The sequence below is a fragment of the Dryobates pubescens genome, chromosome 9, assembly GCF_014839835.1.
Source record: "Dryobates pubescens isolate bDryPub1 chromosome 9, bDryPub1.pri, whole genome shotgun sequence".
Classification (NCBI taxonomy): Eukaryota; Metazoa; Chordata; class Aves; order Piciformes; family Picidae; genus Dryobates; species Dryobates pubescens.
The window spans coordinates 36,148,046-36,411,882 of NC_071620.1; the positions used below are offsets into that span (position 1 = coordinate 36,148,046).

A 263,837-nucleotide genomic window follows, 5' to 3' on the forward strand; every position below is an offset into this window, starting at 1 on the left:
GCTCACCCCGTCGAGCTCCAGCCCGCTCCCTTCAGCCGAGACCATCGATCCTCAGCCCGCTCCCCTCACCTCAGCTCATTAAGCCTCTGCCTGCGTCCTTCCACTCACCCCATGGAACCTCATCTCTCCCCTTGAAGTCGCAGAACAAGCATCCCTTACACTTAGCCCATTGATCCCCAGCTCGCTCCTTAGCTCGGCCCACCCCCCTAAAAAGCCCAGCCTGCTCCCCTCAGCTCATCCCATCGAGCCATAGCCCACTCTCTTCAGCTGTGCCCATCTTTCTCCCGTCAGCTCAGCCTGCCCCCCTAAACTCAAACTCCAGTCTGCTCCTCTCAGCTGTGCCCATCTAGCCGCAGCCTGTTCCCGCCTCAGCCTGCTCCCGCCTCAGCCCGCTCCCCACTCCTCAGCCCGCTCCCCCTTCCTCAGCCGGCTGCCCTCTCTCGCAGCCCGCGCCCCTCTCAGCCCGCTCCCCTCAGCGCCACCACCGGCAGCACGCTGCAGAGGCGGCGGCGGAGGCAGGCAGAGGACCGGGCTGGGAGGGTGTCCCCGAGCACGGCCAATGGGAGGGGCGCTATGCAAATGAGCGGGGCAGCCTGGCTGCGGGACGGGCGGCGAGGCGCGGAGCAGTGGCGATGCGGCGGGAGGTGGAGTAGCTGCTGCTTGGGCCCCCTCAGCGCTCCGCAGCCATGAAGTACAAGGTAAGCAGCGGCCGGAGGCAGCGGGGGTCGGGGCTAGCACTGCGGTGGGCAAAGTTTCGTGGATTTGCCAGCGGCTTCCTTCGCTGAGGTCCTGACAGGTGGCGGGGAGCTGGGGGGGTTCCCCTCGGCACCCTCGAGGGCAGGCGGGTACAGTTGCCTGCCGCTCTGCTCCCACCCAAGGGAGGTGCCAGGTGTGTGTGTGGGGGAGCAGTGGACAGCGAAAGGGGACAAGCCGGCGGGCTGGGGTGGGGTGGTCTGGTGGGTTAGTGATGGGGGGAAAAGAGGCTTTTTTTCTCCCGGTGGGTCGGTGCCTCTTCGACCAGCGCTGGTTAGCAGTGCGAGTCCAGTACCTCGGGGAAGGAGGTTTTGTACGGGATGTCCGGCGTCGGTTTGCGACAGGGATCGATGCCTCTCCCCGCGATGTAAAATTTTAACAGCCCATTTGGGAACGTCTCGTTATCACAGTGAAGATTTTCAGGCAGTCTGTTTGACGGGTCGCAAGCATGAAAAGTTATATTACCATTTTTAAAAAAGTAGCTTATCCCCCCTTTCCATGTTAAATAAATTATTATAGCGTTACCTTTCACAGAGTTTTGTTTGTTTGTTTGTTTGTGGGGATTCTTGTTTGGTTGGTTTTGTTGGTTTGGTTTGGTTTGGTTTTTTTGCCAGAAGACAGCAATGTGGAGGCTTTCATCCTAACATTGCTATACTTGAAAACGTCTGGGCAAGGTCTTGAATTGCCCACAGGGCATTAGATTACCATACAGACATACCATAATCCTGTGTGATTGGAAAGAAAAAAAGGGGGGAGGGAAGGAAAAACTTCCCTTCCTTTGCCAAAAATAACTTCAGCGTCAATAAAAAGGTGGTTTGGGAATGTCACACATTATACACTTACTTGGGAGACTAATGTGCTTTGGGAGTGAAGTCCATCTTCTGACCAGGTTTAGGCAGCATGGTATAAAAGAGCCCTGATGCTACATGTTGTATGAGGCTTATAAACCTGGGCAGAATGAGGTGTGCAAGCTGTTCCTTGGTGAATACACACAGGTTCTCATCTTTTCCATACATCTTCTGAGCTCAGCCCAGGCTTTCAGGCTGTCTTATACCAAGCTTTGGGAAAGGTCAGAGTTACGTTTGCAAAGCTGCTGCCAAGTTTTTCCATCTCGTGGTGATTAAGATTAACCAGGAAAACCAAATTGTATGGAGACAAAGATACTCCATGACTTTGAAAATTTTGACCTGGATCTGATGACCTTTTAATTGCTTTTAATTCTGTCTCAAACAACTGGGTGATCTAAAGTCTGAGATCAAATTCATCTTCTGTCCCTTTCAACACCCCCTTCAAATCAGTTCAGATAGACTTTATACCTCCTTAAAGCTGTGACTTTACCACAGGCACTGGGTATAAGAGCAGTGTCACTGTTAGTCCAGAGCTCGTTAACTGCTTTCCAACTGCTCATGGCTAAAGGACACTTGTATCCCAGTGGAAAAATAATGGTCCAGCTTCCTGACCTCTCCTGTCACCCTCTGTCTTTCCCCTGCTGCAAGGCCATGCTTCATATGCAGCCCAGTGGCTCTGCAAGTTTAGGGACCAATAATGTGGCTCGAAAGGGAGAAGTCTTCCTGGCTCTGTGTTGTTTCCTTTGCCCTGTCTGGTTGGAATGAACATTTTTGGTTTGGGTTTGTGATTATGTAATTCTAGACAGAGAAAGCTAGACAAAGAAAAACCAAGCCAAAAAAAAAAAAGAGAGAGAGACAAGACTGAGGGTTTTGGACTCAAAAACCTTCTGGTCAGACTAGGGTGTTTACTTTCCCTGGGAAATGTGAAATAGTCACATTTCTAGGCCAAACATCCTTAGATCTATTTCTTATCCCTGGAGTAAGATATAAAGAAAATACCTGCTCATTTGGTCTCTGCTATTTTCTTACTGTATTTTCTTTGTTTTCCTGTAAGAAAAGTTTTTATTGTGTAGTGTTTTGTATTCTGTAGTTTTTATTGTGTGCAGAAAATAAAGGAACAGAGAGTGCTCATGGCCTGCCTGGGGACATACCATCACTTCAGAGGTGGCTTAGCTCCCAGGTGCAGTGCTGGGTCAGTTTAACTACTCCTAGTGTTATACTGGAGTCTTTCTTCACTTTCATTGTGATAAAGCTGCATATAATGAAATGGTTGAGATGCTTATTAGAATGTAATTAGAGAATTAACTGTTGGAGAGAACAGGAACTGACTCCTGTGAGACCCTGAGTATGTGTCTCCATCACTCAAGCCTTCACTTTCAATGTGACTAAACCCAAGATCATTTCTGGTGCAGAAATTCCCTCTGCTACTCCAGCTACTGTTTTTTTCACACATACATATTCTGAAAACTTGTTACCTCTCTTCTTTCACTTCAGCTGATTTTATTGTCCCTGTCACGCTTTAAACATACTTCCAACGTAATACTGAAGCCTGAATCCTCTGAACGGTACTGGGGAAGTCCCTGTGGGTTGAAGCAGTTTCAGGATTCTACCTTTTATATGTTTCTACAGCTCGGTCCTTTGTACAGTGTGTGAAGTTCAGTGAAGATGTGACTGACTAGAGCAAAGACAAATCTGACCCCAGCTTAGGTTCTGTTTCACCATTCAGATACTAGTTAAATATTGGAGGACAGAAGTTACTTTGAGCCATAGAAAGGATAGGACAAATACTTAAGGTTGATTATGAGGATCTCTTAGTTCTACTTCTCTGAAAGCTGCCTTCAGAAACTAATTCCTGTAGGGTGCAGTTTGATTATGGCAATGCTGCAGTTCTTTGTTTGATGACAGCAGCATCCTTTTGTGCTACATCGTCATGCACGATGCCATTCTAGTATCCTGTGATCCAGAAGGTAGAATCAACCCTTCTGAAACAAAACCCAGAGTGTGATTCCAAGGATGAAGCAGTTACAGCTAAAGTTACAGAATTATTTTGGTAGGGAAAAGACCTTGAAGATCATTGAGTCCAACCATTATCTAACTCTACCAAGTATGGTGCTAAATCACATCCTTCAACTCCACATCTCTGAGTCTTTTAAACACCTCCAGGGGTGGAGATTCAATCACCTCCCTGGGAAGCCTATTCCAGTATTTGATAACCCTTTCAGTGAAGAAGTTTCTTCTAATATCCAATCTAAATTTCCCCTGGTGCAACTTGAGGCTATTTCTTCTGGTCCTATCACTTCTTAACAGGGAGAAGAGACCAACACTCACCTAGCTCCAACCTCCTTTCATGTAGTTGTAGAGAGCAAGAAGGTCTCCCCTGAGCTTCCTTTTCTCCAGGCTAAACAACCCCAGTTCCCTCCTAAGGCTTGTTCTCCAGACCCTGTGTAGTAGGCACTATGTAGGAACATAAATACCAGTGACCAGTGAAAGAGCACGGATGCAAGAATACCTGACCTGCAATTCCAATGCCCTTATCTCAGGCAATAAAAGTGTGACAGAAGTGAATTTGTAGCTTGTTGGCTGTTCATGAGCAAGGAAGAAAGAGGGGGGGAAAAAAGAGAGGGAAGGAGAAAGGGGGACTTATCTGTTTTAGTAAACAGATCCAAACAGTGAAAGAAGAAAGGAGAAAAAGCCCCATACATTCCTTACCTCATTTAAGCCAAAAGGAATGACGTAGATGTAAAGTATGAGGTCTTGATTATCTATTTTTAGATAATTTGTTGGGCAAGGAAGAAACCTAAGTAAATAGGGTTTGAAATGCCTGCCATTTGTGCTAAGGCACAGTCCTGTAATATATAGACTTGATTACAATGCCTGCATGCCAAGACAAACAAAATAGTGTCACTGGGAAGAAATACTATATTCCCAACCAGAGTGCTTGTGAAAAGCTGCTTGTAACCCTGGCAATGAAAGACTTGGAGTGTTGGGCCATGTAAAGGGAAAAGAACTGCCTGTACTTTACTAACCAGATCCTCGCTGGTTTGTTTATTCCTCACACTCCTATTGGTTTTCTTTCTGTTTTGTTGGGGTTTTTTGTTGTTGTTGTATTGTTTTGTATCTTAGGAATCAAACCAAGAAGTAAATAGGGACTGTAAAACCTTGTAAAAGATACTAGAGGAACAAACCAACAGAGGGAAAAACTGTTCAGGTTTGTGTGATCTCTGCTGCCCTTGGATTTGCAAAGGGAGTTTTGTGATTTGTCTCTGTGACTGAACAGAGGGAGGTGGTAGAAGTGTAGCAGGGTCAGGCACCTAGCAGCAGCAGCACTAGTGAGATGTAGCAATAGGACTGGCTCCTTCCCAAAGCTTGGAGACCCTCTGTAATTTTCAGATTCTCATGCATCCCCACTGTAGTCTCTGTGTATCCCCTCCCCTCCATCTGAGAAATTCCCACTGCAGAATTCATTTGCCTTCCAAAGACATGGTAGAACAGCAAGGTGCTGTTCATTCTGTTCCACAGATACTGAGGCTTAGGAGTGTTACAGCACTTACTTAGTGCTGGCTTTTCTTCTTCCTCTGAAACACTGCAGCTAACAGAATATATGGGGTTTTTGCATGATCCCTAAACTCCTATGGTTCTATCCTAATAGCTCTTCTTGAGCTCTATACCTACTTCATAGTGAAACTGCTTGTCTAATCTGTCTCTGTCCAGTAGTTCTGAGTATATGATGGAGAAGCAGAACTGCCAGATAGACAGTTTTCCTTATTGTTGATAGTTCCAGTTTACTTTGACCTTAGATAGTAAAAGAGGCACTAGATACTAATCTGGGGGTTTTACTCAGGCTTTGAAAAATGTGCCAGAGGTTGCAGATACATTATACTATTACTTTGCCACATGGTACCTTGATTCAACATTAGTCATTCCAAGCAGTGCTGTAATATCAAAGGACCTACAGGGGGGCCCTACAAGATCAAAAAGCAGGACAACTGCTTAATACTAAGACTTCATGGAAACATCTTCTGCAAAGGGCAAATGAAATGTTTAAGGAGAGTTCTGCAGCCCTTCTAAGCTTGTAGTCAACATTTTGCAGGATATAGGCTAGACTTTGGAGAAGTCTCATGAACCATTACTGTGAACATGTCAAGTGCTGGAGCACAGTTCCTAAGGCCACATATAGACTCACCTTTGGAATCTTACAATCTCAATCACAGCAACAAGTGGGGTTAGAAAAGATTGTATTTGTGCTGATATCTTATCACTGAACATTGTACTTGTACGTGTGGTGGCTCAGGAGAAGTTTATGTTGTTGAACTGCTGCATTACAAATACCAGCCATTGTAGCAAAGCCAGGTATGTCTAGTGATCTGACTAAAAGTTCAAAGGTGACACTTCTCCTGAGTTACACACACCTACCCCCATGCACCACTGCTGACAGATAGGGAATCATAGAACTGTTGAGGCTGGAAGAGACCTTTGAGATCATCGAGTCCAACTGCTCACCTAGAGCTCACAATCTCGCCACTACTGCTAAGCTACTACCATTGACCCACATTCCTCAGGACCTGATCCATGGGGCTTTTAAACAGCTCCAGGGATGGTGACTCCACCCCCTCTCTGGGTAGCTTGTTCCAATGTCTGAGAACCCTTTCTGTGAGGATATTCTTCCTAACATCCAACCTGAACCTCTCCTGGCACAACTTGAGCCTGTTTTCTCTTGTCACGTTAATTAGAATCATATCATAGAATCAATAAGGTTGGAAAAGACCTCAAAGATCATCAAGTCCAACCTGTCACCACAGACCTCATGACTACTAAACCATGGCACCAAGTGCCATGTCCAGTCCCCTCTTGAGCACCTCCAGGGACGGTGACTCCATCACCTCCCTGGGCAGCACATTCCAATGGCTAACGACTCTCTCAGTGAAGAACTTTGTCCTCACCTCAAGCCTAAACCTCCCCTGGCACAGCTTGAGACTGTGTCCTCTTGTTCTGGTGTTGGTTTCCTGAGAGAAGAGACCAACCTCCAATTGGCTACAACCTCCCTTCTGGTAGTTGTAGAGAGCAATGAAGTCTCCCCTGAGCCTCCTCCAGGCTAAACAAGCCCAGCTCCCTCAACCTCTCCTCGTAGGGCTTGTGCTTGAGGCCTCTCCCCAGCCTTGTTGCCCTGCTCTGGACATGTTCAAGAGTCTCAATGTCCTTCTTAAATTGAGGGGCCCAGAACTGGACACAGTACTTAAGGTGTGGCCTAACCAGTGCAGAGTACAGGGGCACAATGACTTCTCTGCTCCTGCTGGCCACACTATTTCTGATGCAGGCTAGGATGCCATTGTTGCATGTGAGAAGAGACCAACCCCCACCTTACTCTGACCTCCTTTCAGCAAGTTGTAGAGGCTGATGAGGTCTCCCCTCAGCCTTCTCTTCTGAAGACTAAACAACCACAGTTCCCTCAGCCCTTTCTCATAGGATGTGTATTCAAGGCCCTTGGCCAACTTTATAAACAGTAGGAGACAAGAAGCCTGCCTTCTCACAAAGAGCTTGCACTCACAGTAGTCCTCAGCCAAGCATGAGGTCCTGCCCTTGCACAGAAATACAGGATAAGAGGATGTTCCCTCTGTATCTGGAAATAGCAAACAGCCTTGTATCTCTGTGCATACAAAAAGTAGGGGACTATGAATGGAGCACATGGCTTCCCCCTTGTCATGTTGCTGTTATCAAGGATATTAGGGGCATGGGAATGACTTCTGCATGCACTAGATGGGCTTCAGTCACTTCAGGGTAAAGTCACTTCTGGTTTGCTTATTTTATCTGGACTGGCTTATCACAACCATTTAAGTACTTAAATCCCATTCATACCACCAGCAACTAGAAACCAGCCTGTCTCCAAGATCTACATTTCATTTCATCTTTAAAGTGACATAAGCACTTAAGAGGAGCATGCACTGGTATCTGCCTTAGCTGCAACAGTTGTGGAGAACCCTTGCCTTCTACTGTTCCCATTTCTGGGAGCACTTGATGGAGACAAGCAGATGAACTTCTTGAGACATTAAAGTCCACACTTCTCTGTAGGAGCCCTCATTCAGTGACATTTGAAATCATAAACATGCAGGTCACACTTCAAGATGCTTCTTTAGGTAGCATGTGCAGTCTGAGCATCTATGAAAGCAATGGACATTTACCTGTTACAGCAGAACTTTGACCCCTGAAAGATGCTTTATGCTTTGTTAAATCAGGCTTACTGCTAAGCAGAGCTGCATTTGGAGGTGCTCTTTGCTTCCTCTAAATCACTGCTTCACGATCAGTGAAGCTGGGTCACTTTATAGCAGCAGCTGTGAGTACAGCCCTTGGATATTGCTGCCTGTTCATCACAGGCCACTCTTGGCAAGTGGTGTTTTTTTTCTTTTGCCTTTTGGTCTAGACATTACAGTAGTGGAAACAGTTTTAATTCTAAGGAGTTCATTTTTCCACAGCAGACTTGGACGTAGCTTGCATTTGACAAGAAGCAGGGCTGCTGTAGTTTGCAGTCCTAGGAACCACCAGTGCCTAGCATGGTATAAAAAAGGTAATCTTTTTCTCCTCCAAAGGGATGAGGCCCATTCTCACCTTTTTATTTTTGTGTTTGTTTTGAAAACATTCAATTCACAGTCAGAGTGGATGAAAAGGAAGAGGAATATGAATGGATTTAGCCTACAGAAGCATATCAGAAGCCGTTTCTTAAGCAGGCCTCACGCACAGCGTGGCTGCAAATTGTGGCAGTGGCAATACTGTAAATCATTTGGTGAGAGCAAAACTTAGGAAGGGGAGGAAAATGCAGGTGAAAAATCAGGGATTCAAAACAAATTTTTGATCCAAAGGGTTAAGTACAAAACAACTGGAAGAGTGCACCCTGGTTAACACAGAGCTTGCAGTAGGTAGGGTCATGAATGCCCTTGTCCTGTGGACTTTACATCCAGTTAAAATGCTAAGGGTAATAAACCAATTTTTATTGTTATAGAGCCCCTTAGTTTACAAGCAGGTATCTTCTTTTTCTTCCCCCCCCTCCTGCTCTGCTTGCTTTGTCTTGTTTGCAGCCTGGAATCTGCACAAACCCATCTCTCCAGCCATCAAGGATACAGTTAAAGTTGTATTTCAGTCTGAGACTAAGTGTAGTAACCGTAACTGGTTAAGACACACCCACACACTCTCCCTTCTCTGGGGGCACACTTCCTTAGAAAATGTCAGCTTCCCAAAACTGAGCTGTTCTGGGAGGCTTGTCGACTTTTGGCTGCTGCCCTGTGTCAAGGAGAAGGCTCTGACCAGACTAGTGAAGCCTCATCTGCCAGCCAGGCCTGGTTCCCCACAAAGTATGTCTGATTCACAGGCAGCCTGTTGCCTGTTTCCCCCACTAGCCTTCTGAGGGCTGGAAACATGAAAACATGAGAAACATTTGTTTTTCCTTCAGTAAGCCGGACTCCCAGGACATCCTAAATTGCAAGTGCTGTGCAGCATCCCAGATGGTGACACTACAGTGACTAAGAGGGGTGGCTTTTCCTTCTATGGAGAATTTTTTTGAGAGACTTGGGGTGGGAGGGAAGGATCATGTCCCAGTTCTGCTAGCTTCTAGATTAAAATATATATATATATAAAAAAACCATCCATTCCAGAGCTGAAGACATCAGCCAGGAAAAAACCTGGTGACAATGCTGAGCTTGCTGATTGCTTGACAGCCAGGCTGTGATTGTTTCCCCAGAGCTGCACAGAGAAGGGTTAAATTTAGGAGAAGGAATTCTATTATTTTATTTTTGAAGGAAACTTTTTGTCTGGGAGAAAACTGCTTGCAAAAGCCAGAAAATGGAAAACTGAGAACTCAAAACACACGTTTCAGGATTCTTTCTGTCCCTTTCCCCCCCCCACCTCCTGCTCTGCTCCTTCCATTCGTGAGCGTTCAACATCCGATCTCCTTTCATTAAGTTTTTAATTGCTTGCCTGAGGGAAAGAGGTTGGGTTTTCCATCTGCTTTTTGATTTTTGATGTAGTGTGGCTTAATCACAGTGAGATCATATTTACTCTAAGGCTATTGTTTGCATGCTTTATTTTTTCCTCTTTTTTTTTCCCCTTTTCCTTTCCTCCCCCCTGTTGATGTCACAGAAGGCACAGAGCCTTCAGATTTGAAAAGGCCTTTTAAAGTCATGGAGCTCGCTCACACCCTTCCTTGGGCGGGGGAGGGGGGGAAGGAAACTGGTTACAAAGGTAAAACATATACAGAGAACTCTGCGAGTTAGGTGTGGTGGAATTTCCCAAAATATTAATAGTTCTTGAAGGTAAGGCAGGGGATGTGGTTTGCATTCCCTGGAAGAGCAGAGAAAATGGTATTTCACCACTCCTGTGAAACCCCAGGAACTCAGAGGGCAGGGGAATAAGATCAGAATATGTCATCAGTGGGTCACTGCTCTGCTTCACTGGTGCAAACCCTTTGGGTTCTCTACCACAGCTCCAAAACAGGCTGGGTGGTCTGACAGCACAGAAGCAGCATGCATGAGTCTCTGGGGTGTTCCCCAGGGCTGAGCTAAAAAGCATTACCTCAGATACGCCCTTTGCTAGGGTGGCTGTGACCTGTTTCACAGTACACCCCAAACAGAAGGTTGCTATGTAGTAAAAGGGAGTTGCCATGTCTGTTAAACTCTCCCTTTACATTCACCAAGCACCTCAGAGGTTTTGTATGAGTCAGATGGTGTTTGTGACACAATACATCCATGCTTCACTGTGTCAGAGACAGAAGGAGTAAATCAGCTCCTTATTTAGCATCTGACATCAAATTATGTTACTATAATTGCCTTTGCAATGCCTAGGAGTCCACAGCAGCAGCCCCACACCTCATTTCCCCTCTAAGTAAAATAAGATTGTAGAATGATTTGGGCTGGGAGAGACCTTGAAGATCATCTAGTTCCAGCCCTACAGCACAGACACTTCTTACTAGACTGGGCCGCTCAATGCCCCATCCAGCCTGGCTTTGAACACTTCCAGGCTTGGAGCCTCCACAGCGTCTCTGGGCAACTTGTTCCAGTGCCTCACCACCCTCATGGGGAACAATTTCTTCCTAATATCTAATCTCAACCTGTCTTCTTCCAGTTTGAAGCCATTTGCCCTCATCCTAGCACTACATAGAATTACATAGAATAAACCAGGTTGGAAGAGACCTTCAAGATCATCGCATCCAACCCACCTAATCAACTAAACCATGGCACCAAGCACCCCATCAAGCCTCCTCCTGAACACCTCCAATGATGGCAACTCCACCACCTCCCCAGGCAGCCCATTCCAATGGGCAATCACTCTCTCTGTATAGAACTTCTTCCTAACATCCAACCTAAACCTTTGTACAAAGTCCCTCTCCAGCTGTCCTCATGGTGAAGATAACCCAGCCAAGCCGAAAACACAAAACTCGGTGAAGAGACAGAAGAATATCATCCAAACAGACAAAGCTTGGTTGGTTGTCCTTATAGCCAGCATAAAGTTAGTGTTTTCTCAATCTTTATAGATCCAGAGCCAGAAAACTTACACTTTGAAATGTCAGGCACAGCAGTAAGCTGATGTACTCCCCACAGAACAGTGACATATTTGTATTCACACAGGACAAAGCATCAATTAGGACCTTAATTTTTGTATTCTTTCCCTTTTTACATGCTCTTCACCCTTCTACCCTCCTAATTCCTTCTGGATTCACATCTTTGGATTCCCTCTGAAGCTGCAGATTCACTGCTGTGCCTCAGTTTCACAGAATATTTAGACAACTGCCTACAAAAAGGATGGATACACAAGTATCTCCTGTTTGCTTGAAATGGAAGAACTACACAGAAACAAAAGATGTTCTCACACCAGAGAGCCTTCAGTCTCTCCCATATTTAGTTTGTAATTGAAGCCTAGCCTTGGGGCAACTTGATGGACCACATCAGCATCTTGAGCAGGAGTGTGAGTGGAGGAGTGGGCAATCTGCTCACTGCCACCCCTGCTGGGCAGAGTGTTGGGCCTACACAACTTGGCAGTGAATATATCCAGAGTAAGACAGCTGCCGTGCCTACTTTGCCTTATGCAAGTGTGATCCATTAAGGAGGAGACAGTCCCATTCTTAACTTTCTGTGTGACTGGTCAGGAAGGAAAAAAGAAAAAAAGAGAAAGAAACCAACCCAGCCAGAGCAAACTCTGAAATTCAGGCCAGACAGACGGACTGGGACTGCTTGATGGAACACTGAAATTAGACACTCCTCCCCTGCAGATCCAAGGTTTTCCACTCCACAACCTCCAAGCAGCTTGGAATACTTAGCATGACTGACAGAGATGCACAGGACCAGAATGCAAGGATTCTTAGGGTGGATGAAGACCTGTCCTCCTTAGGGCTCTGCTCAGGCTGTTAGCTTAAAGCTCTCTCATCAGCTGTAAAGCCAAATCTGTGCATGGAAAACTGCCTTAAATTCCAAGCCCTTCTTGATGGATACAATTGGGCTAGCAATGCTTGACCAGAAAATATCTCCACTAGAACAAAACTTGTGGGTTTTTTCGTGGAAGAAAGCAGAAGAGTGCCTGAGAAGTGGAGCTGTGGGCTTTGCCTGTAAGAGTGAATTGCAACAGGACTACCCTGAACTGTTTGCAACCAGGGTCCCTCTTCCATGGAATCGGTTTGGTTGGTTGAGGCATTTAAGATCATCAGGTCGAGCCATTAACCCAGGTCACTACTAAAATGTATCCCTCAGCATGTCATCTACCCTCCAGGGATGGTGACTCCACTGCTTCCCTGGGCATCCTGTTCCAAGGCTTGACAGCCATCTCAGGGAACAAATTCCTCCTAATGCTCAACCTAACCTCCCCCAGAGCAACCCAAGGCCATTTTCTCTTGCCCTGTTGCTTGTTACATTTCTGTCATTGGCCTTGAGACGAGGAAGCTCACAGTTCCCAGAGCCAGTAGGCAGACCTGCAGTCTGACTTAGATGCTGAGGGCCTTTCAAAGTCCTCCTGCCAAAGCTGCAGTTATCTGCAACACTCTGGTAATGCAGTGAGCTCTTTCATACATGATGTGGCAGCACTTCCTGCCTCCTACATAGCTGTTGGCTTCAGATAAAAAGTTCCTGCACACTGCTTGTTGCTGGCAAGGCTGTGTTGCCACTCAGTAAGACCTGGACAGGCTGGAGAGCTGGATGGAGAGGAACCTAATGAAGTTCAACGAGGGCAAATGTAAGGTTTTGCAGCTGGGGAGGAATAACACCAGTACAGGTTAGGGGTTGACCTGCTGGGAAGCAGCTCTGCAGAGCAGACCTGGGAGTCCTGGTGGATAACAAATTCACCCTGAACCAGCAATGTGCCTTTGTGGCCAACAAGGCCAATGGGTGCACTCAGAAGAGTGTGACCAGCAGCAGATTGAGGAAGATTCTCCTCCCAGTGTGAGGCCACATCCAGGGTACTGCATCTGAAGGGTAACAGACACAACTGGAACACAGGAGGTTCCCTCTGAGCGTAAGGAAAAACTTTACTTTGAGGATGCTGCAACAGTGGAACAGGCTGCCCAGAGAAGTTGTGGAGTCATCTCTGGAGAATCTTAAACCCCATCTGGATGTGATCCTGGGTGACCCCAACTTAGCAGGGGGGTTAGACTAGGTGCTGTCTAGAGATCCTTTCCAACCCCTACCATTCTGAAATTCTGTGACTAGCTGTTACAGGTCTGCACAGTAGGGGATTGTTACTGCCCAGCAGCAAAGTGCCTTTTCCATTCCCCATGTCAGTGCCCACAGGGACACATCTAAGAACGTGCCCGTGCAGCTCTCTGCACACCAGATACAGCCTTTGCTGCTCACACTAACTTCTTCCAGGTTTGAGGAGACCAGCAGCAGACATTTTGCACAGCTGAATGTCTTATTCCGTGAACTTCATGAAAAGTTGCTTGTTACAGATAGACCTGTTACCTACTGTGTTCCCTTCCTTGCAAATGCAGCACAGTAAATTCTTTATTTCAGGGGCAGTGACAGCAAGAAATAGACAAGGAGGTGTACTCAGAAGGCAAAACAGCACAAACTTCCCTCTCTCCCACCAGTACTGCTTGTAGTCAAGCTGTTTATCTCCGAATAAAACTCCATTTTTACAGGGTTTTCAGACCAGGCCTTCAGCCCCACAGGCAAATCATTACTGCTAGCCCTGCTGCAGCAAGGGTATGCTAATGCTTAAGCTTACTTTGGAACCTTGAAGACGAGGGAATTTGTAGTAAAAAGATTACATGGTGGGTAATTAAAAGTGATCCAACCAAAATGAAGCTACTGCGTTGTGCACAGACACTCCTTTGGGGTCTCTCCCCACCTTTCCTTCCTTTGTTCCTCTCTTCCTTCCTTCTCCTAAGCTAGCTATACATAGAAGCAGCTTGGCCTTTTAAGATACAGTCTGTCCAAAACCAGTAAAGAAAAAAAGGGGTCCCACCCTTTTTCAGTTGAAGGCAGAGGTGATTTCCCTAGTTCTGTTTGCACATAAATAGTGCTTCTTACACATAGAGTTTAGAAGCAAGGCAAAGCAGGACACAACCACACACCCCACCAGCCAGGCACAGAGCAGGGATCAGTATCCACAGGTCTGTGCATTCTGGGACATCCTTGTATTGCACCTCTGAGGGAAGCAAGTGAAATTCTTCAAGCTTACAGTTGGCTGAACCTTTTCCTCGTGGGTTCATTCATTGCAGAGCTGACTGAGGAGTCAAGTCCACAACCCTGTGCTAAGAGCTTGGCACTGCAACACTCAGCCCTTAAAGAGTCCATTGTATTTAATCTCAGAGCATGTAATTTATTATTCCTCTGTTTGCTTCCATGGCTGTGGGCACCTCACACGCTCTTGGTACTCACGTCACTGGATGTGTTTACTCTAACAGAAAGAGTAGATGTTTCCACCGCTCTCTTTAACTCTTGCCTCTTTCTGCCACTCAGCTTCATCCACAACCAACCTTTTCATCCTCCAAACCGCAATATGCAGAAGTCTGTCAGTTCCCTTCGCTGCAGGGAAAGCCAACCAAACCAGATCACACTCTTCCAGGTATCTTTGTGTGTCTTTATTCAGGCATCTTAACCATAGTTGCAGTAGGCTAATGAAAGAGTGGACACCTTTCACTTCCGCTAAAAATACCTAAAGGGTGGCAGTCAAGAAGATGGGACCAGACTCTTCTCAGTGGTGCCCAGCAACAGGACAGAGAGCAAAAGGCACAAACTGGAACGCAGGAGGTTCCACCTCAACTTCTTTCCTGTGAGGGTGATGGAGCAGGCTGCCCAGAGAGGCCGTGGAGTCTCCTTCTCTGGAGAGATTCCAAACCAGCCTGGATGTGATCCTGGGCAACCTGCTGTGGGTGACCCTGCTTTAGCAGAAGAGTTGGACTAGATGATCCCCAGAGGTCCCTTGCAACCCACAACATTCTGTGATTTTCTGACTGTTATATAACAGACCTCATTGATCCATCTGAATCTGGCCTTTTAATTCCTTCAGCACCAGAGAAGAAGAATGGTTTGCAGAGTCTTTTTTGGCTTCAAGCTCTGCCAGTAGAACAGTGGACAGCTTTTAGGGCAGCAGCAGCTTTAGCTGTCAGTCAGCTTTTACTAGGACGTGCATCCTGGATGCAAAAGGGAGGGAAAAATCTAAGGTGTGCCAAGAATACAAAGGGCACCTGTCTGGGGTTTAGCTAATAGACTCACAACTGGCATTAAAAGAGAACTGACATAGAAGTTTCAAATCCCAGGTTCACTTTCCCTAGAGACAGCTTGAAAGCTTTACTTTTGTCTCGACCAGTGCAGAAAGTTGGGTCCACAGGCACTGTAATCTGCATTTAATCCTGGGAGTATCCATTTCAGTTTTATTTCAGGCAGAGTTTCTGACACAAGGCATCAATGAAGTCTGCTGAGCTTTTTCTTGCAGCACGTTCCAGCTACAATCCCCAGGCAGCAGTCATTAGGGTCAGGCTCTCTTTCACTTTGACCTGATGATGGCTGGGATAGTACTTTATTTAACATGAGACTGAAAAACTTCCTTTTTTTTTAGTGATTTAACGGAAAATGCTTTCTACTCCACTCAAGAGCCTGAGGTTAAGAGGAATTCAATCTTCTTGAGAACAAATGTGTTGGGTTTTGTTTTGTTTTGTCTGTACAGAGTATTAACATAGTGAGGGCCTGACCCTGGCTTTGACTTTCAAACATTCCAGTATTGCTAGCAAGGCTTGAGGATACAGAAGCTGAACTGAGTCTTTACAGTCAGCCCTTAGCTGTAGAGAAGCACTCTCTAATTGTAGTAGGAGGAAGGGTTTAGGTTGGATATTGGGAAGAATGTCTTCCCTAAAAGGGTTGTCAAGCCCCAGAACAGGCTGCCAGGGGCAGCGGTGGAGTCCCCATCCCTGGAGAGATTGAAAAGCTGTGTACATGTGATGCTGAGGGACATGGATTAGAGGTTACCTGGCAATGCTGAGTTAACAGTTGGACTTGATGATCTTAAAGGTGTCTTTGACCAAAACAATCCTGTGGGAGAACGGAGCTGTGTATGAACCACAGGTACATCCAGATTTTGAGGAGAGCCTCACTGCTCTTGCCATATAGTTATTGCAGAGGTGTTCCATCCCTCTGATCATTTCTGTGGCCTCCTCTGGACCCACTCCAATCTGTTGCCCTCCTTTTTCTTTTCCTCTTTGTATTAGAAATATAAAAGGCCTTCTGTGCAACTTGCCAGTTGTGAAAACAAGCTTCAGGACAAGGGTAACAAGGGCTTTCATCATCCCTTCCTCTGTTGCCATTTTTTGTTAGGAAATGGCCAAGGTTTTGGTTGGGTTTTTTTTAGTACATAGTCATACAAAAAGGTCACTGCTGTGCCTTTGCCTTTTTGTGTCAGATGTTAGTGCTTATTTGGTGTCTGTTTCACAGACAGATGAGTGACAGATTCATGCCTCTAAGGGCAAGTCCAATTAATTGCAGATAACCCTCCCATCTGTAAGCTGATGAGACCAATGAGTCTTGTGAGATGTGGGCTGTGATGCTCCCAGCATCCAAAGAATCATTCTGATTTGCCAGATCAATCAAGGTGAAACCCACAAGTGTTGAGGGTGTCTTTGATCAAGACTTCTTTGTGTGTGGAAGAGTAGAGTCTACAATCTTGATCACCACAGCAGGTTAAAGCAGCTGTGGGGTTTTCAAAAGCTTTCCTGATGACCTTCTGTGGTGAAAGTTTCTCAGGAGTGACTGCTGACTAATAAAAGCAACTTTGACACTGTTCCTGAAGCTCAGATTGAGAAATCCTGTGAAGGAAGAATGGAGGAAACACTCAAAACCCAGAAGCTTTCCTTAGCAGGCACAGTGCTTATGTTGCTGGCAACAAACAACAGGCTTAATGTTTCTGGTCCCAGTGCTTATTTGGAGAAATATTTTGCCTGTTCCACTGCTCCATCAGTGACTGATGCTGGTGGCATGGCTCTGGGCTATTTAAAAGGCCTTGGGGAAATTGCTGTGAAGCAAGTGGCAACCAATTAGTATAATTCCCATACTGGTGCCTGACTTAACACTGACAAGGAGAATCTGAAGCTGTGTTTGCAGCAAAGAAGTTCTTGAAGCACATCCAGAAAGTATTAACATGCTGCATGCCAGGTGGTGAGAAGGTCACTGGGACAGAGATAATGAGCAACTGGGGAAAAAAAATTCACATGGGAATTTTTATCTGCTCTAATTCTACCACCATTCCAGCTTTGTTCTGAGAACTGCTTTGCTGTAAAAGCTAATCAGGCTTTTCAAATACCTTTAATCACCAAAGGATAGAAGAATAAGCATTTATCATTGATTTAGCCTGCTTGTTTTGTGCCCCTCTGTAATCTTCCTCCTTCTTTAAACAGCATTCTCTGTGAAAGCCTCCTTTACATAGTTGCACAGGCTGAGCTAGTCATGCCAGTGGATTTTTCTTGTGAAAGACAAATGTAGAAAGACAAGAGATTAGGTTTAATATTCAGCCTAGGCAGGAGCTTTTCTTTTCTGAGCTCGCTGGACTCAGCTGAGCAGCCAGGTCCTCATGGCAAGAGCGCAGATGTAGTGTTCAAGAAGAGAGCTCTGGTTTTGGCCATGCTAAAGAATAGTTTCACAGTTCTGCCAAGGCATGGACAAAACTGCTCTCTGCCTTGTCACTGCTCCCTGCTTTATCACTTGCTCCCTGCTTTATCTCTGTTCACATTTCTTAGTGCTGTTGACTGATGAGCTGAGTAGATGTACATCAGAGAGAATGGTGGCCCCCAGCACTGCTGTTTACATGGCAGTTCAAAATGGCAGTCCTGCTTTCCCAAGCCCAAGCTTAATTTATACTGACCTCACTAATGATGCTGATGAAAGGCAAAGCCAGTGCTTCTCATACATTTGAAAGCTGATACCCCATTCAGAGGAGAGAAAACTGATCTCATGCACCCCATTTCAACACTGGGTGTCTTGGGAAAAGCATCTTCAACCTTTTACATGACATCTGAGCTTGCCCTTTACACATCCACCAGTAAGCCCTTCATACACCCTCCTGACTGTATGCTACACAGAGGAAAAGTTGAGCTGAGCAAGGTCAAATGGAAGTCTGCTGCCTTGATGAAGCACAGAGATGATGGGAGAACATCAGTGTGTGTTGATCTAACAAGTAGAGGATAAAAAAAGATATAACAAGTAGAGGATGAAAAAACCCCAAAAAATCCAAACATATTTTGCTGTGTCCAAGGAGGAGGAGAAATATGACAGCTACACCCACTAAATGGTACTTGACACTATCCCTTTAACAGAGGGAAGATAACTCTCCAAGACAGCTGCATATCCTATCTTATGGTGGATTAGCACCATTTCAGCTTTTGCACTGCATCCAAATACTTCAGCTGGAGTGCTCCTGATCCAGGACTCTGTGTATTTTTTCAAGTGCTTACAATTAGTTTGTCACAGTCTCTGCTGACCGTCTTCACCAAAAAGCAGCCAGCCAGCCAGGCATGGAGCAGTTGTTGCCAGCCATTTGGAAATACCACCAGAGCCAAGAAATGAAGTGTTCATGGCTTTTGTAAGGGGTCCAAGAATGTCAGTACAGACAGCCTGCCTACTTTCCATTGGAATAGGTTGGCTGGTTATTTGGAACTGGATGTGCCTGCAAAGAAAGAGGGAAGGGAGCTGGTCCAGTCCAAGAGAGGAGATGTCACTTGTTAGTAACACTTCTATACCTCTCAGACCACAATCTTACATCAACTTGGAGTTGGTTTAAAACTTCTCAGCAGAGGTACTGCTGGGCAGCATAGCCACAATAGGGAGCATAGCCACAACAAAGTGGAGGTCAGAGCATGCAGCAAAGCCTGCCCGAAGCAACCAACAAATGCTTGGGAGTAGACCTGTGTGAAGATGCCTTTATTAATGTTGCTGCTCCAGTTGGTACAATCATAGCATGGTTTGGATTGGAAAGGACCTTTAAAGCTCATCTAGTCCAACCCCCCTGCAGTAAGCAGGAATGTCTTCAACTAGATCAGGTTGTTCAGAGCCCTGTCCAACCTGACCGGGAATGTTTCCGGAGGCAGAACATCTGCCACCTTTCTGGGCAACCATGCCAGTGCTTCACCACACTCAGTGTAAAAAAATTCTTCCTTACATCTGGCTGAACCTCCCCTCTTTTAGTTTAAAACCATCACCCCTTGTCCTGTCACAACAGGCCTTTTTCAGAGTCTCTCTCCATCTTTCTCATAGGTCCCCTTTAAGTACCGAAGGCTCACAATAAGGTCTCCCTGGAGCCTTCTCTTCTTAAGACTGAACAACCCCAACTCTCTCAATCAAGCAAAATGCATCTAAGAAAGCTTCAGCTATTTTGACAAAGGTCAAAAACACTTCTTGGCCACCCTTAGACTCCTTCCAAGTTACATATAGATGCACTTTGTAGTAATATTTGGCACCTAACCTTTTATGTTCTTTAGCATAACAGGCAGGTCCACAGACTGGTGCAGCTTTCCACCATGGCAAAGGCATGACACCAGCTGGGGTCGCTGGGCACGTTACTTCTTACATAATGTCCTCTTGATCTTTCTGCAGAGTGGGACCTTGCCCTTTCAGGATGGTTTCTTTTTGGTGAGAGTGGTTTTGAGGAAGCTTTTTACCAGTTCAGCCTGTGCTACGCTGCACAGTGCCACCAAGGCCGTTTACAGGAGGAATGAGAAGGCACAGAGCTACATACCAACATGAGCACTGCAGTTGACAACATGTGACATTTAGTCAATTTGTATTTTAGGGTAGTTTTTCTCCCCAGGTGGTTTACAGATCCCTGGCTTTAAAGAGGAGCTCAGACAAGCCAGCACGCTGCCTTTACACTAATGGGCTCCGCATCTCCAGTGGAAAGTCTTTTGGGACCCTGCAAATGTAAACATGTTTGGAAGCAACTGCTCAGGGTTGTGTCCCTGAGAGTCTTGGTCAAGTTCTCTTTTGAATGTCAGCTAGCTGTAGCAGTACACAGAGTGTGTTTATAGGGAAGCTGACATCAAGAGATGAAGGTACAAGTCCCCATTTGCAAGATCTGAAATCTCAGTGCCAAGAGCAGAACTTTCCTGGCTGTTCAAGTGGACAGACCACATCAAGAGCTTCTATCTAACCTATTCCAAGCACTGATATAGGCTGGGCAGTGACTGGCTTGAGAGCAGAAAAGGAAGAAAAGGAGCTGGGGGTGCTGGTGGATGAGAAGCTCAACATGAGCCACCAGTGTGCACTTGCAGCCCAGAAAGCCAATCACATCCAGGGCTGCATCAAGAGAAGCATAGCCAGCAGGTTGAGGGAGGTGATTCTCCCCCTCTACTCCATTCTGGTGAGACCCCACCTGGAGTACTGCATCCAGTTCTGGAGCCTCTGTTACAGGAAGAATCTGGAGGTGCTGGAAGCTGTGTCCAGAGAAGAGCCACAAGGATGATCAGAGGACTAGAGCACCTCTCCTGTGAGGACAGACTGAGAGAGTTGGGGCTGTTCAGTCTGGAGAAGAGGGCTCTGAGGAGACCTAATTGTGGCCTTCCGACATCTGAAGGGGGCCTACAAGAAAGCTGGGGAGGGACTTTTTAGGGTGTCAGGTAATGATAAGACTAGGGGGAATGGAACAAAAATAGAAAAGGACAGGTACAGATTGGATGTTAGGAAGAAGTTCTTCCCCATGAGGATGGTGAGACACTGGTAACGGGTTGCCCAGGGAGGTGGTAGAAGCTCCATCCCTGGAGCTTTTTAAAGCCAGGCTGGATGTGGCTCTGAGCAAGCTGATCTAGTGTGAGGTGTCCCTGGTCATGGCAGGGGGGGTTGGAACTAGATGATCCTTGAGGTCCCTTCCAACTCTAACGACTCTGTGATTCTATGATTCTATTACTACTGGAAACATTCTCACCAGCAGTGTTGCTAGTGCACAAGTCTCTCCTTTCTCCAATGTGAGACAGAGGATAGGTTGGACTTGATGATCTCAACGGTCTTTTCCAACCTGGTTACTTCTGTTCTGTTCTGTTCTGCTCTATTCTATTCTTTTCCATCCACTCTGTTTTTTCAAGTGCAGTTCTTACTTCTCTCCACAGAGGAGGTGCTCAAAGTTGTGGGAGAATTCCAGCTTGTGTGTGCTCATTTGTGTTTCCTGCCCTTCTTCCCCCGCAGAATCTTATGGCCAGAGCCCTGTACGACAACGTCCCCGAGTGTGCAGAAGAGTTGGCCTTCCGCAAAGGAGACATCCTGACAGTGATAGAGCAGAACACTGAGGGTCTGGAAGGGTGGTGGCTGTGCTCCCTGCACGGCAGGCAAGGCATCGTTCCAGGCAACCGCGTGAAACTCCTGATAGGTCCGGTGGTACAGGACGGTCCTCCCGGCCAGGATATATCCAGTTCAGGACTGATGCCTCAGTCCTTCAACCAACAAAAGATCTACCAAGTGCCAAGCTCACATGCCTCAGCACGGGACCCTGTCTACCAAGTGCCTCCTTCCCACGTGAATCAGGGAATTTACCAAATACCCACTGGGCATGGACTCGGGGGACAAGATATCTACCAGGTGCCACCCTCCATGCAGCGACCGATTGACGGCCCAGGCCTGACTAACAAGGTGAGTGCAGTTGCTTTCATGCCATAGCTCCAGAGCAGGTAACTTATGCTGACCACCAGTAAAGTGATTGATGTCTACTGATAGCCTCAGATATAGGAAGAATAAACAAATATATATATATCATATATATACACACACACACACACATATATATATTTAAGGTCTCAGGGGAGACCTTTTTGCTGTCTACAGCTACCTGAAAGGTGGTTGTAGCCAGGAGGGGGTTGGTCTCTTCTCCCAGGCAACCAGCACCAGAACAAGAGGACACAGTCTCAAACTGCACCAGGGGAGGTTTAGGCTCGAGGTGAGGAGAAGGTTCTTCACTGAGAGAGTTGTTGGCCATTGGAATGTGCTGCCCAGGGAGGTGATGGAGTCACCATCCCTGGAGGTGTTCAAGAGAGGATTGGACGTGGCACTTGGTGCCACAGTCTAGTAGTCATGAGGTGTTGGGTGACAGGTTGGACTTGATGATCTTTGAGGTCTTTTCCAACCTTGTTGATTCTATGATTCTATTTATATTTCTATATATATAAAAGTTAGAGCAGTAACCTTACTGCTGTGGGAGAAAGAGGAAAGCCCAGTTCTTAAGAACTGGTTCTTAAGAACTTAGTTCTTAAGAAGAAGTTCTTAAGTTCTTAGCTTCCTTCATTCACAACTCAGATACCTAGTAGAACTATTTTTGGAGCTGTGCTACTGCAGCTGCTGAAGGTGAGGGGGAATTTGTGATCTTGTATGCTCTGTGGCTCCCCAGGGAGGCTGAAGCACATCTGGCCTACAGCACTCTTGCATTATGTGCTCAAAAGAGAGCTGCTGCCATGAGAATAACTCTCACACAAATTAATGAGCAATTACATCATCTGCCCAAGTAATTTTTTGTTTAATTAAAAATGATGTACTGCCTTGCTGGAGGAGCCCCAGTGGGTCTAAACTACAAAGAGAAAGCAGTGATTGATGAGACAAGAGCCATACCTGGGAGAGTGAAGATGATGATAATGAGGATTACTTTAATACAGAGCCTAAAGTTTATAAGGGTGCATTTGATGTTTATCTACAGCTAAATTTCTTGATTGAAACTGGAATCTGCAGCAGCCCCATGGCTGCAGCAGCCAGGAGCTCCTAAGGCTCCAGGGAGAGGCATTGTGGATCCCACCTTACTCCTGCTGTCCCTCTCAAGTTCCCCTCCTAGCATTCCCTCATTTTACTTACACAGGGTACCTGCTGGGTACGCTGGTGGCACAGTGTCAGGTACCTGGTGGAACACAGTGCCTTGGTGGTTGAAAAGGGTGAATCACTCTTTCAGGGAGAAAGGAGATTCTCCTGGTCTTCCAGATCCTTTATTGCCAAGCCAAAAAGGAAGTTTCTGCAGTCCCCCCATTCCAGCTCAACAGCCTTTAGCATCCCCCTTACCCCTAGAGCTTAAAGCACAGTATTTGTATCCAAGTTCCGTGAGCAGATGATGTCTATATCAGGAAGTTCCTGATTGGTTTAAATTTCCATCTGCTAATTCAGATGGGCAAGACAATCTGCTTCAGGTTATGCCCCCACCACGCTCCCAGCTAAGCCTTATTTCATGTCAGGCATCTTCTAATGCTTATATTTCCTTGTTATAATTTAGTTTTCCTTTATAAGAAGAAATTATTGTTTTTTCCTTCTGAGCAAGAGAAAAGATCTGTGAAATCATTCCAAGTCAAGTTATGAAGAGGTTGGTTTCCTCAACTTTTCCACAACTGTGCTTAGCAGGATGTGCAGGGAGATAAAAATGAGACAATTGCACTTGCAAAGAGATAGAAACTTTGTTGGAGCAATTGGGTTTTCTTGAGAAATCTCACCTCTTTCCCTCTCCTTTTTTCCTTTCCCTACAGACTAGATATAGTGAAATGTTTTTCAGGGGCAGTACAGTTTCCCTGTCCACAGCAGCACTTGGGTATCCTCCAAGGTGGTTAGTGAGCACCTAGCAAATAGCCTATTGATGGGACAAGACAGAAGAGATCACATTTTAGTGTGTGCCACAGAATCACAGCATGATGACAGTTGGAAGGGACCTCTGGCCATCATCTAGTCCAACCTCTCCCTCCTAAAGCAGGGTGTGGCAGTTTCAGGCTATGCCTTTGAAAGTTAGCTGCATCAAGAGTAGTGTGGCCAGCAGGAGCAGGGAAGTCATTGTGCCCCTGTACTCAGCACTGGTTAGGCCACACTTTGAGTACTGTGTCCAGTTCTGGGCCCCTCAGTTTAAGAAGGACATTGAAATGCTTGAACGTGTCCAGAGAAGGGCAATGAGGCTGGGGAGAGGCCTTGAGCACAGCCCTGTGAAGAGAGGCTGAGGGAGCTGGGATTGTTTAGCCTGGAGAGGAGGAGGCTCACAGGAGACCTTATTGCTGTCTACAACTACCTGAAGGGAGGTTGTAGCCAGAAGGGGCTTGGTCTCTTCTCCCAGGCAACCAGCACCAGAACAAGAGGACACAGTCTCAAGCTGTGCCAGGGAAAGTTCAGGCTTGAGGTGAGGAGAAAGTTCTTAACTGAGAGAGTTGTTAGCCATTGGAATGGGCTGCCCAGGGAGGTGGTGGAGTCACCATCCCTGGAGGTGTTCAAGAGGGGATTGCATGTGGCACTTGGTGCCATGGTTTAGTCATGAGGTCTGTGGTGACAGGTTGGACTCGATGATCTTTGTGGTCTTTTCCAACCTTGGTGATTCTGTGATTCTGTGATTTTCAAGCAGAAGAGTGAAGATGTATAAACACTTCCACAGCTGGATGTGAAAAGGAAAACAAGAGATTATTCTAAACTAATTTCATTGGTCAGATGTGTGGGATGTATTCTAACCACCTCACTTTTTCCTTCATTCCTTTCTCTCTCTTCTGGCTGTTGAGGCTCCTTTCTGCTCTGCTCAGCTGGGAAGACCTTATCAGCCTAACCTTGAGATAAAAGCACTAACTCTCTAACATCTCTTTCTCTTTTCTTCTAATTAAACAGAGGGAAGGGAGGAGGGGAGAGTTTAGGGGGGAAGCAGGGCAGTTTCCCCCATTCAGGGGAGTTTCCATGCTGTTTGTCTGACTGTAAATGCCTCTATGATATTGTAAATACTGTGTATTTGTACATATTCATTGCATTCCATTGTGGAGTGTAGTTTTGCTTGTAAATACAGCTTCCATTTGCTTTCCTGACTGAGTGAGCAGAGTTTTCTTGTCAACATGGTGGTAGATTCTAAACCATTACACAGGGTCACCCAGAGCAGGTTGCCCAGAATTGGTGTCCAGGTGGGTTTGAAATCCCTCCAGAGGTGGACACTCTACAACCTCTCTGGGCAGCCAGCACCAGCAGTGTGCAGAGAATGGAATGGAATGGAATAGACCAGGTTGGAAGAGACCTTCAAGATCATCACGTCCAACCTATCATCCAACACCACCCAATCACCTAAACCATGCAACCAAGCACCCTATCAAGTCTCCTCCTGAACACCTCCAATGATGGTGACTACCACCTCCCCAGGCAGCACATTCCAATGGGCAATCACTCTCTCCTCACCATGCTGCCTTGAGCCACAGGAGATGCACCATACTATAGAGCTGCACTCAGGTCCGTTGGGAAGCTCAAGATATTAACTTGGAGTAAGTGCTCTGTACTTCAGTTTTAGGACCTGATCTGCTTAAGTGCAAACTTCTTGTTGAGATGCAAAAACCAATAGCACTAAAGCACTTTTCCTCCATGTTTCTGCCTAGAAATTGCTCAACAAGCTTGACCATGCATTTTTCTGAATCCCAGTCACCTTCTGAGGAAAATTAAGACCATTTCTTTGGCTGACTTTGAACTCAGTGAATTCCCTGCAACCTGTGAGAGCTCAGCTGTGCTGCACGAAAGCCACTGACTTTGCCTCCAGCTGCAGAATGCAGTAAACACACACAGTTACGAAGCATTTTACCCGCAGCAAAGTGGCTGCTAACCTGTTCAGAACGAAGCAATTCTTCTTACTTAGGATAAGATCACTTTAAGCATGACTTTAAATTTCTTTATCCTAAGAACCCCCAGTTTCCCTGTGTGCTCGTGGCAGGCTTGCTAGACAGCAAACCTTAGGGCAGTGTCCTGCTTTGATCGGAGGCAGTCCCTCCGAATTGCTCGGCTCTACATTAAAAAGAGCCCACTGGGGCTGAACCCGTGGTAGATAGGAGAGAACGGGAGGGCTGTAGGAGTCTAGGGTAAAACTATTTCAATCTTTATCCTCCTTACTTGGCAAAACAGCTTTTTACTGTTACAGCTGCAACTGTCTGCTAATGCCTTTGTGAAAGAAAAGCTAATTAAGGGGAAGCACTTTAGCACTTGCCTCCTTTGTCCGAGAAAACAGCCTGTCCTCCTCCAAATCCTCTTCCTCTGGGGATCTGTAAAAGCAGCCAGCATTAAGGAAACCTGGAAATCCTTGAAGATTTGATGTGGGGAATCTTTGCTTTGACTTTTCAAATGATGAAGCTCTTTTCTCGGAGTTGTAACACCTGCCCCAAAGGCTGGAGTGAGCCACTCTGCTTTCTTCCATCAGCAGAAACAGCTGCTTTGCAAGCCCTGCACTTTGGCAGCTTTGAGGACATGGGAGAGTGGTGCTGAGGTCGTTCTATACATAAACCTTCTGCCTTCCCATAGCAGTAGCTAGAGCAGACTGTATCCATGAGAAACCATTCAAAGCAGGACCAGCAGAAGTTTCTCTCCTATCCATTCCTGCACACGTTTTCCCCTTTTCTTTGTGCAAATGTGTGGTTTGGCTGCCATACAAGTTTTACAGGCACAGCTTAGGAACTGCTGTCAGGCAGGAATTGTCTAGCCTCAAGCAACAGTAAATCAACAGCAGGCATGTAATAAAGCTGTGCTGAGGTAACTGCATCTCCTTCACCAGAAAGGTGAAGCAACTCAAAAAGGAGTCCTGAGGCAGGTAATTACAATGATGGGTCGATTCTGGCCAAGTTAGTTGTTGACAAGAGAGCTGTATCAGCTCCTTCTATCAAATAAAAATACCACCTTCTAAAACTCACCCTACAAATGACAGAGATAATGAGAGAGGGTTTAAAATTAGCCTTGGTTAGCCCCAGGTTTTTATAGCTATGCTGCAAGATTAGTCACAAACCAGCTACACCCTTAAGTGCTGTGAGGAGCAGAAAGATACAAAAGCTGTATTCTAGAATTCCTTCTTTTTGTGATCTGCCTTCAAACTCAACACTTTTGCTGCAAGCAGCAAAGAGAAGGACCCTTCAGGCAAGTCTGACACTCGGGAAACCAGGGTTTTATCCTTGCCACAGGCTGCTGCATGGTCTTGAGTGGTGTTTTTGCACTTCAGCAATCCCATCTGCAAAATATGCAGGGTAATTATGAGGGAGCTCATTCTGCTTTGGGAACATCCTTTGGGAAAGGTGCTGTCAAAGCACAGAGTCTTTTGCATCTGTGATTAATCATTAGTTCACACATGAGCTTTATCAAGGGAAAGCTGCATGGTAAAAAAAAGTCACTACCATGATTTCAACATTGATTTTTCTGGTCCAGTGTTTCTGCTAAGTGGTCTGTTGTGCTGTCTTCTCTGCCAGCCTGGAAATGGATGCAGGGCACTGTGCACCCCCACACGTGCCCTTGGTGCCTGCACTGGCCTGTTGCAACTTGTCTCATTCAGAAGCTCCTCGATAAAGCTGTGTTTAGAGATCCAGCCCCTATGTCATGGCATAGATCCCTTAGGAGCTGGTCCCACTCCGCTCTGAGGCTCACAGAATCACAGAGTAATTTGCCCCCAAAAAGCGTAGGAGAAACATTTTCTTGTGGAAAACAGTCCTGACAGATTCTGAAAGCTTTCTGCAGGAACCAGGAGCTTTCAGGAGAACTTTTGAGCAAGGGAACTCAGAACAGTGCGAGGCTGATGCGCCACAGCTGTTGAACCAGGGAAGAGGCTGCACCATGGGGGTTGCCAGCCCTGAACGACAGCTCTCACAAAACACAGACTAGCTCAGGCAAGGCCAACTTGGAACACATCAGCTGTTTTGTTTGTTGCTCTGTTTGAGCTAGATCTTTACAGTTCAGGAAACACTGAGATTTATCCACCTTGTAGAACTGGATAAAGCAGAAGAGGGAAGGAACTCATATTCAAATGAAAATTCCCTGGCTTATTTCCAAGTATAAACATGTCCTTGACAGATCAAGAGTTTCACCCCTCACCATCCTGCAGTCTCCACCTTTTCCATAGAATCATAGAATTGTTAGGGTTGGAAGGGACCTCAAGGATCCTCTAGTTCCACCCCCCCTGCCATGACCAGGGACACCTCACACTAGAGCAGGTTGCTCAGAGCCACATCCAGCCTGGCCTTCAAAACCTCCAGGGATGAGGCTTCCACCACCTCCCTGGGCAACCTGTGCCAGGCTCTCACCACCCTCATGGGGAAGAACTTCTTCTTAACATCCAGTCCAAATCTACCCATTTCTAGGTTTTTTTCCATTCCCCCTAGTCCTATCATTACCTGACACCCTCAAAAATCCTTCCCCAGCTTTCTTGTAGGCCCCCTTCAGCTACTGGAAGGCCACAGTTAGGTCTCCTCAAAGCTTTCTCCAGGCTGAGCAGCCCCAGCTCTCTCAGTCTGTCCTCATAGGAGAGGTGCTCCAGCCCTCTCAAGAGCTTGCTGCCTTCCTTCAGCAGGAGGTTTGGGTAAAAACACGGCTAAGGGAACAGACCTTGTTCCCTGGTCTGTCTTGATGTTAGAGTCATGCTGGTTGAATCCATGAGAAAGTAGAAACACCACCCCACAAGCAGCACCACCCTGAGGGTTCTGGCACAGGCTTCAGCAGCAGAAGCCAGTTAGCCACGTTACGATGTTTTTCCTCCCAATTAAACAAGGACTGTCTTAGCTGGGAGGAAACAAACAGCTGCATAGAATGTTTGCTCCAGTAATAAGCCTGCCTTTACATTATTATTTTTTCTTGCCTATTTGCACATTATGACATAAAACCCCACATATATTCAGCATAGTCAAGAGCTGTGGCATATAGAGTGGCAGCAGAAAAGAACAGGAGCGCTGTCTAGTCTTTTGTAGCTTGTTGGCAAAAGGTATTTACATTCCAGGATAGAATAACATCACTGTTTACCTCTAAGTCTGAAATACCACAGCTTCCTGTGATACAGTTTGTACTTAAGCAGCCCAGTCATTTGCTAGTCCCTCAACACAAGCATTGTGGTGCCCTCAACACACAAAGGACGTAGGCTTGATGGAGCGGGTCCAGAGGAGGGGTGGTTGGAACACCTCTCCTATGAAGACAGGCTGAGGGAGCTGGGGTTGTTCAACCTGGAGAGAAGATTCTAGGGGGACTTAATAGAGGCCTTCCAGTACCTGAAGGGGGCCTGCAAGAGGGCTGGAGAGGGACAAAGGCCTGCAGTGATAGGACAAGGGTTGATGGTTTTAAATTAGAGAAGAGTAGACTTAGGTTGGATGTTAGCAACAAGTTCTTCACCATGAGGGTAGTGGAATGCTGGGACAGGTGGGTCAGGGATGTAATTGAGACCCTGTCCTTGGACATATTTAAGGTCAGGCTTGACAGGACTCTGGGCAGCCTGACCTGATGAAGAGTGTCCCTGTTGACTGCAGGTCCCTTCCAACCCAAACCGTCCTGTGATGCTATGCTTCTGTGACTCTGTGGATTCTCTTCTGCTTTCACATTACAAATTCTACTTCAGGGATTTGTATCCTTCCTAAAAAAGTCCTGCTTCAGTGTTAGGAGTGCTGAATGCACAGCAAATTTGCTGCCTGCGCCTCCTGGGTGCTCTGCTTCACAGAGTGTGCTCTACAGGATGAAATTCTCAGAAACTGAATGCACACTCGATGGTAAAACCAGCACACAGCAGTTTCCTGAGACAGAGGAGTTTTCACTTGTAGCTTGCCACGTGACATTAACAGGAGAAATGTCATTTTCCTGAGAAAAAAGCCTGTGCAGCTAATCTACCCTCAGCGGTCTCCATGAAAACCACTGAGTGAAGAAACCCTCTTCCACAAGTCAGAGTAAGCAGTAGTTGGTCCCTGCTGTGGTTTGTAGAGATGTATTTTAAGAAAAAGAGTGACTGCATGTTATTAGGCTGAGCAAACATATGAGCTCAACATCACTCCCTGCTTCTCCCTGAGCTCAGGGCTCTCTTTAATCAGTTCTATTTGCAGACCAGAGTCATGCTTTCCGCACACACACACACACACATCCCCCAGTATCAGGGCAGGGGGAAAAAGCCAGTCCTGCAACCTCATCCAACAACAGAGGGCCTAGAGCACACAAACCTGCCTGCACAAGTGCAGGATCAACCCTCAGCTAAAAAATGAATAAGAATAAAAATACTTGGTGCCATGGTTTAGTTGATTAGAGAGTGTAGGGTGATAGGTTGGACTCGATGATCTTAAAGGCCTTTCCCAACCTGGTTAATTCTATTCTATTCTATTCTATTCTATTCTATTCTATTCTATTCTATTCTATTCTATTCTATTCTATTCCATTCCATTCTATTCCATTCCATTCTATTCCATTCTATTCTATTCTATTCTATTCTATTCTATTCTACAAGATTATGGGCATTCTTGGTGGTTAGAAACCTGACTGGCTAGAATCACAGAATGTAGCTGGTTGGAAGAGACCTCAAAGATCATCCAGTCCAACCCTAACCCTTGACTCAAGGACCAACACTAAACCATGTCCCTAAGCTTGAACACCCCCAGGGATGGTGACTCTCCCACTGTCCTGGACAGACCATTCCAATGTTTGACAACCCTTTCAGTGAAGAAAGCTTTCCCCCAGAAGAAGCTGTTAGAATAGAATCAAAGTGACATTAATGTAGTTAACTTCTTTGGAGGCAGAAACCTTCCATAAGACAGTTCATCCCTAATCCTTCAGAGACTGTAACCTGTCTCCATTGGGTCTCAGCATCACAGTAACTTCATGTGCACGATCATTCCTGACTGAGTTCTGGTGTAATTATTAAATGGATGCAACAGACAATTTAGGATGGAGTTTATAGCTGCTTAGAAGGTGCCTATGCCTTCCACAGACCTGCCAAAGCAAGCTGTGCTAATCTAAATACCAGTTCACAGGAGCACCCGTCTCTATGGCTGCCTTGAGAAACCCAGTCCTGAACGGAGCCAGACTGCAGCCTGTGAGCCAGAAAACCTTTACAAATCAAAGTCAGTTGAGTTGCTTCCCGATGGAAAGTTTTCTTTGCCTACTTCTCTCAGAGCAAAATGGTTCCCAACCTGAGTGATTTAGGGGCCCTTCTGTTGAGTCTGCCCAAGTGTACCTCCGACAGCACTCCTGTGGAATTCAAACTCTTTGGCAGTGTTTCACCTTAATTATTATTTTTGCTCACTGGGAAAGGCCAGTCCACCAAAACTGAAACTGGGGACAGGGAAAGATCTGTTCTGAGAAATGTCTTAAAGGGAGAAAGAAAATATTTGAAGGGAAACAAGAAGTCATGGAAATACCCTACTTCAGCAATTCCCAAATGAAGCTTCCCCCCCAACCTTCCATCCAGGAATTCAGTATAGGAGGGAAGAAATAACAGAAACAAGATGAATCTCCTCTAGAGCATTAGAAGAAATTGTTTGGACTAAACCATGCAGGGTTATTGTTTGTGAGCCTTTAGGATAGGGTGCTTGGTTGCAGGGTTTGGTTGATTAGGTGTTGGATGATAGGTTGGACACGTTGATCTTGAGGGTCTCTTCCAACCTGGTTTATTCTATTCTATTCTAATTCACAACAGTAAGACCACTCTTTCCTATGTGTCCCAACACCCTGTCTGTTCATCCTTTTCCTTCCTATCCTTCTCCATACCCACCCTGAATGTAGTCTTCTGTCTTTCAGAAGAGACACTCCTAGTATTACCAGCATAGAAAACAAGTGCACATTTGCCAATGGTTCTCCACATGGCAACCTTTTTAAAGCAGGCAGATGAGACAGTGTGGGATGGCCAAAGCTGCTTGAAGCATCTATTGTGGGCAAGACACCAAACGACTGAGGTACTGAGTTTCACCACTCACTTCCAGGTCAAATTTAATCACAGGCTTCTAGAGAATGCTTTATCAGATAAATTATCTCTCCACTAGAAGGACTTATCACACAAAAATGTGGAGATTTTGTTTCTCTGCAAGATCCATCCACAGACATTTGTTTCTGAGTACATGCCTCTTCTATCACCAGTACTGTAACACATCAGCTCATTACCCCTGTTGGCCAACACATGCAGAAATAGTGATGTCAGTGTCTAAAAATGAGTAATTGTCATGGGGATGGCACTGGTAAAACTCTTACCAAGAATACTGGACAAGTATCCTCTTAAAATTGCTGATAATTCCACAGTATCACAGTCATTTCATAGTAACAGCTCGACTTTGCTCATCTCTCTTCTTCTCTTCCTCTCAAAAAAAGCCAGTGGGAACATGCTCAGAAATGTTGGTTTGCCTTTCTTTAATCACATTTTCTGAGCAAGAATGACTCCACCAGAAGCTAGGAAATACCCTTTCCCAGTCAGCCTTGCAATTCAAGGCCAGCCAGCCCCAAGCCTGTTCCACTGAAGCAAGCAGAAATACTGCTCATAACACAACTGGCAGCAAGCCCTAGAAATGCTGAGAGCGTGAGCAGGATCAGGTCACGAAGGCATCATTAAAATACAGACAAGAAAAGCAGTAAAATCTTGTCAGTGACAAAACTGTTGAGCTTTTTTTTTTGTGCCTTGTGCAGCTCAGTTGGTAAGATCTGCAGAGAGAGAGCCTCTTGTATCCGCATTTAGTTGGTGATTACGTGCACCAACGGCAAGAAAAATGCAGTACCGCAATCCAAGGCTACAGCTGATGAATGTCAGCACCATTCCACTACACTTCATACAGCCCTGTCTTGCTGCACTCATTGGAGCTCAGGGCCTTTATGTAACCTCATAGATTTAAAAAAAGAATACTTTTTTTGCAAAACACCCTTCCCTCCCCCCCCAAAAAACCACCCCAAAACAAACCAAAAAACCCCACCAAAATCCCAAACCAACAACAGCAAAACCCCCAACCCAAACCAAATGAAACAAACCCCCAACAGCATTGTTTGGGAAGACAAAAAACCCCTGCACTTCAGATGTAGGAAAAAACAAAACTGCCAACCAGTGTAATGAACCTGCTTTTGGGTGCTGGTTAATGGCAAGGGTCACAGCAGAACTTGGAACAGTCAGGATTGGGCTGGTTACAGAGCAGCTGGCTACGCTGGCATCACCAGCAGCTGAGGGTTGGTTTCTAAGCCACCTCCTGATTTCACATTTTTTATCTTCAGTCCTTTTCACAGCTTCTGCTCTACATCTTCACAACTCATACCCCAAAGTTTGCATAAATCTGGCCAGAATCATCGACTCATTTGAGCTGGAAAAGACCTTTAAGGTGATTAAGTCCGACCCGCACTGGTAACAGAGCACTAACACGTCTGCTGGTAAGCCACGTCCCTTGGCACCACATCTCCATGTCTTCCAAACCCCTCCAGGGATGGGGGCCCCTCCACTTTCCTGGGCAGCCTGTTCCAGTGCCTGACAACCCTTTCAGAAATTTTTCCTAATGTCCAATCTAAACCACCCCTGGGCCAACTTGAGGCTGTCCTCTGGTCCTATTGCTTGTTACCTGGGAGCAAAGACTGAAGACTGACCCCCACCTTGCCACAACCTCCTTTCAAGCAGTTGTAGAGAGTGAGAAGGCCTCCCTAAGCCTCCTTTTTCTGCAGAAAAAACCCCAAACCTCCAGGTCCCTCAGCTGCTTTTCCTAAGATTTGGGCTCCAGACCCTTTACCAGCTTTGTTGCCTTTCTCTGGACCCATTCAAACACCTCAGTGTCTCTCTGGTAGTGAGAGAGCCCAAAACTGAATGCAGTGTTCAAAGCACAGCCTCACCAGCGCTGAGCAGAAGGGGACAATCACCTCCACAGCCTCAAAAGGAGGAAAGGGTAACACCCATTCTCATTACTTGTTATTTGCATTACAATACCGTGGGGACTGAGCATCTCCTGATGAGGCACTTCAGAGCCACATTTCGAAGTTTCTGTTTAAACCCCCGAGCCTGCAAAGCTCAGCGTTTTCAATTTAACACACCATGAATCAGTGACATCTGGACGTGCTTTCACCCCGAGCACATGCACTGCTGTAGCAGAAACACAGAATCACAGACTGATAGGGGTTGGAAGGGACCTCTGGAGGTCATCAAAACCCAACCTCCATGCTGAAGAAGGTTCACCTAGAGCAGCTTGCCTGGGCTCATGTCCAGGCAGAAGAGCAGATCTTTGGAGGCACAGGTCCTGGACAACAGAAAGTGTAGGAAAAAGCCTGCTTATTGTAAAGATTGAAACAGTATTAAGAACTGCAGCTAGGTTCTGTACCAGGGTAGTATTTGTCACATATCCTTATCTTCACACATCTTGAGTCTTACTTCTCAGAAAAGCCACTGGAGAACACCCAACCAAAGACAAAGTGGCAGTGTCATCATGCGTGCCGATACCACGTTTGAACCGCACAGCAGAGCTGCTAACTCACTCAGCCCAGGAAAGCAAATGCAGGCACTGCTGCTCATTTCCTCTTGCTTTGCAGAAATGCTTGGCCTCACAGCACTAGGACCAACTCATAGTGGCAGCTACAAGCTTGGTGCATTAGAGGATACAGCTCTCTAGGCTTCCTCCCCTCTCTTTCAGCTTGTGAGCCTTATGAAAAGCTCTCCAACAGTTCAAGTCTTGGCAGAAGAAAATTCTATTAGAGCATTTTATGGTGTGGCCTGAAGTTCATATGTTATTTAGGTTAAAATAAAGTGTTATGTTTTGATATTCTTAAGACCTATAGCAACTTAGAAAGCCAAACATTTGTAAGAGCAAGTATCCTTAGCACATGTGAGAATGAAACCTCACTGACAGCTGGGAAACACATTGTATGTCATCATAGATAGCAAATAAGTAAGTCAAGAACACTGCTTCTTAAAACCATTTCTGCTCTTCTCTTACAGGAGACAATACTCAGCAATACAATAGGTATTGCTGTCAGGAAATGCATTATCAGTCACTGGAAATACTAATGCAGCTTGTGCAAGCCAGGAAAATCATAGAATGGTTTGGGCTGGAAGGGACCTCCAAAGGTCTTCTAGTCCAACTCCCCTGCAGTGAGCAGGGACATCCTCCACTAGATCAGGTTGCTCAGAGCCTTGTCCAGCCTGACCTTGAATATTTCCAGGGATGAGGCTTCAACTACCTCCTTAGGCAACATGTGCCAGTGTTCCATCAATCTCATGGTGCAGAACTTGTGCCCAACATCCAATCTAAATCTCCTCTTTTGCCACTGCCTTCCAAAGGTGCAGGAGTTCAAGAGAGCAGAGATTCAGGGTTCCCCCCTAATTCTCTCTCTTTTATGGTTTCCCCAACTTTGGCTATTTTGTTCTCCTTTGGCTAGCCTCAGAGAGCCCAGGTAGATGTTTCATATCCACCTAAGAGGATCAGGAACAGAAGTTCAGTAACTACAGTTTTGTGTTAAGTTTACAGAAACACTTCACAACAACAACAACAACAAAGCAACAGACAAACAAAACCCCAAACCAACAACATTCTCTTTTGCTTATATTTTGAGTCATCATTGCCACATCCAAGCGTTCTAACAACCCCATTTTATGCACCACCATTTAGCCTCCTCCCAGAGCAAGCTACAGATGATTTTAATAGACACAAGACTGACAGCTGAGATTGGCAGCACTTGATAGCAGGAGCTTGTGAACTGCAGGGAGTTACCCGTGGAGTGGCGAGGAGGGAGGAAATACGCAGTTCTTCACCCAGATTTAAAACAAATATGTAAACTTTATCTTCTTTCCCTCCTTCAGAAAGCACTGATCCATTTTAAAAGCAGTAAGTAGGTTCTTGGGGTTGGGAGGCCATCCTGCAAAATCCCAGAATCACAAAAGGGTGGGAGTTGGACAGGATCCCTGGAGATCGTTGAGTACAACCCCTCTGCTAAAGCAGGGTCACCCAAAGCAGGTTGCTGAGGATCATGTCCAGGCAGATTTGGAATTTCTCCAGAGATGAAGACTCCACAACCTCTCTGGGCAGCCTGTTCCAGTGCTCTGGCACCCTCACAGGAACTTAAGTTTTGCCTCATGTTCAGATGGAACTTCCTGTGTTGCAGTTCATGCCCATTGCCCCTTGTACTATGTCTGGGCACCGAGTAGAGACTGGCTCCATCCTCTAGATACTTCAGGTACTAATAAGCATTGATAAGATCCCTCCTGTCTTCTCCAGGCTTAAACAGCCCCAAGTTTCTCAGCCCTTCTGTATCAGAGAGATAGAAGAATAGAATAGAATAGAATAGAATAGAATAGAATAGAATAGAATAGACCAGACCAGGTTGGAAGAGACCATCAAGATCATCGCGTCCAACCTACCATCCAACCCACCCAATCAACTAAACCATGCAACCAAGCACCCCATCAAGTCTCCTCCTGAACACTTCCAATGATGGTGACTCCACCATGGTCCTGTCCCCTCCTCATCTTTGGAGCCCTCTACTGCACTCTCTGCAGTAGTTCCCTGTCTTTCTTGAACTGGGGAAGCACAGTACTCCAGAGGTGGCCTCACTGGGGCAGAGTAGAGAGGGGGGAGAACCCCCCTCCACCTGCTTGCCTGCTGAAATAATAAATTGCCCTTTTCAACTCCCCTGCCTGCCTGTGGTTTGGGTGGGGAAAGGTGCTGCCAAGGTGCCACATAGCTCTGCTTTAGTTCTTCCACCTGTAAAATGCAGCCAAGCTTGTTTCCCATCGCTCCCCCTGTCAGGAGCTATTGTTCCTGGGAACAGGCCAAATTCTGCCCTCCAAAGTGCAGCTATAAATTCAGAGAAATTGTGTTGGCTTCAGTAGGTTTATTTGTTCTTTATCCTTCTTAAACAATGCAAACTACAGCGCTGCACATGGGAACAGTCTTGTTGCTGCCTTGGTTAGGAATGCTCTCTAGTGCAAACCTCGAGGACACAGAATGATGTGCTTTTCCCCTTGTATTTAAAGAGGAGGGATTTAATGAGCCACAGCAGTGGATATTTTGCAAAGCACATGCACATTCAGCACTTTTTTCTTGGTTAGGAACATGCCATTGGCATGGAAAAGACCCAAGCAGTTTCTTTTGGAAGAGCATGATCTGCAGCAAGAACAGAACAAACTTGCTGCTCAGTTGCCTTTGTTTTGCAGTCCTGAGAGTCGTTTGAAGCAGGCTCATTCCCGGTTTCACCAGAGCCAAGCCTGCCCCAAGTTAGTTGCTCTGCATGGATTAAGTGGTTAACAATGTTTTGAGACTGTTGGGCTGGGGAGTTTGTGGGAACACCATCTGTTTCCTTCAGCACATAAACAAGGAAAATTGCTGGTTTGAAAGGCAGGATTATTTCAACCCGGGCGACCACAGGCATTCTGGAGAGAGGAGAGGTAGGAGGAAGAAGAACTCTCACAAGGTCTGAAGTGCAGTGACATTTGTTGGGAAATAAATTCCTCAGTACCAGATGGGGGTTGCTATCCCAGTTCCAGAAGCGAGTTGGGGGGGGGACTTTTCTTTCACAGCCACTTACTTCCTTCTGAAGTGCAGCTTCAAAAGTAAACTGCCATCAAACACACAAAGCCATCTCAAGTGGTTCAGCAATCATAGAATCCTAGAATGGTTTAGGTTGGAAGGGATCTTAAAGATCATTCAGTTCAGCAGGGCCACCTCCCACAAGACCAGGTTGCTCAAGGTCCCATCCAACCTGACTGTGAACACGTCCAGGATTGGAGCCTCCACAGCTTCTCTGGGCAACCTGTTCCACGGTGAAGAATTTCTTCCTAAAGTCTTAACTGTAATCCAGCTTCTTCCAGTTTGAAGCCATTACCCAGCATGACAGAGTGTCAGAGCCCTGCATCTGGATGCCCTGAGAGGTTGTGGAGTCATCTTCTCTGGAGAGATTCCAAACCTGCCTGCGTATCGCAGTCCTGCTGTGGGTGACCCTGCTTTAGGAGGAGGGGTTGGACTAGATGATCCTCAGATCAGGATTGAAGCCCCCACAACTTCTCTGGACAGCCTGTTCCAGAGCCTTACCACCATCATGGGGAAGGATTTCTTCATAATGTTTAATCACAATCTAGCTTCTCCCAGTTTGAGACTATTGTCCCTCATCCTGTCACTACGTGTGCTTGTGAAAAGTCTCTTTCCAGCTCTCCTGTAGGCCCCCTGCAAATACTGGAAGGCTGCAATACAGTCTCCTCAGAGCCTTCTCTGCTTCAGAGATTGTTTCATGGTACAGAGATTACACAGCAACATCTGGGCAGCAAGTAAAAAGAAGAAGAGTCTGGGTGGTTAACATAGCAGAGAGAAGGGAGTGGGTTACCATTGGGGACTTTTCCTGAAGACCCAAGTCAAACAAAACTGTGAAATCTGGGCAGGATGCTCAGTTTTTGTACAGCAAAAACCATTATAGGAACTTTATTGAGCATTTGGGCAGAAACTTTTACATCTTGCCTAAGTTTCTAAAGCTCTGGTAGAGAATTCTGTCCAGCTAAGTACAAAGCCACATCTTGCCCAGGCCTGTCATTTACCATTTTATGCCTTTGGGTTGGAGTATTTTTGTTGCTGTTGTTGTTAGAGCTGAATAGCAGCAGCGGAGGTTAAGATGTCCACTATAAACCCAGCTCTCTCTTGGGGTTGGGTAACATTTCCTCTATACCACATCATACTGAAATCCTGCCACGCAGGTGCTGCTCAATACATCTGTTTTGCACCAAATTTTATTTGAAGTCATTATGGTAGTCAGTGGTTTAGAAAATGTCAGAGGGGGAGGAAAGAAAGGTAAATTCTAAGCCTTTTTTTTGCCTTTCAGAGGCTTTTTTGGCATTATATACTTCAAGAATGCCTTATCATTTCCTATCTGAGCTACTAATACAGACCAAGAAAGAGAGAGAAAGCTAAACTGAATCTCCTACTTTTAGCCTTTCTTTGTAAATGATTTCCAAAGCCATAGCTCACACTCAGTCATCCAGGATGTTGTGTCACAGAGCACAGTAACACAAGATATCTGGCCAGAGTAGGTGGGAAATACCTCCAGAAGCACAGGAGTAGACTCCCAGAGCCTGAGCATAGTATTTTAAGCCTGTCAGTAAGTGGGAACACTCAACACCTCAGTAGAAACAGCTGCTCTCAGTGAGCAGGTGGTGAAACCATCACCTCATGTAGTCTGTGTTAATGGGAAAGGGATCAAGCTTTCATAGACCTGCTGGAGTGTCAAGGGTTAAGGCTGGGTTGGCCACTAGATAAGTGACAGAAGCTCTCTATTATCCCCTCTGCCTTCCCAAAAAGAAAAGAAAATATGGGAGAGAGACTGATGAGTTGGAAAAGAAAAACTGAGCCAGCTTTAATGAAAATAGTAACAGTAAGATGAAATAGGTACAAATAGATATAAACCAATAAAGAACCCAGCTCCCTCATGGAAATGGTATCAGTGTCACCACTGATGCTAGAGGCAGGCATTGGGGAAGTCCCAGACAGGGACTCAGAAATCAGGAGCTGGATTGCAGAACTGGATTCAGGAACACATAGATTGGGATTGAAGGCAGAACAAACAGAGTCTTCCTTGGACACCAGCCATTGAAGAAGAGGCTTGACCCTTGTGATCCCTCAGCTGTATACCTCAGCACCTCAAGGTTTAGCAGTGACCTTGATCTGCACAGGAGCAAGTCTAAGCAAGAGCCTTTCTGCACCCCATGGCAATAACTCTATCCATCAGTGTTATCACTGCTGGAAGCACAGCCACTGTCTTGTGAAAACTTGCCCTTAACCTCAGAAAGTGCCATCGCTGAGCAGAGACTGAGCTGGGGAAAAAATCAGATCACTGACCAGGACTGACCTCACTGGTGTCTACAGCTACCTGAAAGGACATTGTAGAGAGGCTGGTGCTGGTCTCTTCTCACAGGTAATTAGTGATAGATAAGAGGGAATGGCCTCAAGCTGTGACTGGGTAGGTTTAGACTGGACAGTAGGAAAAAAATTTTCACAGCAAGAGTGGTCAGGCATTGGAATGTGCTGCCCAGGGAGGTGGTGCAGTCACCAGCCCTGGGTGTGTTTAAAGATCATTTGGATGTGGTGCTTAGGGGTGAACCTTGTAGAGTAGGGTTTTTGGTTGTACTTAGTGATCCTGAGGGAGAAAGTTCTTCACACAGAGAATTGTTGGCCATTGGAATGTGCTGCTCAGGGAGGTGGTGGGAGTCACTGTCCCTGGAGGTGTTCAAAAAGGGATTGGATGTGGCACTTGAAGCCATGGTTTAGTAGTCATGAGGTGATAGGTTGGACTTGATGATCTTTAAGGTCTTTTCCAACCTTACTGATTCTATGATTCTTCTGACCTGAATGGTTCTGTGATTCTGTGATCAGTCCTTTCCTAGCTCAAACCGGGACATGGAGAATCTGTGCATGACAAACAAAGGATACTGCAGCAACTGTAGAAGATACTAGCAAGCAACTGTGTCAGAACTGGTCTGAAGGAGAAGATGGTGCTCATGTAGTTACTAACAGCCATTTTGCAGCTGCCAGGGGCACACGCAGAGCTGCGCTATTCCCATTGCCGCATGAAGTATGAATGTTAATAGCACTGGACTGTTTACACCCCCTGCAGTTACTGACAGAACATGCCAAGATCCTCAGAGACTTATGTTTCCTCTTTTTCTTTCATCTCACAGGTAATAATTCCAGTCAGGTCAGGACAAGGTTATGTTTATGAATTCCCTTCCAATTACCAGAAGGATACCTACGATATCCCCCCTGCTCGCCCTCTCCAAGGGGTAGGTACCAATAAAACTGCCAAGGGCACTGACAGGGCACAGAAGGTGATGAATTTCTACCAGAGGTTTATGAGCAAAGCAAGTTCTCTCATTTCAGAGAGAAAATATGTTTTAATTAGATGCTGTGGCTTACTCACAGAGCACTGAGGTATTTCAGGCTTGTATTTGATGTTGAATAAGATCTGGCAGCGCACCAAATGCCAAAGTCCCATTTTCTGTGTTTTGATCAAAGGGTTTATCTAAACAGACTAAACCTGCTGCTTGGGAACAGGTTGTGGGGTGGTTTTTTTCCCCCTTGCTTTGTTGTTGCATAGTTGACAGTAATTCACTCAGTAAGGGTAAAATTGTCACCCAGATGAACAGCTACTATGCAGGGAGTTGTGTTCACCACTGACCTCAAAATGCATCTTTGCTCTGGGGAACACCCTTAGCATTCAGTCCCTACTGCCACAGACATCTAGAGCTGATGCTTGCAGGACCTTGCATATCTCCATGGCTCTCTGACAAAGCAGCTTCTCTAGGCAACCACACTGAAGCCCAGTAGTACATAACACAGCCTGACACAGAATGGCTGGAAGTGTTGGGAAGTCTGAGTTAAGATACATTCAGTGACATGCAGAACTCACTCCAATGTAGGACATGGCACCAAGTGGGACACTTGAAACATCTGAGAGCTGTATTTTCTGCTAGTAAGACAGCTCACATTGCACCTGATAAAGCAGATAAGTGATGCTGACAGGGACAGCCCTGCTTTCAGAGAGTTTAAAGTTTATTTTTCAGGCCCCCTAATCTCTGTCAGTAAGGGTGTGATCAGTTCTGGTCACATGAATGCACTGCATCCTCATTCACCCCAACAGCTATCCATAATAAACTGGCTTTGGTTTAACTCTGGGGATGGAAGTCAAATGCCACTTCAGCTCTCCAGCCTGCTGTCCACACACTGAGCAAAGTGCATTTCCTCCTGACTGTCCACAGTACTGGGCAAATCTAAGCATCTTTCCCATATGAAACAAAGCTGAAGAGCTGTGATCACCTCCAGGCTGCTTGAGGGGAAACACAGAAACCAAGAAAATCATCTGAGGTCAGAGCTTTCCTGAGGTGACTTGTTTCCATAACCACTTTGTTCTTTCTGTAGATATATGACATTCCCCCCACATCAGTTAAGGGGCCTGCACTTCCAATTCCCATGGGAGAAGCAAAACCTTTAGGAATCTATGACATACCACCTGCCAAGGGGGTAAGTATTACTCTGTCTCCACAAGATGCTGTACTTTCACATCTGACCAAAGACACGTTTAAACAACAGGTCCTGAAAGAAAAGGAGATTCAGTCCTTTAGAGATTTGCTTAGGTGTTTTAAACTGTTAAAAACTGGTAAGTCCAAGCACTGCATCGAAATGCTACCATTGTGGGCTGTGAGTTGGTAGAGCCACGTTACGTTTGTGGCAGCAGGCTGCCTCTTTGGATGTTGCTGCTTAGGAGATTTTACATTGAGATGAGTGTTAAAAAGTGAGATAATAAACCCAGTGCTCAGTCAACCCCCTGATAAGTATCTGATTCTGTGATAGTCAATGACAGAGATCCCATCCCAGGATTTTATAGCCTGTGTGGAAGATGTAAAATATTTTGCTAGTCAAGCCAAAGGTCTCACGGTTGGCTTTCTGTCATTCAGGTCTATGCTACACCTGCATCTGCAGGCCGAGATGATACAGGCCTGAGGGAAAATTTGCAGGAGTTTTCACCTTCAGTGGCACACAGTGTAAGACCAGAAGGAGTGTATGATATTCCTCCCCCCATCACTAAAGCAACTGGGAAAGAACTTCATAAATTTTCTCCTGAGAGCCATTTATTGCCAGATGGGGTGTCACAGAAACACTGCGTTTATGACATCCCTCTGAACCATCAAAACCATTTTCTTGGACAGCAACTTGCACCTCAAAAAGATGTTTATGATACCCCAAGGGGAGTTTCATTCCCAGGACAACAGACAGGACTCAGTGAAGGTCTCATCTCAGAAGCGAGAGAAGGTGTGTATGATGTGCCACCACCAGTCCTCCAAGACACTAAAGGCTTACACGATGTGACTGATGGGATAAATAGGTTGTCCTTCTCCAGCACGGGAAGCACAAGGAGTAACATGTCCACATCTTCAACAGCATCAAAAGACTCCTCCTCAGCTGCACAGGACAAAAGACTAATCCTTGACCCAGACACTGCTATAGAGAGGCTTTATCACCTCCAGCAGATGGTGGAGACAGCTGTCAATAACCTCATGGCCTTCGTTACAGCAGACTGGCGGTCTTACGGCTACATGGAGAAGCACATCAATGAAATCCACTCTGCTGTGGACAAAGTAGAGCAGGCCCTGTTGGAGTACCTCCACTTCGCCAAAGGCTCCGCAGCCAACGCTTCCTGCCTGCCTGAGTTCAGCCTCCTGAACAAAATGAGGAGAGAGGTGCAAAGGCTGGAGGACTCTCACCAGATTCTTACCCAAACCAGCCACGACTTGAACAGCTACAGCTGGTCTTTGAACGTTCTAGCTGTCAACAGGCTGCAGAACAAATGTGACGACCTGGACAGGTTTGTAATGGTGGCAAGGACAGTCCCGGACGACGCCAAGCAGCTGACCACCACCATCAGCGTCAACGCAGAGGTGCTCTTCAAACAGGTGTCCAGCACCTCACGTTTCAAAACCTCACCAGAGAACATCATGAACGCTCCTGACTACATGTATGACAATCCCCACATGCAGTGTCATGGAGAGAAAGCACAGAACCACTGTGGTCCCCTTCCCCCCATCCTGAGCAAAGCTCAGCCCCCCCACAATGCCACCAGCGACGGCTCGGAGAAGAGCTGGATGGATGACTACGATTACGTTCACCTGCAGGTGGGTAAACACAGCACCTTGTTCTGCAAAAGGCCAAGTGGCCCCAGGGAGCTTTAGGTTGGATATTAGGAAAATTGTCTTTCCCAAAAGGGTTGTCAGGCCCTGAAACAGGACGCCCTGGGAAGTGGAAGCTTCCCTGTCCCTGGAGAGATTGAAGAGCTGCATAGGTGTGGTGCTGGGGGACATGGTTTAGTGATGACCAGGTAATGCTGGGATTTGATCTTAAAGAACTCTTCCAAACAAAATGATTCTATGCTAAGAAGTAAGGATTCTAGGATTCAGCACCTTCCTGGCTTTGTGTGTCTGTATCAGTGATGCCTTCCACCAAAGAAATCTATTTCCAGCAGAGTAGCTATGCTGGAGCACAGCACCTCTGCCATATTCATTTCCTTGTTGCCACTCCAAAACTGAGTGGAAGCCCAGCCATAGCTCTCAGATGTTTAGAACGTCTTGTGGGTTTTGCAGAAGCTGTTTGCAGGAAAGTAGCAATCAGATTGCCACACTACTACTGTTTAAGAGCAGCTTCAGCAGCAGGGTGATCACTTCCTCTCAGATAGAACTATTGGTATGTCACAGCAATAGCCTTTTTTCTCTGTCACACCATCTTTTTCTTCTCTGTACTCACGGTGATGACTACCAGTGGAAAAAGCCAATACAAAGAAGTCTGTTATTGGACCTATAAGCTGTCATTCAGCTCAGGAGTGGGTTTGGTTTAACATGGTGTCTTGTGTTATGCAAAACAGGGGAAAGAAGAGTTTGAAAGGCAACAGAAGGAGCTGCTGGAAAAAGAAAACATCATCAAACAGAGCAAACTGGAGCTGGAGCACCATCAGGTATGTTGGTGCACTCCTGTGCAGTTCTCACACAGAAATGCAGCATTCCTTGCATGTAAGGAGTACAGGTCAAAGAAAGCAGGAGGGAGCCTTCCCTTAGTAGTGTGCAGGTGCTCACATCATGGCTGGGAGGTGTGCATGATGCCACCAGACAGAGCTGGAAAACCCAGGTGCTAGATGGTGAAAGTTGTAGGCATTAGGTCTTGGCTAAACAATAGCTCCGGGTTAGTTTCTTTCCCAGTGGGATTTGTGCTAGTCAGGCTCCAACATCAATGGATGTGTCAACATAAAGGACAAGAATACAGAATTAACCAGGTTGGAAAAGACCTTTGAGATCATCCAGTCCAGCCTATCATCCAACACCATCCAATCAACTAAACCATGACACCAAGTGCCTCATCCAGTCCCCCACCTGGCTACAACTTCCCTTCAGGTACTTATAGATGACAATAAGGTCACCCCTAAGCCTCCTCTTCTCCAGGCTAAGCAACCCCAGCTCCCTCAGCCTCTCCTCATAGGGTTTGTGCTCCAAACCCCTCACCAGCTTTGTTGCCCTTCTCTGGACACGTTCCAACAACTCAACATCTTTCCTAACCTGAGGGGCCCAGAACTGGACACAGGACTCAAGGTGTGGCCTAACCAGTGCTGAGTACAGGGCAGAATGACCTCCCTGCTCCTGCTGGCCACACTGTTCCTGATGCAGGCCAGGATGGCATTGGCTTTCTTGGCCACCTGGGCACACTGCTGGCACAAGGACATGCACTGTTATGCTCCCAATGGAAAATGGTGAGCATCAAGATTTTAAACAGGCAGTTACCATGAAGCCCTCAATTTACAAATGATAGGTACCTGATGCCATGGGATTCATGCCCATTCTCACATACAGAATGACAGACTGCTGCTGCCTGGATGAATATGCCTCTGAAACTGGGAGCAGTTTCATTTCTGTGAGTAGCCATGATGAGAGGGAACAGATTGAAGCTTGAGGAGAGGAGATTCAGAGTGGATACTAGGAAGAAATTCTTTGCAGTGAGGGTGGTGAGACACTGGAACAGGTTGCCCAGGGAGGTTGTGGATGCTCCCCCGCTGGAGGTGTTCAAGGCCGAGTTGGATGAGGCCTTGAGCAGTCTGATCTAGTGGAAGGTGTCCCTGCCCATGGCAAGGGGGTTGGAACTAGATGACCTTTAAGGTCCCTTCCAAGCCAAACCATTCTAGGATTCAGCACCTTCCTGGCTCTGTGTGTCTGTATCAGTGATTCCTTCCACCAAAGAAATCTATTTCCAGCAGAGTAGCTATGCTGGAGCACAGCACCTCTGCCATATTAATTTCCTTGTTGCCACTCCAAAACTAAGTGGAAGCCCAGCCATAGCTCTCAGATGTTTAGAACATCTCTCATGGCAGGAATAAGCCTTTCCCTTGAAAACAATTTCTGACCATCTCAGTTGATGAGATTATTGTTTTTAGTACAGTGCATCACTGTGGTGAGCCTTGTGCAAGAGTACAAGGAAAAGCAGTCTCTGCCTCCAAAGGTTTCCACAGGGACTTCTGAAGTATCTCACAGTGGGTCAGTCACAAAGCCAGGTTGTGAACTTGGCTTTCCTGACCTGCAATCCAGTGCCTTCATCACTGGTCCACATTGAACACATGTGCTGCCTGCACATCTCCTCAGCAAACATCCAGACCATTAACTTACTGTGCTTAACATCACTTTCCACACTTTATAAAAGCAGATCTTGTAGGGTTTGAGGGCTGCCACTTGGCCCTCATTAATTCTTCAGTATGTTGTTGCCATATTGTATGGCAGAAAACTGTAACAAGCAGCGTGGAGGTGAGAACTGGAGGTTTGTCATCTCAAAATCCCACAGAGATGGCAGCTTCTGAGAGAGTGTGTAGGAGTCATTGTCACTTGGATCCATCTCTCTCACTTCTGATTTTGGGTTCTTCCAAATGAGCAACGGGCTGCAAATTCAGGAGGTGTTCTGGGTTGTGTAATGCAAGCAAATTGTTTTACACCATTTTCCCTTCTGAGCTGCATGCCTTTGGATTTGTGGTGCTCCTATGAGGAGAGGCTGAGGGAGCTGGGGTTGCTTAGCCTGGAGAAGAGGAGGCTCAGGGGAGACCTCATTGCTGTCTACAACTACCTGAAGGGAGGTTGTAGCCAGGTGGGGGTTGGTCTCTTCTCTCAGACAACCAGTGGCAGAATGAGAGGACACAGTGTCAAGCTGTGCCAGGGGAGGTTTAGGCTGGATGTTAGGAAGAAGTTCTTCATAGAAAGAGTGATTTGCCATTGGAATGTGCTGCCCAGGGAGGTGGTGGAGTCACCATCACTGGAGGTGTTTAGGAAGAGACTGGATGGGGTGCTTGGTGCCATGGTTTAGCTGATTAGATAGTGTTGGATGATAGGTTGGACTCGATGATCTCAAAAGGTCTTTTCCAACCTTATTGATTCTATTCCATTCCATTCCAAGTTACTTGACCACCCCTTGCTCTGCACAGTAAAAGCTCTTAGAAAAGATTGCTTCTGTTCATTTAGCATGAGGTGAGTCCAGGCTAGCTGGGGCGTCCTCAGGCACGAGGTGCAGTTGTAGCACATAATAGTGTCGTAGGAGAATATTCTTTGAGGAGAGCCTTTGGATTTGCCTTGCAGATCAATCAATTTCAGCGCCTGGAGCAAGAAATCACGAAGCCAGTGGAGAACGACATCTCCAAGTGGAAGCCAGCTCAAGCCCTCCAGACTGCCAACAGCGCTGCCACCTCCCGCGACAGCCAGCTGCTCCTGTTCTACTCTGACCAGTGCGAGACTCACTTCAACTGCCTCCTGAACGCCATCGATGCCTTCTTCAGCTGCGTCAACGCCGCCCAGCCCCCCCGCATCTTCGTGGCTCACAGCAAGTTTGTCATCCTGAGCGCTCACAAACTGGTGTTCATCGGGGACATGCTCTCGAGGCAAGTGGCCACGCAGGACATACGCAACAAAGTGATGAACTCCAGCAACCAGCTGTGCGAGCTGCTGAAGAGCATTGTTCTGGCTACCAAGATGGCTGCCCTGCAGTACCCCAACACTGCAGCCCTGCAGAGCATGGTGGACCGAGTAACAGAGCTGTCTCACTATGCACAGTTGTTCAAACTCTCACTGGTCCAGATGGCCTCCTTATGAAAGCCAGTGGAACCCAGTCCACAAGCAGCCAAACAGAAAGGCAAACAGCTTGGAGCTATTTTTTATGCAAATGTTCTCCTTTGGGGCTGTTTGGTTTTGTTGGTGGTGTTTTTAGGTGGTTTTTAATGAACTATTTTAAACACCATGTTAGAGACTCTAATGAAATCAGGGATCTGGGAATATATCTGGTTCTGTATGATGTTTCTAATACCCATTTAGATTTGTATACACTGCATCTATATGTATATGTTGCTACGTTCCCTAAACCACCAATTAAGCACCTTAAAAACGATGCGTTGGGTGAGCAGCGCCTGTCTTCTGTATATAGTGCCTCTCCCCTCAGTCTATTTGTTAACTGGATGCTGCACTCTTCTCCCTTCATTCCATCTTCATTTTGACACATGGACTAGGTTGTCAAACCTACTTGGAGCAATCCATGAAGCGAGTGTAATGGTTCTCATAGAACTCCATTCTCTTCTCAGATCATAGAATCAACCAGGTTGGAAAAGACCTGAGAGATCATCAAGTCCAACCTATTACCCAATACCTAACACCTCATGACTAAGTAAACCATGGCTTCAAGTGCCACATCCAGTCCTTCTTTGAACACCTCCAGGGATGGTGACTCCACCACCTCCCTGGGCAGCACATTCCAATGGCCAATTACTCTTTCTGGGAAGAACTTTCTCCTCACCTCGAGCCTAAACTTCCCCTGGTGCAGCTTGAGACTGTGTCCTCTCATTCTGGTGCTGGTTGCCTGAGAGAAGAGACCAACTCCCACCTGTCTACAACCTCCTTTCCAGTAGTTGTAGAGAGCAATAAGGTCTCCCCTGAGCCTTCTCCAGGCTAAAGATACTGCTTTCTCTAGGTTAATTCCATGGCATTTAAGCCTCCTCTTGGTGTTCCCCTGTTGTCCAGCATTCAGTTGTTCTGATCAGCAGGTCTGCACCACCGCAACAAGCAAACACTTCAAGTGAGGCACACAGCCTGTAGGAGAAAAGAATTCTTAGGCCTGTGGTGGTTTGAGCTGAAACAGCTCTGGACACAGGACAAAATGGATTTACCCCAAAGGAGTAAACAATCACACTTGCACAGGAGTGGAGGCTAAATAGCAACACTGTTTACAAAACTAAATCGAATACCCCCAGGGAGTAAACAAACACAGCACTTGCACGGAAGCAGAGGCCAAACAGAAATACTGTTTACTAAAATAAATCAGATACAGCAGGTAGGAAGTCAAAAGGACGTGGATCCAGCCTCAAAATCAGCTCCTCAGCCAGGCCCACCAGGCCTCCACTAGACAGACCTCCCCCACCAACACTAGGCCTCCACGATGCACCAGAAATGTCCCCCCCAGCCTCCCCCCATCTGCGCCTCACTGCCCCTGCCAGACCCCCAGGCTTCAGGTGCACAGCAAGAAAATAGCTTCCCCACAAGGCTGCACTCCCCACAAACCAAAGAGATAGCAGCAGAGAGGAGAGAGAAAGAGAGCAAACTGGCTGGCAGGTCCCCTTATACAGGGAGAGTATGGGATGGAATAACAAATTACAATACCCTGTGTCCACCCTCTGGGACAGACTTTCTGCACCCTTGGGCTCTCTGGTCCTCTGGAGGAATTTTATCCCTATGGTAGGACAGTTAGTCTCTAACCTGCAACAAGGCCTTAGAAGAAGCAGAACCTTCTAAAGGAGGAAGGCACAGTCCTGTATGTTTAATAGCCTACAGCACTCAGATTTCACTGTTCCCAATAACTGCAAGGTGGAATTTCAAAATGTGTCAATGTAAATATTCACCTTGAGGGTGTTAGCACTGGCAATTAAATAGAAGAGTCAGGCCCCAAGCCCTTCTTGGTCATGGACTGAGAGGTATCCCTGAGAGCATTCCATGAGCTGTTGGGCTCATCCTGAAAGCTGCAGATGGGGAAGGTCTCAAAGTGTGCCTTCCAGAAGGATTAACATACAAAGTGTCATTGGTAATTGTAAGATGCAAAACAAAACCTTTCCTGTGAGGCTGACAGAGCGTTGGACCAGGCTGCCCAGAGGTTGTGGAGTCATCTTCTCTGGGGAGATTCCAAACCCACCTGGGCAGCATGCTCTAGGTGAACCTGCTTTAGCGGGGAGGTTGGACCAGATGATGTCTAGAGGTCCATTCCAACCCCCACCATTCTGATTTTTATGGAAAGAAAACAGCTCAGTTTGCTATATTTAAACATCTCTACAGCACAGACAATATAATGCAGAACTAGCACTTATGTTTGCCAGGACATACTCTTGAGGAGCAGTTGCATTTGTTGCAATTCTGTCTTCAATGATTGGGCTTTCCCCCCACCCCCCCTCCACATTCTGTTGCATAGGTGCTGATCCTTCTTCACTACACTGTTGTCAAATAAAAGACCTCCTGTTGTAATGGGGCCATTCCACCAGCAAGTATCATAGAATCAACGAGGTTGGAAAAGACCTCAGAGATCATCGAGTCCAACCTGTCACCCAACACCTCATGACTACTAAACCATGGCTTCAAGTGCCACATCCAATCCTTCTCTGAACACCTCCAGGGATGGTGACTCCACCACCTCCCTGGGCAGCCCATTCCAGTGGCCAACTCCTCTCTCTGTGAAGAACTTTCTCCTCACCTCAAACCTAAACTTGCCCTGGTGCGCTTTGAGACTGTGTCCTCTTGTTCTGGTGCTGGTTGCCTGGGAGACCAACCCCCACCTAGCTACAACCTCCCTTCAGGCAGAGAGCAGTACACACAAACCTTCCCAGCAGTTTTCAATTGAGACCTTTAAAAATTGTTAGAAGAGTGGCTGAGACTCCTTTAGAAACTTCATGCACGCTGCCCGCTCCAAAACTCACATCGGTTGGTTTGTTGCCTTTTGTGAATGCCCTAAAAATCAGTCAATATAATGGCCATTTTCCTGTGGGCCTCAGGCTAAAAGCCATGCTTCTAAGTGAGCAGGAGCTCAGGTGAATTCCAGGTGAGAAACACTACTGTCCTGGCAGAAGCAAAGGTAGTCCCCCAACCAGGTGTTCTTGGTGTTGGCATCAGCAGGCGGATCATGGGTAAATGTGAGGGCAGCAGCCCTTCTGCCTAACTTTTCTTTCTCAGTTTGGATACAAACATGTGCCTTGTTGAAACAGGATTTGTTGTCTTGGTTAACAAAAACCACTTCAGCAGCAGATGAAATCTTGTGGCCTTAATGTCATGTCTCTTTGTGAAGATCACTCTTGGGTGCCATAATGTCACTTCCAGGGTCTGGGAGGGCAGCAGGAGTCAGCGCGATCTCAGCTGGCCCAGAAGGGGCACAAGCTACAACACAGGATGTTCCACCTCAACACAACGACAAGCTTCTTTCCTTTGAGGGTGCCACAGCACTGGAGCAGGCTAGCCAGAGAGGTTGTGGAGTCTCTTTCCCTGGGGAGATTCAAAACCTGCCTGGATGTGATCCTCAGCAACCTGCTCTGGATGACCCTGCTTTAGCAAGGAGCTGGCTTAGATGATCCCCAGAGGTCTCTTCCAACCGCTACCATTCTGTGAGCTGGTGGAGAACTGGCTCCAGCACAACACCCAGATAGGGCAGTTTTGGTCATTACAGCCAACAGCCAGTGGCCAAATAGCAATCCATGTGAATCTGTTTTGTACTTGTGGTGTTTGGGATTCTTTTGGCTTTCCTTGTCTGGTTGGGGTGGTTGGTTGGTTTGTTTGGGGGGTTTTTTGTGTGTGGTTTCTTTATTTTCTTTTCACTGTATATTCTTAGAAAGTGAAAGTGTTCTGCAGCTTAGTGGTTAAATGTTGGTAGTTTGTGCTTTCAAAAGGACCACCTTTACTGCAAGCCTGTATTACAGTTTGTTACCTTGTAGAGAGGCAGTTTTTTAATGATTAAGTGACCAAGGGTTTTGGTTTTTTATATATATAAATCAAAAATGGCAACACTTGGTCTTATTTTTTCTTGTCTTCTGGCTCTTCTAAGCATACTAAAAGGAAATGCTGATGCTTGCTAGAACCATCAAAGCCATTCTAAAATGAGGAGTTCCCTGTCCATCTTCAGCCTATAAATGCTTATCCGTGGAAAGGGAGACATTGAGGAAGGGAAGGACAGTTCCTCTGCCTGTCCAGAAGAAGCAGATGAAGCATTTATTCAACTCAGCCACCTAAGGTATCCCAAATACAACCATCAAGGTCTACAGCACACACTTGCCCCATTCCTGGTGTCTATTCCTGCTGTTTGAGCTGCCTCCTGAACCACCTGATCATAGCACAGGCAGGTTCCTTGAGGTGAACGAGGCAGGTCCTCTCAATCCCACCGTAAGATGGAGTGACAGGACACAGGTGTGATTGCCTCCCTCTCTCCAGCACTCACTGGTGAAGCCACAGTCCACACAGGAACTGCAGGAATATCTGTGCTCAGTGTAGCCATCCTTCCCTACCAACCCAATGGTAAGAGAACCTGTCTTCTGCATGCCAAGTTGAGCAGTCTCTCCATTGGGAGCCCCATCTGAGAGAAACGTGGCTTTAAGGGTCACTGAGCCTTTCCTCAAGTTACCTTCCCTTTTCACAGTTGCTGAGGCACTGCCCTACCTCCTGTCAAATACCTTGGGCACACAAAGAGGACAGCAAGAGCCCAGGACTAGCTCTGTGCTTATGCCAATTCCCTGTTGCCAGTGAAAGGTGTTCTTGCTGGAGAGTGTAAATGCAACGAAAGCCTTGAGAGCAAAGAGCCTGATCCGGCTCATGGGGTCTTCTCAGCTTCCTTAGAGTCCTCCATTTTGTCCCTCTGCTAAATTGAAAAAGGTCAGCTAGCAACAAAGGAGGGACTGGACAACCAAACTGGTTGAGAATAGAAACCAGAGCCTCTTTGTTCTCCTCCCTAAGCCAGTGTCCCCACACAGCTGCCAAGAAACCGCTGCTGTTTGGCAACCGAGATCTCAAAGGTCTGTGAATCCACGATGACACCCCAGCATCTTCACATCCCCCATAACTTCTAGACCCTAGAGCTTTTGGCACTCACCAACACATACATCTGGGCTACACTTCAGAAACATTCCTTCCACATCTATTGCCAGCACTCCAGAGCATTGCTATACCAGTAACACCTTCCCTCTGCCCATGAGCCAAGCATCTGTAGCTGTTCTGCTCCAAATCCATCTTTTCCCTGCTGAATCCCACTTCCAGGCTGCCTGTTCCATCTTGACATGCCTCAGGCCCAATCAAAAGGCTTTAGAAACTGGTAGGATTTCCTCCAGAGGCAGCTCTTAACCCTCCCTTGCTGCTTTCTCCTCTCACAGTGTTCATGGCATCAGTCCACATTTAGACAGGGACATTTCAAGGGTCAAGACAGGGACTTGCCAGACTCAGAGGACAGCACAGAGCATCCCTCCCAGCTCTGAAACATGCTGCTTCATTTCATCCTAACTCGTTGTGCTGCCAGTTTCAAAAGCAATCTAAACATCTCACTTCCAATCAATGGAACCTTTCTTCTGCTAGATGATTTTTCCATCTCCAAGACGGACTGTCCAGGAAACGTGGGGTTATAGTTCACTTTTATAAGTAATCCCTTTCTGCACCCAAATTCCACCCCAGCCAGCAGCTTTCTCTGTCTGTGAAGCCTTAGATACCACTTTGTGGATTCAACATCAGAGAATCATTTTGGTTGGAAGAGACCTTTAAGGCCATCGAATCCAACCATTAATCCAGCACTGCCAGGTCACCACTAAACTACATCCCTCAGTGCTGCATCTACATGGAACTCCCCAGTTACATCTAGCATTGCAAAGTCCTCCTAGAAGCTCTTTGACTCTAAAAGGATGATGAATCCATGAATTCAAGCTTGAGAGCACAACTAATCCAGCCTTACCATTAGCCAGGTGATCTCAGAGACAGCAGGAGCAATGCAAACTTAACATCCCAGGAGCTATCACAAGGGCTAGCACAGTCTCTTAATAACTCAAAGCACCTGTTTCCCCCCAGTGAACTGCCCAGAGGCGATTTTGCTTTGATTACAACTACATTTGGAGCACAGTTCACATAACTAGCAAGACCTGATCACACTAGACATGCTGCCAGCCATTGGAATCACTTTAGAAATGCAAGTACATCCTTCTGTGTTCAGAAGCCAAAGACTCGTTAGTCTTTAGTGCTTGTGAGTTCCAGAGGGCATGAAACAGTCAGCAGCTAAATGTGAGAGCAGGTATTTTCCCAGGGCATTGCTTTGTGCCTCTGGAAAGCTGCTGGGTTCAGAGCAGGGTACTCTTCATCCTACCACCTTCCAGTGGTCAGGGCCACTTAGGGTTCGCCTCCCAGAGCAAATGACTGCCAAAGAGTTTCAGGTTAATGAATGTAATAACATGAGGGCATGGCTGGGTGTTGCAGACCCCTTTTCTGCTCTCCAACCTCTTTTGGGCAGAAGAAAATGAGGAGTTGCCAGTGCCATGGGAAGAAGCAAGGAAACAAGAAGTTCCTTGTGCCTCTTGATAAGCCCCTGTCTCTAAGTAATGTGATGTTGGCTCACAGGTGTGAATTCATGAGCAGAAGCTGAACTGCTCCAAGGGAGAGGCAATGCTGAACAGAACACGACCTTCTCCCATCTCCTGAGGTTTAATTTGCAATAGTGCAACTCCTCACAGGAGTTGATGCTTCAGTTCTGTCCTTTCAGCAGATAGGACTGGGCTAGGCTCAACCCAGAATGGCTCTGCAGTTTGCCTTCTCTCTGCACCTCTCTGGGTTTAACTTCTGGCCCTGCACCTCCACAAGTAAAGCCCATCAATATTGCTCACAGGATTCTGCCTTGTTGCCATTGACTTCTCCATCTCCATGAGTCCTCAAAGTCCCTTGCCAAGGGTGAAACCCAACACCTGTGGAATCTGTGCCCAAGGAGCAGCCTAGCAGCTGCAATGGACTGAGCATACTCATCACCTCCCTGGCAGGGGTTTCTTCTCCTCTGCTGAACACCATTAAGGCCATTGTGTGTATGTCAAGGGTCAGGGCTAGGCCAGCCACTAGATGAGTAACAGAAGCTCTCCTATTAACACCTCTCCATTCCTAAAGGAAAGGGAAAGAGAATAAAGGAGACTGGTGGGTTGGAAAAGAAAACTAAAACAGCTTTAATGAAAATAACAACAAGAAAACTGAATAGAAACAAATAGATGCAAACCAATGTTGAACCCAACCCCCTGATGGCAATTACATCACTGCCACCAGTGCTGCTGGGGGCAGGCACTGAGGGAGTCCTAGACTGGACTCAGCTGCAGACAGGACTTGGATTCAGGAACACATGGATTAGGAACAAAGCAGAATGGTCAGAGTTTCCTCAGACACTGGCCATTGAAGAAGAGATTTGACCAGTGTGATCCCCCAGGGCTTGTACTGAATATGATGCCTTGGATTTTAGGCATGCAGACTTCGATCACTCCAGGGATCTGCTGGCCAAAGTATCGTGGGACAAAGCCCTAGAGGGAAGAGGGGCCCAGAACAGCTGGTTAGTGTTCAAGGATCACCTTGTCTGTGCCCAGGAACGAAGTATACCCACAAAGAGGAAAGCAAGAAAGAATGCTAGGAGACCTGCCTGAATGAGCAAGGAGCTCCTGGACACGCTGGCACCACAAATAGAAACTCTACAAAGAGTAGAGGAGAGGACAGCTGGAATGGGGGGGGGGGGGGGGGGAAACATAAAGAAGCTGCCTGAGCAGCAAGAGACCTGGTTAGAAAAGCTAAAGCTCAGAATTAAATCTATCCAGGGAGACCAAGGGGAACAGTAAAAATTTCTATAGGTATATGTGATGAAGAGGTTATTAATTTATTAACTATAATAATAAAATAAATAAATCCTAATTATCAGCAACCAAAGAATCACTATTTTACATACAGATTCTAGTGCACGATTGTGAAATGCATCCCGTAAGTGGTTTAGTATTTACAATTTGGACCCAATTCGAGTACTTAGAGAATGCATTTCAATTGCAGGAAGGGAGGGTGCACTTCCGCCGCTTGTCCACCAGGCGGCGACTCGACAGGACGCTGGCGGCTGCTTACCTCTGCACAGAGCATTCCAGCGTGCGGGAGGCTTGCACTGGAAACGCTATGCCGCTCGGCGCGGGTGCTTTGAACAGAGCGTTAGTGAGCGGCAAGCCGGTGGAAGGTGCACTGTGTCCTTTGTTTGTAGCGAGGCTGGTTGCTAGGCGGAGCGGCTGGCCGGCAGCCTTCTCCCCCCCGCGGCAGAATGTAGGCTAGCCGGTGGGCAGATCCCCTTAGCAGGACACGGGCGGCTCCCTCCTGATGGCGGGGAGTGGGCCCCCGGGGTCGGCCCGGTAGTGCTGGTCCCTGGACAGGGTCGGCCCTCTCGGCAATGGGCTTCGGGGCCGGTGAGAACGGCCTTGAGATAACTCCCCTTCCACTACCAGACAGGGAGCATCTCCCACAGGAGCGGTGAGGGAAGAAAGAGGAAGTGTGAGACCTTGCAGATGAATTTATAGGGAGCAGGACATTATGGGTATGAAATACACTAGTTCCTGTGTCCACCCACTGGGCTGGACACTCGGGGCACCAGAGGTGTATCTTGTGTGGCAGCAAGAGGAGGCACCCAGCCTAAACTGCCACACCATGCAACCAGCATCTTGGTACGTCAGAAACAGAATGGAGGAGCATGAAGTATCAGATCTCCAGGATAAAGCTCATCTCATCTGCAAGGCACAAGCAGCAGCAGCCATCCCCACACACAGCCAGCTCCCAGAAGGTTAAACAAACCATGAGCCAAAACACAGATTCCCTGGTTTCATAAACACTTGTCCCATGGGGTATCAGCTTCTGTCAGCCAAGGAGGGGATGCAAAAATCTTGCTGCTGGGTTAGGGATGTTGTCCCCTGAGATCAGGAGGGATTTTTTCTTCTTCTTCTAATTTCCCTTAATTGCAGGAAAAATGATCAGAGCTCTTTCCTTGATGCAAAGCTGCAGGAAACCAAATCCAAGCAGCCCTTTATAGATTCCTCCTTAGCCAGTTTTATCTTGCTCAGTTCTGTAGCCAGGGCTACCCAGACCAGGAAGATGCAATAACAATGTCCCAGGAGCATCTGCTGGGTTTATGAAGGCAGACTTCAGGGTAGTTAGATGATGGTTACAGTGCAGGACAAAAAAAACCTGAAAGAATAGAGAAGATAGAAAGGGGAAGAAAAAGAAGAAAAGCCTGCTCTGGCTTTTGATGGTTTTGTAGAAAGGAATCAAAGAGGAGCTTTAAAGCATTTCGTGCAGGTAGGAGGCTCCAGGGCATCTCTCCCTGCACTGATTCATGTCTGGCTTTATTCCCAGTTAAGCTCAAAGAGAAACCCCCACAACTGTGAGTGGCCATGAAGAAAGAATTTTAACATGGACTTTGTGGGTTTTTTTTCCACCTTGTGCTTTGTTTTTATGAAGGATGGCAGGAGCAGCCCACCCAAAGGCCTTTTATCTGGGGAGGCAATTTGAGCTGGAAACAGGCACCTGCAATTAACTTGGATTCCAGAAGGGTAGAAGTTCACTGTACTTGGCTTTTCTTCATGCCACGTTTCACAGAGAAGTTAATTTTTTGATAAATGAGGAGGAGTCTGTGTGTGTTCTGCAGCTCCTGACCTGCAGGTATTTTCAGGACTCACTGCTCAAGACACAGCTTTCAGCTCACAGATTTCCTTAAGCAATGAGCACAGCTCTCAGCTAGCACCTGGTATCACCTTCACAGGGATTGCCACGATGACCAAAACGTTGCTACCAGAGCAGGGCTGCACTGCACAGCACACCTTGCTCCCTGGCATGCATACACAGAAGGAGGTGGATCCAGGATCTACCATTTGCATCCTGCAGCAGCAGCATGAGAATGTGGAAACAACATACCCCATGAAGCTGTGCTGAGCTGGGGTGAGCTCTGCATGAATGCAAGCCCTTGGGACCACGCAGCGTGACAGTCCCTTCTCCTTGGCCAGCCTGAGGGTCTCACTGCACAGGCAGGTTGGGCTCCACAGAAATATCATACAATCCACCAGCTCCATCTAAGGAATACAGCTGCTGAAGATACCCAGACACAGAGAAAGCCTCTTTCTGACTCCCCCCTTTCTCCTCCATAGGGATGGTAATAGAATCATAGAATCATTAAGGCTGGAGGAGACCTCCAAGATCACGGACTCCAACCATTAGCCAAATCCACCAGTCCATGTCCCTAATGCCACATCTACACAGTTTTTGACCACTTAACAGGCATGCTGACTCTACCACTTCCCTGGGCAGCCTGTTTCAATGCTTTGACACTCTTTCAGTGAAGTTTTCCCTAACATCCATCCTAAACCTCCCTCGGTGTAACTTGAGCCTGTTTTTTCCTCATCCTGTTGCTTGTTACTGGGAGACCTACCCCTACCTCACTCCAATCTCCTTTCAGGCAGTTGTAGAGAGGCTGTCTCCCCTGAGGCTCCTTTTCTCCAGGGTAAACAACCCCAGTTCCCTCAACCACTCCTCAGAAGATTTGTGCTCTGGACCCTTCAGAAGTGCCCCAATTGGAATCAGTCCGGCTCTGCTCCCGCTGTGAGACACCCCAGATGCAACTCACCTTGCCTACCTGAAGATTTCTACATCAAGGTCCCCTTTCAACTGAACAGAGATCATAGCAAAGCCATATGATTAAATCTACTTTAAGATAAGATAAACACTTCTCTAATCACATCCAATGATTAGGTCTTCAAGGGCAGCTGAGGCAAGTAGCTCAGGTACAAACAATTGTATCATAGGCTCCTAAAATTTGGTGATGACCCTTATCTACAGAGCCTACACCTGCCTCCTGAAACTTGCTGTGGCCACACACACTTCAAGTCACAACCTGAACATTAACACACCTTAAAAACTCATGGGCTCCCTCCAGCCCATCAAGCCTGAAGCTGGTATTGGTTTCATCAAAGTGCTGGTCCTGAGGGTTCAGCAGCTTGGAGCAGTCCTGGAGCCTCAGCCTGCAAATGCCACAACCCACATCCAAACTGAATGCCCCCAGTCCTGCCACCTCCCTCCCTGTGCTCAGTAAGCTTTTAGGCATTGGGATCAAACCTGACACTAAAGTCCCATCAAACAAAACATGCTGTGTGCCAGATGGGAGAGAGTCCAACATGCAGGCACCTCACACCTCTGTCTCTCCACTCTCCCAGCAGTTTTCTTGCCAGCTCTGGGCTTGTAGCAGTGTTAAGTCCACATAGTTACAGAGGGCTTCCTTAGGAGCTCCCAGCCTGAAGGTATTCCTGAGCTGGGTTGCTCTTGGGGTAGAGAAACACAAGGGTCAGGACACAAACACCACAGATGCTCTTAGGGTCACTGAGACACTTAGGTGACGTTTAGCTCCCCCTTCAATAAGCAATCCTGCACACAGCCCTGCCATGGAACAGGCTAGTGCTTGGTTCTGTGCAAGTTCTTTTTCATTCACTCTGCTTCTCCACTACCAGCACACATCCTCACTCCATTTCTGTCTGGGTTGGGTTTAGTTTGTTTGGATTGTTTTCTCATAAGGGCACAAAGTATGATCCAGCAGGGTGGCCAAGAAGGCCAATGGTAGCCTGGGGTGCATTAAGCAAAGTGTGACTACCAGGTCAAGGGAGGTTCTCTTCCCCCAGAGTGCTGTGTCTGGGTTCCTCAGTTCAAGAAAGACAAATACTGGAGAGAGTCCAGCTAAGGGCTACAAAGATGATGAGGGGAACTGGAGCATCTCTCTTACAAGAACAGACAGAGACCAGGGGCTGTTTAGCCTGGAGAAGGCTGAGAGGACCTTCTTGATGCTTATTACTATCTAAATGATGGAGGGCAAGAAGATGGGGCTGGGCTCTTTTCAGTGCTGCCAACTGATAGGACAAGGGGCAATGGGTACAGGCTAGAGCACAGGAGACTTCACTAAAACAGAAGGAAAGCCTCTTTTCCTGTGAGAGTGCCAGAGCACTGGATCAGGCTGTCCAGACAGGTTGTGGAGTCTCCTCTGGAGATTCCAAACCTGCCTGGCCATGATCCTGTGTAACCTGCTTTAGTAGAGGACTTGGACTAGATGATCCCCAGAGGTCACATCCAACCCCCACCATTCTGTGATACAGCTGCAGACACCATGCCCCTTGCACTGCCAGTACACACATCCAGCTGAGTGAGCTTTCGCTCCTACGGTGTTTCCACGTTGTCTTCAGCATACTTGGGAACCAGCTCTCAAAGAGCACATTCCTAGTGCTTTATCTAATGACACAAGCATAGCTTTCTGTCAGTGAGGAGCCACCTGCTGAATGAGCTGCAGGGACCCCTGGCAGCACAGGAACAAACAGCCACATATTTGCTACTATGCTTATTAGCAGGCAGGCAGACAAGGCAGCATGAGGATACTCCACAAGCTGCTCCTGCACCACAAACCATGACACTACTATTGGAAGAAACAAAAGCACCTGCTTGGAGGCCAGCATGAGATACCAGACCAGCAGCATGCAATCCAGACTCCTGGAGCTGACTGGTTTTCCAGGTGAATCTGCCCCAGGCTGTGCTGGCATAGGGGTGAAGGCCAAAATTCATGGATTTCACACAGAACCATTACACCTCCTACTGATCAGAGGGCATTTGCTACACAGAAGCTCAGAGTCCCATGAGAGGGCAGTAGAACAGGAACCTATGGCATCTCTTCCACAGCAAACCAAAATCTTTGGGGTAAGCCATGAACCCATTTCACAAGGATTAACTTCAGCAGAAAACACCAACCTCTACCTCCAGGCCAGGTAACAAAGAAGGAAACCTCTCTGCCCTGTGAACATTTCTCCCCTTCCAATCCTTAAAAACCCCTCAGAATACAGAATTCACCAGGTTGCAAAAGACCTTCGAGATCATCAAGTCCAACCTATCACCATCTAATCAACTAAAACCATGGCACCAAATGCCTCATCCAGTCACTTTTTAAACACTTCCATCAGTGATGGTGGCTCCACCACCTCCCTGGGCAGCCCATTCCAACAGCCAATCTCTCTTTCTGTGAAGAACTTCTTCCTAACACCCAGCCTAAACCTCCCCTGGCACAGCTTGAAACTGTGTCCTCAATCAAGCAGAAAAGTGAAATATGGTGTTTGGTACCTGAATCCATCCATGGTTTCCCAGGAGGAAAGCAGCAGCCAGGAAGACACTTCAGCAAGCTCCCCAATCCCTTCCTCAGCAACGCTGCTTTTTCACAGACAGAGATGGAAGCACAAGCCTTCAGAAGAGCCACAGCTGTGGCCCCAGCACCAGCTGAAATGCATCTATTTATAAAGCTCATCCCATGCACACAGCTGTAAGTCCTTCAGGCCTAATTTGTCTCTAGCTCTTGCACTGTGGAATCATAGAATCATTTTGGTTGCAGGGGACTTTTGAGTCCAACCATTAACGCTGCCAAGTCCACCGTTAAAGCACGTCCCTCAGCACCACACCTACAGGCCTTTTAAATACCTGCAGAGATGGGGACCCCACCCCTTCCCTGGGCAGCCTGTTCCAGTGCTTTACAGCCATTTGGGGGAAGGCATTTTTCTTAATGTCCAACCCAAACCTGACCTGGTGCAACTTGAGATCATTCCTCTCATCCCCCACTTGGCTACAACCTCTTTTCTGGTAACTGTAGAGAGCAATAACATCTCCCCTGAACCTCCTGTACTCCAGGCTAATGGCTCTCATTGACTTTGTTCTCAGAGCACTTCTAGCTGTCAGCCTGCCAGCATTTCAGAACTGCCCTGTTGGATCAGGCCATGGTGCACACAGCCCCCCTGTATTCTGAGAGGCAGAAGGGTATGTTCAGGGTAGGTTCACAGACCTGACCCTCCCTAGTGCTTGCAGTCATTGGACCACAGATATTAGGAAACAGAACCCAGCAGAGACTTCTCATTATCCTGTGAACTTGGGATTTGCCCATGGAAGCCTCCATTAGCCTGTATCTACATGTCCACAAACATATCTTTGTGACACCCTGTGGCAGCAGGTAGCAAGCTTTCATTACCTACTCTTTGAAGTGCACTTACCCACAGGTGGGACATGTAAAGAACCCTGTTGCTGCAGCCACCACTGAAGTATTTGGAGTTCCTAGAGAAAACACTGCTCCAGTCATGTGCCTGTACCATGAACACTGTCCCCAGTGTGTCCCCTTCCCTGAGGAGGAAGCACAGACCAAAGCCCACCAGCCCCCCAGTCTCCTCCTCTCAGCCCACTTTCTTCCTTTTCCCTGGAACAGGCTCGCCCTGCTGTCCTTCACAATTACATCTGAAGCTTCCCACAGTCCTGGTTGAAGCATCCTCTCCCCCCTGCAGTGGTCATCTCTTACTGCACTTCAATGTAGCACAGAAGATGCAGCAGTGACCTCAGTCTGCACAGGACCAAGCCTAAGCAAGAGCCTTTCTGCACCTCAACCCTTGGCAGTAACTCTAACCATCAGCGTTGTCGCTGCTGGAAGCAGACACTATCTGTTGAAAACAAGCTGTTAGCTTCATAAAGTGCCATCACTGAGAAGAGACTGAGCTGGAAAAACCACCCAAATCACTATCAGAATTAGTTTTCTTCTACCTCAAACCAGGACACAATGTTAGGGGGGCCTGTTTGTAACCCTGAGACCTGAAGCAGCGCTGCTGTAGCTTGTTTGGGGTTGGTTTTCTTTAAAATGGTGAGAAGTAAGAAAAGCAGATCCCTTTCAGCTTGTCTGAGACCTCTCTTCTCGAAGTTGCTTTCCTTTACAAAGTAAAACCCAATGCTGCAGAGCAATGTGCACGTTCCCTTAGGCACAGGACTCCACATCTCCCACGTGTGAAACACAGCCAAACAAGAACAAGGCTCTACAGGTGCCCTTGTACTGCCCAACACCGCTGTAACAGCAGCAGACTGACTACAAACAGTAACAGCAACGTGAAGGTACTCAACGATTCTCCGGCAAGTTGAGCCTGCAAAACTTGATGGCCCGTGCCATCTAGTGGTGAAAGGCTAGCCCCAAAACTGCCTTTTCCACCCAACCGCGAGGCTAAAAGCCTCTGGAGTTTCAGACTGGATCGGCTCTGTGAGCAATCACCCAAGCAGCCAGTTCAGCACTTGCCCCTATCCATGCTCTTTCTTTCTAGGCTTCAGGAGAAACAGGACATCCTAGAAGCAGGGATAAGGAAAAGCAAAAGCAAGTCTGCCCTCAGTACCTGGATCCTTTGAGAAGTGTAAAAACTGAGGCTGGATTAAATGTCATTGAAAGTACTTAAATGTAACAACTGCTCAATAACTCTGGTGACTTTGGAAAATAAAGAATCCCAGGATGGAAGGGGCTGGAAGGCCTCCCTGGAGATCACCTACACCACCCCTGCTACTGCAGGGTCACAGAATCACGGAATGTTAGAGGTCAGAAGGGATCTCTAGAACTAAAAATAAAGTTAAAAGATGCTAGCACAGAGAAGAAGAGATTGATAAGATACAAAGAGAAGTCTTCTCTGCAGTGGTTCTGGGAAGGACACAGGTGTCGATGGCCAGCTTGGCTGGCCACTAACTGAGTGACCAGTGGTCTCTATGAATCCCTCACCTTCCCAAAGGGGAAAGGAATAAGAGAGAGACTGATGGGTTAAAAAAACACCCCAAACTAAACAGCTTTTATGCAAATAACAACAATAAAACCAAACAGATACAAACCAATACTGAACCCAATCCCCTCATGGCAATTACATCACTGTCACCATGGGTCCTGCAGGCAGGCACTGGTGAAGTCCCAGACTGGACTCAGCAGCAGCTGGGAACCACATTCAGGAGCTGGATTCAGGAACACACAGACCAAGGCAGAACAGAGACCTCCTTGGACAATGGCCACTGGAGAAGAGGCTTGACCTTCATGATGCCTCATCATGGTGTCTTTGCTAGAAACCTCAGCATCATCACTGCTAGAAGCAGCCACTGTGAAAACACGCCATCAGCTTCAGAAGAGAAGATCCTGAGCTGAAAAGCCAAATCACTGAATAGAAACAGTTCTGTTCTAGCCCAAACTTGGACAGCCAGAAAGGAAGTCAGAAAACCACTCAAATATTCTTATCAAGTCTGGTTACTTTATTTGTCATCTGTGCAGTCAGTTAAAAGAACAGTTAACAATGAAAACAGACAACCACAGAAGCTTTAAGTACAGTATAGTAACACTGAAGGAGCAAATGACCACACTGAACACATTCTTTATGCTGGTCATTTCCAAACAGAACAGAAGTACACACAAGGGTCTAGTACAGTGTAAAACCTGATAGTAAGCAGCAAGTGGCTCACAAATCACAGCATGGTGCCTGGCATTTACTGTGGGCAGCTAGAGCAGCAGTGCTGAGTGGATGAACTGCATAGAATCAGCCTCATGGGCAAACATGAAATCACCATAACCACCTCAGTGGCTCCCTTTTGGGCCTGAATTCTGCAATTCAGCACCAACAAAGTCATTTACAACACTCAAAGTTGTCTTGTTTCCCACTGGCCTCCACTTGTGTTTGTTCCAGCCTTTGCTGCAGTTACTGTTTTCAATTAACTGTCACACCCAACCCAGGTAACAAATTACTGCTCAAAGTTACACAGCCCCTGCAAGAAAAGTGATATGACTGTATTGAAAATAAACCCCCCAAAATACATTCAAGAGAATGGCTGCAACAATAAGGCAATAAGCAGCTTCAAAATAGTTCCTACCACACAAAACAAGACCAACTGGCTAACCTGTTGCCTTCATAAGGTTTCTGACTTGAGTAAGTCAATTCAGAGTTAAGTGCTCACCCAGCAGAAGTACACTGGTAAAAACAGTCAAAGACATGAGTGTATTGGACTGCCAGCAATCACAACCCAGGTCTCGTCACATGTACACTTTCACACACAGACCTTTGCTTCAGCAGCTTTGCACCAAGTGCCCTGTACAAAGGTTTTACTACAGATTCCTTCAGGAAAAAATGATGCATTGACAGCAGGCATCACTGTTCCAAAATTCTTCCAAACTGCCTAATATAAACCTTTGGCCTGCTACTAAGAAGATCATTCAAGTTATAGACTAGGCAGAGCATGTTATTGGCAGCTATGTCACAGCAACATTAAAAAAATAGCATCAGTTGTCAAAAAAAAAGGTAAAAAAAGGCTGAAAATTCACTCTGGGGAGTGAAATGTACACCTACATACAGACAGGAGGAGAAGGAAGTTGTTTGGCTAGAGCAGAGGAGCTTCTCAGCGGTTCCACGTTCATCTTATTGCATGTTCAATCAGCATCAGCAAACCAGCATGGGTTTTCCTTCATGGTCTTGCTGCAGTCTTGATTCTTGCCTCTTTAAAGCCACTCAGATTAGCTGTGCAGACTGCTGCAACTTCACATTTCTTCATAGCTAGAAGCAGAGACTGAGCTGAGTGTTACTCATCTCAGCCGGGGATACTACAAGCATCAGCCTTCTGCCATCTTCTGTGCGCTGAAGCAAAAGTGAAGCGTGGCAGAGTGTCAATATCCTACCTCAGCACAAAAAAATTACATCTTCATTTGCAAGCCTCTGTTAGCAAAGCTCAGGACAAAGATGTTGAAGATGTTTCTTGAGAAAAATGTACCAGTGCTTGGTCAGACTGCAAGTCTCATCCTGTGAAAAGACACTCAGCTGCAAGAATATTGTGACATTAAGTTGTGCAAGGCCAACAACTGGAAGCAGCAGGGAACAGAATCTGATTGCCTTTGCTCAGCTTGACTACTGATTTTACTAATTAAAAACCCCAGAAACCATCACTATGCACTCATTTGCCAACAGACAAGGCAGAGGAAGGAGACTATCAGTATTTCAATGTGTTTCAAGGGGGTGTGCACAGCACAGCCTGATCATGCTTGAAAACGTAGCCCTGCAATAAAGCATGCCTATACATACATGCCAGTAAACAGAACAACCACTTTCAGACTCTGAAGGAAAGGTCTTATATATTGTAACACTGAAAGCTCAAAATCCTTTTATGAAGTGAATGCTCTCATTAGTATTTGCAGTGTATTCACAGATGACAAAACCTAAAGGCACTAGAACAGTGCTCTTCTCCCACATGTAAGCCCTACCTGATGAAAAAGCTAAACATTGCTGCTTTCAGCCATGGAATTGAACCAAACCACAAGTCTGGAAGTCACAGGCTTAGACTCCTGAAAGTACAAGACTGATTTTGTGGTCCTGTTTCAGTTTTCACACAGGGAACGATGATCCAAACACCGCCACGTATCCAAGCCTCGAGAGAAAACCTGAAGCTTTCATGACAAGCGTTGGTAGCTCTCTCTCATGCACCTCAGGGGTGGCATGTGCATGTTCCTCCTCTTCCCACAGAGGCCATGATTCAGTCTTTGGAGCTGCTAGACAGACAGAAGTGGAGCTCTTGGTTCTGACGTACAATGTCAAAACAGCTCCGCCACTCATTCTCAATGGAATCAGGAGCAACCGCTCAGTACAAATTAGTTAAGTCCTCCAGCAAAGATGAGGTACCAAATGCACTGCTGTGGCACTATCAAAGTGTTACAGCCATGGCTACCAAACTGCTCAGAATGCCTTCACTGGCTCCAAGAAAGTTATGTCAGGTACCACAGACCTGATGTGACGTGAACTAGAGAAGTGCTTAGCATCCAGAAGCCAGAGGTGACACCTCAGAACACGCAGCTTACGATAACCCAGGCACCTTGCCCTCTCCAGCACATGTTAGAGTAAAAGGTGCAGGAAGAACACACAGAAACCTGGCAGGGCAGTTTAACCTGCAGACCTTCTTGTGCCAAGCCCTTATGCCAAAACAGCTCTTACCACATAATTGGAGATTAAAAACCTCCAACCCATGTACATCTAATATTGATTTTTCATATTTCATCTATGCTTTTTACATACATAAGAACATCATTAATCTCACTTTAGAAAACTTCCTAAAGCAGGGTATTCTTTCCACTGCTTTTCCAAGTTCCCATGCATTCTCAAAGGAAAAAAAAAAAATATATATATCTATTCATATATAGCTAAGGAAATAAAACTCCATTTCACTATAGGTACTTACAGTGCTGCAAAGAAAAAATAATTTAGAAACCATTTCAAGTCTGAAATGTTTACGGTGTTCAGACTAACACAAAGGCTAAGCCTAAGGTCCAGGACCTCTTTTGAATCTGTGTGGAGACAGGAGCTACAGCAGCTCAGCCTTTTTCTGATGGAGATTTTTCACATTCCTCCTTTCTTCCAGTATTCTGTGGCTTGCTGCTGAAGCCCTCCCCGAACCCCTCCTGAAGTAGCATACAGTGGTAGTTCAGAAGTGAAGGTCCACGGGTATTACAGGGATTGCCTCCCCAGTCAGTTTCTCAGTAAGATCAAACCACTGAAGGACACAGTGCACAGGTGCTTAACCACTCAGAGTTAGTCAGAAGTTCAGTGGAGCACTTTTAAGTTGTGTCTTCTGTAGGTGCCCGTCGCTGTCGAGCAGATTTTGCCCTCTGAGGCGAGGGTGGAGTTTCCTGTTCAGCTTCAGTCTCTGAAGGCTCGTTGTCTCCCTGCTGGGACCCCGTATCACCTATCAACTCTCTCAGGAATTTGAATTTAGACAAAAACAACTGCCAGACCACGTACCAGCCTGCAGGAGAAAGAAAAAGAAAGGTACTGCTAGTTACTTCATACAAACGTTTAGTCAGCATTCAGGCAAAGCACACGGGACAAGAGACCAGCTTCCAATCTCTAATTGACTGCCTCTCCAGGACACCATACCACTCCTTCCTGCAGTCCCATAAATACCAATTCAACCTGATGAAGCTGTCCTCATCCTGTCCTCAACCAAAAGCCACTAAAGCTCTAGACAAGGACTTACACGGTGAGTTGCACTAGAACACACTGAGAGTTGGGGCTGCTCCGCTTGGAGAAGAGAAGGCTCCAAGGGAGACTTACTGTGGCCTTTTGGTACCTACATAGAGCCTAGAAAAAAAGATAGGGACAGACTTTTATCAGAGCCTGTTGTGACAGGACACATGAAGATGGTTTTAAACCAAAAGAAGATTTAGAGTAGATCTAATGAGGGAATTTTTTACACTAAGGGTAGTGAGATGCTGGCACAGATTGCCAAGAGAGCGGATAGATGCCCCATCCCAGGAAACATTCCAAGTGAGGCTGGGAGAGGCTCTGAGCAACTCAATCAGGTTGAAGATGTCCCTGCTCACTGCAGGGAGACTGAACTAGGTGACCTTTAAAGGTCCCTTCCTACCCAAACCTTTCTGTGATTCTATTGCCACAGAAAGCAGAAGGTGAGTGACCACCATGGCACTGATAAAGGTCTTAACTGTGGGGAGAAAAGGAACTTCTGTGGTTATACTTCGAACAAGAACTTGGGACTCACTGCACAGGCACTGTAAACAGGCAGCACCAGAGTTTCCACTTTCAAACACATTCTGCAAATCACATTTTAAAAGCTACAAAGCATTCTTGTGGAGACCTTGAAATTAGGACCACATTTTATAATAAATCCTACTTTGCAATGCACAAGGTCCTCCCTGTGTTCACTAAAAGGCCACATCCCCCAAATTGAAGGCGTTCCCTCACCATGCCCAAATCTCTGCTCCACTGCTAAAATGCTCTGGGTCCTAAAACGATGCAAACAAACAGCTGAGATAGTCATGTTTCTAGAATCTCACTTGAAAAACAGTTCAGATCCTGCTACTCTTCTTTTGCAACTGCTTCTGCAACACATAAGGAATTTTTTTACAAGTAGATAAATACCACAAACTTCCTTTTAAAAGGGTCTCCCTTATCTTAGCATTTAGGTCAGTAGAGACTGGAGTAAAATTTACACAGCAGTGTACTAGTGATGCCTCTTTCCCTTTAGCTAACCAATCTAGTTTTATCATCCACAGAACTGGAATGTAACTTTTCTGTGGAATACTCAGTTAAGCAGCATAAAATCTAAACAACTATTGGCAAACATGTGCTGGGTAAGTATCATTTGCAACGCTAAAGCCCATCTGTCTTGCCTAGAGCTCTAAATCAATACTCCCATTTCCTGTTCAGAAGGTCTTTTGAGTTACTCAGGCCTATGCTGCTGACCTATGCAAAGATTAAGAGCCCTATTTTAAGGGAAACTCGTCCTCTCAATTACACAGCTGTCAGCAGAAAGACTTCTGAGTGTGGACAACCAGGGCGTATCAGGGAAGGGAAAGAGGGACCAGTAAGCGGCACTCTTGTAACCACAGCACCGCTCTTTTCTTCCTCTTCTGTAATCAGCCATAGCAATCAGATCAGGCCATCCCTTAGGACAAAACAAGATTCCACCCTTCCCTCCTGGAATACTTTCCACATCCTTCAGACCTTTCATTTCCTTAACTTCTTTGCTGCTGAGGAGAGTTGGTTGCTGGCAACTTCTTATGATCTAAATGAACTCCTGAAGCCTACACCAAGCACGTTCTTTTCCATTGATACCTAACCATTTAAACGGCTGGCAATAAAGATTGGATCTGATGTTCCACAAATGCATTCATCCCCCTGGTCCTAGGAAAAAATAAATCTCAATGGCAGACTTCTGGGTTTGGAGTCTTTTTAATTTCAGGTGAAACAAAAGCTGCTGAGGCAACAGCTTTTCAAACTTTGTTTCCATGGAGGGGTATTTTAAGGCTCTGGGATCTTCAGTGCTCTGTGCATTCTGAAAGCCATAAATCAATCCATTTTTCTGGGTCTAGAAGTCATTAGAAGGCACCAAATTCCCACCAGCTATGCTCATTTCTAGTCCACACAGGAAAGAAAATGCATAAAATATTCCAAGTGAATACAGGCCTGAAAGCGAGGCCTATATAGAATACTACAAGGCATTTGTAAAGGGCTTCAACTGCCCAGCTTGTTGACAGAGAGAAAGTTTGAGGCACTAGACTCAGATAGGCACTAAAAGCACATGGTACATTCTACAGCATCCACTTCAGCATGTGTGAGGGGAAAAACCCCAACTCTTAGCCACACATTTTCTGTTGGAGTTGTTTACAATCCTATGTAAACCACCTGCAAAGTGAATTCTCCTTCCAGAGAAAACCATGGGGAGGGGGTAAAGAAAAGCCAAAAATACTCAGGGTCTTCCCAAAAGAGTTACAGGGCACTTTACAGAAGCATTACTTGAAATGTATTTGGTATAAATACTAAATTAAGGGAGGCATTTTAACTCAGGTTAAAGTAAGTACCTCTCCTATGAGGACAGACTGAAGGAGTTGGGGCTGTTCAGTCTGGAGAAGAGAAGGCTCTGAGGTGACCTTATTGTGGCCTTCCAGGATCTGAAGGGGGCCTACAAGAAGGCTGGGGAGGGACTTCTCAGGATATCAGGTAGTGATAGGACTAGGGGGAATGGAATGAAGCTGGAGGTGGGGAGATTCAGGCTGGATGTGAGGAGGAAGTTCTTCACCATGAGAGTGGTGAAGCCCTGGAATGGGTTGTCCAGGGAGGTGGTTGAGGCCCCATCCCTGGAGGTGCTTTAGAGCAGGCTGGACGGGGCTCTGGCCAGCCTGATCTAGTGTGAGGTGTCTCTGCCCATGGCAGGGGGGGTTGGAACTAGATGATCCTTGTGGTCCTTTCCAACCCTGACTGATTCTCTAAGTGGATCACATACTTCCTCTATCACTGCAAAGAGGCCACTTAACACAGAATTACTGGGAGAGGGAAGAAATACCGAAGAACCTTTACAGCTTATTCTGTACCACTCTCAAGCAGCATTTCAACTTTTCTTTTGAGTTATAGCACCACGGTCTAAGTATCCCAAATCCAAGTACCACAGACTTCAGAGCAATCCAGCACAAGATTACAAACAAGACTGAGGAAATAATCAACCAACAAGACTGGTTATAGTTGATAAACAAGCAGATCCGTGATAATAACCAGGTGAAACAAACCGCCCTGCAGCATACTGAAAAGAATTATTGACTAAGCTTGCTGTAATAATAGTGGGAAGGCAACCAAGCCTGAAAATTAGAGCTACAAACCCTCCCAGCCTATACCAGAGATATTTAGGTGTAAGGTAATCAAAGCAAAAAGATTTCATCTCTTTCACTTGCTCTATTACAGTGCTAGCTTGGATGAGAAGTCAAAGAACAACTCCACCCCCAAACACACTTGTCTGAACGGAGGTTGCTTCCTCGGCTGAGACTCCCCATTGCCTCACTGTTAGTAAACACTTGGGTAAGAATTTCCTTGGAAATAACCAGACTGCTAAAGGAGGAGTTCCAGCAACAGTATCAACTAAACACACCTTTAAACAAAACCACACACAAAGCCTGGGGGCAGATTCGCCAGGACTAAGTTACTTCTGAATGAGAAGAAAAGGTGTTTTCTATTCCTTTCTAAGCCTCTTAAGGCTGCGAAATGCTGACACCTGCCATACTGCCCTGCTGAAGAGCTGAGTTACATAATGGTGCAGGTTTAACATGAAGCAATTGTAAAGTACATACACCCCCCAAAAAATATGAAGTAGTAAATGGAAAAGCTAAACTACACACACCAAAATGGGGATTTCTGCACATTCTTTGAGCAACTTAGCTTAGCAGCTTTTTTCCTGTAGAGCTCTCCTAGGACAAGTAACTGGCACCACTGGTACTGCATCTCAAAATGGTCCAGGTGAGTCACTCTCAAAGAAGTACCTATTGGTTTAACTTCCACACACAATATGCTTCACTCAAATCAGCCTTCCCGTGCTTTATTTTCTTTAGATCATCCTTAGCTTGACTGAACCTACAAAAGTCAAGCAGCACAGACTCAGAGAATGACAGCATGCTGGGGGCTGGAAGGGACATCTGAAGACCATCTAGTTCAACCCCCCTCCTAAAGCAAGGTCATCCAGAGCAGGTTGCCCAGGATCACAATGTCCAGGCAGGTTTGGAATCTCTCCAGAGAAGACTCCCCAACTTCTCTGGGAGGCCGGCTCCAGTGCTCTGCCACTCTGTCACGATGGGTAATGGCTTCAGAGTGGAAGAAGCTGGATTACTGTTAGAAATTCTTCACCATGAGAGTGGTGACCTACTGGAACAGTTTGCCCAGTAAAGCTGTGGAGGCTTCAAGCCTGGAAGGGTTCAAAGACAGGTTGGATGGGGACTTCAGCAACCTGGTCTAGCAGGAGGTGTCCCTACCCATGGCAGGAGGGTTGGACCTAAATGATCTTTAAGATCCCTTCCAACCCAAACCATTCAATGTTATTCTGTGATGACTGCAGCACATGAAAACTAATTTACAACTGTTGTAATCATCAAGGTATTCACAATGATAACCTCTATTCAAATGCTGAAGTGTCCATGGCAGAAGACCATAAGCAGCTACAGACGGAAAACAGCAGCATGGAGTTCTAGATGCTAGCCTGAGATTTGGGAGAACAGGGCTCTACTCCGAGAAATGTATCAAATGTGCTCCATGACCAGGAACAAGACTTTAATGCTGCATCATTTTTATACTGTAGACAACACAGTGCCCTAGCAAAGAGATCAGACTGAAGGAAGCATAAAATACTCTGATGCTGGACTAAGAGAAGACATCAGATGACAACATGCTTGGTTCTGCACAGCTCCTTAAAGCTGGTCCTTTTTAATGCAACACTCTACCACATGCTGTTTGCTGACTGAGCATAACGAAACTCCTTCTCTTCCCATTTTCCATTTTAACAGTTTCATAGCTCAACTTCAAATTAAAGGGAATATTGTCTCTATTGCTGGTCTGATCAAGCATGATCTTCCACATCTTTTGAGGTTAGTTAAAAGATGTAGCTAAGCTCAGAAGTGTGGATCGCATGAGCGGCCAGAGAGACGGACTGGGAACTGGCTAAATGACAGAGCTCAGAGGGTTATGAGCAGTGGAGGCCTGTGGCTAGTAGTGTTCCCCAAGGGGCAGTAACTGGTCCAGTCTTGTTCAACGGCCTGGATGAAGGGACAGAGTGTACTCTCAGCAAGTTTGATGATGTCAGAACACTGGGGAGTGGCTGACACACCAGAAGGCTGTGCTAACATTTGGCAAGACCTGGACAGGCTGGAGCGTTGGGCAGAGGTGAACCTCATGAAGTTCAACAAGGGTAAGCACAGAGTCTCGCACCTGAGGACTAACTCCATGCACCGGTACAGGTTAAGGGTTGACCTGATAAAAAGCAGCTCCATGGACAGAGACTCTGGGAGTGTTGTCAGCCAACAAGTTCACCATGAAACAGCAACCTACTCTTGTGACCAAGAAGGCAAAGGGTATCCTGGGATGAATTAAGAGTGAGAAGAATGTGGCCAGCAGGTGAAGGTAGGCTCTCCTTCCTCTCTACTCTGCCCTAGTGAGGCCACATCTGGAGTACTGTGTCCAGTTCTGGGCTCCCCACTTCAAGAGGGACAGGGAACTACTGGACAAAACCCAGTGAAGGGGACTCTTCTGATGGGGAGAGGCTGAGAGACCTGGTGCTGTTTATCCCAGAGCATAGAAGACTGAAAGGGGATCTGACCAATATCTAAAGGGCAGGGTTCAAGCGGGGGACCAGACTCCATTCAGTGGTGCCCAGTGATAGGATAAGGGGCAACAGGCATGAACTAGTACACAAGACATTCTACCTAAACATAAGAAAAAACTTCTTTCCTTAGTGAGTGACAGAGCACTGGAAAAGGCTGCCCAGAGCAGTTACCAAATCCCCTTCTCTGGAGACTTTCAAAGCTCACCTGGATGTGATCCTGAGCATCCTGCTCTGGGTGACTCTGCTTTAGCAGGGGGGCTCCAACCCCCATCATTCTCTGATTCTGTGATTCATCTTTTTGAGATAGTCATGAAACTGTTTAAACAAAGCATTACAGAAAACTTATTCAGGTAGAGTTTAGGGCTCAAATGTGTTCCCATCTGCAACTGAATTCTGACTTGTGAAGCAAAGCACACATCTATTTCTGCACTTTGAGCTACATGATTTTTGGTATAAGGTCATGTGTCTCAACCTGCATCTCATTAGCCCCTCCTGACAAATGAGATGAATGCTTCATATGCTCCACTGAAGGGACTCCTGCAATTCCACACAACTTCAGGCTTTACTACAGAGAAAATAAAACAAATACAGAGATAAGCAGTACTAGAGTTCACCTTGGCTGATAGTTTATCTCATCTTGTAGCCTTGACTATGCATGAGTCCCAAATGCAGTGGCACATGGAATACACAGAAGCAACCACAGGATCACCAGAGGGAATCCAAAGACAGGACATCAGAAAACAATGGGGGGGGGAAGCCATACCAAAAAAAAACCACAGAAGCAAGTTACCCGCAGAAGCAGTCCCACTTTTAAGAGAGCAACTGAAGAAAATGCTGTTTAGAGGCTCTCAATGGTTTCTGTGTCAGATGTGATCAGCTTACAAATAGAGAAGTTGCGAGCTGCAAGGCTTCCCTGCTTCCTAACACATTCAGATTAGCAAGGCAAGTAGCATCTGTGAGCACCCAGAAATGTTTAGAAGAATAAATAAGGTCATTTATCCAAAGTACTTTTATACATATAAATGCCTAATTCAAGCACAAACATTTGCTTTTCACATGGCTGAAGAACCAGTTCAAATCACTTCTAATAGTCTGTGCTTTGAATGTCATCTTTTCCCTTCAGAAAAATCACAGAATCCTAGAATGGTTTGGCTTGGAAGGGACTGTAAAGATCATTTAGGTCCAACTCTCCTGCCACAGGCAGGGACACCTCTTGCTCGACCAGGTTGCTCAAGTCCCCATCCATCTTGGCTTTGAACACTTTCAGGCTTGGAGTCTCCACAGCTTCACAGGGCAACCTGTTCCAGTGCCTCTCCACCCTCACAGGGAAGAATAAAATTATTCCTTTTCCCCTACTATTTACATGTTGATATCATGATCACATCACATCTGCAATAAGCAGCAGAAGTCCACACAGCCCTTGGGTCTTTCCTGAATATTTACATCTATTTTTCTCTGTAAGCATTCACACTCAAAATTCAACTTACAATTCTTTAGACTCTTGACCCTGTATGTCCTTTTTATAAAGCTGTTTCAATAGCTCTTATCAGAGGATTGTAAAACATTATCATCAGATCAAGCTTAGTCAAGATTATATCCAGGCACTTTCCTGTCATGTTTGCAAGGTTTATGTCTCACTGGCTGGCATTCACTCAGGTTACACTCGGGCTCAACAGGCTGTAAAGAGATTTGTAGGTAAGGAGGTGGATAAAAAAAGCTGCCTCTCACTGGCACAGATAGCTAACCAAATGGGAAATAGCTCACACTCAGTCTTTTAGAATAGAATAGAAAAGAATGGCATAAACCAGGTTGGAAGTGACCTTCAAGATGATCGCATCCAATTATCCCATCCTATTATCCAACCCACCTAATCAACTAAACCATTAAACCAAGCACCCTATCAAGTCTCCTCCTAAACACCTCCAGTGATGGCAACTCCACCACCTCCCTGGGCAGCCCATTCCAATGAGCAATCACTCTCTCTGTGTAAAACTTCCTCCTAACCTCCAGTCTAAACCTCCCCTGGCACAGCTTGAGACTGTGTCCTCTTGTTCTGGTGCTGGTTGCCTGGGAGAAGAGACCAACCTCCGCCTGTCTACAGCCTCCCTTCAGGTAGTTGTAGAGAGCAGTAAGGTCTGCCCTGAGCCTCCTCTTCTCCATGCTAAGCAACCCCAGCTCCCTCAGCCTCTCCTCATAGGGCTTGTGCTCCAAACCCCTCACCGACCTTGTTGCCCTTCTCTGGACACGTTCCAGCAAGTCAAAATCCTTTTCTAGCAGTGGTCTGGATACTGTTTTCCATGAGTATTTTCCATCAATCATCATAATAAAAAAACAGGTTGGAAGAGACCTTCAAGATCATCGCGTCCAACCCATCAACCAATCCAACACCACCTAAACAACTAAACCAAGGCACCAAGCACCCCATCAAGTCTCCTCCTGAACACCTCCAATGATGGTGACTCCACCACCTCCCCGGGCAGCCCATTCCAGTGGGCAATCACTCTCTCTGTTTAGAACTTCTTCCTAACATCCAACCTAAACCTCCCCTGGTGCAGCCTGAGACTGTGTCCTCTTGTTCTGCTACTGGCTGCCTGGGGGAAGAGACCAACATCCGTCTACATGGCACAAGAACTAGAAATGTATCAATATTAATAAATGCTGCACGATGGGGGGGAAAAAAAACCATTACCAACACAGTAAATTGTTATCTGAGTTACTTCAAACAGGGTAACAGCTCAAATCCCTTCTCAAAACAGTGAACAGCTTTCTGTGCTCAGCACTTTTGAAATGTAAGTGACTTTTTGTAGTAACTTGATGAGCTCTGATAATACTGAAAATAAAATGCAACAAAGGATTCAAAGTATTTATTGAATGCAAGCTGAATGTGTACTGCAGACCTGGAAAGTGGGAAATATTAATAAAAATACTTCTTTTAAACAAAAAAAGTATTGATTGGTTTTGCTCTAAGCATGAACACACCAGAGAGAGATTTAAGTTAGCAGGCAAATTCAAAGAGCTTCTTAGCATTTTGATTCCATTTGCCATAGGCAGACAAAAGCAGAAAGGCCTGGAGAAAGTGATCCTCATATCAGCTTTTGAACACCATATTGCAGAATCATTTTAATCTTTCAGCAAGGCTCTAAAAACATAAAACCCTATCATGTACCATATTTCATCTTCTACTATACCCAATGAGCACATAGAAACCTCAATATTCCCACTGAGGTCCAAGTTTAGCCTGTAACAACAAACGGTACAGGATGCACACGAAAAGAGCACAAGACCAGGGAAGGCAGAGGTGGTGCACCCTGATACACCTCTGCACCCCTGCTATCTGTATTTCAGGACTTTCCTTACCCAACTAATGAAAATGCCTTTTTTCACTATGGCTTAGAGATGTCAACCTTTGTTCTGGAAGCTTTAAACACCAAAAGTCTCACCATCCAAAATATTCTTTGTTAATGAGCTGGCAGTTTATTTCCTCATTGGGTGAAAAAGAAAGATTTTCCTTTTAAGCCTGTTGCTTGATCAAGTCAAGTTCTCTAATTTCTCTGCAGTGATGAAATTTCACAAGCATTCCCAGCTTACCTTTTTCATTCTACTCAGTTCTATAACCACCCTTCCTTCAGCCATTTGTTTTTCCAGGCAGGACAGATTTAACCCAATCAGATTTTTCTTCAGACAGAAATCATTGCACAGCTTTCCCCATCCTCTCTTTTCTCCTAAGAACCTAGGATTTCATTTCTTTTTGTTTCAGACAAGGTGATAAACACTGAATTTTCTTGTCAAAGTGTAAAACACAGGCACATGGTAGGCTCCTGTGGCAATATAGCAAGATTTTCTATTTTATTTTCGACTTCTAATGCTTGCTTTGCCTACTTGCTACCAAGCATTAAACACCTGCTTTGGAGAAAGGCTTGCAATTACTTCAGGTAATCCTTCCTCTGAGATACTAACAGCTCAGTTTGAAGCGATTCTGCTTCCCCATGCACATATTTCACACTTTTAATGCACATTACTCCATATATGCTAATATTGGGTTTCACCTCCCATATATTACTGGATAATAATCGAGTCCCTCGATACTGCAAAATCTTTTCACAATGCTTTGCTGGTTTGACAACAATTAACAACTGCACATATTGAATCTTAGCTGACTCTGCTCATTTGGCTTTCAAAAATCCCTTATCGATCCACCTTGTCTCACAAGCCTTTCACCACAGGTTATGGCACACTTTGAGTTTGGAGGTGGTGGTTTGTTGGTTTTTTTCCCAGAGCTCCAAGTTCCACATCTTGAGGCACTTGGTGCCATGGTTTAGTTGATTAGATGGGGATGGGTGATAGGTTGGACTTGATGATCTCGAAGGTCTTTTCCAACCTGGCCTGGTCTATTCTACTCACAACACCCACAGGCTCCACGCTGTTGATTCAAGAACTCCAAGAGACATGCAAGTCATACCTCCCATTGACACAATCTTTTTCTCTGCCTTAAAAAAACTCTGCCATTCTTGGATCCACATAAGGAAAAACAGACTTCCTAAAAGCTGCTCTAAACCTAGTCTAGCAAACAGTTGTCAAAAGCTAAGGAGTACGAGTAGGAAGTTTTCTTCTTCCACTCCAGACCCATGTACCATCTGCACAGTGACTGCTCAGGAGTCGGTTCACAAAAAAGCTGTCAACTTCACATTAGTCACCGAATTAAGCCCTGGTAGGATTTCAAGGCTCAAAATCACAGGGAAACAAAGAAAAGGGGGCGCTGCGAGCCACGCACGCAGCCCCACATCCCGGGGCACCGTGCCCTCTCATTTCCTTCAGTCAATCCGTGCCAGGAGAAACTACCAGAGATCGAGAAGGCGGGGGGTAAGGGCTGAGGACACACACGCTCCGCACACTGAAGCCAAGCCAGCACTCAGGCACCTCCTCGCCCCCTCTCCCGCCATCCCCGCCCCGAGGAAGGGAGCGGGCGGGACTCACCGCACAGCATGAAGAGCAGCACGCAGGCCAGGGTGGCCACTATCACCAGCAAGGTCAGACCGATGCTTTGCCACATGGCCCCGGCCGCCTCCCCTCCGCCCGCGGCGGCGGGGGACCTTCCTCGAAAACGCTTCCTCGCTGCGGCAGCCGCCGGACCGAACCTCACCTGCGGTCTGGGCCGTCACCCCCCTGCGGGCCGCCTCGGGGCTGAGGTGAGGAGCCGGCGGCTACGGGGAGGAGGCCCCGCCTTGCATCGTTGCCCTATACCTCCGGGGAACGGAGGGGGGCAGCTCCACGGCCCAGCCGGGAGAACAAGGGCAAATGAGAGGACTGGAGCTCAGCCGGTGGCAACACCGACTCCGTCTCCTCCCGCCGCTGCGAAGAGCGGCGGCACAGAGCCTTGGGCGGGCCGTGACGCGCGCCTCGGTGACGCGCGCCGCTGTGACGCCAAAGCGCCCCGTGCCTGCTGGGAACTGTCGTTCGCTCTCCCCACAACGGCGGGCGCCCCGGTCCGCGGGGACAACAAGCCCCGGCATGCAACGCGCTGGCCCCTCGCGGCGGGAAACGGCGCCCGGGGCAACCGTTGCCCTTCGCGCCCCGCCCCGGGGGCGCTTTGCGATTCCGCGGAGCGTGCCGCCGCGTCCTGCGCCCGCCTCAAAACAACCCCCTGCTCGGGCTGGGTGGCTGCCCCGTAAAGACAGACCTGGGGGTGTTGGTCAACGGCCAGCTGGAAATGAGCCAGCGGTGTGCTCAGGTGGCCAAGGCGGCCAACAACAAACATCCTGGCCAGTATCTGGAGTGGTGTGGCCGGCAGGACCAGGACCATTGTTCCCCTGTACCCAGCACCGGTGAGGCCACGCTATGAGTACTGGGTTCATTTTGGGACCCTCACTACAAGAAAAACACTGGGCACCACAGAAAAGAGTCTGCCCCCATCCTCTTGCCCCCTGTCCTGTAGATGTTGATACGCATTGATAAGATCCCCTTTCTGTCTTCTACAGGCTAAATAGCCCCAGGACGCCCATCCCCACCTCATCAGATGCTCCAGTCCTCTCTGTGTACACACTGAGATATGTTTTGGATGGTGGAGGAAGTGGATGGTCAGGTCGTGAAGCAACAAAAGGACTGCAGGACAAGACTGGTGAGTAGATATTTAGAGGGCCTCTGGCAGGTGGTGCTCCAAAGCACAAGCTGGCTCATAGCACCGGTATTTAACATGTTCCCATAGAGCTCGAGGCCACATGATGCTGCAAATAAGAGAGTAAACCCCTAGTGACAGGGAAGAGGGACACAGATGCTGAGGACACCAGCCTTATTTTCATGGTGTGAGAGTTGATACATCCAGACTAACCAGATGTTTCACAGGAGTTAACTAGTAGTTTGTGTTTGAATAGCAAGACAAGGGGAAGGATGTTATTATCCCTCCTTCACCAGGGAGAAGATGGAAGCTGAAATACACATTTGAGCTATCAGCTGGTTTTGGATGTGCCCTTGTAGCCTCCATTTCAGCTGGTTTATGGGGAGAATCTCATGTTTTCCTTGCATTTCATTCATTTGCAGCACAGCTTTCACCGATGTCAGGTGCAGCTGCATGTGCTCAGCACGTAGATAGATCTACACTTGATTACCTTCAGGCAGACAGCAGAGTGAAGAACAAAATCTTTGACTAGCTGTAGAAAAGAAATTTAATTATCTCTGCCTGGGCTTAGGCTGGAACAGAACTGGATTCTGTTCCATGAATTTACTTTCCAGCTCAGGCTCTTCTCAGTGATGGTACCTTCTGAAGCTAGCAGCATGTCTGCACAGACAGTGGCTGCTTCTACCAGTGATAACACTGGTGGTGAGAGCTGCTGCTAAGGTGTTGGAGTGCAGAAAAGCTCTTGCATTACTTGTTCCTGTGGAGACCAAGGTCACTGCCAATCTTGTGTTCCATGTTGGGGTGCAGTAAATCAGAGGTGGCACCTGCAGGGAGAAGCAGACAGGAGAGGTGACCCTAAACTGACCTTTAAGGGATTCTATTCCATCTACATAATATTCAGTGTAAAGCTGAGGGATCACCAGGGTTAAAACCTCTCCTTCAATGGCTAGCATCCAAGGAGGACTCTGTTCTGCCTTTGATTCTGATCCATGTGTTCCTGAATCAAGTTCTCATCTGCAACTCAGTCCAGTCTGGGACCTCCCCAGTATCAGTGGTGACAGTGATGTCATTGCCATCAGTGGCTTGGGCTCAATATTGGTTTGTATCTATTTGTATAGATTTAATTTTATTGCTAATATTTTCATTAAAGCTGTTTTGGTTCTCCAGTCAATCAGTCTCTCTCTCTCTTTTTCCATTTCTCCTCCCTTTGGGAATGGAGAGTGGTTAATAGAGAGTGTCTGTCACTCTCTAGGGACTGGCCCAGTCCTAACTGTTGACAAATAGCTGGAGGTGTCCCTGCTCACGGCAGAAGGGTTGGACAAGATGACTGTTGAGGGTCCCTTCCAACTTGATGCAATCTGTGAATCTCCCATAACAACACAAACATTACAGAAGTGGATTCTAGTCCTGGAAAGGAATTCCATCCACTTTTAGATTACCTTTCCTCCTGTTCCAGACTCTTGCATCATTCATGGCCTCCTCTTTGTTTATCATCATCCTCACCATGCACTGATGAAACAGGAGTCTTGCTAAAGGCTGTTATTGCAAATAAGGCTTATTAAAATGGATATGCACAAGAAGACCAAGTTAAAGCAATCCAGGCAGTTTTTTGTTCTATGGTGTCCTAATTTTGTAATTCTCTTGGCACATACATTGTCTTTGAAGGTAACTGGCAACCACACCAATTGCTGCATCCAAAACAACAGGCAGGAGCTTCACTGCCTATCATCACTTGTACCCCAGAAGCTGACCAGGGAGTTCATGCAGAAGGCACAAAGTGTAGCCTTTTCTTCTCCTCAGAATATACTTGGTGACCTTCACCTTGCTACCTTTCTTTTGTTACCCATACCTTTCTATTTCCTGGGGCAAGAATATAGAGAACAGGCATCTTCTACCCTTCCCCTCTGTGTTGCACTGTGATGTATCACACCATGACCTCTTTGGTGTCAACATAGCAAGAGTGTGATCACAATGAAGGTAGTGAAACACTGGCACAGGTAGCCCAGAGAGGTGGTGAATGCCACAACTCTGGAAACATTCCATATCAGGTTGGACAGGGCTCTGAGCAACCTGATCTAGCTGAAGATGTCCCTGCTGACTGCAGGGGGCCTGGACTAGATGACCTTTAAAGGTCCCTTCCCATCCAAATCATTCTATGATTCCATGAAACTGGCACCTCCATATGCCACCCCAATATTAAATACTAGTGGGTGTGAGAGATCCCTCAGGTCCACTCACAATTCACAGCAAGTTAATGCCACCAGGATCCTCCTAAACTATCTGTGACTGCAACCAAGGACTTTTCCTGGGCACACTGCAACTGCTTTCCAGGTTTAAAAGGAGATCCTGGCAGTATTGCTGTGCTCCTGAAGAGGGTGCTAGAACATAGCATGTATTACAAAAACTGCACGTCTGCTCATTCCCTACTTCCTCCAGCGTGTTTTTTGTGGCTTTGCTTTAAGTTTATGTCCCCGCAGTTGGTGGTTTAATAGAAGTTTTACCTTTGGCTGTGCAGAAGGTACAGCACACCAGCTAGAATTTCAAAACCAAGCAGCATAGAATAAAAAAAGGCATTTAAGAAAGAACTCATCATACCAGAACAAAGCAAGAGGACAGGCTTACAGAGCTGGTTTGGTACTTTACTTCTGATTTGATTCAACACAGTTTTATTGCTGACAGTTCTTAAGCCCCTGCTGAGAGGTACCAAAGTTCTTTCACACTGAGCCCATGGTGTCACTAGCAGAACCAAGATCTTTAGGCACACAAACATTGTCCTGTGCCAATAAAATTAGACAAAAAATAGATAACCTCTTTTATCTGAGCTAGTTGCCAGTGAGTTGGACAGATGCTATTGACAGAGAGAGCTACATGGATGATTGCAGGATTTGACCATCTCTTCTCTGCTTCCTGCTGAGCTGCAAATCCCATGGGAACTGGGAGCTCCAAAGCCATTGCAACACAAATGTGCTTTTCCTAAGATGCAGAGATAATCAAAACCTGACTGGACACAGCCCTGAAAAACCAGCAGTAAGTGGTCCTGTTTGAGCTGGTGAGTTGGACCAAATGACCCCCAGAGTTTCCTTCCAACCTCAACCAGTCTGTGATCCTGTACATTAAGTAGTTTGCGATGAAGTCCGACCTACCACAACCTCTACACCAGCAGGACTCAGGCTAACTCCATGTGGTATTTTGCCACGAACAGAAGTTGTTGTGTGACACCATTGCCCCAGACTGAAGTGATGGATATGGTTTGCCTCATGGGCTTCATGAGAGCATTGTATAATGTGTCAGGTACTCAAGAATGAAGAAGTGTTACACCTTTGCCAAACCTGAACATATGTTTTGTTTCTGGTTTAGATAAAGGAAAACAAGAATAAGGGAAAAGATGGTTTGTGCTTGGGTCTAGATTTGGCTTGACACACTAGCTCCAGCCTGTTTGGACTGTAAAGAAATTGGAATAAGAATTGTGAAGCTGAAGCATTCCAAGTCACTGTCATGTTTCACCATCAGTCAGCTTCCAAAGTACTCCTTGCTCTACACTACCGAAAGAGAAGAAAATTTTCTGCCTAGGGAACAATAGAGTGGACAAAAAAAACCCAAACCCAAACCCAAACAAAAACCCCCAACCAGTATTTCAAGATGGTCTTTAGCAACATGAGAAGAATTCAATGAATAGCCTATCAAAAAGATGAATTAGAGGAAAGGCTGGCAGGTCAACCTCAGTTCAGTGCAAACAAACATGCTGGAGATTGGAAGCTCAAGCAAACAAGCTTGCATCTCTAAAAGTGGGCTAGAAGTTACACAAGGACACACTTTCACGTGAAGCTTCTGGCAGTATCATTTCTGGGCAGCCCTGGGAAGACAGCCAGTCTCACAGCCTTTGGTGTAGCTCTTTGTCTAGGTCCAAGAGAAAGCAAGGGCTGAAGTAGGACATGGACAAAGAGCCTACCAGGAAGGAAGTCTCAAGATCAAAGCATTGTGCCCCAAGGATCAGTGCTGGGCCCCATGCTCTTTAACATCTTTATTGATGATCTGGATGAGGGCATCGAGTCCATCATCAGTAAATTTGCTGACGACACCAAGCTGGGGGCAGGAGTTGATCTGCTGGAGGGTAGAGAGGCTCTGCAGAGGGACCTCGACAGGCTGGACAGATGGGCAGAGTCCAACGGCATGAGATTGAACACATCCAAGTGCCGGGTTCTGCACATTGGCCACAGCAACCCCATGCAGAGCTACAGGCTGGGGTCAGAGTGGCTGGAGAGCAGCCAGGCTGAGAGGGACCTGGGGGTACTGGTTGATGGTAGGCTGAACATGAGCCTGCAGTGTGCCCAGGCAGCCAAGACGGCCAATGGCATCCTGGCCTGCATCAGGAACAGTGTGGCCAGCAGGAGCAGGGAGGTCATTCTGCCCCTGTACTCAGCACTGATTAGGCTGCACCTCGAGTACTGTGTCCAGTCCTGGGCCCCTCAGTTTAGGAAGGATGTTGACTTGCTGGAACGAGTCCCGAGAAGGGCAACAAAGTTGGTGAGGGGTTTGGAGCACAAGCCCTATGAGGAGAGGCTGAGGGAGCTGGGGTTGCTTAGCCTGGAGAAGAGGAGGCTCAGGGGTGACGTTATTGCTGTCTACAACTACCTGAAGGGAGGTTGTAGTCAAGTAGAAGTTGGTCTCTTCTCCCAGGCAGCCAGTACCAGAACAAGAGGACACAGTCTCAGGCTGTGCCAGGGGAGGTTTAGGCTGGATGTTAGGAAGAAGTTCTATACAGAGAGAGTGATTGCCCATTGGAATGGGCTGCCTGGGGAGGTGGTGGAGTCACCATCATTGAAGGTGTTCAGGAGGAGACTTGATGGGGTGCTTGGTGCCATGGGTTAGTTGTTTAGGTGATGTTGGATTGGTTGATGGGTTGGACGCGATGATCTTGAAGGTCTCTTCCAACCTGGTTTATTCTATTCTAAACATGAATGAATCACTCCTTAGTCTCCTTTCCTCCAAGCTAAAGAGCCCTCAGCTCCCTCAGTGTGTCCTCATAAGCACTCCTATCAGCATGTTTGTGGCTCTGTGCTGGACTCTTTTAAGCAGTTCTCTGAGGTCCTTCTTAAACTAAGAGGTCCAGAACTGGACACAGTATTTGAGATGCACCCTTACTAGGGCAGAGTAGAGGGGCAGGAGAGCCTCTCTTGGCCTACTAACCACAGCCCTTTATGCTATCTCAGGTGCACATTGAAGACTGCTTTAGTAAAACCAGGGGAAAGCAGCAGGACACATTCCATAAGCTTTGATAGTTTAAATATGCATTTTATAGAATTCTTCATCTGCATTTAGAACAAAAGTCAGTTGTGAAGGCATTGTTCCACCAAGTTTCTCCTTTCCTCTAACCACCTTCTGTTTCATATCAGTGGCAGAGTTGTAACTGGGTCAGTAGCTCCTCCTGTGCTGTATGATTTTCCTCTTCCATACCCGACTTACACAAATATTTGTTTATCAAATCAGTCCCTCCCTAGCAAACAGATCTCTGGGGAGATATCACAGGCCATAGGGAGACATTGACCTCTCTTTGGATGATGTGTGGAGGATTTAGGTCTTCAGAGAACTTCAGCTGCAAATACGAGTGCTGAACTATAGGCCAACCTCTCTGTTAAATGCAGCAGGATCACGTCAGGATCACAGTAGCCAACCGATGCCCTTGTTTGCTCCCAAACTGGCCACTCATAGAACCCCAGAGTCATTCTGGTTGGAAGAGACCTTTAAGATCAAGTCCATCTGTTAACCCAGCACTGCCAGGTCACCACTGAACCATGTCCCTCAGCATTACATCTATACATCTTTTAAATCCCTCCAGGCATGGAGACTCTACCACTTGCCTGGGCAGCCTGTTCCAGGGCTTAACCACCCTTTGGGGGAAGACATTTTTCCTAATGTCTAACCTAAACCTCCCCTGGTAGAAGTTGAGGTAGTTTCTTCTTGTCCTGTCATTTTTCACTGGGGAGAAGAGACTGACCCCCACCTTGCTACAGCCTCCTTCAGGGAGTTGTAGAGAGTGAGAAGGTCACCCCTGAGTCTCCTTTTCTCCACATTAAACAACCCAAGTTCCCTCAGATGCTGCTGCTCATGAGACTTACCTCTAGAGTTGTACAGTATCTTCCAAACTTAGATACAAGCATGTTTTAAGCCCAGCTGTCTTAGCCACTCCTCACAAGACTTGTGCTCTACCAGCTTCGTTGCCCTTCTTTGGACATGCACTAGCACCTCAATGTCCTTCTTGTGTAGTTAGGGGCCCAAAACTGAACACAGCATTTGAGGTGCAGCCTCATAGTGCTGAGTACAGGAGGATGATCACTGCCGTAGTCCTGCTGGCCACACTACTGCTGATACAAGTCAATGGAGAACCCTCCTAACTGAATCTTCCCAATGGCTTTGTCAAAGGCTGGTGACCGCTGCCCACAGCAGCACTGAGAGTGATGGAACAGCATCTTCAATCCCTTCCCCTTCTCAGCCATCTCATTCCCACCTCCCAGAGGCTGCTCACCATCAGCTCCCTATCCTCTTCACGCCCCTTCCTTTCCAGGTGCGCTGGGGGCACCCGGCCGAGCCCAGCCCATGTCGCCCCGGCGGCCACTGCAGCCACGGCGCCGGCGGGGGCGGGCACGGCGGAGCCGGGGAGGAGGTGGCGCCTTATAGCGCGGGCGCGGCGGGCGCTGCCGGCAGAGCCGAGCCCAGCCGAGCCCTACCCTGGACAGCGCCTCGCCGCCGCGCCGCCATGGTGAGTGTCCTCCCGGCCGGGCCTCCCAAGTCGCCATCGGAGACTCTGCCTTTCTCCTCCTCCACCTCCTCTCATCCCCCCTCCCGGATCTGACCGCACACGAGCCGCCGCCGCGGGGCCCCGATGCTTTCCTCCTCCCTCCCTCCTTCTACGGGTCAGATTCGGGGCGTGTATTGTCAGAGAGATGTCTCTAGCTGCCCCCCTCCAGCCCCTCAACGAGACAGCCGGTGGCGGCGAAGGGACTGGAGGGACCGCCGAGCTCTCCAGGGCAGTGCGGGGAGCCGGGAGGGGACCCTGAAATGGAGGATCGGGGGTGTGGGTGAGGGGAGTGGGTGATGCTTAGTCCCCAGTGTTCCCACAGCCCCTGTGCTCTTCCCCGCTCCTCGCTGGTGCATTTTCCTCTATTTCGAGGCACATTTGAGCACGTTATATAAACGGATTATTCCCGGCGGTGTGTTAGGAGATGCTTTTGTGTTAGTCGTAGAGAATCTCAGTACGGCAGGGATTGGAAGGGACCTCTGAGGATCATGTAGTCCAACCCCCCTGCTAAAGCAGGGTCACCCAGAGCAGGTTGCCGAGGATTGCAATGTCCAGGTGGGTTTGGAATCTCTCCAGAGGAGAGTCCACAAACGCACTGGGCAGTGTGTACCAGTGCTTGGCACACACACGGTCTGTAGTGGCACACTTTCCCCCTCCCCCCCCCTATGGCATGAATGAACAATAGAGTTTTAGATTCCAGTTCAGCATTTAAGAAAGTGAAAGTGGAACAACAGAGTCACCTAGTTAGCAAGTGGGACCATTTCCCCATAGCATATTGTGCCTTTGCAGTCATAGTAACATCCCCCAAAGGAGCTCATCCTGTTTATAAACAGAAATGCATGAAGTGTGATGCTGACCTTACAAAGTAGGACTGTATCAGACAGGTGTTTTGCAGCCTTAAAGTGTGAGGTATGGTGGGGGATAATAATTAGTCCAAGCTGGTTGTATCAGAATCTTGGGACATGATTAACAACAGAAACTACTTTTTCTTGTATATGATTTAACCACAAAAATACTTTTCTCCAAATGGGACCACCACAAGCACAGTGACAAAAGAAGATCCCAAAGCATACCCAGAAGCCTTCCAGCATTTCCCTTCTCCCTACCTGAGGGTATACCCAGAACCCCTAGGGCTCTCTCTTCCCCCCCTCCACTGTTAGGCTAATCTCAGCTGGCCAGCTCTGAGATTGCCCTTTCCCCTTCTCCTCCTGGCATTAGGTCTAGCCAGGCCTAAGAGGCCTCGAGATAACTCCCCTTCCACTACCAGATAGGGAGCATCTCCCACGGGTACAGCGAGGGAAGAAAGAGGAAGTGTGAGACCTTGCAGATGGATTTATGGGGAGCAGGACATTATGGGTATGAAATACACTAGTTCCTGTGTCCACCCACTGGGCTGGACACCTGGGGCACCAGAGGTGCACCCTGTGTGGCAGCAGCAGGCAGCACCCAGCCTAAACTGCCATATACTCCCTTCTCTAGTGGCATGAAAATCAGCAGGTGTATATTGCCAGTGTCCCTTCAAGTCAGCTGACAGAGTTTCCCTGGCATTCTGTGTGTTCAGTCACTAGGATTTGAAGAAAATAGCCTAAGAATGGGATTTTTTGCAATTTCATTTTGCTGAAGCAGCAAACCACAGCCTTCACCAGGCTTTAAATATGGTGCCCAATGACAGGACAAGGGGCAATGGGTACGAATTGGAAAGTGGGAAGTTCCAGCTAAACAAAGGGAAAACTTCCTTCCTGTGAGGGCAATGGAGCACTGGGCCAGGCTATGCTGCCCATAGAGGTTGTGGAATCTCCTTCTCCAAGGAGAATCCAAACCTGCCTGGACATTGTGATCCTGGACGACTGCTCTGGGTTACACTCCTTTAGCAGGAAGTTGGAGTAGATGGTCCTCAGAGGTCCCTTCCAACTCCTGCCATCCTGTGATTCTGTTTCCTCGGCACCCCCACTGTTAGAGGGCAACCTCAGCAGGACAGCTCTCTGCATGCATTTCACTGCAGCTCTACTTCAATGAATCTAGGTCAAATTACACTGGCTCAGGATTTGGCTACACCCTTGAACTTTAAACCGATTATAAGTTTTGATTTGTCAGTGCATTTTCCATGGGGTCAAATCCCAACTTTACAGAGTAAGAGACTGTGTAACCTTGCACAGTGCAGGGCAACTAATATTTACAAAGAGGGTAGATAACACTGGGGTAAGCATAAACATGAGGACAGCGTGAATCTGTAGGTAGCAGGTTGAAGTATCTGTACCTTTACACCAATCCAGCTGTTCAGGGGTTATATGGGCAGGAGCCAGAATGCCTTTTAAATTCCCTAAGAGATGTTGATAACCTGTCTAATCTGAAATCAATGAAAACAGACACCTAGCTCTTCTAAGCACTCATAAGCATCATGGACACCATATCAGTGTATGATGCTAGATGTGGGCATATTGATTGCAGGACAGAAGGGGCTCTAGACAGCAATAAATCTCCCTTCTTTATTGGCAGTAGCCAGGATAAAACCCTACCTCATTGCCCAGTAGTATTTGTTAGTTGCCCCAAGCACCTCCTGAAAAAGAATATTAAAAGACAATGGTCCAGCCCCTGAACCTCAACACACAAATTGGAAGAGGACATAGTAGGCAGAGATTAATCCAGCCCAAATCCATGACTGATACAGGAGCCAATGCTGCAGCACCCACTGCCAAGTAGATCTCTCCAGCTCCATCAAAGTGAAAAGGCAGCCAATTCCAGCCATTCAGAACCACAGCAGCAAGCCAGGCCTGTGCCAGCTGACACACAATTACTGAGCTATGAGAAAATATGCTCCAAAACTGCATGTAAAACTACAAAGGGACAGAAGTACTGCATAGAAACTTAAGAAGATGTGCTGAAGCCTTTGGCACATAATGGGATTGATTAAAACTCACCCTCCAGGACCTGAAATAAGAGTCTAGTGATTCGTTTGCATAGTTATGGATACCTGCATGCTGGCCTTGGTATTGGTCTTTTTCATCTCTAGGAAGATCCTCTGAGTCTTTAAGGCTGGTGATTTTATCTTTGTTCCAAGCAGTCTGACCTGTGGAAAATAAAAACTCTCATCACTCATCAGGCACTTGATGTTATGTTCATTTAGTTTAACAACATCTCTTGATTTTTTTGAAGGAAAAGGTTCATCAGAGGCAAACACTTTCAAACTCAAACTTCAGTACATGGTTGGGAGAAACAGTACAGGAGGTTGGGTTTTTATAAGGTATTAATAAACTCCAGATTAATGTTAATATAAGGGTCTGGTTTATTCCCTGATCTAAGCCAGTTTCAAGTGTAAATCATGAGAATCACATCAGGCAGGACTTTTGTGAGTTTTGTTAGTCACTGCCTATAAAACTGATTTAGAAGCTGAGGAATGGGTAGTCCTTACACAAAAAAAAACCTCTGAGTGCAAAGTCCACCCTCAGTGATAAAGTAAAATGTCACAACTGACCTCTAATTAAAGAAGGGAAATGAGAAGGGAGGGAAGTGAGGAGCATGAAACTAACTGTGTACTGCTTGTCCAGAGCCAGAAAGCTGCTGGGATGAGTCTGGCTTGAGAGGCAGTGGTAGAGAGGCACAAGAAGGATTGCCCAGCTGCACCTGGTGAGACTGGGGCCTGCAGCTCTGCATGATGAATGCTTCAGGCCTATCAAATTTATCAGCCTATTTATAAGCTCCTGGTGACAGCTGAGCTTAGAAATCTGTTATCTGCATACACCCCCCCATGGCTCACCTTATCATGTGCTAAATACATGGGCCACACTATCTGAGCAGCTGGATCTTTACCCACGGGGCTGCTGCACAGCTGACAAGCAGGCTTCCATATGAAATGCAGTGAGTATTTAGGCCTTCCATAGCACTTTGTACCCAACTAAAGTAACAGCATTTTAGTTTTGGAGGGTTAGTTATGCTCAGATCTAGGAGGGTAAAAGGGAACACTTTACATCCTACATCTTCAAGAATGTGACTAACATTACTTAGTATTAATGCTGAAAGTATTAAAAAATATATTACAGTATTCCAGCTAATGACTTTAAACTGCACTGTGTTGCCTCTTCCTCATTCAAAACTCACCAGGATGAAATAGGAATGGTCAGATGGTGCAGACTGAAGGGATTCTGGGGTGCATTAGGAAGCGTGTGGCTGGCAGGTCAAGGGAGCTTCTCCCCCTCTACTCTGCCCTGGTGAGGCCACACCTGGAGTACTGCATCCAGTTCTGAGCTCCCCAGCTCAAGACAGACAGTGACCTACTGGAGAGAGTGCAGTGGAGGGGATCTCTGATGAGGAAAGGCTGAGAGACCTGGGGCTGTTTAGCCTGGAGAAGAGAAGACTGAGAGGGGATCTTACCAGTATTCATAAATATCTAAAGGGTAGAGGTCAAGAGGACAGGGCCAGACTCTTTTCAGTGTTACCCAGGACAAGGGGCAGCAACCTGGAACACAGGATGTTTCACTTAAAAATATGGAAAATGTCTTACCTGTGAGAGTGCCAGAGTAGTGCAGCAGGCTGCCCAGAGAGGTTGTGGAGTCTCCATCTCAAGAGATTCAAAGCCTGCATGAACAACCCGCTCTGGGTGACCCTGCTTTGTCAGGGGATTGGACTAGCTGATCCCTGGACATCTCTTCCAATTCCCACCATTCTGTGGTTCTGTGAAACCAAGCCCCATCTGGCAGAAATTGCTGTATAAAGATGTGCAACTAGAGAATAAACAAAGATAAAGATTCATCAGGGTTGGCAGAGATTTTGATTTTATTCCTCCCTCTAAGAAGGACAGATATGGAAATGAAACAAGAAGTATTTCACAGCCTGTGCTGTTATTTGAAATGCAAACACAGCAAGAAATGGAAGATGGAAGCAGAATGACCAAGTTGCAAATAAACATCCTAAAACCAAACAGAAGGAAGATCAACAAAATCACTTTATTTCTTGAAAGCCTCCTAATGTATGCTAGTCAGGGTGCTTTGCAGCTCGCTAAGACAACCTGGTCCAGCAGCCTAATAGGAGGAGTAAATTACACGCAGGAAGAAAAGCCTACAGTTATTTCACTTAGGTGACAATAACTACTGCAATTTACAGACATTTAGAATCATTAAGGCTGTACCATGCAGCACTCAGTAGCATTCTTTGAGAGAGGCAGCAGCCTGAGCACATCCAGGGTGTAATGGATTTGGGAAGTTTGGGCTTTCAAATATGTTCCAGGAATACGCTACAGGCTGGGGTCAGAGTGGCTGGAGAGCGGCCAGGCAGAGAGGGACCTGGGGGTACTGGTTGATGGTAGGCTGAACATGAGCCTGCAGTGTGCCCAGGCAGCCAAGAGGAAGAAGTTCTATACACAGAGTGATTGCCCATTGGAATGGGCTGCCTGGGGAGGTGGTGGAGTCACCATCATTGGAGGTGTTCAGGAGGATAGGGTGCTTGGTTGCATGGTTTAGTTGATTAGGTGGGTTGGATTGATTGATGGGTTGGACACGATGATCTTGAAGGTCTCTTCCAACCTGGTCTGGTCTATTCTATTCTATTCTATTCTATTCTATTCTATTCTATTCTATTCTAATGTGAGAATTAAACTCTAGGATACCTGCTGGTGGTATTAACAGATGATGTGAACTAATTAACTTCCACACTCTCTGCTCTCATGCCAGCAGCCTTATGATTGGGTTTCCATACAGTCCTTGGAGTTCATGAGTCTGATTAAAGATTTTAAAAGAGAGAAATTTAGAACTGTTTTGGAGGAGGAGACCTAAGAGGAATTTCATACTCTGGTTTATGTAATGTTTTCTTTCCTCTCCTTACCCATTGTGGTTTTTTTCATCAGGATTGAAGTCTAAAGCATGCATTAGCTTTTGAAATCCAGGTTTTTGCCTTCAAGGATTTAAGGGAGAAATAGAAGGGGGGGGGGGGGGGGAATAAAAAAAATAAACCATAAAATAACAGAATCACCAATTAACAGAACAAGATGGTATTTTCCTCTTCAGTTGTTTTGTGTTCTCAAGTGGCACTTTGGAAAACACACATCAGATTGTTTCCTCATTTCCCTATGTTGCACATGCATTTTCACAGCCAGCTTGAAGCGAAAGAAAAACCCCAGCCTCCCCTTTGTTTCTTGCAGTTAGCTGTAAGCATGGATAAAACCATTCCAACAAGCAAAGTGCCTTCAGATTGGCAGGGAATAAATGGTTGGCCAAGCTGTCAGGCGAGATTTGTTTGTCAGGGAATTGGCACGTCTTTGGGTAAGGCGTTCTGATTACTGCCATCCGCACCCACTTCATCTCCAGTTGCAAGCAGCTTTGGAGTCTCTCCAGAGAGGGAGGCTCAACAACCTCTCTGGGCAGCCTGGTCCTGTGCTCTGTCACCCTCAGAGACAAGAAGAATTTTCCTTATGTTCAGGTGAAACTTTCTGTGTTCTGTGCCTAGTTTGTGCCATATTCCCCATGTCACATCTCTATCACACCTGTAGTTTTATGGCATTACGAGCTCTCTTTTGAGGCAGAAGGTTACTGACAGATGCCTTCTAAGATACATTGTTTTGTCCTGATGTGACAGGTTGGAGATGATGATCTTACAGATCTTTTCCAACCTTGTTGATTCTATGATTCTATGAAAAGCATCACAGGATGTTCATGCTGTGATTTCTTGGTGCTGAAACACACTAGAAACTTGGCTCAAAAAACAGGCAGTTTGTGCAAGGATATAGAAAAGGCAACATTGAGCTTTTTATTCCTCTGCCAAACAACAGAAGCTCTCCATTTCACTGAAAAATGATAGAGTAGAGTAGAGTAGAGTAGAGTAGAGTAGGATAGGATAGGATAGGATAGGATAGGATAGGATAGGATAGGATAGGATAGGATAGGATAGACCAGACCAGGTTGGAAGAGACCTTCAAGATCATTGCATCCAACCCATCATCCAACACCATCTAATCAACTAAACCACGCAATGATACAGAGAACCTTTCAATTTTAATGCAGTTGTTTCTTCCTTCCTGCTGGAGAATTTGTAACCTGCATTTTAATAGCATCTGCAAAAAAACCCAAACCCTTGAAAGATTAAAGACTAGATGAGAGCTATCTTGCTTGCAATAACTCAACTGAAATCTCAATACTATGCTCCCAGCCCACCCTCAAGGGCAAAGCACTGCTTTTACATGCACTACATTACCAGCATGACTTCATTTCAAATTGGTGATCACTGAAGTGGACCCTCGGGGCTACATTTATTACAGTGTTTTCTCACAGAACAATTTATTTTTTATCAGGCAGGAAGTAATTTCCCTCAGTTTACCAGCCACCTTGGAGGGATGGCAGAATTCAGATGAAAAAGCATTTTGATGGAAAGGTTGCAAAGTTGAGAGCCAAGCCAGAGAACCGTGTCGTGGGGACAGGTGTGGAAGGGACACGGCACAGCGCTATCCCCTCTGGCCTCCAGGTGTGCTTCTAGGAATTCAAAGGGGCGTTATACAAATCATACACAACTGGGGGGAGCAGCTGACAACACCATCAGCCTGTGCTGCTGTTCAGCAAGACCTGGACATGCTGGAGAGTTTGGCAGAAAAGGATCTAATGAGCTTTAACAAGGGCAAGTGTAGAGTTCTGCAACTGGGCAGGAATAACCCCATGCACCAATACAGTGTAGGGGTTGACCTGCTGGAAAGCAGCTCCATGGACAAGAACCCCTAGTGCTGTTGGGCAAGGTCACCATGAGCCAGCAATGTACTCTTGTGGCAGGGAAGGCTGATGGCCTCCTGGGGTGCATTAAGAGGAATGTGGCCAGCAGGTTGAGGGAAGTTCTTCCCCTCTACTCTGTCCAAGTGAGGCTACATCTGCAGTATTGCATCTGATCTGGGATCCCCAGTGTAAAAGAGACAGGGAACTACTCAAGAGATTCCCACAGAGGCTAAAAAGATGACAGGGGGACTGGAGCATCACTCTGATGAGGAAAAGCTGAGAGACCTCAGGATATATATCCTGGAGAAGGGAAGACTGAGAGGGGACCTTATCAGTGCTTATCACTATCCAAAGAGTGAGGGTCAAGAGGATGGTGTGAGAAAAAACTTTCCTGTGAGGGTGCCTGAGCATTGGAACAAGCTGTCCAGAGAAGTTATGGAGTCTTCTTTGTATAGATTCCAAAGTGCCTGGAAATGATCCTGTGCAACTTGCTTGGGTGACCCTGCTCTAGCAGGGGTGTTAGAGTTAACCAGGTTGGAAAAGACCTTTGAGATCATCGAGTCCAACCCATCATCCAACACCATCTAATCAACTAAACCATGGCACCAAGCACCCCATCCAGTCTCTTCCTAAACACCTCCAGTGATGGTGACTCCACCACCTCCCTGGGCAGCACATTCCAATGGGCAATCACTCTTTCTATGAAGAACTTCTTCCTAACCTCCAGCCTAAACCTCCTCTGGCACAGCTTGAGACTGTGTCCTCTTGTTCTGGTGCTGGTTGCCTGGGAGAAGAGACCAACCCCCACCTGGCTACAACCTTCCTTCAGGTAGTTGTAGAGAACAATAAGGTCTCCCCTGAGCCACTCTTCTCCAGGCTAAGCAACCCCAGCTCCCTTAGCCTCTCCCCACAGGGTTGTGCTCCAAACCCCTCACCAGTTTTGTTGTCCTCTGGATATACTCCAGCAAGTCAACATCTTTCCTAAACTGAGTGGCCCAGAACTGGACACAGGACTCAAGGTGTGGCCTAACCAGTGCTGAGTATAGGGGCAGAATGACCTCCCTGCTCCTGCTGGCCACACTATTCCTGATACTGGCCAGGAGGCCACTGGCCTTCTTGGCCACCTGGGCACACTGCTGGCTCATGTTCAGCCTACTATCAACCAGTACCCCTAGGTGATCCCCGAAGGTGCTTATACATAGCTGCAAAAAGCAGCAAAGGACATCTTCAGACATCACCTCTTGCTTGCTTTCTTAGCATCTTCCTAAAAGAAATCATTTCAAATGGATCAATTTTCTTTAAATCCAGTAACAGTTCCAACTCCTCAGTTTTATTTACTTACTTAACTCTTGTGGCTGTCACTCATTTGCTCCCTCACCACACTTACAGATCAGACAGACTATAACAGAGATGTGAATTCCTTGCTAAATTTGGTTTTCCAGGGAAAAGCTTCATATTGCTTTTTTCCCCTGCAACACCTTCATTCTCTCTGATATTTAATAACTAGGTTTAACTTCTGACAGACAATTACTTTTGCTGGCAAATAATTATCCTGTGTCTGTTAGTTTGCTTTACTTCTCTTAATTATTAATTTATTGTTTTGAGGATAGATACTTCCCATTTTACTTGGCTTAAAGGATATCTGTAGCAAATAAGCCCTATGAGGAGAGGCTGAGGGAGCTGGGATTGCTTAGCCTGAAGAGGAGGATGCTCAGGGGAGACCTTATTGCTGTCTACAACTACCTGAAGGGAGGTTGTAGCCAGGAGGGGATTGGTCTCTTCTCCCAGGCAACCAGCACCAGAACAAGAGGACACAGTCTCAAACTATGCCAGGGGAAGTTTAGGCTCAAGGTGAGGAGAAAGTTCTTCGCTAAGAGTTGGTAGCCATTGGAATGTGCTGCCCAGGGAGGTGGTGGAGTCACCATCCCTGGAGGTGTTCAAGAGGGGATTGGATGTGGCACTTGGTGCCATGGTTTAGTAGTCATGAGGTCTTGGGTGACAGGTTGGACTCGATGATCTTTGAGGTCTTTTCTGACCTTATTGATTCTATGAATACATGAATCAGCTACATGTGCCATCAATGCTACTTCTAACTTGTCCTGTAAAACAAAGATATTTATTACATTTACTTCTAAGAAACCACGGTCTCTTGAAGTAGTTACTCCCAGCCACACACATTTAATGCCAAGCAAGAAGTGATGCTTCACCTTCTTTGAAACAGAAGGAAAAGTCAAGAGACTTGGAGCTTTGCTCATTGGAAACTTGAGCTCATGAGGATACTCATTTTCTGGAAAGAGCTATCTGATCAGTACTTGAGATGTGTATCAGGTCTCAGATCGTCTAAGCTGACCTTGCCAGCAACTCTGTTTTCCTCCTGCCTGCTGTATGTCCATTACAGAGCAGCTCTGAACCTCACTGCTCCTTAGCTATCGAGGAAACCAATATTTTTCCAGCTGACCTCTATCTTTCTGATGGCTGTTTGCTCTAAGAATTAATTAGCAAGTGAATGACTCCAGTGAGTGGTGCAGCCTTCTCCTGGTGATGTTACGTCACATGGAAATTCCCAGTGCTGATGACACTTCACTTTACAGGTCAGCTTAGGCTGATCCTGTCAGATGATCACCCTGAAAGATGAAGAAAGCTGTGTGAAAAGCCTCTGCCAACAAAGACTTCTAATACTGGACATAATCACAAAGACACAGAATGTGTTGTAAGAGCAGTGGCTTCTAGTCATGTTTGCCTGACATTAGCTATTGTGACATTCTCATCCCTTAGAAATTCTGGTTTTGCTCTTCTTCTGCAAATCAGCAGTTACTTATAAATTATCAACAAACCATACATCAGAAGGTAAATGTCCATTAAAGCTCACAAGCTTCATATCTGTTTGAATTTAAGCTTAATCTATGGATTTTAGCTTCTGTAAGCAGATATTTTGACCTAAACCCTCCAGTTTCTTTCCCAATGTAAATTAGACTCATACCTGCCTAACTGAAAAGTTTCCTCTACTGTTTTCTACCTGCATTCCTCATACAGCAGCTGGACTCAATGACCTCAAAGTGAAATTGAAAGGCTTTGCATATGTTGGAAGATTAAGGCTGAAACCTTGGAAGCTGGGATCTGGACTCTCTAATCCACAGCAGCATGCCACAAACACCTCCTCCTCTTCTAGTCTTTTCTTTCCCCTTTTCCTGTTTTCCATTTACATCCCTATAAATAGTTCAGGAGCAGGTCTATGCATTTGGGCAGCATCTACAAAAATGTAGCAAATTACTGCAAAGCAAGAAAATCTGAGTTCTCTGATGGGCAAATTAATACAACTGATTTTTCTTCACCCAGACCATAAGAACAAGAAAAATCTGTAAACTGGAAAGCAGCTCCACAAAGACCTTGGAGCCCTAGTGGACAGCAAGTTCTTCATGGGACAGCAATGTGCCTCTGTGGCCAAAGAGCCAATGCTATCCTGGAGTGCATCAAGAAAAGTGTGTTCGGCAGATCTAGGGAGGTTCTTCTCCCCCTCTGCTCTGCCCTGCTGAGACCACACCTGGAATACTGTGTCTAGTTTGGGGTTCCCCAGTTCAAGAGAGACAGAGACCTGCTGGAGAGAATCCAACATGGATTATTAGGGGACTTGAGCACCTCCCCTATGAAGAGAGACTGAGAGCCTTGGGGCTGTTTAGTCTTGAGAAGACTGAGAGGGGATCTCATCAATGTATGTAAATATCTGAGAGGTGGGTGTCAAGTGGAGGGGGGCCAAGCTCTTTTTGGTGGTGCACAATAAGACAAGAAACAACAGGTACAAGCTCAAACATAGAAGATTTCACCTCAACATGAGGAGAAACTTCTTTACAGTGAGGGTGACAGAGCACTGGAACAGGCTGCCCAAAGAGGTCCTGGAGACTCCTTCTCTGGAAGCTTTCAAAAGCCATCTGGATGCATTGCTGTGCTGACTACCCTGGGTGATCCTGCTTTGGAAGAGGGGTTGGACCCGATGATCTCTGGAGGTCCCTTCCAACCTCCAATGTACTGTGATACTGAGATGTGTTGTTACTCTTAAAGATGTGGCTAAATCAGGCTAGAACATGACCCACCTTACTGGTCTTTGAATGGAGAGCAAGGGATAGAAAACATGCATGTGCATATGTTAACCTGCAGCACTAAGTTCCTTTGCCAGGTTCCTTCATTCCAAGTTTTGAAGAGAAATGAAAATACACGAGCTCCACTGCTGGCAGTGAGTCCAGTGAGTCTGGAAGGATTAAATAAGACATTCAGCAGCAGGTCTGGGAAACAAAGAAAATACATTGGCATTATTATAGAGATTTCTGTAATGGGTTTTAATCCCACTTTATTCTTCTCTCAGTTTTTGACTTCACAGAAGTCAGTAATCATTTCAATTCACAGGTGTTCTTTTAAAATATCCTTCTGGTTTCACTGTGGCAGTGAAAGCAGGACTTGAACTTCTAGAGCACCTAAACTGATGAAAACAAGAACTCAGTGTTTTAGCTCAGTAAAACTGCAGGGTGGAAGGACTTCAGCTTGAGGTGTCTATACCGAAGGAGTTCACTACAAAAGCCAACCGAGGGTGTGAACATCTCTCTGGCCCTGTTCCAGCTGTGCCAACAGATGAGATTACAGCTCCCAGCCATGCAGCACCATCCCTTTGCTGCAGGTCACTATCCTGCATGGCTCCTCACATGAGCTGTGCATCACTTGGTTTACTCAGCATGAGCCCAAGTGCCCAAGGGGTCCTATTTAGATTATTTTGATTAACCAGAGTCACCCGAAGGGAAATACGTAGCAGCTGTACAAACAGCAGTGCTATAAAGTCTGTTGTGGTATTCCCAGCCCAAACAAAGCACAGCCATGAAGCTGGTGCATGGCACCCTAACTCTCAAGCCAGCAGAGCTGCTCTCACAGTGCCTAAAACACAGCAGCTCTTCAAATCTGCTATAGTTTATGAGGAACTCAGTTGAGTTTAATAAGTGGGGCAACTGGAAATGGTTTTGCTCATGAGAATGAAAGTATTTTCAAGACCATTATTTAAAACAAACAAACAAACCAACCAACCCACCCCAGGGTGTTCTCTGCTATAATTGTTTGCTCCTAGAAGTTTTTATACTAAAATAATCTTCTGTACACACTCAGTACCTATGGCAATTTTTAAATACTCTAGAAGCATTAACAGTAGTCACATTCAGAAAACTACAGCATCTTGACTAGAAATACAGTACACAGTTAAGGGATACAAACAAGAAGTGCAGTGCTTAATTAATTTTCTTATCAAATGTTAGAATTGGTTTGGTTGGAGGAGGCCCAAGATCAAGTCCAGTCATTAACCCAGCACTTCCAGGTCGCCACTAAACCACGTCACTCAGCACCACATCTACATGCCTTTTAAATCCTTCCAGGGATGTGGAGTCCCCCACCTCACTGAGCAGCCTGTTCCAGGGCTTGACAAAGCCTTCCTATGAAGAAATGTTTTCCTAATATCCAACCTAAATCTCTTCTGGCACCACCTGAGGCCATTTCTTCTTGTGCATTTGCTATTGAGGAGAAGAGGCTGACTTCCACTTTGCTACAACCTCCTTTCAGGGAGCTGTAGAGAGCCAGAAGGTCTCCCCTCAAACTCCTTTTGTCCAGGCTAAACACCCCCAGTTCCATCAGCTGCTCCTTGTAAGACTTGTTCTCCAGACCCTTCACCACCTTTGTTGCCCTGATTTGGACATGCTTCAGCACCTGAATGTTATTCTTGTAGTGAGGGGCCCAAAACTGAATACAGGATTTGAGGTACAAATGTGTACATACACTATGTGTGTAGTATATATACAGCACCTTTAGCAATGTGTACATTAGAAGCCTGTTTAACCCCCTGCATTGTAAGTGAATTGGTTATTGGTTTGAAAACATGTATAAATCTGCCAGTTTTGCCAACAGCTCTCAGTAGCTTTCCTTTTTGTTGCATCCTTCACAGGCTATATCCAATCTTCATAGAATCAATAAGGTCAGAAAAGACCTCAAAGATCACCGAGTCCAACCTGTCACCACAGACCTCATGGCTACTAGACCATGGCACCCAGTGCCACGTCCAATCCCCTCTTGAACACCTCCAGGGATGGTGACTTCACCACCTCCCTGGGCAGCCTATTCCAATGGCTAACAACTCTCTCAGTGAAGAACTTTCTCCTCACCTCGAGCCTAAACTCCCCTGGTGCAGCTTGAGACTGTGTCCTCTTGTTCTGGTGCTGGTTGCCTGGGAGAAGAGACCAACCCCCTCCTGGCTACAACCTCCCTTCAGGTAGTTGTAGACAGCACTAAGGTCTCCCCTGAGCCTCCTCTTCTACTGCTAATGTCTTCAGCAAATGTGTATTTATAAAGGGAATCAGCACTGCAAGGAAAAGTCTCAGGGAAGCAATTAGTTAATAATTTACAAGTTGAGCATCTGACTCAGCCCAAAGCTTCGGAATTTCCTGAAGGGATGCTCACAGTGGTCTGTCAGATACTTCAAGAGGAAAAGGGAAAAATGTTTAGGCTTTATTTGAGTTTGTATGTGTTTAAAACACAATGAATTAAAATAAAATGTATACAGAGAGAACCCCACAGCCCTACTTTTATGTCATCCCAGAGGGACTAGAGCTGCAGCCCCTTGAGGTTTTCAAGTACTGCGGCCTTGCCTCCCCGCATCCCGCACACCAGTGCCCCACAGCACCAGCGTGAGCCATTTAAACTCAGACAACACTGTTCAGTCGGGGAGAGCCCCGGTCAGGGAATACATTTTAGCAAATCCTTTTTGATCCCCCACCCCCAGTCTGTAACAGGAGGGGCAGGCAGTCCCTTACACATTAATCCCCCGCCATAGGGACCCAGTGTTGCATTGCAGACATCTGGGACGGCAACCAAGAAACCTACTTCTTGGGCATAGAGTGCCCTTTGTTCCACCGCTGCCAGGATTGTGGGAAAACCACAGCTCTTGCTTTTGGGGTTGTTGGATTTATTTTTTATTTCTTTCTTTATTTTTAAAGGTTTATTGTCCAACAAGCCATGAGATCCTGTGCAGAGGCTTAGGATCTTCTATTCATCTTAAATCTTGAAGTTACAGTAGAAAATCGCGAGCTTTTCTCCGCGCTAGAAAGGCTATGTCGGCTGTTTGTCTCTAGTGCTTCCTCCAGAAAAATGGCCAAGCGTGCATGCCAAGTACAAAATAAAGCCCTGAATTCATTACACTAACTTACAAAAATCAGCTTTTCAGCAGCAACAAAATCTGTCTGCAAATAGCAAGGGAAACAAAATTATCAAGATGTGGCACAGTGAGAAGACTGAGCTGCCTTCTAAACGTGTGGCGGCAGTTCTCCCCTGCCCCGTCAGCTGCTCCTGTCTTCTTTATTCATTGTATGGATCTAAATTTAGGATGCAAGCTTCTTGCTGCAAAAGCTGTAGTTGCACACATGGCACGTGCTGGGCAGATGCTCCATAACCAGGCACATCTTTGAGGAATATTCTGTTTCAAACCCAAGTCATCTGGTAAAACCAAAGCCTTAAAAGGGTAACGGTACTCTCTTGCTCTGGTAGAATTACTTCCCTAAGCTTCTCAAAGCGCAGCTGGCTGTCTTGCACTTTTAAAATGAGAAGCTGCTTCATTCTGGGTTAGACAATCTTTACCCAGGCTGGTTGTTTGGAAGTAGGCATGTTCAGCTGTGCAGGCTTTCGTACTGCTGATGCAAAAATCAATTCTGATACTATTCTGTCCTCTCAGTGCCTTGTAGAGTCACCAAGGGCTGAACAGGCCTTTGAGGAATCAACTGCAACAGAATTAACTTCTCTCTAAAACACACAAAAATCCCCACCTCATCAAGGTTATTTGCTTGTAATTTAAGGACCTTCCTGCTCCAAAGGAAACTTATTCAAGCCAGGAATAAGACCTGGAGTTCTCAAGGAACCTTGTTTTGCCTGAGGAAGTGATTTATTCACCCAGGCTATTGGAAGGAGGCAGAAATTGTATTTACCCTTTCATTTGTAACTAATTTCTTTTTTTGGTTATTCCCTAGCAGTCATCTATATTCCTGTCACATTGTCACTGACAGGAGTTATGTCCCATCTCATGTCATACTGTCATTTTAAATCCGATTGTTGGATCAAAGGAAAAATGAGGTCAATAATTGCTACCATTTCCTTGGGAACTGGCAGGCCACCTCTGAGGGCTCCCTAGAGAAATCTGCTTTAATTATAAGTCAAGCTGATGTTCCCCTGTGGAGCAGGTAGAACTGAGCAGGAGCACTTTTAAAAGGTATGCATTGATCTGCTTTGGTGACAGGTTCATTTTGAAATTGGTGAAAAGCAAGAGGAGGTAGATACAGTTTGGGGAGCGTACACAACAGACAGATGCTGCTAACGGGGCCATGGCAGCCACCCTTCCTTCTGCTCTTTCTTTAATGCCAGACAGGGTCTCTTCTGAGCACTGCAGTTGCCATGTATTATTTCAGCCCTTACTTAATACAATTGTAAAGAGCAGAGCGAAAAAAAAGGTTGAAAACTGTGGAAAGGAAATCCTGACAGCAGTGATTTTGAAAGGGAATGTTTCATCCTGAAGACAATGTGACACTCAGCCATTTACAGGACAAAACAATGAAAAATGTGTTACAGGGTGAATGCTTTCAGGCACTTAAATTATGAATAGATTTTGGCAAACCAAGTAAATATTAATGGGCTCTTAAATCACTTTCATGCAGTTGCAGTGCAGAAACCTTCCAAATTCCTTTCCCCCTAGTACTTAAAAAGACCAAAGAGCTGATAAATTTTACAAACCAAATTTTTCTCATGGGGATGCAAGATCTGACAGCAGCCTCACCCTTCCTTTCTGCAGAGCATGTTTCAGACCACCTACCAGCACTCCAAGGGAAAAGCAGGTTTCAAGACTGCCACTGCTTAAATATATAGTGGTCACACCTGCAAACCTTCAGGCCACCCAAAAGCCCTTTCCTTTCAGAGAGGTGTGCAGATGCCTCCCACACACCTCCATATACTGGCACTCACAGATCAGCTACAGGGGCAGCATACAGAACTCTACGCTCCTTGCTGTCTGGCAGAGCAAGGGTAAGAAAAGAGCTGACAGAAAATTGCCTTTCCCTATAAAATTATCCTGAGATTCAGCAGTGTACATGGTGCCACTGAAAGCACCATGATGGGTGTGTATGGAACCCAGCAATACTCCCTAAAGATAACTGTGAGAGAAACCAAGTAGAAGGGATTCCCTATACATCAGTCCTTGCAGTCTGCTAGAGTTTGGGAATGCTGAGAATCCCAGCACGGTGGGAGTTGGAAGGGACCTGCAAAGATCATCTAGTCCAATCCCCCAATAAAAGCAGAGTCACCCAGAGCAGGCTGCCCAGGATCATGGCCAGGAAGGTTTTTAATCTCTCCAGAGGACACTCCATAACCTCTCTGGGCAGCCTGTTACAGTGCTCTGGCACCCACAGAGGAAAGTAGCTTTTCCTCATGCAGTTCTACAGTACAACACAACATCCTATAGGCTTTATTTTCAGACACTAACAGGCACAAATGCTGCACTCCTCAAACCCAACCAGCCCCAACTCTCTTGGCCTTTCTTATCTAGTATTCAAAATCAAGTCACCTAGAGAGCCCAAATGCAGCAACTGCTGAAAAGAAAACCTCTGGCTACATTTAGCTCTGTCTTTCCATACTTACCAAACTTTACATCCTTCTACTCATGTTTCGTATCAAACATTGGTAGCCACTGTTGTTCTTCTTGAGGAAACCACTAAAAACAAAGCATTTTCTTGCAGATAGCATAACCTGAACACCTACTGAGGAAAAACCTTTGAGTTTCATTTGCAGCTGCCTCCCACTTTTCATCTTCATCAACTCAGCTTTCTTTGCAGTGACTAAATCAGCCCAGGAGAAGTTGTTCAGTGCTTTTGACCATAATCACTGTTCAAATGGTTGTTCTCAGTTCCCTCTAGAGAAATCCAGCCTATTTGATGAATCAGCTCCCCACCAATTTACTCTGTCAGATAACAGGCAGGCCTGCAAGCCACCTACCTCATTTGTGATGCCAACCTGCAGTCCAAATACCTGCAAAAATAACCCTCAGCTGCAAAGATACTGTGCTTTTTGATACAAAAAAAAAGGTGCTGGACTTGGTAATAGCAGCTGGAAACAGTCCAAATAGCTGCACAATATGTATGCAAACTTTAGCAGTGGAAGGAAGCATGTATGGCCTAGTTTGAGAAAATAAGAGCAATCAAATATAATGTGGTTGAGAAACACAACAGTTAACTAATTTTTAGACTAGATATGGCTCTTCCTAAAATCTTGTAGACATATTCTGTGTTTGTCAAAGTATAAGCAGTGCTATTCTGTGTTCCGTTCAAAGCTGTTCTTGAAGTCCTTTAAATAATTTACTGGCCAGAGTAACGACATCTTCCTCTCCTGGAGTGCTTACACTTTATTGTGAGAGCTTTAAGAAGAGAGGAAATAGGAAGGGAAATATATGAAGGTAATTCATCTCTAATGGCTTTTTGTGCTAAAGCTGAAAAAGCCTTCTTTTGTTGTTGTTTTTTCCCCCTCCATTACACTGAATTTTTTCCAACAGATTTTTTTTTGCATGAAATTAAAATGCATTAAACAACTTGCATTTCCAACATAAAGATACAGATCCCTCTTCTTTTGGAACACATAATAACCATACCTTGGAATGGACTTATCAGTATTCTTTCCATTAGCTGTTGGTTATCATCTGCAAAATTCTGCACATTGTTCACTGGAGCACCAGAACAGGCTGCTCAGAGAGGCTGTGGAGTCCCCTTCTTTGGTGACATTCAAATTCCATCCTGTGCAACTTGCTCTGCATGACTCTTGGTTTAGGAGGGGGCTTGGACTAGATTATCTCCAGAGATCCTTTCCAATCCTCACTGTTCCATGATTCTGTGAGTAATATAAGCATCTTACTGGACCTGAACCACTGGCAGAACTTCCCTTGCTACAGTAATGCCTAGCTTCAGTCACACCAAATAAGGTGCCTTAGGACAGATGAAGTTAAAAAAGCCTGCCAGCTTCACAATGCCACTTGTTAGGAAGGAACTGGGCAGAGAGGTTGCTAAACTAGCAAAAACATCATAAGTGGATCCATCTCACATTGGTGTAAGAGCCCTGTAGTCAGTGCAATTTACTACAGTCAGAGGGCTGTGCTTCTACTGGGAGCTCTGGTGATACAGCTGTGCTGATTAGTGGTTGGACTTAATGAACTTAAAAAGTCTTTTCCAACCAAAACAATTCTATGACGAGGGCTTTGTAGTGCAGCTAGCCCCCTATGGGTTAGTTGTTTAGGTGGGTTGGATTGGTAGGTGGGTTGGATGCGATGATCTTGAAGGTCTCTTCCAACCTGGTTTATTCTATTCTATTCTAATCAGCCATCAGACATGAAAGAACATCCAGAACATCCCATGGGATGCAGAAGTTACCATATCAAATAAGGAGTCCAGTTTCTGTTTCTTGTATCTGAAATACTACAAAAGATGTGAGGTTATGTCCCTTCTAGCTATTTTTGTTTTCCTTCCATGGGACACAGCAGCAGTCTCATCACCCAGCTAGTCACTTCAGTTTGTTCCTATTCTCAGTGAGATTATCTGAGTGAGTTCCATGTATTAGTTATAAATTACATATAGTTATAAATGACACAGATCAAGTTTATTACCAATTTCTGGATGTCCCATCTCCCAGTTTCCTTGGCTATCAGCCTTGTTGTAGTGATGCAACACATGGCAACCTCTGCCTCACCCTTCTGTCTTCAGCATCGTCTTTCTTCTGCAGTTCCTGTATGGAATTGCTTTCTTTAGGGATCCTTACACACATTTCCTGTACAGACGTAACACACAGATCACAGAAGGTAAGGATGTCAAAAACATAGAAGGCAGCCTGAAAAAAATCTGTGATGAAGAATTGTTCCCCACTCTAGATCTTTGTTCCAGATCAATTTTAAGTGCTCCAACCAATAAAAAGCTAAACAACTTCTTTTATAAGCAATTATGCCACTTTTATGAGATGGAACTCTGACCTCCTTTTACTTCATTTCATCCCCCCTTTTAGAATAGAATAGAATAAGAATAGAATAGAATAGAATAGAATAGAATAGAATAGAATAGAATAGAATAGAATAGAATAGAATAGAATAGAATAGACTAAGAATAGAATAGACCAGGTTGGAAGAGACCTTCAAGATCATCACGTCCAACCTATCATCCAACACCACCTAATCAACTAAAGCATGCAACCAAGCCATTCTGAAGCCAGCACTACAGTTTTCCAAAGCTTCTTTGAGATTTGTATATTCAGACATGTGCAGGCACCTCAAATTAATTTCTTTCAACATTCTGACAGAATCAGATTAATTCCAGTACTGCTCAGCCACTGACTATTTACAGAGCAGAAACCTGCAGGGAACTAAGGAAATGTTCCCATCTAAATAATAAAACCCACCATACTCAGTTATGTTTCAAATAGCACACTTACTTCCAGGAGCTGTACTGCAAAGCAGGGGCTGACACCTATGTCTGGCTTTTGTTTGAAGCCTGAAATGAGATCTCTTCATATATAGAGAGTATTATCATTTCTGTGTGGCTGTGCAAGAATGAGCAAAAGATTACCTTGGATTTTTGATTTACTGAATGACAGTCAAAGCTTTTGCATGAAACCCACCCAACCCCCAACCCCTACTAATTCAAAAGGTTTCCAGGTAGCAAAAGTGCAGTTGAATACAGTATGTTCATCTGGAGGAAATTTATTTCAGAAAGCTGTTTAAAATCCACATCATCAAACAGAAAGACTCCGAAACATACATCAGCTCTTATGTGGGTATTTGCCTCTTCATCACAGATACTGTCTGCAAAAGTACTTTATGCAAAAGAACAACACTTTGAAGATGAGTTCCTTAGCTCAGGAAAGCCTGGTATCATGGTCTGTGAATATCAAGGAACCTTTCATTTTAGAATATCCATCCTTAGGCTAAGATGGGTTACAGAGAATCACAGAATCATAGAATTGGTTTTGTGAGAAAAAGAAACCTTCAAGTTCCTCAAGTCCAACAATTAACCAAACTGTGCAAGGTCACCACCAAATCACACCACTCAGCACCACATGTACACAGGGCTCCAAAACTGGAGTGCTGCACCCAGTTATGGAGTCCCTATTACAGGAAGGATCTGGACATGCTGGAGTGTGTCCAGAGAGGGGCCACAAGGATGATCAGAGGGCTGGAGCTCCTCTCCTGTGAGGACAGACTGAGAGAGTTGGGGCTATTCAGTCTGGAGAACAGAAGGCTCCAAGGAGACTTTATTGTGGCTTTCTAGTATCTGAAGGGGACCTACAAGAAACCTGGGGAGGGACTTTTTAGGGTGTCAGGTAGTGACAGGACTAGGGGCAATGGAAAAAAACTAGAAATGGGTAGATTCAGATTGGATGTTCAGATGGACCCTCTTGTGTTCCACTTCATTGCCCCTTGTCCTGTCAGTGGGCACCATTGAAGAGAGTCTGATCCCATCCTCTTGACATCTGCCCTTCAGATATTGATAAGATCCCCACTCAGTCTTCTCTTGTCCAGGCTGAACAGCCCCAGGTCTCTCAGACTTTCCTCATCATCTTCATAGCATCTCTCTCCAGTAGTTCCTTGTCTCTCCTGAACTGGACACAATACTCCAGAGTCAGCCTCCCTAGGGCAGAGCAGAGGGGAAGGAGAACTTTCCTCTCTTGAGGGAGTGTTTTCAGTAGGTAAGCCAGTAGACTGATCTCTCAGTGAGGACCAGGAACTGATCATAGAATGAGATGAGTTTCATTGTGTTTTTTCCATACCTGCCAGACTTGCAATAGTATTTTAAGTGCAGTCAGCATTCATAGAATACATCTGGTTGCAAGAGACATCAAAGATCATTCAGTCCAACCCTTGACCCAGCACTGAAGGGTCAACACTAAACCACATCCCTAAGCACCAGGTCTACACTCTGCTAAAACACCTCCAGGGACAGTGACTCCACCACTGCCCTAGGCAGTTCATTCCAATGTTTGATAACCCTCTCTGTGAAGAAATATTTTGAAACACCCAGCCTGAACCACCCCTAGTGCAGCCTGAAACCATTTTCTCTACTCCTGTTGCTTGTCATCAAGGAAAAGCAGCTGGCCCTCTCCTTGCTCCAGCCTCCCTTCAGGTAGCTGTAGAGAGCAATGAGGTCTCCCCTCAACCTTCTCTTCTTTAGACTGAACAGCCCCAGTTCCCTCAGATGTTCCTCACAGGTCGTGTTCCAGGCCCTTCATGAGCCTCATTGCCCTTCTCTGGACAAGCTCCAGCACTTCAAGGATCTTCTTGTAGTGAGAGGCCCAGAACTGAACACAATACTCAAGATGTAGCCTCATCTGAGTGCAGGGGGATGATCACCTTATTCCTGCTGGCTGCCTGTCTAATACAAGCCAGGATATTTTAAAACAATCACTCACATCTCCACACTGTGCTACTAACTCAGTTACTTACATTTCTGTTGCAAGAACATTGAAGCTCCTTAGACAGCTTTATGTGGCTTTATGCTCCCTACTCTTCATTTGAGTGGTTTGATTTACTCAGATGACTGTTATGGGTTTAAGACCACAAAGATAAAAGGCTGGACAGGCTAGGGGTGGACACAGGGTATTGCAAATTTTGTTATCCCATCCCATCATCCTGCAACCTCTCTATCACCAGACATCACAGCCTGTTCTCCCTCTTTTCTCCCTTCTCTCTGCTCCCAACATGGCAGCTTTTATCTCCTGTGGTTCCTGGGGGAGTCTGTGGCCTTGAGCTGCCAAGCTAATTTCTTGCTATGCAATTTCAGCCTAGCCTGGGGGGCAGTGAGGCCTAGGGGGATGGGGGTGGTGGCATTTGGGTCTGGTCAAGGTCTGGTGTGTTCAGCCTGAGGTGTGGGGAACAAGGCCTGGTAAAACTATCCTGAGGGCATCAAGGGGTATGTGGAGGTGCAGTTAGGTTTCCTGAGGTTGGGTGGGGGGCAGGTTTTGGACTCATATTGAGGCCCAGCATTTGGCTTAATTTGATGTATACCTGAATACCTGTTGTATTTCTGTATATCTTTGTAAATAGCATTCATATTTAACTTCCAGTTCTGTGTCAGTGCTTTTATTTCACTCCCTTGGGGGTAAAATACCTTTCTGTCGTTTTGCCCTGGACAGCTCGTGGCTCAATGAGGACAACCACCTAAGGTCTTTTTCACAGGTATAGCTAAAGAGGTCTTCCACAACTCTGTGCAAATTCCTGCCAAACTGCTAACACTGCCACTGCCCAGAGAAGAAAACTACTACAACAGAAGAAAGAAAACATGAAATACCCAGTAATCTTTAGCCTTGTAACCCAAATACCTTCATTGATAAAGGCTGCTACATTGATTTGCCAGAGAGAAGTGAGTTGTGTGAACACGTGGTTTTGTTCAGGCTGGGTTTATTTGCCTTTCTTTAGAAATAAAACAGATCATGTTGAGCAAGGCATTTGCATCTAATGTGCCCAGAGGCACTGTGAAGGATATGTTCTAAGCCCCAGGAATATGGTTTGGTCTCTCTAGTGATGTTGATAGGAAGGTGCCAAGACTAGTCACAGAAGATAACCTACCTTTTTAATGTAAAAGTATGAGCTAGGAAAAACAAACGTTCTGTTTTTCACACCCTTGTAAATCTGTATCTTGTAAGTCTCTATTGGTGTTCCTGTAAACTAAGATAAACTGAAAAGAAAAAAAAAAAAAGCTAAAAAGGAACATTCCTAAGAATTTTTGGGGGTTTCTGCTACACATCTTAGAGGAGTTTTTACTCTTGAATCACCAATGACAGCAAACCGGGCACTGAACTATCAACTGAAGATTGGCTGGAGCAGAACTGGGAGTTGGTACAAGTCCCCACTGTGTCCTTTAAGCACATTAATAAGGAGGCAGATTTAACATTAGACTACTTTATCTCCTCAGCACACTCTCTGCTCATCCCAGCCAGGTGTTGGATGTCAAGTGTCACAAGCTGGATCAATGAAAAGAGTCACCTATGACAAAGTAATCTTGGTATGTTCTGCAGGTGACACCAAGTGGGGCAGGTGTGTTGGTCTGCTTGATATTAAGACTTTTAAGAAGGATCTAAACAGGTTCTATTAATGGGCTAGAGTCAATTGTAGGAGATTCATAGGGTCACAACAACCCCCTACAACACTATAGGGTTGGGGCTGAGTAGAGGGAATGCTCTCCAGCAGAAAAGAAACTGAGGATGTTGGACAACAGCTGTCTGAATATGAGCCTGTGTGTGCCCAGGTGGCCAAGAAGGCCAAAAGCATTCTGGCCTGGATGAGAAATAGTGTGGCCAGCAAGACTAGGGAAGTGATTGTCCCCAGGTACTCTGCACTGGTGTGGCCACACCTTAAATAGTGTGTTCAGGTTTGGGCCTCTCACTACAAGAAGGGCATTGAGGTGCTGAAGCATGTCCAAAGATGAGCAATGAAGCTGGTGAAGGGTCTAGAGCAGAAGGAGTGGCTGAGGGAGCTGAGTTTGTTAGTCTGCTCAAGAGGAGGCTGAGGAGAGACCTTGTAATGAGATAAGCATCAGTCTCTTCTTCCTAGTAACAAGCAATAGGACAAGAGAAAAAGGCCTCAAAGTTGTGACAGGAAAGGTTTGAGCTGGATATTAGGAAAAATGTCCTTTTCAGAAGGGGCTGTCAAACCCTGGAACAGGCTGCCCAGGGAAGTGAGGAGTCCCCATCTCTGGAAGCACTTAAAGGAGTTGTAACTGTGGTGGTGAATGACATGGTTTAGTGGTGGCCTGGCAGTGCTGGGTTAATGGTTAGACTTGGTGATCTTAAAGGCCTTTTCCAACCAAATTCTGTGATAGCTGAAATGGAAGTTCCTTTATCATGAAAGAATAGCAGAAAAACTTCATTGCTAAGGATGTAAAAATTAAAGGAGATTTTTTGTACAGGTTTTGCACCTAGTAAAGGAGCCATCTCCTCTGACAGAATCCATCCTTAGGCTGCTGAGGAAACTGTGTGAAATTGAGAAGATGCCCTTCTCCAGGGGCAGTAGTCAGGACCCTTTCTAAATGCTAGTTTAGTCTTCTCAGTGCTGTGAAATATGAGCAATGTTTTTGTATCATGAATTGTCAGATCTGCCAGTGGTGGCTGCAGCCCAGGAGATATCTGGCATTCAAAGGCACACAGAGCCCTTGGCAGCTCTTGCCCTATGGAGATGCCCAGTGTGTCCTGAGCTGCATTTGCTCAGTGCTAAAATTAATTCACCAAGCACAGCAGAGCTTGCTGGAAGGAACAGAGGAAATATCTGGCTGACCTCAGGCTTGTGGCAAAGAGTTGGTCAGGCACCAGCTTGCAGGAAGCTACTGCTCAGAACAGGAATCTGGGAACAGGAAGCATTTTGGAGAGACCACCACATCCTGGGGGAGCTGAGAGGGCTGTGTTGCTCCTGGCTTAGATCCCAGCTCACTTAAAATCAGACACAAACATGATAAGCCTCCAGCTTCGCACCTTTGTTAACTTAGACCTCAAAACAATTTCTCCCTAATGTAGCCCTCCTCCTCCTCCTGTACTTTATAACAGGAGGCCTGGCTGCTCCTGCAGACTTGGCTTAGGACCTCAGTGCCTGATTTAGAGACATCTCAGATGGCTTGCCCCAGGGGTCTCCTTCTTAAAGGGAAAACTTGGTATAGTCAACTGATGCACTGTCCCTAGGCTTGCTGCAACCAGGCAGCTTTGTGGAGCTTAGCAAAGGAACCACCAGCTCCTCTCCAAAAGTGATTTCAGTTGAGGAAGCAGAACCCAAACCACAAGCCCCAAACCACATCTTTATTGGAGTGAAAATAACACCCATACTAGATGGCTGTTCGCTTTCATTTCTAAACCCTTCATTTCCCTTCCTGAAGACTTCTGGTTTTGGCACAGTTTCCAGTAATGAGGCCTCTGGTGTTATCTAGACCACAATCTGCCCTAAATTAATTTTTAAAGAGATCCTTTGGTTTGTTGTTTGTTTTTTTTTCAGTAGACATGATGTCCTGCACTCTGGAAATACTTTAGCATGACATGCTCTTTGACAGCTTATTGATTTCTCTCTAAACTGCATTCTCTGTCAGCCATGAGATATCACATACATACTTTTTATACTTTCTAGGAGCACCTGAAAGCTTTTGACCAGGAAGTAAATGCATTTGTGGACTACATGTTTGGACCTCGAGGTAAGTTGCTTTACCTGAAGCACCTTTAGGCCTTTTAGGAAATAATACCACTCAAAAATGTTCTAATAAAGAGAAGTAGTCAACAGCCAACCATGTCCAGTTCTGCTGCCCTCACCATAAGGAGGACAGCAAAGTGCTGGCAGAGGTCATGTTCAACATCATCAGGTGGCTCAGAGCCCTGCCCAACCTGACTTGGAATGTTTCCAGGGATAGGGCCATCCACCACATCTCTGGGCTACCTGTGCCAGTGTGTATGTCCAGTCTAAATCTCTTTTAGTTTTAAACCATCACCCTTTGTCCTGTCACAACAGACTGCTAAAAAGTCTGCCTCTGTCTTTTACATAGGCCCCCTTAAAGTACTGAAAAGCCACTACAAGGTCTTCCTGGAGCCTTCTCCTCTCCAGGCTGAACAACCCCAATCCTCTCAGCCTTTCTTTATGGCAGAGGTGATCCAGCCCTATGATCATTTTTGTGGCCTCCCCTGGGCCCACTCCATGTCTTTCCCTTGCTGAGGGCTCTAGAGCTGGATACAGTACTGCAGGTAGGGTCTCACCAGAATCACCTCCTTCAACCTGCTGGCTATGCCCTGCCCAGAGGTAGTCATGAATAGATAAATATGAGTAAAGCTATAGTAATGTAATAAGCACTTCTCCTCTCCTCCGCTGAATATGAACAGCAGCAAGGCCTTGGTGCAAGACTACTTACTCTCTGACTTACAGTCTGAATCTACTCAGGCACTATCTGGCCAGAGCTGCAGAGAAACCTGAATCAAAATGTTTCTAAACCTCTCTGATAAAAGTCTGACACCTTTAAAGAGCCTGGGAAGCCTGCCACTCATTTCAAAGGAGCCAAGATTTCACCCTAAGGGTCTGGCACATCATGGCCAGTGACCATGAATGAGCTGATTCACAGAGCTCGTGGGTGCCTGCTCCTTCCCCTGCTGCAGTCCAGCACTTTCACACTGTGCCTTTATTCACTGCCTTGGTCTCAAATTCAGATGCTGTGTGGGTTCAACATTTTTTAAATAACTCTTTCTCCTCTTGACAGCATACCTTTATAGTCCTTGAACATGGAGATCAAGCTGTCAATCAACAGAATACTTTTGATCCCTCCTACCAATAACTGGTTTGGAAATACACTCCTTAACCCTGGCCTGCCCTTTTCCACATCAAAACCTTCCCCTTCTTGTCATGCAGGGATGTAAGCAGAAACAAACCAGTCACATTCCTTGGCTGATAATTACAGACCACTTTCTGTCTAATAACTGTCTAACCCTTCAAGGTAGGGTGGAAAATAATCAGTAAGGGCACGTGTTTTTATCACTCCTGAAAGTGGAGTACTATAGACTTTAAGAAACACTTGACATGCTCACCCAAACAAGCACCTGAGTTCTGTGGCATTAGCCCACATGCTTGTGGCTGCTCACAGCAGACTGAAAACTTTCAGAGGGGATACTGAGGCAGAATGTAATGCTGTTTAGTTTAATTTGCATTCTCATCTCTCCCAATTACTTTTCCTCTTTGAGCAAACATGATGATGCATTATCTGCTGACGGCAGGTAGCCTCTGTGCAAGTAACCTTTGTGCACCAGGTGTCGCAATCCTCAGCTGGTGGGGGACATTCCTTTGGAGAGCAGTCTTGCCAACATGACTACTTTCTACCTCTTCATTTAGGATACTAATAAACAAATTGAAATCCATGTGCTCCTGAAACATACACTAGATAATAAACATGTAAGCTTTACCTGTCCTTTAGCTTTGTGTCCTGTTGAGAGCCCAACTGGGAACAGAAGCACCTCAAAAACATTCATTCCAGAGCTTCAGATGTTGCTTATGAACGTGAAGAGTGTTGCTCAGAGCATTTCATTCTCATGTTGAGGTGATCCTAATAGCCATTGACATCGAGATGGTTGAAGAAAGGCTGAAAGCATTGGTAGTTTTCAGCTTAGAGAAGAGAAGGTCCCAGGGAGACTGTACTGCATCCTTTCAGTGCTTAAAGGGGGCCTATAAAATGATGGGGACAGACTTTTATCAGGGCCTGTTGCAACAGGACAAGGGGTGATGGTTCTGAACTGAAAGGGAGATTTAGACTAGATAGAAGGAACAATTTTCTTAAACTGAGGGTAGTGAGACACTGGCATGGGTTGCCCAGAGAGGTTGTAGAAGCCCCATCCCTGGAAACACTCCCAAGTCAGGTTGGGCAAGGCCCCGAACGACCCAATCCAGTTGAAGATGTCCCTGCTCAGTGACTATGACAGCCCTTGTTCTTTTCATAAATGTCACTGTGGAAATAAAACTCTGAATTTTGCTCTACCTTGAAAAGAAAAAGAAAAGAAAACACTCCTTTGGCTCGTGACATCCAGTTGCTCACAGGACAAGGAAGCAGTGCCTCCAGATTGACATACAGGATTAGGCTTTGCTCATATACACTGAGCTATCTGATTACTGCCAATGGGATTATTTGTGTGAATAAGGCAAGCAGGATTTGACCTTAATATCTCATTTCAGGACCAGGCAAATGGGACAGAAACTGTGAGAAGCAAACCCTTGCCTTGCTAATTATCTTTGATAATGATAACTCTCAAAGGAAACCTTTGATACTTGTTTTATATATGCAATGCTTTTGAGAAAATTAGCACCTTGAATAAATGTCTGTCAGCAAATATGATCTACCTCAGGATTTACATGGCAAAGACAGAATGCATAGCTGGCAATTTTACATGCATGCTTCGTAATGAATCACAGAATGGTTTGGCTTGGAAGGGCCCTTAAAGACCATCTAGTTCCAGTCCCTTCTGCCATGGGCAGGGACACATTCCTGTTAGAACAGCTTGCTCAAAGGTCCATCCAGCCTGCCATTGAATGCTTCCATGGTTGCAACCTCCACCACTTCTTCAATTTGAAAGTCACTCTATCATCTGCAAACTGTCCACTGAGCAGATTCAGATATGATCAAGTTAAATACAAAGTTACACTGTTACATTAAAAAGTATATGGGGAAGTTTTCTTCTTTTTTTTTATCTTTCCTGTTCAAATAAGGAGATGTAAATGGCCTTAAGTTACTGGGGAAGAAGTTACTATTATATCCAAAAGGTTTTCAGCAGATATTCTCTGAACTAGTATGGAGGTTTGGGAAGGTAAAGGCAATGGATAGGTCTTTGAGCAAGCCTGACAGATACCCTCTCACACAGTCAGTAGATCAATTTCATAGAATCAATAAGGTTGGAAAAGACCTCAAGGATCATCAAGTCCAACCTGTCACCCAAGACCTCATGACTACTAAACCATGGCACCAAGTGCCGTGTCCAATCCCCTCTTGAAACCTCCAATGTGATCTGCATTATTTTAACAATATTTTTACCATGGTTGTCTTAATCACCTGCTGCCTGTCTCTCTTTTCAGACACCAGGGTTAGAGGATGGTTCCTTTTGGATTCTTACCTTCCCACATTTTTCCTTACTGGAGCATACCTACTCTGCATATGGCTGGGCAACAAATTCATGAAGAACAGGCCTCCTTTCTCTCTCAGGGCTCACCTCATCGTATACAACCTTGGGATTACACTACTCTCCTTGTACATGCTCATAGAGGTAAGTGCTCTTCCACGCAACGTGGCTGAGAAGGGTGAGCAAGATAATGTTTTTAGTGGAAATCTCTCAGCAGCAGATAGTTTTGGTCAGAAATGCAACAGCAACAGCAAAGTAAATTTAAGACTTAAAAAAAGTCTCTTAGCCATTGGACAGTGAATTAGAAATATAAATCATAGGATTGCTTGGGTTGCAACAGACCTTCCAGTGTCCAACCATTAACCCAGTACTAACAGGTCACCACTACACCATGTCCCCTCAGCACCACATCTACACAGCTGTTAAATCCCTCCAGAGACATAGAATACATAGAATAAACCAGGTTGGAAGAGACCTTCAAGATCATCACATCCAACCCATCAACCAATCCAACACCACCTAAACAACTAACCCATGGCACCAAGCACCCCATCAAGTCTCCTCCTGAACACCTGTGACCCCCACTTCCTGGACAGCCTGTTCCAGAACTCAACAACCCTTTCCTAGAAAGAATTTTTTCCTAATATCTAAACTAAGCCTTCCCTGGTGTCGTAGTTTGGGCTCGTTATTTCTGCCTGTGGTGGGGAGGGGATCTGCCCCAACCCATTACACCTGGACAACTTGAGGCTGTTTCCTCATGCCCTATTGCCTGGGAGAAGAGACCTACCCCCACCTCACTACAACCTCTTTTCAAGTAGTTGTAGAGAGGAAGGTGGTCTCCTTTTTTTTCCCCCCCAGGCTGAACAAGCCCAATTCCCTCAGCTGCTCCTCATGAGACTTGTCCTCTAGAGAGACCTTCCAAGTTTAGATCTGGGTATGTTTTAACTAACTGTCCTTTCTGAGCTACAATCCACACCTGGGGACAGCTGCCTACCATCAAGGCACTGTCTACAAGTGTGACTTTGAATCTGCAGCAGTTGCTCACCCCATTCTTCAGCACCCATGGATATGGCCATAGATTGGGTTTTATTTGTATGACTGTTGCAGAAATGACTTTTCTATGCTTAAATATGAACTGCTTTATAGCTGGGCTTAAGTACCAATTGAATTGCAGTATTGGCAATTTAGTGTTATTTTGCTGCTCCCCTGATTAAGAAGCTTTCCTCATACAGTCAGTCAGTGAGAGACAGATGTTCAGAGTCTGGCACTTCAGCCAAAAGCAAGTGCTGAGGGCCTTGAAGGCTGAATACGGTCACACAGATTATTTTCCAAATACTTATCAGGAGGGAACATGCTCCCAGAAATTAGGATCCATTCAGAACCAGAAAAGAGGTCTGGATGCATCTGATAATGTTGCAACAGTAGAGGGCTCAAACAGTGCTCCTCAGCAGACACATGCCTGTTTTCACATCTCCAGTGGAAAGCAGAAGCCAAAAGTCACCCTTTTGATATTATCTGAGAGCTCCCCATTCTCAGCCTTGTGATTACTGAGGTACTTTTAATATTGAAGTGTTAACATCCATCACTTACAGCTATAAAAAACAAACACTGGAAGACAAAAACCATACAACATTTTCTGACTTGGCTTACAAAGTGACCATGGGCATGAGAAGCACTGGCTGAAGGATGTGCTTGATTTCATGGTGTGACCTGCAGGGGTTTGGGCTGATATCACTGCCTTCCTTGCCTGCATGGCCTCACATTGTTTCCTGCTCCCTGGGCTCCTGGCCACAACAGCAGTTTCCACCAGAAGAAACAAACAAGCAAAACCAAACCAAGGACCAACTGTTCTGTCAGCTGGACAAGAAACCTTACAGAAGCCAAAGATGCCCCCAAAGATTTCAAATTCTAAATTAATTTGAGCTAACCAGCAGGTGACTGGCCTTTGTGCAAAGGATTGATTGTGCTGTGCAGATCACTGGCTAGCCAAAGCTCCAGCTGGCTTCAGTGGTTACTGTGGGTGGCCTGAGAGTGCAGGATCAGGCCCAGAGCAAAGCAGAAACCAGCAGCTGCTGGAAGGTGTGATTACTCCGTATTGATTGTCCTCCAGAATTTAAATTAGCACTTTGATGTTTAAATCCTCACTTTGCTTCAAGGCACACAGATAACAACCTGGTTAATTCTATTCTATTCAGTAGCAGGACTCAGCGAAAAGGATTAACTGAAAAGAAAACTACAGCTCCCTTCCCTTCACAGGCTGATTTGGCCTGCCACAAGGAAATGAATAAACAAAGAGAATTTTTGCAGGTCTCTTCCTAGCAGGGCCTGTTATGACAGAACAAGGGGTGAGGCTTTTTAAATTAATAGAAGGATGAAATTCTTTACAGTGAGGGAGGTGAAACACTGGCCTGGGTTGCCCAGACAGGTGATAGACACCCCCTCCCTGGGAAACATTGCAGGTGAGGTTTGATCAGGTTCTGAGCAACCTGATGTAATTGAACATGTCTCTGTTCACTGAAGAGGAGTTGGACCAGGTGATCTTTAAAGGTCCTTACCAACCTAAACCATTTTATGGTTCTGTGGCATCACCACTGCCAGCTGTTTTACTGCAGATTTCACTCTTGGCTCTGGACCGTCAGCCAGGCTCGTTTTACACCATACAAAACACTCTTCCATAACAGAGGCTCTATATTCTTTCATGGTCGTCTTGCCTGGTTTCTATCACAGCTTCTTTTGTGTAAGAGCAGAATGGGAGTTATGCTTTGCAGATCTGCCTTGAGGTAGCTTGCACATCCGTTTCCTTTCAGCAGGGGAAATGGGAGAGCAGAAATCATCCTCAGTACTGAAGGAAGTCACAGTGACTCAACACTTCAGAATGTCTCCTTTCCGAAGCTTCCCTCTAGCCCTTATTCTCTCTTTCATGGACAGTAAGCTCTTTAAGTCAAGAGTTAACTATATTTAGAGCATTCTGCACAGTGGTTTCTTATGTAAACACAGCTGATCCCTCCAGCAGGTGTGAGCAGATTAATTCCTAGTTAGAGACATTTCTATAACAGTTGTCTTGTTCCTCCATCCTCCTACTGCACCTGAACCTCTCTGGTGTCTGTGACAGAGATAAATCACAAAATAATTCTCTCTGTAATAAATGTGAATCATCAAAAAACTGCACACTTATTACCATTGTTGTTCTTACCTCTTCTTGTTTTTGTTTCTAAGGTGACACACACCTTTCCTTGTGCTAGCTCCAGAACAGAGTGGGTGCTTCTTAGACATTCAAAATAAAAATCTCCCATTAAAAAATGAGAGGGGTGTGTCTCCCAACACAGACTGTCCCACATGGTAGCTTTAATGAGAAACCAGCTGATAGGAGGGAACCTGTACTGCAATTCTTCATCTCCTCATCTTCACCTGCTGACCTAGTTCAGCTGTCCCTTGACTACAGTTGACTTGTATAGCCTCAAGCAAGAATACAATGATTATAGCAATGAGTCGTAACAAAAGGGCTGGTTTAAAATCTCCAAGGGCAGATTCCTCTTTTGAGCCAGATCTCCATGGGCATGGAGCTAAAATCGGCTCCCAGATACTTCATGAGCTTTGAGGTCAACCAATCCCTAAAGTACTTGGAGGAACAGCTCCAGGACAACTCTTAAGATGTGCCATTAGCATAAGGTCAGATAGCCCTACTATCCCCAAAGGACAAGGTCTAAAGAAAACAAGCTCTGCCCAGCTGCCCTCACCCTACTGAGATGCCTTAAAACTTTTATGTCAAGGAAGAGTGAGATGCCTTTGAGGGCCACCCACAAGGGCAGTTTACTAGACCTTAATTTAGATTTCTGAGTTAAACAAATAGACATCAAAGGCACTGATGTCTCCCCACTGAACACAATGAAGAAGTGAGACACTTGGGTTTAGAGCGTGGTTTGATCAATTGTCTGAAGCTTAGATGCAAGTCACAGAATCACAGAATTGTCAGGGTTGGAAGGGACCCCAAGAATCATTCCAACCCCCCTGCCATGGGCTTAAATTAGGCAGGCTTCAGGTAGACTGCTGAGGGGCCAGGAGGCACCACGCTCACCACTAGAGGAGAAACCTGAATCAGAGGTTTGTTCCTGGGTGGGTACTCTTCTGTACCATTCAGCGTTCATAGACCCAGATCAAATCTGCTGATCCCAGTTTCTACTCACACTGGAAAAAAGCTGCATAAAGAAAAACCATAATCTTTTTGTTTTAATAACAATCAAAACTTTCAGCAGTTTCACTGCTACACGAATCTCTGCCTAACATCCTAAAAGTACCAACTGTGAGCAGAAAAACATCTTACTGTGAAAAGAAATGAGGTCTTGAAAATGATTTCATATGCCAGTCAACTTGCAAACTATATTCCAGGCACGCAGCCTGAGGTGCTGGAGGCCAAGTTCACAAGATAAAACTGTCACAACTCCAGTTTAAAGTAAAACTGGAAATAAAGGAGACCAACATTGATCTCTGAATTGTGAAATTACTTGGGCGAAGACACTGTCTCTCTCTCTTTCATTAATAGGAAGAGACATAATCTCTGTCATGGTCTTAAGGCTGCTTTCCCCAGCAGTAGGTATCACCTCTGCCCTATTTAAATTAAATCTCAGCTAGTCATCAAGGTCTCACCCAAGTCCCTTTGTTGATCAGGCACTGAGAAAACCAGGACACTGGCAGCATCTGGGTCAGATTAAAAAGGAGATCTAGAGATATGTGTCATTAGCAAAAGGGTGGCGTGATGTCTCAAGCTGCCTGTATCCTCAGGTAACTTCACAGCCTTACTACAAATCCATAGGATTTGTAAGTAAGCAGCCACATCCATGTGAGGATGCAGGACTTGCATGTGAGGACCTCTTGAGTCAGAGCAAAGAGCAGAACTGCACAAGTATTGCAAGCCTAGTGCATTAACCTTTTTAGTGAAGCCAGAAGAAAAGAGTTTTACATAGAACCATTTAGGTGGAAGAGACCTTTAAGATCAAGTCCAATCATTAACCCAGCACTGCCCCAAGTGCACCACTAAACCATGCCCCTCAGTACCACATCTACACATCTTTTAAACCCCTCCAGGGGTGGGGACTCCCCTACTTCCCTGGGCAGCCTGGAACAGGGCTTGACAACCCTTTTGGTGAAAATAAAAATTCCTGATGTCAAGCTAAATCTTCCTTGGGGGAACTTGGCCTTGTACAGAACAAGGTGTTGGGCTTACCTACCTTCCACAATTGAAGATAGACAGATAACCTTCATATTGGTAGGGGTGGGAAGAGACCTCTGGAGATCATCTAATCTGACCCCTCTACTAAAGCAGGGGTACCCAGAGCATGCTGCCCTGGATTGCAATGTCTGGGTGGGTTTGAAATCTTTCCAGGGAAGGAGACTCCACAACTTCTCTTAACAGTCTGCTCCAATGCTCCAGCACCCTCACAGGAAAGAAGCTTTTCCTCTCCTTTAGATGGAGCCTCCTGTGTTCTAGTTTGTGCCCCTTTTGCTCATTGTCCTGTCACTGGGCATCACTAAGAGACTGGCCCCATCCTCTTGCCCCTCATCCTTCAGATATTTATAAGCATTAATATGATCCCCTCTCAGTCTTCTCTAGGCTAAATAGCCCAGGTCTCTGAGCCTTCTCCTTATGAGAGACATGCTCCAGACCCCTCATCATCTTTATAGCCTCCATTGAACTCTCTCCATTCTCTTTTGAACTGAAGAGCTCAGAAGTGGACACAATACTCCAGATGTGACCTCACTAGGGCAGACTAGAGAGGGAAGAGAACCTCTCTTGACCTGCTGGTCACACTTAAAATGTGCTCAAGTTTTACTATGAAATTCAACTTCTGCATAAATGACTTATTCATAAATTGTAGTAAATTATTGTTTACTCTGTTAATTTTTCAGAATTTAGTGAATGTCACTTAAGCAAAGCAAGTAATTATCCTACATCAATGGGATTGGTGCTTGAGATGAAGGTTTCCTAGGAAGTAATTCTTTAAATGAGGACAGAAAGACTGCCTTAACATTAGGAGAGCTAGAGGAAAAGAAAAAGTGAGAAACCAGAAGAGAATAGGTGCACTTAGTTTGGGAGAAAGGAGAAGAGAGGGGAAAAAACCTCAACAGCAAAAGGTCACAGAGTGCAGTGTAAGGCAGCCAAATGTAAGGGCAAGGCAAACAGCTTTTCTGAGCGAAAAAAGAGGTACATTGCCTGGTGTTAGTCAAATATTTTGCTTTGAAAGGAGAGAAGCTGACTTTGCTTCCTTGCCTGCAGTTGTTCTAGCTGGACACGTTGTCTCTTCTCAGTTTTCATCCTGAGTTCTTTGTGTCTTTTCTACTGACCTTTCTGAGTTCTGCATTTAGGTGGAACATTTAGCTCACTCATCAAGAAGGCAGCCCTCTCTCCAGGCAAACTGCAGATATCCCAAATGCCTCGCAGGGCTTGCTTATCTTCCAGGTGCTGGTCTTTCTCCTGCCCTGGGAACAAGGGGGAATACCTTGTTTTCCAGACATTTTCTCTCTGAGAAAGCCCATCACATGTGGAGCTTATTCTACAACTCCAAGAGCACAGAGAAATCAGAGTTAGCAGGAACAGCAATATCCATTTGGAAAGTAACAGTGCTTTCCAGAGGAAGCCACAAAAATTATCAGAAGACTGAAACACTTCTGTTGTGGAAAAAAAAGGTTGAAAGAGTTGGGATTGTACAGCCTGGAGAAGAGAAGGCTCCAGGGAGACCTTATTGTGACCTTTCAGTAATTAAAGAAGCCCTGTAAGAAAAATGGGGGCAGTCTTTTCAGTAAGAGCCTGATGTGACAGGACAAAGGGTGATGGTTTTAGACTAAAAGAAGGGAGATTCAGCCTAGATACAGGGAAGAAATATTGTACAGCAAGGGTGGTGAGACACTGGCACAGGTTGCCCATAGAGGTGGCAGATGCCCCATTCCTGGACACAGTCAAGGTCAGGTTGGATGGGGCTCTGGGCAATCTGATCTAGTTGAAGATGTCCCTGCTCACTGCAAGGGAGTTGGACTAGATGAGCTTTAAAGGCCACTTCCAACCCAAACTATTCTGTGATTCTAGAGAATCTGTAGAGAACAGATGCAGGACCAAACTACAGCTGAGAGATTTGTGTGGCTGAAACTTGAAATAAGCACAACACAGGCCCCCAAGTACAGGCTGTTGGTGCTTACTCTGCTACTCAGCAAGGTGAAAAGCTTCAGCACCATCTTCTGGCACCTACTAACCCCTCTCTATTGAAATTTCATACAGAGCAATCAGGTCTCAGTCCTGACAAACACAATGCCTACAAAAAAACCCCAAATAAACAAAAACCCCCAAACAAGCAACTAAAATCCCAAACAAATACAAAACCAGAACAAAAAAACCTCCACAACAATTAAACAAAGCAAACAAACAAAAACCCCCAAGAGCTGTATGGCTGCAGGGAAGCAAATGTTGTAAATCCTGCAGTGGTTGTACTTGAGCAGGTAAGTGAAGGTCATTTGTTGGTGTAACTGCAATCTGTTAAGAACATTGGAGCAGCAGCAAAATCTGAAAACTAGAGTGATACCAGGATGTTGCTATTTAGTAGAGGTTTTTCACAAGGCAGCATTTTCCTCTTGATGTAATTTGTCTTTTCTAACTGGCTTTCAAACCATGCACATGTTAATATGATCTTCAGGATAGGTTGCCAAGAATGCCAAACATTCACAGAATTGTTTGAGAGAGAGAATTTGTACATTTGGAGGAGGCAAGGGATTTCTTATCTCTCTAATACATCCTGCACTTGCACCACCAGCTCTGCAGAGCTGTGAGAGTTCTTAGCATGTGAAAGGGAACATAACTGAACCACTACAACTAATGTAGGGGTTTGGTATCAGAGAAAAAGAGGCCTAGAGACTGAACATCTTGTGCAAGGGTACCAGTTGCTGTTCCAGGTATGCAGCTGGCTCCTTTGGTACTAATCTTCCACATCACTGATTGCCAACATGAAAGTCATGGCCTAGGATCACTAGGATCCCAAGAAAAGATCTCTTCTTCATTCCAAGTTTCCCCACTATCTTTTTTTTTTGGTAACAGTTAGCCAGAAATCTTCTCCTCTTGTCCCTGAAGGGGTACATAAGGCATCTACAACAGAGATTTTAAGCCTTGATCCACAGAAAACCTGATGTGAATCATAGAATCATAAAGGTTGGAAAAGACCTCCGAGATCATCAAGTCCAGCCATCAAAGGAAAAAGAAAGAGCAAGATTAAGGCAACTGAAACAGATGTTCACTCTAAGCTGCTGGCTCTTGAAACACAAACCTATATCAGAAGGGTATCTTTTGCCAAGTCAAATGCCCTGGGAATAGTCACAGAGTATGACCTACAAAATTTGGCACTGGACAGGATGACAAAAGAAAAAAAGAAATGAAAGGCAGGCCTGCAGTCAGAGATAACAGTATTCTTACCCCAAAGCTTGCTCTCCATTTACATCCTGACCAGTGGTGATGAGTTGCAGACTTGCCATATACTAAGTTAAAAAATTGTGATATTGAAAAGGTATTTATTGACATACTTTACTTGTGAGCCTCTGCAGGTTTTCATGCCTCATCTTCTGTGAGGGCTATGAATGGAATACTTTAAAAAAGCCACGAGGTACAACTGAACATGCCAGTTAAGCACCAACAGGGAAGTTTCCTGACAGACATACACACATAGAATTAGAATAAACCAGGTTGGAAGAGACCCTCAAGATCATCGCGTCCAACCTATCATCCAACACCACCTAATCAACCAAACCATGCAACCAAGCATCCTATCAAGTCTCCTCCTGAACACCTCCAGGGACAGTGACTCCACCACCTCCCCAGGCAGCCCATTCCAATGGGCAATCACTCTCTCTGTATAGAACTTCTTCCTAACCTCCAGCCTAAACCTCCCCTGGTGCAGCTTGAGACTCTGTCCTCTTGTTCTGGTGCTGGTTGCCTGGGAGAAGAGACCAACCTTTGCCTGTCTACAACCTCCCTTCAGGTAGTTGTAGAGGTTGTTGAAAACCAGTCCATTGCAATCCTATACAAATCAGAACTCTTGTAGAACAGACAAATCAAAAGATTTAAAATAGAAAATAAAATGTAGCAAAAAAATCACCTGCTATAGAAGAAAATGTTGTGAGGCTGGGGTATCTCCGGCCAAACAGAAAGGTCGTTTGTTAAAGGAAGAGAAAAAGAAAGTTTTGTGACTGAAACCTGAAAAAAAGCAGAATCCCAAAGAAAAATGAACAAATCTGACCAATTAAAGCATAGGAAAAATTACTAATTTATAGATACAACATGCAATAGAATCAATCAGGTGAAATTGCTTTAAATAATCTTGGGGGGAAAAGATCTTTAGAAAAGCATACCTGAAGCTAAAATTACTTAAGAACTTCAGAGGAAGGATAGAATAGAATAGAATAGAATAGAATAGAATAGAATAGAATAGAATAGAATAGAATCAACAAGGTTGAAAAAGACCTTTAAGATCATCCAGTCCAACCTCTCCCCCAGCACCATCTAATCAACTCAACCATGGCACCAAGGGCCTCATCCAGGCTCTTCCTAAACACCTCCAGGGATGGGGACTCCACCACCTCCCTGGGCAGCACATCCCAGTGGCCAATCTCTCTTGCTGGGAAGAATTTCTTCCTAACCTCCAGCCTGAACTACCCCCCGCACAGCTTGAGACTGTGTCCTCTTGTTCTGCTGCTGCTTGCCTGGGAGCAGAGCCCAACCCCCACCTGGCTCCAACCTCCCTGCAGGGAGTTGCAGAGAGCAAGAAGGTCTCCCCTGAGCCTCCTCTTCTGCAGGCTAAGCAACCCCAGCTCCCTCAGCCTCTCCTCCCAGGGTTGTGCTCCAGACCCCAGTGGTGCTGCAGGCCTCTGTTGGAGTTCCAGTCTCACAGGCACATCATATCATACAGCTAAGCTACAAAACATCATACAACATATGAATACAACTAAACACAAACTTACTTTCTTACCTTTAACAAGGCAACAGAGTGCATTTGCAACAGCAATTTGTAGTTCCTTAGTACAACGAGGAGAAAGGGTCCTCCCTAATCCGTGGCATTGCCTTGCACAAGAATGAAAAAGCTCTTGGTGCTTTGCTTCTGTGTAGACTGTCACACATTCAACACAGGAGACCCCTTCACAGTCTGAGGGAAAAGCTTTCATAGATGCTCTCACACCCTCCCCCTGATAGTGGTGCCAGAGCTAAGAGCAATCCCCTTCTCACAGCATCTTGCAATTCTGCTCACAGAGTAATACTTTGATGTATTTCCTTAGCATAGGTGGGACTTCCGGAGTTCTAGTGGATGTTGTCCACCAGGACTCCCAGGTCCTTTTCCACAGAGCTTCCTTCCAGCAGGTCAACTCTCAACGTGTACTGGTACATGGGCTTATTGCTCCCCAGGTGCAGGACCCTACAACTTGCCCTTGTTAGGCTCCTCTCCACCCAACTCTCCAGCCCATTCAGTTGTCACTGAATGGCAGTGCAGCCTAACAGTTTTCATAGAATCAATAAGGTTGGAAAAGACCTCAAAGATCATCAAGTCCAACCTGTCACCCAAGACCTCATGACTACTAAATCATGGCACCAAGTACCACATCCAATCCCCTCTTGGACACCTCCAGGGACTCCACCACCTCCCTGGGCAGCCCATTCCAATGGCTAACAACTCTGTGAAGAACTTTCTCCTCGCCTCAAGCCTAATAGAATCAATAAGGTTGGTTCTATAATTGCTGCATTTTCTGTTTCAGCTCATCCTTGCCACATGGGAAGGAGGCTACAACCTGCAGTGCCAGAACCTTCACAGCGCAGGGGAAGCTGACATCCGGGTAAGAAACAGCAGCAGCTCAGCCTAGATATCATTTAAGAAACCAGGAGAAAAATCAATCACCTAAAAATGTAACACTGACTGGGCTTGAACTGGAAACTGATTCAAGCCCAACTCTAAAATTTGGAAAACTGAAGAGACATCCTGCTGGCTTGACTTAGATCCAGTTTCAACCCTTATTTCTGCGTCACAGAAATTCCATGCATTACCTCAGTTATTTCCCAGGCTTCATTTCCAGATAACATTAGAGCTCAAGGGCAGAAAAAATGCTTAACTTCTATCTGTTGCCCAAATCTTCAAAAATTTGCCTGTGCTCTGGCAAAGAAAAATGGTTAAATACCTTTTCCAGTCAACAAACTATTTTCTCCTTTAACTGTCTTTAACCATCCTGGGACATATCCTGAGCTCTGATAAAGCATCTCAGTTCTAGCGGAGGGTTCATTTCATCGTGTCGAGTATCAAAGTTCAATTATTTAAGCAGCAGCTGACAGCAAAATCTGTTCAGTGATAAGAAAGTACAAATGGTAACACCCTTAAAAAAAAAAATGACACAAAAATACCCCACAACTGTCTTTGATGAAAAAAAAAATCATCATAATTGGAAACCCCTTAAAGCTCATATTTCTTAATTGAGATAATTATCTATTGATGCATTACATTAAAATGATGCATTTTTTCCTAAATGGGCTCATTCAGAAGAGAAATAAAAATGAAGTAAGAGCTTGTGCTCCTTCAGTAGACTATTAATGCCTTTTGGGAAGCTGACAGCCTAGTAGGACCTGTGAAGTACAGCCATATTTAAGCCCTTGCATGGACAGATACCCATCTCCTGCTCTTTCGTTATTCCTTGTACAGGTAGCCAAGGTGCTGTGGTGGTATTATTTTTCCAAAGTAATTGAATTCATGGACACTATCTTCTTTGTGCTGAGAAAGAAAACCAGCCAGATCACTTTCCTTCACGTGTATCACCATGCCACGATGTTTAACATTTGGTGGTGTGTTCTGAACTGGATACCTTGTGGGCAAAGTAAGTCTGCGTTCGCTTTGTCACCTGGGGGACAAGTCACCCGCAGCTGGAGGAGAATCCAGATCCCTGCAAAACAAGTGTGTCACTGACAGCACATTCACCACCTCTCAGGATTTCCAAGCAGTAAAATTGAAAGCATAATTAAAAGTTCATAACTAAAAATTTTAAACCACACAAATGTTAGGCTCTGGATTTTGACTTAGCTGCCACAAGGCCTCCCATTTACTTCTCTTCAAACCACCTTGAGACAAGATGACACTGAATAGCACACAGAGTGGTCACATACAAGATCTACTCTAAAAACAGATGTAAGAGAAGCTCCTGATGCCAGTAAACTTGATGTCAGCCATAACAAATGAACTCAGTGGCATTTTTACAGGTTTGTCTCCCGTGTGCATTGGTAATTGTCAAGTAATTAATCAGTGGAAAAGCAAAGCAGTTGGCAAGACCAACTCCAGATGACTCTCTGAATTAGTATCTACTGCGAGTAGCTAGAGTGGCAAGGGAGTCCTGGTGGACTAGTTCACCACAAGCCAGCAGTGCACCCTCGTGGCCAAGAAGGCAAATGGTATCCTGGGGTGCATTAAGAAGAGTGTGACTAATGGGTTGAGGGAGGTTCTCCTCCCTCTCTACTGTGCTGCAGTGAAGCCACATCTGAAGTACTGTGTCCAGTTCCAGGCTCCCCAGTTCGAGAGAGACAGGGAACCACTGGAGAGAGACCAGTGAAGGGCTATGAAGATGCTGAGTTAACTGGAGCATCTCTCTGAGGAAAAAAGACTGAGAGGCATGGGAGTCTTTAGCTTGAAGAAGAGAAGACTGAAAGCAGATCTTTTCAAAGCTTATCAATATTTAAAGGGTAGATGTTAAGAGGATGGGGCCAGACTCCTTTTAGTGGTGCCCAGTGATAAGACAAGGGACAATAGGCATGAACTAGAACACAAGAAGTTCCATCTAAAAGTAAAGAAGTTCTTTCATTATGTTGAGGTTGACAACACTGCAACAGACTGCCCAGAGAGATTGGAGAGTCTCCTCTGGAGAGATTCAGAACCCACATGGTCATTATCCTGCACAAACTGCTCTGGGTGACCCTGCTTCAGCAGAGTTGTTGAACTAGATCCCCAGAGAGCCCTTCCAACCACCACCATTCTGCAATTCTGTGTATTGTCTGGGGTAAAACTCGGGATATCTTCAACTAGCAGAAGACCCACTGAAGGGCTTTACTCTGAAATTAAATCATCCTCATGTAGCCATCTCAGGAATGTCCGTAGCAAATAATAGCAATGATGGGAAGACTTTCAGATTCTCAGATTGCATTGGGTTGGAAGGGCCCTTCAAAGGCCATCTTCTTGTCCAAACCCCGCTATAGTGAGCAGGGACACATCCAACTAGATCAGGCTGCCCAGGGCCACATCAAGTCTGATCCTGAATGTCTCCAGGGATGGGGCCTCAACCACATGCCAGGGCAATTTCTTCCAGTATGTTACCACTCTCATTGCAAAAAGACTTGTTGCTAGCAACATCTCTTTCGTGCACTAACATCTTCTCTTACTCTTTAGCAGCTGGTACATAAAAATGTTTTCCATGATGGGTTTTTACAGGTTTCTTCGGACCCACTCTGAACAGCTTTATCCACGTGCTTATGTATTCCTATTACGGACTCTCAGTCATCCCTTCCATGCGCAAGTATCTCTGGTGGAAGAAATACCTCACTCAGGCACAACTGGTATGTATCTGTTTCACTGTCATTTTCAACTACTGGAGGGCCTTAGAAATGCCAGAGAGGGCAAAAATGGATAATCATAGAATCACAGAATCAAACAGGTTGGAAAAGACCTCAGAGACCATCAAGTCCAACCTGTTACCTAATACCTAACGCCTCATGACTAACTAAACCATGGCTTCAGGTGCCACACCTAATCCTTTCTTGAACACCTCCAGGGATGGTGACTCCACCACCTCCCTGGGCAGCACATTCCACTGGCCAGTTACTCTTTCTATGAAGAACTTTCTCCTCACCTTGAGCCTAAACTTCCCCTGGTGCAGCTTGAGACTGTGTCCTCTTGTTCTCTCACTGGTTGCCAGGAAGAAGAGACCAACCCCCACGTGGCTACAACCTCCTTTCAGGTAGTTGTAGACAGCAAAAAGGTCTCCCCTGAGCCTTCTCTTCTCCAGGCTAAACAATTCCAGCTCCCTCAGCTTCTCCTCATAGGGCTTGTGCTCAAGACCTCTCACCAGCCTTGTTGCCCTTCTCTGGACACATTTGAGTGTCTTAATGTCCTTCTTAAATTGAGGGGCCCAGAACTAGACACAGTACTCAAGGTGTGGCCTAACCAGTGCTGAGTACAGGGGCAGTATGACTTCCCTGCTCCTGCTGGCCACACTATTTCTGATGCAGACCAGGATGCCATTGGCCTTCTTGGCCACCTGGGCTGACTCATGTTCAGCCAGCTGTCAACCAGTACCCCCAGGTCCCTTTGCGCCTGGCTGCTCTCCAGCCACTCTGACCCCAGCCTGCAGCGATGCATGGGGTTGTTGTGGCCCAAGTGCACATTAGAAACTCTACAGTCCTTAAAGTCCTTGAAACTATTTAGGAGAACACGGAGGACTCCTGCAGTTGAAACACTGGACTGAGAGCACACTCGGCTGGCTGGGGAGAATCGGATGCACCAGCACAGGCTGTACTTCACAGCCCTAAATACAACCAACCTTCTGTAATTCCTTTTCCATACCATCTTTGCCTCATGTATGCCCATCTTAACTGTTAGTGGAAACACCAGCCTACCTGAACTTCTCCTCAGACATGAGATTGTCATTTTCTGTATGGATTTCTAAAGCTATTGCCTGGAGTCCTCAGTGTTCTCGAGTTCCTGCTGAATGCTGTATCTGGCACAACATGGTCTGTAACACAGAACAATTACCATTAAAAAGAGAGTTTTCCTTTTGCTACCAAGACCTATAAACCCATGTTTGTAGAAATCTCTGCCCCCTGCTGTGTGTTTTATTTTTTTATTTCCCAAGAGCACTATTTTTAACTCCCACAATACCTTCACAGTATCAGAAAGGCAGTTTTTAAGAGTATTCAAGCTTCCAAAGGAGGCTTGGTGACATATCTGACTTTTCTAGCACTGACCCTTGCTCAGCAAAACACTCATGCATGTTGTGTTTTTCCTCTGCAGATCCAGTTTCTGCTCACCATTGTGCACACACTCAGTGCAGCTGTGAAGCCATGTGGATTCCCATTTGGCTGCCTCATGTTCCAGTCCTCCTACATGGCCACACTGGTTATTCTTTTCATAAACTTCTACATTAAGGTAAGAAGCCTTCCAAAAGGCTCTCTGACAATGGGGGAAGATTAAAAAGAACTTTTTGGATAGTAGTCTTCATTAGTAAAGAATGACAGACACCATTATGCATTTGAGAGACAGTTTTTCAGTCATGACCACCTCCTCATTGCACCTCAGCTCTTCTGCACATGTACAGCAAGTCAGGTACCACGGTCAGGACTCAGGAAGTCTGAATTTTCTCTGCTGGGCAACTTTTGGAGTCTTCCTCCACATAAAAAATAGAAACAAGCACTTTTGTAACATTTATTCCAAATTCTTCTAGCAGTGACTACACCAGCCTGCCTGCATGGGTAGTTTCTAGTGAAAAGGGCTTCAAACCTCGTTTTGAAATCAAGACCAGTAATACTAGTAAGGCAATATCACAGCATTAAAAGTAACACAGTTCTCTTAACACAGCCTAAAGAAAATACATACATCTGCATCATCAAAGACCAAACAGCCCTATTTACAGTTAACCACAAGCAATGTTTGGTGGGGAGGGAGGCACTAAATAAATCCAAGGATTTCCTATGGCCTTTGCTTTTGTAGACATACCGGAGAGCACCCTCAAGAACGGCGCTGAAGGAAACCCCTGCGACCACAGAAATCAAGAACGGTTTCCATAAGGACTACTTTGCTGCTGCCAATGGATTCCTGAACAAGAAGAAAGCACAATAAGTAGAGGAATTCCTTTGACTTTTTTTTTTTTCTAAAAAAAAGGAGGAAGAAAAAGAAAAAAAATACTGAATTGCAAGCTGTAGCTTAAAACCTATTTGATTACGTTCATCAATTCTTTGTACCAGACGTTTAATGTGCTGCTAATTAGGTTCTAACAAATCAAGTAGAACTACTTTTTCTGTCAAAGATCATAATTGGAACAAAAGGAGACCAAGTTCTTTCTCACATGAAAAAGAAAATCTTTCTGATCTCTAATGCTGACACAAAACCACTTTCTCAAACACCAGATGGATGCATCCAGCAATGCCTTCAAAAGGTCAGGACTCCGTTCAGACTAACACGGCCGGCACGTGTTGTGCATGTGGGAGGTCATGAGGCAAGGCAGAGCAGTGCAGTGCGCCCAACTGTGGCCAAGGTCAGGAAAACTATCACAGATCAGGGTTGGGCTGGCCACTAGCCAAGTGAAGATACTCTTATTAACCCCCCTCCAGTCCTGTCTTAGAGCGAGACAAATTTCTCTTTCTTCTCTTCCAAAAGGGGCAATGGTCCACAGAGGAATGGAGAGCTGAAAAGCTTAAATGGAAAGGCTATTCATAACTATATACAACAAAGCATAGAAAATACACCAAAATCCGTAGTCTGAGCTTAATACAGAAGCTTATTAAGCCAAAGCTTCACACAAACCTGCCTTTAAACCAGGCCAACAAACTCCTCGACTGGATGTTAGGAAGAAATTCTACACAGAGAGAGTGATTGCCCACTGGAATGGGCTGCCCGGGGAGGTGGTGGAGTCACCATCATTGGAGGTGTTCAGGAGGAGACTTGATGGGGTGCTTGGTGCCATGGTTTAGTTGATTAGGTGGTGTTGGATGATAGGTTGGACACGATGATCTCGAAGGTTTCTTCCAGCCTGGTTAATTCTATTCTATTCTATTCTCAGTAGACATCAGCTTGACACTGGAAATAGGGGTAAAGGCAGAGGGGATTGGAAGAGTTCACAAGGTAACACACAAGGCAACCAACAGAACCAACTGTCTAAAACAGTCAACAAAAGGCTGGTGTGGCCAAGCAGGGATTTCAGGCTGAGTGGAGTCTCTAACCTTTGGATGGCAAAGCCTGCATTTGATTATCAAGGTGGGCAGTGTCAGCATGCTGAGTGTGAAAGTTTACTAAGGCAACCACGCCCACAGATGTCTCTTGTTTTGTTGAAACTTCATTCAAAAGTAAAAGTAGTAAATAAATGCCTTACTTGAAACACAAAGGGCTGGGTAAAAAAAAAAAAAAGAAAAAAAAAAAAGGAAAAAAAAAAAAGAAAAGGAAAGGAAAAGAAACAAACCACAAACAACGAGATGATCACCTCCTAGATCCATATCAGCCAGGAACACTGGAGTCAGGTATGTTTCAAAATCTTCAGATCTGTCTTAACATCTTCAAAATGCTGCAACTTTGAGGAAAGAGAAACACTGACTTTTTAAACTGATTCTCCTGCAATACGTAACACTGTAAATAAACAAATTTTACTATCAGCCTCTCTCCACTCATCTTTAAGCCATCTGATTGCTGGGTCTGCTTCTGCACTGAAAAGTTTTTCAGAACATCCTCAGGACACTTGCCTCAGACTGAGAAAAACCTCCATAAGCTTTCCACATCACCTTCACTGGTGTTGCTGTAAAGGTCCCCTGTGGCTTTTTGTAGAGTTATTGGCTGTGCTCTGCCTTCCTCATTGGCTGGGCATGGTCAGATGGTATTTCTGCATGTCATGCTTATATACACAGACATGCTAGGTAGGTTGAGTGTACTTCACTAAAGGAATTTGTTGTGCAGTGTGATGGGTTTATACAAAAATATATATAAAACTAGACAATACCCCAGTTAAACCCCCTCCCCTTGTACAGACCCAGATTCCCCTGGACAAAGGTCCAGAGGGCTGTTACTAGCTACCAAGTTACTATCTCTTTCATGCTGCTGTTTCTTACCAGCAGCCTAAACAAAACCTGGCAAGCCAAGCAAGCAAGGTCAGAAGCAGAGACAGAAGCAAGGCAAGAGAGAGGAAGAGACATGCTGTGTGCCCAAACTATATAGAAATTTGCAGAACCAATGGAATAGAATAAACTGATCTTTCATATTCTCTTCAGCCCCTTTGAAGAGTCCATCCCACAGGACTCAGATTCTCTGGAACAACTTATTTACAATTAGGAAACTAGTCCCTTAACCTGTAACATTTGGGAAAACAGGTATCATGCTTTCCCAAGCTCAGCTGCCAGCAATACTCCAAACACAAGGGCAGCTTCCTGCTGCCAGCAGCTTCTCTGTTCTCCTGAGCACCCAAGTCTAGGGAAGTTGCTGTCACTGGTTAGGACTGGCCTTCAGAAGAGTGACAGATGCTCTCTATTAACTCCTCTGCTTTCTCATAGAGGAGGAGAAAGGGAATAAGGGAGAGAGACTGATGAGTTGGAAAAGAAAATTAAACCAGCTTTAATGACAGTAACAATAAAATGAAATGGATACACAAACCCAATATCAAACTAACCTCCCTGATGGTAATCACATCACCATCACCACTGATGCTGGGGGTAGGCACTGGAGGAGTCCCTGACTGGAATCAGATACACAAGCTTGATTCTGGAACTGGATTCAGGGCTTCTCTCACAGCCAGGCTGTAAGCAATGCTTTCTCAGCTCTTGCTTGTGATAAACCCCACCCTTCAATACATGAACATGAGCAGGAAAGGTACTGTCACTGTGTTTGGTTCCCATGTACAACAAAGCTCTCAGTTGTTCCCGAAATCATAGAATGGTTTGGCTTAGAAGGGACCCTTAAAGGTCATCTAGTCCAACCCCCCTGCACATACCTATGTTCCAATACACTACTCTTTAGGCAGTCCTACCACCTGCATGAGCAAGGCCTGTCCCAGCACACTCCAGCCCACATCAGCACATCTTTACTGAGAGCAGGGCAAGCCACCCACAGGCCAGGACAAACACACGGTTCTGCTGGTCACACTGCCTGTTTCCAGCCACAGAGAACTTTCCTTTCACACTGTTGTGTAGCCTTTATGTAGTCTTGATACTGAGTAAGAGCAGCACTCAAGATCTTGGATGAGCTATTGTATATTGATATAGGACATGCAGGTAAACAAGCACTTGGCACAGCACCATCCCCTGAAAGAGATAAGGGCATAAAGATAGCAAGGGTTATAACAGAGATTAATATTATACTACATGAGAGCTTAAAATGCATGAAGCAGTTGTTCTCAACCTGAACTTTGTATTTCCATTTCTTTTTCTGTGTACTGATGCATTCACATCATCTTTGTTGTTCTGGCTCAGAACACCAGGCTGAAAATTGATCGGTGTCTAATTCCCCTGAAAGGAATGAAATAATATATAGCTGAATAAATAACACTTCAAAGTGTGTGAGGGAGCAGGCACAGGAAACCTGCCACGGTCAGCTACCTACCTTCCAAAAAGGAAATGTTAACCCAGTTACAGTTCTGTGGTTGTCAAGATATCTGCAGAAGCCAAATGGAGTTAAGACCTTCCAGGCATTTCAGCTCAAACATGCTGAACTGATGCAGCAGTGCAGGATGGGGGGGGGGGGGGGATGCCCACAATCAGAAAGTGATTCATTCCTGCCTCAGATGGTGTCTCCAAATACCACTGCCACTGACCACAAATGGAAAGACCATTAAGAAAAAGACAAAGCTTCCAGCGTGTCCTCCCAGCTTAAGCATTTCACAGACTAGAACTCACTGAGCTTCTCAAAAGGTGAAGTGTTTTATATAAGGTAATAAAAAAAACTGTGGGAGGACAAAACATCTAAACTGCATGGCATCCCTGTCCATTGCCTCATAGCTATCACCAAAAGCAGTCTTTAAGGGTTCAGATTTTTCAGTAAAACAGTTAGAAGCAAGTGCGGGTGATGATAATTTTTAATAACAGCTCCTGCTTTCTCTTCTATCCACACCCTCCAAAGTGCTCAACGCTCATCTTCCAACCTTTGTAGTGACAGCTTACACAAGGGTACAGTATGCAGTCTCATTTCTGTACATTAGCTAACAAAGACACTTGGATGAAAGCAGTTCCTAAATTTTTTACAGTCACAGGAGACACCAAGAGAGCACTCCAACACACATCAAGGTTGGGGCAACAAGACTAGCTACACACCTACCCCATTGTGCTGAGAAGACTTAAAAGCGTAGCATCTCTAACTGGGAGAGCAATGAAGCCACCAAACAATATCTCAGAAGTGCAACCATTATTGCTGCAGCTGGAAAAATAAAAATCCTTAATGGGCTGCCCAGGGGGGTTGGGGAGTCTCCATCTCTGGAGACCTGCCTGGATGAGTTCCTCTGTGATCTGATATAAGTGATCCTGCTCTGGCAGGTGGGGGTTGGACTAAACGGGCTCCAAGGTCCCTTCCAGCCCCTAACATTCTGAGAGCCATCATATCTCAACCTCTCCCTATTTCAAGCCATCACTTTGGGCAGGGTGCTCCTTGGAAAGCAAGCTTAAAATGGCCAAGGCAACATCCATACCAAAGGACTTGTACCAACTCCAGTCAGAAATACTGAAGATAAATGAGTAAGCATAATCTCCAGAATGATGGCAACAGCAGCTTCTCCTTGTTGCATGATCTTCTCAAGAAGGCAGAGCTTCAGCCCCCCAAAGACATTAAGTGGTGAAGCACTCTGGCAGAAGTGGGCTTTTGTCATGAAGGCAGATTGTATGCAGGGAATGGTTCCCTCCAACCCACACAGCGAGCTGAGGTCAGTTTTATAAGCAGACAGAGCTTGGAAGCATGCCATGTCCCCACAACTTCATTAAGATGCACTGGCAGGTGTAAAGCCTGCCACAGCATTGAAGTTTGTGAAGAGCGACCCTGCTTTAGGGAATGCTGTCGAAGCAGATGATGTTAAACAGCATGGGTATCCTGCCACTCATTTTTAAGAGACCTTTGATGCTAGTTTATCTAATCCCAACATTGTTCACTGTACTTTGAACTCTCCTAGAAGCCAGCAGTCACTGGCTTCAGAAATAATTTCTCCAACTTCACTTTCCATTTTCTCTGCAACACTCCAAATTTCTTGCCCTCCACAGTCCCCAGTTTGCCATCAAGTATCTGGGCAATATTCAATATATCCCTCTGGGCTTTTATCTCTGCAATCCAGAGTTACAGGGATTTACTTCAGAGAGTCCAACAGAGAGCTACCAGGATGATTGAGGGAGTGGAGCACATGCCCTGTGAGGAGAGGCTGAGCGCCCTGGGGCTGTTTAGTCTGGAGAAGAGAAGACTGAGAGGGGATTTAATAGATGTTTATAAATATCTGAGGGCTGGGTCTCAGTTGCACCCTGTGACAGGACAAGTGGGTAGTGGATATAAACTACAGCACAGAAGGTTCCACCTCAATGTGAGGAGAAGCTTCTTCACCGTGAGGGTTGCAGAGCACTGGAACAGGCTCCCCAGAGAGGTTGTGGAGTCTCCTCCTCTGGAGACTTTCAAGACCCATCTGGATGCCTTCCTGTGCAACCTGTGCTAGATTCTATGGTCCTGCTCTGGCAAGGGACTTGGACTTAATCTCCAGAGGTCCCTTCAAACCCCTAACATCCTGTGATCCTGTGGTTTCAACCCAGGAGCTCCCCCAGTGCTGAATGCACAGGAGAACCCTTACCCCCAAACCCCCCACCTTGCAGGCTGGTCTCCAGAGTACCTTTGCACAGGGATGCACAGTGCATCAACCCAAAAGAAATGAGGAAATGGTTACCCTGTGCAAATATTTTACTTAGAATAATTCATTAAATGCTTCTACATTTTATGAAGGCATTGGAATACTCAAAGCCAGTATATGCACCAGGTTGGTGGCTAAATCATATTTACTTTCTTTTTTTCCCCCCTTTTTTTTGCTATTAAATGGACACATCTTGCAGGAAAACTTATTCTCAATACAGAAGAAGTCAAAACTGAACCCCTCTGGTTGTTTTGGTTTTTTTTTTTTAAGGAAAACAAATGAACAACCAAACAAAAACCAAACCCCCAACATCACTACTGCTTTCCTCCAGTGTTTGTTTTTCTTTCCATTTAAGAGAGATTAACACCCTTCACAGAACCACCATTAAGAGCTCTAACGAGTGCAGGGGTTTGCTAGTCAGAAGGAGCAATGGACACATTGTTTTCCACTTTGTTCTTCACCGGGTGTTCATCCTGCAGGGAAGGGAGGGAAAAAAACCACAGAAGTTCAAACAGTTCCACAAAGTCTGTTTCTATAAACATTTGTGTTGCATTAGGTGAACTGCAGAGATCCTAGCAGAACATTTAGATTCAGCTTTTAGTTCTCCAACTCCCACCCTGAAAGAAGTACCGCAGGATGAGCAGCACCCATAATACAAATGCTCCTTCCTCAGCCCTGTCCTTCTCGGGTAAAGTGCTTGTAATGGAAACTTTTCCCTCTGGAAAAACTCAGGGTGTCAGCTTTAACAACTAAAGGCAAACAAGCACTTGATTTTCAACCCCTTTTCTAAAATCCCAGGCCCAGACTGCTGTAGTGACCATAGATATGGCTGTCCCTTCAACATGGGGAGCTTTCTTCAGTGTAGGCCCACAGCATCATGTGCAGCATAGTCACCTCCCAGTCTTATTACACGAATGGTAAACCCCCAAAGCCATCAGGTCTACACATAAAAGTTGGAAGAGCAGCAGTAGCACATCCATCTTGTCCAGCCCATCACAGGGAGAAGCTAGGCATTGTATTGAAGTTAAAAAGAGTACCCAGCTTATCCTACAAATTAAAACAATTCTGAAGAGTTTAAGAACTTAAGTCTGTTTTAACTGGGATACCAGATAAAATGTTGTCAGACCCAAAAAGTAGATGACAGAAAGCATGCAAAAGCTTATTTGGCTACAGAGCTCCAAGCCACAGCATGTTGTAGATGCATGACTCCAAGTGCAAGTGGGACAAATGGACAGGAGAGAACTGCATTAAGGGTCACTAGCAACACAGAAAACAGCCTCTGGATAAAGGAAACCCCAAAGAAGAAAACAAGAACCTGGTTTCATATCTTAGGCAAGTGCTTTTAGACCACCTTCCCTAATCCCTATCAGGACAAATTCTTCTTTCTTCATGCTCTCCCTACATCAACACCAAGGATCCAATGAGGAACCAGCTCCATAGACCAGCTAAACCAAAGGGTTTCCACTCCCACCATTTCAGTTTCATCTTTTCCTCTCCAACACCTATCAGTCAGGCCACAGCTCCAAGCCCATGACCCACAGAGAGCTGCTGGTGTACCACACATACCATTGTGTTCTGGATACTGTCAGTAGAAGTCGTGGCTGTTTCACCCAGGGCTGAGTCAACAGACTGAAATCTGGAAAAAGAGTGAGCTCGGCTAGTTTGCCTGGGAAGTGTTAAAACTTACTGACAAAACTCAGAGACATTTGCCAGCAAACCTAAGGATTCTTCTTCTGCAGTTTTTGCCTAGCATTTGTACCAACTGTGCCTTTTATACAGGAAAGGTCACCTCCTTCCATCTCCTCTCACCCCTACAAGACATGACTAGAGAATGCACCTTGTTCAAGTGCCTGATGCAAGCCTTTTGAAGTACCTGACCCTCCTGCACAGCTTCCCATGCAGAGTCTCTCTCATTCCACCCAATTCAAAAACCCTCATGAAGCTGCAAATGGTTCAGAATACTTCCTGAATTCTCAGCAATGGTACCATCAGCCTAGCTAGTGCCTCTGACCAGGGGACTTGTAAGCATGCAGGACATACCTCTGCTTTTGCAAGCTGCAGAAAGAATTCAGTTTGCGTAACTGTGTGTTCCAGAAGTCCTAAAAAGGGTCCCAAAGGAAACTCTCATTACTTGGGAAGGGGAATCCCCGTGGGCTAGCACACAGGAAGTCATACACACCACAGCATCCTTCTCCATGTTTGCCAAGGTTTGAGTTTCCTTCTCAAGACTAGCAAGCTTTTCAACAACAATCTTCTGGAAAGTCTCCAACTTACTCAGCCTAGTGATGGAGGACAGAAACAAGTTTGACACTTGCAGTAGCACAAAGCAGATGACAATCCCTTTGGCACCTCACCTGCTTCAGGCAGAAGCAAATGTCCTTGCTGAGCCACATGGGGCAATTTTGTTTTGTTGTCACAGAGAATGTGAACCAGGTCAAAATTCAAAGGAGTTTAGCCAAATACCCTGTCTCAAATAGAGGTCAGCAACAGAAGCTCAGGGAAGAGCATACAACAGGGCTCCCAGCACAATACTTTCCTGCATACTCTCCTAGCCTCCAGGATTTCAGCAGAAAACTCTCAAGCTGAATACAGCATCTCAACACAAATTAGCTCTGATAGGTTTTCCTACCATGGGTTTCAGAGACCTATGCAGTGCTGCCACATGATGCCTGCAATTTCTAATTCTTAACCACCAACATCCCTTTTTGCTTGGGTTCACCACCCTCTTCTTTCCCCTGGCAATAGGATACCAAGCCATCATCTGATGGTGACACTAGAAACTTTCTTTCTGAGGCAGGACACACTTGGCACAGCTCTGGTTGGCTCCAAGTGGTTAAGAGCACCAAAGTATGGCAAAGGCAGCACTGAGTATATCAGCATTTTCCTCATCCCTGAGCACCATATTCCCCCCTGAATCCAACAAAGAACAGAGTTTCTCCCTAGTTCTTACTTTGTTTCTAATACATTTGTAGATGCCCTGGAAGAGGCTGTCCCTGAAGATATTTAAGAGCTGTGCAAATGTAGTGCTGAGAGATACAGTGTAGTGGTGACCTGACAGTGCTATTTTAACTGTTAGACTTGATCTTAAAGATCTCTTCCAAGCAAAATAACTCTTTATCTTCCTCCCTGAAAAGTCCCCTGGTTTTGTTTTGGGTAGACAAGCTTCTCCACATAGCTTAACAAGCAAACTCTGCATATAGAGATCCTATTGACACCACAGATTTTGTACTTTAAGGGCTATTATTTCATACTACATTTGATCTGAGTCCTGCAAACTGAATGTGTAGCAGGCCTGACAGACTTAGTCATATCTTAAGCTGTGCTTATTTTTCTCTTATGATGAATCCATAGTTACTATAGTTGGTTTAACTGATGTAAGAAATCTGACAATATGTAAAGCAAGAGGACCTTCTAAAAGCCTCATCCCTGTCTGTGAAGTTTACTAGTAAGCACTTCATGAACTTGGAAGTAATCTACAGAAATGGCTCTGTAACAGACCTCTTACTTTTCCTCTCCCCTACTTCATTAAGTAAATCAAGAGTCTGCCTTCTGTCTCAACACAAGTAGAAACAGAAGCTACTAAGTGTTACAAGATGGTTTTTAACATATTTGTGAACACTGATGGCAATTACAAGCCCTTTGAAAGACTGTTTTATCAACTGTTCTCCACTCAAGCTTGCTTTGCTTTAATTAATCCATCTACTCAAAATTCACACAAAGATGAAGCTGGTTTTAGTCAGCAGCAGACAGCTCACCTGCACTCATGTATCTGGTTCAGCAGGGTGGACAGATTCCTCTCTGAAGTCCTCAGGGTGTTCCGTGCACTGGCCTCCATCTTTTCGTTCTGGTACTAGCCACAGGACACACCATTAGGGACAGGCAATAGCTAGGGCCAAAACCTAGAAACCTAGTCTGCAAAAGCTTCCTCTGGAACATGTTAAGTCAAATTTAACATGTAAAGCAGGATGCTGCAAATCTGAACCAACTTTGTTCAGCCACATAAGTTGCACCAGCAAACCTCTATGTTACCCACCCATGGTCTTTCAGGTCCTGGTCACATTATCCAGGCAGCAAAGAAGTGAGCTTCACCCATACTCTACTACATAAACCCAAATCTTTGCTAGCACCACTTCAGCATTAATGCAGACTGTGTGCATTATAACTACAACTGATTTGTAAATGCAGCCAGCTCAAGCCTTGATTCAAGCACTTGGTGCCAGGAGTTTATCGTGAACACCTCTCACCAGCTCAAAACCAAAAAATCATGGCTACAGGACACAGAGTGCTGATCCAGCATAAGTCTGCTCTGCCATGTCTGGTTTATTCAAAGCTTTTAAGCACAAGAAAGATTTGTGGTGGGTCAGATATTGTCCTCCAATGCTAAACTTGGTTTCATGTCCAGATTATTTGTTACAGCCAAAATAAGCAGTAGCAACTGGTTGCTTGCACTGCACCTCAAGTATGTCTGTAGAGCTGAGGAAGAATACTCAGCCTGTATATTATCAACTGTACAACCAACACCTCCACATACCATTAATCTCAAAGACACAAGCATGTTCTCATGGATCTACACATTCTAGTCAGTAAGTGCTGTCTGTATTGCTTCCTGGTTTTTATTATGAAGAAGTTGCCTAGTTTACACCACAGTGATACTGCTTTATGCTCCAAAAGGGAGCTTCTGTATCTCTAATGGGTGCCCATGAGGATAGCAACCCACAGCTCCACTGTAGCTAACACTGTCATTATGCTTTCAAAAAAAGCTTTGATCCCTTCCCCATGAGGGAAGTATTTGAAACGCCCAACCAAAGGTGGTTTTCCAATACACAAATAAAACAAAAAGGAAAACCAAAAATCTATTTAGAACTGCCCTTATGCCTTTCCTGTAACACTTCCCAGGTATACAGGTTGTGCAGAATACTCTTGAGAGCTCTGGGCTACCAGACACTGGAGTCAAAGCCCTGCTCTTGGGCACAAAATACAGATGGACTATTTAGACCTAGTAATAAAAAGGTAATTTCATGTCCTGTGAGAAAAATGTCATACACAGTGCACATGTAAAAAGAGAGGGCATGTTACCTGGAACAATTTCTTTAGCTGGCTGGTGAAGTTTTCAAATGCAGCAATCACTCCTGAACCACTGAAGTTTTCATGCTGTGCCTTGGGAAAAAATGCATCATCCACCTTATTATCCACCTTATCATCCATTTCCTGACCTAGGAGAAAATGAATACATACATACATAGAATAAACCAGATTGGAAGAGACCTTCAAGATCATCGCGTCCAACCCATCAACCAATCCAACATCACCTAAACAACTAACCCATGGCACGAAGCACCCCATCAAGTCTTCTCCTGAAATGCCCAGTTAGCACTGTGCTGGGGGGCTGACTGGAATGCAAACCCTCCTGCTGCTGAAAGATTTATCATTCTTGTGAACAACATTTGTTAGAAAGCTAGAATTTTAGTATCGGTCTTCTAGAGCTCACAAAGGAGGGAGGAAGGGAAGCCACCACAAGGGAGGAAGGGAAGCCACCACAAGGGAGGAAGGGAAGCCACCACAAGGGAGGAAGGGAAGCCACCACAAGGGAGGAAGGGAAGCCACCACAAGGGAGGAAGGGAAGCCACCACAAGGGAGGAAGGGAAGCCACCACAAAATGCATTGAGAATTAGCCAACTGGATGTGAGCCAACAGTGTGCTCAGGCAGCCATGGTGCCCAACAGCATCCTGGCCTGTACCCGGAAGAGTGTGGCTAGCAGGACTAGGGAAGTGATTGTCCTCCTGTAGTCAGCACTAGTGAGGCTGCACCTTGAACTATGTGTTCAGTTTTGGGTCCTTCACTACAAAAAAAGACATTGAGGTGCTGGACTGTGTCCAAAGAAGGTCAGTGAGGCTGGTGAGGGGTCTTGAAGACAAGCCTTATAAGGAGAAGTTCAAGGATCTTGGGTTGTTCAGCCTGGAGAAGAGGAGGCTGAGGGGAGACCTCATTGCTCCACACAACTGCCTGAAAGGAGGTTGTAGTGAGGTGAGGGCCAGGTACCAGGTGATAGGATGATGGCCTCAAGCTGCACCAGGGGAGGTTCAGACTGGATATTAGGAAAAATTTCTTGACTGAAAGGGTCATTGGGCACTGGACCAGGCTGCCCAGGGAAGTGATTGAATCATCACCTCTGGAGGTGTTTAAAAGTGTTTGGATGAGGAGCTTAGGGACAGGATTTAACACTTGTGTACAGGCAGATACTAGGTTATGGTTGGACTCTATGATCTTAAGGTCTTTTCCAACCCAGTGATTCTATGATTCTGTGTGATTCTATGAGAAAGACTTGTCTAAAGCAGCATGGAAGGAAAGGCACAGCACTAACCAAAGAGCAACATACTTACAGACAATAAAACAAAACCACAGTACAAGTGAAAGAGAGGCAGGTCCTGTTATTCACTGCATAGAAAGCCTAACTCCATCTTACCTGGAATTACCAGTGTTTTGCCATTACTTTATCATCTGAATGTTTTTTTTGCCAGTTTCTTCATTTTCATAGCTCTGGACAAGACTAGAAACTGGAGACACCAGCTGAGCAGCTTCCCAAGTGGACTATCATTAGGGAACCCAAATGCCCTTGTTCACATCTCTACATCCATGGTATCCAATAGCAGTACCACAACACATGCCTTCTGCCACACGTTGGAAAAGATCCCCTCCTTACAGATACCTCTCTTCAAGCTGCCACTTGACTATGTTTACCACCATCAAAAGCCCCACAAACAAACAAAACAAGACCCAGCTGAAAGCATTTAAATATTTCACCTTAACTGTCAACCAGGCTTTACCTGTTTGGGTCTTCTCTTCTGGATCAAAATGTTTCCTTGGTTTATAGGAAGTGTCAGAGAACAAACTGGTTGTTTTCCAACTGGAAAATTTAGACTTTGTAACGGCAGTGCTGCTTAATATATCTAGAAAGAGAATAAAATACATTTCACAGAATGGTAGGTGCTGCAAGGGACCTGTGTGGATTATCTAGTCTAACCCTCCTGCAAAACCCAAAGCAGGTTTCCCAGGATTGAATCCAGGTGGGTTTGGAATCTCTCCAGAGAAAGAAACTCCACAACCGCTCTGGACAGCCTGTTCCAGTGCTCTGGCACCCTCACAGGAAAGAGGCTTTCCTCTATATTTCAGAAAGAAAGCACAACTGCTTTTTCTCCATGAGGTACATGGCAGTACCTACAGCTACTCAACTAGAAACCACCCCTGGAATTACTTGCTAAAAAGCAGGCAACTTTGGTTTAGGGGATGGCATCATACAGGGCATGGTAGGACTTCACCAGCAAGTCTCTTCCCTAACAAAATCAGGCCAGGAGTGCTATCAGGAATAACGTGGCCAGCAGGATAAGGGAAGAGACTGTCCTCCTGTATTCAGCACTGGCAAGGCTGCACCTTGAATACTATGTTCTGTTTTGGGCCCTATACTACAAAGAGGACAGTGTGTTGCTGGATCATACCCAAAGAAGGGCAAGCAGGCTAATAAGGGGTCTTGAGCACCAGTCCTGTGAGGTGCAGCTAAGAGAGCTAGTGCTATGTGGATAACTGCAAAGCTACCGTGTCTCCATCATAAAGTCAATTTCACGTCTTGGCCCACTAGTCTAACCTTAAAAAACACTCAGCCAAACAAATCCAAAACCAACCAACCAACCAAAAAAAACCACCCAAGCACAGCAACCCTCTTGTCCAGCTCCTTTCCATTCTCTTTCCCAACCCAAAATCACAATCTGTTTATAGTCATTTGCTCCTAAGTTAACCTCAGCTGCTCCTTAAGGAAAAAAAAAGAAGTATAAATACAGAAAAGGGGGGGGGGGGGGGGGGGGGGGGGGAATTAACCACACCCATTACATTTATATTCTCTGCAGCTTCATTTGAGATGCCATGCAATTACTTCTAACCCAGGAAAACTCTTAGGAACATGACAAGGAAGGTTGAAGCCTGTATTTTAAAGAAAACTTAAAAAAAGGAAAGAAAAAAAAGAAACAGATAGAATCAAGAAGGTTGGAAAAGACCTCAAAGATCACCAAGTCCAACCTGTCACCCAAGACCTCATGACTACTAAACCATGGCACCAAGTGCCACATCCAATCCTCTCTTGAACACCTCCAGGGATGGTGACTCCATCACCTCCCCGGGCAGCACATTCCACTGGCCAATTACTCTGTGAAGAACTTTCTCCTCACCTCAAGCCTAAGCTTCCCCTGGTACAGCCTGAAACTCTGTCCTCTTGTTCTGGTACTGGTTACCTGGGAGAAGAGACCAACCCCTACCTGTCTACAACTTCCTTTCAGGTAGTTGTGGAGAGAAATAAGGTCTCCCCTGAGCCTCTTCTCCAGGCTGAACAACCCCAGCTCCCTCAGCCTCTCCTGATAGGGCTTGTAAGTAGCTACCCTACAAGCTCCTCTGCAGTCAAGGGCAAGACTTAAGAATTAGTGATGAATTCAGGAATTCCTATAAAAGCATCTTACCATAGTCTATAGTGATACACAAACCAGATGATGTTTGTTAAGCAGAAAGTCTCAAAAGCCCTCAGTGCTTATTTGTCTTCAATAGAAAGTGACAACTCTTCCATGTTATTCAAGACTAACAAACCTGAGTCATTCCAGGTAAAATTTCCTTCTTCTTTTGACGGTTTGCCAGGTGCTTTGTGGAGCGTCTAAGAAGAGAAGAAAAACACAGTAAGAAGGTATCCATTCTGCACTGCAGACAAGCTGTCAGGTACTTGTCTGGTTAAAGGAAACAAAGACACATGAGGCATTGGTTTTAAGTGAAATGAAGCAGCCTGACTGCAAATCAGGAGTTTGAGCTGTGTTCTCTACCTGTGTGGCCTCCTCACCACTGGCATAGCCCTTGGCAGACACATCTACTGGTAGTGTATCCTCTTGAAGCTCTGAGACCATTTCTTCTGCATGAAAGATGAGTCAAATGATACAGGCAAAATTGAATCCTGCATTGTCTAGACACTTGCAGTTTAATGACATGTGCATTTTATCCATCACCCTCTCCTTTGTTTCTGCATACAGGGAATAGACAGCGGCTCCAACTCTTAGTCCAAAGGCTGTTTTATTTCCAGCTGTCAGTTAAGTTCATTCTTTCCCCTCTCATTAGCCTCAGCCTATGTTCTCCCTGATCAAGAGGCTGCCTACAAACAATATCCAGCCCTCACAGCCGTTACAAGGGTCACATGGCAGAATAGTCATGAAGAAATGCAAAGGGAAAAGGTAGAATTAAAACAAACAAACAAATCCCAAAAGCACACAGCCACACATCAAAACAACTTTAATGCATTGAAGAGGACTAAAAAATAGATACCAGCAAGAATCACTGTAGATGAATTGTCTGCCTTGGAGCTGGATGTGCTTTTTTTCCTTGGCATCTCCTTTTGTGCTCTTCGCCTTGATGGTTCCTGTTAAGTCACAAGCATTATTAAGGTTGGAAAAGACCTCCAAAGATCATCAAGTCCAACCATTAACCCAGCACTGCCAGGTCACCATTAAATCGTATCCCTCAGCACCTATCTGCACATCTTTTAAATCCTTCCTGGATTGGAGGCTCCACCACTTCCCTGTTCCAAGGCTTGATAACCCTTTGGAAGAAAAAGATTTTCCTGATCACAGAATCACCAAGGTTGGAAGAGACCTCAGAGATCATCAAGTCCAACCTGTCCCAGCCTAAGGCCTCTCGGGCACAACCTGAGGCTTGGACTTGGAATAAAAGCCCTAAAATTTGCCAGCAAAATGGAGACCATTAACTTTCTCAAGGCACCTCAGAGTATGGTGCAGAGGACAGCAGAGGGGCATTTCCCAGTAGGGCCCAACTAGGATTTCTGCAGGTATTTGGCTATGCACTCTAGCTCTTGACATATCCCAGAGCTGAACTCATTCCTGTTGGAGTGACACTTGTGTCAGCCAAGGCAGATGTCACACCAAGCATGTCAATTCCCATCACTGGCAAAGACTATAGTTCTAGAACAACTTGCTCAGGGCTCTCACACAGTTGTTACCATAAAGTTTCATGTGTCTTCCTAAGACCATCTTGTTTCCTCAGGGCTGTGGTTTGGACCTGGCCTAGGGGCCAGATGCCTACCAAAGCTGCTCTATCATTCCCCCTCTTAAATAGGCAGGGTGGGGGGTGGAATATAACAAGCCAGCAATAAGACAGAAGCAATTTAATAACAGTAATAAGCAAAGGCAACAAAGTGTGTGGAAGTGAAAGCAGAGAGACAGATGTCAGCCTCTACTTCCCATCAGCAGGATGATGGTTGGTCTCGGGAAGCAGGGCTCTTTAAGCTTGGGGGGTCCTTAAGAGGATAGATGCCATGGATCAATCCCCCACTTCCTTCTTTCACTTCATTCTTATATCTGAGCCACCTCATGTGGCATGGAATACCTCTTTGGCCAGTCTAGGTCAGCTGACTCAGCCCTGTCCCCTTGCAAGATCTTGCCCAGCCCTCGGCCTACTCTTGGGGCAGGAGATCATTGAAAAGACATAGCCTGGATACTTACTGGACAGTAGCCACAACACTGCTGTGTTATCAACTACTGCTGCAAAACACAGCCCTAGAAAGATGCTGTGAGGAGAATGAACTCCAGCTCAGCCAAACCCAGTACACTCAGCCTCTAGCAGACCAACATTTGTCTGTTGGAACACTGGAGAAGAATGACAGCACCAGTTTAATTTCTCCCCCTTTGTACACATTTTGCATACGTGACGGTTTTAAACCTGAGGGCCCCAAGCATGACCTTACCTTCCTTGTCTGGTAGTCACTGCTACTACTTGCAGAAGACACTGGAAGCACTGCAAGGAGAAAAGCTTACCTGGTTACTCAGAACACAAGGCATGTGGTTATCCAGTTAAAGGTTTGCATCAGAGCTAAGCTGCCCAGTTTTGAGTTTCCCAGTCATTTACAAGAGATCTTCACAACAGTTGCATTAAGCTTCAGAATCTCTTCCTAACAAAGCTTCTAAGTGATCCACCACAAATGATGCACAGCTCGCTACATCCAGACTGGCTGCCAAAAAGGGGCAGTCTCAGCAGCTTGTAGGATGGTTCCTGTTGTGGTTTAACCCCTGCTAGCAATTAAACACCACACAGCCACTTGCTCACTCCTCCTGTATTCCCAAAAGGATGAGAAGGAGAACTGGAAAACAACCAACTTGTGGGTTCATATAAGAACAGTTTAAGAATTAAAAATGTAACTATAACAACAGTAATAAAAAGAGCAAGAAGAGTAACAACGAGAGAGAAAAAGAAAACCTAACAAAGAAAACCTGAGAAAGGCTAATCACAGAATCAAACAGGTTGGAAGAGCCCTCCAAGATAATCAAGTCCAATTGATCACCCAACCCTAACTAATCAACTAGACCACGGCACTAAGTGCCTCATGCAGTGTTTTCTTAAGCACCACCAGGAACATCGACCCCACCATGCCCCCGGGCAGCACAATGCAACTGCTCACCACCCACTGACCAATATCCCAGAGGTGATCTGCTCCCCACCAACCAAGTCCCCCCAGTTTATAGATTGAGCATGACATTCTGTGGCATGCAGTGTGCCCTTAGCTAATTGGGGTCAGATGTGCTGGTCATGATCCCTTCCAGCTTCTAGTCCTCCTGCATGCTAGCAAGACAGAGGAAGTTGGAAAGTCCTTGATTCCTTAAAATGAATGATGTACTGGCATTTTACATCTTACACTGAATCCAAAACACAGCACGATTCTAGCTACTACAAAGAAGAGAAAGTCAGCTGTATCCCAGCTGAAACCAAGACAGTCCCTAAGCCCCAGTTAGGGTGCATGAGCTGGCACCAGAGAACAACTCCCACAGAAACACAGTATGAAGTGTAACTTATCCATCAACTTTCCTTCACTTTTTTCATCCCTCCAGAAACCAAAGCTCTCCGAGCAAGGCTCATCCTCCATGAGAGGGACAGACATTCCAACTCTCTTCACAGCAATTTACTTTGAATTTGGAGGTCTCACCAGCCACAGAGTCAAGGAACACAGCCACTGGCAAGGTTTGCTGCTGGTCACACCCAAGCAGAGGATGCTGTTAGAGATGATCACGTGCTCTTTTGTAAATCACTCAGGGGGTAATTGCTCTATCAGTGTGTAAACAGAGGAGCAGGGTGATGTGGTCTGCAAACTGTTGGCTTTCCAAAGTTTATTCACCATGCCAGTTGAAGAAATGAGAAGCAGAAAGCTGTAGAGAGGAGGTGTGGCAGCTCCAGAGACATCTTTTTCTTCTTGCATTCGAGAGCACAAACACAACCATCAGCTCAGCACTCACAGGCTCTTCAGCACCACTACAGAGAGGGCTGCACCCACACAAACTCAGGTAAGTGTTGGAAGGGACCTCTAGGGATCACCTAATCCACTGCCCTTGGCTAAAGCTCACCAAGAGTAGATTGCACAGCATCATGTCCAGGCAGGGTTTCAGTCTCTTGGGGAAGGAGACTCTACAACCTCTCTGGACAGCCTGTTATAGTGCTCTGTCACCCTCACAGGAAAGACCTTCCTCATGTTCTGATGGAGCTTCCTGTACTTTAGTTTGTGCCTGTTGCCCCTTGGCCTATCACTGAGCCAAACTGGAAAGACTCTGGCCACATCTTCTTTGCTCCCAACCACTATAGATATTGATAAGCATTAAGAAGATCCCCTCTCAGTCTTTTCTTCTCCAGGCTAAATAGCCCCAGGTCTCTCAAGCCTTTCCTCATCAGAGGCACACTGCACTCCATTTTCATAGCCCTAACCCTTCCACCTGAACCCAGTAAGCTTAGTGGGGGGAAGGGGATGGGAGTCTGGTTCTTTGAGTACAAGGTTATACAATGCACCTCCTCCACAGGGCATCCCTTGGTGCTGGCCTCAAGCCTTCTTTTTTTCGGCTTAGTTCACAAGAGTCAGCCAATTTTATCTTTTTTTCCTCAAGCCACCATCAGCTATTTCCTGATCTGCTGTACAGTTCATCACACACAGCAAAATGCCAGCAGGGGACCAAGCTTACCTTTTAATTTACTCCTCACTCTCGGTCTTTTCCGGGAATAATCCAGAGACTTCGGCAGCGAGTGCTTCTGAGAGTCCAGGATCCAGCTCTTCTCACTCTGACTGGGACTCGAGTGTTCATTGTCACTTTCAGAGAAGAGATGTTTCCTGTAACTAGACTAAAGACACTACTAATAGTGAGACCCACTCAATCAGCTCCCTCTGCTGACTTTTTACCCAAGTACTCCATTTCTTCCTCCCCACAGAACAACGCCTGCAGCATTTTAAGCTGTGAAGTCTAAGGCAGCTAACTGTCAAATCAGCAGTATAAAAACACCAAGAGGGAGGTGTTTGCCCTTTGCCAGCATGAGTTTTACAGCACCCTCCATCTTCATCTTCCCTTCCTCCCTCCTACCTTCAGGTAGAAGAGCTCTTGCAAGGATGAAAGCCTTGACATTCAGTTGTTGGACTGGCAGTCCCAGTGCACCTCAAGCACTGCTTTCAATATGACATTTTGAGGCTCTTGGGCTCCTCTACCTCTGTGCTGGATAAGACTTAAACTTCAGCCTATTTAAGGGTACAACTGAGTGATGCAGGAGTCTATCCAAGCACACATGACCTACCAGCCTTCTCTTGAGGTTCCTTGGTTCAGAAGTCCTGCTAAATAACCCATAAAGGCCAGAGTTAGACTACCAGATCTTGTGACAGCACATCAAAGCAGCACAGAAGGGATACAGCCAAACAGCAATGGCAGAAATCCTTGCCAGATCAGCAGGATCACCAAACTATTAATGCACAGGCATCCCTGGAAACATTTCACATCAGAAGGGGCTCTGAGCAATCTGGCGCAGGTTTCCTAGAGGGGTGGTGGAAGCCCCACCCTTGGAAACATTCTAGGTCAGGTTGGACAAGGCTCTGAGCAGGTTAAACTGCAGATGTCTCTGCTTACTGCAGAAGGATTAGACTAAATGACCTTTAAAGGTCCCTTCCAAACCAAACCATTCTATGATTCTATTGTCAAAGTGGACAGGCGATACTCTTCTCTCTACTAACTCTTACAGTCTCAGGGAGTTTAAATATCAGCATTGTTAACATTCACAGGTACTGTGGCAGCTAAGACAGAAACTATTTTATTAGTAGCATCACACAACCTTTTTGATTCCAGTTTAAGGCAATGAACTCCTTTTGTTCATAAACAGTGCATGTATAATCCCCTACCTCCGATTTTGTGAAGAGATTTTCTGGCCAAAAATCTTTCCTTTGGCTTCAGCAACCTAAAACAGAAAGAGGTATTTGTCCTATAGCTCTGTTACCCTATAAAATAATCTAGGAAAACAGAAATGTATCAGGGCTCAAAAGGGCTGGAAGATGAGTGTCATGGATTACAACAGACAAACATTTGTCTTCTTAAACAGACCTACTTTCTCTTTTCCTTGTTTTATAAATAACACTTATTTTAAGAGCTAACGTCACAGGAAACGGGTTTTTTAAGCACTAACACTGCTAGTAGCAGCGTGCTGTAGATGTAGCCTGGACAAGATTCGGACCGGGCTGCTGGGACGGCGAGCAGGTGCCATGAAGCAGAGTTTATGCTGACACCCAGTGGCAGTAGCAAGGACTGCACCTTGTCCTGTTTATACCAGAAATTCTGTTTCTCATTCAGCACCCATTGGCCTTGAATTAAAAGGCAGTGGTGACACCACCTGCACCAGAGAAGAGGCTAAAAGTCTAAGGATGGGTATGGCGGATCCACCTTGAAGGGAGTAATCAGAGGTAAGATTTCAGCTTCGTGGGAAAAGCCACACTGCTCAAGTTTCAAAGCAAAGGGACTCACTCATTTTTATTCAGTTTCTCTGGAAGTCTGTCAATATAATTCAAGATGAATATCCAAAAATGCAGTGACTGTATTTAACTAGGAATTCCCAGTGTGCCAAGCAGGGCTCAAAAGTCTCTTCTGATTTAGCCTGACAAAGTAAAGGATGCTTAGCAACCTGCTTTCTGTAGTCAGTAAAATGCCAACAGAGGTCAGCCTTTGATCACAAAGATATCCCAGACTCAAGCAACAACTCAAATTCCTGGTTTAGTACCCACCACAAGGATCAAGAAGTGATGAGCACTCTCCTTACCCCAAAAAAATATTTCCATGTATAGCACCATAGAGAAATACAGGAACCTCAGATTGCCAGTTGTCTGTTTTCCTCTAACAGTGTGTCCACTCTCTACTGCAGACGTATCTCCTGCTCCAAGTTCCCACTCTCTGCTGCTGAGCTGAGATCTCAGCACAAATCCTAACAGCCTCAGTCTCAACTTTACCTTTTCATGACTTGCAGAGTCTGAGTTTTCAAAGTCATAAACTTCCTTCCTGGAAGACAACCTATATGTGGCAATGAGAGACAATCATGAGTCACTCTATAGAACTTGGCTAAGGATGTGGGAGGGGGGAGGGTGACAGGGTTTATTTCCACCCCTTCCATGAACCCTGTTATACAGTAGGCAAATACTTTATATGCCTAAAAATGTTCTCAGCTTCTAAAAAGTTCTTGTTCCTTTACTACTCAGACTTTATAACTGTCTATTTGATTTTAACTTTCAATTGCAAGTGTCCAATTTTAATGGAAAGTATTCAGAAGATACATTAGCCCATCCCATTCCAATGTCACCAACAGCAGTACACAGCAGGAAGAAATCATGTAAGGAGAGAACTTCAGAAACATTTAAGAGGGAAAAAAACCAAACCAAAACACACCCCACAAACATTTAGTTTCCTTTTGAATATTCTAACATTTAATGTTTGCTCTCCCATCACTTCTGCATGCATCTAGATTTTCTTTTCATGTCTTCCAGCCCTGAAGGACCATCTTACCTTTATTTTTCTCCAAATTATATCCATTTAAACAAATCATAAAACTGCTGCTCTCAACATAGAATCAAACAATTCTCAAGGTTGGAAGGGACCTCAAGGATCAGCCAGTTCCAACCCCCCCACCATGGGCAGGGACACCTCACACTAGATCAGGCTTCTTAGAGCCACATCCAGCCTGGCTTTAAAATTCTCCAGGGATGAGGCTTCTACCACCTCCCTGGGCAACCCGATCCGGTGTCTCACCATCCTCATGGTGAAGAGCTGCTTCCTGACATCCACTACACCCTCCCCTTGTCACTAAAGAACTGAGCTGCTCGTTAAAGCCTCCTGCAGGAAACAAACTTTTTCAGATGAAACACTAGAGGGAGCAGAATGACCGAACTAAGATGTTCTCTTATGTCCTAACTTGTACACTGCTGCTCCCATTTTACAACTAGTAATCAGTGCATCGAGTTAATTGGTCTTAGAACACAGAAATTGTATTAATGATGAAGTCCTGTATCAAGTTTTCCTATTCTTACCTACAAGCAATCAAAAAAAAAAAAAATACTCTAGACAAGTTTTTCTTAAGCTGCAGTAGATTGGCAGGACACCCATGGATCCACTGGAGCGGCCACTATGGCAGGAGAGAACCTCGTAGGTGGTTCATTTTCTCTCCTGCCCAGCAGCAGGCACTAACTTGCATGCAACACTTGTTTAGCAGAGGGCACAGAAGAACACAAGACAAATTTCCAGACTGCATATGGTCCTCAAACTTGAGTATAGAACAATAGAATAGAACAAAACCAGGTTGGAAGTGACCTTCGAGATCATCGTGTCCAACCTATCATCCAACACCACCTAATCAACTAAACCATGCAACCAAGCATCCTGTCAAGCCTCGCCCTGAACACCCCCAGCGACGGCGACCCCACCACCTCCTCAGGCAGCCCATTCCAAAGGGCAATCACTCTGTGTAAAACTTCCTCCTAACCTCCAGCCTAAACCTCCCCTGACGCAGCCTGAGACTGTGTCCTCTTGTTCTGGTACTGGTTGCCTGGGAGAAGAGACCAACCTCTGCCTCGATGCCACCTGCAGTGCCACTAGTTTTGAAACCAGAATCATAGAATGGTTTGGGTTAGAAAAGACCTTTAACAGTCAAGTAGTCCAACCTCCCCCCCCCCCAGTGAAGAGGGACATCTTCAACAAGATCAGGTTGCTCAGAGCCCCATCCAAACTGACCTGGAATGTTTCTGGGTAGGGCTTCTACTAGCCCTCTGGGCAACCTGTGCCAGTGTTTCACTACCCTCAGTGTAAAAAATTGGTTCCTTAGATCTAGTCTAAATCTTTCATCTTTTAATTTAAAACCATCACCCCTTATCTTGTCATAACAGATCCTGATAAAAAGTCTTCCCCATCTTTCTTCTAGACCCCCTTGAATTGCTACAGGAAGATCTCCCCAGATTTTCCTCTTCCCAAGGCTGAACAATCGAAAACCTCTGACTGATGTATGGGTATGAAGGATGGGGACAAACTGTGAGACAGTCCTGAGATTCTAGGATGCACAGTGCTGAAGAACTTAGACAATATATGAAAAAGCTTAAGTATTTGTGAAAGAAGCTGCCACTCATAACTTACTCACTATAGGATCACAGGATTACCACTGGACTAGCTAAACACCTAAGAGTCAGTATGGTATAGCATCATAAAAGGGAGGGCATATTGGCCAGCCTAGAGTTAGCTTTGTCACTTTGGGCACCCAATAGTTCCCACTGAGACAAGTCATGGCCCCTCAGAGACTGCAGCTTGTTTTGCTGTGTGTTCTGCTCAGACAGCCTACCTCATAGGCACTTCTTCCCATCATAAATGCTAGAAACAGTCTAAAATCACCTGGTTCACCCATCCCTGCACAAGCATAGGGCTTATATGTCTTACCTGCCTTCAGCCTTCTGCTTGGCCGAACTCCGTTTTCTCTTTCTTTTTCCCCAGGTAACATCCTTCTGAAAAGAAAAATGTTGAAGGATCCAAACCCACAATACTCAAAGTCATGTTATTATCCTAAAGCTTGCTGAGAGCAGAGATAAGGGCAGCTAGGAAACATCATTCCTCCTATTGCAACATCTGTCCACCTCCATTTCCTGTACTTCTGTCCTGCCAGAAAGCAAAGCCCTGGACCTAGTCAAGGAAGGAGGAAAAACTGAATAAATATATCTGCATAGACTTCCAAGAGTTGCTTCTATTCAGGAAGAAAAGCTTTGGTCCTGCAGCCCACACATAAATCTTGTGACTGAGCTCAAATTACTTGGTAGGGCCACACTAGAATGAGGTTGGCAGCTCTTACCTCTGCAGCTCATTCCTGGTGCACATTACAACAGATATAGAATCATAGAGTTGCTAGGGACCTTGAGGATCATCCAGTTCCAACGCCCATGCCATGGGCAAGGACACCTCACACTAGATCAGCTTGCTCAGAGCCACATACAACCTGGCCTTAAAACCCTCCAGCTTCCAACACCTCCCAGGGCAACCTGTTCCAGTGTCTCACCACCCTCATGGGGAAGAACTTCTTCCTAACATCCTATCTGAATCTACACATTTCTAGTTTTGTTCCATTCCCCCTAGTCCTATCATTACCAGACACCCTAAAAAGTCCCTCCCCACCTTTCTTGTAGGCCCCCTTAAGATACTGGAAGGCCACAATAAGGTCTCCTCGGAGCCTTCTCCAGACTGACTAGCCCCAACTCACTTAGTCTGTCCTCATAGGAGAGGTGCTCCAGTCCTCTGATCATCCTCATGGCCCTTCTCTGGACACTACATGGGCTCAGAACACTGCTCAAGGGCAGAAGTGAGTCCATCTGTGCTAGCATTTTTCTGCAGCTCTGCTAGACTCTCTCTTCCCTGCCTCATTTATCTTCACTCAGGTGGGCCTCAAGGTAAACATACCTTTGGTGTTAATTCCTCCATAGATTCTTCTTCTAAGGGCTTCTCACTAGGGGAAAAAGGAACATGTGTGAGAAGAATGCAGTGCAAAGATGCTGTTCATTTAAAGCCCAGAGAAACAGTTTGTGAAGTACTAAGAGGGGAAAAAACCAAACCCCAAAACCCCACTTGCATCAATTAGCATCGAACCAGTGATTTAAAAGGTCCAGCACATGAACTCTAAGAAAACACTGTCTTGCAAAGCTCTGGGGAAAAAAGGTATTACTCATGCCAAGGTGAATTCAAATTCCCATTATCTTTCCCAAAAGTCATTGTTCTCATTATGGTACATATCTGGTGAGCTCCAGCTACTCAGCTGAGATTAAGAGGTCAAGCCAGTATCCAGACATCACCATTCTTCAGCTCTGAAGTGCTAGAACTAGCCTTGCTAGTCAGAAGGGCAAAATAGCACTTTTAGGTCCCCCTACTGTTTCATGATTAAACCTCAAAAATCACATACATTAAATCTCCAGGTGAGGGAAAACAAACAAACAAAAAATCCAGAAAAAATATCCTACCTTGCAACTGTTTATTTGTGTGACACTCACCTAGGCTTAGCTTTTGTCCTTGGAGATGGAGTTCTGGACTTTTTGGCTGAATGAAGCAAGGGAACAAACAACTTCACCCTCTGGAGCTACTACTAAATATCCATCAGCTTTTGCTACAATGCTCACAAAAGCAGGACCATCACCATGTCACCTGGGTGACATTTAACTGGGTCAGACTCAAGAAGATGAAGGGAGCCATGACTGACCTGAGCCTTGGGTAGCATCTTCTGTATCAGTTTGCAGGCTTTGTGTAAATGTAGTCACACCAGAGTTCACCATTTTCTGCTTGGAGACATGAAACCATGAACAGAGCACATATATGACTAATAAAAGAGGAGGGTTTGGAGCAGGGATTTTCCATGCTAGCCTGTGCCAATGGCTGTGTAACAGGTTCATCATCAGCCACAGAAAAATGTTGCAGATTGTATGTAAGTGGTACCATAACCTTCTCACTAAGGCCATTCCCTCATCCCATTATAAGACAGAATAAAACCTGTGTCTTTTAAAAGCAGATTTGCCAGAACTGCAGCTCTAGAGGCAACTCTTTGGGTTGATTTCTCAGTGATATAAGATGAAGTTGGAACATACTGTATATGTGGGTGCAAAGCAGTTTCCTTTCAAAGAAGGTTTTAATCACAATTCCAGTTGTCTGCTTTCATAGAAAAGGGAGGAAAGGCCACAAGAATTGTTTCACCAAACACTTACTGGTACAGTGCCTGTTAACTGTTGGTCATCCTGAGAGGCTTGATCATCTGATAGAGAGTCCATGCTTTCAGAGGCTGAAGGATCTTTCCTGGCCTGTGAATTGTTGTACTCAGGAATCACTGCAGAACAGCAATGGAATTAAAATGTTATTGTGGTAAGAGAACAGACACATTTCCTTTCTGTTCTTACACATACATAAAAGCATAGGAGTAGCACTTACCACATACAAACACATAAAGGTCTTGCTTAATAGAACAAAACCATCAAACCTCTCCAAATCACTCAGGGCAGAACTGGAGCACTAAATAAGCATCATTTTGAGCCTACCCCTTCTAAGCCTTTTGTACCATGTGAATGTTTAAATTTATCAGCTTATTGCTACCTTGACTCTTAGCTGTGGAAGATGCAGAACAACCCTTTGTGTCTGGCTAAAGCAGACCAGGGGTTTTTACACCACCTGTTTCACTCCACTGAATCTCCACCAGGCACAGCAAAAGTTGTTTCACTACCTTCTGCTCTTTGTATTCTTTGATTACTTCAAGTTGTAGTGCCCACTTTGCACCTCTGTGTGCTGAAGAAGCAGCTTCTCCCTCATCTGCACCTCCAGAATCTAAGGGATTTCTATCTCATTTTGCATTGGAACTATATCAAAATGGGAATGACTACTGCAGATGTAACTGTTTCAGACACCTACAACTGGAAGCAGCTCTTTCGAGTGCTCACCTAGGAGAATCTGAAAAGCACAGTAACTAAGAGAACAGTAAAAACTTGCTTTCAACACAAACACACACACAAAAGCTACCTAGCCAAAAGGCTCCACAACCTTGCAAGTCACTGATAGGTGGGAATCATAGAAAGAGAGCTGCAAGTTCATCATCTTACAAGAACCAGAAAGATGCGTTCAGCAAGTTACACTAAGAAATAATCAACACAGAATAATCACTTTGAAATACAGCCAACTTTGCAGCAAGGACAGATCCCAGCCTTCAAAAGGATCACTACATGAGGTGGGGGGGAAGCCACCTCCCAAATATTTTGATATTGAAATTGAGCTGAGAACACATTTCCTGTTTGAGACCAAATCTTGATCAAGCGTGTCTTGCTTTTGCACCATAAGCAGCTTTTCCTCAGCTATGGGTCACAGCCTCGGTGCAGAGCAGGGCACAGGAAAAGGAAAGAGCTGCTTTCCTCTTCCCCCTTGGACAAGTGCTGCATTTGGAGAAGGACACGAGCATCATGCCTGTACTTCAAGCTCTGCCTTCCCTCAGTATAGAGTGGTTTGGGTTGAAAGGGACCTTTAAAGGTCACACGCAGAGCAAAATCAAACTTTGCCCAGTGGTGCTGGAAGTAAACATCTTGCAGGAGATGTTCACTGGCAGCACAGGAAGTGACACCATTTGAGCACAGAAAATTCAATCTGCCCAACTCAAATACAAAACACTGACCATAAGCCAGTGAGGTGGAGGAAATAATGATGACTTCAGGTCAAGCTTTGAGCCTTTTCTACTGCAAGGCAGCTACATTCGTAGTCAGACACACAATGAAACCGCCCCCACAATGACCCTGCATGGGGTCACCTCTGGCAGAGAGGATCTGGGCTGCTGTTCATCTCTCTGCAAACAGGAGCATTTCTGCTTCCCCAGCTGCACTTCTACAAGAGTCTCTAGCATCTCCAGGCCATCACCTGCTCAGTGTGAGATAAGGAGACCAGAACATCCCATTGTGTTGTCAGAAAGAGGGGTCACCTTTGTTGAGGAAGCCTTGGTAGAGGCTGCACCAAACATGCACTCACAGCACAGGACAGCCAGAGCCCAAGCACTGGTTCAGAGAACTTGTGTTTCCTTTGGCATAGATGTCATTGTCCCCTCCTGCAGAGAATCTCCCACAAGCACCCACACAGCACAGCCAAACCAGAACCTATGCATGAGGCAAACCTCATCCTACTGCACCACAGCTCCAGAAATAGTTCTGAACACTCTGCACATCAGGTGTCTGCCAGCAGCTGAGATATACTTTGCCAGGCAACCCACCAGGACATGGATCTAGCTTCTGTAATCAGTTGTTCTGCCCACGCAACCCGAGCAGCACGTGGCCATGGTGCCTCATTCTTACTCCCTGGACTAGAGAGACTCAGAGTCTGCCACAAATACCAAGCTCATGACCAGTAGAAGACTGAGTTTGAAGGCTGACTTGTTTTCCTGTTGTTTTTAAACATCTGAAAGCTGAGCAACATCAGTTTCATGAAACGAAATAATAAATTGGACAAATCACCTGTTTCAGTCTGCCTGGCTTGCTTCCCAGCATGGACAGGCTCCTCTTCAGCCACATTTATCTGCTGGTGTGAATTAATCCAAGGTGAAAGTGACCTTAAAGAAGTACAGTCTTTACCAAGCAAAGTCAGCTACTTAATAATATAACTAAGAGTTGTTATGACTACCAACAAATCATTGGCAAATCACTGGATGCCAAGTTCATCTGGAACTGTGTCCTGGTTCCTGCAAGGATGAATGACAGCTGCTACACTAAGGATATTTGCTATCATGTAAGGTTTTCTACAAACTCCAGGGTCCACAGAGTAATAACAAGGCAGGGTGGGGGCAATAATAATAACAATTGTATTTTAACATTTACCAGAAAAAATACACACACCTATGTTTTCACATGATCTTATAGAATCTTGAGGTTTTAAGAGTACTCTACTTTTAATCTAGAAGTGCTACCTATAAAGTCAATCTAACATTCGTGCATCCCTTATCTCTTCTCCATGTTCTGTTGTCAAAATTTGCTCATCCTGGTGTCCCCATCATAAGGGGGACACAGAGCTGTTGGAGTGAGTCCAGAGGAGGGCTGATTCAAGGGCTGGAACACCTCTTCCTTGAGGATAGGCTGAGAGAGATGGGGGTGTTCAGCCTGTAGAAAACTTCTGAAAGACCTTGCTGGCACCTTCCAATACCTAAAGGGATCCTACAGGAAGGTCGGAGAAGGACTTTTCACAAGTGTGTCTTGCAATAGAACAAGAAGGAATGGTTTGAAGCTGAGGGAGAGTAGGTTTAGACTGGATCTTAGGAAGAAGTTCTTCAGTACAAGGGTGGTGAGACTCTGGAGTAGTTTGCCCAAGGAGGCTGTGGATGCCTCCTCCCTGAGGGTGTTTAAGTCCAGGCTGGATGAGCAGCTGAGAGGCTTCCCTGCCCATAGCAGGAGGTTGGATTAGATGATCTCTAAGGTCCTTTCCAATCTAATGCATTCTATGATCCTGTGCAACATCACACTTTGAGCTAATGCAAGAGAAAGTTCACACTTCAAGGTATGCAATTAAAGGTCGCAGGCTTTACTTCCTGCTTCATAAACTCAGCAAAAAATCATCATTTCACACTGAATTGATTACCAAACCAGTTTAACCTTACAGCTTCCAAACCACAAATGTAAGTTCCCTGAAACTTCTTTCCTAAAGTCCCTAATGTTTCAGGCTACAGCTAAAGCTAAGAACATCTACACAGAGAGTCACAAGTCCTCCAGAGGAAGACACTTAGTAAAGAGAGGAGGGAAAAAAAAAACAAACCAAAACAAAAAATCCCACCCACAACTCAAAAAATCTCCCACTGAGTGTTTCCACCCAGTGTATATCAATAAAATATGGTTTAGAAAAGAAGAAGAATAATGATGGTTTTTAAAAACTTACTAAGAGCTTACCATCATTTTTTCATCCCCCAGGACTTTTCTAAGTATACTTAAGACTTCAAACTCTGCACTGAAAGAGATTTTGATTTTTGTGGCTTCTATTTTATCAAGGGGAACAGGAATCTTCATGTAGATTTTAACAATCTTTTCTCCAGCACTCTCTGTATGGAAGAAAAAAGACAGGGGAGGGAGGGAGGAAGGGGATTAACATCTGGTTTAGAGGAAAACATTCAGTCCATTATCCCCAAAACATCTGAACCAGAGTTTGGTTTGTTCCTTCCCTTTTTTTTTTTTCCCACCCAATTATTTGTTTGGGTTTTTTTTAAACAATCTCTTCTACATCTTTTACATGCATTTCATAGAATTGTTTTGGTTGGGAGAGACCTTTAAGATCATTAAGTCCAACCATTAACCCAGCTCTGCCAGATCGGCACTAAACCCTGTCCCTTAGCACCACATCTACATGTCTTTTAAATCCCCTTTGGGATTTAATTCCCCAGGCAGCCTTTTCCAGGGCTTGGCAACCCTTTTAGGGATAGAATCCTTCCCTATGTACAACCTAAACATCCCCTGGCACAACTTGAGGCCATTTCCTCTTGTCCTACCAACTGGGGGTTGCTCTCCTGTCTCAGGTAGTTATGGAGAGTAAGGTGGTCTTCCCAGAACTTTCTTTTCTCCAGGTTTAACAACCTCAGTTCCCTCTGGTGCTCCTCAAGACCTCTGCTCTAGTACCTTCACCAGCTTCATTGCCCTTCAAGGACCTCAATGTCCTTGTAATGACAAGCCCCAAACTGAACACAGTATTTGAGGTGTGGCCTCACCAGTGCGGAGGACACTGGGATGGTTCCTTCTCTAGAAGTGACTGAAATTTCCAGTTTACCTTATTGAATCTAGATGGTTATGCTAGTCTCTAGCATATCTATTAACTGACCCCCAATGTGTCCTGCTTGGTTACAGAAGGTAGTAAATGTACTAAGTGGGCACAACAAACATAGCTGCTGCAGTGTGACAAAAAAGGCATGACAGGGAGGGAGCCAAACAGAGGACAATGCTGGTTGAAAAGAATCTTACCCTGTAGGGTGTAACTGCTGATTGCTTCTTTCGACAGCCTCACAGAGTCCCAGAGAGCTCCCTTCAAAAACCAAAGCCACCATATCAGAAGGGCTGAGTGAGCATCTGCTGGTTAAGCTAGCTCAAGGCCACATGGCACTTTGGTGTTACCTCATTACTGTGCACATAGAAAGTCACACTCTGGGTGTCAGCATTGAAGTCAATCCAGAACTTCTCCAGCTTCTCATCGGATGGCTTCTTCACCTGGGGAGGCACAACAGCAGTACCACCATTCCCAGAAAAACAAACCAAAACACAACACAGCTGCTGTCCTTTAACAAGATAAATTTGGTGTTAAGTTGTCCTGTGTATGTGTACACATATGCAAGCCTTACAGCAGTAAGGTCAGATATCCCTCTAACACCAGTCAAGAGAAAGGCAACATGCAAATACTGGCATGTTTGCAGCAGGAAAGAGTCTGTACAAGGTCTGTTTCTGAACACTTGAAACAGTGGGGACTAGGGGGAATGGAAAAAAAAAAAAATAGAAATGGGTAGATTCAGATTGGATGCTAGGAAGTTCTTCCCCATGATAGTGGTGAGACACTGGAACAGGTTGCCCAGGGAGGTGGTGGAAGCCTAATCCATGGAGGTTTTGAAGGCCAGGCTGGATGTGGCTCTGAGCAAGCTGATCTAGTGTGAGGTGTACCTGCCCATGGCAGGGCCTTTGGAAATAGATGATCCTTGAGGTGCCTTCCAACCCTGACAATTCTATGATTAGGTAGAACCAGCTTCCATAGGTTCTGATTCGATCCAACTGCCAGGAACTGTGCCACAAATATGTTTACTTAAAGACAAACTGAAGGATCTACAACTGTGACTATGACCTTTCCTACACAGGCATGAGGCTGATCTTGGTTTCTGTCAGTCCAGAATCAATGTTGTTGGAGGAATCAGAGTGGTCCTGACCTCCTGCTTCTTTTTAGAGTGCTCTCCTGTCATCACCACGATGAGAAGCACTGCCCCATTCATTTGGCTGATACAAAAGCAAAGTCAGCAGTGGTAAATTGGGAGCAAAGTGACAAACAAGGAAGCTTTCCAACTAGAAGGTTGCACTCTATGCTTCAAAAAACGGTGAGGGGAAAAAAAGACCATGCCACTTGCCACAGAAAGCAACATTTTAACAGTGGTAACACCATAGGGAAGGTGCCAAGCGTTAAGAACTATTACCTCAATTGTGTCAGCAAAAGCAGATAAGCAAGGAAGTGAGTAGACTCTGGGAGAAAAGCACACATTTGACATATCTGACATCAGAGTCTGACTTTATGAAAGACAAAATCATTAGTTACAAATCTTATTGAAAAAAAAAATAAAGTAATGCATTCTTAGAACTAAATTAAGCTTGAAGAATAGAGTGGCTTAGTACTGAAACCTTCTCTTCTGGATTTTACTTTCAGAAGAACCCCCATTAAAATTAATGAAACCTCTTAATAACTTAAATTATCCACATGTGATATAAATCCTGTCTCTTTAAAGAGAACCCACATCACTTTCCAGTCCTAGTTTTTCCCCCTTGCAGTAACAGTGACACCAGTTTGTGTTGGATCCCAGCTTACCTTCTTTCACTTCCAAGCCTTTCATTCAGCTGGTTAAGAAATTTTCTGCAGTCCTTCAAGACAAATGATGCCTTATTAAAAAAAAAATCAGGTTCTGTTTGCTCTGCAAAGAGTTCATCTACTGGGCTGTAAAAACTTTACTCCAGTTATAAGCTTTTATTTAGTCTGCATGATGCCAGAGGCCACTAAGGAAGAAAAGCTCAGGTTGCTACAGATGGTTAGACACAAACTTATGGCCAGCAAGCCCCCAAACAACAAAAAATCACCCATTTATGCTTCAGAAGGAAAACAACATAGAAATAAGAGCTGTTTTAACAATATATAAATTTATACTTGCAAGATAAAACCAGAAAAACAGATCCCAAAATAGCTTAATGGCTTTGTGTATTTATAAATCAATTTTGTAGGACCTTCTTGCAAGGACATCTGGACTGAACTCAACCAAAACCAGCCCCTATGCAGACTTGCCAAGCATGTTATTTTCAAAATAAGGACCCTCACCGTCTCAAATTCTCTATCCTTGATCTCTTTGAAAGCTTCAGCAAGATAGTTATCTTCAAACCAGTGGTGAACAAGGTCATCCCTCCATTTTTTTGTCATTAACCTACAAAGTGCTTCTGAAAGGGCAACTTGAAGGTCATAATCTACATGGTAAACATAAGCACAGGATAGATATCACCCCGCAGCATGACAAAGGGTTAGAGCATTGCTACTCTTGCACTTCTATATGACAGTAGTGTTTATTGGTTTGCTTCAGTTCCACCTAGTGGAGGGTAACAGCCAGGCACTAGCTCCAAGCATTCTTAGGTACCCCAGCTCAGTGAGATCAAGGTACAGAGCACTGCTATGACACACAAGTGTGTAAGAGGCAGGGAAAGAGTCCAACAGAGGGCTACAAAGATGATGCCAAGGGGACCGCAGCATTTCTCTGATGAGGGTTGAGACCATTTAGGATGGAGAAGGGCTGAGAGGATCTCTTATCAATGCTTATTATTATCAAAAGGGCAGGTGTCCAAACGATGAGGCCAGACTCTTTTCAGTGGTGCCCAGCAGCAGGACAAGGGGCAGGGTACACAAACTGGAGCACAGGATGTTCCATCTGAACAGAAAGAAAAATACTTCCTGTGACAGTGAGGGAGCACTAGAACGGACTGCCCTGAGGGGGTGTGAAGTCTCCTTTTCTGGACTGTTTCCAGACCCACCTGGACAAAATTCTGGACAGTCTGCTCTAGGTGAACCTGCTTTATGGGGGGGTTGGAGTAGACAATCCACCAGAGGTCCCTTTCAACAGCCCCCTCATTCTGTGATTGTGAGATGTTCTTGGGGATCAGGTTGAAAAATAATTGCAAAGCCTCATCAGGAAGCTCACTAGGACTAAGTTACATTTTATGTATTACAGCAACAACCTAGAAAGCCTTATTGCCAAGAGACTATAAACCTCATTAACTGCAGTTTGTTGGACACTTACTTTTTTTAAAGACTAACACCCAGCATTCTTTGTAAACATGCACATAAAGATGATCTAATTCCATTCCAACACACATCAGATTCTCATTAGTTAATAGGAATCACTAATAGTAACCTAATAGGAATCACTAATAGTAACCAGACAACTAATGCACTGTTGAATCTAACAGTTTGTTGTAGGTTAAGGATTAACTGTAAGACTACAGAGATAAAAGTCCTACAGGGGACTGGAAAGTCTTGAGACAGAGGCACAGGATATTGTAATTTGTTATTCCATTCCCTTTTCATGTATTTAAGAGACAGCACTTCAGCAATTCTCGCTTTCTCCTCCAGGAGCGTGGCTTTTGCTTTCATTTGCAGCATGGGGGAGGATTAGGAAGAAATTCTACACAGAGTGAGTGATTGCCCATTGGAATGGGCTGCCCAGGGAGGTGGTGGAGTCACCATCATTGGAGGTGTTTAGGAGGAGACTTGATAGGGTGCTTGGTGCCATGGTTTAGTTGATTAGGTGGGTTGGATGATAGGCTGGACATGATGATCACAAAGGTCTCTTCCAACCTGGCTTATTCTATTTGCTGGTGGGAGCTGCATTTTTTGCTGTGTAGTGAGCCAACCTTAGGCTTAGCAAAGGGGTGAGGCCAGCACTGATTCTGATGGTGTGTGTATATCCTTTTTGCCTTTATATATGTATATACACACACACATTTTCTACTATATTTACTTTTGTAAATATTATTTCTACTTAACTTCCAATTCTGTGCAAGTGCTTTTATTTACTCCTTTGGGGTAAAATACGTTCTGCCCTCCAGCTGGAGCTGTTCCAGCTCAAAACCAGGAGACAGGGTTTGATTAATACTTTCTTTTAGGTACTATATCTAATTGCCCCCTCCTTAAATAAAATCAACTTGTGAAAAGGAAATAAATTATACTTAATCCATAATTTAAAAAATAATAATAAAAGGCAGGTGAAGCTGGAGAGCCCAAACTTCACAAGAATAACCCCTAAATACTTCTTACCGCCAGCCTCCAGTAAAGTTTTTGCAAGGTCTTTCCTGAAATGACAAAATTGAATAAGTTAAAAAGTGGAAATAACTCATTCCTGTTCCAAGGAAGAGGCTGTTTAGCTACAGGAGCTGGAGAGGAAGCTACTTACGTGAGCGAGCACATCTCCTCTGACAGAGGGAATTTCTTTCTTTCCTCCCGTGGGACACTGTCTAGTATAGAGTTGAGGGTCCTCAAAGCCTTTCATCCCACAGAAGAAAGGGCAGAAATGATGCAGAAATAACACATTTTTTCATTTTTTTTCCCTGTATCTGCTTACACTTGTGTGCACATTTGTTTGTGATCTTCTGCTTGGAGTCTTACCTCCTGCTGCAGCATACAACAAATATTTTCTTCTGTCACCATGTGCACAAGTGCTGGCAAAAATAAATTCAACAGCTCTGTCTTGCCTAGAAAAATAATTGGAGAAGTTACAGCTAGCCATGAGCTGGTCTTCACATAAAAGAAAGTTGAAGCAACTGTAGTTTGTTGTGTTAAAAGAGTAAAAATATCCTAGCTGCAAATTTCTTTCAAAACCAAGCTTTCAACCATCTAATCCTAGACAGAACTGAGAGGTGGTAACTTCTCTGGAAAATAATAATAAAGCTCCAGATACTTAAATAGCTACCCAGGTCAGCAGATAAAGCACAGCAAGGAGTAGCTACTTACTAATCACAGGAGACAAATCTTTTGGCAAAGTCAGCAGAGTAAACCAGTAGAGGATTAACCAGAAGGTGCTCCTGCCTACTCTGCTCCCACTAGAATAAGGTACAAGGATGAATAAATTCTAATTACCTAGCCCACAATGCAATGCTTTTTCAATTTAACATGACTCATGAGATTGGATGTCTGTACACACAGATACTTGCTCTTTCTGCAAGCGCCTCCAGCTCTGCCCTCATAGAAAGCCCACAGACAAAAATGTTGCTGATAAAACAAATGAAAGGCAGACATCCCTCCCTCTCCCTCATTCTGGTTGCCTTCAGGAAGGGAATAACATCTGAAGCCTGCATGAATAGACATGCAAAAGCACATCATAGAATTGTTCAAGTGTTTTGGTTGGAAGAATCCCTAAAGATCATCACATCCAACTGATTCTCTAGCCCAAACTCCTTTCAGAAGCACCACTTACACTGACCAACTGAAATGCATGGTGCTGGCCATTTCAACAGGATATCATGGGTAGATTTTTTTCCCCCCACCCTTTATCTTATTCAAAACAAGTAGAGATAAGCAGGTTTGTGCTCTGAGGTAAATTTTAATCAAAATTTACTGGAGAGAAATCAGCAGAAATGACAGAAAATATTGCAGAGAGGAGGAGATAGGGAGTGGAGAGGAGAAGAGGAAGAGTAGAGAATTCAAGCAGAATTAAGAAATGTGGTCATGGAACAGATTCAGAGTAATAATGACTCAAAAGGGGGAAAAATTAAATGAGAAAACAAAAATACTGACCTTCATTACTGCACCTGGAAATGACCTGATGGAAAAAGTAAAGGAAGCCTTCATTAACACACCAGATCTGAAGAGCAGCAGTGCTCAACGTGCTGAGGTGTTTATGCCCTTACCATCACAATTTTCAGGAGCTACATAGCATAAAACATTAGTGTACCCACATCAGGGAAAGCAGGGCCACCCAAGACAAGTATGTCACATCTGGTCACCTCGATCATACAGGTCAGCACTACACAGGGAGGGTAAAGGGAGCACAGCACCCGCTTCCCCCAGGGATTCCTGCAGCCCTCAGGTTCCCTGGAAAACCCACATTATGGCATTGCTTCATTACTTTTATTGCATATGTCTGCCTATGTAAAAATGCATTTTACATTTACACACTACAATACTATATATCACAATGCATGATATCTGAAAAATGTTAAAGTACCTCAGGGAAAATTAAAAATAAGCCACAAACACCACACCATTTCATTCCCCACAGTGAAAGGATATGAAGAAATGGACCAGGAAGAACAAGAAATCAAAATTTTACAAGCAAACAGAGTATTTTCATATAGTTTCAATGTGATTTTGCTCAAATGTCTTTTATCCAGTCTCCCAAAGGGCCATAAGGGTTCAAATAAATTCACATGCACAGAGCCACACAGTTTCAATGAGCTCCAAACAAGACTGGAGGAACGAATTTTAAAGCAAATTTTACTGCAAATTTACATCACTAGGTCTCCTTTAAACTTCTTAATATTTAAATAGAAGGGGGGGAAAAAGGAGAATTGTAAGGAGTTAAGATTATTCCTTAAACCAGCTGTTTCAAACAGCCACAGGGATAAATCACCACAAGCACCGTGGCCAACATGTTTGCATGTAAGGTGCAGCTTCGTACCTTAGGTGCTCAAAAAAAGAGCTTCAGCACAAACACTTTTTAATAAAAGTGCATCAGAATTTTTTTCACATTTTCCTGCAAAAATAAATGCTTGGCTTCACGTTTGAAAACAAGAGAACTCTGCAGGAGCTTCTCCCAGATGCTTCAAAACTCAGCCTAACACCAGCCCGCAGCAGGATTCGGGGCACTGCCTGTCTGCATCATCTGAGCTGCATCCCAGGCTTAGTTCAAGGGCACAAGGGCTGCCTAATTATTTATTTTAGTACAAACCTGTGAACAATGGTGTTCTTATCCAATAATGGCAACCTTTCTGATCCCTTAATGCACATACATACCAATGCAGAGTCAAAGAACTCTTCAAGAAGTAACATTAAATGTTCATTCTCGTTCACATCCATGAGGGTCGCAAAATCTTTTGCTCTTTCAAACCAAGATACCAAGTAAAAGTGAAAAGAATCAGTTAAAACCTGGAAATAATACAATTAATAATCCTTAAACTAGAGACAGTTGCAGGAAACCTTACACACAGATAAATTTTTTGTAGCCTTTCAAAGTAATGTACTGTATCAAAAGCTACACAACATTAAGGAGCTCAGATTTTCCTATAGGGACAAAAAGTGCCAGTTTCACACTCACTCAAGCAGGACTTCTCTTCACTTTCCCTACCCAACCTCCTTTTGTCCTCCTTTCTCATCTAAGCACACACTCGTGGTGCTCAGGACCTCCAGGACACAATGCATTCTGCTAGCGACACCATAATACCTATGGAAACACTTGGAGAATAGCAATTCACCGTGAAATAATGGTTTTAAAATTCATCAAGCTTTTCCAAAGCCTTTGTTTTAATGCTCTATGGTTTTTAAACACATCACTCCCTCAAGTCTAACAAGAAGTCTATGCCTCACTATGGGGTACAGAGCTTAGGAAAGCGAAGCTTGATTATTAATCTCTCCATACAGGAATTTTGAGCTACTGTATCCCTGAAAGAAAGTACAAGGCATAAGTACAGTAATCTGGACCAAGGACTCCTTGGTACAACTCTGCTAACAGAGAACAAGTGTTAACTGTTCCACTCTAGCTATGCTCAATCCAGGTATTAAGTCTTCAGCCCCACGGTGTTTGCTGCCACAAGTACTATGAGCTGAAGTCATTGTTGTGCACAATAAAATGCAAACAGATACAATACAATTGCAGATTAAATACATCTGGTTTATTGTGCACCTAAAAGGGGACCTTCATAAAGAGCATGCCAAGTTTTAAGTTATAAAAACCCAAAAGTTTGGACTTGATCCCAAAGTCCTTTTCCAGCCTAACTGATTCTATGATTCTATCTCTGTTATTAAAATGCTATTTTGTTGGAACACTTACAATGCATTAGAATTTCTATAGCATTTCACAGCTGGCACTCCTCAGAGCTCATCCTGTCCTTCCACTGACAGCTTAAAAAGCAACCCCACAAAGCCATTCAATGGTAGCTGCTGTATTGAAAGTTACATAGTCATACCTTCATTATTTCCCCACAGAGCTCATGCAATATATTAACAAAATCATTAGTTCCTGCAAACCATCATCTAGTTCTCACTTCTTTGGAGGTAATCAACCTTTAATGTCATTAGCAACTTGCATGCAGTATTATACTCATCTTTTCCACCAATCCTTGCTCAATAAACAAACTTGTCCCTTCCTGCAGATCGGTTTTAAAGTAGAGCTGAATGCATTTCAGCAGGAGTGAAATGTTCTGGAATTCATTCTTGTCCAGCTCCTGCAGACACACAGGGTTTTGTTACTCTGATACCCAGAGAAATGAACATCAAGAAAAACCCTTTAAAATTCAATGAAGTGTTACTCACCTTTCTCAGTGCTTTGTCGAGCTGACTGAGAAGAGACTCGCTGTATTTTTGGAGAGGCTCTATTTCCTTCTCTTGAAGCAATTCACTGATTTTCTGAAACCCTTTCCCCTTAAAAGCCTCAGTAAGAAGCAATTCAAGCTGCAGAGGGAGGGGAAATGAACAACCAGCAAGTGAAAGAAACAGGCATTTAAATGGTTGCAGCAGTGTTTATGAGAAAACACTTGCAATGCTGGTTTTAACATTGAAAGCTTTTTGTTTGTTTGTTTTCACTTTGTTTCTCTACTTTCATTTCACTGCTATATCTGAAAGCGAAACATCAGCCTTAACCTCCAAAGGAGACAGGGCCTTTGAAGCTGCATAATATTAAAGAACACTGACCAAGAAAATTCTTCAGTACAAATAAATTACTCCTACAGTACACTGGTTGCAATTCTTACCCATCTCACAACCATTACAATCATTCCTTCCCACTGTACTGAAGAGAAGAGAAAAGGCTCTCCTACAGCTCCCAAGTTACATTAAATTCTTTGAAAATCCAAGTTAAACCATACCCATTTAAGAATACACCTTTAAACATAATTAAAATAGAGATAAGGATAGACTTAAAATGTATTTACATAATATTCTGTTCTGGCTTCCACGTTGCCATCCACCTCTCTATTCCATTCTTCACTTTTTCCTTCCTTTAAAAAGGGAGAGAACAAAAAAAATCCAAACACAGAATATCCCCCTTTTCCTGCCCCAAAGCTGACAACTACTAATTCCCTTTCTTAAAAAAAAAACCTCCTTCTCTCCCCCCTCATTCCTTAAAAGAAAGAAATTCAAGGTCACCCTGTGCTTCCAAAGAAGAACCACAGTAGAACCCCACAGGCAACGCCTAGGAGGCAGTGAGTGTGCATAGATAGGGGTGACACTGTGTATGCATATCCCTTCTATCCTAGCCCAACTGCTGCTTTCCAGAAGTGATGCTTACCTGTGCCATGGCTGGGAGCAGTGGAGGAAACTCCCAAGTTCTGACTCTGTGGCAGAAGGAAGGTGCTGGAAATGCTTCACCCCCTCCCCACAACCGTGGCCAGCTGCTGCAGTGTTCCCCAATCACTTGGGGCAAAGTGCAGACACCCACCTATATTTCCCACACCTGCAAGAACCCTTTCCTTCATCAAACCCCTACACCAAACCCTGGCAAATGAAAGAAAACAAAGGCAAAGAAAGGTTCCCCCCACCCCGCTGCACTAAAAAGCCACACCTGAAAGGGTTCCCCCCCACCCCACACTCAGGTGAGGGAGTTTGACACTCATCTGGAGCAGGGGGATACAAAAGAAGAGTCCAGCAGCCCAGGGAGGGCTGTTTTTTAAGGTGGGGGAAGGGGAACATGGCCACTGCTCTCTGCTCTGAGTTGTTTTGGGTTTTGTTTTTCAAAATGAAAGTTCAGAAAACTTTTCAGGGGAGATAGAAACAAATGAGAGAAATCCTTCAGAACTGGTGGGATCACTTAAAGGATTACAGCAGCACTATGCATTCAGTGATTCAGCCTCTATGATATTATGTATGCTTTGTTTGTTGACTTTTTTTTCTTTGAGCTAAAAGCAGACTCTTTCCTTCATAAAAGCCCCCCCCCCTTTTTTTCCCCCTAAAAGATGGTTTAAAAAAAAATTACTTCTAAGTTTCTATTAAGTTAAATGATGGTAATTGATAACACAGTTCTGACTTTGGCTCTGTTTGCAACCCTGTGCCACAGAGCACAGCTGAAGAGAGAGACTTCATTTAGTAACCCCTAATTCATTTGCATCTAGACACAGAAAGTAGGTGTATGTATTTAAGAGTAGGTTATTTGTACAGTGCCTTTGACTTGCTCCTGAGGCTTTTTAAGCCGTAGGCAGCTTTGAGTTGTGCTTGAACTCAAATATGAGCAGAGGTTGGCACCTGCCGTTGACTGCACCTATTGGGTCCCAAGAACCCCATGCAATGCTGCAGGCTTGGGGAACGGTGGCAGGAAAGCTGTCTGGTAGAAAAGGACTTGATGGTGTTGATTGTCAGCTAGCTGAATATAAGCCAAGTTGTGCCCAAGTGGCCCAGAAGGCCAACAGAATCCTTACTTGCATCAGGAAAATAGACTGAGCCTTCCTACTGCTGGATTATATTTCCAGACCCCGCTCAAATCTGCAAAGGTCACAGCCCCTGGTGCTGGGGAGGCAGATTCCAATGAAGCTTCCTCCCCTTGGCTACACCCCATCTCCAGGTAACTGATGGGGAGGAGGACTGGACTGGGGAAACAGACTCTGCCCACCTCAGCACGGGGGGGCTCCAGCCAGCCCAGGCTGGGCAGCACCACCTGCCCAGGGGACGCCCCCCAAATATAAAAAAGCCAGGCTCACTGCCTGCAGCTGCTCCCAGCATGAAGCTCACCTGGGACATCAACGACCCTAAGCTGCCACAGGTACCAGATGGGAGGGGGGTAGGGGAGGATGTGGTTGGAAAATCCCTCGCTGACTGGGAGTGCTAGAGGAAAAGCCTCTCCTTTGAGCAAAGCTTCGTTCTGTAGCTGCTTTACTTCTCCCACAGCATTTCAAATAGAATTCTGTGGGTCTGGATGGGCTGTGAGTGCCTTTACAAAATAGCTTGTAATAAAAATATGGATTTGATGCATAGCTTCAGATGCATGTGAACTCCTAAGCCCACCTTTAAGCTCTGCTGTCTGGCTTGTTTCTTTCTCCCTCATTCCCCATTTAAAGAAGTGTTGAAAAGAAGCTGGGGTAGGTTGTTTTCTGATGCTGTAATTCAAGTTAGCTAAATATTCCATCAGTTTGTGACATTTTATTGTCAGTGAGCCCTCTACTTTCCTCTTGCTGTGAGCTCCAAATGCATTATTAATTCACAATTTTTTCCTCTTAAGAGTTCAATTAATTTTATGGATCCCATAGAGGATGATTTAATGCTGGTAGTTCATGCTGGTATTTACCATCATTCCCTGGCATCGCTCACATGTAATACATGCCTACGGTAAATGAGCGTTGCAGGAAGTCTTTACTTGCACTGTAAATACTTTAAAGCCTTAATTGTTCTTTCATTGCTCTGATAATTGTAGTTTTGGCAAGGAACTCTGGAAAGCCAGTAAAATCCCACACCAAAACGCTCTCTCTGAGCCATATATTGGAAATGCATCTGCAGTGACAAACTTTCTTATTCCTGTTTCTTTTGCCAGAAGCTTGATTTGAATTCGTATTAGATGCACTTTAAAAGCACGTTGCCTAGCTAATAGTTCTAAGTTTCAGCATGCAGGTGCACAGTTTCATAACAAGGAAAGCATAATGGTGCGTGTGAGTAGGGTAGCCTCTGTTCTGTCTAGGTGTATTGGTGCTAGACCAGTCAATAAATTCTGATAACACTGCTGAGCTCTTAAAGCTGGGTAATCTCACTGCAGAGAGGCATCTGCAACAACAGACCATGTTGTTAAGGATCATAAGGCAAAAGAAGAAAGGATCCTGACTTTCTTTTAGAATTCTAAAATCACCTAGGTTAGAAGAGACCTCCAAGATCATCAAGTCCAACCATTAATCCAGCACTGCCAGGTCACCACTAAATCATGTCCTTCAGCACCACACCTACGCTTTTTTTAAATACCTCCAGAGATGGTGACCCCACTACTGCCCTGGGCAGCCTGTTCCAGGGCTCAACAACTTTATGTAAAGAAATTTTTCCTAATATCCAATGTAATCTTCCCCTTGCACAACCTGAGATCATTTCTTCTTGTCCTGTCACTTGCTACTTAGCAGAAGAGACTGAACTCCACCTCACTAACACATACCTTAAGGTAATTGTAGAGAGTGAGAATGTTTCCACTCAGCCTCCTTATCTGCTGGCTAAACACCAGTTCCTTCAGCCACTGCTTACAAGACTCATGCTCTAGACTCTTCACCAGCTTTACAGCCCTCCTGTGGACTTGCTCCAGCACCTCAACATTTCTCTTGTATTGAGGGGCCCAAAACTGAACTCGGTGTTGAACGTGCAGCCTCATAATGCCGAGTACCATTGCTTTTGAGACATGGAAGCTCAGACTATCTTTCACCTTTTAGAGAGCATTGCTGAACAAGCTGCTATTTCAGTTTGGTTTTTTTCAGTTGTTTGGGTGGTCACAGAGAAAGGACATTTTCCCCATTAGGTATTTTGCAGCAGGACAAAACCGTCAGGTTGCAATATTCTGATAGTGTTCTCTTGCTCTCCTCCTTGCTGCCCCATCAATGCCACCCCTGCTTTCCCTACTGCAGGAACCCAAGCACTTTGATACCTTCCAGGAATGGCCCGACGGCTATGTGCGCTTCATCTACTCCAGCGAGGAGAAGAATGCACAGAGACACCTCAGTGGCTGGGCCATGCGCAACACCAACAACCACAACTGCCAGATCCTCAAGAAGTCCTGCCTGGGGGTGGTGGTGTGCGCCAGGAGCTGCGCGCTGCCCAGCGGTGCCCGGCTCCAGCTTCGCCCTGCCATTTGTGACAAGGCTCGTCAGAAGCAACAAAGTGAGAAGCACCCAAAGGGAGCTGGGATTCCCAAGGGACTCCATTTCTTTCAGCTGAGCTTGATTGCTAAACACTGCCTTAGTCTGCAGCCTTACTTGTGTGCAGACTAAGGCATAATTTGCCAAGACTGTGATGAATATATTGATTTCCAAACTTTATTAATGCCTGTCTCTAAATACTTCAGGGGAAATGAATCTAAAAAAATCCTTTCTTCTGTATGCATTACAAGAATCAGGATGGTTTGGGTTGGAAGGGACCTTTAAAGGCCATCTAGTCCAAGCCTCTGACAGTGAACAGGGACATCTTCAATTAGATCGGGCTGCTCACAACCCGGTCCAACTTGACCTGCAATGTTTCCAGGGATGGGGCATCTATCACTCCTCTGGGCAACCTGTGCCAGTGTTTCACCACCCCAGTGTAAAAAAATTTCTTCCTCATAGCTGGTTTAAATGTCCCATCTTTTAGTCATCTCATTGGCATTTATATCAAGTATGCAGCTCTTGTCCATCCCATTTGTGGGCTGTGCTTGGTAGTCTGTTGCATTTCTTTGAACATCATGTTTCAATCTGAATTTCTGTGAATGCGGACCATGTTGTTCTCAAGCTCCGTTTACACTCAGACAACAATTTCACCTTTGCTCAGTGTCTTTAGCAGTTTCTTTACCTCTGTTCACAGAGAAGTCCTGCCCAAACTGTAACTCTGCCCTTGAGCTGATTCCTTGCCGAGGACACAGTGGCTACCCAGTCACTAACTTCTGGAGGCTTGATGGCAAAGCAATTTTTTTCCAGGTAAAACATATACATACACATGTGTGCACACATAAATTACAACATCTATCTATAAAAATCATATCCATATATACAAAGATATTTCTCTGTCACCCCCTTTTTTCCCTTTGTGTAACACTGAGCCTGGTGGAGATTTGGCCTATGACTGAATTCCTCTGTAGTACAAACATGGTGAAAACAAATAATAACATTGGCTAGCTTTTCTTGAAGCAGCACTTCAGAGCTAAGTGGATTCAATTTTAATGAGCATAGTTATTGATGTCTAAAATTCTCCTGTTTGCAGTATACAGTTTACACAAATATGAACAAAAAGGTTGTCCTGCACATGTGACAACTGAATCTCACTAAGGACCTGATACTTATTTCCTGTTAAAATTAACAGAGGAAAGCCTTACTTTAATTGCACATGTTGAAAGCTGAAAAATTTACTTTGTGTGAAAACAACCTTTGAATAGGAGGAGGATTTAAAAATTTGCCAGGGGGAGGAAGAAATAGAAAGTTAGAATTTGAAATTTCATGTTGATTTGGTCTTTTTATTATTATTTTTTTAATAGCATGGCAAAAAAATGTTCACAAAAAGACTCTGTTCTATGAGAATCCATTATCTCCTGGATGGTTTCATTTTTTTCCTGACCCATACTGCACTGAATTCTGCTGTTCAGTCAGTAAATGGAATCAAACATGCCACACTCCAAATTCCTCACCTGGATTATTATTGTTAGAATAGAATTAATCAGGTTGGAGAAGACCTTCAAGATCATCAAGTCCAACCTGCCTCATCCAGTCCCCTCTTAAACACCTCCAGCAATGGTGACTCTACCACCTCCCTGGCTGGAATGTGCCTAGAGAAGGGCAACAAAGGTGGTGAGGGGTTTGGAGCACAAGCCCTATGAGGAGAGACTGAGGGAGCTGGGGTTGCTTAGTCTGGAGAAGAGGAGGCTCAGGGGAGACCTTATTGTTCTCTACAACTACCTGAAGGGAGGTTGTAGCCAGGCGGGGGTTGATCTCTTCTCCCAGGCAACCAGCACCAGAACAAGAGGACACAGACTCAAGCTGCACCAGGGAGGGTTTAGGCTGGATGTTAGGAAGAACTTCTTCACAGAAAGAGTGGTTGGCCACTGGAATGGGCTGTTGTTATTATCATTATTATTCAGATACTCCATTACAGATAAGGAAAAACTGAAGAGCTTTGCTGCCAAAATAGTTGATAAATCTTTGCTTGGATGTTAATTTCTATTTCAGAAAGCATTTTTAAAACAATTTTGGGTTTCCTGCTTTGTATTCAGGACTTTATGTATGCCCATTCATGGGAATGTAATGGGTAAGAGCATGCAGAATATATTGTTCAATCTTTTATCGCTGTAGCTTTGACTACATAGATCTGCATATCCACAAATGTTTCCATAGCAGAGTCTCTTAGGGTGCCTTTCCAGGGTATAGAATCAAAGAATTGTTTTGGTTGGAAGAGCGCTTCAAGATCATCAAGTACAACTGTTAACCCAACACTGCCAGGTCACTGCTAAATCATGTCCCTCAGCACCACATCCACATGTCTCTTAAACCCTTCCAGGGATGGCAACTCCACCATTTCCCTAGGCAGCCTATTCCAGGGCTTGACAACCCCTTCCATGAAGAAATTGTTCTTTTTGTCCAGCCTAAACTTCCCCTGGGACAACCTGAGGCCCTTTCTTCTTACCCTACTTTTCCTTCCTATTCAAGAAGGTGTTTATTTGGTTTAGACTTAAGACTATCTGGCGGCATTAAAACTCTGCAAAGCCTATTTGTACTGTTTTAGTGCTGCTTGTTATAAAGCAGAACCGAGATCCTGTTCTGCAGGAAACCAACCAAGCTAAATTTATAATTTTTTCCCCTTGGTTCTAGTTGGCTACTCCTGCATGTCATAAACATCAGTGACACCTTTGCTCCCCCATCAGGTCAGCAATCTCCACTGACTTTTCCCTCACTTTCTCCTTCTATCTACCTGCAAATCACAATTTATTTTATTTTTATTTCACCCTTTCTTGTTCCTTGGCTTCCTTTCCCTGTTCTCTTGTGCCAAACCACAGACCATGCTGGGGCTACCTCTTGTTCTACTTACTGCATTTTCTCTTTTCTTACCATTTCCAGGTCACATCTAATTCTTTGTTAATCCTAATTTAGGCTAAAGGAGTCCATGACCACCCCAGGCCAGAAAGTAAATTGGAGGCAGAGGCAAGACGAAGTGCACTTAAGAAGCAAATGTCCTCTTTCCACCATGCCCAGAAAAAAAGACCTCTAAACTTAGAGGTAAGTCAAAGTCATTAGTCAGTTAATGTGTCATAAGCATGATCTAGTGATTCTAAGGCAAAACAAAGCTTTCCACTGCCCTACATCTGTTCAATTGGGGCTTGAAACAATAGTGCAAGTGTTGAGACATACATTTGTGCATGGGTGGTATTGATTTCTGAGTCTCAAAGGTCTACTTTTCTTTGTCAGGCAGGAAGGTACCATGACAGCAGCAGTTACACCAATAACCTACAGAGTCTGCCCTGTATGGATGGTCCAGAAAGGGCTGGTGTCCTCACAGACACCAGTTTTCCAATTCCAGCCCAGTCTTACCCTTCACTGCAGAACACTGACCTCTACAAAGCACCTTATGACTCGGCCGGCTTCCAAGACGACCAGCTATCGCCATACCCAAAGTGCCCCAATCCAAGAATCTATGTGCCCAAGCCATGCAGCTATGAGTTTGGAGTTCCTACCTTTATAAGCTCCAGCCCTTATTCAACATTTTACAAAGATCTTGCAAGTCCTCCTGTTGATGCAGAACCCCTCAGTTTAAATGGATCTCACTACAATGCTGTGAGCACCCACGATAAGAGCTTTGATAATGCTGGCAGGCATTATGGACTGAAACCAGCTTGGGGGAAACCTGGCAGTGGAGACCGGAGTGACTATGGACAAATGCAAACAAGCGCTAACTACCCTTACTACAGTGGGGACTACCCCTGCAGGTACGGTCCCAGCCCCTCTCCCATAGCCCCACCACTGCAAACAGTCATCACAACGACCACCAAGGTGTCCTACCAGGCCTACAAGCCATCCACACTGAAATACAATGATGACCTCTGTGATATAAAAAATCTTCAGAGCTATACCCATGTGGCAGAAAACGTCTCGGGTGCTATCTATTCAGGGATGAAGATACAGGAAGACTTTGGGATGGTAAAATCGGCCTTACTCTACCAGCATGATCCAGTCCCCACAAAGTCCAAACCACCGGAGACTCTGGAGCCCTATCGGTATGGGCCACCACCACTGGGGAACAGCTATGCTGAGCATGAAGGACAGACCTTAAGGTTTGAGAGTGCTGAATATTGACTAAGTGTTGCCCAAAAGGCAGATACAAGCAAACTGGAAAAACACATTCTCATGCTGCTCAGATGCCTGCTGAGCCCAGAGATCTGGGATTTGAGGAGAGGTGAGGAAGCAATAGATCACAAAAGCTTATTGTCCGAAAGTGCCTAGCTGGAGCTGTGCTGAATGAGAAAACATTCCTCACAGTATTTCAAACCAGTCCCACTTATCTCTAAAATGGCCTGAGGAGCTGAAACCCAAACACACATAGAGGCACAGCACCTTTGGAAGACACTAACCTCTTCTGTGATCCACTTACAGCCACAACTCTGATACATACCTCAAGCTCTGAAAGAAAACATCCCACCTGTAAGAAAGAAAATGCTTACTAGATAATGCTAAACATGAAGGAAGGTGGATATCCATTACAGTCAACTGAAAAAAATGATGGAAAATGAAAGAAATAAATGAAAGCAAGATAATTTGCAGAACAATTCACCTGAAGGCTCCCAGCTGGGTTTCTCTGAATTGAGAAATGAAACCATCTACATGCTGACTTCAAGTTGGTCTTTGATTCCCCTGCATCAAGAGTACAGACTGCCCAGCCTTCCTATGCAAGAAGCCCTAATACAGCCCCACTGCCACAGAGAACCGACCTGCTGCAACACTTGGTCTGAAGGCAAGAAGGCTCAGGTGTGCCCCACCAAGCAGCCCCAGCATGGTATGGGTGTCATGGTTACATATATGGTCCTGAAAACCATTTGCAGTGAAGTGCTTTGTGTCTGAAGGGGTCTGGCAAGCAGGGCAGTCCAATACTGCACAGGTACTGCTGCAGAAATTTGCTTTATCCATGAGTACAACACCAACCTGTCTAAAAACACAACATCCTCACTGCTTAGCCATACAGGTCAGTGCTGAGTGTTTCTTCTCTGGTTGCTGTTCTATGCTACATCTCCATCAGATCTTTCTCCTTCTTCCAAGGGACTTTTGCTGGTCATCTTTCTCCTTGCAATCATGTCTCCCTGTGACATCACTGTTCATAAACGGTTTAAGTTGAAAAGGACCTTTTAAAGATCATCTAGTCCAAACCCCCTGCACTCAGCAGGAACATCTGCAACTAGATCAGGTTAATCACAGCCCAGTCCGACCTGACCTGGAATGTTTCCATGGAGGGGGCATCTCACCATTCTGGTGAATCTGTACCAGTGTTTCACCAGCCCCAGTGTACAATGTTACAGTCTAAATCTCCCCTCTCTTAGTTTAAACCCATCACCCCTTGTCTTGTTACAAAAAGGCACTGACAAAAAGTCTGTTCCTATCTTTCTCCTAGACCCTCTTTAAGTGCTGAAAGGCTGAAATAAGGTCTCCCTGGAGCCTTCTCCAGGCTGAACTACCCCAACTCTCTCAGCCTTTCTTCATAGGAGAGGTGTTCCAGACTTCTGGATGTTTTTGTGATCTCCTCTAGAGCTGCTCCAGTAGACCCATATTTTTCCTGTGCTGAAGTCTCCAGAGCTGGGAGATAGTACTGCAGATCATGTCTCAGCAAAATGGGGCAGAGGGGCAGAATCCTCTCCCTTGATCTGCTGATCACACTGCTTTTGATTCAGCCCAAAAAAATTCTCTTGGAAATGAAGCAACCAGGAATCTGAGAGGTCAGAAAACAAAATTTCCAGATATCCTAAGCAAAGCAAAACAAACAAAAAACCCCACACCCAAAACAAAAGCCAAACCCCAAAACATAAGGATTTGCAACCCAGAATTCTTAGCTCATTAAGCTAATTAACTGAGGGGCATGGTTAAGTGGTGAACTGGCAGTGCTGAGTTAATGGCTGGACTTGATGATTTTAAAGATCTCCTCAAATGAAAACAATGGTGTGATTCTAATTCTCCATCAGGGCAGGAAGCAAAAGAATCAGAGGAGCAGTGCTAGGTTAATATATTTTGAAAGCTGCCTACTGCTGGGGAATGGAACCCATACCCAAACTGTGTTTGCTGAGCGTGAGAGTCGTGTAGACACGGGATTGGTGAGGGTTACAAATGTATTATTACTATTAAGTTACCAAGTATCTTTAATTCTTTGGGCACTCAAATATTAAAAACTCTGGTCTATGTATATTTTCCTCTGTTTTTGAATACCTATATGCTACTGTAGCCTTCCAATAAATGTGAAATCACAGTTAAAACCAAAGCACCACCTAAATTAATGCCAGCAGCTAGCTTCGACACCCAGAACCTTGCAACGCGGTTATCAAACGGGTAAACAAATCTTACAAAGCAAAGTGGTACAAATACCTGAGATTTAAGAATCATTCTTTCTGGGGTAGTTTATTGACTTTCTTTTTATACTTAGAAAACAACGTGTGCAGCCTGATATGTGAATTTGACCCATACAGGAAATTAGTTAAGTGTCCTGTTTCAGAGCTGGATTGATCAGCATTTTAAAACTTCAAACCATGTGAAGCAGGAATTCACACCCCCAAAACCCTAGTTCATCTGCATCATGCTTACTTTGTCTTTCAGGCTATTCACTATATACCTCACTTGGCTTTGTGAAACTCTTATGGCCATTCTTCTACCTGATGTTTTATCTTACTGACAAGAAGAAGTTGAAGTAAGCATCATCACTTTGACAATTTGCCCATTTAATGAACTAAAAGCAACAAGGATGTAGGGGGGAAGCCAATAAAAGAATCAACCCCAAGTTACCACCCAGGAAGGCTGATGCAAAGTTTGAGGGTTTAGGAGCATATAAGACTGCTCATTTACAGAACTGAGCTTTTTCATTTATACTCCAAATCATATTGAAGCATTTCTTGTGTATGCTAAAAACTAAGATTCACAGCCTTCAAAGTTTAAAAGAAATATATTGGAGGGGAGTAAGGCCAAAGAAAATTGCTAAAAACATCTGAATAGATCCAGAGAGGATGCAAATATCATAGAAAATTTTAAAGCTGTAGGTTGTTCCATTTTCTATTGATTTTAGGGCAGTTAGATGAACATATCTCAAGCTTCAAGTGTATTAACACATTAGGACAAGCTGTAGGGGGTTGTACTGTTGATATCACTGGTATAAAACTTGCCTCTGTAGCTGAATGCTTAAATCTTCATGCTATGCTCTGACACACATCCTTTTAAGCAGAACTTTGTACATCAATTAATAAAATGCAGCTATAGTTGTGTTAAGTTGCAACTCTTTGGGTGTGGACTTCTAAAAACCAGCTGTTTAAGCACAGCAAAAAGCTCTGGTAGCAATTTGTAGCATCATTAAAACAAATAAAACCACTCTAAAGATCATCTCAGTCTGTCTTCACTTTTCTCCTTTTCATGCCCAAGTGTCTCAGACAAGATAGCTGTACATTACCTTTTTCAGCTAAAAGATCAGATGCAGCAAGTCTAGTGCTGTACATACTTTTCTCTCCAAAGTATATAAATATAAAGGCAACATGAGCTGCTGTAACAAAAAAAGCTGACTCTGAAAGCCTCTTTGTTAGTTTACATAGCTGCAGGACTGACTAAAAGCATGTTTCTCAAGCAAAGCAGCATCCTGAAGAAAGACGTGCTGCCTTTGGTCCCTGAGTAAGCAGCTTCTCTTCCATTAATCATCCCCTTCAAGCATGGTTTCTGGTCCTGCCTTAAGCACATGAGAGGAGCCCCTTGCTAGCCCGCATCCTGTACTGCAGCAGACATCTTCGTCTAACAAATTCCAATTGTTATGGCAGTCATAGAGGGAGGGAGAAGAAGGTGCTTTCAGAGCTTGGCCACCTGTGTCTCTGACTTGATATGGACAACAAGGGCCCTACTGAGGTAAAGTACCACCTGTCCCCACGCAGAAACTGTCCTATGTACCAAACTAGCAGCCTCTTAATAGCCAAGTTTAAAAGCCTGATTGTTGAATGGAGACCTCCTAGAGACAAGAGGCCACATGACAATATTTTTCAACTGTCTACCCACCAAAGGCAGCCATGTCACACATCAAATGGGTCCAACCACAAGTGGGCATCATTTTGTGATCCCATCTCCTCTTGCTTGGAGGACAGAGCCTGGCATACTATCCTGCTCCATGGACGTGGGTGTCCACTCAGTCCTGCCAAAAACCTCCCACAAGAGGCTGAGTAATTCATAGAATCATAGAATAGCTTAGGTTGGAAGGAACCTCCAGAGATCAACTCCCCTGCCATGGGCAGGGAAGCCTCTCAACTAGACTTGGTTGCTCAAGGCCTCATCTAACTTGGCCTTAAATACCTCTGGGGAGGGGACACCTACAACCTCTCTGGGCCACCTATTCCAGAGTCTCACCACCCTCGTACAGAAGAACTTCTTCCTAAGATCCAGTCTAAACCTACTCTCCCTCAGCTTAAAACCATTCCCCCTTGGAATGTGCTTGGCCCTGGCTCCTCTTTCAAAAGCAGGTTACCTCTGGGCTTTTCAAATATGCTAAATGCTGCAAACAAGGCCTGCAGAAACTTGGCTGCTTTAGGCTTGTGGAGCTTGAAGAAGTTAATATCCTTGTTTTGGGGTACAGTCATCTTCAAAGACAAAGCCAAGTGCTTCTCCAAGCTCAGTGGGTAGAAACCAGAGCTACTCTACAGACACCAGTGATACAACAGAGCAGAGTATGTTTTTTGAGACTGTGGGTTGTTTTATCCTGGGAGCTGTCTGAGATTTTTTTTTTCTTGGATTTCTAGGGTTTTTCTTTGCATATTTTTGGGGGGAAGCTATCCTAATACATCTGAGCTACTCATTCACAAAAGCAGATCATGTTTCTTGAGAGGTAACATTTTGCAGGATACCCAGCACAGTTTTAGAGATGCATTTAGGAAAGTTCATGTCATTCCCACCCTTATCAGTAGCAGTCACATGTAGATGAAACAGGGAAAACTGTGACATTTAATGTTGCAATAGTTCCTCACAACATCCAGACCAAATGTAGTCCAGGGTTGCTAAAAGCTCTCTGCCTGAGAAATAATGAGGCCAGTGTATGGTGGTGTCCATGTCTGGATAACAGACAGAAATGTCCCTCATTTGTTTCAGGCTCGCTCAAACAGAAACCAAATGAAGTTTATCCAAGGCCTATCAGTTGTAACAGCGCTTGCAATGATATTGTGATGGAGAAGCCAGTTCCAGGCTGGCATTTGGGCAAAGCATCAACACCTTCAAGGGCCACAACCAAAAAAGATTCTTTCAACAGAAAATTAGCAGTGGCTCTGCTCTTGTTATTGTGTAAAATGAGCAGGGAAGCAGGTGCTTGACGATGTTCTTGGAGATCCTTTTGCAAGGCTCACAAACATTGCTGCGTCTCTGTTTCAACTCATTGCCTTTCCTTTGATTTCTTGGTTCATAGCAAAAGCATAGCACAGTACCTCTCTCCTGTCTTTATGACAAAATGAAGTGATAAGTGACTAGGTTGCAGTGCTTGTCCTGCAAGCCATGCTGCAATTTGCCTTAAATACTGGCAAGTTCTGTCTACAGACTCTTTGTCTTCAGGCAGGTGAAGTGCTGGGAAGCATTACAAAATGTACCAACAATTGACAGACACAAGGTTCCAGTAACAGAATTTAGACTCAAGTGTTGGGAGACCTGAAAGGAGGCTGGAGTGAGGTAGTTTTCTCTCAAGTAACAGGAAATAAGACAAGAGGAAGTGGCCTCAAATTGCACCAGCAGATGTTTAGGTTGGAAATCAGGAAAAATGTCATCTCTGAAGGAGTTGTCAAGCACTGGAACAGGCTGCCCAAGGCAGGGGTGGAGTCACCACCCCTGGAGGGATTTAAATGAGGTGTAGATATGGTTCTGAGAGACACAGTTTGGTAGTGACCTGGCAGTGCTGGGTTAGTGATTTGTTGATTAAATTGTTAGTTGTTAGTGATTTGTTGATTAAATTATCTTCCAATGAAACCAATTCTATGATGTGCACATGCACAAAAATAACACTGAAATCATTTAAATGCCAGCCCCCTTGCTTGTGCCAGATATCTTACAAGTGACAGCAATCAGACTAGAAAACACAGAACCATGGAATGGCTAATGTTGGAAGGGACCTTAAAGACAATCTAGAAAGAAGAAACCAAGAATATTGCTATAAGAACTTCTCAGATAAAAGCATTAAAGCAGCTGTAGCCTCCCTCCCTTCCACATTCTCATCTTCCTGGGGAAGGGACTAGAGTTTCATGAGTCTTACAGGACATGGACCATTCAGGCATGAAAGGCCAGCAAGATCCCAGTAAGTGTCACACAAGCTCTGGAAGATGCTGGGAAGCCTCACTCAGACTCAGGGTCTTGAACAGGAGAGCAACCAGAGGGCTAGCTGTGGAAATTTGGTGGCAGCTCCACACAAGGGGGAAGCCCTTTGCTGGGACCAAAAGGCAGCCATAGAATAAGGTTGAGTTGAAGAGAGGGACATGAAAGGACGCAAAGGCAAGTAGGGGACATCACAGTGTCACAAGGCCACCACTGCACCATTTACACTGAAGAGGTACTTCCATACATGCAGTGTACCTATGTAACAGTGTTTAAACACCTCTTTACAGATGAAGGCATGGTTAAATGCTTTGCTATGTATGATTAACTCCTGCTGAACCTCTGGTGGAATTCTGCCTGTGTGGGTGGCAGTACCTTCTCCCTTCTCACATCCAAGCCTCACTTTTAAACTTAATTTGACCTGGGAGGTACCTCTGATGTTTTTATTTTAATAAAGGAAATGGGCATATTCTGTTTCAGAAAAATACGTTGTTTTCTTGTACTTCCATGTCAGCAAACTATGTGTGAGTGGTTGAATCCTTTGGATTCCAGAAAACCACTTCCCATAGCCCCATGTTCCACCCAGTTGACTTGAGGCAGAAGCAATCAATCTGTCAACAAGGCTTAAACCATCACAAACTTACCACAGCAGTAAAAAAAAAGTATAATTACAGCAGCTTCTTCCCCTTTTTCTCAGCAAGCATGAACTGCCAGCAGCTTGGAGATGCAGAAGTGAATTTAAACTTCCCCAAAACATTTCAACCTTTCCCTTGACAGTATCACTAGTAGTCACTGTGTTGAAGAGAACTTTTCTTCTCCCTCACTCTCAAAATCATTAAAAAATAATGTTGAGCCTTAAAGCTTAAAATGAAAGATAAGGCTTTGCTGCCAAATTTTTCCTTTCAGATACTGCACATGGCCATTTTTTTTTTTTTTATCACAGTGGGGAAATGAGGATAACAAAGGACCAAGAAAGAACTTCCTGGTTATTTTTATAAGACATACATATAGATAGTACATAGGACATTTAAGTTCCCCCCTGCATCAATATTATCAATGTGTATTTTAATAAATTTCTTCTAAGAAAAGGAAAGGGGAAAGGGGAAAGGGGAAAGGGGAAAGGGGACAGGAAAAGGAAAAGGAAAAGGAAAAGGAAAAGGAAAAGGAAAAGGAAAAGGAAAAGGAAAAGGAAAAGGAAAAGGAAAAGGAAAAAAGAAAGGGGAAGAGTGGATGGAAAGCTGAGTGCAGGATAAAGACTTGAGGTGGTGCTCAACAGCCAGCTGAAGCTGACCCTGCAGTATGCCCAGATGGCCAAGGCAGCCAACAACATCCTGAGCTGTACCAGGGATAATATAGCCAGCAGGCTTGGGGAAGTTACTGTCCCACTGTACTCAGCACTAGCGAGGCCAAACCTTTAAAAATGGGTTCGGTTTTGGGGCCCTCACTACAAGAAAGACATGGAGGTCCCAGAGAAGGTCCACAGAAGGGCAGTGAAGCTGGCAAAGGATCTGGAGGTCTTCTGAGGAGGGGCTGAGGGAACTGGGGTGGTTTGGTCTGAAGGAAGCTCAAGGGAGATGTTGCTCTCTCCAATTACCTGGAAGTCAGGGGTCAGCCTCTTCTCCCAAGTAACAAGTGCTGAGAGGAAACAGCCTCGAGTTGCACCAGTTAGACTGGACATCAGGAGAATCTTCTTGACTGGAAGGGCTCTCAAACACTGGAACAGGCTCCAGGGAGGCACTTGAATCACCACCCCGGTGGTGTTCAGAAGACAGAGATGTGATGCTGTGAGGCATGGTTCAGCACCAGACTCGTTAAGCTAAAGAATGTTTGGACTCGACGATCTTATTAGTGTTTTTCAACCAAAACGATTCCATGACCACAGACACGAATTCCGTACACGGCGGCCTAGCTGGTGGCTTTATTTAATACACAGTCGCCACTGACGACAGCCAGGAGTCCCTCCCGATCATCTCTTGTCCTGCGGTGCCATCTTCAGGACACGTGTGGCACTGGTCAAGTCCTCACGCACCGGTGCTGTGGTGCTCTGCCAGTTTTCACACGCTTCTGGCTTCTCGCCGCTCCCCGCACTGCTCTTTACCCACCGCCTGCCACCCGCCGCTCCCAGCTCAACTCCCGCCCGCAAGGGTCTGTGGCTGCTGCGGATCCCCGCACCCGCGTGCACGCGCCCCCAGCGCGCACGTCCCCCTGTGCACGCTCACACCCCTGCGCACGCGTGCACGCAGACCCCTCGCGGACGCGCCCCCCTCCGCGCGCGAACCCGGCGCGCCGGCAACCCCGCGCGCAGGGCCCTCCTGCGCGCAAAGCCGCGCGCTCACGCGCATCCCACCACCGCGCGCACACCCCGCGGCCCGCAGGGCTCTCCCGCCCGTGCGCCGAGCCGCTATGACCGTTACACAGGGGCGCGGCCAAGCGTAGGCTCCTCCTGCCGCCGCCCCGCTTGCCCGGCGCTGTCGCCCCGGCGACGCGGGAGAGCTGCCCGGCGGCGGCAGGAGGGGGAGAAGGAGGAAGCGGTGGCGGCCGCCCCCACCCACCATCCGCAGTGCCGTAGTGAGTGGGCGGCCGCGTTCGGGGGTGGTGGGCGTCCGGAGCGGGTGTCCGTGTCTCCTGGGGCCGGCTTCAGGGTCCCACCGGGAGCTGCTAGTTTAGGCTGGAGCGGGAGCGGACCGGCGCCTCTCCTCCAAGTGGTTATTATCCCAGCCCTCAGGGCCGGCCGCTGGTGGTCTCATAGGATCATGGGATGTTAGGGGTTGGAAGTGACCTCTGGAGATCATCGAGTCCAACCCCCCTGCCAGAGCAGGACCATAGAACCTAGTGCGGGTCGCACAGGAACGCGTCCAGATGGGTCTTGAAAGTCTCCAGAGAGACTCCACAACCTCTTTGGGGAGCCTGTTCCAGTGTATTTGAAAGTATGGATATTTATTGCCAATATTGGCTAAGAAAGTCAACAGCATCCTGACCTGTATCAGGAATAGTGTGACAAGCAGATCAGAAAAGTGGTTACCCACTGTACTCAGCACTGATGAGGCCACACTTTGAGTACCGGGTTCAGATGCTGAGGTGCTGGAGGGAAACCAGAGAAGGGCAGTGAAGTTGGTGAAAGATCTGGGGAACAGGTCTTCTGAGGAGCAACTGAGGGAACTGGGATTGTTTAGCCTGAAGAAAAAGAGGCTGAGGGGAAACCTTTTCACTCTCTACAAGTCCTTGAAAGGTTGTGGTGAGGTGGGATTTGGTCTCTTTTTCCTAATAACAAGGGATAGAATAAGATAAAATGGCCTGAAGTTGCACCAGGGGAGGTTTAGATTGGATATTAGAAGAAAGTTCTCCACTGAAAAGGTTCTGAAATACCAAAACAGGCTTCTGAGGGAAGTGGTTGACTCACCATCCCATGAGGTGTTTAAAAGATTCACAGATGAGCTGCTGGTTCAACACCAGACTTGGCAGAGTTAGATAATGGTCGTACCTGGTGATCTTAAAAGTCATTCCCAACCAAAACAGTTCTATTGTTAACTTCTTGCTTGTAGTCATGCTTTTAAATAACTGCTCGTCTTTGATCAATGGATTTACAGTTAATCTCAAGAGCTGGATCCACCTGCCATGGGACTAGATTACTGTCAGCTTTAGTAATACACAGTAACCCCAAAGAAGGTTTTGTAGGACCAATTTTGCTGCTCCCAGGATTGATCATTAAGGGCAGCACCATGCTCTGGGAATGGCTTGGCTGATTGCAGCGGTTACTGCAAACAGGTTGGTGCTGAAATTGGGTTGTAAATGTTCTGCTTATTGGTCTGGGAGCTCTTTATTGGGTCATTTATCCTGGTTTGTGTTTTAATTTGAGAGCAGCCTGTTCAGCATGCAGATGTGGAGCTTTTGGTAACGCCTGATGCTTGTACAGCAGAAATGCAGACAATTTGCCATCATTTGTTACATTTTGTAACACAATTCAGGCATCTAAAGTAATTTAAACTTCTTGCTAGTGCTTAAAACTCCAGTGACACTGTAAAAGTGAAACTTTGCTTAAATTATGTATCTCTTGTTCAGATCCTCTAAATGGACACAAATTGCTAGATTCTTTTGAGCTATTAGATTTTGCCCTCTGTTTGTCCCCTGCTTTAATCCTTCCTTAATCCTGTGTGATGAGATTATGAGCAGTATGTCACAAAGAGTACAAAACAAGCTGGTGTTTACAGTAGGATTTCTCTTTTCAGGCTATTAGTCCAGTGTTATATTTTAGAGTTTCATATTTCTGAGGGAATAATATAAAAGCTTTAGGATGGGAAAGGCCACTTCAGAGGCTTGCATTAACCAGCAAAGCTGGACTGAGCCCTGATTTTTCCCCAGGTTGGTACAAAAGGGCCTTATGGGCTGAGGCCAATGGTCTGAGGTTCAACAAGGGAAACAGTTGCTGGAAACTGCCTGATGATGGAAAAGGATCTGGGAATGTAGGTCAGCAGCTGACTGGGTATGAGCAAACGTATCCCCAGGTGGCCAAGAAGACCAACAGCATCCTGTCTTGTATCTGGAATTGCCCCCCTGTACTCGGTACTGATGAAGTCTCACCTCAACCACTGTGTCTTCAGTTTTGGGGTCCTCACTACAAGGAGGATGTTGAGGTGCTGGAGATGCTGAAGTGTTTCTATAGAAGGGCAACAAAGCTGGTGAGGGGTCTAGAGCACAGTCTTGTGAGGAGTGGGCTGAGGGAACTGAGGTTGTTTAGCCTGAAGAAAAGGCTTGGGGGAGACATTCTCGCTCTACAACTACCTGAAATGAGGTTGTAACAAGGTGGGAATCAGTCTCTTCTCCCCGGTAACAAGTAATAGGACAAGAGGAAATGGCCTCAAAGTGTACCAGGGAAGGTTTAAGTTGGATGTAAGGAAAAATGTCTTCTCTGAAGGGGTGGTTGACCCCTTGAGCTGCCCAGGCAAGTGGTGGAATCGTGTGTGGTGTATACAGTCTTCTGGTTGTTTGTTTTTTTCCACTGCATTTGGTTAATTTTCAGTTGGTGGTGTCTCACTATAAGACTTACCTCATTTGGTTTTTTTTAACTCTAAGTGACCAAGACAACTCTTTCATGAGAGTCATGAGTGGACTGGCCAGGTGAAGGTATGCAGAATGTATGATGGTACTTAGAGATTGTTGTTGGAGCGCATAGTTTTCACTATGCCATGTGCGTTTCCATAGAGCAGTTTTGACACTTCTGCTTGACTCTTGAAGGGGTGTTCTCCAAGGCTCAGTGCTGGGCCCAGTCTTGTTCAGCATTTTCATCAATGACCTGGAAGAAGGGACAGTTGACTGATGTCACAAAACTCTGAGGAGTCGCTGACACACCATCAGGCTGCGTAGGGTCCTGCACTTGGGGAGGAATAACCGATGCACCAGTACAGGTTAAGGGTTGACCTCCTGGAAAGCAGCTCTGTGGAGAAGCTCTGGGAGTGCTGGTGGACAAGTTCACCACAAGCCAGTAATGTATGCTCATGGCCAAGAAGGCCAAATGGTATCTGGAGTGTGGTATGGTATGGTATGGTATGGTATGGTATAGTATAGTATAGTATAGTATAGTATAGTATAGTATAGTATAGTATAGTATAGTATAGTATAGTATAGTATAGTATAGCCAGCAGGTTGAGAAACATAGAGTGGTGGGAATTGGAAGGGACCTCTGGAGATCATCTAGTCCAGCACCCCTGCTAAAGCAGATTAACCTAGATCAGGTTGCATAGGATTGCATCTAGGCAAGTTTGGAATCTCTCCAAAGGAGACTCCACAACCTCTCTAGGCAGCCTGTTCCAGTGCTACGGCACCCTCATAGGAAAGAAGTTTTTCCTTGGGTTCAGATGGAACCTCTTGTGTTCCAGGTTGTGCCCATAGCCCAAGTTAATTTTATTATTGAGTTTTGCCAGGTCAGTAAATCTCAGGCCTGAAACTTCTTACTCACTGAATTTGAATTCCTTAATCAGTTTTGACAGCCAGTAGCTAAATCTGGCGTAATGACTACAGAATTGCATCCTGAATTCTGCATCTCCTGCAGAGGTAGGCTGACTGGATGCCAGTTGATTTGAGATTTACTTGGCATTTCCAGACAGGTAGAGATAATGCTGGAAATTCAGTGAGCTGGCAGTGATTTGTGTTTGAGCATTTGGATTACAGTGATGGGTGCTTATATTTTCCTGGGCCTAAATGGATGACTAATGTGAGCTTTCAGAAGTGCCATAATATCAGGTTTTAGGACTGTGTCTGGTAGGCAGGTTAGAATTAGGATTTGTACACAGGACCTGTGGGAACTGGCCTTCATCTGTGTGGGTGATAGATAGTGATGTGTATAATGAAAGCTCAGGTTCAAATTCAAGTTTGAATAAGAATTCACATTAAGGCTGACATATTTACCATAGCACCCTGTGCAAAATTTGGGTCCTTCTATACATTTTCCCAAACTTTGTTCTTGCCTTGATTGTAGGTTAGGAACCTGCTGCTGCCTGCATATTAAGTGTAATGAGTTCTGTGATGTCCAGAGGACACCAGCCTTAAACACACTTCTCTGTTTATAGGGAATTAGGGCAGTAATCCTGCCTTTTCAGTCCCTACTTTAAACCTCATCCTGGACTAAGCACCTTCTATAATTTGAAGGATTCAAAGGAGCTAGTTATAGAATCATAGAATGGTTTGAGTTGGAAGAGACCATTGAAAGTCATCTAGTCCAATCCACCCAGCAGTGAGCAAGGACATCTTCACCTAGATTGGGTTGTTCAGAGCATTGTCCAATCTGACCTGGAATGTTTCCAGGAATGGGGCATCTACTGGCTCTCTGGCCAACCTGTGCCAGTGTTTCACCACCCTCAGTGTGAAAAATTACTTCTTTATATCCAGTTTAAATCTCCCCTGTTGTAGTTTAAAACCATCACCCCTTGTCCTGTCACAACAGGCCCTGCTAAAAAGTCTGTTGCCATCTTTCTTGTAGGCCCCCTTTAAGTACTGAAAGGCTGCAATCAAGACCACACACACATTGAAGTGTTCTATTTAATGAACACCTACAGATCTGGGGGGTGGTTTTGTTAGATACAAACAGTATCTAACAGATGTATTTCCCTATTTTATTTTTTCTAAGGAGCTGTATGAGGATGAAGATGTTCCTTGGCCTCATAAACGTTACGTCTGGATCTCGTAGCAGCTGCGAGGAGGAGCCTAATGAATGTCCCGCTCCATTATGAGAGCACATTCACCAACATAAAACAGTTCAGAAGAAGGTTTTGCCAAGACAAAAGGGGACAGAATCCATTAATAAACCAGAAGACATTTAGAATTGCTTAAATTTTGTGGCTGTTTGGGTCTTAAGGAAAATGAACCGTTACACAATCATCAAGCAACTCGGTGATGGCACCTACGGCAGTGTGTTGATGGGGAAGAGCGTGGAGTCAGGAGAACTTGTGGCTATCAAAAGGTGTGTAACTCTAAATTCAGTCGAGGAAAGCCTAAAGATTTTCACTTTTAACTTTATTGTTATCTGCCAGCCATGTAGAATGGGGAGGGGGGCAGCAATCATAGACTCAAATAAGGTTTGAACGGTCTGCAAGATCATCAGGTGAAACCATTAATCTGGCACCTTCAAGTCCACCACTGAACTGTGTCACTCAGCACCACATCTACATGGGTTTTGAATGCTTCCAGAGACATCTTTAACTACATGAGGTTGCTCAAGGCCCCATCAAGTTTGACCTTGAATGTCTCTAGGTATGTGCCATGTACAGCTCTCTGGGCAACCTGTGCAAGTACTTCACTACCCTCGTTGTAAAGAACTTCCTCCTAGCATTCTTGGTGTTTTTAGAAATACCTTGGAGAGTCAGGGCTGACTACTACTCTAAAAAATTGTTTGCAATGATGAATCATCCAACACTTACACTGTTAGCAATTCCAAGGGTAGAGTTTGTTTGAATTGTGTTGCTTGAAGGGTATTCTAGAATGCTTTACATTGAGTTAAAAACACAGCTACTGCTGCACTTGAAAAACAGCATTTAGATTTTGTTGGTCTAAAATGTTTCTGTGCTGTTCACTGAAAGTACCTTATCTTGCATTTGTATTTCAGAATGAAAAGGAAATTCTACTCATGGGATGAATGTATGAATTTGAGAGAAGTCAAGGTAAAATGGTGAACACAACCACATTTAAAACTGTCTGATCAGGTTTGCATGGAGCAGAAGATTTACAATGTCCAAGCATAAGGCCAAACTCTGAACTCTCTAAATGAGGAGTGACAGATTCCACATAACCATGGGCTGCTGGCACACCTTGAGCTCCTGCTGCTTTGTGGAATATCCCACTATTCCCAAGCAGTGGCCATGTCTTGTAGCCAAGATTCTTATCTTTGAGAGAAGATAAAGATACTGATTCTGTGTATGTTTCTGTGCTTTGTCATCCTGGGTTTTCATTTGACTGACAGATTTCTTTGTCATGCCCCATCTTTATATATCTTGTATTTGAGGCATTTGTAGGGCAATGGAGTTTCAGTTTGCCAACTGGCACTTGAAATCCTGGCCTTAAATTCCAAGTCATCCCATACTTTGGGCATCAGATTTTCTATACATACAAAACTCCCTAACAAAGGAGTTGAGTGTCCTCAACTTAAGTTTAATTTACTGGAGTTTGCCCACAATCAGTATCTCCAAGAAGAACAACCACAAGAGAATCTTTGCTCTTAAAAGTTTCATAGCAAAAAAAAAGAATTGCTGTGTTTTTTTTAGTTCTGTAAGCAAGAGCTGTTCCAGGTTCAGAACTGTCTGTCCTTGTACAGAGTTAGGGGTTTGTGTTAATCTGTACCCCAGCTATGATATAATTCCTAGAAATAGAAGGTTTAATCTACTATTCTGTAAATTCATAGTATCATAGTATCAGTCAGGGTTGGAAGGGACCACAAGGATCATCTAGTTCCAACCCCCCTGCCATGGGCAGAGACACCCCACACTAGATCAGGCTGGCCAGAGCCTCATCCAGCCTGGGCTTAAACACCTCCAGGCATGGGGCCTCAACCACCTCCCTGGACAACCCATTCCAGGGCTTCACCACTCTCATGGTGAAGAACTTCCTCCTCACATCCAGCCTGAATCTCCCTACCTCCAGCTTCATTCCATTCCCCCTAATCCTATCACTACCTGAGATCCTGAGAAGTCCCTCCCCAGCCTTCTCGTAGGCCCCCTTCAGATACTGAAAGGCCACAATAAGGTCACCTCAGAGCCTTCTTTTCTCCAGACTGAACAGCCCCAACTCTTTCAGTCTGTCCTCACAGGAGAGGTGCTCCAGCCCTCTGATCATCCTTGTGGCCCTTCTCTGGACATGCTTCAGCATGTCCATATCCCTCTTGTAATAGGGCCTCCAGAACTGGAGGCAGTACTCCAGGTGGGGTCTCACCAGAGCTGAGTAGATGGGGAGAATCACCTCCCTTGACCTGCTGGCCACACTTCTCTTGATGCAGCCCAGGATCTGATTGGCTTTCCGGGCTGCAAGTGCACACTGAGAGCTCATGTTGAGCTTCTCATCCACCAGCACCCCCAAGTCTCTCTTCTCTGAGCTGCTTTAAATTCAGTGCTAGAAACTTTTACATGTTGAAAATGTAGTTCTGGTAAGGCATCAAGGTCATTGTGGAAGTTACCTGAAGCCACACTTTGCTCTGTTACAGTCTCTGAAAAAGCTGAATCACGCCAATGTAATCAAATTGAAGGAAGTCATACGAGAAAATGACCATCTTTACTTTGTGTTTGAATACATGAAGGAAAATCTCTATCAGTTAATGAAGGACAGGTATGTCTCTTTCACAGAACAAATAGTGCCCCATTTTGGTTTATTCAATGATTATTTTTTTTAGGCTAGATTGAAGAACACATTGGAATTTCTGGTTTTGGCTCTTGTTGCAGCCCCACTGATGTGAACAGGAGTTGCTTCACCTGCTTATGTGAGGGTAGAATTCTGCATTGCTCTGCATTACCATATTGCATGTTGTAATGCTCTTGGAAAGAACAGTTTGCTCAGCTGCTAACATCATGGTTTGCATGTATTTGGTGTGCAGAGCCATGAGAGAAGTTCCAAATACTATTTTACTTTATTAGCCTTCACTTTTACATGTAAAGGATTGGATAAACACTCTTAGTTCTGCTTTTGGCCTAAGATGGGGATGATCATCTGCATGTGTATGCATGAAAGCTCATAAGGAAGGCCTACATATGGACTAATTGTGTGATGTTGCAATCTTGGACAAACAGTACTTAGCAAGGCTTGCAAGGTGGACTTTGGAATAGGGCCTGCCTTTTCACTCATGTTTTTCTTTGTTGAAGTCTTTTGCCTTGAATGTGTGTTTCCTTCAGACATTGTCTTGCATCTTAACTGTGATATTAGCTTCTCCAGAGAGGCAGGATCATTAACCTTGCTGCAGGGAAGTCCCTCTTCAGAACTTAGTGAAATTTAGGCTTGGCAACAGGTGAGGTTTGAAATGAGAGCTCACTGCATCTGGCTTACTTGGTGTGCAGGATCTGATAGGTCTGTTTTTCATCTGTTTGTGAAGGAATACATGTGTTCTGAAGACACACTACTTTTTCTTTAATTATATGAAGTTGTCTGTCTCTTTCTTTACAGAAACAAGTTGTTCCCTGAGTCAGTCATCAGAAACATGATGTATCAGATATTACAAGGGCTAGCTTTTATCCATAAGCACGGTAGGTTTCATGCTGCAGTTTAACTGTGTTGTTCTTTGTTAGAAAATCAGATAGTGCACAATAATAACATGAATAAAAATCCCTAGCAAAGGCTATTCATCATCTCTAATAAAGATTATTCTTAGGCATTTCAAATATGGTGAATTTTTAAACCATACCTGAAGTTACACTTTCTTGCAGCAAGTGAATTTCATTCCAATTTGTTTATATTATAACAAATATTGTATATCAGTTAAACAGCAGAATTGATTTGCTGAGGTACTTAACTGCTGTCCAGGTATGTGAGTGCTCAAACCAACAGAAAGCATTCAACAAACTTATCATAGAATCAATAAGGTTGGAAGAGACCTCAAAGATCATCAAGTCTAACCTGTCACCCAACACCTCATGACTACTAAACCAGTCCCTTTTGAACACCTCCAGGGACAGTGACTCCAGCACCTCCCTGGGCAGCCCATTCCAATGGCTAACAACTCTCTCAGTGAAGAACTTTCTCCTCACCTCGAGCCTAAACTTCCCCTGGTGCAGCTTGAAACTGTGTCCTCTTGTTCTGGTGCTGATTATCTGGGAGAAAAGACCAAGCCCCATCTGGCTACAAACTCCCTTCAGGTAGTTGTAGACAGCAATAAGGTCTCCCCTGAGCCTCCTCTTCTCCAGGCTAAACAATCCCAGCTCCCTCAGCCTCTCTTCATAGGGTTGTGCTCGAGGCCTCTCCCCAGCCTCGTTGCCCTTCTCTGGACACGTTCAAGAATCTCAATGTCCTTCTTAAACTGAGGGGCCCAGAACTGGATACAGGACTCAAGGTGTGGCCTAACCAGTGCTGAGTACAGGGGCACAATGACTTCCCTGCTCCTGCTGGCCACACTATTTCTGATGCAGGCCAGGATGCCATTGGCCTTCTTGGCCACCTGGGTACACTGCTGGCTCATGTTCAGCCACTCTGACCCCAGCCTGCAGCACTGCATGGGGTTGTTGTGACCAAAGTGCAGCACCCAGCACTTGGGCTTGTTGAATGCTATCCTGTTGGGCTCATTTCTTATATTAGCATTCACAAACAGAATTTTGCTGTCTTTTGTACGCCATGCCTGCAAATTGTTGTCATGATGATAAATAAGCTAGTTAAAAATCATTCCAGGAACTTTATAAATCAAGTCACTGTGGCAGATGTTTAGTTTTCCAATATCCAAAACTGACAAAGCACTCATTGCTTTTGCAGAAGATCTTACTCAGAAATTGGTTATTTGATATTGCTCCAGTAGCTGATATATTTTCCTTTGTGTGTTAATGACAGCTTACATAATTTTAAGAGCACTTGGTATAATAATCACTGGAGGGAAAATGTGTGTGCTTGTTTGGGGGAGAGTTACTGTTCTTCCATGTTGAGTTAAAACAACAAGCTTTGCTCTTCCAAAACATCCCTAAGCAGCCTTTGGGTTACTCCATCAAGAAGTGGTGACACAATAATTTGCCTTTCTTTTCTGTCTGCTCTTCCACAGGATTTTTTCACAGAGATATGAAGCCAGAAAATCTTCTGTGTATTGGACCAGAGCTTGTGAAAATAGCAGATTTTGGGTTGGCGAGAGAGCTGAGGTCACAGCCACCTTACACAGACTATGTGTCTACCAGGTGGTAAGTATATTGAGAAGCTAATATGTTATCTTGACTAATTACCTTTCTCTTACCATTTTAATTTATCTGTTCTTTCTTTCCATTGTCATAGGTACCGTGCTCCTGAAGTTTTGCTGAGGTCATCTATTTATAGCTCACCTATTGACATGTGGGCAGTTGGCAGCATAATGGCTGAATTGTACACCCTGAGACCTCTTTTCCCAGGCACAAGTGAAGTAGATGAGATCTTCAAAATTTGCCAAGTTTTAGGGACTCCAAAGAAGGTAAGATTTAGAAACAGTCACACAAATGTATTTAAAACAAACAAACAAACAAGTTAAAGAAAATGATTATTAAATGTTTAATATTATCATAACATCTTCACAGGTAAGCTTAAAAATGTGGGTTAAATGAGTGGGCAGCAAGGTGGATTGAGAAGCTCAGAGCATTGTGATCAGTGGTACAGAGGGTAGTTGGAAGCCTGTAGCTCACATTGTTCCCCAGTGTTCAGCACTGGGTCCAGTCTTGTTCAACATCATCAGTGACCTGGATGAAGGGATGGAGTGTACCCTCAGGAAGCTGGCTGATAATGCAAAACTGGAAGGAGTGGCTGGCACACTTTCAGGCTGTGCTGCCATTCAGCAGGAATGTGGACAGGCTGGAAAGTTGGGTAAAGGGGAATGTCTTGAAGTTCAGCAAAGGCAAGTGTAGGGCCCTGCACCTGGGGAGGAATAAACCCACACACCAGTGCAGGTTAGGGGTTGACCTGCTGGAAAGCAGCTCTGTAGAGAAGGACTTGGGAGTGCTGGTGGACAGCAAGTTATCTATGAGCCATCAATGTGTCTTCGTGGCCAGAAATGCAAATGGTATCCTGGGGTGCATTAAGAACAGTGTGGCCAGCAGGTCGAGGGAAGCTCTCCTCTGTCTCTGCCCTAGTGGGGCTCTATCTGGAGTAATACAGTTTGAGAGGCAAGGAACTACTGGAGAGAGTCCAGCAGAGGGCTACAAAGATGATGAGGGGACTGGAGCATCTGTCTGACCAGGAAAGGCTTGAGACACTTGGGGCTGTTTAGCCTGGAGAAGAGAAGACAGGGTGGATCTTACCATTGTTTATCAATATCTAAAGGGTGTGGTTCAAAGAGATGGGGCCTGTTTCTTTTTCCTGGTCCCCAGTGACAGGACAAGGGGCAGGGGACCCAAACTGGAACACAGGAAGTTCCACCTGAACAGAAACATCTTTTCTGTGAGAGTGCCTGAGCACTGGAACAGGCTGCCCAGAGAGATTGTGGAGTCTCCTTATCTGGAGTGATTCCAAACCTACATGGATATGATCCTATGCAACCTGCTTTGGGTGACCCTGCTTCAGCAGAGGATGTGGACTGGATGGTCTTTAGAGGTCTGTTCCAACTTCTACCATGCTGAGATTCTGTGATGTCTCTCAGAACATACATATAAATTACTGTTATAAGTAGGGTTTTTGTAACTCTTAAGCTTCCATTAAAGTATGACATCTACTCTTCTGTTGTATATTAGCATCTGTTGTACATCCTAGCACAACATGTAGCCTTGCTCTCCTCTGATGAAAGACAGACAAAATTGTTTGATTTAGTTACCTAAAGCTATGTATATTGGAAAGGAAAGCAGAAGTTGCTCAGGATTTCCTTTTGCCACGGCCTACTTGCTAGTAATTCTTCTGGGCTGGCACCTGGAATTTGGAGCTTGTAGAAGAACTCCTAAATAAAACAAATGATACCACTTTTCTTATTTTTAAAAGATAAAGGAAATGCTTGACTTCAAGCACAGATTGCTTATAAATATTATTAGCAATAAAAAGTAATGGAAGAAAAATGTGCAGTGTTTTAGAGAGGAAATAATCCTTTTCAGTTATTTTCTGGTTCTGGATGGCCTAAATACTACTTAAAATATCAAGAAAGGTTTGGGTAGTGGATATTAAATTATGCAACTGTATTTGCTTCAGTTTAAAAGTTGTTTTAGCAAAGGGTTGTATGAACATGGAAGAAAAGGATAAGCTGACCTTCAGAATTTTGAAGAAATTGAGAACAGACCATAGAGTATAAAGTTGGAGGGGGAAAGATGGCAAGAGATAGCAGATGTGTATCAGTACTTTATGGGTGCAAGCAGAACTTGGTGAAATAACTTGACTGAACACAGTCTCTAGATTTGGAAAACCAAAGGGTGGGAGAGAAACATGTCCATTTTATTCTACTGCTATACAATAATAGCATAATTATTGTCCCCTAAAGGAGCTGTTGTTGACAGAGAAGTGAGGAACAGCACCCTTCAACCAGGAATAGGTTAAGCTTAGCACAGAAAGTACAGAGCTTGAAGTGATGGGAAAACATCCAAGAAAACATACTGAGAAACAGGTGCAAAGTCATGATGGAGCAGAGAGTAAAAGGTCAGAGAGGAGGAAAGTCACAGATGATATGTTGTGGAAGTAAAAATGGAGTCTGGAGGACTAAGTGGAAATTGCTGCAACGTGTAAAACAGTGCTTGCTATGACAGCTGTGCATCAGAAAGAATGTGTAGTATGAGCAGTATGAGCAGTATTGGAAGACTGGAGTCTTCAAACACAGATGTCAAGTTTCTCAAGCAGCTCACAGGTCGAGGAAGATGAACATTTCACTATATGTTAAGAATATCTGTGACACAGCAACATGCCAGCTCCTGGAATGTTTCCAGTATGCAGTGCAAATAATTTGTGGAAGCCCAGGGCAATGAGAGAGAGATTTTTCATTGTGTGTAGTGGCAGAGCAGGACTGAGCTGACTGCTGTGGGATTTCTCTACCTTTGTAAGCAGTTGAACAGAAGCAAATCGTGACTGCACTCTTGTTCCCTGACTAGCAAGCTGATGGCTTGGGAAAGCAGGGAGCAAACCACCAGCTGAGTATTTCAAGAGGAAACTGTTGCCTCTTCCAAAGACCTGAAGGGCTAGAGACTCTCTAAGTCAGCCCTCCAGGATCAAGAAGCTGTAATTAGTTTGGGAATTTTATCTTCTTACAACAATGCCTGAGGCATTCTTCAGGGAGATCACTGTGCAAGAAGAGCACTTAAATATTATGATAAAAATGATCACAAGAGATTCATTTGTTCCAAGTGAAGTACTCTTCTGCACTGTGAAAAATACAAGCTGTTATTTTAATAGTCCATTTTTGCAGCTAGTTTTACAAATAGTGATTTTTATTTTCTTTTTCAGGCAGAAATTTTATTTATTCCATTATCCTGCAATAAGGAATTATAGGAGTTATGCCCAGAAGCTGTGTGCATTTCAATTTGCTTTCCTTTCAATCCACAGTACCTTACTAATGACTTCTTTTGAGTTTGGGCGAGTTTGGAATGGAATGGAATGGAATGGAATGGAATGGAATGGAATGGAATGGAATGGAATGGAATGGAATGGAATGGAATGGAATGGAATAGACCAGGTTGGAAGAGACTGCCGAGATCATCACGTCCAACCCATCATCCAACACCATCTGATCAACTAAACCATGGCACCAAGAACCCCATCAAGTCTCCTCCTAAACACCTCCAGTGATGGTGACTCCACCACCTCCCTGGGCAGCCCATTCCAATGGGCAATCACTCTTTCTATGAAGAACTTCTTCCTAACATCCAGCCTAAACCTCCCCTGGTGCAGCTTGACACTGTGTCCTCTTGTTCTGGTGCTGGTTGCCTGGGAGAAGAGACCAGCCCCAGCCTGTCCACAACCTCCCTTCAGGTAGTTGTAGACAGCAATAAGGTCTCCCCTGAGCCTCCTCTTCTCCAGGCTAAGCAACCCCAGCTCCCTCAGCCTCTCCTCATAGGGCTTGTGCTCCAAACCCCTCACCAGCTTTGTTGCCCTCCTCTGGACACTTTCCAGCAACTCAAAATCTTTCCTAAACTGAGGGGCCCAGAACTAGACACAGTACTCAAGGTGTGACCTAACCAGTGCTGAGCACAGGGGAGAATGACCTCTCTGCTCCTGCTGGCCACACTGCATTCTTTGTAAACATGTACATAAAGATGATCTAATTCCATTCCAACACACATCAGATTCTCATTAGTTAAAAGGAATCACTAATAGTAACCAGACAACTAATGCACTGTTGAATCTAACAGTTTGTTGTAGGTTAAGGATTAACTGTAAGACTACAGATATAAAAGTCCTACAGGGGACTGGAAAGTCTTGAGACAGAGGCACGGGATATTGTAATTTGTTATTCCATTCCCTTTTCATGTATTTAAGAGACAGCACTTCAGCAATTCTCGCTCTCTCCTCCAGGAGCGTGGCTTTTGCTTTCATTTGCAGCATGGGGTAGGATTAGGAAGAAATTCTACACAGAGTGAGTGATTGCCCATTGGAATGGGCTGCCCAGGGAGGTGGTGGAGTCACCATCATTGGAGGTGTTCAGGAGGAGACTTGATAGGGTGCTTGGTGCCATGGTTTAGTTAATTAGGTGGGTTGGATTGGTTGATGGGTTGGATGCGATGATCTTGAAGGTCTCTTCCAACCTGGTCTGGTCTATTCTATTCTATTCTATTCTATTCCCAAGGCAGCCTGTTCCAGGGCTTACCTGCTCTGTCAGTGAAGAATGTTTTCCTAATAAGCAATCAAAACCACCCCTGGTGCAACCTGATGCCATTTCCTCTCATCCTCTTGCTTGTTGCCTGGAAGGGAGAAGAGACCAACCCTCACCTGGCTCCAACCTCCTTTCAAGTAGTTGTAGAGAGTGAGAAGGTCCTACCCAAGCCTCCTTTTCTCCAGGTTAAACAACCCCAGTTCCCTCAGCCACACCTCAGAAGACTTGTGATTTAATTAGCTGAAGGTTGACAGTGGTGCTTTAAATTATTCCAACTGGGTTTTAATTTTGTTTAATATAATGTATTTTTCATTTTTGCACTTGTACTAATTTCACTCTATCCCTGTACTTCACCAGTTCAGCCCTTACTACTTCATAAATTCTTTATCACTACCTCAGGCAGACAGAATGTCTCCAGCTCCAGTAATGGAGGGAGATGCAGCAGAGGAGGAGAAAAATCTATCTCTATTAATTTAAATGAACAAATTATTCTCTGAGGTAGAATAGGAAGTCACTTGAAATCTTGAGACTTACTTCAACCAGATGTGGTTCATAATTATATTTGAATACTTTGATTACCACAGACTGTGTTAAGAGTGCAGTACTTGAATGGAGCCTACAGGATAGCTGGGGAGGAACTTTTACAGAGGTATGTAGGGACAGAATATGGGGCAATGGCTTCAAAATAGAAGAAGCAAGGTTTAAATTGGACTTTAGGAAGTCTTTCTTCCTCATGAGGGTGGTGAGGCACTGGAACAGGTTGCCCAGAGAAGCTGTAGAGGCTGGAAGTGTTCAAAGCCAGTTTGGATGGGACTTTGAGCAACCTGGTGTAGTGGGAAGTGTCTCTGCCCATTGCAGGGAGGTTTGAACTAGATAATCTTTAAGGTCTCTTCCAACACAAACCATTCCATGATTCTATGAAACTGTTAGACATAAAAAGATGAGTAATAGCTAATACAGTATCTTAAGACCAAATTCTATCAAATCAATCCAATTTACTCCTGTATCAGTGTAACAAGCTCTGTGGAGAAGCTACTACTGTCATACATTGTCATCAGGAAGAGTTCTGATGTTGTTCCTCATGACATTTGCATCAGCATATTTACATATACAAACTGCATGATAGGTGAATACCTGTTCAGAAAGCCTGATGCAGAGAGTAACCTTTACTGATTTGCATTCAAAATGAAACATAGATTGAGTTGGACTCTTGAGTGTTTCTGCATCTGATGAAATGTTAAGGTTGTATTCAAGGCCCTCCAATGCAATAGATTTTACTTCTTCAGTTGGTAGGTAGCAGACTGGGAAGGAGTAAGCATGTTAGAAGTTTCAAATTGACTGTCTTAACACAGCTGCATTCCCTGCCCCATGTTTGGCACCAAAAAGAATGTGATGGTTTAGTGCTAGGACTGAACTGCCTGCTCCCCCAACACAAAAGTGAAGGAAAGAGTGACACACGAAACTCAGGGCTGAGATAAAGAGAGAAGAGTGAGTTTAATGTAACATAAGGTATCATAAGCACCATGCAGAATTACCTTAGCTAATAATGTAGTTAACCTAATAATACAATATGTGCCGGGTTCTGCACATTGGCCACAGCAACCCCATGCAGAGCTACAGGCTGGGGTCAGAGTGGCTGGAGAGCAGTCAGGCTGAGAGGGACCTGGGGGTGCTGGTCGACGGTAGACTGAACATGAGCCTGCAGTGTGCCCAGGCAGCTAAGAGGGCCAATGGCATCCTGGCCTGCATCAGGAACAGTGTGGCCAGCAGGAGCAGGGAGGTCATTCTGCCCCTGTACACTGCACTGGTTAGGCCGCACCTCGAGTACTGTGTCCAGTTCTGGGCCCCTCAGTTTAGGAAGGAGGTTGACTTGCTGGAACGAGTCCAGAGAAGAGCAACAAAGTTGGTGAGGGGTTTGGAACATAAGCCCTACGAGGAGAGGCTGAGGGAGCTGGGGTTGCTTAGCCTGGAGAAGAGGAGACTCAGGGGTGACCTTATTACTCTCTACAGCTACCTGAAGGGAGGTTGTAGACAGACGGATGTTGGTCTCTTCTCCCAGGCAAGCAGTACCAGAACAAGAGGACACAGTCTCAGGCTGTGCCAGGGGAGGTTCAGGCTGGATGTTAGAAAAAAGTTCTATACAGAAAGAGTGATTGCCCATTGGAATGGGCTGCCTGGGGAGGTGGTGGAGTCGCCATCACTGGAGGTTTTTAGGAGAAGACTTGATGGGGTGCTTGGTGCTGTGGGTTAGTTGCTTGGGCGGTGTTGGATTGGTTGATGGGTTGGACGCGATGATCTTGAAGGTCTCTTCCAACCTGGTTTATTCTGTGTATTCTATGTATTCTATATGTACCTTAGCTCAGCCTGTTTGCAGAAGTGCAGTGAAATACACAGTGGGGGGAAAACCAGCATAAAACAGAAAACCAAACCCAGCAGCTACCAACTCCCACTCTTTCCAGCACCATGCCTGCAGACAAGAGACCACACCCGAGAAGCCAGAACCCAGAAGCAGCAACTGGAACAGGAAGCTTCCCATGTTGCAATCTGAACTTCAAGCCCAGTTAGCACTTTCATTTTTGAAGCAGGCATGACTGCAGCGTGGTATGAATAACAGCAGCAGGTTCAACTCAATCCATGACACTTAGTGAAATCTGAGAGGTAGTCTTAAAACCATTTCTGTAGTAGTGTGGAGAGTTCTACAGTGGGAATAATCAGCTGTAGAGATATCTGAGGATAACTGACCCCTGACACCTCTGTGAAAGAGGGTGTGGGAGCTATATTCTGCATCTGTCTTTGTTGCAACAAAGACAAACACTGTACCAGTGTGTAAAGAAAAGACCATGATTTAAAGGGCCATGGTGCTATTAGGCTGACAGTTGGACTTGATGATCTTGGAGGTCTTGTCCAGCTGAAACAGTTCTATGATTAGTTGATTGGGTAGTGTTGGATGATAGGCTGGACATGATGATCTCGAAGGTCTCTTCCAACCTGGTTTATTCTATTCTATTCTAAACTGCACCAGGGGAAGTTTGGGCTGGATGTTAGGAAGAAATTCTTCACAGAAAGAGTGGTTGGCCATTGGAATGTGCTGCCCAGGGAGGTGGTGGAGTCACCATCACTGGAGGTGTTAAAAAAAGACTGGATAAGGCACTTAGTGCCATAGTTTAGTTGATTGGATGGTGTTAGTTAAAGGTTGGACTAGATGATCTCAGAGGTCTTTTCCAAACCAGTTAATTCTGTGATGATTCTATGATGCTGTGTTCACTGGTGTCGAAATAATTGCAATGGAAAAATAGGAATGCCCAATTTCCACTATATAGGAAGGAGCTGCACAAGTATAGCATAAAATTAAACTTCATCTAATACCTCAAAAATACAGAGTTTCTGTTCTTTTATTGGTATTTGTTTTTCCTTCTTCTGAAACAGAGTGACTGGCCAGAAGGATACCACCTTGCTTCAGCCATGAATTTCCGTTTCCCACAGTGCGTCCCTATAAGCCTGAAAACTCTCATCCCAAACGCAAGCAATGAAGCAATACAGCTTATGAGTGATACACTCAACTGGAATCCAAAGAAGAGACCTACAGCAAGTCAGGTTTGAGCACCAAAATGATTAACTATAAGGCTGAATTTTCTTGCATTGTTAAAAAAATTGGTTGCCATAATACTGGTGGCCAGAGAAATGCCTCCTTATTTTGAACACTTTGGTGGGAATGAGACTAAGGAGTGAGAAGAGAAAGTTCTAAGCCTGGCTCAGGAGACATCATAAATTCTTTATTTACTTCTGCAATGTTGGCTTCTGTGTTGGCATGTTTTGAAACTCTTTGTACACAATAGAGAAATTCTGAGCTGCATGTTTCATGAATGATAGCTGTATGTCACCTCTGCAGCCTTCTTTTTCCTCCCACATCTGTGCAAAGGGGGATGTTGAAAATTAAGCTTTGCTTTTTGTGAACTATTTTCACTTGGAGAAAGGAAGTAAACCATGCTAAGTGGTAGGTAAAGAACTTTGTGAAGAATATTGCACTAGGTCACAAAGGTCACAGGTTTTATCCAAGCTGATTTTAAAAACCATATTTCAAGTACCAAGGATGGTTGCATTCTACTGATTTATTATTCTCTTTAGTGTGCATACCTAATGCACTTCTGTTTAGATGGAATACAAATGGGGGGAAAAGTGCACATATTGCAGGTTATCCCAGGTGGATGTAATAGAAGTGATTCAGAAGTGGTTAAGCAGATGGTACCAAGCAGAGCAGCCATTTCTCTCCGCTTTATCAAGTGTAGTTGTTGTTACAATCACTAACTGTAGTCCAGTACTATATATCTCTATACAGAAAATTGCATGGTGCTCCATGAAAGCAAATAACCAGCTTTTGCCCAAGTGAATTGTCAAGGAAGCAGCTGCAGTAGTTGTGTCACAGCCAAAAGAAGAGTTTAATGCATCTACATGGCAGTGTGCACAAAGGCAGCAATTCTCAAGTGCAGCTGAGGCAAAACATCTCTTTGAGACCTAACAAAGAGCAAGATGCTACTGAAGAGGAGTAGCAGAGTGTGTTGTTTTGACATAGGAGCATCTGTTGGTAAAGTATGCCCAAGCTGTGTGGTGGACATGATAAAGTTCAGAGAAAAAGAATGAAATACACATCTGCCTGAAGACAGAAACTGTAGTTTCCCTATAAACACCATGAAGGCACAGCAGGCACAGTGGAGGTACTTAAAACCAAACCAGGAAATGCTGGTGCTAAGAAAAGGAAGGAGAATGTTAATTTACAGTCTTCCATTGGAAAATTCATACATTAATATTAAATGGCAATCACCACACTTTTGTGGTGAAGCTCTTCATCAAGTTGCCAAAACATAGTTAGCAGTGGAAACATAATAAACATAATAGAGCATGTGGTAAAGTGGAGAGTACCTGATCTGCTGTACCAGTGGAGGCAGGGAATGGAGACCCGTGTGCAAGTGAAGACATAAGGTTCACTGATGAATTAGCAATCATGGGAGCACCTGAGAACAGCCAGGTAAGAATTTAAGCTTCTCCCTACAGAAAGGTGGCAAGACCTTTAGACCAACTGAAATGCATTTACACTAATGCACACAGCATGGGAAGCAAACAGGAAGCCATTGTCTGTCAGGAAAATGATGATATAGCAGTCATCACAGAAATATGGTGTGATGTCTCATGTCTGAGAGCTCACATGACTGGAGTGCTACAAATCAATGGTTACAAACTCTTCAGAAGAAACAGGCAAGGAGGGAGAGGGGATGGCATGGCCCTGTAAGTCACAGAGTGTTTTGATTATATTAAGGTTAATGATGGTGATGATAGAGTTGAGTGATTATGGGTAAGAACTGGGGGAAGGTCAACAAGGCAGATAATCCTGGTGGGAGTCTGTTATACACTGTCCAACAGATAAAACACTCTTTAGACATCTGGCAGAGGTCTTGCAATCACTTCAGCTTCCCTGATGCCTGCTGGAAATACAACACAGCAGAGATGGAGCAGTCCAGGAGGTTCCAGAGTTTGTGAAGGATAAATTCCTGACACAGCTGGTGATGGAGCCAATTAGGGAAGGTGCCCTGCTGGAACTGCTGTCTGTGCTGTAGAACTTGCTTAAATGATTCAGAAACCTACTTAGATTCCTTATGAGGTTTCCACAGTCAACTTTTTGAAGTTTAATTTGTTTTATGTCTTCTTCTCCAGGCTTTGAAGTACCCTTATTTTCAAGTTGGTCAAGTTTTAGGACCACCTCCACAGTATCTGGAGAAGCAGACTCCTTTTAAACCAGTTCAGCCAACAGAGCCAAAGCCATCTTTACCTAAACTGGAACCTATATCCAAGCCAGAACCTCTGTCTTCACCTGATACATCAGACAAAACACAGCCACAGCCCTTGTCAAAGGTTAACCACCAGCCTCTTCAGCAAATTCAGCTGCCTCAGAATACAGCTAACCAGCAAGTACCAAAGCAGCAGCAGCAGCCACAACCATTTTTTCCAACTATTGTTAAAAACTCATCACCAGTAAGTTGTTTTCAATAAATACTGGGGGGGGGGGGGTATATTAAAATGTCTTAATTATGTTCAACCAGGCAATCCCTTCTTTATTAGAGGGAATACAGATAATTAGGGACTAACAATTCACAAAAATATCGTTAGCATGCTACAGGAGTGAAAAGGGAAAACTTCACTTGCAAAAAAATACCTGAGGAAAGGTCATCCAGTTCCTAAGCTTGAGTGAATTTAACAGAGATCTGTAGCAGGGTGAATATTAACTTTTGGGTTGTGATCCTCATTTTGCTTTCCACCTCTTCCCTTTGAACTATAATATAAAGTCTGTTTAAAAAAGAACCAGTATTGAGAAAATACTGGAAAACAAACTGCAGACAGATGAAAGGACAGTTTTTAAATCTAATAATTTCTTTGGGAGAGGGTGCTAAGGAAAGGCCTGAGGAACTTCTTTTATTTGTGGTATTTACTTCAGGGCCACAGCATGACTTCCATGAATATTCTGCACCACCATGCCCTACTTTTTGAGCTCATCAGCCACCACTGAGAACATAAGTTCAGCAAGCTACCAGTAGTAGAGGCTGAGCACTGAAGTGGGTCTGCAGACAGAATGCTAACTTCACTCTTTGAAGCAGATTTGAGCAACTGAAGGATGACAGTCTGGTAGATGGACACTCAAAATATCTACTGACATTAAGTTTTGTGCTTTAACTGATTGTGAGACTACGACCAAAATGGGAACAACACAATGAGAAAAATTCCCTCAAGTAGTAGTCAGGAAGTGAATTAGATACAAAATACAAGATTCTAGAATTGGATTAAAGCTTTTATTTTTCCTATTTAAATAGAAACAAGCAGCCAGTGGCCCTCAGAATGGTGCAGTACGTCCTAAAAGCTGCAGAAGACGATGGGGTCAGACTTTGGTAAAGGCTATGGATAGCTGGGATGACTGGGATGACCCTGAATTTGGAATGTCATGTTCAAAGAAGCCTAGCATTGCACTGTTGAAAGAAAAGAAAACCAAGGAATTTCCTTTTGGGTAAGTCTCTTTTAAGTAAAGAGTGTCCATTGACCAGTGTCCACTCTGCAGAGTGACCTTGACAGGCTGGACAGATGGGCAGAGTCCAATGGCATGAGACTTAACACATCCAAGTGTCAGGTTCTGCACATTGGCCACAACAACCCCATGCAGAGCTACAGGCTGGGGTCAGAGTGGCTGGGGAGTGGCCAGGCAGAAAGGGACCTGGGGGTACTGGTCAATAGTAGGCTGAACATGAGCCAGCAGTGTGCCCAGGTGGCCAAGAAGGCCAATGGCATCCTGGCCTGCATCAGGAACAGTGTGGCCAGCAGGAGCAGAGAGGTCATTCTGCCCCTGTGCTCAGCACTGGTTAGGCCACACCTTGAGTACTGTGTCTAGTTCTGGGCCCCTCAGTTTAGGAAAGATGTTGACTTGCTGGAATGTGTCCAGAGAAGGGCAACAAAGCTGGTGAGGGGTTTGGAGCACAAGCCCTATGAGGAGAGGCTGAGGGAGCTGGGGTTGCTTAGCCTGGAGAAGAGGAGGCTCAGGGGAGACCTTATTGCTGTCTACAACTACCTGAAGGGAGGTTGTGGACAGGCTGGGGCTGGTCTCTTCTCCCAGGCAACCAGCACCAGAACAAGAGGACACAGTCTCAAGCTGCACCAGGGGAGGTTCAGGCTGGAGGTTAGGAAGAAGGTCTTCGCAGAGAGAGTGATTGCCCATTGGAATGGGCTGCCCAGGGAGGTGGTGGAGTCACCATCACTGGAGGTGTTTAGGAGGAGACTTGATGGGGTTCTTGGTGCCATGGTTTAGTTGATTAGATAGTGTTGCATGACAAGTTGGACATGATGATCTCGGAGGTCTCTTCCAACCTGTTTAATTCTATTCTGTTCTATTCAAAATGTATAGATTGCTTAAGACAAATGTGCTAAAATTTAAGTCACCAAAATCCTGCCAGAATGTAAACAACACTATGAGCAGACCAGCTTTGGGTGTGGTGTTGATGCAGCACCAGTAATGCCCAAACTGAATCAGATTTGCTTTTATTCCATAGTGTTGGATACACTTTTTTTTGCTTCAGAACCCCAGGTCAGACTCTCAGTAGTAAGAGTTTTGGCTGTTAGCTTATGTGGGAATAAATTCTACTGAAGAAAGTAGGGTAAGAGAAGAGAGAGCACTGTACTCTTCAGGTTAGGGTCAGCTTGTGGTATTCTGAGCTGAAGTTGTTTGTCACACTGTTTTGAACATCTTAATTTTTCAGTTTGCCAGAACCAAAAGCTTCATGCTGTATCCAGCCAGGAGGGGAAAACAAGGTTCTGATGAGAAATGATTCTGGAAGATCAAATACATCAGCAAAACAGTACTATCTAAGACAATCAAGATATCTACCTGGTAAGGTAAACCCCAGTACCTATGGAAAATACAAGCTGTGAACGGTCTATGTACAGCATATTTCAGCCTCTGGAGATCATCTAGTTAAATGCCCCTGCAAAAGCAGTGTCACCTGGAGCAGGTTGCACAGAATTGTGTTCAGGCTCAAACCAACAGAAAGCATTCAACAAACATCTCATAGAATCATAGAATCAATAAGGTTGGAAAAGACCTCAAAGATCAAGTCCAACCTGTCACCCAACACCTCATGACTACTAAACAGCGGCTTCAAGTGCCACGTCCAGTCCCTTTTTGAACACCTCCAGGGACATTGACTCCACCACCTCCCTGGGCAGCCCATTCCAATGGCTAACAACTCTCTCTGTGAAGAACTTTCTCCTCACCTCGAGCCTAAACTTCCCTTGGTGCAGCTTGAGACTGTGTCCTCTTGTTCTGGTGCTGATTACCTGGGAGAAGAGACCAAGCCCCATTTGGCTACAACCACCCTTCAGGTAGTTGTAGACAGCAATAAGGTCTCCCCTGAGCCTTCTCTTCTCCAGGCTAAACAATGCCAGCTCCCTTAGCCTCTCCTCATAGGGCTTGTGCTCAAGGCCTCTCACCAGCCTTGTTGCCCTTCAGCTGGATCAGGTTGCTCACAGCTCCATATAACCTGACCTAGAATGGTTCCAGGGATAGGGCATCTCCTGATCAACTTGTGCCAGTGTTTGCCCTGTCTAACCTGACCTGAAATGGCTGAAGGTATGGGACATGTACTGCTTCTCTGGGCAACTTGTACCAGTGTTTAACCACCCTCAGTGTGAAAGATTCCATCTTTAGATCTAGTCTAAATCTCCCCTTTTTTAGTTTAAAAACATCACTTCTTGTCCTGTCACAGCAGGAGAATCAGTGGCCGTTGTTCTTCTGTATGAATGATGTTTACATTGTAGCACAAGTAGTTCAGTGTTGTTTTGGCTAAATTATGCTTGAAAATGTGTGACTTTTTAACTTGGTTTTTTTTAGGTGTAAACCCAAAGAGTGTCTCTTTAGCAGCAGTCAAAGAAGGCTCCCATGGAACCTGGAATAACCAGTTGTTCTCTAAACCGCTGGCACATGCTGGAGGAGGAGTGAATTTGAACAGAAATACCACAGGTAGAAGTGTCATTTAAAATGTCACATTATATCTTATCCTACTTCAATTAATTAAGACCATCTGCTGCAGGAATAGATTCTAGACTGTTGGGTTTTTTTCTCCTTTTAATGACAGACTTAAAAACTTTGCAGGTAAACTATGTGTTTGGCTTTCAGAGTATAAAGCAAGTTTAGATCAGCCCTTCTTATAATGTTCTGTCAAGATAAATTGTGTCCATAATCCTCTTAGACCATTGTTTTACTGTGCTAATTTAAGCAAAGAGTTTGACCTCCTTACTGCCTGGTCAGGGTGCCATGGCACACTCTCCAACAGCAGCCACATGTATGAAAACAAGTGTGGTATGTAATGTGTTATAGAAGTACTGCCCCAGTATTCTAAACATGTCTTTTAACAATCCACTAGCCTTGTCCCAAATACTTAGCTGTGTGAGGAGCAGCTGAGGGAACTGAGATTGTTTAGCCTGGAGAAAAGAAGGCTCAGGGGAGACCTTCTTACACTCTACAACTGCCTAAAACAACGTTGGAGTAGGGTGGGGGTCAACCTCTTCTCCCAGGTAACAAGAGAAAGGACGAGAAAAATGGCCACAGGTTGGACCAGGAGAGGTTTGGGAAGGGTATTAGGAGGAATTTTTCATAGCAACAGCTGTACAGCCCTGGAACAGGCTGCCTGTTGGGGTCCTGCAGGGATCTAAAAGAAATGTAGATACATGGCTGAGGGACATGGTTTAGTGGTGACCTGGCAGTGCTGGGTTAACAGTTGGACTTCGTGATCTTGGAGGTCTCTTCCAATCAAAACAATTCTATGATTCTATGAAAAGTCCCCTTGTCTTCAGCAAGGAGCTTGGGAGTCAGGTGCCTGTCACTGTACTTTGTGAAGAACATTATCACCAGCATTTTATGGAGTGAAGACTAAGACTAGTTAAGTGGTTTAGTTAAGATTTCACTGAGGAATGTGTCAGACTCCACATTAAGATCTTTTCTAACCATCAGGCCCTGTACATTAAGTGCAGTGTCCCATGACTCTGTTTACAGGAGGTTGCCTTGTTAACAACTTTGCAGCCATTGTCCAGCTAACAGGAGTCACTTCCAAATACTTTAATGACAATAAACCACTTAGTCCTGTATCAAAAGAATTCCAGAAGGTTTGTTTACACACAAAAGCTATTCTCCTGCTTAACAGAACTTTAGTGGCCGTTCTGTAGGGGCAAGAAACCTGGTTTTCCCTCTAAAAGTCAGCTGAGCTCTATGTTGTTTATCTGACATCATGTGAAAGATTTTTAGGAAGTGGAAAAATAATGTCACCTGCCAGAATTTTGATGGACTAGAGCAGATGTGTTTGAGCAATCACCATATGTACCTTTTTGCTTTGTGAAATAATAGTATCTGGGTTTCTCAGAATTAATTCAAGGGCATCAAAGCTGGTGAGGGGTTTAGAGCACAAGCCCTATGAGGGGAGGCTGAGGGAGCTGGGGTTGCTTAGCCTGGAGAAGAGGAGGCTCAGAGGAGACCTTATTGCTGTCTACAACTACCTGAAGGGAGGTCGTAGCCAGGAGGGGGTTGGTCTCTTCTCCCGGGCAGCCAGCACCAGAACAAGAGGACACAGTCTCAAGCTGCACCAGGGGTGGTTTAGGCTGGATGTTAGGAAGAAGTTCTTCATAGAAAGAGTGATTGCCCATTGGAATGGGCTGCCCAGGGAGGTGGTGGAGTCACCATCACTGGAGGTGTTTAGGAAGAGACTGGATGGGGCACTTGGTGCCATAGTTTAGTTGATTAGATGGTGTTGGGTGATAGGTTGGATGTGATGATCTCGGAGGTCTTTTCCAACCTGGTTTAGTCTATTCTATTCTATTCTATTCTATTCTATTCTATTCTATTCTATTCTATTCTATTCTATTCTATTCTATTCTATTCTATTCTATTCTATTCTAATTACCTTAGTTATAACATAGTCTTGCAAGGCAGTTAGACACAGAAAGGCAATGAGCTGTTTCCAAAAGGAGAGACCCAATGAAACCAGGATAGCTGGAGCACAGATCACGGAAATACAGCACACGGAAATGATGTCTGTTTTCCTTGCTCACAGTGACAGAATTAGAAGCTGACACTATGCTGTTGACTGTTCAAATAACCATGCTGAGAGTATGTGTGTTCATTTGCTTTTCTTTTTTCTTTCATACACAACACTGTGCTAAGGTGAAATAAGAGCAAGCAGTTACAAAAACACTGTATTTATGAAGACTAGCAAGGCGCTGATCAGTCAGCTTTGCAGACATGCCCAAGTGCTTAAACTTGGGATTTATGTTTTTGTGTGACTGGAATGTGATTGCATTGTTGGTCAATCACATCTTTATTCCAGTAATAGAAAGGATCTTGTAAAGTAACTAGATACAGTAACGTTTCCTGCCTGATAAAATAAGAATGAGACAGGTATAAAAGTCACAGAATCACAGAGCGGTGGAGGTTAGAAGAGACCTCTGGAGATCATCTAGTCCAATCCCCTTGCTAAGGCAGGTTCTCCTACAGCAGGTTATATTTTTTTTCCTTGCTTTCTTTGTTTTCCTTCCTTTCTTTTACATCACCTAGACAGATGCTTCATAAACTGTTCCTACAGTTCTGTCTTTCCAACTTTTTCTCTTCCTTTCATTCTCCTTGCCTACAGATGAGAACTTAATTATACCTATTGAAAAGCTATCATGCAGAGAAAAGTTGAATGAAAAATTAGAGGATCCAAAAGGTAATTTATAGCAATTATAGCCTGGTTCTTTGCACAATCATGTTTTAAATGTTGTAAAAATTGCACTTAGAATGAAGGTTCTGGATGATCATGTACTTCATCCATAGCTGTAATCTGGCTTTGCAAACCTTGCTGTCTTCATTGTGACTTCCTCTGGACTCTTGGCATTTTTATGTGCTTTAAAAGACAGAGAACAGTTTGTTACCCTAATTACAATTCACAGCATGTCACTGCACTGTTGCTGGTTCATGGTGAAGCAGCAATCCTAAAGCAGCAGCATCTCTCCTGAAGGACTGCTTGTTCCTAACAGCACTTGAGACTTGTGCCACTGACTGCATTCTGATTTTCCAGTTGTCCTGATTTTACAGTACTATGTTTGCATGGATTTGTGTGGATTTACCTTAGCATAAAGGGTGGAAACTCAAATTTCCAGGCATCTTGGTTTGTGTCTAAATACAGATTGTAAAGCTGCTATAAAAGCTGCTTTCCCACCATTTCTGCTTTGTCTGGTGTGACCTGCCCATGTGGTAAGCCTTACTGCAGCTATTTAGAGAGCTTTTTAAACACAGATCAAACTATTTGATGTCTTTATCCTTCATGAAGCATCAGAAATGTGTTGACAGAGGTAGGGTGTATGGCCTGGGCCATGCTTGCACCTGCTGACATCATGCTTATGAGCACTCGCATATACACCTGCCACTGAGACCTCTTGGCCATCTGATGGATGACTGCTTCTATAGCAAGAACACCTTCTTGTGTACAGCAGTGGCCTCAGGTAAGGAACTGCTTTTCAATATGATATTGGTTTATTTGTAATTATTATGTTATTTTACACTGAACTATTTTTCTCCTCCTTCCTTTGTTCTCATCCAACAAAAGATCACCCATCCAGACCTGTTTCACCCAGGCTGTTCCTCCTGGATGCACTCTGCCATTTCCTGCAGGAGGGTTCATAAAGGATACTGGACATGAGAGGTAAGAACCACACAATATTTCACCAGCTTTTGACAGGTAGGCAGCTATGCTGAGCTGCAGGTAAGTATCAGGCAGTAGTCTTTTTGAAGCTACATTCATTGAGGCCTGTCATGTTCTTGATTTTCATAGAATCATAGAATGGTCTGGGTTGGAAGGGACCTTTAAAGGTCATCTAGTCCAACCCCCTCTGCAGTAAGCAGGGACATCCTCAACTAGATCAGGTTGCCCAGAGCCCTGTTGAGCCTCACCTTGAAATCTCCAGGGATGGGGCCTCAACTACTGCCTTGGGCAAGCTGTTCCAGTGTTTCCAGAGAGCATGTTTCTAGAGGCAGAGACCTACATAGGTAAAGAAATTTTCTTGCCTTCTCTCAATTCCTGTATGCTTTCTACAAAGCTATAATTAGTGGCAAAATTTACTTATGAGATTCTTTAAACTGCTAAACCACCACTACCTAATTCAGACCTCAGAATTTTAAGGAATGCCTCTGAGCTCTCAGACTATGAACCACTCCCAGTGAAATAATTATAAACTAGAGGAATAAGAGTATGTGTGTGTGTGTATATGTCCACAGGCAGGTGATTAAGCCACTAAAACTGTCTTGTTTTGGCTTTCAGGCAAATTCCTGAAAAGGAAGAACAACTCAGAGGCTACAGGAAAGTTAAATTTTGCTGGAATACTTTATTAAAGTTGTATTTTTCACCAGGACTCTTGAGTCATTCTTTACTGTGCTGGAGACTGGCATCAACTGGGCACAGGGAAGCCACATGCAGCACTGACAGAAGTGACAGTCTGGGGAGACTGGCAAAACTGAGTGAGCTGAATGCTCCTTGTTAGTGCTTCTGAACAGGGAGCTATGGAATGACCCAACACAGCTGTAATTAGCTGAAGAGACAATTTTGGGTTTGTGGATGACCAGTTTTGCAGCTTATAGATGCACTGCTCTGAGCTCCAAAATCATCACAGAGGAGCTGGGAGTGTTTGAGATCTTTGAGGCCAGAGATTTAGGAGACAGAAAAACTGTAAAATCAGATACTGTTACTGCAACTACTGTTGAAACTGTGCTGAAGATTAATGTAATAAAAATGCTCACACCTGATAAAGACCAAATTAAAACCACTGTGTAGGCCCATGTAGTTCACTAATTTAATACTACTGAATGCAGAACCACATCACTAGAGAAAAGTATTCCTCTCTGGACACTTTGCCAGCACAGTTTTAACACTATCCCAAGTGATGAAAGAAATGGTAAGAAGTTTTCTTGAAGCAGGCAGTCTTAAGTAATTTCAGCACTAATTTTGTGTGTCAATTCACAAGGTTTCTCAGCTTCCACATGAGGATGGTCATGTCAACATCCCCAAGGTATTGCTACATTAAAGGAAGATCTGGACCAATGCTGGGCACCACAGAATTATAACCAGGATTACAGAAAGAGGATCTGACATTCAAATTGTGGAACCAGACAAGTCAACTTCAAGTGGTGCACCACTTCCCACAAGAGAACTTTGGGTTCATTGTAGAATTAGGTCAAACATGTTGAGCACAAGAGTACTCTTAAGGACTAGTTTTCAACTACTGCAGGGTTTAAGCCAGCTTCTGGTAAAGCAAGTAGCTGTAAGGAAAAGGTAAGATCCTACCTTACTGTAAAAGTTGGTGTAAACCTTTCTGTGTGATTTTAAATGTAATGAAAGTACTAATGAAACATTCATCCTGCTCTGTTGTCTTTATTATTATGCTGAATTGCTGATCAGCTGTAGTGGAACTGCAACTCAGTGAGTCTGTTAAGTGCTAGGGTGAGTCCAACTAATATACCAAGCAAAGAATTAATACCTTTGGTTGCTGGTTTTTTTTCAGCAGACAAGCACTAGAGAGTTTTCAAAACACTCAGTACTCCTGTGGGGTTGCAAATGTATTTTGAAATGCCTATGAAAAGGTAGCAAGGTTTTCCTGAATGCAAGTGAAAATACTAAAACTCTGTGTTCAACAGGAAATCCTGGCTTTGTGAGTGGTGCTGCTTACAACCCATCAGGAGCATACATCCCTTCCTTTCACAAAAAAGAAGTTGGATCAGCAGGGCAGCGGATACAGCTAGCTCCTCTTGGTGCACCTGTATCAGGTGAGGAACATCCTTTCACCATATCTATCAGAAGCAAAGAGAATTGTTCATTTCTCATGTTTCCTACAAGATTTATTAACCCTTAGTAAGGTTTCCCTCAGTAGGATTCCTGGCCATAAATTGTTCTTAACACCAACAAATTGAATGTAGGTGTGTAGAGGCAGTGCTGAGAGCTAGAGAAACTATTGCTATTATTATTTGTTAGATGAAGGTGGAAACCTTTTGTAATCTCCAGGCATGTTCCAGCAACTCAGTGTCCCTCCTGTAGTGTGGGGCCCAAAACTGAACCCAGTATTTGAGGTGTAGCCTTATTAGTGCTTAGTACAGGGGCACAATCCATTCCCTACTCCTGCTGGCCACATTATTCCTGATACAGGCCAGGGCCACCTGAGCATACTGCTGGATCATGTTCAGACAGCTGTCCACTAACACCCCCAGGTCCTTTCCTGTCAGGCAGTTTTCCAGCCACTTGGCTCTAAGCCTGTAGCATTGCATGGAGGAGTTGTGACCCAAGTGCAGCACCTGGCACTTGGCCTTACTAAACCTCATACAACTGACCTTGGCCCATCAATCCAGCCTGTCCAGATCCCTTTGCAGAGCCTTCCTACCTTCAAGCTGATCAACACTCCCACTCAACTTTGTGTCATCTGCAAACTCAGTGAGGGTGCACTCAATTCCCTCATCCAGATCATTGGTAAAGATTTTAAATAGAACTGGCCCCAATGCTGAGCCCTATGAACACCACTAGTAACCAGCCAGCATCTGGATTTAACTCCCAGTCTAAACTTCCCAGGGCACAATTTGAGGCTATTTCCTCTCATTCTATCACTTGATACTAAGGAGAAGAGACTGACCCCCACCTCACTTCAACTTCCTTTCAGATAGTTGTAGAGAACAGTGAGGTCTCCCCTCAGCCTCCTCTTCTCCATCCACCACCACTCTTAGGTCCAGACCATCCAAACAGTTTCTAAACCAGTGAAGCATCACAGAATCATAGAATTATTTCAGATGGAAAAGACCTCTAAGATAATTGAGTCCAGTATCTGCAGCCTTTCCCCTCATCCACTAAGCAGATCAGGAGAAACTGTTTTGTGAGTGATATTCAGAGCCCTTGTCCAAACCAAACAGCACACCTTTCTAGTTACTTCAGTGGAAATAACAAGGCCCTAAACTCAGCATTCCTAGTTTAACTAAAGGCCCTATGGCAAAGCAATCAGACATGGCCCTGCTTAATAATGTCCTTTTGCTGACTTGCTCTCTTCACAGAATGGATTAGGTTGGAAGGGACCTTTAAAGGTTGTCTAGTCCAACCTCCCTGCAGCGAGCAGGGACAACTTCAACTAGATCAGGCTGCTTAGAGCCATATCCAACCTGATCTGCAAGCAACAGGACTAGAGGAAATGGTTTCAAGATGCACCAGAGGAGGTTCAGGCTGTATGCTGAAATACTTCCCCACAGAGAGGGTTATCAAACATTGGAATGGTCAGCCCAGGGCAGTGGTGGAGTCACCATCTCTGGAGCTGTTTAAGCAGTATGTGGACCTGGCATTTAGGGGCATGGTTTAGTGTTGACCCTTCAGTACTGGGTCAAAGGTTGGACTGGGTGACCTTTGATTCTGTGATTCTGTTTCCACAGTAACTCTTTTGAGTTACCTGTTCTTAAGAACTTGCAAGTGACTTCAGAGAAGTGAGGAAGGAAGGAGGTGGCACACATATATTACATACACTTAAATGTGTGCATAGTCTCAACTAATCAGAAGCCCACCAGGGAACACTAGTGCTGCACTTCATTATCTTATCAAGTCACTGCTGAAACACAACAGCCAGAGTTTTGATTTGTTACACTGTGTGAATCAAGAAGGTCACAGAAGGCCAAAATCTGCTCCTATCTCTAGACTGCTGTGAATAATATGAATTAAAAAGATTTACATATGGTGATCCAAAGAGAAATAAATTCACTGTTAATCTGTAATCAGAAATGGAATATGCACAGTAAAAGTCAGAAAGGCTGGCTGGCAGGTGGAGGTCAATTAGGAGACTCTTCCATGTCCCAGAGAAGAACAAGAATCCATTTAGCCTAAGCTCTGCAGACTTGCATGGGAAGAGAGATAAGAACGAAGCAAATGGCAGGGTTTATCTCCTATCACTCAATACTTGAACATTAACATTTTTGGTGACCCTTCACTTTGTATTATCCAAACTGAAATAAGTTATGCCCTCAATTGCTTTTGTACTCTTCACTTGTTCTGTTAATGCCATACGTTAATGTAGGCTAAAAGATCTGTCTGTCTGAGGAAAATGCCAAGACCTGGGAAAACTGACCTGCAACTCCCTGAAAGGAAGTTATAGCAAGGTGGGAGTCAGTCTTTAAAGTAACAAGCAACAGGACAAGAGAAAACTGCCTCAAATTGCACCAGGGGAGGGTTAGCCTGGACATCAGGAAAAATTTCTTCACTGAAAGAGTGGTTAAGCCCTGGAACAGGCTGGCCAGGGAAGTAGAGTCACCATTCCTGCAAGTGTGGGAAGGACAGGCAGGGGAGGGGGAGAAGAGATGTTGCCCTCTACATCAGTGACCATCTGGAATCAGTGGAGCTCCACCTGGGGAAGGATGATGAGCTGGTTGAGAGCATATAAGTGAAGATTAAAGAGAAGACAGAAGGTGATGTTACTGTAGGGGTCTGCTGCAGGCCACCTGACCAGCAGAAGCAAGTAGATGAGACCCTACATAAGCAGATAGAAGTGGCTTTGTGTTCACTGGCCCTGGTCCTCATGGGTGATTTCAGTCACCCTGAGATCTGCTGAAGGGACAACACAGCAAGGCACCAGCTATCCAGGATGTTCCTGGAATGCACAAATGACAACTTTCTCCTCCAAATGGTGGAGGAACCAACAAGAAAAGGTGTTATGCTGGACCTTGTTCTCACTAACAGGGAAGGGCTGGTGACCAATATGAGGCTCAGGGACAGCCTTGGCTGCAATGACCATGATGGCATCTGTGAGGATGTATTCCAGGCTTACAACCCTGGACTTTAGGCATGCAGACTTTGATTGCTTCAGGGATCTGCTGGCCAGAGTATCGTGGGACAAAGCCCTAGAGGGAAGCAGGGCCCAGGACAGCTGGTCCATGCTCAAGGATCACCTTCTGATCTGATTGACCTTCTGTGATTCTGTTACCATGTGAAATGCAGAAAGGGGAAATCTGAGTAGGAAGGCTGGAAATACAGTAATGTACTACTCCCAGTGCCTGAGAGCCGTACATGCCTGGTGACTTGGAACAGGCCCTACAAAAATCAATGGAGAAACAGGAAATGGAGGTGAAGAGGATTCACCACCATGTGAACAGAATCAGGAGTTCTTAGCTATAGAGGAGGGAAACAAAAGTCTTAAAACCCTCGAAGGATCAGGAGTGTGTCCATTTTTAAATGTTGGAGGCACAGAACACTTCTACTCTGTAGCAGTTTTGAAGCAGGAGATAGTTGTAGACATAAGCATCAGTTTTCCCCCTCAATTTCAATGTTTTTTTCAAGGGATTTCTGCAAAACCAGCATCCAGTAGATGAGAATTACTAGTAAAGTACACAAACCACAGGAAGCGTTAACCTTATCTGACAAGAAGCACAGGCAGCGTATCAGAGAGCAAAGCACCCTTCAGTAAAAGTCATCTTTAAGCTTGCATTCTTTTATCTGTAAAAAGGAGTGAAACACCTTTTGATTCATAATTAATTCTGACTTCTTGTTCCTTTCAGATTATTCCTGGAAAGCCAAAGCTGCTCGTGCTCAGTTACCAGGCCCCGCTGTGAATTCAGGAGCAAGAAATACGTCCCTCTCCAGCCGCCCGCCAGCCATTCCGCCAGTGCATGGAAGAACAGACTGGCTGGCCAAATACGGAGGAAACAGATGAAAAACACCATCCTGGAAAGATGTCCTGTGAGCTGGGTTCAGTTCTCCAGCACTGGAAACCCTGAAATGCCTATTTGCTCTCACTTTTCCTAAGACTATGCAGTAGTAACTCAGAAAAAAAAGACCTTGTGTTCTATCACCTGTATAATACCACCTCAAATATTGGCTGTAAAGTAGACTTTATTAAGTATTGTGTAAGAAATATTGCCAAAACTCCTGAGAAGTAGATTTCACTTGGTGTGTTTCTATAGATGGGTCTCCTTTCCTCAGACTCTTAAAACAGCTGTTACAGTTGTTCACCCAGTGCAGCGTCCCCTGTTGGCATACGAATAGAATAGGGATGGAATGGAATAGGAATGGAATGGAATGGGAATGGCATGAAATGGAATTGGAATGGGAATGGGATGAAATGGAATGGGAATGGAATGGGAATGGAATTGGAATGGAATGGAATTGGAATGGAACGGGAATGGAATGGAAATGGGAATGGAATTGGAATGGAAATGGAAATGGAATGGAATTGGAATGGAATGACCAGGTTGGAAAAGACCTTTGAGATCATCAAGTCCAACCTATCATCCAACACTATCTAATCAACTAAACCATGGCACCAAGCACCCCATCCAGTCTCTCTATGCTTGAGGCACAGTGAGCTAGAGAAGCAGGGCTAAAGCAGAGCAGCACCACGCTTTCAGGTTTCAGGCTGGTTCCTTACCAGAAGGATGAGAGTGAAAGCACAAATGAGGCTTTGTGAAGAACATCACACTCTCCTGTAAAGATTTCAGAACTCACTCAGAACCTGAGAGTTACCTAACAATCTGTAATGTGAAAATATTCAAAATAGCAATGAGAATTTGACTCAATGTGTAGTAGGACAGAAGCAACTCACTGATAAATGCTACACAAGGGTCTAAAATCACAGAATCACAGAATGTTAGAGGTTGGAAGGGACCTCCAAAGATCAAGTCCAATGCCCCTGCCAAAGCAGCATCACGCAGGTTAGTCTGCACAGGAATGCATCCAGATGGATTTTCCATGTCTCCAGAGAATGAGACTTCAGAGCCTCTCTGGGCAGCCTGTTCCAGTGCTCTGTCACCCTCACTGTAAAGAAGTTTCTCCTCATGTTGAGGTGAGACCTTCTATGTTTTTATTTATATCCACTGTTCCTCATTACTGCTCACCACTGAAAACAGATTGGCCCCATCCACTTGACACCCACCCCTCAGATATTTATAGACATTGATGAGATCCCCTCTCAGCCTTCTCAAGACTGTACAGTCCCAGTTTTCTTAGTCTCTCTTCATAGGAGAGATCCTCAAGTCCCCTAATCATCCTCTTGGTCTTCCTTTGGAATCTTTCTAGCAGATCTCTTTCTCTCTTGAATTGGGAATCTTGGCCCACACATGGCTATACAATGATATATTGGGAAACAGCCAAACTGAATACTAGACTTACTTGTAGATTTAGGCTGTAGTGCATCCTAAAATTTAGAATCTACTGTACTACCACCACTAGAAATAACTTTGGACCATTTTCAGTCACAGATTCATGGAGCTTTACATCTGCCCTGGCAGGAGAGTGTCACAATCAAATTATAAGGAGCCTGAATCACTGCAGCCTGTCAGTTGTTTTAAGGCTGAATCAGCCAAAAAGGTATAAATTACCAGAAACTCTTGCTTTTACATGTCTCTTTTGGGCTACATGAGGGAGGATATTTAGCTGTTCCTTAAGACATTGCTTTCTGGTTTAGGTCTTGAAGGTACCTGAAAACACACACCAAATTTCATAATGCAATACCTCAATGTTTATATATTCTTTCAGTACCTTCCCTGGCTTCTGTGCTAAGTTTCATAATGCAATACCTCAATGTTTATATATTCTTTCAGTACCTTCCCTGGCTTCTGTGCTAAGTTTTATAGTAGTACCCCACAAAGGGGAACAGCTGTATGTACAATAAATTGGTTTTGGGGTTGTTCAGCGAGGCTACCTCTGTTAACAACTGCACTTGGAGAAGATGCTTCAGACTGGGTAGTTATTTTAAACCTGCTGTTTTAAAGTACAACATGAGAATATTCCTTAGAAGATGTGAAGCTGTTAATGATTACTTTAAGCATTGTTAAAAAAGGAGTTTTATTTGTATGGCTTTTGTAACTGCATATTAAAATTTGAATTCCACTTGTTGACTTCATGTGCCAGAATCTATAGGTTACTGTAACTCACTGGAAATCAATTTAATTGAAACCAGCTGTGTCAAGATCTCAAGCATTTTGTTATGAGAATGGCACCTAAAGAAAATCAACACTGGAAAATTAATACTTTTTTAATACTGGAAAAGCTATATAGGGAGATTTGGTTAATAATGCATTAGAGGTTTCAATTCAATTGCCATTGGTCTAGGCTTAAGTATTTGTCATTCCTTTAGTACTACCAGATGTCCCTGTGCTATTTGAATATGTCTTAATTTATCCCTAACTGGCTATGGCAACAAAGGACAACTTCAGACTGTCTAGAACAGGGTTTTATAGTTAGAACAACTAGATACATTAATCACTCATCTCTAGTACTAGATGCCATGAACTTAGTTAAAAGCACAGTCTGGTCATGGAATTAGCCAAAACTGTGTCCATAGCATGTCTCCAAATCATCTGGGGCAGAAAAAGAAGCAAGTACTATTTATGGCAAGAAGTATGGCTCAAAGCAGCCTGTTGTCCTTCTATACTAATGAACATTAAAAAGGCTTTGACATGATCTTTATAACCTAAATAAGAGCCTTTACTTGTCCATAATTGAAGTGTTACAAGCATTAAAAAAACCTCTCCTTGTAAAACAGCAAGAAAAAACAGTACTAAGACAGTAGCAAGAGGCTGAATAGGCTTGGTGCAGTCATTTTAACTCTGATTCAGTGAGTGGAAAAATGCCATCTATGCTAAGTGATAATTTGTAAACAAACCATTTGCTCCCATGCACAGTCCTTGTTTCTGTGCAGGGAGGTAAAAGGGAGAAGTAAGTTCAAGTGAGCACCTGAACTCTGCAGGATGATGAACAAGGACTCTAGGAAGGTGCCCTGAGTACAGTTTCTCAAGAGACCTCTCTGCCTGTGTTCAAGTCTGCTCTGGCCTAGGACCATGCTGCTGAGACCCTTGCCAGAACTGTGCCCATATCTGGCCATGTTCCTGCTGATCTGAAAGCCAACTTCATTGGCTTGGCATCCTGGCTTGAACTCAAGCTGTGCCTCATCACCACAACTTGACTGCTGGCTGCTGCCACTGAACCAGCTCTGTGCCTCCTGCTTGGGCAGTACAAGGTCACTACCCTGCATGTTCTGCTGCAACAAGGAGGGAAGGAAGAGCACAAAATGTCACCCTCATGTTTAAAGAAGTCTGAGCAACTCCAGAACCCAGCCAATCTAATGGATCAATCCCACTGCTCCCTCTCTCCCACTGCCAGCCACCAAAGAAAAAACATTGAATAAACTGAAGCTCAAGATCTGTGCAGAAGGGGACTTAAGTTAAATTAGACCAGAAAAGGGATATGTTACTGTCCATGTGTAGCTCCCAGGATTATTTCTGGATGGCAAGTTTACTTTCAGAATTATTTCAGAGAGCAAGGGAACCAGCTGAGGACAAAGGCTGATCAACTGAGCCCTCCAGTCTTCAAATAAACGTTGATAGAGCTCTTTTCAAACTGAAAATGACTCTTCTCAAAACAAACAACTTCAACACGTCTTGAATATGTGGGCTGTGTGCTTTTGTTCTCTACAGCTGCCCCTAGTTCATGGGATTTTTATACTTACAGGTCACTAGAGTCAGGGAATGGAACAAAGAGGATTTGTACAATTCATGGTCACAAACAGATCCAAACACTCAGAGGGAAAGGCACCAAAACTGTTACCCAGTTTGTCCAGGTGAATGACGAAAGAATAGTTGTATAGAACACAGAAGTTTGTAATAATAATTAGTTGGTTTATTTAAAACATCTTTTTAATTCTCATCAAATGCAAAAGCTTTGGTTACAGTTCAGCATTATCAAAGCATATTTTTAAGTCATTAATGGCAACTGTAGGAGTGAAACGAATTACCTCTAGCTGGGCACTTTCAAGTACTTTGCAACTAACAGGTTTGCATTCACTGCATTACAGCAGAACCTTGAGAGCCTGCTCCATGATTGTGTTTTGCAAGACCAGGTTCTAACCCACAGTGCTGGGAGAACAAAATCCCTGACTGACAAACATCACGACCAGATAAACTGGCAAGGAAAGGGAGAAGGAACGTAGTAAGTGCATTGTTGTATTAATTACTAGTGACAAATTAGCGACTTCTCTCTCCTTGTTTTAGAGGTATAGATGATTTTAGAATGACAAGTCCAGATGTATAGCATTTACGTTTCAATCCTGCAACTGTCTACACACAAGTGCCAAGAGGTCTTTGCCTACCATAAGCTGCAGGGCCAGAAGCTAAACTAATGCTACACTCTTACTTTATTGCATCACAGTGCAGAGAATGTTAAGACAAATACCATTCTGGAAGACATGACAAGGGCTCTCAGTATCGGTCCTTTAAACACGACCCACATGCATTAGGATATGAACAATACAGTGCATGGGCAGCGGTGCCTTTTCCACTTTCATGTACCACATTTAGGCAGTTACACTTTCCAGGCTTCTCACTTCTCCATCATGTAATCTTCAAGTGACTTGATTGGAGAGTTATGGCTTAAGAGGCTTCTCCATGATCAGAAATCCAAGCCGTCCAACCATCAGTAAACTGTTGAACAAAGAGTTGTTACAGAAAAAAAGGGGGAGGGGATTGAGGCACAAGACCAAGGAAGAAAACACATCATTCCATACAGCTGAACTCCACCAGAAGATTTCATTTTTCACAGAACTTAACCATGTAACAGTATAATCCACTGATAAATAAAATGTTGCTTCAAAACTACAGATGCAAAAGAAAGACAGATGACTACCTGGCACCAGCGATGATCCCGGGCATTGGTTTTTTGGAGTTGTAAAATCTCATTCCCATAACAGCAGACAAGGTTCCAGATGCCACTGTTGAGAGGAAACCGAGTCAGAACCATTCAAAACAGAAACAGCAGTGCAGCACCACAACAGCTGGGGATTTAGCACTACCAATGAAAAAGGATGGTGGCTACAGGACACAGGAACACCTCCCTCCTCTCTGCAAAGCAGCATGCCCAAACATTTTACTTACTTTTGTTCAACAGTAGAGCTGCTGTAAGCCTCTGAGCAGTTTTGTATGTCCCACTGCTCGGGAGAAGTGAGCAAATCTCATCAGGGTTGACTACTGTCTAATAACCCATAACCTCCAGTCCTCTGGGCAGATCACTAACTCTCCTCTCAAGCTCTCATTTGTAGAAGAATTATTATTTCCTTGAATACAAATAGGCTCTATGAGACCCAAGTGTTTTGTTGGCTCAAACAGTGCCAATGAGGGGTAGGGGTACCCTCAGCCTGGGGTCTGCCCCACAGGGGGTGAGGGAAAAACAGGGAAACTTCCAGGGAAGCAGGAGGGAGCAGGGGGCTGGTGGAAGCCACTCAGCTCCACTCTGCTCTCTACTACTCCCTCCACCACTCCACACTGCCTACTCTGCACGGCCCCACGGCTCTCAATTCCTGCCAGTGCTTGCATGCCCAGCGGGCCCCATGTGGCACGGCCTTGCATCTCTGACACTTCGCCCAGCCCCGCACCTCAGTAAGCGACAGCAGCAAAGCAACAGCGGCCACCTGGCATGGCCCTGCTTCCCTGACACTCTGCCCAGCCCCACACCTCAGTAAGCAGCAAGTGGCAAAGTGATAGTGGCCATGTGGCATGGCCTTGCATCCCCAACACTCAGCCCTGCACTGTTCGGCTCCTGCCTGCCACACGGCCGCTCCTGCACCACTGTGCTGCCACACCACCCAGTCCCGCTCACTGCCTGCGGCCTAGAGGGGACCATGTGGCACAGCCCTGCTCCCCACCGCCGCCAAGGAGCTTGGAACCGGTCCTGTGACAATGCCAGCATTTTCAAGCCAGAGAAACAGTGATATCCCTTCCCTTTGATATGTATTTTTCCCACTGCTTTTCCCTCCCCTTTTCCCTCTGCTCCAGTTCAACCTAATAAACCCAGGCCATTAGCCTTTTGGCATCCTTTCACCTTCATTTACTCCAAGGGAATTACATGAACCTTGGCACAGCTAGCCCCCATCCCCCTGCTGACCAGAGACCAACCCACACCTTGCTACAAGTTCTTTGCAGGCAGCTGTAGAAAGTAAGGTCTCCCCTTGATCTCCTCTGCCCCGAACTACCAAACCTACAGTGGAAGAGACAGTTCACAAATGGAAACTGCTTCACACTGAGCTGTGGTTTGCATCTCAAGATCCTTAATGACCAGGCAGCTGGGTCCTCTGAAGTATCAACCAGAGGTTTCATGAACCCTTTCAGCACTTTACATGATGAAGTCCTTTTGGCTTAAATAGTCTTACATCACTGTAATGCTACCATGTTATAACATTAACAATACTATAACACAGTTACAGAACTAGGTCTCCCAGGCTAACCTGGTTCCCAGAGGCAAGATCAGTTCCTGGCAGATACTGGTTTAACAGGTTATTAAAGCCCTGCAACCATGGAGGTAAGTCCCTGAGGTTCCCCTGATCTAGTGCTTTCTAATACTTCCTACTACTGTCATTTTATCTTTCACCTGAAAGGCTAACTGCAAGCTAAACCCACCAAAACTTCTTGTCTCATCTACTGCAAGATGCTTCTTCCAGAGTGTATGATGCCACACACTGGTCTTCTAAGATGCTTGTGCAAATCAATATTCCATAGAGCTACACACTGCTTGTCACAGTCACTACTGCCAAAATACTTACTGCATCACCACGGGCTAAAAATGCTCCTTCACAACCAAACATTTTGCTGTGTCTTCATTAGTTTAACAAGGTATCAGTTCTGGGAAAGGAGATTAGTATTCCTCACCAACTCTGCCTTCAAGAACAACCTAGGTTTTAGAACCTGGTACAATACTCGTACACAAACACATCATGGCTGTAGGCAGGAAGGTCCTGCCACCACTTAAAGCATTTGTACAAATAGAAGGGCACAGATGAGCTGAAATGTTGCAGAAAAAATGGGTTGCTGCTCCCACTTCCACCATTAATGCTCAGTACCAGGGTGTGAAACAAACTCACCGAGGGAAAGCCACACATTCTTTGGGTCTTTGGACTGCTGGTAAGCACCTAGTCCTGCTAAGCCGCCAAAGAGAAGACCAGCAGCTAGTGACGGAACACTGCCTAGAATAAAAAGGAACAGTGGTCAGTAAAAGAACACACAGGAAGTTAGTCTGCAAACCAAACACAAGCCTGATCCGGTGCTCTGTCACCCTCACAGGAAAGATGTTTTCCTTCACATTCAGATGGTACCCCGTGTTCCAGTTTGTGTCCACTGTCCCTTGTCCTGCTGCTGCTAGACATCACAGAAGAGTCTGGTCCCATCCACTTACCCCCCTCCGCCGCCTTATAGACAAAGGTAAGCACTGGTAAAAGCCCCTTTCAATCGCCTCCTCTCCAGGCTAAATAGCCCCAGGTCTCTCAGCCTCTCCTCATTAAGCCTCAGAATAAACAGAAGACACCAGAGCAAAGTTTGTTCACCAGTACGAGAGCCGAGCACCCTGCACGGCCTTAGCACGGCTCGCCGGGATCACATCCCAGGAAGACCAGGCCCCTGCGCTCCCCGCGGCCGAGGCGGCAGCCCTCGGAGGGGCCTCAGAGCGGCGGCAGGCACCCCGACAGCTCCCAGGACGGGAGTTAAGCCCCCGAGGTCCGGCCGACAGCGACGGAGCAGGGGGCTGCGGGCAGGGGCAGGACGCCCCCCCCTCCCCCGGCACCTACCTGCCTTGGCGTAGCCAACGAGGCCGCCCGCCGCCACCAGCGTTGCGTAGCCGAAGCCCAGCCAGTCGTACTCCATCTGCGGGCAGCCGGGGCCGCAACAGCAGCCCCCGGCCTGGTTTCGCCCCGCCGCAGCCCGGTCCGACCTTGGGCCGCCCTCCCCGCGGCGGCGCTGCCGGCTCGGCCGGAGGTCCCGCCCGCCGGCGCTGACGGGCAGCCGGCACCCGCGGCAGCGCCTGAGCCGGCGCCGGGAGGGGTGCGCCGGTGCGGGCGGGCGCTGCGCTTCCGCGGCGGGCAGGGTCTGTCACGGCCGCTTGCGCGGGTAAAGCAGGCTCGGCTTCGGGAAGATTAATGCAGTTTATTGGCAATGAGTAACACAGGAGGAAAGTCAGAAATAAAGCAACGTAAAACCACCTCACGCCCTTCCTCCCAGCTTCACACAATGACAGAATGGTGGGGGGTGGAAGAGACCTCTGGAGATCATCTGGTCCAAGCCCCGTGCTACAGCAGGATCGCCTAGAGTAAATCGCACAGGGACAGGTGTAGGAGGGGGTTGAATGCCTCCAAAGACAAAGACCCCACAACGTCTCTGGGCAGCTTGTTCCAGCATCACACCTGACTCTCGGGGGGATGGGGAGTGGGGGTTGAGTCCGTAATGCCTCTTTGCTGCTGCTGCTCATCTCACACTCTTTTGCTCTAGCTTGGGGTACTTCCACCACTTCCCTGGGCAGCCTGTTCCCAGGGCTTGACAACCTTTTTGGTGAGGAAATTTTCCCCAGTATCCAACATGAACCATTTACCAAGAGGAAAGCATACTTGGCTAATCTGCTAGCCGCCTGTGACATCAAAACTGAATGGGTAGATGCAGGGAGACCACTGGATGTAGTCTACCTTGACCTTAGTAAGGCTTTTGACACTGTCTCCCATAACATCCTTGTGAGGAAGCTCAGGAAATGTGGGATGAAAGAGCAGACAGTGAGGTGGATTAGGAACTACTTACAAAATAGAGTCCAAAGAGTGGTGGTCAGTGGTGCCAAGTCCAGCTGGAGAGCTGTAACTAGTGGAGTCCTCCAGAGATCAGTGCTGGATCCGGCGCTGTTCAGCATCCTCATCAGTGATATCGATGAGGGGACAGAGTGTCTGCTCAGCAAGTTTGCTGACAATACCAAACTGGGAAGCTTGGCTGATACCCCTGAAGGCTGTGAGGCCATTCAGCGAGACATGGACAGACTGGAGAGCTGGGCAGAGAGGAACCTTATGAGGTTCAACAAGGGCAAGGGCAGAGTCCTGCATCTGGGGAGGAATAATAAGCTGCATCAGTACAGGTTGGGAGGCAGTCTGCTGAGGAGCAGCCCTGTGCAGAAGGACCTGGGAGTCCTGATGGACAAGAAGTTCTCTATGGGACAGCACTGTGCCTTGTGGCCAAGAAAGCCAATGGGATCCTGGGGTGCATTAGGAAGAGTGTGTCCAGCAGATCAAGGGAAGTTCTCCTCCCCCTCTACTCTGCCCTTGTGAGACCTCATCTGCAATACTGCAATACTGATCCCAGTTTTGGGACAGGGATCTACTCGAGAGAGTCCAACGGAAGGCTACAAGGATGATTAAGGGACAAAGCACTGCCTTATGAGGAAAGGCTGAGGTACCTGGGGCTTTTTAGTCTGGAGAAGACTGAGAGGGGATCTAATAAATGCTTACAAATATCTGAGGGCTGGGTGTCAAGAAGGAAAGGACAGCCTCTTTTCACTTGTGCCCTGTGATAGGACAAGGGGTAAGGGATGTCAACTGCAGCACTGGAAGTTCCATCTCAGCATGAGGAAGAACTACTTTACTGTAAGGGCCATGAAGCGCTGGAACAGGTTCACAGAGAGGTTGTGGAGTCTCCTCCTCTGGAGACTTTCAAGACCCATCTGGATGTGTTCCTGTGCAACCTGTGCTAGATTCTATGGTCCTGCCCTGGCAGCGGGGTTGGACTCAAAAGATCTCCAGAGGTCCCTTCCAACCCCTAGTATCCTGTGATCCTGTGATCAACCTACCCTGGTGCAACAGAGACTATGGGGTTTTTATTATCCTGCTGGCTGATTCTCTCTTCTACACTGATTAATTGCAACATTTTTTGTTTTCAAAACAAGAAGAGACAGCTGAGGCAGGTGTTGCACACAAAAGTCAGTCACAGAATTAAAACTTTAATTTACTTACAGAAAACCAGACCCTGAAGTACTTTTCATCGAAGAAAACAAACACACACACACACACAAAACAAAACAAAACCCCACCAACCCTCTAAATCACAGCTGGACAGAAATCTGTGATGGTTTTTGTGAGTTTTGACTTAAGCAGGTAATAGAACCCAGTCTTAAAATGTCTCTGTGTGTACAGCACTAGTTTATATCTGCAGTTTATATCTGCAGTTTCAAACTGCCAACCTTATTGCTTCTGCTGTTAGGTGGTATGTTGCCATTTGCTTGTGGAGTCTGAGCAATGTAATATAATCTTGTTTGTACTCCAGGCTACTTTGGATATTCACATAAAGTGGTGAGAATGCCTTTATTTCATTTGGGATGTTTCAGTTTGGGGGATATTCAGTCTTCATAGAGTAAAGGAGGGGAGGGAGACTGATTTCAGACCTCTTAAGTTGGACAGCTTAAACCTCCCTCTTTAAAAGCATGACTCTCTGAAATTCTGCTCTGGAGGTAAATTCTTGGAGCCTTTCTGCAGAGATCTGCATTATGAGGTGTTAGCAGCTAGAGATGCAGAATAAGCTGACTCAGGCAGCTCCTGACAGTTCAGACCCTTGCCAGGGGGTTACCAGCCCTGCTTCAGGATGTCTGAATATGATGCGTTGTCATTTCTGAATTGCTGCAGTTTGCAGTCCAGTTTGTTCAAAGACCCTGAAATTAGCACTGGCTTAATAAATTGGGTGGTAAATTGCTGTTATTCAGGAGGAACAACTTGAGCTGTCATTTAGAAGAAAGGCAGGATTGCAGCACACACATGCTCCTTAGATTCAGTCATCCTGATTTCCACTGCCTGTGCGTGATGACTAGGTCACATCAATACAACTATCATAAAATCATAGAATAGAATCATAGAATCAACCAGGTTGGAAAAGACCTCAGAGATCATCAAGTCCAACCTATTACCTAATACCTAACACAATTAAACCATGGCTTGAAGTGCCACGTCCAATCCTTTTTGGAACACCTCCAGGGACAGTGACTCCACCACCTCCCTGGGCAGCCCATTCCAAGGGCAAATTACTCTTTCTGTGAAGAACTTTCTTCTACAGGAAGAAGCATTCATAGTTTTGCTTCCATCCTTTGATTTTTAGGACATGATGATTGATGCCCATAACTTTTACCTTCTGTTTCTAAAATATTCCTGATCACTGCTTTGTTTTTGTCCTCTCTGTGGCATGCCTAGGCTGTGGAAGATCAGCATGCTTGAAAGGGTCGTGTAGCCTTGGAAAAGAAAATCTGCTCAGATGTTTGATAGCTTCCATCTAGTGGCTCTTAACTGAGGGGTAAAAATAAAATCAGAAATGCTGGAACAGACCTTCAAGATCATCAGCTCCCCCTCTGCTCAGCGCTGCTGAGCACTGCACACCTTGAGTACTGGGTTCAGTTTTGGGGCCCTCACTAGGAGAAAGATGTTGAGGTGCTGGAGTGGGTCCAGAGAATGGCAATGAAGTTGGTGAAGAGCAGGTCTGAGGAGCAGCTGAGGGACCTGGGATTGTTTAGCATGGAGAAAAGGAAGCTCAGGGGAGATCCCTATGACTACCTGAAAGGAGCTTGGCGTGAGGTGGGGGTTGGTCTCTTCTCCTGTGGGATCTGTGCAAAGACAGGGAAGCTAAGCCTTAACAACAATCCTAAATGGGATTTGCCAGCAGCTCTGTAAAACACAGTTTCAGCTGATTACTGCAGCCCATGCAAGAAGCCCTTGGTGCCCATATGGTAGGTGAGACTCTGCCATCATCCTTTCTAAAGAATACATCTGAAAGCAAAGTAGGGGTTTGTAACTGGTTTGGCTTTTCTGTTCCTTTCCTAGACAGCAACAAGTGCAGTACCTCTACAGCCACAATAACATAACTATTTTGATTGTAAACTTGAACTGCGGTGAACAACAAACAAGACCCTAAAGGCACTGTATAATACTGGGTGGGAGAGAGGTTAAACATCAGGGTTGGTCGTTTCTCTCTATTTGCTTGCTTTGCTCTGTATTTTTAAGGAGAGTTTGTTCCTGGATGGTTGTTTGTAAATACTGAGTCATGACTTGCCTGGAGAAGAGGAGGCTCAGGGGAGACCTTATTGCTGTCTACAGCTACCTGAAGGGAGGTTGTAGGCAGGTGGGGGTTGGTCTCTTCTCCCAGGCAACCAGCACCAGAACAAGAGGACACAGTCTCAAGCTGCACCAGGGGAAGTTTAGGCTCGAGGTGAGGAGAAAGTTCTTCACAGAGAGAGTTGTTAGCCATTGGAATGTGCTGCCCAGGGAGGTGGTGGAGTCACCATCCCTGGAGGTGTTCAAGATTGGACGTGGCACTTGGCGCCATGGTTTAGTCATGAGCTCTGTGGTGACAGGTTGGACTTGATGATCTCTGAGGTCTCTTCCAGCCCTGGTGATTCTGTGATTCTGTGACTTTGATTTCAGATGCAGAAGGACAGCAGAGCTACTTTGCCATAAACAGAGATATGTGGCAGCTCTAAGCAGGACTTCCTGACTTGTATTTCTCTCCCACCCTGTATATTGGGCCATTATCAAATAAAATACTGTGTCAAAATGTCTGGCTTTGTCCTGGGGAGAATTCAGGAAGGATTAAGCTAGAGATAGCGTTTTATAAACGACAAAAAGAGGCAGTGATGGCAGGGGATAAACAATGTAAATGGCCTGGGATGTGCATTACCATCCCAAATTAAAAACCTGATTGTACCAGATGGCAGTAAATGTGGTGTGCGGAAAGAGGTGGAAAATGCTGACACAGTGGGAAAGCAGCGAAATGACTGACAAAACAGGAACCACCCTGGGACATCCACAAGAACACTGGAAGGCACTGCCTTCCAGGAATACAAAACTACTGACTTCACAGTATTCACCAGCGCCCAAAATGAGTACACGAGGCAGTTTTGTGAGTTAATTAAAGAGGGGTGGGAGGGGGGGAAGTAGCTCAGCACTGGAGGGGAAAAAATGAATTTACCACTTTTTTCCTTTTTAAATATTTGTTTGTGCAACTGATTTCTGATTCAGAACCTGGTCTGGGGTCCTGTTTGTTATAAATGCAATTTGTCTGAAGACTGGTGTCTGATGGCCAGGCCAGCCCTGCCTTCTGGTGGTGGCCACCGCACCTGCAGCCCTCCTAGCTGCCTGGCAAGTGCCACCCGTGGACACAAAGAGCTTCACTTCCAAGTTCATGGAGTTTGTTGGGATTTTTTTCAACAGTAAATTAGGTTTGGGTTGGGAGTTTGGGGGGGGTGTTGCAATTTTTGTCATTTTACAGAACTAAAAGAATGAGAGATCAAGCAGTTAAGCTGTCAGTGTTAGGAGAGAAGCTGATGAGCAAATGCAGGCAGGATAGAAACTGTCATCTCTTAACCCTGTACAGCAGCAAGAAAATAGGGCTTACAAGACAGCATGCAAGAGTGATTTGCTCTGAAATCCTAGTTTGTTTGCTTGTTTGTCCTGTGAGACAAGTTCTCCCACCTGTGCATGGGAGGGGCATGGCTGGTTTACCAGAAGAAGAGATTTTCTTTCAAGATGAGATTGAAACAATGGAGAGAAAGGGAAAAAAACCCAAACCAACACTACCCCTCCTTAAAAATATACAAAGGCTCAGGTTTGTGTTTGGCCACCAGAAATTTTCAGTTCAGTGGGGTATCTGAATGCAAAACCACCTGTGTGGAGAGGTGAAGTGTTAACTGAAACAAACTCAAAGTTGTCAAACTTTAAAGTGGACCTTGGAGAGAAGGAAATAATACTCAGGGGGGAAGGGAAAAAAAAAAGGCAGGGGGGGAAGCTTATTTAAAACTAGTCCTATCCAGACAGTGGTCTGAATTAAGGCAATGAATATCATCCCCTGGAGCATTCAGGCTGTTGATAGTCATAGGAGAGCTATACTGCAACTCTTGGGTTGAATCATCTGATGGATAATAAGGAAAGGGTCTCAGTTCCAGTAGCTTCATCTGATATGTTCAGAAGGAGGTTTGTCAGAGCTGTCACTGAAGGCAGTGACAGGAGTGGGTGGCAGCACCCCAGGGGTGATAATTCTTCCCCACAAGGCCTTTCGGTAACTGGACAATCTCCCACAGTCTCTCTACACAGCTACCTGAAGGGACATTGGAGCGAGGAGGGGGCCAGCAACAGGACTAGAGGAAATGGTTACAAGCTGTGCCAGGGGAGGTTCAGGCTGGATGCTAGCAAATACTTCTTCACAGAGAGGGTTATCAAACATTGTAATGGTCTGCCCAGGGCAGTGGTGGAGTCACCATCCCTGGAGGTGTTCAAGCAGAGTGTGGACCTGGCGCTTAGGGACATGGTTTAGTGTTGACCCTTCGGTGCTGGGTCAAGGGCTGGGCTGGATGATCTTTGAGGTCTCTTCCAACCAGATGTTTTCTGTGATTCAAGGGGAAGTCCTGGCCGCAAGTGTTGAACAGGTAGTGCCAGGACACAGCTGAGGCCAGCAGGTCTCTCATGCAGTGGAGGTCAGCCTGCAGGTAGGATGCACCACTGTAGACCACCAGCTCAGCCTGAGAAGCAAGGAAGGCATTGGGGAGCATCTCAGAAGGTGCCACACTGCCTGATGGAAAAAGGCCAAGGCCTTGGCATTAATGAGGATGCAGTGAATGCTTTAGGGCAAGTACACTGCCCTCAAGAGCTGCTCAGAGGTTTCAAAGTCCTTATACAGAGTCATGATGTAAGCAATTGGGAATGCAGCTTACTTGGCTGACAGGGTGCAGGTGATGTAGTGTCTCTGTGTGTGATTGGCCATTGGAATGGGTTGCCCAGGGGGGTCGTGGAGTCAGCATCCCTGGAAGTGTTTAAAAAGAGACTGGATGAGGCACTTAGTGCCATGGTTTAGTTGATAAGATGGTGTTGGGTGATAGGTTGGACTTGATCTCAAAGGTCTTTTCCAACCTGGTTAATTCTGTATTATGTGTGATATACTCCATGCAACTGGATTCTCTGGATTATATTTTTGAAGTGTTTTCTTTCAGAAAGGACACCTTATCTTGAATGAGTGCTCTACAGGCTTCTGCCAAAGTTGAACTCACAAGTGCAGCCTCTGAAGAGATTTTTGTGCCTGGAAATTAACAGCATAGGAAAAAAATGGAGTGAAACACTGAGAATCAGGACAGCAAAGCAGCAATATCTGAGTGTGCTCATTGCTGCTCAGAAAATGAATCTCACTTAGATGGATGAAATGGTCTCACTCAGTGGATGAAAAGCTGAACATGAACTGGCAATGTGCACTCACAGCCCAGAAGCCAACTGTATCCTGGGCTGCATCCAAAGCGGCATGTGCAGCGGGGACAGAATTCGGTGAGAACTCACCTGCAGTGCTGCATCCAGATCTGGAGTCCTCAGCACAGGAGAGACATGGACCTGTGTGCACAGGTTCAGAGGAGGCCAAAAATTGGCCAGAGGGTTGGAGCACCACTCTGTGAGAGAAGGCTGTGGGAGGTGTGGTTGTTCAGCCTTGGGAAGCAGCAGCTTCAGGGAGACCTTACTGAGGTCTTTCAGTATTTAAAGAGGGCCTACAAGAAAGATGGGGAGAGGCTTTTTAGCAGTGTCTGTTGTGACAGAGCAAGAGGCAATTGTTTTAAACTAGAGGAGGAGAGATTTTGATCAGATGGAAGAAGTTGCTTACACTGAGATTGGTGCAACATTGGCCCAGGTAGCCCAGAGAGGTGTTAGAAGCCCCATCCCTGGCAACATTCCAAGTGAGCTTGGACAGGGCTGTGAACATCCTGTTCTAGTTGAAGATGTCCCTTCTTAATGCAGGGGAGTTGGTCTAGATGACTTTTAAAGGTCCCTTCCAATGAAGCCGCTCTATGATGCTATGAAATACCACAAAGAGGGCAGATCAGCCACCACAAACATCTTGTTTTGCTGGCTGCACTTGCTTTCTTCTGGAGAAGGCATGCATCCCTCTGATGCACAGCTATGCAGCTGCCATCTTAACTTTCAGTATTGATAGTTTTATAGTCATTGGTGATGTGGAGGCAGCATAAATAGGGAACAAATTGTAGATGGAATCATAGAATCACAGAATTGTTAGGGTTGGAAGGCACCTCAAGGATCATCTAGTTCCAACTCCCCTGCCATGGGCAGGGACACCTCACACTAGATCAGGTTGCTCAGAGCCACATCCAGCCTGGCCTTGAAAACCTCCAGGGATAAGGCTTCTACCACCTCCCTGGGCAACCTGTGCCAGTGTCTCACCACCCTCATGGGGAAGAATTTCTTCCTAACATCCAATCTGAATCTACCCATTTCTATTTTTTTTCCATCCCCCCTAGTCCTATCACTACCTGACACCCTAAAAAGTCTCTCACCAGTTTTCTTGTAGTCTCCCTTCAGATACTGGAGGGCCACAATTAGGTCTCCTCAGAGTCTTCTCTTCCCCAGACTGAATAGCTTCAGCTCCCTCTGTGTGTCCTCACAGGAGAGGTGCTCCAGCCCTCTGATCATCCTCATGGCCCTTCTCAGGACAGGTTCCAGCACATCCAGATTCTTCCTGTAATAGGGACTCCAGAACTGGATGCAGTACTCCAGGTGGGATCTTACCAGAGTGGAGTAGAGGGGGAATCTACCCCCTTAAGATTAAACAGATGTGTTGCATAACTGCTTGGCAAAGAACAGCCAGCACTACATACTTCAGTGGCCCCAGATTCGATTTATGAGCAAGTTCTTAACTGCTCCCTCCCCAGTCTCCCTGCATGTATCATATAGCTGCTGAGCCTGCTCTGTGTGCACCCTGTGACAGGAAAATCCATTTAAACTCTTCTAACATTCCATTTTTCTTTACTTATGGGAACTTTTTCATTGAACCACCCAAGTGTGTCAGTCATCACAGCTTCAGAACCCTGAGAGGCTTGCTCAGCACACCCTGCTACCCTGTGAGGCCACCAACTCTAACCTGTAAGAAGCAGGAGAATCTTTTTTTGCCTCTGTGTGGAGTTCTGTCAGAGCCATCAGGTTTCTGCAGTAAAGTTGTCTTCATTTGTGAATTTGAGATTAGCCAAGTAGCTTCTGTTCTGTGTCACAGATGAGTTGTGATGAGCTCCAGGCTTACATCCATCACAAGAAATTGGGTTAGTGAAACTTGCAATTTAAACTACTTAAGCTGACCTTAGGCTCTCTGATGAGACATCCTTGTTCTAAGAGCCACACACTCATCTGGGATAACCACATGCTTATGCAGTGAGAGCTTGTGGCATGGCTCCAGCTGAAGTGCAACTGTGAATCTGTCCACGTGGATCTCCTGCCATGAGCATGTAAAACTTTTCCACCATCGTGTCCTTTTACTCCAATGCGTAGTGATGCTGAGGCAGTATTGGATGATCTGAGATTATGCCAATAAATGTTTTGATCTATCACTCCAGCATGCTACAGAGGCAGAAATACTCTCTCCTGCCTTCCAACTCATGCAGACAAGTCACCTCAGGCACTGCCAAGTCTCTCCCAGAAGCTGTACTTTCCTCCCATCCTGGTCCCAAACAGTCTCTGAGATCTTCTGTCCAAACAGATTGAAGGCTGCAGGCAGTGGTTTCAGTCCATCAGTTACAAGCTGTAATGAGGAGAGGAGCACTGGAGAAGCTTCATAAGGACTTGTAGCCAGAATGACCCCCAGGAGAGGCACCAGTACTCAACAGACCTGTCAGTCAAGCTTACCCAGTGACAGCAAGCAGCAGAACCACTCCTCAGCACGGGTGGCTAGGGATACCAGTTGTCACAATGAAGATCCAGTGCAGCCTTCTTCATAGACACCAGTGCCTTTGGAAGGAGGATGGCTCCAATAGAGCTGAGAGGATGAATGGAGGTGTACAAAGTCCCAGGGAGTAATAGAGACTCACCTGATGCTGCTGAGAAGTCATCTGGAAAATGCTGCAACAGCCCAACAGTACAGCTTGTTAGAAGAGGATTCAGAGAGATGAGCTGAGACCACTATCCAAACCCAATAAGCTACAGCAAACTCTGCTGTGAGGAGAACACTCATCCCAGCTCAGTTATAGGTGAATGCTGTCCTAGGGAGCAGAGACTTGCCCAGAGTGCTTCAAAGCACTGCTCCTTCACAGCCTGATAGTGAGTTATAGCAGGGAGTAAGCAACACTCATTTGCCTAACACCTCAATAACACAGACAGCCATGGCCAGAGGTGACTATAAGGCCAGCAGCCTCTTGCTTTTCTCTGTGCAATCCATAGACCACTGAGTTCCCATCTGCTCACTGGGTCAGCTGGCTGCAAGACTGTTTCTCCCCCTATACCATGGTTTTTACATGAGACCTCCATCCATGTGGAGATAGGAAAATGTGGGAGGAGGAAAACCAGGGCCAAGTGTCAATATTCCTGCAGGAGCGAGGATCTCATTGGTGAAGTCTCAGCTGGGGACAGAGAGCACAGGTAGCTGTCTGAGATCCTCCAAGGCAATTAGATGCCTTTGAAACTGCCTGCTCAGATGATTTTAAAACTATTTTAGGCACCATGTAACCTGCTACACAGCTAGGAGGCATTTCAATAACTAAAATACAGATATATATGTGTGTGGTGAGAGAGGGAGATGTGTTTGTGTGTGTATATGTATGTGTAAACTTCTGGGTGCTATCTTGGTTCTTCTGGGACAGAATCCTTGGCCAGCCATGGGCTGTAGGCTGCTAGCAGTTTGGAGTCAGCCAGGGTGGCTTACCTGAGCTGGTTACAGGTGTATCCCAGACCAGAAATACCATGCTCAGTATAAAGGGGGAAGTTTGCTGAGGAAGGGCTCTCCTGCTTGGGTTCTTGTTCAGGCTCCTGACCCTCCTCCCAAGGACTGCTTTCCTGTTTATTGTGAGTACTGTACCTTTGCTGGGCTGAGTATAACTTTATATACTTTATATTAGCACTGGTATTAATTTGGTTATTTCATTAAATCCATTTTCAATTCAACTCATGGGTCTCCATTTCCTGATCCAGATTTCACATCTGTTTGGAGTCACTTGGCATGGTCTATTTCGTTGTCAGGACAAAATCTTTTGTATCATTACATTCTTTTTCTATGACCCTTGCCTGCAAAGCTGTGAGTTTGAACTGGCATGGTGGTTAAAATCACAGTGAGGCTGTTGCAAGCAATCAATTTCTCTTCAGTGTCATTTTTCTGGTTAGGTAAGCAAGTAAAGGATCTCCTCATAGAATCACAGAATTGTTAGGGTTGGAAGGGACCTCAAGGATCATCTAGTTCCAGCCCCCCTGCCATGGGCAGGGACACCTCACTAGATCAGCTTGCTCAGAGCCACATCCAGCCTGGCCTTGAAAACCTCCAGGGATGAGGCTTCTACCACCTCCCTGGGCAACCTGTGCCAGTGTCTCACCACCCTCATGGGGAAGAACTTCTTCCTAACATCCAATCTGAATCTACCTATTTTTATTTTTCTTCCATTCCCTCTAGTCCTATCATTACCTGACACCCTAAAAAGTCCTTCCCCAGCTTTCTTGTAGGCCCCCTTCAGATAATGGAAGGCCACAATTAGGTCTCCTCAGAGCCTTCTCTTCTTCAGACTGAACAGCCCCAACTCCCTCAGTCTGTCCTTATCTCTTGCACCAAGATGAAGCTTTGTGCCCAAGTGAAGGATCTCCTCACCCCTCACACCTTATTGCACCAAAATGAAGCTTCTTTGGTCTTGCCCTGCCCTGGGATGTCATGCAATATATACTGTCTCCCCAAAACACTCCTTTAAGAGCAGTCCTGTCTGGCAGCAATCTTTTCTAGCATGTGCCTTACAATGCCCCACCTAAGCTGGCAGGTATCTATGTGCTGTATCACAGAGGGAAAGCAAGGTCTGAGCACAGGAGCTGTTTATTTCTCTCTATTCTCTGCCCTCCCTTTTTTCCTGTTCAGAGCAGCCCCTGCCATTCCTGCGCTTCCCAGCCAGCAATCACCTGGCAGTTCAAAGAGAATCAAATACAAGCCTACCTGAAACAGGAGCTTCCAGGCAGAGGCACCAACACCAGGACAGTCACAACGCAGCAGCAGCTCTCAGCAAATGGGAGGAGAGACAGAAGCACACATCAAGGCAAATGCTAGCTCAGCTCACATGGTCCAGTAAAGTCCTCGAGTAATCAAATCGTACGCAGTCAGTGAGCACATCTGTCTGCACCACACAGCAAGGGCCAGGCAGTGCACCATCTCAGCTGCTTTTGCCTTGGGGTGCTCTCAGGCTCCACCTGCAGAACCTCTTCAGTGCTTCAGGAGCTTCACTGTTTGTCTGAATCTGCTGCAGACATTTAGATAGAAAGGTTTCAGGAACAGCTAAGCCTGCCTGGTCTCTAGCGGAGTGCATTTTGCAAGTCAGACTTGCTACTGGTCCAAAGCAGAGCACTCTACTGCTTCCTTCTCCAATTAATATCAAGCAGAGACACGTTGTCACCTCTGTGCAAACTACTCCTCATCAGCTTCTCAGGAGCAGCAGCACAGCACTCTCTTCCATGCTCATTTATCCTCCTGTGCAGAGAAAGCAAGACGTAATTAACTGTGTCCTAATAGAGGACAGGCAGTCTGTGGGGGCGCAGTTACCAGAGAATCGGAGTGGTAGGCATTGAAAGGAACCTCTGGAGAACATCTACTCTGACCTCCCTGCTAAAACAGGGTTACCCAAAGCAGGTTGCTCAGGATCACAATGTCCAGGTGGGTTTTGAATTCTTCCAAAGGAGACTCTGCAACCTCTCTGGGCAGCCTGCTCCAGGGCTCCAGCACCCTCACAGGAAAGAAGTTTTTCCTCATGTTCAGATGGAACCTTCAGTTTATGCCCATTGTCCCTTGTCCTATCACTGAGCAGCACTGAAAAGAGTCTAGTCCCATCCTCTTGGCCCCCCTGCTTTAGAGATTGGTATGCATTGCCCTTTTAGTCTTCACTTCTCCAGGCTAAACCTGTAGAACTACCAGCCCCTGGTCTCTCAGCCTTTCTTCATCAGAGAGATGCTCCAGACCCCTCATCACATTCATAGCTCTCCACTGGACTCTCCTGGTTTGTTTTTCTTCTGACTGGCTTTTGATAGGTGACACTGCTGTAGCCAAGGCACAGGGAGAGATCTGGTTTCCTGCTGCAGATTAAGGCATGCATTACAGTTACCAGCTGTTATTTGCACTCTGATAGTATTCACAGGTAGCTTGCACTGAGTTTTGCAAACATTTGGGCCCTTGCTAACATGATGAACATGAACCCAATGTGCTCCCTTCCGTGGGTGAAGTGAGGCAACTGATGTTGGACCCTCAAGGAGGTGCCCAGTCAAGGTAGTGTTCCTGGAGCCTGGTCTCTACATGGCCAAGGGACCACTGTCACCTACAGGTGCTTTAGCAGCTAGAGGGGCACAGCAACTCCATTTGCAAGTTGGGAGTGACCCGCTCTGCCAAGCAAGGCTAACCACAATACTGATTATGAGTGGTTATGGTGCTGGTATGGGGGTTTGGCTATGCCACAGGAAACAGACACATGGATCACTCTTTGTTTCTAGTGGTTCCACTAAACCTTTAGCGTTGTTTAGGGTGTCAGGTAATGATAGGACTAGGGGGAATGGAACAAAAATAGAAATGGGTAGATTCAGATTGGATGTTAGGAAGAAGTTCTTCCCCATGAGGGTGGTGAGACACTGGAACAAGTTGCCCAGGGAGGTGGTAGAAGCCCTATCCCTGGAAGTTTTTAAGGTCAGGCTGGATGTGGCTCTGAGCAAGCTGATCTAGTGTGAGGTGTCCCTGCCCATGGCAGGGGGGTTGGAACCAAATGATCCTTGTGGTCCCTTCCAAACCTGACTGATTCTATGATCCTTGAGGTCCCTTTCAACCCTGACAAGTCTATGATTCTGTGATTATCATGCTCATTATTCTGACAATATAATTTGTTGCCAGGTCTGAAATGAGCAAAGAGTCCATGGGGGTGTAGAAAACATCACCTGGCAGAAATGATGGGAAAAAACCCATTATGGTTATTTTGTCATTTACAACAGAATGGAAGCAGCCAGAAAGTTTTCAAATATGGAAAAAAAAAAGCAAAACCAGAAGCCAATCCTGATGCAAATAGAAAGGGAATAGCTGATTCTCCGTGTTCTCTGTGCATAGGACAAAGAGCTCATCATCTTAGATAACATCAGGAGAGGTGAAGATCAGACATTAAGGGAGCTTTGTAGTGATAAGCAGTTGAATGTGGATTAGATTGTCTAGAGAGGCTGGAATTTTCCTGCTGATAGTTTTTAGGAGCAGGTTAGGCCTAGCCTTTTCAGCAGCTTTGCAGGTCATACTGGCCTAGACCTGGTAATTTCCTAGGTCTTTTCCAGCTCACTTTGCTATGATTGTCTGGAGTAGAGCATCTCTTAACTTGGCTGTAGCTGGGCTGAGGATCTTACTACATAGAGAAACTGTTAACAAAAGGACTTTGACATCACTCAGAAATATGCCTCATCATCTCTGCCAGTTACCATTTGCACTGCAGTTGGTAAGTTCAGGATAGTCCTGGGTCACTCCAGAAGGATAAGCATTTGTAGGATATTTCTGTGAGTCATCCTAAATGTGAAGAAAAGTCATTTAATGATAAATCTGTTCATCTACTGACAGGAATTTCACCTTGTCTTTTCTCATCAGAGCACAAATCAGCTTGATGCCTGTTCCATCTCTATGCTTAGTTTTCTTTCAAGGAATTATCACAGGCTCCTCTTTGAGTGCTGTGGTAGCTATCTATCGTCCTACAAGTGCTCCTGACAGGGTCAGACTTCTTGTTAGGTTTAGGTAGAACTGAGCCAGGACTTGCCTCGAAAAGTCTCTTTCCCACCCCACCACGCTGTGAGCAGCAGTGAGGTGCCACTTGGCTTTTAGGGCTCCAGAGTCTTCTAAAGGAATTTAGGATTCAGTCTCCCCATCAAGTTTCACTCCAAGTCTGCTTGGGAGGTAACATTAGACATCCATGACCATTCCAGCCTGCCAAGTCCTCACGTGAGTAACAGCAAGCCCCTGGCAGAAGTTACTTGTGATAAGTGGCAAATGTTGCCTGCCAGACTGGGGAAGAAGTTGTCCAGCACTGTGCAGCTGCAGTTTTCTTCCCTCCAGTGGAAATGCTGCCTTTTGTAGCCCAAATTTTCAGCTTCTGTTGCCTCACTTGCAGTTTGGAGGCTTTACTGTATGTCAAGGTCTCTTTGTCTAACCAGCCTCACATTGCATGAGCCCCAAATTTGTGTTTAAAATTGCCACAGTCCTGCTGTGACAACAGGTTTGGAGGTTTAGGTGGTGGTTGTTTGGTTTTTGTTTGGTTTGGTGGGATTTTTATTTGGGGGGGGGGGGGGGGGGGGGAGGGAATGGGTTGGTTTGTGGTTTTGTTTGTTAGTTTGGTTTGATTTGCTTTGGGTTTTTTACCCCTGTCCTCACCATCCACACCAAATCATCAGTTTCACCCTTTGAGAAGGAGCCCCACTTCCGGCTCCGTCACATCCATTTCCATGTCTTTTTCCTGCTGCTGAGGTACACACACCCCCAAAACAGTGCTCAGTAAAAGCCCCAGATTCCACTCCTGGGTGTTTCAAATTGCCAGGTACCTTCCTATCTGCTTTTGCTTTGGGTGGAGGCTCACGTTTCTGTCCCTTGTTCTTCTGCTGCTTGTGTCATTTACTTTTATGGCTCTCTTACGGGAAGAGCAGTGGCTCTAATCCATCAGTCACCGTGGGGTCAAGGACAGACCCTGATGGCATTACTGAAGCTGGGATGATCTAGTATCCCCATATTTGGTTGCTGGAGAGTTGTAAAGAGGCTAGAAAACTACTGGAAATCTCCTGCCTTGCACAACATCACATTCCTCAGCTCATGCAGCCAGCCATGTCTTACCTGGTCCCTTCCTGCTAAAGTGCCTCTCCCAGGGCAGGGTTTTTGCATTGGGCTTTCCCATTAACATCCCCAGCTGGTACCCTGGCATGGGCTTTCTGTCCTGTGATGAGTTATTTCATGGTGCTTTTTGCAGCCTTCCTTCTGCAGCATGCCTGGCTCCTGCCTTGATCTGCAATTCCACTCAGCCATCTCAAAATCCTGCACGAGTCTCCTTTCTTCCTCCTTGGCTCATTTTCTCTGTTTGGGAGCTACTTACAGCTTCTTGCCTGTTGCTTAACATCAATAACACTCCTTGCCCTGAGCCTCAAGTGTATATTTGGGTTAGTTTTTGCTATATGCTTTTTTATTTGCAAAGAAGATGCACAGAGGCCTCTTTCTGCTTCACCTACAGGAAGCAGAAGTAAAGAGGCAGCTTTCCTCCTAAGCCTCTACCTGCTCCATCTCTGTGTGGACTGTGTCTAAGTAACTGAGCAAATGCATAAGGGAAGACTATTCTTGGATGCACAATAACTGTGTCCATCTCACAAGATGGTCTGCAAAAGGCTGGGAGAAGTGCCACATTTTCTTACTCTGCTCCATTCTGCTTCCAGAAGCCTCAGCACATGCTGGAGCCACAATACTGGGCTGGGATGTTATGACCCTCCTAAGTTTGCACTGCCTTTCAGAAGTGCACAGAAAGTTGCTTTTCTCACTCTAGAATCATTGAATGCTTTAGGTTGGACTGGATCTTTAAAGGTCACCGAGTCCAACTGCCCTGCACTGAGCAAGGAACATCGTCAATTAGATCAAGTTACTCAGAGCCTTGTCCAACCTGAGCCAATGTTTCACCAACCTCAGTGTTAAAAAAAACTCTTCCATATATCTAGTCTAAATCTTCCATCTTTCAGTTGAAAGCAATCACCCCTTCTCCTGTCACAACAGTACCTGCTAAAAGCCTGCCCCATCTTTCTTACATAGAATACACCAGGTTGGAAGAGACCTTCAAGATCATTGCGTCCAACCCATCAACCAATCCAACACCACCCAAACAACTAACCCACGGCACCAAGCACCCCATCAAGTCTTCTCCTGAAAACCTCCAGTGATGGCGACTCCACCACCTCCCCAGGCCCCCTTTATGTACTGAAAAGCCATGATAAGGTCTCCCTGGAGCCTTCTTCAAGCTGAACAGCCCCAACTCTCTCAGCCTTTCCTCACAGGAGAGGTTCTCCAGCCCTCAGATCTTTTTCTTTTTTGCCCTTGAGCCATATACATGCATATGGCTCAAGGCAGCTGCAAACACTGTCCTGCTCCAGGCAGTTGGTTGTCAGCAGATATTGGGATTTCTCCAAGTCAGGTCTTGTTCAGCCAGTGTCTTGGACAGTGGCTACTCTTGTTTTGATGATGACTAATCAGTATGGGAATTCAAGTTGCTCCTGGTGGTTAGCCTGAACAGACCACAGAGAAGCATATTGCATCCCTCAGCAGGCTCTGAGGTTTCTTGCATACCTAGTTTGCCACATCCAACAGGAGGGTGCCATGGCCTCTAATCAATGTGGCACTTCTTGGGTAGTTTGGCTTCTCTGTCAGAAGACAGCGGCTGAGCTCACGGAGCTGTATTCCGACAGCCCCATCTCAAAACATTTCAGCCAGGCTATCTCATAGTGGAAGTGAGACTCTTTCCAGGGGCATTAGCTGTGGGATCTGCAGAGTTATGGCCATATTAATCATGAATTCCCCAAGAAACTGCCCTACCCCATTAAATACACTGGCATATTTTTTAATAAGGTCACCTGCCTTGTGTCGACTGAGATGGAGTAATTCCCACTTTCATTACCAGCTTGATCAATTTAATATCAAGCCTGCTCAGGGACTGAGCTCCAGTGATGCTGCTGTGTGTACAGCATGAAATCTGTGGTGTGTTACATCCTATCTGATCTGGTCTAAATGCACACCATGTCTGCTCATGTCTCCCCACTTCACCCTTCTCTTGCAAAGGTGATCTCTCTTCCTTCAACCCAGCCTACTTGCCACACCAGCGTGGAAAATTCCATAGCCAGTTGGGAAGTTCTGGCTGAAGCCTCTGTATGTTCTCTCTTTCTGCTAGGGCCTGACCACCCAAAGGCTCTTCCTGTTGGCTGCCTGGTCTTAGATATCACATATTCCACCCTGCTTTCAGTTGTATAGGTGCTGGGGGATAGTGTCAGCTTTTTGTGGCAAAACTGTTGCAGGCCACCATAATGTCCCCAGACAATCTGCCCTGGTTGTTGACCTGTCAGCAGCTTCTCTCCTGTGGTGATAATCACTGCTGTGGCAGCAGGACCGCCTCCATGGGGCCAAGTAGCTGTAGTGGGCCTTGCAGAGTAATGTCTGGCTTTTGCAAAGCAAAAACAGTCTTTTTGACTCTTCTTCTGCAAGCACTTAAATCCCAAGCCATTAGTTTGGGGAGTTTTCATCCAATTAGCAGTGGAAAATTACTTTGATCCTTTGTGACCCAGCCAGTTCAGCGAATATCCTTTTGGGCACCATGATATGGCAGCATGACTGAGCCATGAAGAACAGGTGGGTGAGAGATGTGCTCCAAAACCCAGACTAGTTCAATGTAAATGCTGCAGGTTTTCTTGGGAAAAGCAAGAGCCTATGACTTTGCAGATTATTTTTACCAATAGTCTTCTGCACTGTTTACTTAACACTTGAGGTTTTGCAGAGCATCCTGGCTAGCAGCACCTCAGGACAAAAAATTATGGCCAGATGAGTGGTTAGAGAGACCATCTGTAACTTACTCAGCTCTTCAAATTTCTGCCTATTAAAGCACTGAGCATTTACACCAGAAAAAAAATCCAAACCAAGTAACTTCAAATAGAGGCAGGATCTAGGATCCATTTGTTACCTTAAATTGTAGAATCATAGAATGGGTTGGGTTGGAAAGGATAGAATAGAATAGAATAGAAATTTAAGGGGTTATCTAGTCCAAACCCCTGCACTGAGCAGAGACATCTTCATCTAGACCAGATTGCTCACAGCCCTGTCCCACACCACCTGGAATATTTCCTGGGATGGGGCATCTGCCACCTCTGTGGGCAACCTGGGACAGAGTTTCATCAACCTCATTGTAAACAATTTATTCCTTCTATCTAGTATAAATCTCTCTTTTAATCTAAAACCATCACCCCTTGTCTTCTCACAACAGGCCCTGGTAAAAAGGCTGTCCCTATCTTTCTTATAGACCCCTTTAAGTACTGAAAAAGCTACAATGAGGTCTCCCTGAAGCCTTCTCTTCTCCAGGCTGAACTACTCCAACTCTCTCAGCCTTTCTCCATAGAAAGGTGTTCCAGCCCTTTGATAATTTTTGTGGCCTCCTCTGGACCCACTCCAACAAGTACATATCTTTCCTTGTGTTGAAGACTCCAGACCTAGACCCAGAACTGCAGGTGAAGTCTCACCATAGCAGAGCAGAGGAGCAGAATCCCCTCCCTCAATCTGCTGGTCACAGTGCTTTGGATGGATCCCAGGATATGGTTGGCTTCTGGGCAGTAAGCACACATTGCTGCCTCTTGTCCAGCTTTTCATCCACCAGTACTTCCAAGTCTTCCTCTGCAGGGCTGCTCTCACGCCCATCATCCCTCAAGGATTGCTCTCACCCATATGCAGGACCTTGTATTTGGTCTTGTTAAAACCTCATGAGGTTCAAGCATCCCCCACCTGCTCCCCAACATCCCAGTTAATAAGCAAGCTGGTACTAACCAGTGATGGTACAAACTGTCAACAAATAGGTTACAACCAACCTTGAGATTGCTCCCCAAGCTGGGACCAACCTGCCAAGCCACATCACCACAGAATCACAGAATTAAGCAGGTTGGAAAAGACCTTTGAGATCGTCGAGTCTAACCTATCACCCAACACCATCCAATCAAGTAAACCATGGCACTAAGTGCCTCATCCAGTCTCTTTTTAAACACCCCCAGGGATGGTGACTCCACCACCTCCCTGGGCAGCCCATTCCAATGGCCAATCACTCTGTGAAGAATTTCTTCCCAATATCCAGCCTAAACCTCCCCTGGTGCAACTTGAGACTGTGTCCTCTTGTTCTGCCTGGGAGAAGAGAGCAACCCCCACCTAGCTACAACCTCATTTCAGGTAGTTGTAGAGAGCAATAAGGTTTCCCCTGAGCCTCCTCCAAGCTGAACAACCCCAGCTCTCTCAGGTGCTTGTGCTCCAGACCGTGTATTAAGCTAACAAAGCGAGCTGCCTTCCCTCCTAGCCGCCAGCCTCTCCGCTGTCATTTGTCCCCGGTGCCACTGGATGGCAATGCTGACTAAAGTATCTCCGAGGCTTCGCCGGAGAGCGGAGGAGGAGGCGGCTTCACGGCGCTGCCAGACGGGCAGGGCAAGAATCCCGCTGGGACATCGTACCTTGCGCTGTTCCTTCCAACCCGACAAAGAGATGCGCAGCTCTAAAGAGCCTTCTGACTTCTCAGGACCCCTGAGTTTGAAGGGCTTGAACAGCAGAAGGCTAATATTTGGCGGGGAGGCTTTAAGAGTAGAAAGCGGCTGCGGGCAGGAGTGCCTGGCACAACTCGCTAGAAATTGCTCAGTTTTTAGACTTAAAAACTGCACTAAGGCTGTGTAAAAAAAAAAAACCTCACTTTGTAAGCGTGGCATTGCCGGGCTCAATGACTATTCAGTGAGCTCATTTGAATGTGCATAGACAGGGCTTGCTTGAACTGCTGCATCAAAGAGAAATGCTGAAATGAGTCATTTGTGAATCACGGCTTATTTTCTGTTGTTAGTTCATCTGGAATCCCATGGTGATCAAACAGGCTTTTACAATGTGTTAATACATCGCTACTCCATGTGTTTAGCAACAGCTCGGTTCCAATAAATTGTAAGTAGTCGCCCATTATAAAGAGGTAGTGTTGGCTGGGTGGAAACCGGCTGGGACCAACGTGGAGATGAAAATGCAGGTGAAACTTCATGCTGCTCCAAACACTCTTCTCCAAGCTGCTCTCACTCTGCTTTCGTACCTGTTTTCTGCCTCCTTGTTTGAAGGGCACAGGTCCAGTCACAAGAGACACGCTGCAAGGATGAGTGCTCCTGTCTTCCAAGGAAGGCTGTGGGCAGCCTCTCCAACAGCAGGGGCCAGGGAATGGAAGGAAAGCAGGGGGGAAAGCACCCTCAGCAGCAGTTAAAGGCCATTTAAGGTACAGCCCGGGTTTCAAAATTGCTGGGCTGTCCCCAGTCTACACCTTCAGCTTCACGGTTTGCTTCCACCCTGGTTTCATACCTGCTTTCTGTCTCCTTGCTTGCAGGACACCAGCCAGCCAGAAGAGATCTGCTGTGAGGATGAGCGTTCTTGTCCTCCAAGAAGAATTGTGGTCAGCCTCTCCAGCAGAAGGAGCCAAGGAATGGAAGGAAGGCAGGGGAGAAAAAGCACCCTCAGCAGCAGTTAAAGGTAAGGCCCTGGTTTCTAAATTGGTAGCTGGCCCCATCCTCCACCTTCAGCTCCACAGGCTGGAGAGCTTTGGCCAGGCTATAATCAGATTCAGGATTTGATCTGCTTAAATTTGGAGAGGAGGGTAATTCTCACCACCTGGGTTGGGTTTTTTTCTCTTTAATGAAGTGATTCAGTTCAGCAGGTCTGCAAAGAGTTGACAGGAGGCTGAGGAAGAGGGTGTGAATCCCTTAAGGCTGCTATTGTCATTGAACTCTCAGTGGTGTGAAACCACAGCCTGAGGTGCTGAGCTTCTCCCCAGAGCAACTGAGACTCAGGAACCAATTCCCTTCTGCCAACTCTTTTATTGGACTGAGTGGCTGGAAATGGAAACATCTTCAACCAGCACAGCAAGCTTCACCACAACCCGTCTGTCAGTGCCCTAAGCCCTGTCTGCTTGTCTAGGAGTTACACGACTGTTAAAGGCCAAATACTCTCTGCCATGAGCTACTTGGGCTTCTTCTGTCACACATAATTGTAGCTCAAAGGTCCTGAATAATTGCATTCATATTGGGCCTGATCCAGCCCCCAATAATAACCTTAATAGTGCTGCTCTTAACCAGTCCCATGAATCCCTTTCAATCCCCAGCGCAGGCTCAGTCATGCTGTAACTCAGCAGAGGAGGCCATTCACTGCGGGGCTAATTTAGTTTAAAATGCAGACAGCCTATTTATGGGACAATTTTTGTGTTCCTGCTCTAAATTCTTATGCTCAATCAACAGCCTGTAAACCGGATCAAGCCAACACATGACCCATTAGTGGAGGCAGTTGGGGCTTGCAGCCCTTAGGAGCTGTATTTGTGCTGTGCTGCCCCCCCTCACAAACAGGATATATCCCTTATTTAGTTAATAGTCCCTGTTGCAGAGTGGGAGATACAGAAACTCTTTTTCCTGTACTGGAAATCAGGTTTGGGTGATCACAGATGTGAGTTTGATACTGCATTTACCCACTCAGTTAGCCACCAGCTTTTGCAATGAGTGCTGGCCCCTCTGCAGGAAGGAGACAGAATGGAGGTAAGCATAACAGCTTCACCCTGCTGAGATGAAGATCATCCTCCCACCTTTTGTGCTTCTGGGAGCAGGATTCCCAGGAACACAGGGAAAGGCTTTCCTCCTGAAGAGGCCTTACACAAGCACTGAACTATTAACAAAGCTCAGGGTTCTTAATGGGTCTAAAAATAAGATTAGGAAATTGAATCAGAATCCTAAAGTCATTTTGGTTGGAAGAGACCTTTAAGATGACCAGGTTGGACAACTAACCCATCACTGCCAGGTCACTACTAAGCCATGTCCTTCAACAACCCCTCCAGCAATGCAGACTCCATCACTTCCCTGGGCAGCCTGGTACAATGCTTAACCACTCTTTTAATTTTACCTGAAATCCAACCTAAACCTCCCCTGCTGCAACTTGAGGCCATTTCCTCTTGTCCCATTGCTAGTTAGGTATGAGAGGAGACCAATTCCCACCTTGTTCCAACCTCCTTTCAGTTAGTTGCAGAAAACAATGAAGTCTCACCTCCTTTTCTCTGGGCTAAACAACCTCAGTTCTCTCATCCATTCCATATGAGACTTGTGCTGTAGACCCTTCACCAGCTTTGTTGCCCTTCTTTGCACATACTCCAGCACCTCGGTGTTCTTCTTGTAGTGAGGGGCCCGAAGCTGAACCAGGTATTCAAGGTATGGCCTCACCAGTGCTGAGAACAGGAGAACGATCACTTCCCTGGTTCTACTGCCCACACTATTCCCGACACAAGACAGGATACCATTGGCCTGTAGCAGCATTCCCAACATTTGAAACGACTCACAGCATGCAAGACTAGGAAGAGGTCTTGCAGGGAAGCAAGTAGCAAGGCAGACAAGATTCTTGAGTCCTTACATGGGATTAACCTCCTGGTTTTGGCACCCCCTTCCCTTTTTTTTTTGCTTGTTTGTTTGGGGTTGTTTGGTTTGGTTTGGGTTGGGTTGGGTTTTTCTCCAGGGTTCTTTTCAGGCTCTCTGCCTATCTTCAGCAGTGTGCCTTACCAAGACCTTTGATGGGGCAACCTGCTGTCGTGTGAGGGGAGAAGAAAGGTGGAAACAGCACAAGAAATGAGAGGGAGGGAGGTGAGGGATAGCTTTTGAAACAGCTTCCTCTGGTGTGGGGAGCTGTGGCCTTAGGGGTCAGATTTACCTGTGACAAGGGAGGCTGTCCTGGAAGAGCTGGTGAAAGGAATAATAATCACTCCAGGTGGGAAACAAAGACAGGGCAACCACCCACCCATAAATACAGGCAGGGCAGGTCGACATCTACATCGCCTAGAGCTGGGGCCATCTGTCTGAAGGCAGGGAAGGGTGTCAGGAGAGGAGGGCCTGTCCCAGGTTAGCAAGGTTAAGTATGAAGCAGGTGATGCTGGCTGAGGCAAGTAATAGCCTGTCTGCATTTGCATGCCATATTTTCCCAGTGACACTCTGCAGAGTGTGTGTGTGTGTGTGTTTTCTGAATAGCCCCAAACAAACACCGCACCCCTCAGATGTGCACATCTCTGACATGTTTTGAAGTAAGTACTGACAGCTGAAAAACAGGAAAAGGGGCAAAGACCTTGGAAACTCACTTCTCCCATTTGCACCAGGACCTCTGAGAGAAAATGTCACCAGATCTCAGCCTGGCTGGTTTCCTTCCTCCTTGTCCAGCTGTCTCTCCTCATCCCTGTGCCCTCAGGCAGCTCACCTCATTCTTTTACGTCCCAGATACAGGATAAATAATGCCACCTACCTCACAGAAAAGTATTTACAGTTCCTCTGAGGTTGTTTCTAAGTTTTTGTGCTATACTTCCTCTGCTTCTGCTTTCACCTCTGAAGGACAGAGGGGCTCACATTGTAGTGCTGATACAGACATAAGGACATGTATTTTCCACAAGTACCATATTGCTGGTCCCAGTCATAAATCTGACCTCTTGAGACCTTAAAATACTTCAAGTGCTTTATTTTTTCCCTCCTTGTCCTTTCCAGTCTGCACCTCATGCATAATGGGAGATACAAGGGTGCAGAAAAGCTGATGATCCATGTCATGACTCCAGAAAATGGTGCTTTAAAGACATTAGTCACTTAGGATAAAGTTGCCAAAGAAGGCAATTCCAGCAGCTAAAGGAGGATAGGTGAGGAGGAGGTAATTGCCCAACTCTAAAATTTAGAGTCAGGCTGTTGGATAGGGTTGGCCTGGCTGTCCTTGCAGAGCTCTCTCACTTGCAAGAGTGGTGTTTCTGGTGTTAGGTTGAAAGAACAACTATCTGGAGTTGTTCTGCTGCTTGAATTTCCCAAAAAGAAGACACAAAGGGGCGCCAAAGACTTAGCAAAAGAAACCAAAGTCTGAGCCTCTTTTCTGCACTGCTCCTTTCTGGGCAGGCTTTTCACTCCATGAAGGCAGAGGGCTGCTCTGGAGCTGGTAGCGTTAAGGGAGCAGGTTATCAGCCTGGGCTTGATTTCATTTGCAAACTCGTTGGGGCTTTGCAATAGTTTGAACTGGGTGTAAACAGGCTGCGTGGCTGCTCAGAACCCTGTGAGGAGTCCCAGGGAGCTGCTGGGGAAGGAGGGATGGTGTGCACTCAGGTTTAGGGGGCTAACTTCCATGGGAGGATGCTGCATAGCTTTGCCCTTCTTGCACAGCACCCACAGACTTCTGAACAATTTCCCCATCTGAATTTGGAAAAGCTCCATTTGTATCAGCTGGGCAATAGCACCCTTGGGAAAATAAAAAGTGGGTGCAGTCACAATGTTCTGAACCTCTGTCTAGTTGATTTGTTCTTGTGAGCAGCTGAACCTGCTGTGGTGGTGACTGTAATGGACCCCAGGGTGAAAATCCCCAGGACAGCTGTATCATGGGTGCACATCAGCTGTAACCTCCATTCTTCCACCACACCCTCCTTTCCCTTTGACATAGGGAGGAGGCAAGTTTAAGAGTGATTACATCAGCTCTTGACTGCCCTTAGATCATCCACATAGCGGGCTGGTATTCCTTCAGTGGCTATATGCAAGGATTATATTGGATTATCCAGTGCAGGGCCTGCTCTTTCTCTCCTTGCAGAGGTTTTACTCCATAGCTGTCAGGGAGGTAGGACAAGCTGGTATAAAACACATAAACACAACTAAGCCAAGCAAGTTAGACCCATAGTAGAGGCTGCCATGGGAAAAAAGGAATAAAAAGAAAAACCAACAAAATCCATGCTCTTGAGTGTTTTGTCTTGTTTTGCTCTCCACTGAGTGATATATCTTAGTGACAAGCCTGCTCGAGCTGTACAGCGTTGCCTTTAATACCATAAAGTGTCGTGGGGTGTAGGCATGTGCTAGGACAATGGCTTGAGCTCATGTTAAAGGCTAAATGCATTGCAGCTGCCTGCAAGATGGGCTAGATTAAAGGCTACAGCTTTGCAAGTTTCTTGTTAAAAACAAAAAATAAAATAGTAAATAAAACAAAACCAAACAACAACAACAACAAAAAAATCACTTCTTTGTGCAGATTAATATTGTTTTGGACATCAGAGCCCCCAACAGTCATTTTCCAGTAATAGGCCTTTTTGCAATTATGTGACACTTGAAAATCTATGCCTTGCAGACAGTGGTTCTAATGTTAGTGTAGACATATCAAAGTGGCTCTTCGGTTAAACTCTGCTGTGGGTAATCCCAGGCTTTGTTTCTCAGACGTGTCTCAGGGTGTTTTGCTCGGCGCACTGAAGAATGAAATCCCCGCTTCCAACGTCTCATCTCGCGCTGGGATGGATGCAGCCCCAGAGGGCTGTTAGAGAAGAGGAAAGTTTCAAATGTGGGTGCCCAAGTTTAGCTGTCAAAGAGCGCAATTAGGCGCCCGGCTGGAAATGGCCTGTTTCATAGAGATCTTGATCACCTGCTGCTCCTCAGCCTCACTTTCCGGGCTAGAGCACACACTGTCACCAGCAGCAGGAGGAGCAGATACTGGTCTGCTGGTTAAGTCAGTCCCAGTTCTTGGTTTCCTCTCCTTTCTGCTCCTTAATCTCCAGCAAACCTGCTGCTGGAGACGTTGGGGAAATTCCTTATCTTGCCCGTGCGTCAGTTTACTTATCTGGAGAGCAGATAAACTAATAACACTGCCCCTCTCAAGGGTTTGTGGAAGCTTATTGTACAGCAGCAAGTGCTTTGAGAGGGGAAGTCGTTATGAAAACGTATCAATGTGACATCAAGTCAACACAGAGGATACCCATTCTGCTCCACACAAATCAGTGGACCCCTGCTATTTGTTTTAGCAGGGATTTGGCCTATGCTTAAATGACTTGTTACTGCTCTTGATTGTTAATGTATGGTTAAGAGAGAGCATTACAAGGAAAGCTGTCTGTGTGTAAATATTTAGCAGCTGAATCGGCATTATTTAGCAGGGCACGGTTTTTGCTTCTCCACAGTTTCTGGGGATGTTAGTACAGACTCACTCTAAGCTGCTACAGATCAGAAGATACACTGAGATCACCAGATCAAAATGCTTCCCTTATAAGTGTACACACACAGAATTTATTTTACTGGGCAATTAAATGTGTAAGATAAATACCCCTAGGGGAGGAGGGTTGTTTGAGGTTTTGCAGCATATCTTATTATGGGCTCAGTTTCGAAACCTTAATCCAAGCAAAACTCCCTGTACAGAAACCTAATGCTGGAGCATAAGTTTGCGTTTCGCACTCGGGAGATGTGCAGTTGCATCAGTGGATTTTAGGGCAAGGGGAGCAGGAGGGTAAAGGCAGCCAAGCTTCTCCTGAAGAAACACAGCCCTTCCTGAGAACACTGGCGTTAGCAATACCGCTGCAAACAGGTGGCTCTTGTCAAGGGGCCTTCGGCAGCAGGTTGTTTTCTGGATTTCATCTGACAAGCTTATCAATGGGAAATGAAAAAAATAAACATCAAATAAAACTTATTTGGAAAGTATTTTTGGAGTTATCATGGTGCCAGGGGAAGTTTAGGCTCGAGGTGAGGAGAAAGTTCTTCACTGAGAGAGTCCTTCGTCATTGGAATGTGCTGCCCAGGGAGGTGGTGGAGTCGCCGTCCCTGGGGGTGTTCGAGAGGGGATTGGACGTGGCACTCGGTGCCATGGTTTAGTCATGAGGTCTGTGGTGACAGGTTGGACTTGATGATCTTTGAGGTCTCTTTCAACCTTGGTGATTCTGTGATTCTGTAATTCTGAGGGTAAAAGCACAACCTACTGCAGCTCTGAGGCTGCTGGCAAAATAGTTGCCGGTGTTTCAAATGCGGAAGGGGTTTTTGGAGGACACATGAGCAGTCAGAATTGCCCAGGAAATGCTCTAATTCTACGCCAGAGCTGCAAACTGTCTTCTCAAAATTAGGTGTTCTGGGTGTTTGGCTTTTTTTGTCTGTTTAGGAAATAAAACATACTACAGAAAAAGCAGCCAGGATGGAGTAAACAATGGGATCTAGATGTGCTTATAGCGGATAGATTTCTCATTCCAAAGACTTTTAGAAGTGCTTAGTGGCTTTAGTGTGGATTTATTGTGCTTTAGGAGGAAAAGCAAGAAGACAAATTCCTCACAAACCTTTGGATTTGAGACTATACAACCGCTCCCTGAGCTGAAGCATAAAGTTGTACCCCACCAATGCTTGATTCGTAGTGATAATCTTTGTTTAAAGGGGCTCATTTTCTGGAGACAGCAATTGGAGAGGTAGAGACAACACAGCCTAAAGGGCCTCTGTTGGGAAGGAGACGTCTGGTGGAGCAGAATGTACCTGTTACATACCCCTGAGATGCTTCCACGGTGGGAATTTGCAGCGGGTGGTTGCTCATGCGAACACTGACCGGTCCACAGTAGCTGGAATGCCTTGGTACCACAGTGTGCACTCTGATTTAGCTCTCAACTGCTTCCTGGTTTTGCTAGTTTAATTGCTTTAGCCTAATCAGTTTAGCGGAAAAATGTTAAAAGAAGAGGTGAGAGCCATGTGCTCCTTGGAAAAACTTGGCTTTTCCCCCACCCTCCCCCCCCAGAAAAATAGGTTGTCTTGCTCCCCAAAAAGTTGTTCTGCCTCCTTCCTGTCCCAACTTCACTTGGCATTTAAAAAAAAATTACAGGTATTTCCATGCAGAGCTGATTCCCAAAGTGTGCAGTCCCCTGTAAACACTCTGGGGCTTAAACGCCAGACTGGGGGACTCTGGGCACGGGAAGGAGGATGGGCAGCAGAGGGTGTGTGGAGAGGTATAGCAGTGCCCTACTCAGGGACACAGCATCCTCCTCACCATCTTTGTCCTACTCCCTCTCCTCCGCACCAGCTCCAGCGAGGCACCCTTCATCCTTCACCTCCAAAGAGTGTTCCAGAAGAAAGTCACGACAGAAGAGAAGGGAAGAGGGAGTGGGAGGAAAGTGACCTTGGTATCCTGAGGTCCGTGGAGCAGTGGAAGCGACCTGTTGCTCTCTGGTTTTAATTCCCTGAGAAATGGGCATAAAGGAAAACTAACGCTGCTAAACCGAGCAGCCGGCAGACAGCACCTTGGCCAGACCAGTCGCGGGTGGACGCGGACGAGTTCCTTCTCTTATTTTTCCTCTCCTTCACACCATCCTGCGTCGGCTTTCCCGGATGCACTGGCAAGAGGGTTGAAGCTGCTCCTACCCCGGTACCCGGCTCCACCGCAGCAAGGCGTAAAAAAACAAAGCACAAACCCCGACAGTAACCGAGGGAAAACTTCTCTGCTGCCAGCACCTCCCCTTCTCCGGCACCGGCCTTCCAAAATTAATCGAGCAATACTGGACAGCAAAGTGCCAGGCGAGGAAGTGTCTGTTTTCTACCCCACTCCTCCTTTTTCATTTTTTTCCCTTCTCTCTTTTTATTACATTTTCCCTTCCTTTCTGTCGCTGTTTTGTAGGGCTTGGGCTGTTGAGGATTTTTTTTTTCTTCATATCCTGCTGGTTTTTTACTCTTCTGCTCGAAGATGAGCCCGGGAAAACGCTTTCATCCCGGGGACCCTCATCCCGAGGGCAGCCTCATCCCTTCATTCCCATAATACCGAGGCAGACCCGCACCAACCCGAATCTCTCCTTTCTCCCTCTGAAAACCCTGATGCTAGGAGCTCAGCTTGGGCAGAGGACGGAGGAAGGTCCCTCCTGGGTCCCGCCCCAACCCAACCGGGGAGCCGGACCACCCCATGTCCCTGGGACAGAGCGGGACTGCTTCTCTGCCAGCCCTGGCTCTGGATGGGCTGCAAGGAATCCAATGGGCACCTCCAGAAATTTATTTCAAAATAAAATTAAAGCCGTTTATGTGGCAGCGAGCCGGTGGAAACCAGCCCCGTGCTGAGCATCTCCCCAGTCGGGCAACACTGGCGAAGGAAGAAGGGAAAAGCAACAGCGGGAGGAATAACCAACCCTAAACTCACCGGGAGCCGGGTTTATCCCGCCGCTCTTGTGCAGGAAGAAAAGGGAAGAGTCTGGAGGGCAGCTGAGGGCCGGGCAGTGCGAATATTCCCGGTTCACGGGGGACAGGCACCTGGCAGTATCTCGGGATGGCTGGGGAAAGCGGACGCCAGGCGGGAGAAAGCCCCCCAAGAGCATCTCTTATCCTAGCTGGGAAAAAATGCGTGAAGGGATTTAGCCAAAGGGGTACTGCTGTGGAGGGGAAGGGGAACAGGCAAGGGCTTTGTCCCGTCTGCTTCCCGCGCTGTGACACACGGGGTGGGATCCGGCGGGTCCATCACAAATAAATCAGAGGGAATGGAGCTGCGCGGTGACTCTCCGCGATCCACCTGCCAAAATCACTGCCGAGCTGTCAACCAGCCGGTGTGACAAAGAAGGAGGAGGAAAAAAAGAAAAAAAAAAAAAGAAAAAAAAGGCTACGTGTGTCTTTGCTTTAAAGGAGACTGGGCTGGGGAGACAACTTCCCTCAGCCTCATCTTCCCTTCTCAGGGGGAGGAGACAGGCGGCAGGGCAGGCAGGACGAGGAAGACACCCAGAGCTGGCACCTCAGGGATGACAGTAGCCTAGGGTGTGGTGGCTTTAGCCACCTTTAAGTGCCGGATTTGCCCGGAAGGCTGCCGAGGGAACGAGTCCTTTAAACGGCCGGGCCGGGGAAGCCGAATTAGCCCCTGAAGTGCGGTCACCAAACGCCCTAGGGAGGAGAAAAGGAGTAGTACTTCACAAGCCCGAGGGCTCTGCAGCACGCCCAGCCCATGCCCTCCTCCCCCAGGCTGGGGAAAAAAAATTTAAAAGAAAATTAAAAAATAAATAAAGCGCAGGGGTGAGCCTGATGCAAGCCCAAGATTGGCGTGTAGCCCCAAAACCACGGCTCCCGGTCCGCAGGCTGCCAAGTTCCGCGGGACAAAGCCCGGTCTTGAAGGGGGAGATTTAACCCTGCATGGAGAGCGATGGAAGCAGGGACAAAGGGGAGGATCCCCACCGGGAGGACGACAGAAACGTAGCACTCAAATTTGCCGCGAACGATTCACCGAAGGCCGGCTTCGAATCGGATTAATTCCCCGAATAATAAATAAATAAATAAGTGGACAAAGAAATATTTGTAAAAGTCGTTAGGGGACTAAAATTGCCGCTTCCTGGAGAGGGCAGAGCGGAGGGAACCAGGGAAAGAAGCGGCAGAGTCCCAGAGCCATGAAATCTTGGCGTACCTTCCCCGTCCCTCTCCCATTTTGCACGGGGCTGCCTTTGCTCCGATTCTTCCCCGAGCAGAAGCCTCCCCGGGACCCGGGTAGGGGATGTGTAGGGAAGGGGCAGGGCTGGATAATTAAATTCCGGTGCCCAGCTAATTGCAGTAATTTGACGCTAACTGTACACCGCGGGCAGGCGCTGGGAGCGGCGGGGCGAAGCGTGGCTCTCATGGCCCATTGACCCCGCTGCTGCCCCTCAGGAACCGCAGGTCCCCGCGGAAGAGGCTCGGTCCCCACAGACCTCGTCTTGCTGAGATGAGAGGCTGGGAAGCGGAGCCCCGCAAGAACGGAGGTTTCGGCTGCCTGCGGGTACCGGCTCTCGCTTCTTGATCCGCACACACCGACCTCCCTTCTTGTCCCCTAGCTCTGTGGGTGGGACGGTCCCCTTACTGGAGGCTGAGATCAGCCTAGCACACCAGGACACCTAGCGACCCAGCGCGGCCTCCTAAGTGGGGGATAGTGGGATAGTGCACCCCTGCTTTTAGAGAGCCTTGAAATGACCCACACCTGGGACACGCTGCCACGCTCGCCTGCCTCCAAAATGCGAAAGGTTTGCTGTGCAACTGAAAAGTGGAAATTAATCTGGAGGAGCGCCTCTCCCCCAAATGCTGTTGCGGAGGGCTGCTCCCCTCCTCTATGCCCAGCCCCTGGAGATGAGGCAGGGGTCGTGCTCCTTCTTTTTCGGGGTGTGAAACTGGAGCTGCGCTACACCATGGCAACTTTCCAGGGCACTTGGGCACTTCAGTCCCTGAGGGTAAAAAACCCAAACATGGGCGGGGACAAGGGGTGCGGACACCGAGAGGTCCAAGATTGTCACACGACGGCTTCCCCCGGGGGACAGCAGCGTCCCTCACCCGGCACAGCCCAACGGGACAGAGCCATCACCGGTGCCACATCCCTCCGGGTGCCACAGCCTGGGAAGAGCCGTCTGCATTTGGTGGAGGGGGACTCTCTTTCCCCCTGGACTCTCCTGGCCACTTGCAGCCATGTTACCCATTTGGGCTAGTTCAGTAGTTGCTATTGTTGTTGTTGTTATTATTACTTACTACTACGACCACTACGAGCACGCACTCTCTGGCAACTCGTCCCCAAGGGAACTTGCCAGCCCCCTCCTGTGGTAGTTGAGGATGGGATGAGAGTTTGTCCCCAGCCAAGGACACCGGGACCGGCAGAGCTGCCCACCGCTCGGGGTTTGGGGATAGACGGGGGTCAGTAAAGTGAGCAGCAGCTCGGCGGCTACAGATGGCCGGGAGCATACCCGGGAGGCTCACCCGGAGGGCGGAGGGGATCTGGTGGTGGCGCAGCACCAGGGGTCGCCGGGGCCGGGGCCGGGGCCGTGGGGAGGTAGCGCGGGGGCAGCGCGGAAGCAGCGCGCAGGCGCAGGCAGGGAGCACCCAGCTCTTTATGGCCAGGTGAGAGAGTCCCGGCGCAGGTAAGGGGAGGATTTACCCAGAGGCGTCCCGGGAGGGTGGTTTGCCCTCGCAGTCCATGACCAGCAGGGACCTGGGGACACAGAGCCCGCAGCCAGGATGTCTATCCTTGCCAAGATGGGGGACTGGCAGGTAAGGCGACCCTCTTGCCTTGGGGGTGGGTGGGAGGGGAGGGTGTTTATTGTTATTTTGGGACGGGAGGCAGGGCTGGAGCAGGGAACGGTGAAGGGCCGGGAGTGAGCCGGGCAGACCACGGTGATTCCTGTGGTTGCTGGTGCTAGGAGATGTCGCCGGTTACTGCTGGGGCCCAGCTGCAACAGGTAGAGAGCGTCGGGTCGGGGCCGGGAGAGCGGCGAGGGCTGTTCCGTCGACAGTGGGAATGCCCCGGGCTGGGGCTGAGCTGCGTGGCGGCGTGAGTCGGTGAAGGGCGGTGTGTGCCCGCCCGTCGTCCCTCTGCCCTGGTCTGGTGGCTGCTGGCCCGCCGCGGAGCCTCGAGGCTGCACCAGGAGCTCGATGGGGCCCGATGCGGGACAGGGCCCAGAGTTAAGCACCGTGGACGGGCTTCGGAGGGCTGGAACGTTGCTGCGAGTTCCTACCCTACTCCATCCCGTGGAAAAATAATGCTGCCGGATTCCGGCCGGTAGCACATACACCGGGAGCGTCTGTGGAAATTGTTTCTGCGGGGGATGATCAGCCGAAGGGAAAAGTAAAATCCACCTGGCGGGGGGATAAACCCGGACGGCCGGGGCTTCGCCCAACCCCATGGACCTAGGGGAGGGAGGGGGAGCCTCCATCCGCGCCACGGACGAGCCGACACGTGTGGAGGAGCTACGGCGGTTCCCAAACCGGGAAGATACTGGGAAATCCCTGCAGCATCCCAATGTCCGTCCGCTCCATCGGGATCACCGCCATTCACCGGTGAATAAAAAGGGAAGAACCGTCCCGTTGGAACCCTCGGCGTTTTATTACCAAAAAGGAGGAGGTGTTTTTCCCAGGACAGTCCAGTTCAAGATGGGAGCTTGGCTGCTTTTTTTTTCTTTTTTTTTTCCCCTCCTTTTACTCGCAACTTTTTTTAACTCTCTTGACCTGGTCTTTCTCCAGACTGCCTTATTTTGTTATTTTTTAAGGTAGCAGTGAGCTGGGGGGAGGGGGAAGGGGCAAGGAATGAATTTAACAAAAATATCTTAATCATTTTTTACTGGAGAAGTTTTTATCATCTCGCTTCGGAGAAGCGATCAAAGAGGATTTAATTTTTTTTATTTCTCCCCACCCCCCCCGCACTGAACTCAACTCTGGTGTAATCGCCCTTACGGGCTATCTGTCTTGAAATCTCTTCTCGATTTTCCCCTACATCCCGGCCCTCGTCGCTCCCTCTTCACGGTGCTGTGGGCCCCCCACTGCTAACGCCGTCGAGCCTGGCTAGAGGGGCTGCACCAGGAGGACCCGCCGCGGGGCTCTCAGGAGCCGCTTCCCTCTGCAGGTCTCCTGGGGAAAACAGTTCCCTCCTCCCCCCCAAGTACCCCATCCAGCCTGAGGCTGAGAGAGAGCAGAGACAATAGTCGGGCCTTTGCCACGAGGGAGTCCCGAGTGGCCGTGGCCGGGAGATTGTCCCGAGTGGGAAGTTCTCCCAAATGGTCCGCCGCAAAGGGGCCGTGGGCCCCTTCGTTAACCCTCCTCTTCTCTTCATTTCTCATCCTCCCCCCCTCGCCCCCCCCTGAGGCATTAACTAGGCTTAGTCTGCCAGCTCCATTTGAACCTCAATGGGAGTAAAACCAACAATTTACTCTCCTGCCACTTGCAGACAAAAGAGCTGGTGGAAAAGAGCGTCGGACGGGGTGTGGAAAAGGGAAAGACAAAAAAATCAATAATAATAATACGTTTTGGGTGTGTAAACGTGAAGGAGCAGGCCCAGGAGCCTGGATGCTTTGCCATCCTTCCAGGCCTAGGGATGTGTGTTCCAGGTCTCCCCCACCCTGAGGGCCCACCGTGGGGTGAAGGGGCTGTCTGCTCCTGGAAGCGGTAAATTTTCTTCCAGCGTGTGGAGGTGACCTCGGGAGAGTGTCTCAGGCTGACAGGGCAGGTTTTGAGGTTGGCATAGGGAAGTTTCAGGGAGAGGCAGGGCGGCCAGTTGCTGCCTCCCCGCCCCCTTCATTCATCCCTAGCTCGGGGATGCCCAGCCCCGGGGGATGCCCGGGACACCCGACCCACGGAGAAGACGGTGCCTCGGCGTTAGGGGCGGCGTGGGATCCGTGAGAGGGGAAAAATGAATCTTTTCGATGGATTGATCAAGGCTGGGCGCCCGGGGAAATAAAAGAGAAGGGTGGAAAATTAACCCTCCTCAGAAGGGCGGGCTGATCGCTCGCTTAGCGGCCCGTTAAGAAAACGAAGCGCTCCACCTAAGAAAGTACCCAAGTTTTATTACGGTCATTGGTTTTTGTCCCTTTGCTCAGGTGCTTGCAAAAGACACTTTTCCCCCCCTCCTCCTGCCGCATTCTCATTACCGCTCGCCCACTTCTCTA

General features: G+C 45.6%; 8 protein-coding genes and 1 long non-coding RNA gene across 9 annotated transcripts; 5 read left to right on the forward strand and 4 right to left on the reverse strand.

Moving 5' to 3' along the window:
• Positions 1–587: 587 nt before the first annotated feature.
• NEDD9 (neural precursor cell expressed, developmentally down-regulated 9) lies at positions 588–47,434 on the forward strand. Its single transcript, XM_054164311.1, has 7 exons — positions 588–698; positions 21,230–21,670; positions 40,380–40,481; positions 41,617–41,718; positions 42,153–43,367; positions 44,111–44,200; positions 46,848–47,434. Exons 1-7 carry the CDS (start codon positions 687–689, stop codon positions 47,355–47,357), a joined length of 2,472 nt encoding a protein of 823 aa, XP_054020286.1. The 5' UTR covers positions 588–686; the 3' UTR covers positions 47,358–47,434.
• An 18,855-nt stretch (positions 47,435–66,289) lies between these two features.
• Positions 66,290–78,155, reverse strand: SMIM13 (small integral membrane protein 13). Its single transcript, XM_054164330.1, has 2 exons — positions 77,742–78,155; positions 66,290–66,917 (listed from the first exon to the last, which is right to left on the reverse strand). The coding sequence occupies exons 1-2, from the start codon at positions 77,815–77,817 to the stop codon at positions 66,730–66,732; spliced, it is 264 nt and encodes an 87-aa protein (XP_054020305.1). The 5' UTR covers positions 77,818–78,155; the 3' UTR covers positions 66,290–66,729.
• Positions 78,156–85,535: 7,380 nt separating this feature from the next.
• Positions 85,536–130,994, forward strand: ELOVL2 (ELOVL fatty acid elongase 2). The gene is made up of 8 exons (XM_054164351.1): positions 85,536–85,636; positions 111,548–111,611; positions 115,013–115,200; positions 125,833–125,910; positions 126,765–126,936; positions 128,535–128,659; positions 130,113–130,247; positions 130,809–130,994. The coding sequence occupies exons 1-8, from the start codon at positions 85,634–85,636 to the stop codon at positions 130,935–130,937; spliced, it is 894 nt and encodes a 297-aa protein (XP_054020326.1). The 5' UTR covers positions 85,536–85,633; the 3' UTR covers positions 130,938–130,994.
• A 6,084-nt stretch (positions 130,995–137,078) lies between these two features.
• SYCP2L (synaptonemal complex protein 2 like) lies at positions 137,079–168,309 on the reverse strand. The gene is made up of 31 exons (XM_054164023.1): positions 168,274–168,309; positions 167,056–167,080; positions 165,928–166,013; positions 165,716–165,804; positions 165,580–165,614; positions 163,597–163,739; positions 163,096–163,148; positions 162,710–162,755; positions 161,652–161,744; positions 161,502–161,562; positions 160,443–160,591; positions 159,024–159,084; positions 156,759–156,871; positions 156,260–156,329; positions 156,048–156,093; positions 155,460–155,509; positions 154,456–154,558; positions 151,992–152,040; positions 150,897–150,952; positions 149,701–149,852; positions 147,447–147,496; positions 146,012–146,105; positions 145,519–145,604; positions 145,292–145,355; positions 143,491–143,613; positions 141,742–141,878; positions 140,421–140,515; positions 138,845–138,944; positions 138,706–138,764; positions 138,232–138,301; positions 137,079–137,138 (listed from the first exon to the last, which is right to left on the reverse strand). Exons 1-31 carry the CDS (start codon positions 168,307–168,309, stop codon positions 137,079–137,081), a joined length of 2,454 nt encoding a protein of 817 aa, XP_054019998.1.
• A 3,874-nt stretch (positions 168,310–172,183) lies between these two features.
• On the forward strand, positions 172,184–178,454 carry GCM2 (glial cells missing transcription factor 2). The gene is made up of 5 exons (XM_009902775.2): positions 172,184–172,225; positions 174,054–174,306; positions 174,982–175,094; positions 177,255–177,380; positions 177,570–178,454. The coding sequence occupies exons 1-5, from the start codon at positions 172,184–172,186 to the stop codon at positions 178,452–178,454; spliced, it is 1,419 nt and encodes a 472-aa protein (XP_009901077.1).
• A 13,382-nt stretch (positions 178,455–191,836) lies between these two features.
• Positions 191,837–221,162, forward strand: MAK (male germ cell associated kinase). Its single transcript, XM_054164295.1, has 14 exons — positions 191,837–192,117; positions 192,760–192,814; positions 194,347–194,468; positions 195,297–195,376; positions 196,873–197,005; positions 197,097–197,268; positions 204,994–205,161; positions 207,274–207,591; positions 208,425–208,615; positions 209,856–209,986; positions 210,986–211,114; positions 213,774–213,848; positions 216,809–216,937; positions 220,682–221,162. Exons 1-14 carry the CDS (start codon positions 192,017–192,019, stop codon positions 220,834–220,836), a joined length of 1,959 nt encoding a protein of 652 aa, XP_054020270.1. The 5' UTR covers positions 191,837–192,016; the 3' UTR covers positions 220,837–221,162.
• On the forward strand, positions 213,855–215,797 carry LOC128897433 (uncharacterized). The gene is made up of 3 exons (XR_008462379.1): positions 213,855–214,623; positions 214,741–214,823; positions 215,439–215,797. It is a non-coding gene; the product is annotated as an uncharacterized LOC128897433 (long non-coding RNA).
• Positions 221,163–224,930: 3,768 nt separating the features above from the next.
• LOC104302286 (transmembrane protein 14C) lies at positions 224,931–228,898 on the reverse strand. The gene is made up of 4 exons (XM_054164195.1): positions 228,727–228,898; positions 228,028–228,129; positions 225,801–225,885; positions 224,931–225,598 (listed from the first exon to the last, which is right to left on the reverse strand). Exons 1-4 carry the CDS (start codon positions 228,800–228,802, stop codon positions 225,541–225,543), a joined length of 321 nt encoding a protein of 106 aa, XP_054020170.1. The 5' UTR covers positions 228,803–228,898; the 3' UTR covers positions 224,931–225,540.
• A 5,991-nt stretch (positions 228,899–234,889) lies between these two features.
• On the reverse strand, positions 234,890–236,094 carry GCNT2 (glucosaminyl (N-acetyl) transferase 2 (I blood group)). The gene is given in 8 exon segments (XM_054164025.1): positions 234,890–234,973; positions 234,975–235,032; positions 235,197–235,201; positions 235,314–235,483; positions 235,486–235,683; positions 235,865–235,984; positions 235,987–236,031; positions 236,034–236,094. Coding segments are annotated over 8 exon segments (741 nt in total).
• Positions 236,095–263,837: the final 27,743 nt, after the last annotated feature.

What these genes read in the sequence shown, in the direction of transcription:
- GCM2 (XM_009902775.2), top strand. Translation starts at nt 172,184, where the DNA reads ATGAAGCTCACCTGGGACATCAACGACCCTAAGCTGCCACAG. An exon ending in ACGACCCTAAGCTGCCACAG is followed by an intron (nt 172,226 to 174,053) that starts GTACCAGATGGG and finishes TCCCTACTGCAG; the next exon opens with GAACCCAAGCACTTTGATAC. An exon ending in GCAAAGCAATTTTTTTCCAG is followed by an intron (nt 175,095 to 177,254) that starts GTAAAACATATA and finishes ATCCTAATTTAG; the next exon opens with GCTAAAGGAGTCCATGACCA.
- MAK (XM_054164295.1), top strand. Translation starts at nt 192,017, where the DNA reads ATGAACCGTTACACAATCATCAAGCAACTCGGTGATGGCACCTACGGC. An exon ending in GAACTTGTGGCTATCAAAAG is followed by an intron (nt 192,118 to 192,759) that starts GTGTGTAACTCT and finishes TTTGTATTTCAG; the next exon opens with AATGAAAAGGAAATTCTACT. An exon ending in TATCAGTTAATGAAGGACAG is followed by an intron (nt 194,469 to 195,296) that starts GTATGTCTCTTT and finishes CTTTCTTTACAG; the next exon opens with AAACAAGTTGTTCCCTGAGT.
- SMIM13 (XM_054164330.1), bottom strand. Translation starts at nt 77,817, where the DNA reads ATGTGGCAAAGCATCGGTCTGACCTTGCTGGTGATAGTGGCCACCCTG. An exon ending in GCTGCTCTTCATGCTGTGCG is followed by an intron (nt 66,918 to 77,741) that starts GTGAGTCCCGCC and finishes TTTCTCCTGCAG; the next exon opens with GCTGGTACGTGGTCTGGCAG.
- ELOVL2 (XM_054164351.1), top strand. An exon ending in ACCTCACTCAGGCACAACTG is followed by an intron (nt 128,660 to 130,112) that starts GTATGTATCTGT and finishes TTTCCTCTGCAG; the next exon opens with ATCCAGTTTCTGCTCACCAT. An exon ending in TCATAAACTTCTACATTAAG is followed by an intron (nt 130,248 to 130,808) that starts GTAAGAAGCCTT and finishes TTGCTTTTGTAG; the next exon opens with ACATACCGGAGAGCACCCTC.
- LOC104302286 (XM_054164195.1), bottom strand. Translation starts at nt 228,802, where the DNA reads ATGGAGTACGACTGGCTGGGCTTCGGCTACGCAACGCTGGTGGCGGCG. An exon ending in CGTTGGCTACGCCAAGGCAG is followed by an intron (nt 228,130 to 228,726) that starts GTAGGTGCCGGG and finishes TTTTTATTCTAG; the next exon opens with GCAGTGTTCCGTCACTAGCT. An exon ending in GAATGTGTGGCTTTCCCTCG is followed by an intron (nt 225,886 to 228,027) that starts GTGAGTTTGTTT and finishes TCCTCTCAACAG; the next exon opens with TGGCATCTGGAACCTTGTCT.
- SYCP2L (XM_054164023.1), bottom strand. Translation starts at nt 168,309, where the DNA reads ATGTTACTTCTTGAAGAGTTCTTTGACTCTGCATTG. An exon ending in AGTTCTTTGACTCTGCATTG is followed by an intron (nt 167,081 to 168,273) that starts GTATGTATGTGC and finishes TTTTTCCATCAG; the next exon opens with GTCATTTCCAGGTGCAGTAA. An exon ending in ATCTACAGTGATTCTTGCTG is followed by an intron (nt 145,605 to 146,011) that starts GTATCTATTTTT and finishes TCTTTCATGCAG; the next exon opens with AAGAAATGGTCTCAGAGCTT.
- NEDD9 (XM_054164311.1), top strand. An exon ending in ACATACCACCTGCCAAGGGG is followed by an intron (nt 41,719 to 42,152) that starts GTAAGTATTACT and finishes TCTGTCATTCAG; the next exon opens with GTCTATGCTACACCTGCATC. An exon ending in ACGATTACGTTCACCTGCAG is followed by an intron (nt 43,368 to 44,110) that starts GTGGGTAAACAC and finishes TATGCAAAACAG; the next exon opens with GGGAAAGAAGAGTTTGAAAG.